General features: G+C 46.1%; 3 protein-coding genes, 1 long non-coding RNA gene and 1 pseudogene across 4 annotated transcripts; 4 read left to right on the forward strand and 1 right to left on the reverse strand.

The window, feature by feature from the left end:
* Positions 1-42,414: 42,414 nt before the first annotated feature.
* Positions 42,415-92,503, reverse strand: LOC119180983 (zinc finger protein 367). Its single transcript, XM_037432136.2, has 4 exons — positions 92,009-92,503; positions 86,208-86,327; positions 50,067-50,226; positions 42,415-45,098 (listed from the first exon to the last, which is right to left on the reverse strand). The coding sequence occupies exons 1-4, from the start codon at positions 92,325-92,327 to the stop codon at positions 44,810-44,812; spliced, it is 888 nt and encodes a 295-aa protein (XP_037288033.2). The 5' UTR covers positions 92,328-92,503; the 3' UTR covers positions 42,415-44,809.
* A 135-nt stretch (positions 92,504-92,638) lies between these two features.
* On the forward strand, positions 92,639-171,578 carry LOC119180980 (uncharacterized). Its single transcript, XM_037432133.2, has 7 exons — positions 92,639-93,021; positions 110,020-110,194; positions 133,082-133,273; positions 133,349-133,420; positions 140,227-140,322; positions 151,496-151,736; positions 169,656-171,578. Exons 1-7 carry the CDS (start codon positions 92,763-92,765, stop codon positions 169,947-169,949), a joined length of 1,329 nt encoding a protein of 442 aa, XP_037288030.2. The 5' UTR covers positions 92,639-92,762; the 3' UTR covers positions 169,950-171,578.
* On the forward strand, positions 97,186-109,190 carry LOC142784520 (uncharacterized). The gene is made up of 2 exons (XR_012888663.1): positions 97,186-106,765; positions 106,844-109,190. It is a non-coding gene; the product is annotated as an uncharacterized LOC142784520 (long non-coding RNA).
* A 15,793-nt stretch (positions 171,579-187,371) lies between the features above and the next one.
* Positions 187,372-222,813, forward strand: LOC142784506 (uncharacterized; annotated as a pseudogene).
* Positions 222,814-249,873: 27,060 nt separating this feature from the next.
* On the forward strand, positions 249,874-251,257 carry LOC142784429 (uncharacterized). The gene has a single exon (XM_075882798.1). The coding sequence runs from the start codon at positions 249,916-249,918 to the stop codon at positions 251,146-251,148; it is 1,233 nt and encodes a 410-aa protein (XP_075738913.1). The 5' UTR covers positions 249,874-249,915; the 3' UTR covers positions 251,149-251,257.
* The last annotated feature ends 37,101 nt before the right edge of the window (positions 251,258-288,358 follow it).

Below are 288,358 nucleotides of genomic sequence, written 5' to 3' on the forward strand. Positions count from 1 at the left end.
CCGCATGTTTTAGCTTTGGGCTTACGGCGTGCCAGCACGTCCCTCAAATAATGCGAGTATGGCAAGGTGCAATATATTGTTGTGGATACATTTACAACTTTATAGTAGAAAACTTTTTCAGCATTCAAGATGGCGGCTGTTGTATTTTTCAAACATAAACACATCGTCCTTTTTTTCGTACTCCTCTGCATAGTGATAGCCGCAACCCCACAACATTGGCTTTTTAGCAACTGTTGGACGAAAGGTATGACTTCATGGGAGTGACATGCGACGATGTCTGAAGATGTGGAGGGCACCGAAGGCTTTAGCGGGGCTATATCATAGGTAACATTAGTTACCTGCCGTAGCACACGGTAGAACCCAGAGTACTTGGGTACAAGCTTTTTAGCCAGGTCAACATGCCACGACGGAGTCCACGGAAGAACGAGGTCACCCGAAATAAAGCGGACGTTCCGATGGCGACTGTCATAATTATGTTTCTGATAGAGCTACAAGTATGAAAGGCATCGATGGGCAATCTGACGGGCGTTTTCGTCTGGGCTAATAGCGTGGCGAGCATATGCTGTGGAAAGGTGGGCAGGGTTGGGTACAAGCGTGTAGAATGGCACAAGCTATTGCGGGGCGAGCTATTGCATTGTGTTCCTTCATTGCGGTGTCTTTTTCTATTATAGCGCAATTTCGATTGCAGAGAATGAACCAACTAGTCCTTCAAGGCGTCCAGTTCTGATTGGGTTGACGGCACAAAACTGCTGGGCTTTCAATGAGGTGCAATGTGATATGCAACAGAGTTTCTCACGCGGTCTGATTGGGGTGAACTAAAAATTGCGCTAAAGTAATCAGGCACACCACAAAGAAGGAAGACTAAACGGATCCAGTGCAATCTTGCTCTCGATCTGTTCAGTGTTCCTTCTTTGTGGTGTCGTTTTCTATTTCAGCACAGTTTTCATTGCAGAGAATGAACCAACTAGCCCTTCAAGATGTCCTGATTTGATTGGGTTGACGGCAAAAAAATGCTGGGCTTTCAATAATAGGATTGCATGTGCATTTCTGAAAATGCGGGGTTCTGAGATGGATACGGCTTCATTCAATGAAGTTCAATGCTCACTGAGGGGCGTTCATATCCAGCTGAAATTTCAGGATGGATGGGTAGATGGATGGATGCTATGAGCATTCCCTTTATAATGGGGCAGTGACACGTGTGCCACCAGGCTTGAAAGAAACGAAAACTTTTTGTGTGTTGGCGTAATGCCTTATCTACTTCTATTAAAATGATCTTATTGTAACGAAGGAGTAAAATTCGGCAGATTCTACACACCCTGGGAATCGATGTTATGCGGAGCATTTGGAAGAACGGTGAGTATGTTATATAATTTTTTTAGCGATAAGTTATAAAACTACGCCCAAGCTATGCATAGATATATGTGAAACAGTCGCATGTTTGCAGTTACATAACGATGCCAACAGAGACATGAGTATTAGCACACAAAAAGCGGTAAGCTGACATGTAACGTATGTGCCAGCGAGGATGGCAGCACTGAGCACTGCTAGATATATAAACTTTAGTGGATGGTGCTTCACTACAATTGACTTTAACCTGACATGACGGCAGTGTGATAGGAGTGCCTATGTAATGTTTACAAGATTGTATAGCCAGCACTGCAACCGCAATTAACGTTTCACGAACATTGCGGTCTACTTGAAAAGCTGTTCCGAAACCTGGCGTGGTTCCATACACTCTGTGTGCTGCGACTGGCATGCCGCTGCGTGGTCCTCGGAGCAGACAGTTGTTGAGTGCTCAAGCAGAACTCGAGGCTCTTCCTAACATACGCGGAGAGTATGGCGCTGGGGTGCTTGGGCCTCCTCCAGGCTTCATCATTGGGGGGCAAGCTTCCTCATAGTGCGCACGCAGAATATTTTTATTAAAGCTTGGCTTAGGCTCTCAACTACCATGAATGGATTGTTGGCCATCCTGTCTTGCAGCTATTTTCCAGAGAACTGTTTATGCCCGTTCCTTTTCCTTTCAGGCTTTTAAGATATAGATAGTAGGGCAGTGAAAAGTAGTCTGGTGCCGTGGCCGCAATGAGAACAAAGTATGCGGGTAGTGGGCACACACCAATAACAGGTTAGGATGATGGTTATGAAATAAGCACATTAATTATGCACACATGATGGAGACATTTAGCAGTTGGTACTGACTGAGATTATAGCAAGGCGCTCACTAATGTGGCAAATGTGGTCGCTTCAGTGCAGGTATCCCCATTTATTCACGATGGCATCCCGGAAAAATGTCTCCCCACGATCTCTTTAAATCTTGCTAGAAGAACCAACTCGCCGGCCACGGGTACTTGTGCCACAATAGCTATCAAAGCAATGAGGCACAGCTGTCAGGGCTCTCAACGTTGCGTGCTTCTCGCCCCACAAGTGGTGCTGCTCACGGCTTTCAAGGCATCCCCTGTAGGTCCCAGTAGGAGTGTATATAATAAAATACTTGCTTGCCACACAAAAAGCTGGGGTTCGATTCCTGTTAGGGCCATGATATTTATTCTATGCGTTCATTTGGGCAGTGCTGCCAATGCAGCTCTTAGGAGTGAAGTGCCTTAGGGCCGACCTAGCTAGGGTACATCACGCTCCGCAAAACCTAAACTGAAACTGAACACCTTCATTACAAAAAAAAAAATAGAAAATATATGTGCAAACAACCTGCTTTATGCCCCTGTGTGGGTGTGTGCCAGTATTTTGTGGGTGTGTGCCAGTGCCAGCACAATACATAGTCACCCGCACAGTCCATCTGTCCAGGCATCAGTTTGTCCATCTGTCCACGCATCCATCCATCTGTCCATCCGCTCATGCATTCGTCCATCCATCTGTGCTTTTATGTGTACATCTGCCTGTCTGTCTGTTTGTACATACGTCCACCTGTCAGCCCTTTATACCATGCTTTATATTATAGCACTCCGTTTCACACATCATGGGCAACGTTGCAGAAGCTAGCGAGACTTCTTGCAGTCGATGCGTTCGCAAGTAGTTCGATGTTCTTACCACTAATAATTTAATTTTTCTTTCGTTATTACGGCAAAAAGTAACTAAAGATATTATGTGCCTTATAAACAAAAACGCCGTTGAACATCTGATAATATGTGGATGTATAGCTCAATTTTCCCATGGCGTCACATATAGGCTCTCTACTCTAGGTACAACACGATGGTGGCCACCTTGACTTTCAGTGTCAGTGCGGGATAGGACACCACAGGATTGTTCGGTACCCGCATTCTTTTGTGCTCGCCCCGCTTTCTTCTGTTCGCCAGTCACGCCAAGTGGGAGCACAAAAAAAAACGCGAGAGTGCACCGGCACTAATCGGATGTTACGCGAGCTATCACGAAGCGCGCAGGGTTAGATGTTTCGCTGGCCGAACTTCTTGCACAGCTTCTGCAGCGTGCAAGAAGTTCGTTTCACCTGATGTATGAAACGAAGTATAGTTGGTGCTTCAATGTAGACATTATGGAATTTAGGGCCTATGGCTTCACCCACTTGTCCTCATTCACTTCGTGGAGATGTACTGGTATTTATAAACGCCCTCGAATTCAAATAGCCAATGTCTGTTCGCACCGTTCCTTTGTTCATATAAACCATTAGTCACCTTCAGGGCATTGCATTTAACTGCAGTTGATCTTAGCCTGACGTGAATACTGTATCGTCAGAGTACATATGTAATTACTGCATCCCCAAATGACGCTTTACGAATATTAACTCGAGAAGCATACGTTCAGGGCTAGTTGGTAAGACATAATTGAAAGCAATAAGACGGCACTAATGACGTGACACTAGAAACGAAGTGGCGGGATGTTTGCAGACTAACAACTGGTTTATTGAAAACATACCACACCCTTTTGAAACAAACTAAGTGGGTGTGCAGTGACAGTCATGACCATGTGACAAGTTGATCATGTGACATGACCATGTGATAAGATGTGGGCCTCAGGCCCCTATCTACCAAAAAAATGACAGCACGTTCACGGAATGAACGATAATGAGTGGGTCGAAAGCTTCTGAGGATTTTATCAGTGAACCATGAATCTGTCCGTCCGTTTGTCTGTCCGTCACTCACACTAGCGCCATCTGCTGAGTCATTCATAAACTAGGCAGTCATGAACCGGTCTCAATTGAAGGACAAACCCATGGCTTTAGGAGCTTCATCTCTAAAAGTAAATCATGCTCTTCGTAAAATATACAAGTGTGTGGCTGACACACTATCAGGCGAAGAGGCCTCCAAGATTTCTCTTGCTCTTTGGCTTTTGGCTCGCCCTATCGCCTTGGTGCTACTGAAAAGCCCATCTTTCTCCGCACCGCAGCGCACCTGTGTATGGTTGAATATGGTCGAAAACGCTGTCGGGCTGTTCGTGAAGCTTGCATGTGGCAAGAAAAAAATGGTTTTGCCCTTTTATATAACTTTGCACTCATTGGGTAATGTTGGGCCTAAGTGTACGAGAGGCAAAGTCAATTCTTGGACATCATCATCATCAGCCTGACTACGTCCACTGCAGGACAAAGGCCTCTCCCATGTTCCGCCAGTTAACCCGGTCCTGTGCTTGCTGCTGCCAATTTATACCCGCAAACTTCTTAATCTCATCTGCCCACCTCACCTTCTGTCTACCCCTAACCCGCTTCCCTTCTCTGGGAATCCAGTTAGTTACCCTTAATGACCAGCGGTTATCCTGTCTACGCGCTACATGCCCGGCCCATGTCCATTTCCTCTTCTTTATTTCAACTATGATATCGTTAACCCCCGTTTGTCCCCCAATCCACTCTCTTTTTGTCTCTCAAGGTTACACCCACCATTTTTCTTTCCAATGCTCGCTGCGTCGTCCTCAATTTAAGCTGAACCCTCTTTGTAAGTCTCCAGGTTTCTGCTCCGTAGCTAAGTACCGGCAAGATACAGCTATTATATACCTTCCTCTTGAGGGATAGCGGCAACCTACCTGTCATAATTTGAGAGTGCTTGCGAAATGTGCTCCACCCCATTATTATTTTTCTAGTTACTTAAGTCTCGTGGTTCGGCTCCGCGGTTACTACCTGGCCTAAGTAGACATAGTTTTTTTACAACTTCAAGTTCTTTAATCCGGTTGGGAACTGCGTGGTACTGGGATTTGAACCACGGACCTCTTGCATGCGAGGCGGATGCTCTAACCACTACGCCATCACCGCATTCGATGATGACGCTTCAGTTGAAAGCTTCTATGAAGATGTGGAATCGGCAATGAGTCAGGTAAAAACACAGTATACTATAGTGATGGGCGACTTTAATGCAAAGGTACGGAAGAAGCAGGCTGGAGACCATGCAGTAGGAGATTTTGGCATCGGCACTAGAAACGCCAGAGGAGAGCTACTAGTTGAATTCGCAGAACGCAATAGTTTGCGGATTTTGAATACCTTCTACCGAAAACGAGAAAACCGCAAGTGGACATGGAGGAGCCCTAATGGCGAAAATAAGAACGAAATAGACTTTATAATGACTGCACACCCAGGAATCGTGCAGGATGTGGAAGTGGTTGGCAAGGTACGATGCAGTGACCATAGAATGGTACGGTCTCGAATTCGCCTAGACTTGAAGAAGGAACGACAGAAACTGATACGCAAGAAGCCAATCAATGAGCTAGCACTGAGAGGGAAAGTACAGAAATTCAGACTGTTGCTGCAGAACAGGTACTCGGCTCTTAGTGAGGAAACCAACCTTAGCGTAGATACAATGAATGATAATCTGACGAGTATCATTACGGAGTGTGCAGTGGAAGTTGGAGGCAGGGTAGTTAGACAGGACAGTGGCAAGCTTTCCCAGGAAACGAAGAACCTAATTAAGAAGCGTCAAATCATGAAAGTGTCAAGTACAACAGACAAAATAGAACTGGCAGAGCTTTCGAAGTTGATTAATAGACGTAAAGTATGCGATGTAAGAAGGTATAACATGGAGAGAATTGAACACGCTCTGAAAAACGGAGGAAGCGTCAAAGCAGTGAAGAGGAAACTTGGGATTGGCAAAAGTCAGATGTATGCACTAAGGGACAAAGAAGGCAAAATAACTACCAATATGGATAGGATAGTTAAAATTGCAGAGGAGTTTTACAGAGATCTGTACAGTAGCCGAGACAACCACGACCTTAATATTATAAGAACTAGCAGTAACCTAGATGACACCCCACCAGTAATGATAGAAGAAGTCAGAAAAGCTTTGGAGAGCATGCAAAGAGGCAAAGCTGCTGGTGAGGATCAGGTAACATCAGATCTGCTGAAAGATGGAGGACAGATTGTGTTAGAAAAACTAGCCACCCTGTTTACGAGGTGTCTCCTGACGGGAAGGGTACCAGAGTCTTGGAAGAACGCTAACATCATCTTAATACATAAGAAAAGAGATGCCAAGGATTTGAAGAATTACAGGCCGATCAGCTTGCTCTCTGTAGTATACAAGCTATTTACAAAGGTAATTGCTAACAGAGTCAAGAAAACATTAGAATTCAATCAACCAAAGGAACAAGCAGGATTTCGAACAGGCTACTCAACAATTGACCACATTCATACTATCAATCAGGTAATAGAGAAATGCTCAGAGTATAACCAACCACTATACATAGCCTTCATAGATTATGCGAAGGTGTTTGATTCAGTAGAAATATCAGCCGTCATGCAAACACTGTGGAATCAGGGCGTAGATGAAGTATATATAAACATTCTGGAAGAAATTTACAGGGGATCAACTGCTACCATAGTGCTTCATAAAGAAAGCAACAGAATACCAATCAAGAAGGGTGTAAGGCAGGGGGACACAATCTCCCCAATGCTATTTACCGCGTGCTTACAGGAGGTTTTCAGAAGCCTAGAATGGGAACAGTTAGGGATAAGAGTCAATGGAGAATACCTTAGTAACCTGCGCTTCGCCGATGACATTGCATTGCTGAGTAACTCGGGGGACGAATTGCAACTCATGATTACGGAGTTAGACAAGGAGAGCAGAAAGGTGGGTCTTAAAATTAATCTGCAGAAAACGAAAGTAATGTACAACAACCTCGGAAAGGAGCAGCGCTTCGAGATAGGTAATAGTGCACTTGAAGTTGTAAAAGACTATGTCTACTTAGGGCAGGTAATAACCGCTGAGCCTAACCACGAGATTGAAGTAACTAGAAGAATAGGAATGGGGTGGAGCACATTCGGCAAGCACTCTCAAATTATGACAGGTACATTACCACTATCCCTCAAGAGGAAGGTATATAACAGCTGTATCTTGCCGGTACTTAGCTACGGAGCAGAAACCTGGAGACTTACAATTCTTGGACATATATATTCTCAAATAGGCTTTTTAATTTTTGCTGTAGATTTGCGCCGCCCATATTCGAGCACTTATAATTGTGATGCCTCGGCAAGAGATCTACATGTGCTGTAAACTTACTGTACTTCAAGTTTGTAGACTGTATAGTATGGAGGGCACTGGCGAAGAAAAGAAAAATGACAGCCTGATTAACTAGCGAAGTCAGGAGACTGCCACGTTCTACGCTCACGGGTTGCACTCGATTAAAAGGGTTGCTTTTTCTTTCCTTTCATAGAACTAGCGCTGCTTTTCATTGTAATGCCGTTTCAAGAATTCTCCCGATAAGCTCCAGAAGCAGGATACAAGAAGGAGGGTGCAGGCGGCCGCCATGCGTTTAGACTGTGTCTAGACCACTGTAGGCTGGTTACAGGCACGTGGTCACTTATTATAGCCACCCATTTACACTGTGAATTTCAGTGGATACGTTGGGAAATGTAAGAATGATCATCGAAATGTTTTCCTTGTTCAAGAAGTACGCAACACGCATTCAGAGTTCGATGTACGAAAAACTGCGGTGTTACATAGTAGTGATAGCACCTCGGCGAATACTTAGTTTTCACTAAAAAGAGGATGTTATGCTGCATGTGCAACCCTTTGATCTGGATGCAGTCAAGAGTACAATAAATGAACACGATACTCATATTGTCACTGTGCTACCAAACCATAACCAAAATTCACATGACGAAAAAGAAAATAACAACTCGGGCACGTTCACAGTGCAAAACAAAAGGATTGAATGTAGGTCGGCTAATCTAAGCCTTCTGCAATATTCCGGCAAAATTACTTCTCACACACCTTATTTTAATGATATGACCAAGGCACTCTGTTGTCTAGAGGATAACTGCACTTCGGTTGACCACCTCATAAATATCCGCACCTGTTATAATAGTAAAATTATGTATGAGTTAGGATAGGAGAGCAACGACAATAATTAGCCCAGTTTATCCCCATGCACGTCTCCAGAAAGGAAGAATGCTAGAATGCCTCTATATTTCTCAAAACTATTTAGCATTGCCACTTTTTGGGCGTGTTGGTAAACGAAACTTGACATATTGAGCGCTAAGAGACAGGGACATCAGAGAGCACACTGTGTTTTCCCCTCTAAGTATTTAGCACCGAAACAGAACGGACCATAATGAAAAAAAAAAAAAAAGTGATACCTCCACAGACAAATTGATACTGCCTTACAATTACCCGTGCAATTACCTATCGGGAAGATGCAGCAGTTGCCATGCTTTTCTCCCTAAATTGGGCCAAAATAAATGCAGGAAGAGAAAAAAAAATCTTTCAGCTCAACCAGAAGATTCTGGTGGTGATCCTTGCTCCTTTGTGGAAAAAAAAAAAAAAAAAAAACATGCCTACACTGGAAACCCATGCGCTCTGCTGTCTGCCACGGTCTCCACCACCGGCGGAATCCGCGCCCTCTTGCAGTAGCCGGGCACGCAAGGCTATATTCGTTCGTTTTGATGAGGAGCGCGGCGATTGGGACGGCCAGAGAGAAACATTCCACGCACCCCCCCCCATACACACGCACACACACAGACACACACACACACACAGATATATATATATATATACACACATAGCGGACACTAACCGCAGTGTGTGGAAAAATGTGAAAACAAAAAGTGCCATGGTCTCGAAGCGAAGGAGTGTTTTCTGATAGGCTGTTTCAGAGACAAATAGCGCGTGGTAATGGTGAGAAATTAAATGATTTCGTTGCAATATATAGGCGAACCGGTGTAACTGAGATTGATTGATATGTGGGGTTTAACATCCCGAAACCACCAGAGACTGAGAGTGTTGTACAATCTTCGCGATATGTACACTTGATGATTCAAACAGGGTAGTGATTATGCGTCAGAGTGAATGACCTTATGAAACAGTGACAGCAAAGCAATATCAGGGCGGGCATCTAATGATGGTAAATATAATTCGGTTTCAATTTGCTTAATGCTAGACAGGCGACTGTAGTTTTGAACAATGAAACGGCTCACCCTATTCTGGATTTCTGATGTGGGGACCAAATAGGAGACGCATATTTCAAGCTGCGGCCGCACGAAAGTTAGATATGCACGTTTTCACAAGGAGGGTGGTGCACTACGCATGTTCCGACGCAAAAATCCCAATGATTTGGATGCACTGGTGCATATGCAAGTTATGTGCTCTGATCACGATAGGTTAGATGTGAGGTGCACGTCTAGATACTTATAGTTCGCGGTCGGCGATATGACACTATTGTTGATGTGATAGGTAAACCGAAAATCAATTGGTTTGCAAATGAAAGAGATAATTTTACACTTCGACACGCTTAATGTCATAAACCATACGTTACACTACTACTTCACTATTTCTAAGACTTGTTGAAGTGTGATATCATCATAAGTTTTGGTACATCATCATCACCATCAGCGTGACTACGACCACTGCAGGGCAAAGGCCTCCCCCATGATCCACCAATCAATCTGGTCTTGTGCTTTTTGTTGCCCATTAGCTGTGTTTCCCTTCTCTGAGAATCCAAACAGTTACGCTTAAGGATCAGCGGTTATCCTGCCTATGTGCTATGTGCCCGACCCGTTTCCATTTCTTATTTCTTCCAACTATGATTTCCTTAACCCCGATTTGTTCCCTAACCCACTCTGCTCTCTTCTTGTTTCTTAAAGTTACACCTATCATTTTCCTTTCCATCGCTCACTGCGTCATCCTCAATTTAAGCTGAACCCTCTTTGTAAGCCTCCATGTTTCTGCTCCATAGGTAAATTCGCAGGAGTCGGCTCCATAGGCAAGATGCAGCTGTTATATACTTTCCCCTTGAGGGTTAGTGGCAGATTGCCATTCATTATTTTAGAATGCTTGCCAAATATGATCCACCCATCTTTATCCTTCTAGTTATTTCACTCTCATGGTTTGGTTTTGCGGTTACTACCTGTCCTAAGTAGACATATTCCTTTACAACTTCCAGCATCTCTCCGCCTATTACAAAGTGCTGTTTTCTGCCAAGACTGTTGCACACTACTTTAGTTTTGTGCATGTTAATTTTCAGACCTACTTTTCTGCTTTTCATGTTCAATGAGCTGTAATTCGACCCTTTGATTGATATGTGAGGTTTAACGTCCCAAAACCACTATATGATTATGAGAGACGCCGTAGTGGAGGGCTCCGGAAATTTAGACCACCTGGGGTTCTTTAACGTGCACCCAAATCTGAGCACACGGGCCAACAACATTTCCGCCTCCATCGGAAATGCAGCCGCCGCAGCCGGGATTCGAACCCGCGCCCTGCGGGTCAGCAGCCGAGTACCTCAGCCACTAGACCACTGCGGCGGGGCTGTAATTCGACCCCCGAGTTACTCATCGAGGCAATGTCGTCAGAGAATCACAGGTTATTTAAATACTCTCTGTTAAGATTTATCCATAACTCTTTCCAATCTGAGGTTCTGAAAACCTCCTGTAAACTTATGGTGAAAAGCATCGGAGAGATAGTGTCTCCCTGCCTCACACTCTCTTTTATTGGAATTATGTTGCTTTGTTTATGGTGGCAGTGGGTCCACTGTAGATACCTTCCAGTATGTTTATGTAGGGTTCTTCAATGCCCTGATTCCGTAATGTCTGCATTAATGCTGATTTCTCGACTGAATCAAACGCATTCCCGTAATCTATGAAAGCTATGCAATATGGGGTTGGTTGTACTCCGCCCATTTTTTTGTATTACCTGATTGATAGTATGAATATGGTCTATTGTGGAGTAGCCTTCACAAAATCATGCTTGGTCCTTTGGTTGATTGAACTCTAATGCCGCCTTAATTCTATTAGCTATTATTTTTGTAAATGGTTTATAGAGAACGAACAGCAAGCTGATCGGTTAGTAATTTTTCAAGTCCTTGATGTCTCCTTTCTTATGGATTAAGAGGATGTTGGCCTCCTTCCAAAATTTTGGTACCCTTCTCATCAAGAGACACTTTGTATATAAGAGGGCCAGTTTTTTAACATGATTTCTTCACCATGTTTCAGGAGGTTTGTTGCTATCTTATCTTCACAAGTGGCTTTGCCTCTATGCATTCCTTCTAGGGCTTTCCTTACTTCCCTGTCGTTGCTGGTAGGATGTTGAATTTCTCTGGACTGTTATTGTTTCTCACGATATAATCCTGGTTGTTTTGGCTTCTGTAGAACTTCTCCGCCACCCCGACTATCCCATTCGTCTTGGTTATGACATTGCCTTCCTTAATTTTTTAATGCATACATCCAATTTTTGCCTATGCAGAAGTATGCCTTCGCAGCTTTTAGGCTTCTGCCGCTTTTTACATCCTGCTCAATTCTCTCCATGTTATACCTTCTGATGTCAGCTACCTTACACCTGTTGATTAACTTTAAAAGTTCCACTAGTTCTGTTTTGTTAGTTGCATTTGAGGCTTTGATGGTTTTTCGTCTCCTCTTGAAGTACCTAGTGTGTCCTGTCTAGTGACTGTACCTCTGACTTCCAATGAACACTCATTCATGTTACTAGTAAGATCATCGTTCATTGTATCAACACTAACGTCTGTTACCTCGTTTAGTGCCTTGAATCTGTTCTGAAGCAAAACTCTCAATTCCTGTGCTTTCCCTCTCAACCCCAGCTCATTAATTGGCTTCTTGCATATCAGTTTATGCCAGTGCTTTTTTAGGTCTAGGGGAATTCAAGCTCTTACTTCTATGTCACGGCATTGGATCTGCCAACTACTTCTACATTCTGTACAATGCCCGGGTTTGAGCACAGAATAAAGTACTGCATTTCATTTTTAGTTTTGTCAATTTGGCTCTGCCTTATACACTTACAGTTAGCCCGTTTTCTGAAGAAGGTATTCAAGATATGTAAGTTAATATGTTCTGCAATCTCTACTAATAACTCTCCTCTAGCATTTCTAAAGCCCCAACCTGTGTTGGTAATGGGGCGATAAATTATGCAGTCATCGGCAAGTATTCGTATGCAAGAGATGATGTTGTTAGGCATATTATTTATATAAATTAAATACAACAGAAACCCAAGAACGCTTCCCTGTGGTACACCAGAAGAAACTGCAGATTTGTATGAATTAAAGTCATTAACAGAAGTAAATTGTTATCGATTGGATATAAAGATACGCAGCCATGGCAATGTACAGGACTTTAATTTTAAGGCTGAAAGATTGGTTGTTGTCATTGGTAGCCATGGCCGGAGACTGAATGGTGCAGCCACTGCGAAGCTTCGTGGTGAGGACGGGGAATGTTCCACCACTACCAAATATGTTACGGAAAAGAAGAGACGCCGTATCGACTAGGCTGTGGACTAGATTTGAAACCAGCGGTAATGGGGTGACCAGTTCACCAGCGATCGAACGGAGACAACCCTTGGTCTTCCTTGTCAGGCACACACGCGCGTCGCCCCCTAGAATCTCAATATGCATGCATATAGCAGTATGAGTCTCCAATGTATTTCTTGACACATTAAGGAATAAGCAGTCGGTTTGTAACTAGAGATTCAAAGGCGGATATGTGTTGTGAGTTCGAGTAACTCTGTCTCGAAAGAAAGGTCTTTTCTGAAGCCGCATCTGAATTTTTGAATCTGAAAGAAAAAAAACTGTTCGACTCCAGATGTTTATATACGTGCGAAGCAATGACGTGTTCCAGTAATTTGCAGCAAATGCAAGTAAGCGAGATTGGCCTGTATTTTCACATGCATTTTTACTACCATTTTTGTAAATCTGCACTACTTTTGTTACTTTCCAGTCAGAGGGAAGCATACCAGATGGTTAAGGACTGCCTGAAGATGTGAAACAGGATGATGCTTGAAATAGAAATGGTATTTTTAATATTTTATAATTTATTCTATTAACTCTACATTATGAAGATACCTTAAGATTGTTTATCATTAAAGCAATGCCTTAATCATAATGTCGATTGGTACCATCTAATTGTAATCTCAATCAGGTACAAAGGATACCGTTGAGCTATCCTCATTTGTGAACACGGACGTGAAAAGGGAATAGAAAACTGGAGAATACTTCCTCTCAAAAAGAGCAACTGCATTATCTTTGTGCATGACAATTTGGGTTCTTCCTTGATTTGGCTCAATGTTTTTTCAAAACTTTGTTGAACTGTTTTTGGGTAACTGTAGTAGGTCATATGAAAAGTACTTGTCCTTTGCTATGCTTAGTGCTTAATAATATGATTAAATTAAGGTATACTTTGTATTCAGTCCATGATGATGGTGTTCATACGTGTTTAGCGTACTTATACATTCGCTTTTTTTATTTTTCATGTGGCTAAGGGCTTTTGTGAACCATGGACTAGATGTGCAGTTACTGACCTTAATGTGAGAAATGTATATATCTACAAATGTGGACATTTTTGTTCTAAACATAAGCCAATTTTCAACAACTGATCTACCTTGTAAAGACGACAGCATTTTATGCTCCCAAAAGCTTTCTAGCTCAGTATTTCTTGCAATGTAATTGCCCTTGCTATAATTGCAAATTAGCTTCTGTGACATATTGTTAACAGGAGAAGGTATATTTAAATTTACTTGCAGCGAATTTACTCGCTGAAACCATCTACATGTTCTAAGTGTATTACTGTTTCAGGATGGCTTGTAATAATAAGGTCCAGTATGTTTGAACCACGGGTTGGCTGGGATACAGCTTGGGAAAGGTTGTAGTAAAGGGCGAAATTAATGAATTCAGTTGCATGTTATATGATGAGGAAAGTTTGTCCCGCTCAATTAATGGGAAATCGAAGTCGCCAAATAGATAAGTAATGTTTGGGCGGAAGACCTCAGATGCTTTTTCTAGGCTACTGGGCAACTGATCCTTGAAAAAATATATGGTGAAGGGTAACAGCAGCCGATGAGTATATTGATAGATAATATCTTGCAAGCCACCCAGACAACTTTGATAATGGGGTTAGTGTTCATGAGGAATGATGGAGGACTTTTTTTGATGCCCAACAACAACCCACCTCCCCTCCTGCAAGTGCAATTATACCTGTGTGTATTATAGATACTTGTAAGAGCAATAATTTTGGGGTCATATATTGCAGGAGACACCCAACTCTCAGCGAAGGTGATAACATCTGCATCAGCATAATCAAGATAGCTTAAAATGTGGTTACGCTTTGAGATGACCCATTGCATAAACTGCTCATGTTTTATTATTTCTCATTTTGCTAGCCATTATTTAAACAGCAAAAGATGAGGAATCGAGGTTCTATTTTAGTTATGTGCAACCTCAAGAAGGCAAGACATTGAATCCAAAGAAAGTATGAGGGAAGCTATATTTGTATTAATATTCAGAGTCTTAGATGAGCACTACACTATTAGACACTCACCAGAAATGGCAGTACCAGCGCAAAGCTTATGTCGCCGAATCGTCTTTTTTTTTTCCTAAAAGAGCAACGTTCTCTCCCAGACAACGGTCTACATTTTATGGTCGTCCTCAAATGGTACAAACGTCCCTGTCCGCTTGGCAGCTTCCTGAAAATGTTCTCAAGCACAGGGGTCTAGGACAGCAACGAGGTCAGCTGTTAATCAACGGAAGTTACAGGAAGTGCAATGAACACCATTTTACAGCCGATTTATAATAAAAAAATGCATGCCGACGCACATGTTTTGCCTTATTTTGAATGAATACAAATATTATTTGTCCACATGACTGTGGCACGCAATGCTTTATACTTTTTAATGTGCACTAGTTAGGGGGAGAATAACCCTCACTAAGTTTGCTGACATATCTTTAAATTTAAAGATATGTCAATCAGGGGGGGGGGGGGGCACCTTTCGTTGTCCAGCACGAAACGATAACTAAATAAAGTTTAAAAAATGTCATAACAGGTTCATGAACATCACAACCCAAGCAACCATGGATATCCGCACGAAACGATAACTAAATAAAGTTTAAAAAATGTCATAACAGCTTCATGAACATCACAACCCAAGCAACCACGGATATCCGCTCAGTATCCATGCAAGGGCTCAATGCCAAGTGCCAGTATGGGACATTCAGGGGTTGTATATTAGAGATACCATGATGGATATCCATTTTAGGAATTTTGATGTACATACGAGTTATAATCGATTAGAGATCTTCAAAGGATATTCATGTATGCCTTTATGTGTACGAGTCCACAAATACACATGTATTCACTACTTAAGCGAAACAGCAGCTTTCTGACACACATCAATCCGCATTGTCATAGGTCATAACCAGAAGATTGTTCGCTAGGTTTAGAACCCAGAAAGATCATTGAGGTACCTGTACAATAAAATATTTTCATGTATACCCTGTAACTGAGCAAAATAAATTACCAACTTGCTCGTTTGATTCTTTTATTATGTAGACTAATTGCCAGCAAACATATTTTATGTATAAGTGGCAGCCCAAATGACTGAAGTAAGAACTAATATATGCATCTTCTCCTGGCTTTCTACTTCATTTTAAAGACCTGTGCAGCATTACTCAAGAACAATGGAAATGTCACTGCCTTGCATTTCCATAAAATACCTGTGCTCGTGACTTTCTGGTCTATAATTAGGACACAAAATTTGGTTTGTACAGTTGAAATAACATATCTAGTGTTATCCAGAAGAACATAGTCAATCAGCTGTCTTAACACCATGCGCAGGGTTTCCCTTCAGCAAAGGCGAGACATGGGTTCATCGCAGCGTCCTGCGCACTATTGTCACAGTATGAGTGTGTCCACATGAAAATGATGTCCGGGCAATGTACTGTCCGTTTCCTACTAATGTCCAAAGTGACCTTTACAGTTTCTCTTCCTTTATGTGACCTGTACGACACTACTTCATGTTTAAAGCCTTCCCCTTCCTGTGGAAGAATTCTTTCTTCTTACCTCTATGGTTCACATAAAAAACAGCGCCAATAACGAAGGACAAGAAAAAAAGGAGACAGATAGTGGCACTGGCTTACAACAAGATTTATTTTCTGGAACCACACAATATATACTTGAGCAGTATCTAACAAAAAGAGAAAATACAAATCAAAGAAAACAGAATTCACCTAACAACCGAGTATTCATCATGATAACACGCCATGAACATCACGTGTACCAACGTTCTGAAGAAAATCTATTTCTTTTTGTAATAAAGCACGGTTCCAGCAAATAGGTCTTGTTGTAAGTCAGTGCCGCTGTCTGTCTCCTTCTTTTCCTGTCCCTTTTTATTGGCGCTGTTTATCATGTCAATCATGTCATACCAACTCGCCCAAGCAACCACGTTAGCTACCTCTATGCTTACTGCAGGATGTTACCTAGCAGCGAACCATGTTACCCGCAAGTGCACCTGAGTTTACAAATTCTTAACAAGTGATTGTACAAAAACAGTTCAGTGTACTGCCACCGCCTGAGGGGTGCCTGAATGTGTCAAAGTCCCCCCCCCCCCCCCCTAATTTTTGTGTAAACACACCCCGCACACACACACATTCAACCCCATATATATATATATATATATATATATATATATATATATATATATATATATATATATATATATATATATATATATATATATATATATATATATATATATATATATATATATATATCGTGATGTAACGGTGAAGGCAACCTTTATTAGGCCCAGAAGGCACGATGAAGCGACCACACCGAAGGCACAGAACTCAGGCAAGCCAAGTCCCCACCGCAAATGAAGATGACGACCACTCATGATGATGAACATGTGTAAATATAGTCATCATCATCATCATCAGCCTGACTATGTCCACTGCAGGACAAAGGCCTCTCCCATGTTCCGCCAGTTAACCCGGTCCTGTACTTGCTGCTCCCAATTTATACCCGCAAACTTCATAATCTCATCTGCCCACCTAACCTTGTGTCTCCTCCTAACCCGCTTGCCTTCTCTGGGAATCCAGTTAGTTACCCTTAATGACCAGCGGTTATCCTGTCTACGCGCTACATACCCAGCCCAAGTCAATTTCCTCTTCTTAATTTCAACTATGATATCCTTAACCCCCGTTTGTTCCCTAATCCACTCTGCTCTCTTCTTGTCTCTTAAGGTTACACCTACCATTTTTCTTTCCATTGCTCGCTGCCTCGTCCTTAATTTAAGCTGAACCCTCTTTGTAAGTCTCCAGGTTTCTGCTCGGTAGCTAAGTACTGGCAAGATACAGCTATTATATACCTTCCTCTTGAGGAATAGTGGCAATCTACTTGTCATAATTTGAGAGTGCTTGCCAAATGTGCTCCACCTCATTCTTATTTTTCTAGTTACTTCAATCTCGTGGTACGGCTCTGCGGTTATTACCTGCCCTAAGTAGACATAGTCTTTTACAACTTGAAGTGCACTATTACCTATCTTGAAGCGCTGCTCTTTTCCGAGGTTGTTGTACATTACCTTCGTTTTCTGCAGATTAATTTTAAGACCCACCTTTCTGCTCTCCTTGTCTAACTCTGTAATCATGAGTTGCAATTCGTCCCCTGAGCTACTCAGCAATGCAATGTCATCGGCGAAGCGCAGGTTACTAAGGCACTCTCCATTAACTGTACCCATTCTAGGCTTCTGAAAACCTCCTGTAAGCACACGGTAAATAGCATTGAGGAGATTATGTCCCCCTGCCTTACACCCTTCTTGATTGGTATTCTGTTGCTTTCTTTTAATAAGTAAATATTGTAGATGTGCTTAATGAATGCCTACACTAACTCTCCCCCCCCCCCACCCCCCCGTGAAAGCGGTCATCCTGACCGCAGTTGTTGGCTGCAGTTTAAAGCGAAGAGGAACGCCGTAAGGAAGGCTTCATGCGGGATACGTGGACTATTTCTGCTGCCCTGCAGCGGCGGTCCGTTGGAAGAAGAACGGGTGCCACGCGATAAGTCACAGGAGGCGTTTGCTCTAAGACAGCATAGGGGCCAATAAAACATAACTGAAACTTCTCGCACAGGCCGGGAGTGCGAATGGGTGTAAGAAGGAGGACTTTGTCGCAAGGGCTGAAGAACAAGGCACGATAAGAGGCATCATATTCAAGCTTGCGATCCTGTTGCTTGGCTTCAGTGTTGACGCGAGCCAGCTGGCGGCAATGAAGTAGACAAGACATGTATTCTTCACTTGAAGATGAACATGGTTTAACAGGCGCAGAGAAGAACGAAACATCGAGGAAAAAAGAGGGGAAGCGATCGTGGATAAGGTAGAACGGCGAGTAACGGGTTGTGCGCTGTACAGAGGTATTATACGCAAAAGTGACAAATGGCAAACTGGTGTCCCAGTTTCTGTGGTCCGGTTCGATATACATCGCTATCATATCTGACAGTGTACGATGAAAGTGCTCAGTCAGGCCGTTCGTCCGAGGATGGTAACTGGAGCTTGTTTTGTGTGTAGTGCTGGATGCCTTGAGCACTTCTTCGACGAGTTCTGAAAGAAATACTCTTCCACAGTCGCTCAGGATTACACGAGGAGCTCCGTGACGAAGGATTATTGCTTGAAGGATGAAGTCAGCCACTTCCGAAGCTGATGCAGAAGGCACGGGAGCTGTTTCGGCGTAGCGGGTCAGGTGGTCGACAGCTGTAACTATCCATCGATTGCCCATGACAGTCATAAAAAGCGGACCATAGAAAGTGCATGAGGCAACATACTTCGCGACAGAGGTGGACAAGCCCGGCCAGTAGAAGTGACATCATATGCGGTCATACGTTTTCTGGAAGACCATGTGTCCTGCAGACATGTCGTCGTGATATGTCTTGAGGACTTGAGCCCGAAGAGAGCGAGGTAGAACGGGCACCCAGCGTTGACCATCAGGGTGGTAGATATGACGGTACAGGACGTGGTTGTTGAGCTCGAATTGCGTCAGCTGTCGGCGAAGACGGGCGTTAGGGGGCCGGCAAGTCCCGTCAAGACGGTCTATGATGCGGCGACAGTAAGGGTCAGCACGTTGGTGAGATAAGAACAAACGACACTCGCTTAGAGAAGTTGGGTCCACAGTAGCTAAGGACGGAACATGTAGGGAAGAGACTCCCGAAAGCTCCTCGAGTGAGGCAGTGGCGGGTTTGTTAAGTGGCTCCGAAGAAAGCGGGAAACGCGAAAGTGCGTCGGCGTCTTGGTGTTTGTTTCCCGAGTTGTATGTAATCGTGAAGTCGTATTCTTGTAAGCGAAGAATTCAGTGACCAAGGCGCCCGGACAACTTCTTGATTGTCGAGAGCCAGCACAAGGCGTGATGGTCCGTAACCACAGTAATGTGGCGGCCGTGGAGATAAGGTCGAAACTTTTGTATCGACCAAATTACCGCTAGGCACTCCTGTTCGGTGATGTTATAATTCTTTAGGGCAGGGGTCAGTGCACGGCTCGCGTATGCGACGACCTTCTCACGTGAAGATTTGTCTCGCTGTAGGAGAATTCCACCAATGCCTTGACCCCTAGCGTCTGTATTCAGGAGCGTAGGCGTGGTTTCGTCGAAATGGCAGAGGACTGGTTCGGATGTGAGTGCACACTTCAGTTGGGTAAACGCCGCTTCACATTCAGGAGACCACACAAAGGTGACGCCTGATCCGAGCAACTTGTGCAATGGTGAAGCTATTGAGGCGAAGTCTCGAATGAATCGGCGAAAATAAGAAGCGCGGCCAAGGAAACTGCGCAAATCTTTGGCTTTTTCAGGACGCACGAAGTGTTGGAGAGCGGTAATCTTGTCTGGATCGAGACGAATACCGTCCTTGCTTACGATGTGACCTAACATTTTAATCGTCTTGCTCGCAAAACGGCACTTCTTGGTGTTCAGCTGTAGGCCTGCGTTTGCAAGCCACGTGAGAACTTTATCCAGTCGTTGGAAGTGCAGAGGGAAGGTTGACGAGAAAATAACGATATCGTCTAAATAGCACAAGCAAGTCTTCTATTTCAAGCCTCGTAAAACTGTGTTGATCATCCACTCAAATGTTGCTGGAGCATTGCAAAGGCCGAATGGCATGACCTTGAATTCGTACAGCCCATCTGGTGTTGAAAACGCTGTCTTTTCTTTGTCATCCTCGTGCATGGTTATTTGCCAGTAACCTGAACGCAGGTCTAGGCTTGAGAAGTACTCGGCACCTTGCAGTGAATCCAAAGCATCGTCTATGTACGGCATGGGGTAAACACCCTTGTGGGTAATCTTATTAAGTGCTCAGTAGTCCACGCAAAATCGCATTTTTTCTTACTAAAACAACAGGAGATGACCAAGGACTCGCGGAGGGACGTATAATGTTCCGTTGCAGCATATCGGCTATATTTTGTTGAATGACCTCACGCTCGAACGAAGAGACGCGGTATGGTCGACGGCGTACGATGGAAGTGCCATCGGTCTGGATACGATGCCTAGTAATGGACGTCTGTCCCAGAGATGAGGAATGGGCATCAAACAATTTCCTATGCTTTTGTAGCAAGGCAAGCAGCTCATCTGTCTGTGAAGAGGTCAGCTCTGGACTAATAGTCGCAGCAAGAGCAGAAACGCTTGATGAACGTCCAATAGAAGGAAGGTCAGAACACGCTGGCATAAGCGGGACAACAGAGACAGGTTGGGATTCGGTAACGCAAGCCATTGTGGTGCCTTTAGGAATTAAAATTTTCTCAGACGTCTGGTTTGTAGCGTAGAGAAGTCTGGAGCCATTGTGGAACTGCGCTAGACCTGAAGCAAGGGCTATACCTCTTGCGAGACAGCGTGCAGATGGTTGGACAAACACGTCACCAGAGTTGATCACATTAGAAGTGATGGTAACTATTCACTGATGACCAGGTGGCAGCTCGGTATCTTCCGCAGCGAGCAAGTAAACGGGCTTCTCATCCGCATAAAGGGCATAGTCAGTTTCCATCACATGAACAACATTTTCTCGACAGCAGATGGAAGCATTCGACGTAGACAGAAAATCCCAGCCTAATATAAGCTGGTGGGCACACGAACTCAACACGGCAAATTGCACAAAATGGAGAAGACCAGCTATGAAAACACGAGCTGTGCACATAGCGGCAGGGCTAATGGCGTCCCCTTGAGCAGCGAGCAGTATAGGTCCATTATAAGGGGTGGTGACTTTTCGCAGACGTGAGCACAAAGAACGATCAATCACAGACAAACAAACACCAGTGTCTATTAAAGCGTCCACGTACACACCTTCTATTAAAACAGATATCGTATTATATGGACGCACTGGAGGAATTTCTGTCTTTTCGTTCGATGCAGCTTTTCCTCCAAAAGCTGCAGAGGTTAGTTTTCCGGGCGTTGGTTGGTGAATTGCGAGACAGGTCGCAATGGAGACGTGAAGCGACGGAGGGGTGATGGTGAGCGGCGTCTAGTAGAGCAGTAAGAAGTGGTTGGCTCAGATGTCGCAGTTGGAGATGGCGAGCGACGTAGCGGCGGATCATAAGAACGACGCTGGAAAGCGTACCAGCTTGTCCCATCATCCCGTCCGTAGGTGTCGAATCCACGACGCTCGTCCTGCTGACATTTCTGACAGAAGCGTGCAATGTGGTCCCGATAGCCGCAGTAATAACAGATCGGACGAGGCGGCCGCCATGGTGGGTGAAAGGGCTGGCTAGGCGCACTCAGAGTAAACAGAGCCAGTGGGACAGGCGTCGAGTGTGCGGGCATCGGTTGTACGACTGATGGTGAGCCAGCGAGGACTTGTGCGTACGTCGGCTGGAGTCGAGGTACTTGAGAGTCTACATGCGCTGGCCCGGTCATGGACGCCAACTCCTCTTTGATAACGTCGCGCAAAACAGTGTTGGAGGGGGGAGGCGGACTTAGTGTCATTGAAAGACCGAAAGATTGCAGCTGTTCACGTATAATCGCCCGGATCATGGCACGCATTGAGGCATCAGTCTTTATTCTTTATTTGAAGTATACCTGCAGCGCCCGAAGGCGTTATAGCAGGGGGGTTACAGATTCGAAAGAAACAAATTTTCATTTACAGCAGACACTGTTACACTTGTGAGCCCATTCCACTCATGTATTGTTCTGACAAAAAAAGAATTTGCAAAAATTCTAGTCCTGGGACGGTATTCCCTCAGTTTAAAACGATGATCAAATCGATTTGACAAATAATACGGCGTCTGTAAATACATATCCTTATTGATTCCAGTTTTATTATAAAATATTAGATATAAAAGTTTTAATCGCAATTTTCTTCTACGCGATGAAAGCAGCTACCAATTCAATTCTTGTTTCATAGCAGTAGAGCTTTCCCGCCATTGATACCGTCCGTGGTGGTGTTTCCAGCGGTGTCCGGTGGTGACCGTTGAAACTTAAGTTCCTCTAGGCGTTGGCACGTGGCAACAACGTCAGCGACTGTGGTCAGGTTTTGTATGACCAAGGCATTGAACGCGACCGTGCCGATCCCTTTCAATAGATGACGAACTCTCTGATTCAGACATGGACGTGCTGAAACGATGACAGAGAGCAAGCACATCCTCTATGTACGATGTGTAAGACTCACCGCATTGTTGCTTGGGAGCATCCAGTGTCTTCTTCGCGAGAGCTGAACGAACCACCGGGGTGCCGAAAATTTGGCGAAGCTGTTGCTTGAATTGTGTCCAGTCCGTGATGTCCGTTTCATGATTGAAAAACCATGCTTTCGCTACGCCTGTCAGATAGAAAGAAACACGGTGAAGCTTGGTAAGATCATCCCAGTTGTTAGTGGAACTCGCTCGATTGAACTGTTCCAACCAATCCTCCACATCTTCACCTCGAAGTCCGGCGAACGTGGGTGGCTCACGCTGGTGCGCGGTGATAATCCACGATGAATAGGCCGCGGTAGCCGGGGCCGTGGAGGTAGACGCAGAAGCGCCGGTTGGCTCATCCCGAGGCATGTTACCGGACACCTGGCACAAACGACGACCTGAGCGGAGCTCCAGGAGGCAGAGCGGGCTGGGAGAGGACAGAAGATCGTATAGCACACTCCACCACTTGTGATGTAACGGTGAAGGCAACCTTTATTAGGCCCAGAAGACACGATGAAGCGACCACACCCAAGGCACAGAACTCAGGCAAGCCAAGTCCCCACCTCAGATTAAGATGACGACCACTCATGATGATGAATATGTGTAAATATAGTACATGTGCTTAATGAATGCCTACAATATATATATATATATATATATATATTTATATATATATACACAACGTAACTGTAACCTGCAGATAATGGCACACAAGGACATCAAACTGATTCGAACAACGGCAGTATGACTATTGTTTTTCTCTGCACGCACATCTTTGTCCTCTTCTGAACAGTGGCACATACAAGCATGCCAGCATCTGTGGAAATAATACTTTCAGAACTTGTACTAGTGGCATTACCCCCTTCCCAAAGGACATCATCCCGATGTCATAACATAATTACCAGATGAAAAGAAAACACATACGATAAGCAGTACACAAGGGGGTGTTCACAATCACTGTAAGTCTACTCAAGGGAGTGTGACGAATAGTCAGCGTTGGTAAAACGGTTTCATCCTCGAAACATGGATGACGTGTGGCTGTTGTGAAGGGCAGGATTGACGAGCCATGTCCTTGTCAAGAACCTCGTAGTTCACTTCGCTGAGACGACGGAGAACTCTATAGGGACCAAAATAGTGGCGTAACAACTTTTCCGACCGGCCCCGTTGTCGAATGGGAGTCCACAACCATACTTGTTCTCCGGGTTGGTAAGAGACATCGCGACGACGAGCGTTGTACCGCAGTGAGTCGATGCATTGTTGCTTATGGATTCGTTCGACTGCAAGCTTACGAGCCGCGTCTGCAAGTCTGATAAACTCGTTCGTCTTGACACTAATCTGGTGTCTGTCTGGTAGAAGCATGGCATCCAGCATTGTAGTGACCTCCCTGCCGTGAAGCAACCGGAATGGTGTGAATCCAGTTGTTTCTTGCACAGCGGTGTTGTAAGCGAACGTGACATAAGGGAGGATGTCATCCCAGTTTTTGTGGTCTTGGTCAACGTACATGGATAGCATGTCGGCGATCGTCTTGTTTAGTCGCTCTGTACGGCCGTTGCTTTGTGAGTGGTATGCAGTAGTTTTTCGATGTACTGTGCCGCTAAGCTGCATGATGTCTTGTATCATCCGGGCGGTAAAAGCTGTGCCACGATCAGTTATGAAAACTGCTGGTGCTCCATGTCGGAGGACGATGTTTTTCATAAAAAAGTGGGCAGTCTCAATGGCGGTGCCACGTTGTAATGCCTTCGTTTCGCAGTAGCGTGTCATGTAATCAGTAGCGACTACAATCCAGCGGTTGCCGTCACGAGGCTTGGGAAAAGGTCCGAGTAGATCCATGCCAATTTGTTGGAACGGTTGTGTCGGAGGAGCGACGGGCTTCAAAAAGCCGGCTGGGTGCTGACGTGGTGCTTTACGGCGCTGGCACCCGTGACACCTCTTCACGTAATGCTTCAAGTCTGGACTGAGCTTAAGCCAGTAGTAGTGTTGGCGAATCCGGGCCAAGGTACGTGTGAATCCCAAGTGGCCTGAGGAAGGCTCATCGTGACAAGCGGACAAGACATCGGCTCGTAACGCTGGCGGGACAACGAGCAGGTACTCAGTCGCATAAGGGTCGAAGTTTCTTTTATAGAGGATATTTCTGCGGGCGTAGAACGATGATGACGAGTGGGCGAATGCTGGTGGTGGATACGCCGTATGGCCTTCGAGATATTCAATGAATTGTCGAAGCTCGGAATCGTTCTTCTGCTGTTCAGCCAAGTCGGATACACTAACGGCGCAGAGAAAACGGCCATCGAGATCGTGATCACCTGACGCTGTCTTAAGAGGAGCTCGGGAAAGGCAGTCCGCGTCAGTATGCTTCCGGCCAGACTTGTACACGACTGTCAAATCGAACTCCTGAAGGCGTAAGCTCCACTTGGCCAAACGCCCGGAAGGGTCTTTAAAGTTCGTCAACCAGCAGAGCGCATGATGATCAGTAACAACTCTGAATGGGCGACCATACAGGTACGGTCTGAATTTAGCTATTGCCCAGACAACAGCTAGGCACTCCTTTTCAGTTGTTGTGTAATTCGCCTCCGCAGATGATAAAATCCGACTCGCATAAGGAATAGGGTGTTCGCCGCCGCCTTGCCACTGGACGAGGACTGCACCAAGGCCGATGTTACTGGCGTCTGTGTGTAGTTCTCGGCATATTCGTCGTAGTGTCTGAGTAAGGGCTCAGACTGTAGACGCTGCTGGAGCTCGGAGAAAGCGCGTGTTTGCTCAAGGCCCCACACGAAGGGAACATCTTCTTTTGTCAGACGAGTGAGGGGTTCGGCAATTTTTGCGAAATTTTGCACAAAGCTTCTGTAGTATGCATAGAGGCCTAGAAATCGACGCACATCACGTTTGTTGGTAGGTGGTGGAAAATCTGCGACAGCTAATGTTTTGTCTGAGTCGGGCCGAATACCATCAGGGCTAACAAGGTTAACGAGGAACTTTAATTCGTTGTAACCAAAATGACATTTTTCTGATTTCAGTGATAGGCCTGCCGTGCGAATTACAGCAAACACAGATCCAAGTCGCTGCAAATGCTGCTCAAACGTTTGGGAGAAGACAACGACGTCGCTAAGCAAACAAGGCATGCTTCCCACTTGAGACCGGAGAGCACTATATCCATCTTCCTCTGGAATGTCGCAGGGGCAGAACACAGACCGAAGGGCAGCACCTTGAATTCGTACAGACCATCAGGCGTTGTAAATGCTGTTTTCTCTCGGTCGCGTTCATCAACTTCGATCTGCCAGTAGCCACTGCGTAAATCCATAGAGGAAAAGTATCGGGCGGGTCGGAGGCGGTCTAGTGAGTCGTCGATGCGCGGAAGCGGATAAGCGTCTTTCTTTGTGACTTTGTTGAGTTTGCGGTAATCGACGCAAAATCGGAGAGTGCCATCCTTCTTTTTTACTAGTATGACGGGGGACGACCATGGACTGTTCGAGGGTTGGATTACGCCATCTTCGAGCATCTGCTTCACTTGAGAATGTATAGCCTCTTGTTCCTTTTGTGATACTCGGTAGGCGTGCTGACGTATGGGTCGCTCAGCATAGTCAGTGACAATGCGGTGCTTTACGGTTGGCGTTTGTTTTATCTTGGATGTAGACGCGAAACAGTCGCTAAACATGCGGAGGATACAGCGGATTTGCTCTTTGTGCGCACATGACAGCTTCGGATTGACATTGACTGCATCGGCTACTGCGGTGTCACTTTCAACGGCTGCAGAAATTGGGGCTATCGTCGTACACGCTTCGTCAATGGATTCGAAATGAGCGATAGTTGTTCGCTTGGCCAAATGTTGGTATGCTCCACTAAAATTGGTGACCAACAACTCAGTCATCCCACATTTAAATTGAATTATGCCGCGGGCGACGCAGATTTGCTGAGACAAGAGCACCGAAAGATTGGCTTCAGCGATACCACTACTGTCATGGTCTATGTCGCCCTGTACTGTAACGAACGTACTGGTGCGTGGCGGAAGTGTGACGGTGTCGTCGACAATGCGAAGCGCAGTCTTCTGCAGATTGGTATCTCTAGGCTTCGGGCCATAGTCGTCAGCAAATGTTACGAGGCAGTCTCGAAGATTTATAACATCGCCGTGTTCACAAAGGAAATCCATGCCTAGGATAACTTTCCGGGAGCATTCGGGAAGCACAACGAAAGAAGCAATGAACGCCGACTCACAGATTTGCAGCCTTGCGGTGCATTTCCCGATTAGTGTCAAGAGATGACCACCGGCTGTCCGAAGGTTTGGTCCATGCCCCCAGGGAGTCGTGACTTTCCAGAGTTCAGCCACAAGTTCAGCGCTGATAACTGAGTAGTCGGCGCCGCTGTCGACCAGAGCAGTCACTGGATGGTTGTCGACACGAACGGCAATGTCAGCAGAAACGGGTTCGTCAGGGATGTGAGGTGTCGGATGAAAGGAATCGTCGAAGGTCTGTGGATGGGTCGGAGGAGGCTGTTTTGACGATAGCTTAACAGCGGTCCCACCCCCGGAGGCCGCTGATTCTAGTTTCCCCGGCGTGGACTTGGGGACCTAGCGGATCGTCCCGCAACAACATCGGCGAAAGTGGAGTATTGATTCGCGGACGTAGAGCGTCGAGGAGACAGAGAGCGTGATTGGCGTCGCTGAAGATTCGGAGACCGTAGACTTGCCAAGTATTCTGCGATGGCGCGGGGTCGTTCGCCGTCCCTGGGCCGACGAGCGTCTGGCCGAAATCCAGGTAGGCCCATCTGTCTGTACAAGCACTCCCAGTACAACTGACCTGGCTCACCACAGTGGTAGCATAGTGGCCGATTGTCAGAAGCGCGCCACACGCTAGATTTGCGCAAATTAGGTCGCGGGTTCTCATAGTGTGGTGGGCCCGAGAAGTAATGCGGCATCTGCAGGCAAGTCGGTCGTTGGTTTTCGTAGTGCGGCAGGCCCGAGAAGTGCTGCGGCGTCGGCAGGCTGGTCGGTCGTTGGTTTTCATAGCGTGGCCTGCCCGAGAAGTGCTGTAGCATCTGCAGGCTAGTCGGTCAAGGGAAATAGCTGGCTGCCGGTACAGGAGTACGTACAGCTTCCGCATACGTTATCAGAGGAGCTTCGGTTGGAGGTGGCGCTAATGGTCGTACCAGCTGCCGCACCTCTTCACGGACGACGTCTGTCAGAGCAGCCACTTGAGGCTGTGAAGGCACTGCGTGAAGCTTTTGCAACTTGTCGCGTACAATGCTACGGACTAGCTCAGCAAGGTCTCTCACGCTCGTGACATCGGGTGTTACCAAGGGTGCTGACAGACATGCAAGGTTGTCGGACCGCTCATACTGCGAAGACCGCTGTCTTAGCCTTCGCTTCATTGTCGTCGCTTCACGGAGGAATTCTGCCACGGTAGCTGGTGGGTTTCGTACAAGTCCTGAAAACAGCTGCTCCTTGACACCCCGCATCAGAATGCGTACCTTTTTGTCTTCCGTCATTGCAGAATCCACTCGACGGAACAGACTAGACAACTCCTCAACGAACATGGCCACACTTTCATTGGGTCTTTGATTGCGAGAATTGAGGAGACGTTCGGCTTGTTCTTTCCGGTCCACAGCTGAGTGCAAAACACCGGCCAGGTTGTCAGGGCGGCCTCGTGATTCTCGAACCAAATACGCGCCAAATCCTCCAGGTAGATATAGACATACCGCAGTTTCCGGTGCTCGTCCCACTCGTTGGCGACGGCGACTCGATCGTATTGGTCCAGCCAGTCTTCATTGTCTTCGTAGGGCTCCCCATGGAAGGGCTTTGGTGTTCGAGAGGCTGGTAGCCATGGTGCTGGCGGAGTCGCGGTCTGTTCAGTCTGGCTTGCAGTTGTCGCATATGCCATGGTTCTGGAGCGTTCCGGAAGAGGGCTGAATTGGGGTGGTTGCCGCCGACTGCGTCGAAGGTTGGCTGTTTCTACTAAGGCGTTGATGTTGGGGCCGAGATCTTCCTCGTGGTAACAGTGCATTGACTATTATTACCCAGCACCTCCACCAGTGTCATGTTACAACGTAAGTGTAACCTGCGGATAATGGCACACAAGGACGTCAAACTGATTTGAACAACGGCAGTATGACTATTGTTTTTCTCTGCACGAGCATCTTTGTTCTCTTCTGAACAGCGGCACATACAAGGATGCCAGCATCTGTGGAAATAATACTTTCAGAGCTTGTACTAGTGGCAATATATATATATATATATATATATATATATATATATATATATATATATATATATATATACACGAACGTGTCGCTCCTATTTTTTGAAATAAAAATATGCAATTGTTCATGAGAATGTGTACACGCAATATCTTATAGTAATAATTTATGATTCTTATGTCAAACTTAATAGGTAGCAAATACAAATATTACACAGTGGGACATGTGCGTGCATAAATATATATATATATATAATATTAATATAGATAAGAAAATTAATTAATATATAGAAAAGTGGATGAAAAAATAACCAGCTCACGGCTGGTTATTTTTTCATCCACTTTTCTTTCTTTTTATTTACATTCCATTGGTTCTAATAACTTCCCCTGTACATTCCTTGGCATTACTGTCTGTTGGATCTCATTAATATTGTGTCAAAACACGGAAAAACGAGCCCTTAGGTATACACTTCTTTCCCGTTGTATATATATATATATATATATATATATCCGTATAGGGAAGAAGACGCACGTACGTGCGTCTGATGAAGGCCGTGGGTCCGGCCTTCATCAGTTCTGATGAAGGCCGGACCCACGGCCGAAACGTCAATAAAATTACTTCGTACGTGCGTCTTCTTCCCTATACGGATAATCTTACCCGGACCCAGCATCACTTTTGTTTTTGGTATATATATATATATATAAATAAATCTAGTTTTCGGTTCACTAAGTATCACGGCTTGGTGGCGTCAGGCACCGCCCGATCTAAAGGGTACAGCCATATCAATCCATCCAATCCATCCATCTATATGACGAAAAAAATGCGAGATGGTGATACTTGGGAGTGTTGAATAGATGGACGATTGGATACATAGACAGATGCATGATGGACTCGCGGATGGCTGCACCAGGGATGGACGAACGCAGGGGCGGATGCATGGACGAACGCACAGATGGACGTGCGGACGCACGAACAAATGAGTGCACGCACGGACGGTCACACAGACGGACGGAAGCAAGAACGAATGGACGGACGGATGCTTCGCCCCACTCTCCATCATTCACTCCATGGATATGCTGCCATTTTTTTCATCCATCCATTCATCCATTATTGCCTGAGCTACACCCGTGATTGGGACTTGTTCACAAACTTGCGTTAGGCAGGCTTGATGCCGGGAAAGGAATTATGTCAATATGAGTAATAGGGCATTTCAGAACAGCAAAAGAACAACTAGCCATCAAACAATGCAAATAGCATAATGAGTGGGTCGTACAAAGCTCCAACCCATACAAAAGCTTGTTCTTGATCACCTAACTTTGATGCATACCTACTTCAGGCATAATTTCTCATCGTCGTCAGCCACTGCATGAACGATTGGCACAAAATTTCTTGCAAGTGTTTATCTGTGTTTATTTGCAAAAAGGCGCGAGCCACACAGAGACATTTCCTCTGAGATTCTGCGCCACCACCGGGTAACTAAGAAGCAATACCAACTAACATCAGCAGCAAAATCATGAGCCAGGCAACCAAAGAGATGTGGTCCAGCACATGCTTGGCATCCTGGAACACCAGCAGCTGAAAACGGCGTCCTCACGGGTTTGACGCGAGTAGGTTGCTGCTCCGGGACGTCTGAGCATGCTAGAGTCTTCCTTTCATTTTCCTACCTCTTCCCCCTTCATGCCGGATCAACAATAAAGTTGTTTCACTCATATGCTAGTGTTTATCGGATACCACACTTCTCAGAATAATGATGAAGGATAGCATAGCGAATGCCAGCATACTACCCAAAAATTATTTATTAATGCCATAGTGGGTATCCAGCAAGCGTGCTTGCAGCAGTTACCCAATGAGTGTATAGAAAGGCTCTCAAAAGCCACTCTTCTAGCTTTTGCTGTGACTATGCCACGCGTTCCGTGCAAGCCTGGCGTTAATTTTTCTATTTAGCATTTTCAAGCTGCCTGCCTATTCATGAACATTTCGCAACAAGAATTATGTTATCTTAAGCCTTTCCAAGTTGACTTGACCCCTCTTGGGGGCACCCGAAACCAAAGGTTTTCCATTCCGACTGGTTATGTCTCTTCGTACACATGTTACATAATTATACGTTCTAAAACTAGTAAGACATGATGTTCTTAATTTATTTTAAATATCCCCACTATGGGGCTACGTGGCACTCCTGCATTGCGCGCGTTCAGTTGTTTGTGCTTTTTCATATGTCATTTCAAGTTTCAAAGAAAGTTTGTGCTGCATAAATAGCAAAGTACAGCACAAAAAGCAAGCATCAACACAAGCTAGGTAACTATAAGCCAAGTTAGGACTCACTGTGGAGTATGTACGTAGGTTAGCTGGAGACTTGAAATGAGAGGAAAAACCGGCTCAGTTACCTCAAAAGGAGATTGTACAGTTTTAAAGGAAGCCTTGTGATAAAACTCCAGTGAATTTGAGACATATAGAACGTTGTTTTTAACTTGGACAGTCAGTTCAGATATTTAAAAATATTTTTATGAAGACACAATTCTCTACTTCCATGTGAACAGTGATAACCTTTCATCTAATAAATATTTTCGCACAAAAGCTTTCATGCTACTCATTTTGGTATGTAACTTCATTCAGACAGAATGATTTAAAATGAGCAGCAGGTTTTTGTACTATTGCCAGTCCTGTACAAAACAAACCTGCTGAATGCCAAATTTAACACCTTTTCTTTTTATGATAATGCGTTTTAGCTAAAATATGAGGTGATTGTGGCGGTTACATGCACTGGATATTGTCATCATTATGTAGATGCTAAGTCACATATGAATTACGTGCATGAATTTGTAGATATGACCAATTTGGTACATTTGGTTTTGATAAACTTTTACTTTTAACATTGTTTTGGCAATTTCACAATTTTAGTTTTAAACGACCTAATTCCTACAACATAAGATATAACAGCTTCCGGCCTACAACTGTACAATTCTGCTTTGAAGGTGATGACCTATCTTAACTTGTCACATTTACACGCTTTCCCATTTTCCATAAGCACAACTGTTATCTCTTTCTCTATATTTCATTCCTGAATGCTATAATTGCAGAAAGACAAGAAACATCCTTAGGGCATTACGTTTTTATTAACATCATACAATAAAACAATTAAATTTTTCACATAAATAGTTCTCAACTATACTTTTTATTCTAGACAGTGGACGGATGACAATCAGTGCCTCAATCTTTACAGCCAACTCAAGGCAGACATACAGACAATATTATACTGCAACACAACTGTGACAATGCTTTATACAGATACGTAATGCACAGTCTTATACAGGCGAACATGCACACACACATACACCCCCATCTACGGATCAACCTTTACACACTGATATAGCAAACTAAGAACGAACATTGGTGGGCCACACCTCGTTTCAATGACATTAATTGGTTTATAACAGAAATGAAAATGCTGCCAGGATGTCAGCTTGTAAAGTTGCATTAAAATCAAAATAATTTCTGAAAAATAATTTCCAACCACATTGCTTTTAAAAGTATGATTGCAACATTAGGAATTTGGTTTAAAATGTGGTTATATCATTCAAGTAAATGTGAATGCTGGCTCGTTTTTTTCAAATAAACTGCATTTTTTTCACTTTCTCATGCTTAAGCCTGTGTAGTTTAGTACACTACTTGGCGACAGGCAAGGATTGACCCATTGAAGCCTCGAATAATTCATTTGTTATGTATATGGTTTTCAAATGAGCTTGATTGCCATTTCCTATATCTACAGTTACAACAGCTTTGGACTAATTTATGACCTCCAGGCTATTTCTTATAACAGCATTCGACTTTTCATCTGTTACTCAGCCTTAAAAATACTTGACATAATGAGATTTAGTCAAGAAAATTTCGCAACTGTTCAATATACACAATAATTCATTACATGCAGGTTCGACTAGCAGCTAGGTCAGATAGTGCTGCGCGGGATAATACGTCATTTTCACATATACCACCATGACACTAGGGCTCCGACAATACAGCCCTGGTCTGTTAACGGTGTAAAGGAATGCTCTACACGGACAGTCTGATGAAAATGTGCATTTGCCAGGGTGATGGCATTAACACGAACCATTAAAGAAAGGCTTGCACGTGTTGCAATACTTCAGTGCCTAATCCAGGCAGGATAGAAGCACCGGTTTTGAAGTTGAGCAATAATCTATGCACATATATAAGAAACTAAATATAAATACCACTTCCAAGATTTCGTATGAAACAATGGCCACAAATACGACACAATTTCTTCTGAATTTTACTTATAGTCCACAGTAAAAAAGACCGTTTTATTCGGATTAAATAACACAAGTATTGTTACACCGTCAACAAAAGTCACAGCTTTGCCGCAAAGGCGAAGCAATGAATGCGATAGCAACAAATTGGATGGTCACGGGCAGAATGGAGAGCAAATCGAAACGTGCCCCACGTTTCTCACACACAAACGTCGCCCGAAACGTACCCACAGGTACAGACACACGCGAATTAGCACCTAAGTTGATACTTCGCTGTGTCTGAAAAGCACGTATTTTTCACAAACGAAGATTGCAATGATTGCAGTGACCTTTGTGCGCCCGGTAACTACGACAGAATCGTTGCAGGTGAAGCCCGAGGCCAGCCAAGGCGTACCATTCTCCCCTCCTCTCCACCGCGAGATAAGGGCACCCGAGGGAGCCACGCTCCCCTCCTCTAAGCAAAATAAAGTACACGTGGGAGATTAGAGCGCGCGCTCATTGTGCCATCTTGCTGGTAATGCTGAAAACACGATGATTCCCCCCAAGATGCTCATCAGCAGCGGTAAGTGGTAGATATAAATAGCTTGCCGTTTGACCGGTGAAGGACACGCTCCTCAATGGCTCGGTGGTTAACGCCTCGCACTCACGATTGAGAGGACCGAAGTTCAATTCTGCGCGCCGGAGTCTTTTTTTATTTCTTGAATTTTTATACATATAGATACGTACACATATACGGCAACGCTGACGGCAAAATCCAGCCGGGAGTGTCTATATAATTGCTATCGCAATAATAGGTTTTTCATTTATTTTTGTGCACAATGAAAGCAGCACGTCTGAGCCGAAGGATGGCCTTGCCCTATTTGAATTCGTCTGCAACAGTTCATTCTCAATGCTATGCAGCAGGAGCAAGCACATCAAGAAGCTAAACTTGGAACCAATAACAAAAATAATGAAGCGTAGCGGGCATGCCAAGATACTGGAGGAATTTTTTGAATGGAACAATATGTCAACAGCATCATCAAAGAAAAAGACTAGAATACAACCTTATATAAAAACTCTTGTTGAGAAAAGAGGCGAGTGCTTCTTCATGTAGTGTTGCTTCATGAGAATAAAATATAGATGTCCTTGAAATACAACAGAGCATATCGTAATCCACATGTGACATATAACAGCACCCACGGGCCTATTTCAAGTAGCAGCTACAACACAGCACTCACTAGTCGAGCATATGCCACCCAAGCACACATTACAATGAACCACATTTTGCACATAATAGACACTGCCATGGACATATATTACAGTCATATGCAGCAAGAAGAGCTAGGAAGTAGAGCTTCCAGCTGCCATTTTTCTGAATTTGAGAGTTGCCAGCACCTGCTGTTTGGTGTCGAATGGTGTGTAGCATGCAATCCAAACGAACTTTAGATTAGACGTGCTGCTTGCTACGGAATGCCACTGTGTGCCAGCACAGCACTCCATAGTCTGCTAAGATTACAAGCAGCCACACACGTGCATGAAATTCACGTGACACAGCAATTGCATTTTGTCACACATGGCGATGTAACTTCTTTCCCCCTTGATGATTCCTTCAGTGCACTCATGAAGACAAGAGAAGCGAGAAAGTGTTTAAAGCATGCAACAAATACTCTGCTGGTTCTTGACAGATTCCAAGTTTTTGTGGCAATAGATATGCAAGGCAATGAACTGATGTTGCAATTATTCATCGATTGTTGTAAGAGTGGTTCAAGAACCCTTCAATTTCGATTGGAGCAACTGAATGTTTTAAGAGTGTTTATCACTCATTGGAGGGCCACATGGCCAAAATGAAACATTTATTTATGAAAAAGCAACATTTTCATACATATGCCCTGTCTGGGTGCCTTGTTCATAAGAAATTATATATGTGGCTATATATACAATGCAATCTCATTCATATAATTTTGAGAGAGTGAGATGTATAATCATAACATCGTGTTACTCGAAGCAAAGTATAAACATAGTACTTGATGACAAACGAAAAGGCATGTATGGTAACACATCTGTGCTCTGCATGGCTGAGGCAGTATAACAGGCACTTAGGTGGTTCTGAATGTCGATGATGTTGAAGACGCAGATGAAGTAGATGCACACCCCACTGTGTATTTATTCTCTGTGTCTTCAACATTTCCAACATGCAGTATAACATGTTTGTGGGTCCTTAAGCTACTGGACTGGAAAAAGAAAGTACTGGCTAGGCATAGGCAAATACTTGAGCAAATCTAAAAGTACTTGAAATACCGTATAAACTCGCATCATGAAAGTACCTTTTTCTAAGGGGGAAGCTTAATGAAAACATTTTTAGGATAAATAAAAAGCACAACCATGAAGAAAAAAAGATAGAAGCTGAACCTTTCGCAATTGCTTGAGGTGCTAGTGAGGTACACTAGCTTGAGGTGCTAGTGAGAAAGAGAACGTGCAATGATTTCAGCCAGAGACGACGCTGCAGCTCCGTTTAGTCTCTCGCTTCATCTTGTAAAGTGGCGAAAACGACGACATGCCCACTTTGGCCACCGTTAAGTCCCTCTCATTCAATAAAACTGCCTGTGTTGTTAATGTTGGTTTCCGAAACAGCCACTGGCATGCGTATTCACTGCTACAGCACTCACAAAGCTTCATTTTTTGCCCTGTCGTTTTGCTACTCTACACCCTCCATCATTTCTTTCTAACATACGGCTTGTTTACCAATCAGAGAAAAATACTTTTAGATGAACCACTGTGAAGGAGGAGGTTCATCATCATTGTATCACTTTCGGCACTACTTTCTTTTGGGTATAAAGCACTGGGTGTTAACCACAAGAGCGTTTGCTATGCTGTATGCGATTCACTACATGAGACGAAACAAATTGAATTAAGGTTATCTTAATCAAGCTTGTTCGTCAACACATTCTTCTTTCTTGAATCAATACCTGTGCCACACGGGCGCGCAAAAAGTCTTTTAAGTAAGCGGTCTTTTACGAAGTTGAAAGACTTTTAACAAATAAGTGTTTGCGGCGCAGACACACGGCAGCAACGATCTCCTTTTAGTGTTTTCGTTCGAAGACGCTAGCGAAAGCATGGCGCTAGCAGTTAAAAGAGAAGCAATGAAAATTAAACGATGTGTCACGATGTACAAATTAAACACTTGTTGCACTGCTCGTTTCTTCAAATAAATTTAAGAATAAGAGATGAAGAAACACCAATGTGAAAGTTTTTTGCACTAGATAAGGAAGCATTCCCATAACTAGCGACGTGCACAAGTCCGTCTGGCACCACTGTGCTTTTATTTACTGTATTTGTTTTTCGCTGCTCTCGACTGCTCTCAACACGTTATGGGCGACCGTACGGGATAAAAAGCGAGGATCACAAGCCTCACGGCCTGCCTTCTCGCTCTGGAAAGCGAGGCAGACGCTGCAAAAGCCGCCAAGGAGAGGATAAAGCAGCGCAAGACCGAGCGTCACCACGTGATATTGCGGACGCGTTGTAGCTGCTTACGAGAGTAGAAAAGGAAATAACCATTAAAAGAGTTCATTACACCTTCTGCGGGATATGAAATTTGTTTTTACAAAGAGTTTTGGTGACAGAAAAATAAGCATTCGCTCTTTTTTTCCCTTCACTCGAAAATTGCTCGCGCCCACTGGTTTCGAGGCTACTCATTCGTAGCCGTAAAAGAGATCGACGAACGCCGTTTACGAAAAAGACCGCTTCTGAAAAGGAGTTCGCTCTGTGCCGTGTGTATGCTGTCAGGAACTCCTTTTTGGAAAAAGACCGCTTACTTAAAAGACTTTTAAGTGCCCGTGTGACAGGGGTATAAGCTAATTATTTTAAAAAAACATGGCTAAACATACTGAGATTATAAACAAATTCATTTACATTATAAGGCACCGCCCATATCATGGCCGATTCCCCATGGTGGGTTGTGCCAGTTTAATGAGGGTCAACCAAACAACCATTGTCTTAGAACCTACTCATTGCGCATAGGGCTGCTGGGCCGCTGCTTGTGTTTAAGGTAATGGCACGTAACTCAGTTTGCCCCTTAATGGATGGTCCTATCAACCTAACAAAACGCTAATTGACTTCGAATTGCATTCCTCGAAACTGCTAACGGTAGACGGCAAGTTAACAATTATCAAGGTCCATTAAAACCCTCCATCAGGCTTGAGCTGAATTGAAATGCCTTACATATGTTTCTCTTCTCACCAGCTTTATGGCAAGTAGGAACATCACACAAGATCATAGCACCTGCAGCCAGAGACCAATTCAAGCATGCAGCGGCAAAATGTGAGATAACAGAGGGAGTGGGAACTAAACACTTTTTACGTCGCACAGCTGTGATACAGTTATTTCGCTACCAAATAAAGCGAGAACGAGTTGAGAAACAGTAAAACGACGTTCCCACAGGACCCAACGTGTACCAGTTGGTACAATCGACTACACAGCAGTTTACTCCGATAAGCTACGCGCTAGCGGGCATTGAAAGAGCGTTTGGTTCTGCTCAGGCTCTCAACGACTGTGTGCTATAACGGCAGACAGTCTGTGGTGTATGGATTATTAAAAAGACGGATGTTCTACACACCCGTGGAAAAGAAAACAAAAAACTGCGCGCACCAGCAGGCGAAGAGGAGGGGAAAAGCAAACCACGAGGGGTTGTCAAAATCAATAATAGTAATTATATATATTGTTAAGACGTTTATTGGCGGACACTCGTCAATGATGCACGACAGTGACAGTCAATGAGGGGACCGACTCTCTGCACGAGCTGCTCGTCTAATGAAAAGGGCGACCCACTAGAAGGCACTGGAGAGGACGACCCACTGTTCGAAAGCTTTGCCACAACTACCCCGGGTACGACAAGGGAGCCGCCTGGCGACCTAACAGCTGGTTACAATGAGTGGATCATGGTAAGCCTTAAGGCGCTCCACGTTAACAATGTCGCGTCCTCGACGGCGGATGTCCGAAGATGGTTCGATGGGTCCAATCAAGCAGTTTACAGGAGAAGTGCATTTGATGACACGGTAGGGGCCTTCGTATTCGGGCAATAGTTTTGAAGATAGGCCAGTTGCAGTGGTAGGGATCGACAGCAAGACGAGCGCTTCATGGAGGAACGTGGGCGCAGTAATGCTGATGTTAGCGCGAATGCTTTTTTGCCGCTCTTGATCATGCGCAGTAAAGGTCTTTGCAAGCTCTCAACACTCTTCAGCAAGCTTTGCTGTAGCAGATATAGGCGCCCACTCGGACGGATCTGGCTTGCACGGAAGTATAGTGTCGATGGTGTGCGACAGGTGCCTTCCATATAATAAAAAGAAAGGTGAAAAGCCGGTAGTGCTCTGAGGGGCGGCGTTATATGCGCAGGTGACGAAGGGTAGAATGGCATCCCAATTTGTGTGATCGGTGGCGACGTACTTGGAGAGCATGTCGCCGAGCGTACGGTTGAAGCGTTCAGTGAGGCCATTCGTCTGCAGGTGGTAAGCAGCAGTTTCGCGGTGAACAACGTTGCACTCTTTGAGAATGGCTTAGACGACTTCAGACAGGAAGACGCGGCCTCGGTCACTGAGCAGTTCCTGGGGTGGACTGTGTCGCAGAATGAATCGTTGGAGCAGAAAGGAGGCCACATCGCTCGCTGTAGCCGCGGGGAGAGCCGCCATTTCGGCGTATCACGTGAGGTGGTCCACAGGAACAATGGCCCAGCGGTTACCAGCCGAAGTTAGTGGAAGTGGCCCATACAAATCGATGCCAACGTGCCCAAAGGGCCTGGCACGGCAAGGTAGAGGTTGCAGATCTACCGGAGACAGGTGCGTTGAAGCTTTGCGGCGCTGACAATCTATGCAGGAGCAAACGAATTTCCGCACGTAGCGCTATATGCCGCGCCGAAAGTACCGTTGGCGAATGCAGTGTTAAGTCTTCGATACCCCGGGGTGCGCACATTGCGGATCAGAATGAAAGTATTCGCATATGTCAGAGCGCAGACTGCGAGGTATGACTTGTAGCCACTGGCGGCCGTCAACGCTGTAATTGCGCCTATAGAGGAGGTCGTCGCGAACGGCGAAATGGTGGGCTTGACGACGCAACGCGCGAGTGGATGGATCAGTCAGCAAGTCTATCAGTGAGGCAATCCATTGATCTTTGCGCTGTTCAGTAGCAATGGTATGAATGCTAATCGAAGAAATGGCAAGGTGAGACGCTGAGTTTTAGGCATTGTCATCAGGCAAGGGAGAGCGCGACAGGGCGTCGGCGTCAGCATGTTGCCTTCCATTGCGGTACAGCACGCGGATGTTGTAGTCTTGCAAGCGAAGTGCCCACCGGGCGAGACGGCCTGAGAGATCTTTCAATGACAACAACCAGCATAGCGCGTGTGGTCGGTGACGACATCGAATGGGTGACCATACAAATAAGATCGGAACTTTGCAAGGGCCCAGACGATTGCTAAACATTCCTTCTCGGTGACGGTGTAATTAGTCTCGGCCTTAGTAAGTGTACGGCTTGCATACGCCACGACATATTCCGGGAACCCTGGTTTGCGCTGCGCAAGGACAGCACTGAGGCCGACACCACTGGCATCCCTGTGTACCTCTGTAGGGGCCATACGGTCGTAGTGGCGGAGTAGGGAGGCGACGTCAACAAACGACGGAGCGTTGTGAAAGCGTCGTCGCACTGTGTTGACTACGAATGGAGAGGCCCGTCACTTCCGAGGAGTTTTGTCAGCGGCGATATGATAGTCGCGAAGTTTCGAATGAAGCGTTGAAAGTAGAAACACAGCCCTACGAAACTGCGCAGTTCCTTGGCGGATGTCGGCTTGGGGAACTCGGTCACGGCCCGAAGCTTGGCTGGATCAGGGAGAATTTCGTGCTTGGACACGACATAGCCGAGTATTGTCAGCTGCCGAGCTGCAAATCGGCACTTCTTTAGGTTCAGTTGCAGACTGGTGTTACTCAGACGCGTTAAAACAAGCCGAAGGCGTTGAAGATGCGTCGAGAAGTCCGGAGCGAAAACGACGTCACCGAGGTAGCACAGGCACGTGTGCCATTTCAGGCCATGCAGAACAGTATCCAGCATGCGCTCAAGGGTGGCGGACGCATTGCACAGCCCAAACGGCATGACGTTCGAATTCGTACAAGCCATCGGGGGTGACAAAAGCAGTCTTCGATCGAGCGTCCTCAGCCATAGGTACTTGCCAGTACCCTGATCGCAAAGCGAGGGATGAAAAGAAATGTGCTCCTGGCAGGTTGTCAATCGCGTCATATATTCGCGGTAGTGGGTACACGTCATTTCGAGTGATCTTGTTGAGGCGTCGGTAGTCCACACAGAACCACACAGAACTGTCCTTCTTCGTGACGATAACGACAGGAGACGCCTATGGGCTGCTAGAGGGTCGAATAACATCGCGGCGAAGCACGTCGTCGACTTGCTCGTTGATTACACAGCGTTCTGTGGGAGATACGCAATATGAACGTTGCTGCAGTGGTGGCTGTGCGCCTGTGTCGATGCGATGCGTAACGGAGGATGTGCGGCCGAGAGAAGGTTGAGCAACATCGCAAGAAGAGGAATTCTTCCAACAGGCCCAGAAGCTGGGAACGCTGGCCTGGCGTAAGGTTGTCGGGAATGGAGGGACCGAATACATCATCGGATGATGAAGCAGAAGTCGAAACAGCACTAAGCATACTGGAACTTGAGCAGTGCATGTCATCAAGTTGATCCATAACTTGTGCGTCTTCGATGGGTTCCACGCTGCCGAGACATTCCCCTCGCACCAACGTAACGCTGTGCTGGGAAGAGTTCACAACAAAAATAGTGGTGCTGCCGTGAGTGAGTTGCACGGTCGCAAAAGGAACCAGCAAGCCTTTTCTGATGAAAACACGATAAGATGGCGAGAGAAGTGCAGCAGTATCAGAAAAGCTTGCGCCGTAGACCGACACCACCACGGACGAGTTTGCAGGCACTTGGGTGTCGTCTCTGACGAGTAACTTGCTTGCAGCAGATGGACTGTTGACCGGCGTCAAAGAAGAGAATTGAGTGAGTTCTATTCCTGCTGGTGCGCAATGAATGACGGCGTCGTGGCGGGAGAGAAAATCCCATCCTAGGATGACGCCCTGAGAGCATGAAGGAATTACGATGAATTCTACCGCATACATCACGTCCTGAATCATAAGGCGGGCTGTACACATCGCTGTAGGGTGAATGCTTTGGGCGCTGGCTGTATGGAGGGAGAGCCCGGAAAGTGGTGTGGTCACTTTGCGCAGTAACCGGCTAAGTTTTGCGTCCATGACAAATACGGCGGCTCCAGTATCTACAAGGGCTGATGCACGAATGCCATCCACAAGTACGTCTATCACGTTCGACGGGCTTTCCTGAGGGCTTCCGCAGTTTGACAGCGTCGCAGCCCTTGCCTCGTGAACTGCGACGACTAGTTTTCCTGGTCGCCCTCAAGTGGACGTGGCCGCATTGGCGACAGTGAGCGACGTCGCGGAGATGGTGAACGACGAGTAGACGGAGTGGGGCGGGACGACGGTGACATAGGCAGCGGTTGTTCATAAGAGCGGCTTGATTGGCTGGGAAAGTTGGAGGCAACCTGCGGTTGCAGCACACGATTGCAATAGTGTGCTACGTGACCGACGCAACCACAAGCAACGCAGATGGGGCGATTGTCAGCAGTGCGCCATCGGTTCGCGGGTCCCATCCATGTCGCAGAATGCGATGGGCGAGCCGACTGCTGATATGAGTGCATGGTGGGCGGCACTCGGGGCACGTGGGTGACGTCGGCGTATGTAGGCGACAGTTTCTCTGAAGGCCTGGGGCCTCGCGATGGTTTCGGTGTAACTTAGGGGGCCAGCCACAGAAATCGGGGGGGGGGGGGGGGGGGGGGTTGGCGACAACTTGGGCGCAGCTGAGTGGCGCAGATACAGGAGGCGGCTGGTAGTATTCAGGAACGACCTCCGCGATTTCCTGCTGAATGGCTCGGCGTAGCGGAGGTAGAAGTGTACTTGATGGCTGTTGAGCATGTTGCGGGGAAGCAAAAGCCAGTAAAGAGACCTGGCGGGCAACTTCCTCACACACGAACGAGTTGATTTCGGCGAGCAAGGTTGTGTGGCCAGGAACTGCTGAGAAAGCCGAGAGATCAGCGTCACGTGGTGGCGGTCGACGGGTCATCAAGCGCTGCTGCCGCAGCTCATCGTAACTTTGGCATAATGTAATGACCTCTGCCACAGTGCGAGAGTTCTTGGCCAGGAGCATGGTGAAGGCATCGTCGGCGATGCCTTTTAGAGCATGCGTGATTTTGTCAGCCTCTGGCATGTTCAGGTCGACTTTCTTGCACAAGTCAAGGATGTCCTCGATGTAACTTGTGAGGGACTCGCCGGTCTGCTGCGCTCGTTCACGTAAACGCTGTTCGGCTTGAAGCTTCTTTACAGCGGACTTTTCTACCGTTCCAACTTCAATAACTTCAAACTCAAACATCGGCACACTTTCGGGACGGGAATGGCGCGCCACGGATATCAACATACCAATTTACAAACGAAGGCCGCCGATCTCCTGTCGGTTAACGATCAATTATGCCTTGAGGAAAAAAAAAAACGCCACTTGCCCACAGCAAGCATGGCCTTACATTTTGGGGCGCCGACGCTGCTCTGGGCGGTCGCTGCATACCGAGCTTGGCCGGAGGGTTCGCTGCCGATGCGCAGTATGCCCATGCGCGCTTTGGAAGGGCCAGCGGGCGATGTAATTCGTCGCTGTCGACGACATTACAGTTTCATCGCTTTCGTATGTCCGCTAACGCGATGGTCCTGCCTGCAAATTTCGTAGCAAAGTTATGCTTAGCTGCAACTATGAGCAGAAATCTCGGTTGCGATGTGCGATGCTGCAGTGCTTGATGTTTCAATGTTTGTCATGCTCGATTACGAGTATAAAGAGTTGTCTCGCGGTGGTTTTCATCCCAAAGTCTGAGTGCTGATAAGCAGTGGGTGCAACTAGACACTATTACAGTGGGTTCGAGACGCAGGTCTCAGATGTTCGCGACAAGTTCGGCGTGCTATTGCGTAACATGATAACTGAACTTCAATTTGCAGCTGTCTTAACTACATTGCGTACCATGAACACGTAAGGAGTATGAAAATACCAGTAAGTAGTGCGATTTCCTACGGCTGTGTCATTTAAAAGCTATGATTTCTTGAAATTTGTGTTTGTTTGCTTTCTTGTCACTTCCACAATAATTTTCACCACCTTGGCAAAGTGCAGAAATATTTTAGAGCACTTCTGTATAGTTCTTCCGTGGCAATATTTTGGAATCAGATAGAAAAAAGGCTAATGAAACTGAAGATATGATTTAAAAAAATGTTTTATGCCCCATTGAGAATACATCCACAGTAATTTTCTCCCGTTATAACAGACCCACACAGTGTTTTCGTAAGTGTGTTGTAAAAGGACTTGAATTTTACATACTCCTTTTACAAGACCAAAATCCTCCTCACTATGAAGGTCTTTTGTATTGAGGTTATGCAGTATTAGGAAGAAACCTGCACTGCTGCCAAGTTATACTTCAAGGTTAAACGTAAATATTATCAGTGCCCAAATTGCCTGAAGTTTTAAGGCATGTTATATGCACTCAGTATAGCAAACTTTAAAAGGTAGCATATTTCACCACTCAAAACTAGCACCTCGATACTATTCAAAGTTGTGTTCACTTTGCTTCAAACCAAAACATTACATTCACAAGCTTAGTTCTAATCTCTTTTCATTGTACATTACCAATGTTCGTTTTCGTGCCTCTGTTTGCATGCCACAAGTGTCGAATATTGGGCAAGTTGGTTCGTCGTACTTGAACTGGTACAGCGCATTATGGTAAAAAAGAAATGGCCAAGCAGACCGACACAAGATGATAGAGGTTAGTGCTTTGTTTTTTTGTGTCGGTCTGCTCGACCATTTTTCTTTTAACCGGAATGCACTATCCCAGTTGTTTGCATTATTGTCCAAACCTCCCCAATAAAAATCCTTAAAAATATTGTGCAAGTTTGTTGGGCCATGACACCAATGGCTTATTTTTCTGTATGAATATTTAAAATTATTCCACAAATATGACTAGTATTTGACCATGCCTGCTGAGAGCTTTAGAATGTCAGCAGAAACCAACTTTTCACGGCAATTCAAGAAGCAGCTGGAATGAAATAACTTCAATAACTTATTGTCTCGTTCATTATCCGAAGGCAACTTCCAATCAACATGACTATTTTATAATTGCTACCCCTATATATATATTATTCATTGCAAACAAGGTATCCCCCCCACCCCCATTGGTGCAGCATGTACTTTTCTCGAAGGCCTGGCACTGAGTGACATTGTGCGATTGTGCTTCTCACTGCCATGATGTGAGAAGTTTCATTTCCTTTGAGAGCTGATGGCATGTTCTGAGCGTGGTCTTTAAAGCTCTCCCGATTCCAGGCAACTCTTTTCAATGATAAAACATGAAGTGGCATTATTTCTGTACAATTTCACTGTGAGGACAGAATAAGTTTGGACGAGGCGTGTCATTTCAGTCACTGAGCGTCACAGATAAGATTGCGAGGCACTGTCTGGTGACGGCTAGCTGTTGCTGTAGTACCGGGACACGCTGAGATCGAGCGGTCGGTCGTCAACGTCGATTGAGAAGGGACTGGATGGAATCTTCTCCATCATGGCAGTGGGAGCGCACCCGTGGCCTTTGTTTGAAAGCTCGATGAGGGCGAGTGCACCAATCATGTCGCGCCGTGATGATGGTGCCAACTTCTTTTGGAGCAGTTCTTCGGAGTCTATGCGTGCTTGGGTATCCAGCTCACGTTTCAGCTGCCGTGCCTTCAGAAGTGCCGTTCCATTGTGTGCTTGTGTCGAGTGCCTGTGAGAAAATGCAAACAATTTACAGTCAACCTCTACACAGCTAATTTTAACTTGCTGTTCTGTTAAAGCAAGAAGGACTTTCTCTAGGGATTTCCATAAAAAATGTGGCAAAGAGCAGAAAGTGAAGTGTATTTTAGACTCGGGCATACTTAAGCTGGTAAAGCCAGCCGCACGTTACTAGATAAGCTTCCTGAAAAAAGTTAAGAGCTCCAACCGCACTACTTAGAAAGCTTCACTACAACAAACAATTGCAATATCATCTAACCTTGGACAACTTGCCATTCGACATTGCACAGGCTAACCATATCAGCTTTAAACGATTTGGTACAGAAAAAAAAATTACTGTGTCTCAACTACAATTTGATCATTCATAACGTAAAATAACACTGCAACGCACAATCCACATTATCACTTTTGTTTCATTCGGTTTTTGACTACACAGCCTGTCACGAATGCTGAGCGCAAACTGTGCCTCATTGTTCGAGAAAGGTTCCCAATTATTCTAGATCGTTCAGCTAAGATTGCATGCAAGACGCGCACGCTCGAGATTCTAGAGCTTGCACGACAACCAGTGATAAGGTTGGAATATTCAACGGCACAGGTATACTGTATCTACTCGCATAATAAACACACCTCCAACTTCACTCGAAATTCAGATTTTTCTTTTTCCCACTTAATGTAAGGCACGGGCAGCAGTTCCCTTTAAAATACTATATCATGGATCCAGGCGCACCTACTGCACAGGCAGCAGTTTCTAGAAGTTAAGCAATGCTCATCCGTTGCGCGCCATGTCACCTCGAGGGTGCTGCAGAAGCAGCGTACTGGAACTACTTTTATTCTTGATCTATATAAATGATATCTCGGAAAAACTCCGTAGTGACGTGCATGTAAACTCATTCGCGAATGACTGTCATATTTAAAAAAAGTAACCTTGAAGAATAATCACCAAAGCTTGCAGCAGTAAGTCACAGCTATTACAGAGTGATGTGGAATAGAAATAAATTTACAAAAAAAAAAAAAAAACAGTTTTGCTGCGAGTAACACAAAAAAAGAGAACCTAGCATATTCTCTTGCGTTCTTAATGACATCATTATAATGAAAGTTGACCAATACAAATACTTAAGCATCAAGTTTAATAACAGACTTACATGGTCGGATCATATTTATCTTACATGCTCTGCAGCCGTGACAAATTCTGGTTTTTGAAAAGAAAGCTATGAAAAGCCTTGGCGAATACAAATCTTTTAGCATATAACACAATTGTGTGTTCCAAATTTGAATATGCGGTAGTTCTATGGAATCCTCATACCAAAAAAAAAAAAAAAACAAAAAAAAACAAAAAACACCAGGCCTGTGCGGAAGGTGCAGCACAGTAGCAGAGAAAGCTAGAAGAGCGGCCTTTCAAAGTCTTTTCTAAACCCTCATTGACTAACTGCTGCAAGCACACTTGCTCGATGCCCACCACGGCATTAATAAATGAAAATTTTAGGGTAGTAGGCCGGCATTCGCTATGCTACTTTGTCATTCTTCTGAAAAGCATGCTATCCGCTAGACTATTGCGAGAAATTTTGTGCGAATTGTTTATGCAGTGGCGGAGGACGATGAATTATGCCTGAAGTGGGCATGCGCCACAGTTAATAGGGAAAAAAGACCAAGCTTTTGTAATGGGTTGGAGCATTGGACGGCCCACTCGTTACGTTATTCCCATTGCGCTACGACTGGTTGTTCTTTCGCCATTTTGAAACACTTTATAAGTCGTATTAATGCGATTGCTTTCCCGACATCAAGCCTGCCTAAAGCAAGTTTGACAACAAGTCCCAAGCACCGGCGTAGCTCAGTGGTAGAATGCTGGGCTGGCACCCAATGGACCCGGGTTCGAGCACCACTGTGCCATTGGTGCTAGGTCATGCCTGCCTAAAGCAAGTTTGACAACAAGTTATAAGCATTGGCATAACTCAGCGGTAGAATATTGGCCTGGCACGCAGCGGACCCGGGTTCAAGTTTGTTTTACTGCAGATGTCGGCAGCGTGGTATTGTTTTATAACCTTGCTCGCTGCCGCATCCGTATAGTTTTTCTATTTGTGCGCAGCATGTACGCAGTTTTTTTTAGGAGCGAAGCTCCTTAAGGCGTGGGCTGTGCGTCTCCTGTATGTAGCCACCTCCCGTTCAGTTCTTGCAGTGTTCACTAGATAGCGGTACTTGTAGCTGACGGCATTAAGTATTACGCTAGCCACCGCCCGATCTAAAGGGTACAGCCATACACATCCGTCCATCCGTCCGTCCGTCCATCCATCCGTCCATCCATCCGTCCGTCCGTCCATCCATCCATTCAAAAGATGCAAGATGTTATAAACTAGACGGCGGTACGTGTAGTTGATTATGAAAGATGCGAGGTGTTATAAAATAGGAATGATGCTACATATGGCGCGTGTCATCGTTCGATATAGTGCGGCGACGTACACTAGGGGGAGCGTTCCAATAAAATCGAGTGGGCAAAATGTACGGAGGATTCATGGTTTACCAGGTTTATCTCCGGAGCTTCGCCCACTCATCATCATTCACTTCGTGGATGTGGCGGCACTTTTTTAAAATATCTATGCGCCACAGCGGGGTGGTTCACAAATGATGCCAGTGTAGAGACATCGCAGCTGACAAGCACACAGCGAGCTAAGGTCATGAAACTGCCTGTGCAGTAAAACAATTAGGAGAAAAGATAGCCGCGAAAGGTTTTATGGCATGCACGGATGACATGGGAATAGCTTGCACAAGATAGCGCCTTCAACCACTGAAGATGAGTGAAGTGGAACAAAGAAGCTGAGCGAACAAATTTTTTTTAAACGAAATGGTCATTTACTACAAATACCAACGACATGTACGCAATTTTCGAGCGACAGCGACAGGATTTGCTGTCGTTGTGGGTGTCATGAAGGGCGATTTGTTGGCATTGCGGCGCAGGTTTCTGTAAAACCAGAAAGTGATCTTCCAAGATTGTGACTATTTCCGCAACATGGCCCCGATTCTCCCTTTGGTTGCAAGCAAGGTGGCCACCATACTCTGTCAATCTCGTTATTGACAGTTTGTTTTGATGCTTCGGTGTTAGCTTGCTACAATGTCAACGGCGTAATCGCGGATGTCTTGCTAAGTTGCCACGAAGTTGGCAAAGTGCGACGTGACATCGTATCGCTCGCTTCTGGGAGCCCTTTGAGATCACAGCAGATACCACTGTTGCGGTTAAACGATTCAGAGAAATGATAGCTGCCAATCACTTTTATGGTGTGCATGGGCGGTGTGGGAACAGCCTGCAGAATATAGCGCCTTTAACCACCCAAGATGAGTGAAGTGCAACAAAGACGCTGAGCGAGCTAACTTTTTTCTGCACTGCCCCATTTTTTCGCACGTACCGAAAAAATTTGCATAAAGTTTGCCCAACATAATAAAAGCACCCCAACTTCGGTCCGATTTTCAAGAAAAAAAGTGCGTTCATTAAGGAAGTAACCTAAGGAAGTAAACTAAGTAACCTCAACCTTGATAGAAACGTGCTACAATGGATTGAATCATTCCTTACCCGCCGCACCCAATTTGTTCATGCTAATGGCTTTAACTCTTCTTTCAGCGAAGTGCGCTCTGGGGTCCCACAAGGATCCGTCCTAGGGCCCCTTCTATTTCTTATCTACATTAATGACCTCCCTTCAAAATTGTGCTCTAATATTCATTTGTTTGCAGACGACTGTGTGATATTTCGTACGATTAATAATAGTGACGACATTAGAATCCTTCAGTCTGATCTAACCGCTGTTTCTAACTGGTGCCAAACTTGGCTGATGGAATTAAACATTAACAAATGTAAGGTTATGCACGTATCCCGCAACCCCAAGCATCAGTCAACTTATTACCTAAACAACATAGCTTTAGAACTAGTTACATCATATGAGTACCTTGGAGTGCGCATTACTACTAACCTCAGCTGGTCAACACATATTGAACATATCATCAACAACGCTAACAGCATGTTAGGGTACTTACGCCGCAATTTTTCTAGAGCCCCATCGTCACTAAAATTATCGCTTTACAAATCCTTAATACGCCCCAAGTTAGAGTACGCAGCATCAGTATGGGATCCAAGCCAAGAAAATCTAATCGCTTCTCTCGAGCTTGTTCAAAATAATTCCGCTCGCTTTATCCTGTCAAACTATAACCGTACTGCCAGCATATCTTCAATGAAAAGCAGCCTTTCCCTTCCCTCTTTATCATCACGCAGGAAACTTTTTCGGTTAACCATGCTGCATAAAATATATTAGGGTATCATTCCTTCCTGCGCAACGAACTCTTACCCCAACCATTATACATTCCCATCGCATTGACCACCGTCACAAGGTTGGCATTAACTATTATCATACAAAATCTGCCACTCAGTCATTCTTGCCTCGTTCGTCCCGTGAATGGAACCACCTTCCCGCTGAAATTGCGGGTATCACTGATAACCAACTGTTCCGTGCTGCCTTAGCCAATATTGTATATGCAGAAATATCTAATGTTTAATCTGTGTTTGTGTGACCACATTGTTGCGATAATACTAATTTGTTTTGTCTTTCCTTTTCCTTTTTATGTACACGTTTTTGTAACCATGCTACCTCATGTTATGCCTTTGTTCTGTACCACTCCCCTCTGTAATGCCTCTGGCCCTGAGGGTATAATAAAATAAATAAATAAATAAAAATAAATGCGGTATATGCAGACGTACTTTGCCCCTTGTCAGTTGATCCACATTCTCTTTGCCTTTATTATGCCAGTGTGCATCACTGTAATGTGACGTTTTGTCTACCAGTTCGGCCGAATAAGCAGTTTCACCTGAAAACCAAGTCTGCTCCCTTCATCGAAGTCACTGCCCTGTGACAATATTATAGTTATCCAAGCCTCTGTGTGGTCTGAAATATACTGTGTTGTGTAAAGAAACGTGCACGCTCACCCTTTGAGCCAGCAAGTCACAGCCTCACTCTGGTTTTCACAGTTCGCTTGCATGTCCCCTGCGTTTCCAGCCACTGCAGTGCTTGCATCATCTCGACGAAGCACGGCAAACGGATGGGCATTGCAGCGACGGTTGGAGTGGGTGAACCTCTGGCCACATTCTGGAAGCGAAGAGGATGTTGAAATAAGTATGCAACACACTAGCTGCTCTGGTGTGTTATCATCTCTTGTTATCTGCACCTTACAGAGTGCCTCAAAGTGATGGCATCCACAAGATGCACTGAGGTTGTTCGAGTGTCACACTTGCCTTAAGGATCTTGTGAGCTGTCTCAAAAGTAGTCTGGTAGTTGTTCAAGTTAAACAAAGATCAAAACAAAAGATGACCTTAGTTTGCTGGCCAAACTACACAAGTCAGCAACCAGGGTCCCACCGCAATCGATCAATTTTGGGACCCTCGTCTGCATACTGCTAACCATTACCTTTGTATTTTAAGCATATAATAATTTGAAACTGAAGCTGCTGTGTACACACACAGCAAATGCATTGTGCCGAAGAACTTTTTCTGGACTATCTCATATTTCTCCACTCAGGACTGTGAACTGTTTAGGAGACAGCGATGTCACAAAAAGTAGGCTTCTAAAATGTCCATCACATTCTTCTGCATCTCGAACTGTTTCTCAGAGATCTCGTGTCTTTTTTTCTTCACTGACTGCCCATCCTACTTCTCGCATGCAGCAAACACTAAAAACATAAAATGTCAAGGGACTGGTTATTTTGTCCTTCTAGATTCAGTTGGTGCTGGCAAAGTTGTTGATTAACATGTACCCTACTAGAGTCATTACAGCCAATTCTGTACAGTTACACAAAAGTTTTGATGTTAAATTGCAAGACATTAGAAATGAGGAGATATGACACAACTGTGATGAAGATGTATTTGTTTTGTTAGACTACACTTGCAAAACATGATCACCCCCCCCCCTCCCAATACCAGTTGCTTCTGTGATCATCTTGTTGTGGCATAGTCCTTGTCATCTTCAATGTTATCGTGCATATTTCTGACGTGATGATGATAATAAGTGGGTTATTGTGGTGCAAGGGCCATGCTTGACCAAAGGGCACCATGAACATTGATGAACGAAAAGCGATTTTTCGTCATTGAAGTGATATGAACAGGATATGAAAAATGATAATGTTACACGGTTCTAAAGGGGCCTAAAATTCCACACAGTGAGGTGGATTAAAAATCACAAGTATTAATATCATGGTTGTGACGTCAAACGTGTGAAGCTAGAATAAATGAGTTTTGGTGGTGAGGGCCATCAGCCGCGACCTCTACAAAGGTCGAGCTACGGATCACCTAATAATATAGAGTGAAAACTATGTACATCTTTTAAGAACGTGGACAGTGATCGGGAATTAAAAAGCGCATCTCTACTAATGGGCATGACAGGATGTAGTGGAAGCTGCTGTCAGTAAGGTGGTGCTTTTTTCTTAGAGCATCTAACTCATTGCACTGGACAAGGATGTGCAGAACCATAAGTGGTTCTCCACATCTCTCACAGACGGGTTGGTCACCACCAAAGAAAAGGAATGAATGTGTAGTATGTGTGTGTCCTATCCGTAGCCTGGTAAGTGTTACTTGTGTGTAGCCAGCCATTATTCAAATCTCGATTTGATAACATGCAACTTGTTTTCTGTTTGCCCATCCCATAAGTGCTGCCAACACGACCTAAGCTGCCGTCGAAGGAATGGCTTCATGTCAACTGCAAGGACAGCCATGGATGTATTGGCGGCTGCGTTGTCGTGCGCAGGTGGAGCTAGCTAATCCGCCGCCACGTTTCCAGCAATCTCGCGGTGCCCTGGCACCCAGCACACTACAACATGTCGTTTAAAAGCATAGATATTGCATAATAGGGAGTAAAGCGACACCAAAACAGGATTTTTATGTTTGAGTGTTTTTAAAGCTATTACGACACTCAGCGATTCTGTGTATACAACCACGTGTTGCAGTTGTGATTCCTTAATATGCTTGACAGCCACAGATATCGTATAAGCTTTTGCGGTGAAAATGCTTGTTTTGGGGAGCATCATACCGGAATTTGAAAAGGATGGGCCAACAGCTGCATAGGACACACCAATGTAATGATGATGTATGATGCTTTAAGGCGCAAGGGCCATATGATGGCCAGAGAGCACCATTTCATGAGACAAGGGATGTGGGCAATGGTTATGGTAGACGGCCATATAAGGGCCTTAAAATTCCATGCAATGTGGCGGGTAAAACATAGCAGTATTATAATTATGACAGTGACGTGAAAGGTGTCTAGTGAGTATGGGTGGCGAAGGATCATGATAATAAAACTATGGTGATAATTGGCATTAGCACAAATGCCTCTTGAACGCCCTTGTATACAAAGGTCAAGAGGCATGTGCTGTGTTTTTGTAATAACTGCAGCAGCGACTTCTTTTCAGAGGTCGTGCTACGAATTCCCTGGGTAAATCACTTGAAAATCTTGCACCTGTTTTAAAAAAACAGCAATGACTCAAGTTTGAAAAGTGGTTCCCTACCGATGAACATTGCAGGGTGGAATGATATTTGTTGTTGATAGCGTAATGGGAAGCACAGTTTGTGCTTCACCACATCTCTCACACAATGGCGGATCATCACCAGACAAAAGGTATGAGTGTGTCGTGTATGTGTGTCCTATCCTTAGCCGTGTTAGTGTAACTTGTGTGCGACGTGACTTCGATACTGCCGGCCACCGACCGAGTTGGGGCTCGGTAACATGCAGTTTACTTCATGTGTGTGTATCTCATGTGCGCTGTCAAAAAGCCCTGAGGTTTAGTTTGAGGGGAGGTTTCAGGTCGAGTGCAGGGATCGCCATTGTTGTGTTGGCATTGGTTGGCTTGGCAGATGCAGCCAAGTGGTCCGCCAATTCGTTTCCTTTTATCTCGGGGTGTCCTGGCACCAAGCACACTTTGACATGCTGTTTGAGTGAGTATACTGTGCATAGGAGCGAGTAAATAGATACAAGAATGAAATTTTCATGCTTTTCCAGGGTTTTGAGGGCTTTTATTACGCTTAGGGAATCTGTGTATATCACTGCGCTTTGTAGTTTTATTTGTTTAATGTGTTTAACAGCCACAAGTATCGCATGCGCTTCTGCAGCATACGAGACAGAAGATTTTATCTTTGAGGCATCTTTGAGGCATCTTTGAAGAAGTGTTCATCTTTGAGGACAACTGTATTTGTGTTAAAGTTCATGAAAGTATGTGCGGATGTGTGCAACAGGCGCATGCTTTGTGCCTTCCGCAAAAGATATGTCACAGTCCAGAAGGTGCCACTGCCATGGCGGCAGATATGCAGCAGGAGCCATCAAACAGTGTTCTAGATGGAGGCGGAAATGTTGTAGGCCCGTGTACTCAGATTTGGGTGCACGTTAAAGAACCCCAGGTGGTCAAAATTTCCGGAGCCCTCCACTACGGCGTCTCTCATAATCAAATGGTGGTTTTGGGACGTTAATCCCCACAAATCAATCAAACAGTGTTCTAGAAGTGGCACATCTGTTTCCTCAGCGAGGCCTCTCACACCTGAGTAGGGCTGCCTCAACGAAGGACAGCTGTGGAACAGGGCAGAATAAGACCGATCATTGATAGTGAAATGAGAGGGGTGTTCTTTGTCTGTGTTCACCATGAGGTAGTACAAAAAAGATGCGTAACATCTTTGTAAGTGGAGTGACCACTCATTCAATTCCACATACAGGCTTTCCACATGACTAGTGCGGAAAGCACCCGTAGAAAGGCGAATGCCTAAATGGTGCACGGGGTTCAGCATCTTCAAAGCACTTTGAGTAGCAGACTGATAAACAACGGCCCCATAGTCTAAGCGGGTGCGAATGAGGCTTCTATACAAATTGAGGAGACATTGCCTGTCACTACCCCTCGTATAATGTGGTACTTTTAGAACATTCATGGCTTTTACACATTTTGTTTTTAAATACTGGAATGTGCGGTATGAAGGTCAACTTGTTGCCCAAGATTAGGCCTTAGAAATTATGCTTGGCTTTTTGTTCAGTTGAATATCAGGTTCTGAGTGCATGCCTTGCCTCTCTTTCGGGAGAAGAACAAGACACACATGCTTTTTTGTGGGTTCAGTCGGAATCCCTTCCTCTGCCCATTTGGAGACCTTGTTTAAACCTAGCTGAACCTGCTGCTCACACATTGCCAGGTTGCATGACTTAAAGCCAAGCTGGACGTCATTGACATATGTACAATAGAACATATTGTGAGAGATGGACAGCTGCAAGGAATTCATTTTGATAATAAAAAGTGTACAACCAAGTACACCACCTTGCGGTACCCCCGTTTCTTGGACTAATGTTTGGGAGAGAACACTGCCCACACGGAATGTCCAATTAACTCGATTATGGAAAGCATTCCATCGCGCACACCCAGGTGAGACAAGTCTTTCGATATGCCAAAATGCCATGTTGTGTCGTAAGCCTTTTCAATATCGAGGAACACAGAGAGGAAGTATTGTTTGTGGAGGAAAGCGTCTTGGATCTCTGCCTCAATACGCACCAGATGGTCGGTGGTGGATCTACCCTCTCGAAACCCACACTGGAATCTGTCGAGCAGATTGTGTATTTGAAGGAACTGTAAAAGTCGGCGGTTTATTTTTTCAAGTTTACAAAGGCAGCTTGTAAGTACAATGGGCCTATAACTTGAAACTGAGGAAGGGTCCTTGCCTGTTTCAAAATAGGGATAACAATAGCCTCTTTCCAGGAAGTAGGGATGGTGCCAGAAATCCAGATAGCATTGCATAGCGAGAGTAAAGTTTTTCGAGTTTTGAGCGGCAGGTTTTTCAACATTTCATACAAGACACGGTCGTAGCCTGGGGCAGAATTACTGCAGTAGTTTAGTGATGTTTGTAGCTCAGCTAATTTGAAAGGTTGGTTGTATGCCTCATATTTTGTGCCCTTGTGTTCTAGTTTCTGCTTTTCTATCCTTGCTTTATATCTTCAGAAAGCTCCAGTATAGTGTGACGAGCTAGACACCTGCTCGTAGTGTGCACCGAAGAAGTTCGCCTGATCTTCCAGGCTGTCACCCTGTGTGTTTACAAGTGGGAGTGAATGTACTTGTCTTACTGTTACCTTACCAATCATAATCCAGACTTTAGCCCCTTGTGCATATGAATTGATTCTTGATAAAGACTTGTGCCAGCTTTCTCTTCTGGCCTGCCGACGTGTTCTCCTGACTTGAGACTTTATTTTCGTCAAGATTTTCGCCTGTCTGTGACTTCCGAAGCAAGCTCCACGCCTTGTTCTGCTCCTTTCGTGCATTACGACACTCAGTGTTCTACCGTGGGACGTGTCGCTTGCCGGGCAGTCCAGATGTTTGCGGGATGCACTTGGCTGCTGCCTCAATAAGGAAAGCTGTGAAGTACTGCGCAGCTTCATCTATGCTTAACGCACATATGTCAGTCCAACTTAAATGAGTAATGTTATGAAAATGTTCCCAGTCGGTTTTGTATGTCAGCCATTTGGGAACTCGAGAAGGACATTCGTATGATGTTGGTGAACTCAAAACGACAGTAAAATGGTCACTTCTGTAGGGATTATTTATACTTTTTCATTGGAGTAATGGTACAAGTGAAGGAGATGTGATACTGAGGTCCATGGAGGAGCAAGTTTTGTTGGCAAGGTTATAATATGTTGGGTCTTTCCTATTCAACAGACAAGAACCTCATGAAAAAGAGGAACTGTTCGATGAGACGACCTCGTGCATCACATCGACAGTCACACCATAAACTGCTGTGCGCATTGAGGTCCCCTAGAACCAGATAAGGTTCTGGTAACTCATCTTATTAAAGATTGAAATTCATGTTCTTCAAGGCGGTGTTGCGGCAGTGTGTATAGAAAGCAGATGGTGACGAGCTTATTCAATAGAACTGCTCTAACAGCCACTGCCTCTAGGGATGTTAGTAGTGGTACATGAGTACATGCTACTCCTCCATTAGCAATAATGGCTATACCACCAGATGATGCTACAGCATCATCTCTGTCCTTTTGGAAGATAACATATTGACGCAAAAAATTTGTATTCTTGAATTGTAGGTGTGTTTCCTGTACACACAGCACTTTTGGAGAATGTTTGTGTAGAAGTTCTTGGACATCGTCGAGGTTTCGAAGTAGTCCTCTGACGTTCCATTGTATAATTTGTCTCCATATTGAGTAAAGAAGTGCTGTGCGTACGAAATGAGTGTGGCTGGTGTCTCAAAGAGAAAAGTGACTTATTTTAAAGAGCCTTTATGAGGCCCTGTAATTATTGTTTTGTCTTTTTTAGAGTGGTCGAGGGGACCTTGCCACTCCTTTGGCGCAGTCTGCGCCGGTGCACTGGATGTGTCCATTGCCTCAGGAGAGGCGCCAGACAGTGCTGTTTTCATTGTAGGCTTCGTCGCAACAGACGGAGCCTTCGACCCCAGCGAGCTTGAGGTCGACGGGACCTCATTAGTTTGTGTGGTGCCCTGGCTTCTGCCAGGGTTCACAAGAGCCTTCAGTGGGGCTGTATTCAGGAAGGGCAAGGCAGCCAAGGCTGCTTTCCCCGTTAGGGCTTGTGGCATTTGCCTCGACACGCTAGGCATGGTCCAAGACATTGCCGAAAACTGAAGTTTTCGGCATACGATGTGTTCTCTGCAAAATGCGGAGAAACGCGCTGCCCCACTTCACGGAAGCTTATGTTCAATTTAAACATTGTGATTATTATTTATTTTTCCCTTTCCCAGGCCAAACATGACCTGGAATATGCAGGATGGTCACCCCAACAGTTTGCGCAGTAAACTTGTAACTTACAGTCATCGTCAGCGGTATGACCTTTGGTGCCGTGTTTCACGCAGGTAAGCTGTCCTCAGCCACTCTGGGAACCGTGCCTGAACCTCTGACTCTTAAAGCAGCGCCACGGGTTGGGTATGTATGGTCTGACTGGCAGTTTAAGATATCCTGTTATTTCAGTGGGGAGAGTGCTAGATGCGAAAGTATGATGTGTTTCGTTGGAGTTTCTTTCTTTTCTCTTCTTATTTTGATATGCTGCACCTGGATGACATTTTCATCTTTCCAGCCTGTTAGAAGTTCCTCATCAGAGAGGTCCATCAGGTCTCCATCTGATATAACACCCTCCACAGTTTTCATGGTTCGATGTGGTGTGATGGTGATAGGCTGATCACCAAATGATGTAAGGTTATGCAGTCTCTGGTACTGTGCGTGGTCTTTCAATTCGAGTAGCAGGTCACCACTGGCGGTCTTTGTGGCTTTGTAGCCCGCGCCTAGCGTGTCTATAATTTGGACACAAGAAAAAGTGAAATGCTTCTAGCTTTCTTTTCTGTACTTTCAAAGTGAATGATGTGGTATTTTGGGAAGTTATCTTTCTTGTTTGGGAGAAATTCAAAAATTGCGAAAATCGGTTGATAGGGGGCTAGGAGTTCCCATGAATTAGGTAGGTTATTCAGCGGCCATGCCAGCCACCCACCTCCGAGCCCAACAAGGGGACGCTGCGAGATGCGAAGTAGACGCAAGTGCCAGCCGTACATGGCCGCTATAACCTAATATATCTACCCAAAGTTGGGTATCTACACCAGGTTAACACTTGCTGCCGAGAATTGTGGAAGTAAAAAGAAGTGAGGAGAGAACAGGAAAGATTAAAAGTAGTGGAAAAGACAAAGTTGGAGAGAGAGAAGGAACAGGAAGAGGCGACTGCCAATTTTTCCTGGGTGGGTCCACCCAGGAGTGCTGTCTACGTAAAGCCGGGGCCAAAGGGGTGTGCTGCCTCTGCCGGGAGGCCTTAAAGGTCCTATCACCCAGGATCCCCTTTTGCCCAAACACAGCTCAGCCACGCACGGCTAGGTGTGGGAGAGGTCGAAACCTCCGTTAGCTCTCGTCCGTGGTGCCGCTACGCACCAAATGCCTGTTTGCACAGACGCCCCCGAAGCGCACACCAATGTAAAACTTTGACGCATCTGTGAAGAATTCTGGGCAGGTGTAGTCATGTTGAAGATTGAGGAAGTGAGTGCGTATGTGTGCAGTAGCTGCGTGTTTGGTAACCTCCGGGAAAGATACATCGCAGTCAATAACCTGCCACTGCCACGGTGGCGGATATGCTGCGGGAGCCAACAAACAGTGTTCTAGAAGTGGCACGCCTGTTTCCTCAGCAAGGCTCCTCACACGGAGTGAAGAGGGCTGTTTCTACGAAAGACGGATGTTGAACAAAGTGGAATCGGACAGATAATTAATTGTGAAGTGAGTGGGATGTTCCCCATCTGCGTTCACCTTTAGGTAGTATGTAAAAGACATGTAACATCTCTGCAGATGGATAGACCATTCATTGAATTCTACGTACAGGCTTTCCACAGGACTAGTTCAGAAAGCACCCATAGAAAGGCGAATGCCTAGATGGTGGACAGGGTCAAGCATCTTTAAGGCTGATGGTGTTGCAGACTGATAGATTATAGCATCGTAATCTAGGACTTGTGGCATTTATAGAAATTGCCTTGTGTACATACAAGGCTTTTATAGAAATTCATTAGACATTTCCTGTCACTACCCCCCCCGTAATGCGTGACAACACTTAAAAAATATTCATGGGTTTTAGGCAACCTGTTTTTAAATACTTGATGTAAAGTATGAACGTTTTGTGTGTAGTATTCGGCCCATAAACCTATGCTCAGTCTTTACAGACAGACGTTGGCCATGACGGTCAATGTCAGTATCGGGATGAACGTCCCTCTTACTGGAGAATAGGGTGCAAGTGCTCTTTTGTGCATTCAGTTTAAATTCATTTTGGTCTGCCTATTTCGAAATCTTGTTCAAACCTAGAGGGACCTGGTATTTGCACACTGAGAGGTTACACAATTTAAAACCGACCTGTGCATCGTCAACATAAGAACATAAGTGCAGTAAAACATCGCATAAGATGGCGAGATGCAGGTTCATTCTGACTACGAAAAATGTACAACTCAATACACCTCCTTGCGGCAGTTTTGGTTTTTGGACAAATGTATGGGGAAAAACAGTGCCCACTCATACATGGAATGTCTGACTGCAGGTAGCTTTCAATGATTGTCAGCATTCTACCCCCCACACCTAAATGTGACAGGTCTCGCAATATGCCAAAGCGCCATGTAGTATCATATGCCTTTTCCATATCGAAGAACGCAGAAAGGAAAAAACTGCTTATGTACAAAAGCGTCGCAAATTTGTGCCTCGATACGAACAAGGTGGTCAGTGGTGCACTTAGCCCCTTGAAACCCACACTGGTATGGGTCAAGTAGGCCATTAGTCTCAAAGAAGTGCATCAGTCGCCTGTTTATCATTTTCTCAAAGACCTTGCAACGACAACTAGTTAACACTAGTGGCCTGTAGCTTGAAACTAAGGACGGGTTTCCGCCTCATTTTAAAATTGGGATAATGATGGCTTCCTTCCAGGCTGAGGGGAGCTTGTTGGAAAACCATGATGCATTATACAGGGAGAGGAAAGCTTTTTGGGTTTCAATGAGCAGGTGTTTTAACATTTCATACACCACATGGTTGGGGCCTGGGGCAGATTTATTGCAGCAGGTAAGGGAGCCCTATAGTTCAGCTAAAAAAAAAAAAAGGTTCATTATACGCTTTGTGTGCCGTGCATTTGCGCTCTATTTTCTGTTTTTGTATGCTGCTTTTCAGTCGTTGGAACGCTTCAGAGTAGTTCGACCAGCTGGAGACCGGTTTGAAGTGTGCGCCGAGAGTGTTCGTCTGGTCCTCCAAGCTGTCGCCTGATGTGTTCACTAGAGGAAGGGAGTCTGCTTCTCGTCCTGCGACCTCGCTAACTACCTTCCAGACTCTCCCCTCATCTGTATATGAAATAATGCTTATTAGAAATTTTTGCCAGCTCTCCTTTCTAGCTTGTTGACGCGCTCTTCTTCCTTGAGACTTGATGCTCTTGAGACTACCGAAGTTCTCGGCTGTCGGCAAGTCCTGAAGCAACCTCCATGCTTTATTTTGTGAAAAAAGAAACAGTATGAAAAACGAGAGACCAGGCGAAGAAGGAGACAGACAGAGCGCTGACTTGCAACAAAAACTTTATTCTTGAAACCAAGCATATATATTTATGCAGTGGAACGAAAAAAGAGAAACACAAATGATAGTCGAAGAAATATGAAATGTGAAGATTATGAAACCAATTCTCATAGCTTGAGCAATCAGCCAGATAAGAGACAACTTCCTTTTCTGAGAGGGCAAGGAAGTTGTCTTCTGACTAACTTAAATGGTTAGCATTTTGAAACATTTCCCAGTCCGCATTGTCAATTTGCCATTTGGGAGCCTGTGGAGGACCTGTATTATCTATCGGTACACTCAGAATTATTGGAAGATGGTCGCTTCCGTAGGAATTATTGATGACTCCATTAAAGCAGAGGTAGAAGTGATGGAGATGCAATACTTAGGTCTATCGACGAGCAGGTATTGTTAGCGAGGCTGTAATATGTAGGCTTTTTTCAATCAAGGAGACACGCGCCGGAACAGAAAAAAAACAAAAAAACATGTCCAATCACGCGACATAGCACATCACAACGGGAATCACCCCATAGACTGCTATGTGCATTCAAGTCTTCAAGGAGAAGATACGATTCTGGAAGTTCATCAATAAATGACTGGCATTTGTGATTGTTCAGTTGATAGGGTGGAGTTATGTACATACAGGAAATTGTGACCAGTTAGAAAAGGAGAGCGCGAAGGGCTACTGCCTTAAGGGATGTCTGAAGGGGTAAATGTGTACAGGCAGTTCCTTGATCTACAATGGGAACACTACCAGATGATGCGACAGCATTGTCCTAGTCATTCGGAAAAATAACGTAATTGCAAATATAGTAAGTGTGTTTTAGTTTTAAGTGCTTCTTGCACAGACTGCACCTTTAGTGTATGTTTGTGTAGAAGGTCTTGGATATTGTCAAGGTTTCTCAGCAGCCCTTCGACTTTCCACTGTAGTATTTGTGTCATTTTAAAGATGTGTGGTGCTGTGTGTACAAAAAGTGTTACTTCAGGTTACAGGGCCCTTTGGGATCCCCGTAATTTGACATTTTTCTTTCTGGGCGCACTCCAAAGAGTTGCACCTATCCTTTGGTGTCTGAGGTGCCGGAGGAGTGGGACTTGTATCCATCACATCCTGTGAGGTGGCGGATGGTGCCTGTTCGGCAGGCATGTTCACAGAAGTTTTGGACCTAACTGCGCTTGCAGTGGTTCGGGGTCCAGAAGACACTGGAGCATGCTGGCCCTGTTTGTCAAGTGGCGGAGCAGTACAAGCTGCTCCAGTTGGTGGCGCTGACGGTATAAGTGCGGTCACACTCTGTGCGACACTTGCAGGTGCGGAAAAGTGCGGCGCAGCGCCCCGGCACGTCACATTGACGAAGAAAAGATAAGACAGGTTGTGCTGTGAAAAACCTTTCCGTGCCTCTTGAAACGACAAGTTCAGTTCGATTCTCAGTTCTAGTATCCCGGCACGTCACATTGATGAAGAAAAGATAAGACAGGTTGCCCTGTGAAAAACCTTTCCGTGCCTCTTGAAACGACAAGTTCAGTTTGATTCTGAGTTCTATTATCCCTGCTCTTTTTTTCCAAGAGGGGCATGATTGTGACTAAGTGGGGTGGGATGACCCCACCCGGTTCACAGTTAGCACAACGGGCTGCAGAGGTGAAGTTGTCAGACAAGTTTTTGTTGGATGAACATTTTGCACATGTGGCGTGCCTCTGCACTTTTGTGACCCATGTCCAAAATGCTGACACTTGAAAGAACGACAGTAATTGGGAATATATCGTCGGACACAAAGATTACAATAGCCAGTTTCGATAAATTCAGATAGGTTGCTGGTCCCGAAAGTAACAATTATGTGCTTAGTTAGGAAGACCTTATCATCTCTTCGTATCATTATTCCTTGAACCTTTGCTACATTCTTGCCAGCCTTTCAGCAGTTCGCTTTCAGATAGTTCGAGGAGGTCATCGTCAGAAATGACCCTCGAACTCATACTCGGACCAAGCCGCAAGTCTGAGTATGAGTGATGAGTAATGTTTGGAGAACCCGAGTGAGTTTGGTTGAGGAAAATTTTCGTGAGAGTGAGTGTGAGTGAGTGCGTCTCAGAAAAATTTTGGCGAGTGCGAATCAGAGCGAGTCCAAAGGGCAAATTACGGTGAACGAGTGAGAGCTCCACAAGTTTTGCCAACTTTTGCTCTTATTCGGTTGGGCGTTTATGAGTGCATTTGTAAAAGGTGGTTTCGCCTTCGGTTGGTATAATTTGAGTGCTCGGACTACCTTCAGTTGGTTCTTTTGGAGCATCAGCCTCCGACTCTGAGCGCTCTCGACCACTCGGACTGATCACGTGACACAAGCCTGCAAATCACGGAACTGCAAGCAGGTGAACAGCCTCAACAGTTTGAGCACGCATTTCGAAAGGGCATATTGTTGGGGCCGTAACATTTCGTGCACGTGAGTTGTTAGTAGCATTCTTGAGCATGTGTGGCGAGTTCACATCTACGAAGCTATATATGCGCTTGTCAAAATGTAGGCTGCGAGCAAATACTGAAGAAATGTCATTGCTGTTGTTACAACAGCTCGCACATAGTGACGTGATTTACCTTGAATATATCAGCTCTCACGATTGCCAGATTTATGTGCCGAGCTCAGGAGGCTGTCACCGAGTCAAGAGATGTTGGAGATATTCACTGAACTAATTGCGCCACCTGTCAATGTGGCACAGAAATGTTTACACGGCAGCTTCCTGCGCCGGCTGCACGGTGGTGCTACAGGCTTAGCTGCTCTTAAATTGCTTACATATTCGGTTGGTACACTGCCTCTCGCTATCTGATTGCAAGCTGCCTCAGCATCTGGCGATTCTGAGTCAGAGGACTGGAGCGGCCAACCGAATACGCCATTAAACAGGTCCTAGCTAAACGCTGGCTGTATCCAGCACTATAAGCAAGACTAGATTGAGAACGTAGCGTGCGACACTGCGAGAAGTATTCGTGGCAACATGTGTAATTTGTGTAATCTGTTGTTGAGCTTGAAAAATGAAAGCCGGGAGAAATATTAAAAGAACACAAACAGAATGTGAGCGCGTTCTTATTTTTTACTTTATTTCAAATTATATAGAGATGCTATACACTAATCAGTGTCATAAAAAAGGGCGCGAGGACATGTCAAACGTGGGAATGCGATGGTGGTATGCGAGGCCGCAATACTGCGCATATGTGCCACGTTCACGTCCAGGATTAGTGGAAGGAAAGCTCATGGCACGCAACACGAGCTGTGGTCGAAAACCTCTAGAAGATGAGGTGTCATTGTACTCTGGCGCTTTGAGCTGCACAGACCCGAGAGATCAACATCACTACAGCAACGGAAGCAGTAGCCACCTGGTTCTGAAGGCTGTTGGCGGAGAGGTCTGGGGAGTGGCCATCGACCTCGGAATACCTCAGTGAAGCTGCCTGGACTTGCCACAATAGAGTTAATATACAGACTCTAGAGGGAAAGCTCCCCATAGGGCCCATGCATTAAACCCCTAACCACTCAGGTACCGCCATGATAGAATGATACTCAGCTTTCCGTTGACGTTCACTCGCAGTCACCACAGCGTGCTGCAATTACACCCGTCATTTTCTCTGTTTCGTGGATCTCTGTTACATTGAAGTAAGAGACTGTCACATGAAGTCGATTTTTTGGCTGTTGGAAATAAAAAACACGGACGCTGATTCACGCGGCGCTTAAGCAAGTCGACGCGATCGGCCACAGGCCGCATTGCCAAGCTCTCAGCGTTATAAGTATGGTGGTGCCATCTACTAAAGAAACCTGCAAACGCTTCTCTTCGCGCTCAGTAAATTTGATAAATAGCCATTGCGTTTCCTAAATGTAGTTGATATATACTTTATACAATTTCAGTTTATTTCATCATCATCATCATCAGCCTGACTACGTCCACTGCAGGACAAAGGCCTCTCCCATGTTCCGCCAGTTAACCCGGTCCTGTGCTTGCTGCTGCCAATTTATACCCGCAAACTTCTTAATCTCATCTGCCCACCTAACCTTCTGTCTCCCCCTAACCCGCTTCCCTTCTCTGGGAATCCAGTCAGTTACCCTCAATGACCAGCGGCTATCCTGTCTACGCGCTACATGCCCTGCCCATGTCCATTTCTTCTTCTTGATTTCAGCTATGATATCCTTAACCCCCGTTTGTTCCCTAATCCACTCTGCTCTCTTCTTGTCTCTTAAGGTTACACCTACTATTTTTCTTTCCATTGCTCGCTGCGTCGTCCTCAATTTAAGCTGAACCCTCTTTGTAAGTCTCCAGGTTTCTGCTCCGTAGCTAAGTACCGGCAAGATACAGCTGTTATATACCTTCCTCTTGAGGGATAGTGGCAATCTACCTGTCATAATTTGAGAGTGCTTGCCGAATGTGCTCCACCCCATTCTTATTCTTCTAGTTACTTCAATCTCGTGGTTCGGCTCTGCGGTTATTATCTGCCCTAAGTAGACATAGTCTTTTACAACTTCAAGTGCACTATTACCTATCTCGAAGCGCTGCTCCTTGCCGAGGTTGTTGTACATTACTTTAGTTTTCTGCAGATTAATTTTAAGACCCACCTTTCTGCTCTCCTTGTCTAACTCTGTAATCATGAGTTGCAATTCGTCCCCCGAGTTACTCAGCAATGCAATGTCATCGGCGAAGCGCAGGTTACTAAGGTATTCTCCATTGACTCTTATCCCTAACTGTTCCCATTCTAGGCTTCTGAAAACCTCCTGTAAGCACGCGGTAAATAGCATTGGGGAAATTGTGTCCCCCTGCCTTACACCCTTCTTGATTGGTATTCTGTCGCTTTCTTTATGAAGCACTATGGTAGCAGTTGATCCCCTGTAGATTTCTTCCAGAATGTTTATATATACTTCATCTACGCCCTGATTCCGCAGTGTTTGCATGACGGCTGATATTTCTACTGAATCAAACGCCTTCTCGTAATCTATGAAGGCTATGTATAGGGGTTGGTTATACTCTGAGCATTTCTCTATTACCTGATTGATAGTATGAATGTGGTCGATTGTTGAGTAGCCTGTTCGAAATCCTGCTTGTTCCTTTGGTTGATTGAATTCTAATGTTTTCTTTACTCTGTTAGCAATTACCTTTGTAAATAGCTTGTACACTACAGAGAGCAAGCTGATCGGCCTGTAATTCTTCAAGTCCTTGTCATCTCCTTTCTTATGTATTAAGATGATGTTAGCGTTCTTCCAAAACTCTGGTACCCTTCCCGTCAGGAGACACCTCGTAAACAGGGTGGCTAGTTTTTCTAACACAATCTGTCCTCCATCTTTCAGCAGATCTGATGTTACCTGATCCTCACCAGCAGCTTTGCCTCTTTGCATGCTCTCCAAAGCTTTTCTGACTTCTTCTATCATTACTGGTGGGGTGTCGTCTGGGTTACTGCTAGTTCTTATATTATTAAGGTCGTGGTTGTCTCGGCTACTGTACAGATCTCTGTAAAACTCCTCCGCTATTTTAACTATCCTATCCATATTGGTAGTTATTTTGCCTTCTTTGTCCCTTAGTGCATACATCCTACTTTTGCCTATTCCAAGTTTCCTCTTCACTGCTTTGAAGCTTCCTCCGTTTTTCAGAGCGTGTTCAATTCTCTCCATGTTATACCTTCTCACATCGCATACTTTACGTCTAATAATCAACTTCGAAAGCTCTGCTAGTTCTATTTCGTCAGTTGTACTTGACACTTTCATGGTTTGACGCTTCTTAATTAGGTTCTTCGTTTCCTGGGAAAGCTTGCCAGTGTCCTGTCTAACTACCCTGCCTCCAACTTCCACTGCACACTCCGTAATGATACTCGTCAGATTATCATTCATTGTATCTACGCTAAGGTTGGTTTCCTCACTAAGAGCCGAGTACCTGTTCTGCAGCGACACTCTGAATTCCTGTACTTTCCCTCTCAGTGCTAGCTGATTGATTGGCTTCTTGCGTATCAGTTTCTGTCGTTCCTTCTTCAAGTCTAGGCGAATTCGAGACCGTACCATTCTATGGTCACTGCATCGTACCTTGCCAATCACTTCCACATCCTGCACGATTCCAGGGTGTGCACTCATTATAAAGTCTATTTCGTTCTTATTTTCGCCATTAGGGCTCCTCCATGTCCACTTGCGGTTTTCTCGTTTTCGGTAGAAGGTATTCAAAATCCGTAAATTATTGCGTTCTGCGAATTCTACTAGTAGCTCTCCTCTGGCGTTTCTAGTACCGATGCCATAATCTCCGACTGCCTGGTCTCCAGCCTGCTTCTTCCCTACCTTTGCATTAAAGTCGCCCATCACTATAGTATACTGTGTTTTTACCTTACTCATTGCCGATTCCACGTCTTCATAGAAGCTTTCAACTGAAGCGTCATCATGGCTGGATGTAGGCGCGTAAGCCTGTACTACCTTCATCTTGTATCTTTTATTCAGTTTAATTACGATACCTACCACCCTTTCATTAATGCTATAGTATTCCTCTATGTTGCCAGCTATGTTTCTGTGAATTAGAAACCCCACTCCCAGTTCTCTTCTGTCTGCCAAGCCCCTGTAGCAAAGGACGTGCCCATTCTGTAGCACCGTATAGGCCTCATCTGTCCTCCTAACCTCACTGAGCCCTATTATATCCCATTTAACACCCTCTAGCTCCTCGAATAGTACAGCTAGACTTCCCTCACTAGATAAGGTTCTAGCATTAAACGTTGCCAGGTTCAGGTTCCAATGGCGGCCTGTAATATATAATTTATATATATATAATTTATATATAATTTATAATACTTGAACAGGCTTGTTTTTTATTTGTACTGGGAAAATTCGAGTGTTTTAAACATTTAAATTTAGCACTTTTTAAAAGTATTGTGATGGCAACAATGACAAGGTTTTAAGATGTCAGCGGTTTTGTGGTTATAGCTTTTCTGGCCCAGCTTTTCCTCTAGAATCAATATAGTAACTCTATGCTTGCCACACTATTTCACAACATTTCCTGGTGGGCCTACAGCTCTTTCACTTCGTGCCAGGACAGTTGCCACCCACACCACAGTCATCGAAGTGCCCCATTGTTAGTTGGGAGAATGGAACGGTACCATCGACGAGTTCGGCCTATCTAGGCTAGGTTGAAGACGAAGATGAGCAGGACACCGATGATGAAGACAACTGCTATTTGAACGGAAACAATTGACGGCGACCTTAAGAGCTTGCGGACGTTGTTGATGACAGACTCGATGCACTGCCGAATGCGTGCCTTTTACTGTGTTGACGGTAAGCTTGGTGTAGGAAACTAGGGTCTGCTACTCTTGATGAAAATAGATTCTGGACAGTGTAATATGTTATAAGTGACCCAATAGACGACCTAGGGCTGAGTTGAGTGCTCTTTAAATTGAAGGCAGATTTTGGGCAGGCATTGAAAATTGTCCAGATTCTTTACCATTGAGTGTCGAGTATTATGTGTGCCCATCTACTTTACATTCATTTCGAGGAGTCGATGCTGCAAACTGAAAGACAGATCGATTACCAAGACGCCATATTGGCTAGGTACTGGCTGGGGCTAGAGTTATCCCGTAACGTGCCTTATTGTTAGTTTTAGTTTTGGCATAGAGCCAAGTTTTGTGTGTGCGCATGTGTATTACATTAATTTTGAGTGTTGACGTTTCCCATTCTTTGTTAGATAAGGTGTGTTTGTCTTGTCACTCCTGTCTCTGTCTCTCTCTCTTAATCAATCCTTAGCAAGAACTCCCGACATTATTTAAAACATCGGCCTCCATTTGGCATGCGTTCATCTTCTTGCAGTTCCCGCATCGTGCTGTCGCCAGCACTGCCAACGCTTGGCGTGTTTTTGGTGCATTGTTTGCAACGCCAGTTTCAGTGATGCGATGCGCTAAAGATACATGATTGGCATGTTTCTGGTGCACTGTCTGTGACGGTAGTTCCAACGATGCGACGCGGTGTATTGCGGTAAGGATACATGATTGGTGCCAATTTTCCCAAAAGCATGTACACTGAGGGGTCCATCCCATACAAACAGGTAATACACTATCGAGAACACTGCATTGACACAACATTGATGGCGTACGTGCACGAGCAGGCTGGGGCACGAGACCTTCGATGGTGCATGTACGTGCCACGTTCACGTACTAGGTTGAATAAGAAGGCTTGTGACACGCGATCCGAGCTGTGATGGAAAATCTTGAAGGATGAGCTGTCACTGTGCATTGGTACTTGAACTGCAAAGATCAAGACGGCCAGCGTCGCCACCACGATGGAAGCAGTAGAGACGCCAGGTTCTAAGGATGTAGGCGGAAAGGCCCGGGAAGTGGCCGTCGATCTCTGAAGACTTGAGTGAGGCTGCCTGGGCTTGCCGCAACCTGTCACAGCAGTTTCTGGGTGTACTACAGCTTTCCCGCTTCGAGCCAGAACGCACGCAGCTCGCACCACAGTCAAGATGCCATCGAAAAGTTAGGTGTAACCTAACCGAGCAGGAGATGAGGACAAAGACCAGAACCATCTTGGCAATGAGGTCAAGCGGCTCGTTCAGCGGCAACGAACCTCGATGGTAGGAACATGGGGAAGACGTCGACGACAGAATGTAGCACGGACGACAGTATTGACGGACCGTTGACACGGCGAAAGCTCTGGGTCAATGTGGCTACGTAACAAACTGTACGAACGTTTTGGTACTGAAACGCCATTTTGAATAGCTACGGGCTAGAGCTAGAGTTGACTAACGCAGATTGTCGTTAGTTCTGTTTTCAGTCCATTATACACTGATGTGTACAAGACTGATAGTTGGGCTAGTTGATGACACATTATGGGCGGTAACAGCGCATAAACTCACGGGACGAAGAGAAGGGACACAAACAGTGCTTATTTGTGTCCCTTTTCTTCGTCACGTGAGTTTGTGAGCTGTTACTGTCCATGATATGTACATATAGTATTAGTGAACTTTGAGCGGTTTAACGCGAATTTTGTGTATTTGCTCAGTACGTCCTTTGTATAAAGTGTGTTTGTTTTGCCATGCCCGTCTCCTGTCTCGCAATCCAATCCTTTGCAAGCGCTCTCGAGATAGATTGTGACAGCATGATATGTTGATGCATGTGCATTATGCGATCTTTCAGCTCCGATATAGTAGAGGGAAGGGAAGGAATTAAGCTCTGGATGGACACGCAGGGTGAGTGGCATGGGTTTCACGTTTGGTTTCTCACATCACGGTTTCGTGGCTTGTGACGGACGAATTAAAAAGTTATCGTGGTACAACGCTCTTCACTGGAAACGCAACAACTACCAGTGTCCGACTACAATTTCTTATGTGACCTAGGGAAGGTCTCTTTGAGAAACGAATTCAAAAAAAAAGAAAAAGGAGAGAGAGCCGTGTGTAGTGTTATTTCGTTCAGTTTTGTTTTCGCTTTGCGAAGTTATGCCTCAAACGGCAGTGATGTATTGTGACATGCACTGCTAGGGTGCATATGAAGCGTATGTGTACATAGTTGTAAACAAAGGAGTTGCTGACGAGCTCTTGCTTGAGACGGACATTTCGTTCTCTTCAGCGCTCTGTGACCCGTCAAGTGATAACTTCCCAGCATGCCCGCCGCCATGTCAGCGGGCTTCAGTTCAACGTCCCTTGTTCTTCCGCGTCTGTGCTGCCAAGATACGACACAACAATGGCGATGAGATGAAGTACGAACAGTTTTCTTCGTAGTCTCGTTTTTTTTTCTGGTCCGCCTCAATAATTACCTTCTGCTGCGACGCTACTTTGGAGTTTCTGCCATTGCTTCTTTGTTCTCCATAGCGACCGCCACGTTGCGTACTCTTCTGGCTTTTCCTCGTCGAGCGGCTCCCCTTCTGTTTGTGAATACTGAGGACTTTTTCTTTTTTCCCGTTGGCGTTTCTCATTTCGTGTTCAGTTTTTTTTTTTTTTTTCGTTTGGTGTAGAGTTTTCCCGGTTGCAATGGCGTCTCCCATACCTCCACCCCTCTTTCTCTCTACACCCTGGGATGCGCCGATCCCTTGGGCTGATTGGAAGTTCATTTTTGAGGCATACGTGGATGCTGTCGGGGAAGGCGCCCGCAAGCCAGAGCGGCCGAAGGCGCTGCTGCTTAATGCGTCAGGCTACGCCAGCCTAAAACTATATTAGACTGAGTTCCACTAACATGTCAGGGACGACTGCGTTGTCCAACGTATTCCAAGCCGCAGTCGCATTGTTCAAAGAACACTTCAAAGATGCGTCCTGCGATTATGTCGCACGCCTCCTCTTCCAAGAGCACCATCAGCTCCCGGGCGAGCCCATAGTAGACTTCATTGCTAGTCTCCAGTCTAGCCGCGTTTTGCCGTTTCAGCGCGCTCGATAATGACATGTTCAGGCAACAACTCTTTATTGGCATCGCATCACAAAATGTCCGTTGCCAGCTCTATCAAAAAGGCTCGTCCATTACCTTTCCAGAAGCCCATATTGATTGTAGCAGAGGATGAACTTCTACGCTTGCAGCTAGAGCAGTTCGCTCCACGTTCGGTGCAGCAACTTTCTGCTGTGGGGTCTCATGCCGCCCATTCATTTCCTTGGTCCCTACAACATGGCAGACCCCCTTCTTCGTCTTAGCGGGAAGGCCATGATGGCTCCCCTTCGTCCCAGCTTTAACGTGACATGCAATTTGGCCGCCCTTCCGCTTCACAGGGGCGAGGAAGCCGCCAAAATCGCGCGTCCGTATATTTGTCTCCGCCTTTTCAAGGCCAGGAATGAGCTCCGAGCTCTTTCGAACATTTTTCTGTGCAGTCGCCCACTGCTTATTGCTTCCGTTGTGGATCAGTTCGGCACTTAGCGAATTTCGCTCAGTGTCAGTGCACTTCTCTCGCATGCCGTAAACGCGGACATTCTAAAACCATATGCAATTCAACCTCCCGTCAGATGCAGCCGCTTCTCCGGCTCCAAATAACGACCAATTGACTTAATTCTGATGACGCTCTGTTCAGCTTCAGCTGACCAGGTAAAAGGCTGTCCCTGGTAAAGTAGGATTTGCAGTGGTTCAACCACATCTGCATAATGTGACACAAACTTTGCATAGTAACCAACAAGATTAAGAAATGACTGCAACAATCTGGCATTAGGACGTGGTGCATTTACAACGACCTGAACTTTTGAATCAATAGGAGTTAAGCGGTGGGAACACATTTTGGCCAAGCAAGTACAATCACCGTCTTAAATGTGGCTGGTCACCACGCAATGTCTGAGCTAACTATTGTCGACACGGTGAGCAATGTTCTCCTGACTTTTCTCATGGACACTGGTGCCTCCGTCTTGAAGCACCACTAACTTTTATAGACATTTTCCAGGCATTAGGCTTTCTCCTTCGCACATTGTTCTGCAGACTTATTTAAAGAAAAAATTGATAATTTGGGATTTTTCACAGCACAAGCCAGGTATTGCAGTCGCAATGCTTGTCACTTTCTGCGTCACTGCAAACGGCAGCTCCTTACTGAGTCGTGATGCTTTACAGGCATCCATGAACATTCTTGGTGCTCCCATGACTTGTGCTCAAGTCGACGTGCAACCTGACCTTCTGGTCAACGCGCCCAGTGAATTCCGTCAGCTGTTCACCCGTGAACTAGGTTGTGTGTGCGGCTTTGTGCATAAAGTGGTGCATCTGCCTGATGTGTGTCCGGTTCATGCCAAGCTTTGACGCCTTTCTCTTCTTCCCAGTGAGCAAGTTTCTGCAGAACTGTCCCATCGTCAAGCCAGTGGAATCATCGAGGATGGTGAAAAAAAAAAGGATGGTGCCCTCCGCCTATGCGTGAACTTTCGTTAACCAAACAAGGCTATCTTCATCGACAGGTTCCCACTGCCACACATCGACGAGCTTCTCCAACAGCTGTTCAGGGTGGTATGCTTTTCTAAGTTCGACACTGCGTCTACTTATCATCAGGTTGAACTTTCTGAGTGCAGTAGAGGCTTAATCACATTTGTTTCGCAAGAGCTGTTTGGTTTTTGCTGCAGGCATGCTTTGGGCTCACGCCTGCCCCTGCTGTGTTTCAGGAAATGATGTCTATAATACTTAAATGTTGCAAAGGTGCACTGTGCTACTTAAACGACATATTGACATGAGGCCGAACTCGCGAAGAACACGATGCAACTTACATGCAGTTCTCTCAAGCATCAGAGAATGTGGCATGAAATTGAACAACAAATGTACTTTTGCTGTGAGTGAATTGCAATTTTTGGGCCACAATATCTGTTTCCGCGGCTTAACTCCTGTTAATTCAAAAGTTCAGGCCATTGTCAATGCATCACGTCCTACTAATGCCAAATCGTTGCAGTCATTTCTTGGTCTTGTTGGTTACTATGCAATGTTTGTACAGTCGAAACCCGCAACAACGAAATCGCCGGAGAAACAGAAAAATTTCGTTTTCGCGAGAATTTTGTTGTTGCGAGTGTGAGACATAAAACAGTGATACGGACAGCAGAACGAAAGTTTATTGCCAGAAGTCGGTCAACTTACTTTGCCGACCCTTGCTATGCAACAACTTCAAAGCTCTTTCTTCGCACTGGAAAAAGTGGTCCATTGCTACATCGTCGTCATGTGCACCGAAGAAGGAGCGAAGGGTGTCCAGCACATCCAAAACAGCCTGCGGGTTGGGTTTCTCCACGTGCATCTCTTCTTGGTCCTTGGTATCGTCAACTTCGCGCACGCTTTCGATATTGGCCTCGTCATCGGACAAACGACTGCATCAACGGTGAGTTCATCTGGGATGTGGATGGCTCGAAGTTCCCCCCAGGTGTTGGTCAGGGATAGAGACGCTGCACTGCCACCACTTTTGCTGTCAAGTGCGCCTTTGTCCAAATCTTCGTCCGGGAAGGGCGAAGCGCAATCCGAGCATGATGCTTGCACGGTAGTGATGAAGCCAGCGTGATCATTTGCCGTCGCAGCACGATCATTGGCCATCGCCAGCTGCAGTGTGGCCAGGCATGTTGCTGAACACAGACCCCATCGCCGATTTAAGTAAACGAAAATGGCGATACCCGCACTAGTGCAGCGAAAGCAGACGTTTACAAATTTTGAGTGCACATAACACGCATACGAGCATATTTTCGACAGTTAACCTTTGACGGGAGGGTAAAATAAGGCCCGCACTGTGGTAGAAAATTCGTTATTGCGGGATCGCTGTTCTAAAACATTTCATTGCCGCGAGATACGTAATACAAGGGCTTCTATGAATGTTCGCTGGGGATCCGGAAATATTTCGTTGCCGCGGGGATATCGTACTCGCGGGGCTTCGTTATTGCGGGTTTCAACTGTATAACATTATGCAGATGCAGTTGAACCACTGTGAATCCTACTTCACCAGGGGCAGCCTTTTACTTTGTCAGCTGAAGCTGAACAGAGCTTCATCAGAACGAAGTCAATCCTGGCCTGAAAGCCAGTTGTCAGTATCTTTAATGAGAAGCTGCCTATCGTCATCACAATCTATGCCTCCGATGTGATGTTGGACCAAGAGCAGTGTGTCAACAACAGTTAGGTGATCAGCTAATGACCGATGCATCTGCTTCTCGCACATTGTCCCCTGCCGAGCGCAGGTATTCCTCTGGAGAGCATAAAGCTGTCGCGTGTCTATTTGCTTGTGAAAAATGGCACGTTGATATGTGGGGTCACCATTTCACCATGCGCACAGATCAAGCTTCTGTGGCACTTCCATATGCAGTCTACGAAGGCCGTCACCCCCTTTGCATTTCTAGGTGGTGGTTTAATCTCATGCACTACAACTTTGGTGTGCAGTGTTGTAAGGGTACCAATAATGTCATTGCAGATGCCTTGTTGCGTCTCCCTCTTCAGCTACCAGATACTGAAGAGCATGACGAATAAATTATATTCGTGGTTACTTCTTGCATTACCAAATCTGAGCTTCAGGCTGCCACTACTGTTGATCCGACATGGTCTCACGTTCTTACATATACACATGAAGCATGGCCTTCCAAACGTGCTCTTTCAGCTGTACTGCTGTTTTATTTCAGTGTTAGACAGAAATTGTCTTATGTCTAGGACTTGCTTTTTCGTGACGAGCGGGTGATTCCTCCGGTTTCTTTAAGAAACAAGCTCATTCAGCATGCCTATGAATTGCACCCGTGCATTTCTCGCACTAAACAGAATCGTCGTGACAGGTATTGGTGGCTTGCCTTAAACAAGCAGGTTGGACAGGCAGTCTACAACTGCCACATATCTGTACAGCTGACGGAACAACCAATCCTTCATTCGCTCCCTTGTAGCCTGTTCTGTGCCCTGACCGGCCTTCGCAAAAGCTCGATATTGGCATCATTGGTGCTTTGCATAATGTTCCGCAAAATGCTCGGTTCATTATTTCCCTCATTGACTATCACTCCAAGTGGCCTGAATTCTGTTACACGCATAATGTAGCTTCTGAAGTTATGATTAAGTGTCTGTCTTCCATTTTCAGCAGAGAAGGTTTTTTTGATGCAATAATTGCGGACAATTGTCCACAGTTTCTGTCGCTCCAGTTTGACATTTTTCTTTCGCAATGTCGCATTCAGAATTTGAATCCATCTGTCTTCTACCATCAATCAAATAGACAAATAGAACGATTCAATCGTGTTCCGAAGAAACACATTAGGATTGCACGATTGAAACAGCGTCCCTTCAACCAAGTCTTGACTGAATGCTCAGTTTCGTACACGTTTTCTCCACAGAGAACCACAGGAATGTCTCCTGTTCAACTGCTCCATGGTAGACGACCACGAGTTTCTCTATAGTATCCTTACAACGCAACACCCCAGTTCTTCCAAGTTGTCAACTTCGTACCAGTGTCTTTTCCCGTCAACAAGCAATGAAGCATTATGTGGACAATGGTCGTTGTGCAAAGCCTCCAAAAGTTCGAGTTGGTGACACAGTCAAAGTTCGTGTCCCAGGCAAGCATCCCAAGCATCGTGGCAGGTACAAAGTTGTGGAACAGGTTAGCCTAACTTCCTTTCGGTTGAGTGATGGCAACATATAGAACTTATCTCGTATCGTCATCTCTCATATGGATTCGGCTTAAACGTCTCAAGCATCCGCTCATCACTCTTCCACCCCTTCAGTAGGTTATTGCATGTGGCCTCCATGTTCAGACATTGCATTCTCAAGGGGAGAGGACCTTCCAGTAGGTGTAGCTGGTACCCATATGCCAGGTGAAACAGGTCACACTGAGCCTTCACCAACGTCAGAGTCTGACGAACCGGAATTTGCATCGGAAAGTCTTGCTGCAGCTGAATCTGGTACTTCATATAATGAGGCCGCAAATGCAAGCACAGAGTCCGGCCCAGTGCCTTCTCTACCATTTGAGGTCTCTTCACCAGAGGCCGTGCAATCGCCAAGCTGGTCTCAAAAGCGCCGCTCTGAAAGAAAGTGGACTAAACCTAGCCGCTTGACGGAGTCTATTCTATACCAATTGAAAGTTCTTGTTTTTGTATAAAGTGTGCTAAGTGTTCTTGTACTTCTACGCGCCATGTATTCTTCTATGTGCTATTCTGGGTATACTGTTCAATTGTATGTTCTTAAGAGTGTCTTTTTCTACAGAGGGACGGTGGTGTGTAGTGCTGTTTTATTCAGTTTTGTTTGTGGTTTGCAAGGTGGCGGTGGCGCCTCCCACGGTAGCGATGCATGCACCGCTATGGTGCATGTGAAGCGTAAGTGTACATAGTTGTGAATAAATGAGTTGGTGACGAGCCCTTCTTTGAGACAAACGTTTCCTTCTCTTCGGCACTCTGCCCCCCGCCGTGTGGTGGCTTCCCGGTGTGCTTGCCGCCGCATCAGCGGGGTTTGGTTCTATGGCTCTTGTTCTTCTGCCCAGCTACTGGGGCGGCCAAGACACGACACAACACCGTGTGCACGCCACATTACTTTACTTTAAATGTAACTTTAAGTTTTCTTTATTTTCTTTATTAATTGATTACTCACTTAGCCTGAAGGCACTGCAGCAGAAAGTTGCAATGTCAAGAAAAATACGTATCGATCGACACAGCGCACTTGCTCTCTTGATAAGCCATTCTATTCGCTCATAAAACAAAAAATAAGTGAGCATAAAAATCGCACCTAGTACAATATTCTAAAATCTTAGAACAATGATCATTGCCGAAAGAAACATAATGAGGACTGTTTACGTACATTTCTCTTCCGATCTGAGCTTTACCATGAAATATTTGACATAGAAGCTTTAACCGCAGTTTTCTTCTACAAGATGAGAGTAATTCCCACCTTAGCTCATTTTTCAAATAGGACAACTGTCATTTCTTGAGTACCGGCTTAGGACAAATCTTGCACCTCTGTTCTAAAATTTTTTTCAAGTTTGTCATTTAAATTTCCTAAGGGTTCCACATAGAGCAAATGTACAGTAAAATGCCAAGCAAGCGCCCGCCTCCCTGTTCAGGGAAATCTGAAATAAGCTGTAAATTAGCACTAGTGATCGATCTGGGACCGAGCAAGTGCACACCTCCCAAAACTGGCCAGATTATTTTTCATCATAGGAGGGGCGCTTGCTCGACATTTTGCGGTATATTAAATATGCCATTGGTTTTAAACATGCTAGTGCATGTCTCAGGTTTCGCTGTACAGTATTTAATGACTTGGTGGCTATCGAAACCTCTGAATCAATATGAGAAGTCCACGAGGAGCTCTCCACGGTTTTGCATTCATTCTCCACTTATCGTGGATACCCAGAGGGACACTGTTCTCATCGCTGCACCCACGCAGAATTTGGGCTTAGATAGTGCTCATAAAGGTTACGATTTGAAAAATAGGCATTTATAGGCACTAATATAAAAACACTAAAAGGCCTGGTTAACTTCAAATTCATGCTCATATGCCAAGGTGGTGCAATAAGAAAGCGAGGAACAAAATAGGCATTTTGCTGAAATAGTAATAACTGAGCTTAATGTGTAGAAAACAGATTGAAGCTGGAGCTAGGCAGTGAGGAAGAAGAGGTTGCGATGAGCACACTCTGTATATATTGTTTTAGTCTCGTTCTGTCAACAATAAACCGAAGATGCATTGGCTGTGCGGATGCCTGAGGACAGATGTGAAGACTTCAACCCCCTTCGCAACACCGGGTTGAAGAACGAAACAATGGTGTATGGCTCAACGACAAACCGTCGCGGGAAGGACCACAACTGTTGGTGACGCACGTACACAGGCAAGAGATCTTTCAAGGTCCTGTCGAAGAAGCCGAAGACGCTTTGAGCAAATCTGAAAACGCTTACGAGCGAAATTGATAAGATGGAAGAAGATGTTGATCGAGCGCAACTAACGATTGATTTATATGTGGGGTGTAACGTCCGAAAACTGCCATATGATTATGCGGGACGTCGTAGTGGAGGGCTCCGGAAATTTCGACCACCTGGGGTTCTTTAACGTGCACCCAAATCTGAGCACACGGGTTTACAACATTTCTGCCTCCATCGGAAATGCAGCCGCCGCAACCGGGATTCGATCCCGCGACCTGGAGCGCAACTAATAACACCTTAAAACCAGATGAAGAGCGTGTCACAGATCCTAAGCCAAGTTAACGAATAGACTGAACCGCTCATTGAAGAAGACACGGTGGAAGAATTCGAAAGAGTTTTCCAGTATGAGATCAAGATCGTCGCCACAACAACAAAAATAGAGGAGCAATTACGAGAGAACAAGAGACGTGACTGACTAAAAGAATGGTGACAGAACAGGCGAGTTCAGTGCAAGGTACTAATTACATCTCAAAGACGTAAGAGCTTGTAAAGTTGCCACTTCTTGAGATGATCAAGTTCGGTGGGAAAAGAATAGCGTGGCCTAGGTTTTGGCATCAGTTCGAGTCATCAGTGCTTAACAGATTGAACGTGGTGAAAAGTCAGAGATTTAATTACCTTCTGGCGGGGAGCGGGGAGGCTAATCTCTTATAGAAGGTTTTCAGTTTTCTGCTCAGTATTACGAGCCTGCAGTCGCTCTTCTGAAAGAAACCTTCAGACGACAATATACTTTAGGAAAGACATCCTTAGAGCTAGCAAAAGTGGAAGCAGGGAAGAGTTCGAAAGATGTGGTTGAATCGAAGAAACATTACCAGAAGTTGCAAGTGAACATGCAAGCGTTGCAGTCGTTAGGAGTGGAAACGGATAGTTACACCACAGTTATAACTCCTTTAGTGACATCACTGCTACCGGTAGACATGAAGATTGAAGGAGATAGAGAAAGGCACTAACAACCGACCAGCAACAGACGGAGTCAGACACATTGTCAAGAGAGAACACGTGCAGTTTGAAAGAAATATTGGAGCTTTGAAACATATATATACGCAGCAGAGAAGAAACTCGCGAGCAGAAATACGACGTGATGTAGTCACCCCACAGCATGATACGGACTAGAACATCTACGCTTCGTAGAACCTCAATGAAAAAAATGCATCTTCTGTGAGATGAATGGACATTACACAGAAGATTACAGAAGAAGCATTACTATGGAATAGAAGAAAGAAGTCTTGCAGCGGGAGCAAAGGTGCTTTAGATGCACTACACCTCACCACACGGCAAAGATATGCTGTGCTAACATACGCTGCAAGACATATAAGGGAAGGCACGCGACACCCATGTGTCCACCTCGCACACCTGCAGGAAAGTCAGCTCAACAGCAAAGCAGCGGTGATCAGCGTGTACGTACAAGCGCGCAACCTGACCGATTACACACCAGCAAGTCCTGCAACATGCACGCACAGCAGTCCGGTGAAGACAAGTGCGTACTACTACAGACAGCATTTCTGTGGACGGAGGGAGCCAGCAGACATTGATCCTAAAAAGACCGTCAAGACAACTAGGCGCAAAGTAAGAAGACCAGGAGGGATCATCGTTGGATCGTTTGGAGGAGTAAAAAAAAAAAAAAACTCGACATGAAAGTCGTCGAAGTTAGCGTGAAAAAGGACCCTACATTGGCACATGTCATGATTGAGACACTGGAGATAGAACTTATCCTGCGACATGCTACCATTGACAATACATAAAAGAGCAAGATAGATAGGAATTTGTATATCTGATGTCAGTAAGAAGATAGGAAGTGAAAGGAAGAATTTTGAAACTTCAAAATTAATTGGAGCAGATTGGAATATAGCGACTAGTTGCATTGGCGAGATTCATTCAAAATTAATGAAAATAGAAACGATGTTGAGATGGACGGTCCAAGGTCCCGTACCACTTCATTGTGTGCCAATGAAATCATCGACGTTTATGGTACTCAAGGTCAGTGCCAAGTCGAACGCGATTGTCGATGAACTGCAGCAAATCTGGGACTTAGAAAACATTGGAACCTAGGAGAAACCAGAGTCAAAGATGAGCGATGACCACGTGCTAGAGTACGTCCGACAGACAATGGAGTTCAAAGCAGGAAGATACCAAGTGCGGCTGAAAGGAAATGAAAGGCAATGAAAGGAAAACGTAACATTGCACGACAACACCACCATTGCAGAGAAGAGGCTTATCCAAGTGACAAAGAAACTATGCAAGGATAAAGATGACCTCCAAGCCTATGACAGAGCTATTCTTCGAGTAAGAAATAGCAGAAAATGTCAAAGAAGCTGCCGAATCAGACATACAGAACAAATTTGTATACTACATGCCGCATCAGGCGGTAATCAAGAAAGATGAAACAACAAAGATACAAATCGTCTTTGACGCATCGTCAAGTGAGAACCTAGGGGAATCCTTGGAATGACGACTTGAAAAATGAGACAAATTTTAACCATGACATCACAAGTTCAGCGCAGGATACCTTAGTAACCTGCGCTTCGCCGATGACATTGCATTGCTGAGTAACTCAGGGGACAAATTGCAACTCATGATTACGGAGTTAGACAAGGAGAGCAGAAAGGTGGGTCTTAAAATTAATCTGCAGAAAACGAAAGTAATGTACAACAACCTCGGCAAGGAGCAGCGCTTCGAGATAGGTAATAGTGCACTTGAAGTTGTAAAAGACTATGTCTACTTAGGGCAGGTAATAACCGCAGAGCCGAACCACGAGATTGAAGTAACTAGAAAAATAAGAATGGGGTGGAGCACATTCGGCAAGCCTTCTCCAATTATGACAGGTAAATTGCCACTATCCCTCAAGAGGAAGGTATATAACAGCTGTATCTTGCCGGTACTTAGCTACGGAGCAGAAACCTGGAGACTTACAAAGACGGTTCAGCTTAAATTGAGGACGACGCAGCGAGCAATGGAAAGAAAAATGGTAGGTGTAACCTTAAGAGGCAAGAATAGAGCAGAGTGGATTAGGGAACAAACGGGAGTTAAGGATATCATAGCTGAAATCAAGAAGAAGAAATGGACATGGGCAGGGCATGTAGAGCGTAGACAGGATAACCGCTGGTCATTAAGGGTAACTGACTGGATTCCCAGAGAAGGGAAGCGGGTTAGGGGGAGACAGAACATTAGGTGGACAGATGAGATTAAGAAGTTTGCGGGTATAAATTGGCAGCAGCAAGCACAGGACCGGGTTAACTGGCGGAACATGGGAGAGGCCTTTTTCCTGCAGTGGACGTAGTCAGGCTGATGATGATGATGATGATGATCACAAGTTCGCTGATGAACTTTTGACAGCACCAGATTGCCATGTCATCCGATATGGAAAAAGCAGTTTTACAGATCAGAATTCATGAAAATGATCGAGACGCACTGTGATTTCTGTGGTGGGAAAGAATACCTAGCGAAGATATGGCAAGTCTGAAGATTAGAACATGGAGAATGACGAGGGTAACTTTTGGCACTACACCAAGTAGCTTTCTTCTGATGGCCACAATTCATAGGCATTTGGATAAATTCGAAGAGAAACATCCTGCAGTTGTGGTGCAACTCTGGAAATGGAATTGTCCACAGTGTTTGTGAAAAGTAACGTCGCTTAAGCTGGTCGACCTCAGGACGTGTGTGCACTTTCGGAGTTCTGTCAGCTACGTCGTTGCAATACACGATCGTGCCTACAGCGACAGTTGTTTCGTCTACAGCTGTTGCGATAAACGATAACCGCAGCTCTGACAGTGCGTGCGCAGGCCGCACGTGTCTTTCTGAAGCTTCAAGCATGGTGATCTCGGTCTTCGTTCGATGGTTTCGGTACTAAAATTTATACCCCCAGCCGCGATGAGGTAAAGTGTTCAGAACATATGAATTTTGGTTTCATAGACGTGAAACTTGACTGGGGTAATCCACAAATTCGTGTCTGCTGGTTTCGCATCATTGAGATTCTACTGTAGGTTTAGACTAATGCCTCCTAAATTCATTTACAATAAAGTGCGATTGATTAATTGATTTATATGTGGAGTTTAACATCCCAAAACCACCATATGATTATGAGGGACACTGTAGTGGAGGGCTCCGGAAATTTAGACCACCTAGGGTTCTTTTACATGCGCCCAAATTTGAGCACACGGGCCTACATTTCCTTCTGCATCGGAAATGCAGCCGCCGCAGCCGGGATTCGATCCTGCGACCTGCGGGTTAGCAGCCGAGTACCTTAGCCACTAGACTATTGCGGCGGGGAATAAAGTGCGATGGGTTCGCAGAAAGCCTGGATCAGATTGGGCTGCTATTTATCAATGCGGTCAGATCACACAAAGAAATTTTGATTTCAGTGAGATTTTCCTGACAAACGTAAGAAGTGGTTGAAACCCCGGAGTCTTCAAGAAAATCCGGGAGACTTGGCGGGTATGGGGTTTCCAAGAATTTCAAAGAGCTGTGCACACCCTGTTCTCTACATAGGAAAGCATGCCAAAATATGCATCCAAGCATATTCATCTGTATTTTGCAGATAGTACCAGAAAAAAAATATAAAGTTGCGCACAGTCCTCAAACATCTCGCGTTGCTTCGTAATACGGGCCACAATGTGCGCCGGCGGTCCTCTTCTCAAGAGGAGAAGCTTTGGAGCTGGTGCCCGCCCATTGTGCGCCAGCGACAAGTTGACCTCACATAGAGCCGGGACAGCTTCAAAATTATGCACGAAGGTCAGCAATTGTTCAGTGGATGAGACCACTTAAGGTCATCAACAAAAACAAGACTGACACAAAACACCATCGCAATGAGGGATTGAAGCTCAGCTGCTGTCATCTTCGAACTCAAAGCTCGTCATTTAAGTGGGAGCACTTGCTTGGATTATCCGAACGTGATGTTTCTAATAAGTTTTGCACAATGCTGACTGAAACTGGGCAATTGGTCCACAACACTGCTGCACTGCCTAGTTCTGTAGAGCAGCAAATCCAAGATGCATAGACTTTATCACATGCTCAACTGGATAACACGTATCCTCTACTATAGTTGCGTAGTGCTCTACCACTAACCCGCGTAAGAACGGCAACCAGTCCCGACAACGTATCGTACAGTGTTCTGAAAAATCTAGGACCCAACAGCATGCCAGTTCTTCTACGGATATATAACGACATGTGGACAAAGGCGTACGTTCCAATGTGTTGGAAGGTCGCAAGAATCGTCCCACTACCGAAGCCCGGTAAATCACCGCTTTTGCTTGACTCATTTCGACCAGTCAGCCTCCCTAGCTGTGTATCTAAAGTAATGGAAAAAATGGTTGACAGAAGATTACAGTGGTGGATTGAAGCTAACAACTCACTCCCAGAACAGATGGCTGGCTTCAGACGACGACGATGCACCATGGACTGCGTCCTCGACCTCGTTACATTTGTAGAACATGAGATGAGCTGTGGAAACATAGATGTTGCGGCGTTCATAGATATTAAGAAGGCGTTCGACTCTGTGAGCCACCTTTCTGTGCTGGACGGGCTTACCTCACTAGGGGTTCACGGTCCTATCCTTCAATGGATCGCCAACTTCCTATGTAACAGACAAATATACATTTCAACCAATAACGGAGACAGCGATCGCTTCAATATGAGCAGAGGTGTACCCCAAGGAAGCGTTCTAAGTCCGCTTCTTTTCAATGCTGCAATGGCAGGCCTTCCAGAAGTACTGCCCGAAACCTTGAACATATCCATGTATGCAGACGACATATGCATATGGACGTCTCACAAATTACTGGAAGTGATCGAACATCGGCTTCAACAAGGACTAGACGCAATAAGTGATTACCTCAAAGAGCGAGGCATGCAGATTTCTCATCGCCGAATATGTAGTTCTGCCATTCACGAGAAAAAGAGTGAAAAACTTGAAGCTTTTGTGGATGGCCAGAGAATCGAAATCGCAAGAAAGCATTGCTTCCTTGGCGTTACCTTAGATAGCCAACTCAGATGGAGTCGGCATATTGCTGATCTAGAAAATCAAGTGAACAGCACCATAGATGTTATACGTCACATCGCGGGAAAAAAATGGGGCTGTACATCAGCGTCTCTCCTCCACGTCCATTGTGCACTAATCCGACAGAAAATTGCCTACTCTGCGCCAGTTCTCCACAAAATCTCTCAGACGTTGCTACACCGACTTCACCTGTTACAAGCACGAAGCTTACGCATACATCTGGGGGTACCACAGGCAACATCAAGTTCTTTGACACTGGCAGAGGCAAGAGAACCCAACTTTACAGTAATTAGAAATGTGGAGACATGTCGGCACCTCTTTCGTCTAGTCACGCTACACCCTTCCCATCCGCTCATATCCAACATCGCGAACCATGCTGGAGCGGAAGTACAGTATTTGTGCCAACAGTACATTTCCCGGCTTCCTGTGTCAACACATTGGCCACCGGACCAAAACTACCCCCCATGGCTGCTTGAGCTACCAACTATTGAAACATCAATAGAAGTACTTCGCAGCAAACATGAAGTGCCAACCGTTGCCGCTCGGAAGTTAGAATCACATCATCTGTTTGACAGGTACCAAGGATACCCTCACGTGTACACTGACAGCTCCGTCACCAAAGAGACAGCGACATCAGCATTCATAATTCCGGAATTGCACGAAGAATATGCATGTCGGTTGGGCCCCCTGTCTTCTTCAACAACGTCGGAGCTCGTAGCGATTTCGCTAGCCATAAGCTTTATTAAACTGTCAACGACACCAAGAATATGGGTGGTAATTACAGACACTCTGGCAGCACTGGCATGTGTGGAAAGTGCCACTTCAGACACATTGATGTGTGTATAATATACGCTATACTAAAAGATCTCTCAGAAGCTACAAAGTGGAATCATCAAGTGGCATTTCAGTGGGTTCCCAGTCACTGAAAAATGAAATGAAATGGCGGATGAGTTGGCGAAAACCGCTCATAATTCTACGCAAACGTGCCTCATTCCGGTATCTCAATATCATGTAAATAGAATTTTAAGAACAACAAAACCTGAATTATGCCTGTCTACCTGGTTCACAGACAAAACAAAGGAATCCATCCTATATTCTGTTGATCCTAATCTTGAATGCCAATCAGACCGTGACCTCCCAAGACGTATCGACACACTCATTCAACGCCTACGACTCGGAACTGCTTACACAAAGCACTTCCTACTTCGTATTCATCGTGCAACATCGTCAGCATGTTCATGTGGCCACGACGACGAGGATATCTGTCACGTTTTGCTCGACTGTCCGAAACACGACACACACCGAAGGAGACTAGAACAAGAACGGCATAGGTTAGATCCTGAGCGACCATTCGGGTTGAATAAAATACTAGGTCCATGGCCATCCAAAACAAATGGCAAAGCAATGAAGGTGCTGCAACAGTTCTTCGAAGAAACAAAGATTTGTGACGAATACTGAGCGGACAAAAGTAAAAAGTGAGCGTGTGGTCTACGTGTTTGTTCTGCCCATATAGGAGAACTTTTGCTCTCACCCATGTGGGACTGTATATATGTATATATGCATTGTTTTTTCCATATTTTTATTTGTACCAATTAAGTGGAAAGGGGTAGCCGTCGCCAAGTAACGGTGACAAAAAACTCCTTCGTTTATTTTCTATTTCAGTAAAAAAAAAAAAAGGGAGCACTTGCAAGATAGTTTCGAGTAAAGCTTATTTCTCGTGGTACAGTTGCGCACCAATGCGCGTATCACAACAATGCCATAGCAGGGACTACCGACAGTGTATGCGGCCCTGTGTCCGATTCAAAAATACAAGGGAAACCAAAGCTGCTGGAAAATGGCTGAAAGGCCACTTCCACACATTATACATGTGGTGGTCTTTAGCCAATAATGTTTTGTTACATAAATCTTCCCCAAGTTTGAACAACAGCTTTCTAGTGAATAGCTGACATGTATTTCAGGCAGTTATAACCACTCAGCACTGTCAGATTGCAAAGCTGACGCCACGAATTGATATTTGACTTGCAAAGGTCTTTTTAATTACCGAACTTCTACGTTACTAAAGCATAATCACGAGCAGCACACATTTCTTTTAAATTTGTCCGCCAAACCCATTTTCTCAACACATGCACATTAGTTTGCACAAATGGCCAAATTCAAACTGATTCTGAAAGTTCTGCAACTGGGCTAACTACAAGAAAGTGCTAAATGCATGAGAAAATAAACTATCATGCGAAAATCAATTATTTAAAGCATCAAGCACCGGTGGTCGATTTTATTAGACGTGGTAACTAAGGAGTTAAATGGCATCGGTGAGCATGTGGCATCTTTTTGTAAGCCCTCTTTCTAATAAACTTTTTAGTTGCAAGTTAGCCTGTCCAATTGTCTCTCTCTACGTCCTCGCATTTATACGCTGTTTTCAAGATGAAATTTTACTCAGTGCCTAATTCTGCCAGTTGGCCGCGAAAGCAGGAATGTAACAGTGACTCACTCTTGTCCATATTTCCCTCTCGCGGTGTGCAGATAAGTCGGCCACACGTTGGCATGGGCCACTCGCATATTTCCAACCGTGCGTCTGCTCATGTGCTTACTGCTACAATATGATGCACCCGCATCTCTGAACATGCAAAAGGCACATGGCGCAGCAACTTGTGCAGTGACACCGAAAACTGGACCAATCAAGGAAGAATGCACATTTTCTATGACTCCGAGCTGCCATATCAGTTTCACAAATTTGTCTGTGGGCAAGTGTGAATATCACAACTGGTTTGATTGAAGCATCCCGATTCAGACGTGTTAGAAGCTCACCATTGAAGCACCCAATGAAGCTCACCTGGTTCGGAGCAGATGAATGGCTTTTCACCCGTGTGCAAACGCTGGTGAGTCTTCAGTTGGCCACTCTGGGCAAATGCTCGCTTGCAGCCCGGAAAGTCACATACATATGGCTTCTCACCTGAGATTAAAATGTCAGAAAGCAATGGAAAGAATCAAATGACTTGGCAGGCATGTTCTGGTGTACTAGCTTGGTACATTTGCTACAACAAAAGTGTTTTGAATGTTCTCGATAGAACAGGCTAAGGAGCGTGTACAGTGTACAAGCAAATGAAACAACAAAAAAAATCACAACATATCGACGGATTGAGTGATGATGAGTGGGGTGAAGCGTCTTCATCCGTCCGTGCATGCGTCAATGTGTCCGATCGCGTTTAAGAATGCAGACGACGCGCGGGTAACACTGCCGAGACGCGAGCCAAAGAAGCCGAGCGCAAGCATCTTTAACCGGCCCATCGCTCTGCTTTGTCCACGCCCTACCGACGATCTGCCATGTACAGCGACTATCCAGGAGACTGAGAGAGACACTCGTTCTTAGTGCACTGAGGCAAAGCGTGCACAGCAGCCGATCGGAGAGTAGCGGCAGAGTAACACCACCTAAAGAATAAGATGAGAAATGGTCATTCATTACTTTTGCCTTGTTTTCTTTTTGCCTCTTTTCTCCATTGCGCGTGACCAGCGACAAGGTTAGACTAAGATGAGCTTCGCCCCCAAAGATTACACTATCTCCCACTAAAGGGAGCCATGAGTTGCATGCGAAGTGCATGGATCAACTGAAGATTTGTTCATCAAGGGCACCTTGCCTGATGTTATAGTGTCCTTGCAAGTGGAGCACATCGCGAATTCACTGTAGTTTCTGCTGCTGTTCCTCGCACTGAACTCTTGTTGAAGCACGTGGGTTCATTGCACGTCCGCAGCATCTCGTTCCCCGACGCCGTCACGCGATTGCTGAGAGTTTGTAAAGGAGAGAGGCCATGAGGTCTTATCTAGCCCCTTACAAAGGCCAGAATGCGCTTGTGCACGTTCTGGCAGTGCTTGGGCCAGCTGTTGGGCATGCGCAGTAAACACATCGAATTGAACTCCACTATAGGCTGCTTAACATCTAAAGATATATAAAAAAAACAGCAGCTTTTCACTAAAGGGGTGCCAAGACTGTAGGTTGACCGATTGGTATCTCAAGATCTTGGCGTAACCCACTCTGGGGGATAGGCCATGAATCATATGGTGCCATACTTGGTAAACTAATTCACTTATAACCTTGAAGTGTGGAGCTGTGTAGCCTTCTTAGCTTCTCTTTGGTTTTCTTTTAGGGGCAAAGTTCTTTGCTGCTGAAGAACAAACGCATTCCACACGACAAATTCTATTTCTGCCATCACGGCACAGCACGTGCAAGGTACTCCCTATTAGTCATTACCATGGGTGTTGGCAGGGGGGTGCAAAAGCTGCATTTGCCCTACACAAGCCCCCCCCCCCCCCCTCCAGCCACACCAGAGCCCGCCCTCTCTCGCCATGATGACACAGTGTTGCCCCTCGAAGGTAAAATCCTGCCGATGCCCATGGCAATTTCCCGTTTTTTTTCAACCCCACGCCTTTAGTTTTTAATCATATGAGCTCACTAAGTGGGCTCGTCATAAAGATACTTGTCGCTGCGTGGTGCTTTCTGTGTACGCAGCAGTTACGGTACTCGGCCGCCGACTCGAAGGACGCAGGTTTAATCCAGGGGCAGCACCAAGATTAGTTTACCGGAGCGGGGGAGGGAGGGGAGGCAAAATTTGGAGAAGGCACCAGCCCTGCCACCCCTAGCACTGCCCTTAGTTCCATCCCGACAACAACGACCGCATTTCGATATAGCCGAACTGCCGCAGGCCCCTGTGCTGTGCAATGTCGGTACAGGTTAAAGGGGTACTGACACAAAAACTTTGGCCTCTCGTTTTCTGCTGCAATATCTTACTGATGGCCTGTGGGTCATGACACGACACATCGTTTGCTGCACCATGCGACAAGTAATTAACTACAGGCCCCTCATTATCGATCAGCTTCAGTTTTGGTTTGAGAGAGCTAAAAAAAATGGGTGCAACTGTGGCCTCCTAGCGTGTGCAGATCTTGACAACGTCGTTACACAGAACTATGACACACTTCGGCATGGTACTAGGCTTGTGCGAATATTCGAATATTCAAACAAATAGTTCAATATTCGAATTCGCTTTGATTCTAATTCAAATTATTGATATTTTCGAAGTATTCGCAATGAACAAATAAATGTATAATAATTCGCAGGTCACCGCTTGTAAAGGTGGTTTTACTGCAATGTAGAAGTGCTAAACAGTGAAAACATCTACTTAAAGAACATTCGCTTTTTCCGTGAAGCCTTCCTTCAAATTAAAGGGGCCTTGCAACAATAACTGAACATGGTCAGAAAATTCTGCCGATCGGTAGTCGAGGCTACCGAAAACACGCGAGGCAAATATTGTAGCGCAGTACATGGCCTGTAATTCGCAAAAAAATTTCAAAGCTTAAAACTGCTTTTTTTCCTCACAAAGTGACACTGCAAGCTCAACAATCACTTGTCACAACCTAGAAGAAATATATGGCTCTGGTCACAGGCATTGGCTGATTTGAGCATGGTGCGCTTGTCGACGAGTACGTGTGCGATCGCACTGAAAAGCCGTGTATTAGAAGAAAAAAAAGAGGTGCCCAAGGTCATGAGGTGCGTGTGGAGTATTTTAATTCTTTCGCCGTGCCATTCCTCCCTGCTTAGCTTCCAGCTACTTCGTCAAGACGAGAAGAGAGAATGCAATTGCAGAGTGCGCAAATTTTTAGAACTCTGCTTATACTGGACTGATTCTAGAAACTTTGCTGCAGTAATTTAAGGCAACAAACATGTTTACTGGCTCCATGGCTACTTGAAAAAGTGTTGCAGGGCCCCTTTAAAGGAACATGTTACCCTCAAATGAATTCTTCATTTTATTAAGCTTATATAATCCTAGTATAATAAATTTTAAAACATTAAGTAAATCACAGGTTATCACTCACATCCTACCGAAACTACTACTCAAGGTTGCTTTGACTTCCTTTGAACGAAAAAATAAATGGCATTTGCATAGAGACCCTGTTTCAATTTAAAAAAAATATTGTGCAGGTTAGTTTTGTCATCATAAATATTTCCTTTTTTTCTATGTCATACATACCATTCGAATTCGATTCGAAATCACTATTCGCTTCGAACCAAAAATTCACTATTCGCACAAGCCTACACGGTACGCATCATGAACTACTTTCAAATAGGAAATGCTACTGCAGTGTTGCCAAACACAGACCTTTTTAAGCGTGTGCCACAGCCACGCACTCGCAACCAGCCGTCAAAAAGTATAAACTGCAAAAAGAAATGCGGCAAAAAAAAAAAGGTGGCTATGGCGTCAAGATAACTTGTTTTCTTGACTGTAGCGCAGTGACATGGGAAAGTACGAAGTCGCCTCAGGGTCCCCTTCGATGGTGTCAATGGAGGCGCGTTGGAGTCGAGAGCTCACGCAAACTTCGAAACTCTTTTAAAATACTTTCCCAGCTATATTCGCTGTTGATACTTTGCAGATGATATAGGAATGTTCTTGGGAATCGACCCCACAGGCTATTTCGGCCGCGAAATTTTGTGTCAGTGCCCCTTCAAAGAACACCAGATGTTCAAAATTCCCGTGTGCAAAATTTTGGTGGCCCTCCCACAATGCAGGAATTGAGTTCATGCGACACCAAATATTGTGCTTTGAGCATAGTGTTATGAGATGCATATATATGCCTTTCAGTTAATTAAGTAGTTTATCTAATGGAGGGCTCACGAGGGACGTGGAGTTCACTGGCACCTGAAGGCTAGCACACGATCTCATCTCACAATGCTACCCACACTAAAGCACATACGCAAGTTTCATCAAATGAACTGCATCTTATGGTACTTGCAATGCATGCAACGCTTAAGTCAAAGAAGGGGATGTGTAATGTTTATTGCATTGCTATAAAAGCGGTTAGCCAACACCACAACTACGATGCCCTTACATCACTACTAAAATCCCTTTCCGCAGAATCTTCAACCATTGGCAGGGCATTGCGATGGGTTACTCCGGATGCATACGTAATTTTCAAACTTTGCATCAATTGAAATTGTTCGAGAAACAGGCATCTAATGCTATTCTTCAAACCTGCGTGCGGCACACATATCTAGCTTTCTATAATATGCCTGTGCTATTCGGGTATGGGCCACACATGACTGAGGGAAATGATTTTACAATGTACGGACAAGAATATTACATACATTTCGTGGCCTGCCACTCGATTTTGTCATACACTCACGTACTCATTCGGCAACTTTGGTTAATACCAGGTTCAGCAGAAGACAACTACATCACTCGGGCGTACATAGGCAGATGGTTACATGATCAATAGATAGACATGCTCGAAGTGCATATGTTCGCAATTCGAGCACTTCAAAGAAATACTGCACATTAAAAACTGCATTGTGAGGAAAGTGTCATGCCAAGACAGCTAAAATTACATGCACAGAGAAAAATACGATTTACCTTGAACCCTCCAAGGTAAAACCCTGAGAACGCATATGGTCATGATGATCACGCTCATGACAAGGAAGCTCAAGTACCTTCCAGAGCACATTCTATATCTGCCATCACGGCACAGCACATGCAAGGTACTCTCCATACGTCATTACCATGGGTGTCGGCAAGGAGGTGCAATTGCGGCACTTGCACCCCAGTGCGTGTATTCCTTAATACCTACTCTAAATTCTTAAACCTGGTGATAGCCCTTTAAGGTGTCCGCAGACAAAAAAGAAGTTGACCCTGCACGATTAGATCAAGTTAATATAAAGCAAAAAGACCCTTCTGGCCTTTTGGTACTCTGATTATTCGCCCCTGTGTTGCCTTTCCCAGTCATGCCGAAAAGGAACAGACTGAGGAAAATGTTTATTTGATGATGGAAACTTTAGTCACCATGCTGGACTAGAAAAAAATGCATGGCTATGCTAAACCACATCGCTGTTGTACCATCATAAACTAAAACATTTCTATTTGCGTATAAACTAAAACATTTCTATTTGCGTTCCTGTCATAGACACAAATCCCACACTATTTCTTAGAAAACTTGAATTTAGTCAAAGTTTATATTTACGATTTTAGACGCCTAAAACAGTGTTTGTCCGTCCAATTTTGGCACCTAAACCCAGTTTTTTAGTGCCTAAAAACCCAACCTCTAGTCATTACCATGGGCATCGGCAGGGACGTCCTAAAGCAGCACTTGCCCTCCTGTAGCAGTGCTCCCAAAACCACAAACTTCGTTCTTATAACGAGAAGGAACGCGGCTGTCGATCAATTGAACGTCAAGTACCACTTCAGCACGAATGCGCAAAAAAAAAAAACAACACAAAGATGACGCCACACTCAGTACAAGGAAAAGTGTTGTGTGCTTTTTTTCGCCCACTCCCACTGATATTACCAACTCAATTTCAAAATGCGAGTCTAAAACTACCACAGCGCGCGTTACGACGGCTGTTACTAGCAGATTGATCGAGTGGTCCCAATAGCCCACTATTCAGAAGTGTGCAAGAACGTGCATCAAAGAAAGTCCACCGAGAACACATAGTGAGGCTGCGTAACATCAACATAAACAGCGACGCTGTTATTCATGGCGAAAACAAAGCGAGCGCCACTGTCTCGACGCGGCCCTCCAGTTAAAAAACCAACCGAAGTGCGGACTTCTTTCCGCCATGAAGAAAAAACGTAAACTGTGCGACAGAGGACTCACCAGTGTGCGTCCGCATGTGAGCCTGGAGGGACTTGTCGCGTGGAAAAACGCGGTTGCACACCTTACACTTGATGTTGCTGGGGGACGAAGAGCCTTCGCGGATCAGCGACGTGATGGTATCCAGCCTAGGGCGACCGCGACGCTGGCCGTCGTGCGCCGGGCTGCTCTGCGGCGACGAAGGACGGCACCCGGTGACCACCGCCGAGCCTGTGCTGCCGGCGCGCGGGCTCTTCAGGTCGACCGCTTCGGCGACTTCATGCCAGTGCCACGGGTAGTACGCCTGGTCTCTGATCGGCGGGCTGCACGGCGACGACGACATTTGTATTGCGAAGGCGCTCAGCACACCGTCGGCACTCACAGCTGACGGTAGCGCACGGAATCGACGTTTACCCGCGCAAATTCCCGCAAATTTCGCGCCAGAATAAACCACTTGGCGCGTAAACGCAGCTATAAAAAATGCGATGCGGCAAATACATTTTTAACTGTTGGTAACCACAAAATTATTCTTTTGTAAAATTTAAGTAGCAACTTAGTGCAAAAACTTAGTTTTCATTCTTCAAATAGGTGTTCATGTGAAAGTAATTGGGTGCAGAAAAATGTGGTTTCCAGAAAAGGCGAGGAGAAAACTTGTCTTCCCGGCGTGCATCGCGGTTCGTTTACCTCGGCCATTTTGCATGAATTCGCGGGAAGAGCAGTAAAATTGGTCAGATTTCTAATCCAAAGGCATCCTCCGATTGGAGTGGCCTATCTGACCATGGAGAGTTCGTACGGCATCGGCGTTAAGAACAGGTATGAACTCTTCTACGATGATGAGGAAGACCCGACAGAACTGCTGCGGCAACAAGAAGAAGAAAAGGAGAGGCGGAAGGCCGAGAAAACCACGGCGAAGGACAAGAGCAAAGGCCCCGCACCCGTGAAGGGCGTCAAAGCGGCCGTCAACGCGGCCGGCAAGAAACAAATCAAGGAAGCACCGGTTAGCAAAAGCCAGGAGAGAACCATCGCACCTAGGGACGGTGAGTGTTGGGCCCTGCCTAGTGCGTCATTTCTCGCGCACCGTAGGCCTAAGCAGCCGAGAAACGTGCGCCGCGCGCTCCATCGAGTATGCCGCGGTGTGCACGGGCCGCTTGCTTCATCGACTCCACTTTTCGTTATTTCGCGTCGATGTAGCGACGCAGCACGCGATTGTTGGTGTAACCACGCTGCCGAAACTTGCCTGCCAAACATGGCAATGTGTATAGGCGCATCAAAACTGGGTGAGCGCAATCACGCTTGCCGGTGCGCGATTAGGTGAGCCGTGGGCGCCGTCCTGTGCACTGTCGTCTCGGCTTTGATTATTTGAATTGTCATGGCACAGTAATGGGACCCCGTCATTAGTACCGACTGGTTATAATTCACGCGCAACCTGAGGTTGCTGCGCAGCTGCTCTAGGTTTTGTTGTTCTTTAACGACCGAGCTGTTCGGTGAGACGCGGCACGTGACGTTCTCGAAGCGAGCCAGCATGGCGGGTTGTCTTTCCTTGACGCCGGTGTCGTCGGTAGATGCCTCGGACCACGTGCTCGATCAGTGTCCTCTTGGCGACGGGCAGCAAGATCAATCGCCGGGTTTATTTACTGGCTGTGCAGACCGTGCTCTCGTTCAGCACACTGTAGCCGTCCTGTTGTGAGGTTAGGCCTCCCACTAGGCCTTCACTGATCGAAGGGCTTGGTTTGCTCCGCGTAATGGTCTTGTCGTTAGCCTTGGAAGTTTGATACGCATAGCTCGCGCTGCCTTGTAATAACGGAAAATGTCCCGACCACCACGTGGTGGCCGTCATCTTTCATGCGGCATGTAAGCTTATTAGCAGACGACAGCGTTGTGCACGCGGCCACAGCGCTTTCTCCTGGCCGCTTCTCATTGGCAGTGCACTTTGCACGGGGTCGATCGTTCTTTCAATGCGGGATGTCCATTCGCTGTCGTGCGTTTACGTAATTTGAGGCCAGCTGCAGGTGCGCTACCCCTTGCGTACTATCGGGCTCAGTATGACTAATAGGGAGTTTTAGAATAACGTTTGCGGGCATAGCGGACACCATATGAGTTTCAGAAATGACCGTAGCGTGTATTAGCGCAGACGTGGAGATAGCTACCTATCTCTACGTCTGTGTCGTCTTTTTTTTATGTACTGCGCTAATACACGCCACGTTCATGGATGACCAACTAGCCCGAACAGCAACCCTTCTGAACTTCAGAATGACGTTTGCCCCTCCTAGGGAGTTTACCTGTCCCGCGAACTACACATAGCCTCGACACCAGCACTTCGCGGGCCGCAATCGCCGCACGCTATTTCGGACTTTCTGCGCGCGGGCCACGAACGACGGCTCGCGTACGACGCATGCGCAGTGGAAGCGACCGCAAGCGCTCGCGGTGCGCTATTCTATAACTCCCCAAACAGTGCACAGCAAGCCCTTGCGGTGTGAAAAGCGTCGTCACGCGAGCTGCCGTTCGAGCCCGCAAGCTCGAACGGCGTAAATAGAGTGCAGCGATTGCGGCCCGCAAAGTGCTTTGTGTAGCTTCTGTGCATTTGGGTTTGTAGTCTGGGCGAAAGTCCTTATGCTTTCCTTAGGGGGGGGGGGGGGAGCAAACGCTATTCTAAAACTCGTATGGCACCCGCACCTAAAGCAATGCCTGCGAATGTTATTCTGAACCTCCCTAATATGTTTGCAGGCGTTGCTTTACTTGCGGACGCCATACGAGGTTTTTTTTTTTGTTTGCTCCCCCTCGGGAAAAGTCTAGAGGCTTTAGTGCCCCCCCCGCTCGCAAACCCAAATGCACAGAAGCTACTCACTGCGCTTTGCGGGCAGCATGCCATTTCGGAATTTCTGGGGGCGAGCCGCAAGTGTGAACAGCGGCTCGCGTTACCGCATGCGCAGTGGCAGCCACCGCATCGCAAGGGCTTGCTGTGCACTATTCTAACCGCCGTATTCATGAATCGACCTTAACTTATGGCGGTAAGATGGAAGAGAAAAGTATAAGATGAGTACAAAGTGCGTTTCAGAAACCTCCCTTTTATTCTGTCATAAGGGCGCGTTATGAAAGGTGCCCTTAAGTATAGCCCCTGGGTGCGAGAGTAGGTAAATTTTCGCTATAAAATCATTACCTCGAGCAGCAATAAATTAGCTTTACTGGAAGAAGCCAACAACAGTATGTACAGAAGCAACCAAACAAACAGTAGCAGAGTTTGTTTAGACACCGGCAGCTTTTGGCAAAATACACGTTTTTCGTCTGGCCACTTTTCTGCAACTACTGTCGACGCGGGTCACTTTTGTTACTTCGACGTCTTGTATGTTCTTGCTGTGCTCGGTGGTGTTGTGTTCGCTGTTTTCTTTCACTTTTTTTGAACTATCGCCAGATTTCTTTGATAGTTCCAGCTGTTTTACAGCTTCTTTACGAAGTTGCATTTATTGTGGAACCAACAAAGTGACTACATCCTCACAGATTTTGTGAACAAGTACCAGGACGGACGCCGTGTGCCTTCAGAGAAAACGAAAAATGTGGAACCAACAAAGTGACTACATCCTCACAGATTTTGTGAACAAGTACCAGGACGGACGCCGTGTGCCTTCAGAGAAAATGAAAAGCGTGGAAGCAGCACGGTATAGAATTCAACAGCCGACTCACTGTGCATCCGTGAACGGCTGACCAAACTACTCGTGTTCACACCACGAGAAGTTTTACCGGTACGGGAGAAAGTGCATACTTGCCAAGTCTCTCGGATTGGCCGGGAGACTCCCGGATTGGCCGGGAGACTCCAGGAGACAGTTTTCATTGTAAGATACCTTACTGCAGATAAAGATCAGCATTTTAAAGATCTCAGGAGATAGGGATGACTGTAGCAGTGTGCTAAGAGTTCATTTCGGGATCGCTGCTTCAGCCAACATCATCCGTCGATTGGCATGAAGTATTGAGCGCGTTGAGACATCTTTTTTTTTGTTGTAGCCTTCAACTCTCTATAAAATGCATTTCTTAGTCATATGCTCATTTGAACACTGATCTTGGTCAAGCTGCACGGTGCGGCGGAACATAAACAAAACAGTGAGACATAAACGGAGCCAGATAATTGAAACCCTGCGCTTCTTTACCGCACTTCTTGCTTTGTGTGCCGTCCTGGCGAACAGTTTGACCAAGATAAATTCAAATGGACTCGTCCAGCACTTCGTGTAAACTTACTCTTGGGTGAAGTTATGTTTTTTGTCATATATATATATATATATATATATATATATATATATATATATATATATATATATAGGTGCAATGGCCGGTGCTCATCTCTTATATTTCGCCCGCACGTTCCCAAATCTTGTGGCGCGCCTGCGCGACAATTTATTTTTCGATATAATATTCCCGACATATTCATTCGTAAGATTGAATTCACGCGTAAGCTTATTAGTGCGGAATACACACTTACCTGCGATAAAATGGTCTTCACACACACTGACTTCAACGTTCAGTACCCAAAGGCTACCTGTCGCTGTAGCTTTCTTCACAGCCGCGGCCCACCTCATTTTTGTTTCTTCATTTCATAGAAATCGAGACATGCGTTTGCTTTTCAAGCTCGAGTAGGAGCAGCCAACGACTGAACAACAGACCATGGTTTATCAGGACAAATATAAATGGGCGACCGCCGCGCGAATCTCTAATAATCGGAGGCTTGCGGCAGAGTCGTTTGCCGTCGTCACTCTTCTCGGACCGGTAGCCGGCAGCACACAGTGTATCCCACAATCTCTCGCTCTTTCACTGGTCACCTATTGCTGTTGTAATAAATAAAGGGAGCCAGATACATTTTGGCATTCCTGTAAAAAGAATCTAGTAGTGAGCAAAGCTTTGACCCACGCTATTGCGGCAGCCAGCTGCGCGGTCCCGTCTGTTCACGTGTGTCCCAGGAAGACATGCGCGAGTTGTTTTGATGGAAATAGAATCTCTTAGTTGTGTTCATCTTTTGACTTTTACCTTAGTGGGAAACCCTACCCTCGTCTGTATGGCCACTCCAAGCCACCATAAGACTGCAACACTGATGTTAGCACTTGCGATTGAGACCCCCCACGCCCCCTTGTTTTTTGCGATGTTTTTTGTTTGTGTGTATGTCTTGAAGTTTTTTTGTGTGTCAAAAAAAATAGCAAATAATTCAGTGCACCCCCCCCCCCCCCGCATAAATCTCCGGGATTCACTTGAACTTGGCAGGTATGAAGGTGTTTTTGCAAGCATAGCGGGAATCCGCTCGACTGTATATTCATGACACAGTCGGCTACGAGACGCTGACAAGGCCATTGCTCCCAAGTTGAAAAACGTGCCAACTCCATAAAAGTTTCATACTACAATCAGCAGCTGCATGAGACGGGGCAGAATGAGCCCACGACCATGGATGGATATTTTCTGGCAGAAACAGCACAGCAAACAGACTCTTCGCAGCACTTTTTGTGAAGCGGGAGTGGCACAAAAATTCCTGCTTGACGTAGGTCTTAACCAGGTTCCGTCAATAGTTAAGACTCGCCGCAACTGTACGCGTATGCTGTGCTGTTCAGTATTTCTTTTTGCGGTCCACATAATAAACGGAATACGCAAAGTTGTCGTCCCCCGCCTTAAGGTAGATCATAGGCTATCTTAATAGGGCCTTACTTGAGTACGAAGAAAATTCCGCGATAAGTACAAGGTGGGTTTTTGAAATGCATTAAGGGAGGACTTATGGCTAAGGGTGACTTAAGTCATAAGGATAAGGTTAAGTTAGCTTTATGAATACGGGGGTTAACCTCCCTATTGCTTTCTTTATTTGCAATTATGATGATTTGTGGCTTTGCCTTTTAAAACGGGTGAACACATACGTTGTGTTCCAGCCTAGGTATGTAAAAAAGAAAAACAATAGCACTAAGTAGAGTTCACTTTTGGCGCCACTGTTGGAACCTTGTCTTTGTGGTGGAAACCGCCTTTGCATACCTGTTAATCAGGGCCAGCGCCTAATAGGGTGCCTCGATGCGAGCACCCTTCTAGGGTGAGGACAACCGCGTCGTCTGCTAGCGCGACCGCCATGTTCTTGCATCTGCCGGTTGCGCAGCATAGAGTTTTCTCAAATTAACTAGAGGGGACTCTGGCGCTGCGATCGTTCAGCGACCATAGGAATGATGGGTAGTACACACATTTGCCAAGTCTTCGTACTTGCCGGCGGCGAATCCTATTGCGGCTTTGTTTATTGCAGGTTAGTTTTGTTTTGAAAGAATGAACGAAACCTTTTGAACTTCGTGACTTGATTCGAAAAGGTAAGCCTAAAAGAATAAGGTTGCGAAAGCGCCAAGGGTGAATATTACCTAATTTATGTTTGGTGAAAAAAACGGCTCTAAGCCACGCGAACACACACGGAGCCAGAAGCAGGCCAGAAGTACAAATATGTGTACTACCCATCATTCCCATGCTCGCTAAAGCGCCGTGCGCTGCAGCTCTCATAGACACTAGCGCCAGAGTTCCCTCTAGTGTATATGAAGAAACTCTATGGCGGGGAGCGCCTCGATAGCGGTGACTCCTGCTTGCAGTAGGCGCTTGCATTCTGCTTTAGCTTCGATAATCATCTTTTGCCAGAGTAGATAAGCGAGAGTGAACATTCAATGACGTGTCTGCTAGTTCGAGAGGATTAGCGAAGGTATAGAGAGATTCTTTCTGTAATAAGAGTTGACATCGGCGGGCAACTGCCCGTCTTCGTAGTTGAACTGTCACTGCGAGTTTTCTCTCGTCGCGCTCACATATGGACATAGTGGAAAGTAAGACAAATATGCTAAATTAGGTAACTGGTGTGGAAAGTAAGAGAAATATGCTAAAGTAGGTAGCTGCTGTGTATATAAGTACAAATGCCCGGATCCTTACTACCATTGTCACTATTACGTGCCGCCTACACGATTACATGGTGGCAAACTGTCATGCACTAGGTAATCAAAACAAAAACACGTGATGGAGTACAATCATTTAATACCGTTACGTAAAATATGTTACGGAAAAGATAATTAGGAACTGTGAGCTTGATTACGTCGAGTTTTTTTTTCTTGCGTATGTGTATAGGGAAACAAAATGTCTTGCTGTTAAGGTAGACTAACACCAGCTCAAGTTTTGCTTCGTGATCTCCGGCATGTGTGGGGGGTTTCTGACGTAAATGTATGCGTAGCCTCAGTCTTGTGTAGGTGGCTACCAGCATCTTGTCTATTCCTTATGTTCTGCGCAAGTACTTGGGCATGGCCGGTCTACCTTCGCAAGGTTTTCTTTCAGAGAGTGTAGTGGCGACTTCGTGTGTACATTGTTTGTACACCACGCAATAATGCCCATAAAGTGCTCCTCATAGTTCAGAGTGCGGATCACTTCCCTGCTCGGATAAATCAAGTTTCGTCCATCGCTCACATATACCTTGGGAACTGTCAAAGAAGCGTATTCATTTTTGGCTGCACCAAGGAGGGCACCCTTGCACTGTGAACAGGATACGCACTTCAAAACGCTTTTCAGGATGTAACCTGCAAGATAGTACAAAATTCAGCATTCCGTTGCTGTCAGCTCCTCAATGAACAAAATCTCGGAGTCGTTTATTTCTTTATACGAATTTTCTGAGTGTTGCTTCTTGGCTTGAGAAAGGAGTTCGACGAGGTAGTCGATCATCAAGCTCATAGCTTGTTGTCCCCGATGTATGTAGAAATTGGCTCACGCTCACAAGCATCAGAGCCCAGTTCAAATCATATGCTGCTGGCACTGGCTTCATTAGGCACACAACAGAAAACAGATTTTCGAGGCAGTCTTGGAAGTAACCTGCCCGTTATAAAAGAAACTCATAGCCTTCATTGTCCAGAAAGACTTCTTGAAGGCGAAGAACAACTGTCGTGAAAATGAGAAGCCGGGCTTGGGATGGTTTCCACTTAGCTGTGGTGCCCATCTTCATTCCTTTGATTGTCTCTGCTGCAAGGCGCAGGGTGTGCCCCGCCATGGTGGTCTAGTGGCTAAGGTACTCGGCTGCTGACCCGCAGGTCGCGAGATCAAATCCCGGCAGTGGCGGCTGCATTTCTGATGGAGGCGGAAATGTTGTAGGCCCGTGTACTCATATTTGGGTGCACCCAGGTGGTCGAAATTTCCGGAGCCCTCCACTACGGCGTCTCTCATAATCAAATGGTGGTTTTGGGACGTTAAACGCCACAAATCAATCAAGGCACAGGGTGTTCAGAACAGACTTGTCAATATTTCGGTGGCTTAGAGCTAAAGTGGGATGGCGTGACGACATCAAAGCATACCACTTCGACACCAAGTCCATGAACCATGCGGTCGTTTCGGCAGCTGGGTCAAGCGTCCCTTCGTTTACCAGAAATCTAACAGCTGTTGTGGCATCTCTGAAAAATTTGAGAGCTACTCCAACCTTCATTTTTGTGAAGTGACCGCAGCTTACATGAACCTCGGATAGGGCAGGTGCGACCTTAAGCTCTCTCTATGCATCGTAGTTCATAATGGTAAAATATATCATATCATGGAGGTGGCATAACTATCAGTATTTTGTAAGGCTCTGGTCTCAGTAGGAGTGCTATGAAAATGTTAGTTTTTTTGTGTGTGTGTGTATATATATTATATAAATATATATATATATAAATTTTGTGTTTTCGAGCACCCGCCATTACTTTGGTAATGAAGGTGAGCCCTCATACTGAATTAGACACTGCACGCGGTGGAAAGTGCCTACTTTTGAATGGGAAAAGCATTGGTTCAGCATTTGGCTTCAGCTTCTTCCATCCATCTGCCCGTTTTAGTTCAAAGCGGCATATTTCAAAGTGAGCCTGTATGGAAAATTGACGTTAATATACGTGATTTGTTTCTTCGAGCAATAGGAACAAAGTACAACAAATCAATGAAATCGAAACAAACTGCACGAATACGGCACGTGCAATGCTCCTAAATTATTTCACCTACTTTCGTTACAGGTAAGATAAGCTAGAATAACTGTCAAAATAGCATAATTTTTCTGCACAACATAACGTAAAAATACCTTTATAAACAATACTGCGAAACACAAGGATAGTGCTTCACATCTTTTGAGCTCTCAGATTCGCTTCTCACATTGATATGTAGGCGCAAAGATAGGTAGTGAACAATTTCGTTAAAATAAGTGCCATGCACCTCGGATAACTACAGCCTTCGTGGTTCAAAAAGATTGATCGTATTTTTCAAGCCTGTGCCTTAGTTCATTCTATGAAGTGAAAAAAAAAAGGGGGGGGGGGGAGCTGTAAATGCACCGGAGGTTCCATATGTTGGTCCCGCTGTAAGAGGCTATGTTACCATCAATCTGAACATATAAAATATCAAGTCTGCGTCTCCATATGCATATCCATTTGCAGACACGCTGGCATATGGATTTGACACTGCTATGAATCGGGTACCCACATTTCATATACATGTATGGTTCGTCGGCTGCCACTTGTCCCGCTTGATTTTAGTGGTCCATAGGAATCGTCTTTTTGGGTCCCTGGGAAAGGAAAACATTCTTCAGCCATTTCTAGCGCTGTTACTGCATTGCAGAATGCAGCACCCAGGCATTCTGCGCAAAGACGGCGTGAAGGATGGTGCTTTTCGTGTCGAGCGGAAAAGTCTGCGTGAGCGGAAAGCAAGAAAATGGCGTTGGAGCTCCCCGAGGACCGTTCGTGGCAGCAACTGCTTCGTCAAAGAGTGGCTCCACCCTAAGCGGGGGAGCGCGGGCATCAAGGCACCTTTGCGCCTGATGTAGTGCAGTTGCCTCTGGTGGGTAGGGTGAGAGGTTTTGACATTGTAACACCATGTGCTCTACTGTCTCCTGTTCTGCTCTGCTTACGGTCTGGGGGGATGTTTAGATTGAAGGAGCTGCAGCACGTGAGCGTGCGAACCGCTCCCGCACGTGCTTCAAACAGTAGCTTGTTTCTATCACTGTTTTCATACACAGGTAGGGCAATCCCCTATTGAGCTGCCAAGCATGATCAGTAAGCAGATGCTCCCTTGTCGGGCTGTGCTAGCTTCAGTGTTAGTGTTAGCAAGAAGCGAACACTAACTACGTTGCATGTTTTGTGCATCAGTGAATTCAACGGACGGTTTGTGAGACGATAAATCTGATTCGTTCTTGCGAGACGTGAAATGAAAAATGTGGCAACTCGTATCAGCTTCACGAGATTTTCTGTAGCCATGTTGTTCAAGGTTATGGTCTGACCTTTGCAGCTGAAATTCTCGTTTTAAGTTCGTGTAGCATTCGTCACTGCTTTTGTAGTGCATGAATGCCATAACATTTATTGTTTGCAAAAAGTTGCGCAAGCTCGTGGTTTGTTCTCAAAAACATGGCCAATGCTGCGCCACTTGTTTTTGTGCCTTTGTTGATGGATGGTAGCACACTGCAAGCAAGCCGCTTGTGGGTGGGTTCTAGAGTGAAATGTACTCCCCGCCTAGATAATTGGTGATGAGTGATGCAGTTTTGGTGTTATCGGAGTTGTTTGGCGGAGCAGTCGTGGCGATGTTTCTGGATGCTAAATACTAGATGTTTTTTACTCGCTGTCACGCACTGTGTGACAGTGACAAACGATAAGCTGCTAACTCATGAGGAGCGAGTTGCACTTTGCGTCCCCTCATGCATTAATGTTTTTTCTTGCTTGTAAGATACCTTGATTGTATTTAATTTATATGCTTCAGTGAGGTCATGATTAAGGCATTGTTTTGCTTGTGCATTGCATGTAGCCCTATTACAGTTGATTTAATGGAGTGCCGCATGCAGTCAACACGCTGAAGCTCAACTAGCAGAGCTAAATAATTGGAGCAACGAAATGTAAAATCTACACCTCTCTGCCAACTTCTACTCCACTTCACCGATGCCTTCCGAACTATGTTCCTGTGACACGAATTTTTTCTATTTCGACGTTGTTAGAGGCATATGTCTGTAGATCTTATGCTGATGGAACCTGCAACGTCAGAATACAGTGAATTGCGCGTGGTTAGTCTGAGCATGGCTACTTAATGAGAAGTTGTGTTTCGCTTGTGTTTCGTTTAAGAAGCAACAGTAGTTGCTTCTTCAACGGCATAATATGTTTGCAAACCATCGCTCTGTTAAACATTTAGCCTTGTGTAGCCATGATGGTGCACTAATTTGCTAACGTTCTACGACTTCAGGAAATTAGTCAGGCAGGCTCTGTACCAATTACCTCTGAGTGCTGTTCAGTTCATCTGTCAATTCTGCGCAGTGTTCTATAACACAACCAGGATTACGCAAGGCATGATGCACAATCAGCCGACACCACCAGCCTTCACACTGCGGCGAAAATGAGGTAGTGAACATTTAGCAGTTATATTGTTTGGGAAAGTACTTTGTTCCGATATACATTCATTCGGTGATCAAGAGTTTATCAGGTGAATGTGGCATGGGGGATACGTCCGTGTGTCCTATCATGCGAGTTCAGGGGTAATATACCTCTCACAGCCATCTTGGATTGCACGGCGTGCCACCTATAGACCAATTCCAGCACTTAGTCAGGAAAATGCAGGGGCGCTGTCTTGATAGGCAAAGGACGCTCTGCCTACCGCAGTTTCTGCTGGGTTTTCACTGGTGCATGTGGTGTTCTCAGTCAAGCAACATGAAAAAAAAAAAAGGTATACCGATGACTTGCGTCGTGCTTGGGTGTGAGTCGCGTCTCACAACGTCTTTTAAAGCAGCCTTCAGCGCTTACGGGGGAAGTTTCGTGCGGACGTCGCAATGTTTTGAATTTTGACCGCCTTACGATTTTACGAATCTTGCCTAAAATTTTATGAAAAATGTTTCATTTTCGATAAAAAAACACATAAAATTAGTAAAATAGCGTGGCCTCATTGATTAGCTAAGGTGCATTACCGTATTATATAATTGCGGAGGCCACGTGCTATATTCCGCCATCAGGAAAGAACAATATGTATTGGTGTCAAGTTCTGTATTGATGTCAAGTATTAGTGTCAAGACTGCCAAGTCTCTCGCATTGTCCAGGAGACTCCCGGATTTCGACTGTTTCTTTCCATTGTACAGTTGCCATGAAAATCTCCCGGATATTAAAATAAGTTTGTGAGATCTGACCGCACTGACTAAAATGAAGGTCAGCACTTCCCAGGGTTTTTGCGGGCCCACCGCATTTTTATTATGAACAAATTTAAGAGGCGTCTATTTAAAATTACACAGTAACGTAGAGTCTTGGTGATGTGAAACTGGCAGATAAGAATTTTAAAAATTCCCCGTCCAAATTAATGTGTCCATTAAACCGGAATTCGAATGTTCTGAACACTTTCTGATCGTGGCGTGTGATATGAACTTTAGTAACCGAAAGAAACCATGGAGAGCAGCGTGCTCGAAGCTTTGGAAGTACGTGTGCGACAAGCGCACGCACTGTGTTCTACAGCGCGTTCCACAACAGCTGTGGACGAAACCGGGGTTGTTTGACACGATCCGGTGTGGCGACGACTTTACTGACAGAACTCCGATAGTGTGCCTGCGGCCAACGCTCAAAGTAACGCTGCTTTCTGTAAAGTCTCTGGACAAAACTGCAGCAGTTGCGACTATGGATAGCATAAGATAGGTTATTTTTGAAAGAACGTGGATTGAAAACTTAACTACCATTTGCTGCAATTACCACGCACAAAACCGTGGTCATAGTGATGTGATAGCGATCTATTACTTTTGAGAGCAGGTGGTTGACTCAGCAATAGGATTAAAGCTGTTAAAGATGTAAAAAAGAATGGAACTGTTTTGGCGTTTTTGTCCAAAAAATCTTGTAGCGAGCAGAGCCAAAGCTTCGACCCACGCTCTTGCAGCAGACAGCTTCGTTCACGTTTGAAGACATATGCGAGTTGATTTTTTTGCTAGTTATTTTGATGACTCGAAACTTCGGGAGCTTCGCTCACCCTATGAGACCCTCACCTTATTGGGAAATGCTACCCTCGTGTGTTCAGAACTTCGGGAGCTTCGCTCACCCTATGAGACCCTCACCTTAGTGGGAAATGCTACCCTCGTATGTTCGGGCACTTTAAGCCATTATGAGATCGTAACACCGATATATTTGCGTTTCTGACCCTCCTCTCTCTAGTTTTTCGTGATGTTTTTTTTATTTTGAGGGAAAATAATATAACACGTCGGTTTGACTAACAGCAATAAAACATTAATGTGCTTGCAGCTAAGGGCAACACAGAACAGTATCGCAGGACACGAAAGCGTATGGTGTGAAATGCAAATTGGAACGTCAGCAGTCCTTGTCTTCTAAACAGTTTACCGACCGCCAAACTCGCCTCTCTCATTCATAGAGTCGATGGAGAGCTACCTAGAAGCACACAAAAAGCGCAACTGCCGACTACTACCTACTTACCGGCGACTCCAATTTACCTGCAATAAACTGGGAAATGTGTAAAGCAGTGTCCGAAACAGGCACGCTGCATTTACTCCTTGACATTGCATTCACCCATGACCTTGCTCAAGTTGTTCGCCAAAGCACTCGCAAGTCCAGGGAAAATGCATTATTTTGGATCTTGTATTCCTTGACAGGTGTTTTGAGCTGTTCAAAGTGACAGTTGATAAGGGTATCTCAGATAACGAAGTAGTCTTCGTCCAAATAACTTATAACGAAAGAATGTCAACACAGAAGGAGGCCATTACGAATGTTCCAAACTTTTATAAGGCTGACAACGGAAGTATAATTGACTTGTCATTTGCTCTAGATAGTTTTGATTCTCAAGTTGACATCAATGCCATACGGGAATCATTTAAGGGCGCTGTTTTCCATTGTATAAAAAATTTTGTACCACTTAGGAAAAGAACAAAAGCTTAACGGAACCTCTGGATAAACAGGGAAATAATCCAACCGAAATGCCGAATTAGCCGCCAGATACAGAAAGTAACTAAAGATCACGCGAAAATCATAGAGCGCAACTGCGCTCTATGATTACTCAAGCCAAAAACAGATATTACAAGGAAACATTGACAGAGTTCATGACGTTTCCTAATAAATTTTGGCGTCACAGGTCAAAAAAGAATGACGAGTCACTCATTATAGTGGATAACATTCTGTTTACTGACCCTGCAAAGATTGCTTCTTACGAATTCTTTCAGTCACAACTCCCATCAGTCTAATGAGGAATTCACTTTGTCTCCATTGTCTCACTCGGAAAGAATGCCAAATGTTGAAGTTTCATGCGAGGGAATTGTAGCCCTGCTACTGAATATGAACATAAAAAAAAAATCTGTAGGCCCTGATGACATCGCAAATTTCTCCACAGGTACGCGGAACGGGTTGCTCATTACTTAACGTCACTCACAGAATGCCGAATCCCTGATGACTTGCTTAAGGCTAAAGTTATACCTGTGCATAAATCTGGTGATAAGCAGGTAATTGAAAACTATCGTCCAATATCGCTGACCTGCGTTGCTGCAAGCTCCTGAAGCACGTTGTATCCAAGTCAATCTACGTGTGCTTGGAAAATGCCAACAAATTTTTGCCCAACCAACATGGATTCAGACAGCGCCATTCCACAACACAGCTTCTTGAAACAGGTAAATAATGACTGTCTTGAACTCAGACGAAAAGAAACAGATGCGATATGTCTTGATCTGTCGAAAGCATTCGATAGAGTGCTACATGCAGAATTGCTCGTGAAGGTAAGAGTTATGGGACTAAATGTGAAAATAGTGAAATAGATATCTGCGTACCTTCAGGGCAGAACATGTTAAATCAAAACCGTTGAACGTGACGTCAGGTGTTTCACAGGGTTCTATGTTAGTCCCGGTGCTATTTTTAGTTTATATAATGATATTTTGATAAAGTTCCTCATCAGGTGTTTCACAGGGTTCTATGTTAGTCCCGGTGCTATTTTTAGTTTATATAATGATATTTTGATAAAGTTCCTCATAACAAATCAATTTTTAAGCTTCAGCAACTAGGACTTAGCTCAGATATACTAAATTGGATAGCCGCGTATTTGGAGAACCGTCAACAAAAAGTACATGTAGATGATGATTGCTCATCTAGTTCATTGGAAGTACTGTCTGGTGTCCCACAGGGGTCAGTGCTGGGTCCTTTGTTGTTTTTAATTTTTATAAATGATATTTCCGCAGTTGTCGAAAGCCCGGTTGAAATCAAACTTTTTGCAGACGATTGTTTAATTTACGCTCCTGTACCTAACGCAAACGACCAAATCAAAATTAATCGCTGTCTGCAAGCCTTGCATAAATGGTGCGCCCAGTGGGGGATGGAAATTAACTTTTCAAAGACTACGTTCACCCATATAACCAAGAAAAAATCCGTACTTGTGTATGATTATAAAATCGGAAATAGCCTTCTGACCAGAACACACAGCTTTAAATACCTGGGGGTGACTATTACCAGCGATTTGGGGTGGCACACTCGTGTTGAGGAGGTGTGTTCAAAGCTCTACAGGAAGTTGTTTTACTTGAGAAAAAAACTCGAACATGCCCCTAGAGATGTCAAATTACTTTCATATAAGACATTTGTTCGCCCTATTTTGGAGTATGCGTCTTCTGTATGGAGTCATCAGCAGTCACTGAGAGATAAAATAGAAAAAATTCAAAGGCTAGCAGTGCGCTTCATTTGCTCGCGGTACCGGAGGACAGAATCCGTCACAAATTTGTTAAAATCATGTGCGCTAGAACCCATGCAAGTGCGCCGGGAAAAGCAAAGGTTAAAACTCCTGTTTCAAATTATAAGAGGCGAAATGAAAATAAAGACACATACATACAATCTGCACCCAAACGAGGAGCTCGGTTGAACCATAGTCACCCAATAAGGCCTTTTTGGGCGCGTCTGGATGGCTTTAAAAATTCTTTTTTTCCGTATAGTATAGAAGTGTGGAATAGACTAGCGCAAATGTCAAAGCGTTTGAGTGTTCGCTAGAATTGTACTACCGGCAACATGAAACGTAATGTCTGTTTTGTCATTGTGTATTGTTTTTGTTTTGTGTTTATATTCCTCCCTGTAATGACCCTCAAGTGAGGGTTACAGTATTAATAAACAAATATTGCCTCTGAAATAGACGAATCACTGTGCGACTTGTGTTCCACAGGGTTCTATGTTAGTCCCGGTGCTATTTTTAGTTTATATAATGATATTGCCTCTGAAATAGACGAAAGAATCACTGTGCGACTTTTCGCTGATGATTGTCTTTTGTACAAAGAAATTAGTAGCCCGGAAGAACAACAATTACTCAGTGATGCTCTGAGGGCTGTAGGAAAATGGTGTGACAAATAGAAAATGAAAATAAGTGAGAATAAAACTACTATTGCACAGAACTAATAAAGTTAATCATGTCCTTGACTTCAATTACGCCGTGAATTCATCGGTACTTCTACGATTGATGTGCTGAAATACTTAGGCGTAAACATTTCTAAGAATTTATGCTGGTCCTATCATGTCGCAACAGTAGGTGAAACTGCGGAAAAAAACTGGTTCTTGCGAAGAAAACAGCATTGTCTCAGTCAGTTAAGCAAGCTGCTTATTTGACCTATGTACGTCCCAGGCTGGAGTATGCCAGCATGGTCTGGGACCCTTATCAGTCTGGTTTAATTGAGAGACTGGAAAGAGTTCAACGTCGAGCCGCAAGCTTCATCCTATCAAAATATTCTCGTGCAGATTCTGTCTCCGAAATGCTCAATTCGCTCAACTTGCCCATGCTTGCTGAACACAGGTGCATAGCAAGGCTAAAGTTTTTTACTATCTCACTAAAATCAAATTTGACGTTAATAGTTACCAGCACTTGACAGCATGAGAAGGTAGAGTACTGTGGAGAGGGAAGGAGGGTACCTTCGAAGCACTTCAAATGTACATGAACAGCTATGTGTTTTCTCTTTTCCCAAGAACCATAACAGAATAAAATGAATTGCCGCCACAAACACGAGAAAGCGCCAGTGCAGATGAATTCCAGAATTACCTTACACGAAATTAAGGAATTATACGCTTGTACTCATGTTCTATCTTGGATGCCTCTGAAATTATTCTTAACCATTCTGTCTATATTTTTGTGTCATGTATGTATGGAACATTCTTCTCATGTGCAGTTGTGTATCCTTGTACATAGTGCTCGGTTATGGTTTGCACCACTGCTGGTAGACTTCGTGTGCATGTTGTAGCAAAATTTTGTCAACCTATAAACGAACTATTTTCTTGTGTATGCCAACGTTTGTTTCATTTATTGGTTTCTGTTGTTTTATTGTTACCAATGTATTTTTTCTTTATTCTTTGAAGTGCCTTTCGTTATTTATTATGAAATGTATGTTTTGCATAGTACTACTTTTGACCCACCTTGTAACGGCCGACAGGGCAACACTATGTGTAAATAAAATCCATTCCATCGCAGGCACAAATAAAAAAATTTTGGTGCCCCTCCCCCTCCCCCCCCCCCCCCCCCGCTCGGGGGTTTTGCAAAGTTCTCTGTTGGCAGGTAGGGAAACTTCCTTTGTAAGTACAGGGATGATGGTGGTAGCACTTTTCACAAATGGCCATCTAGGGGCGGCCTCTTCAACTCACCTGTGGCTTCTTGCAGCCTGTTCCATAGCCAAGCCAGGCCAAGACTGCCAAACATTAAATCAAAATGACTGTGCCCAGGGTGGTTCGACTGACTAGGTTGCGACACATCATGCAGGAACGTTCTCACAGTTTCAACATAACAGCGGGGTTCACAACACACGATATTCTATGAGAGCTATATCGGGACCGATGGAAGACAACGTAACAGCCGGAAAAAACGCTGTAGCTAGGAACGTAACAGCGGGGTTTCACTGTGTAAGGTCTTGCCAGTCTTTTTCTATTACGCTGTTCTCGCATTTCTGTGGTTCCCGGTTCAAGATCGAATTGATGTGATCTTGCAGTTGCATTTTATACAACATGATTTGGAAAAGCGAAAGAAATGATGTCATCATGTGATTGCATTTTATACTACATGATTTGGGGAAAAAAAAAAAACTAGACTGAAAGGCCAGGGTGGTTTCTTCTGTGCAGACAACAAACTGCAGAGGACGACGAGGCCAGCTGATCGAGCAGTGAAGTTTGCCCCACCCAGTGGCGGCGCTGGTGGTCGAGAGAATCAACAAGACTTTGAGGAGCGCAAAAACAGGCGAAATCGAGAGGAGCGTGTCTCCACTGGTGGCACTGAGACAAGATTCGATTTTGGAAGGTGAGGAGGTTGCTGTTTGGTTGCAGCATCTGTGTTGCTATGAAATGTCTTTGAGAGCCGAATTTTTCATGAAGACTTTCCTAGATAGCAACATAACTTTTTTTATAGGTTCTGAATGTAAAAAGCGTACAGTCTGCAAGAAATGTAAAAAGCTCGATTTCAGCATGACTCCTGAACTTTAATGTTTTCAGGAGTACACGAGTGTGGCATTCCTTGAAAGACAGGCTATTCAAGTACCTTACCGCACCACGTGTGCGCAAAACTTCATGGCTGCTCTAGTCTTGGTGCAACAAGTTTTGTTGGCCCACAGCTTTCGGAATGTTACACTTGTGCTCAGGTTGGACTGGTTGAACACACTTTGTCATCCTGAGATCAGCCAAGAAATGCTTTATGTAGACTTGGTGAATGGAGCAAAACATGGAGAAACCATGATTACATGTTGTTGTTCTGCGCTTCCGGCAACCTGCATTTTACGATGTATCCATTTAATACCGACAAAACCCCCCTAAAAATAATGTATTGAACACCTTAGGGAACACGGAATGTTTCCAAGGGTCTGTCCCTAATAATGTCATATATTTTGTTCATTCCACTTCACTGGTCAGATTGCCTCAAAAGTTCTGAAACAGTTTCAATGCCTTCCACTTACCAATCTGTTGTGAACATGTAGGGCATATGCGCGTCTTGGGTTTTCTTTTTCGAGTAGGTATTTTTTCATAAAAACTATTAGTTCTCAGTGTCAGGGGTGCAACAGCTGCGTCAATTTGATACAATTCCCTATTGTTGCGCCGAGGTGCGCCAAAACCGTGTAATTGCGCCATGCTGTGCCAAAATGCCCGACCAGCCTTAAAATATTCTCGGTTGAGTGACTTTCAGTGAGAAATGCAGGCCTCATTGGCCACTTGCACTTTCAAACCAAGTGCGCAGACCTTAAACCACGGCGTAAGTTATATACTAGTTAGGTGAAGACACTTGCGAGACGCGGTCAACCAGATATATTATAAGATGAAGTAACAGTGCCCCACGCCCGTTGATAGGTTTACCACAGTGAATACCTATCGGCGGAGTCGATACTTCAAGCAAAAAAAAAAAAAAGCGTTACTATAGCCATCAATGCTTCACGGGAAATGTAAATTTCCTAGTCAGCAAATGTGGTTATGGCATGTCAAGAACGTATGCTGCATTTCCCACGCATGAACAAGGTTGACATGCGGCTAATGGTGTTGTTAGCCATCATATTGGTGCCACAGCAGCAACACATACAGTCAAACCTCAATATATCGAACACGGATATATCGAATTATTGCCTATATCGAACGGTTCCTACATCATGCGGGTAATCGCATGCATTATTGATTTTTTATTTCGAACTAAGTTTGACATATAATGGATATATCAAACTCAGCCACCCCAAACCGCCCGCGCTACATTGACAGGCGGTGAGCTTTCCCGCAACTCTCGAAAGTAGCGGTAGAGCGGCGGGCGTTTACAAATGCTGCACACATCGATGGCGCCGAGAGCGCCACTTTAACGTAGCGGCGTACGCGCGCCGCAGCCTTGCGGTAGAGGTTCTTGAATGAGGAAAGTGAAGAGAAAAGCGCAAAGCTGTTATTTTCTTTCAATACGAAGGCACCGACACGGCTTCGCGCGGTGGAAGGGGGAGTGGGAGGTAAAGATTGAGGAGGAAAGTATTGGAGAGAATGGACGCAGACGACTGTCTCGGACGCGGCCCGCGCTGCCGCCGGGAAGGGGAAAGCAGTCAGGCGAGCCGGCATGGGCGCGCCATGTGCGCGCTTTACGCCCGGACTCGCGTCGCAGCCTTGCAGCTTGCAGTCCGCACTGCGCCGTGCTCCCGACCGGGTTGCAGAAATTAGGTGCCTTTTCTCATCTTCTAACCACTACCACCAGCTTGCAGTTGTTGCAGTCTCTATGGTGTTAACGGCACACTGCGCACTTGCTGCAAGCTCCTCCCCCCGTAGCATCGGCAGGCATCGGTCGTTGTGCTCGCAGTGTTCGTGCGTTCAGGGTTAGGCCTGTCGCGCACTGTTCCGAACGGTGGAGCTCACGGATGTGCAGATTGTCGCCGAAGCTACTGCTGAGCAGCCAAATGAAGTCTCTGCCGAGGTGGATCCCGCAAGCCCTGATGGTGCCCCACTCTCGACATCAGCTGAGGTCGTAGCGGCCTTGGCCCTTGTGCGCCGTCACTGCGGCGCGATTGAAGGCACCGGCCTATCACTTATGGATCGCCTGGACTATATTGAGGACGCAGTCGTCAAACACGCCATGGCCAACAAAAAGCAGGCTACTCTTTTTCAATATTTTTTGCACACGCACAATAAATACTATGTTTGAATCTTCAAGTGAGTATTTACTGCACCACGCTTGAACGGTTCGTTGGTCGTTTTCAGCAAGCTGTTGACGCATTTTTTTCGTGATTTTTTGTAGCGAATTCTGGATATATCGAGCTATTTTGCGATCGCCGCGCCGTTCGATATATCGAGGTTCGACTGTAAATAGTTTGTCTGGCTCGAAGGTGTGTCATCCTGGAGATAGAGATAGGGATATCAGTCGCTGGGTCAAAGGGCGCGCACTGTTGCCACTTTATTTGGTTGAACACACCTTGCAAGCAAGCAGAGTTGTGCCCTAATCCTAACCCCCACCGGGGAAAAAAAATGAAAAAGTGAGGGTGGGTGTAGTGGTTTGAAATTTGATTGGCCTTGTTCTAAACCGTGCAGATTGCTGCCTAAGCCACCTTTGCCGCAGTAGGTCGGTGTCCCGCAGAAGAGTGTATTATGATTTGGAAGGGGCTGTAGCGCTTCTCAGGGGGACAGGACATTTTCTTTTTTTTAATGACTGAACTCTGTTTCATACATCAGATGCAACTCTGTTGAAGCTACGCAAGAAGTTCAGCCACTAAAACGTGCAACACTTCTAAATTCACGGTCGCTCGCGTGGCATCCCATTAGTGCCGGTTCACTCTGGTGTTTCTTTGTGCTCCCCCTTGGCGTGGCAGGGTGAGCACAAAAGAACGCAAGTACCAAACGACCCTGTAGTGTCCTCTCCTGCACTGACACTGAAAGTCCAAGTGGCTGCCATCCTGATGTACCCAGAGTGACGTCTCAGGAAAACTGAGCTATACAGTCCCATAAAACAGATGTTAAACGGCATTTTTGTTTGTAAGACACATATCTTCATTTACTTCTTACTGTAATAACAAAGCAAAAATTAAATTTTGGTAGCAAGAATATCGAACTACTTTTTGTTGCCATAGCATCGACTGCAAGAAGTCTCGCTAGCTTCTGCAACGTTGCAAGTGATGTGTGAAACAAAGTATGATGCATGTATGTGCTGCATAATTTTGAATACTGGTACGATCGCTGAAGTCTAAAACAATAACTGGCAATCATTTGGAGCAGCGAAGGAAATTTCTGCTGCCCTAAAAGAAGGAAAAAAATAACTTGTGCGTGAGTTTTTTTTTCTTCGCCACCCCTATTTCTCGGTTTTACGAATCTCCCTAATATTAAGGCTGCCAGCTTGGTAGAGTCAAATTTGAATTTGCAGAGTGTCAAAGAATTCAACAGATGCATTGAACGTTAATCTGGACTTGATTGTTTGCTCAGGGGTGGAATTCACAATACTTTTATTGAAGTAGCAGTGCTCATGTTCACTTTGCCCGATATAGGTGGGTTGAATGTTTTGTTGTACTTGCAGTTAAGGGGGGCACGGCTTGTGGAGACCGAAAAATCGTGAAAATACAAGTTTTTTTTTTTAAATTGCGTTTTTGAGATCTACAGCTATTAGTGCACTTATACCGTTGATTTCATGCCTATAATACCATTATTTTAGCCGCTAAGACCCTTTATACGGCGCTTTCTAGCTAGTTCTGAGCCGAAATCGACGTTGAAATCGCACTTTCCGTGAGGCGTCCCTGCCTTTTCATGTGTGCCAGTACGGCCCGCTTGGTCTCATTTGAGAGAGCTGTCTTTCGCCTTCGAATTCCCGCCAGAATGGGTCCCATTCACCCATTGGTAGCTTGTAAAATGAGTGGCAAAGAGAAGTATCAGAGCGCCTTCCTATTTGCTACTTCGCGCACGTGACTTGAGCTTGCCTCCCTATTGGTGGAGGCTCCTGGCTTTGTCTGCTCCGGGTATTGAGGCGTGCGTCCATGCGCGCCATTTTGCCTCAGTGTCAGCGGAGAAGTTTTATGATGTCAAATCCTGAGCGCAAATTCTGCACGCGGCACAAGTTTGGTGCGAAAAAGGTGCGAAGGACACTAGTCGTGAATTTCAAGAAGTGATACAGCAAAACCCCCCGAGACTCTACACTATCGGCCCATGGCTAAGTTGTCGACGCTACCACGGAAGGCCTATCTACTGCATCAGTTGTCACGGAGCCTGTGCTAAGTCCGTCAGCCGTGTTGCCTTCGAGCAGCAGTCATGTGCGACTAGATAATATCTATCTGCATCAATTTGACTTGGAAGAGGAGTGAGCTAAAGCCGAAGATAAGTTATCGAAGTTGTCCGCTGCAGTGACGGAGCGGAAACGTGCATTCGTGGTTGACGGTGCTGACGAAGCAGCTCAGCTGCCTGATAGAACCATGTTCACAATTATAGATTTGGACGCAGTGAACAGCGCTTTGTTGGCATTCGCAAAGTGCAAGGCATGCAACGGAGAACTGCAGATTGTCCGCAACGACCGGGAATTTGAACTTGCCTTGAAGTTGCGTTTTATGTGTTCGACCTGTGGGGAGACTGCGTCATTGTGGAGCTCGTCGCGCGTACATAGCGATGAACGTATGAAACCTTTTGCTGTGAACGTTTTGGCTGCGCATGCCATGCAGGCAACGGGAACAGACAGACCATGCTGAATGTGTTCTCGTTGATGGGCATCAGCCGTCGGGGTCTTCACACGAAAACGTGGTAACACAACATGAGGACGAAGTTGGCACCCGCTGCCGATCGTGCCGCACGCAATTTGACGAGCGACTGTGCGCTGTCTGTTGCGAACTTTACGCCAAACTTAATATAGGTTACATGGGAAACATCGCGGTGTCGTCTGATAGGTCATGGATGACTCGCGGTCATTCGTCGCATATCGGCCTCGGCACCGTCATTGAATTGTTCAGTGGGCTGGTGCTTGACTTGTTGTTTTGAGCAACTTTTGTGCTGAATCGAGTCGGGCCCAAAGGAAGGTGACCCTTCTTATGCATCGTGGAAGGAACATCACCAGTGTCAGAAAAGCAGTGACAAGAAGGCTGGGGAAATGGAGGTTGAGGCTGTCCTCATCCTCTTCAGGAAGTCACTTGAGCGGCACAACCTGCGCTACACCACGGTGCTTTGCGACTGGGACAGCCGCAGTTACCTTGCGCTACAAGAGGATAAGGTTTATGGGTATATCCCAGTGGAAAAAAGAGGACTGCATTAATCATGGCCAAAAGCGTATGGACACTGCTTTGCGCAACTTGATTGCAAAACACAAAGGCCCTTGCCTTGACAGTCTTGAGGGAAAGGGCCACTTGACAGGAAACCTGATCTCCAAGCTCACGAATTATTATGGGTGGGCTCTGAAGAGATACAGCGGTGATGTTGATGCTATGCACACAACAGTGATGTCCACCTAATTGTCACATCATGTCCAATGATGATGTGGCAAACCACACTCCGTGCCCACCTGCTCCAAATTTCTGGTGCAAACAAAATGCGGCACAGGCCAGGGGCGAGCCCATTCCCAAACATCGTCGAAAGCTGCCTCTACATGTCTGCCAATTCTTACTTCCCATTTATGAGCACTTGTCAGACAGAAAGCTGTTGAAACGATGCCAGAGAGGGAAAACCCAAAATAACGAATGCCTGAATTCAATTATCTGGGCGCTGGCACCAAAGGAGCGACATGCTTCGCTATTCACGGTGAAGGCAGCTGTGGCAGAAGCAGGGCTGAAGTTCAATGCAGGCAATAAAAAGGCATCAGAGGACATTATGAAAGAGCTGAGCCTAAATCCCAGCTGGCAAAGCCGCAGCCGCATGGCTGAAAAGGATCGACTGCGCACGGCGGCAATAGTCAAGAAGCGACAAGCAACGTAGAACATGCACCTGTCCCTGAAAAAGCGCCACACAGGGACTCATAGTCAAAAGGACTACATGCCCGGTGCATACTGAGTATTTTCAAGTGCTATTATGTAAATGAATGAGTTTTATTTCTTTTTCTCAGCTTCCTGAAAACGTGCTTTTTGGTGACTTTACTAGATTGTCGGGTTGATATCTTGCAATCTAGTGCAACTAGAGCAATAATTTTTTCATTAACATAAAGCCCAATTTGTGTATTACAAAGTGCTGAGAGCAGAATTTTCATTTGCTGCCTATATAAATTTAGAAGGTATTAAATTTCTTTGTATGTGATAGCCATGACATGACTCCTCAATTTTCATCATCTGCAGAATCACTAGTTTTTCTTTAATTTGAAATCTGCTTGCAGCATTGCACTTAATGCTAATTGCACTGTCTAGCTATGCCATAATATTTACTTTTTGATAAGCCATTTCTTTTCAATTGTCTCCGAAAACAATAGAGTGACAGCATTGTGTATCGTCTAAATTAATTCACCTACAATGAAAATTTTTGCATATTTAAAATTAGCAGAAGAAACTACCTAAGCATGTATATTTTTATCATGTTTGGTCCACAAATACAGAAAATATCTCCACACACCATGTCCCCCCTTAAAGGGGAGACACGGGTCTTTTAGAGCAAAAAATTGCCAAAAAATTAATTTTTCAAAACATTTTTTTTTTTCGAAATCTCGACGTCCAAAAGAATCTATTGCTGGAATAATAACACGTTCGGATTAGTATTTATTTTGTTATTGCGTTCCAAAGAGATGTTCATGAGCACTCTCGCTCGAAAATGACCCCCCCCCCCCTATACGGGCAATTTTAATGCCGTCGTCTGCGGTAACCGTTAGCCACAGCGCGGCCATTTTGGAATCATTCGAAAGCTAAATTCTTCAGCGATCCGGTTTTAGCGAGAAAACAACTCTAAGTCTGGCGACTATGGAGCTACACGCCACCGAAAAGGAGGGAATATTCGCACGGCATTGGCGCGTTTGTACCACGTGGGGCAAATCCTGCTCTCCGATTGGACGACCGAAAATTTCGTCTGCCCGACTGTGTGCAACAATGCGCGACTCCTTGTCACAAATTGTTCGGATGCGACGATGGCTGGCGGGCGACGCAAATTCGCGACAGCTCATGCCTACGGTGACAAACGCAAGCGTTGGTTTCGGATACCTGAAGCAGCGTCGAGTGAATCGACGGCGACGAGCTCCGCGACATGCGCCAGCGAGTGTACGATATCCACCGAAGCTGCAGCCGCGCAAGCGATGCCTGTGGCCGACGACACGAGGACCACGCGCGTCGATACGCATTTTGTGACAGAAGCGAAAAAAGTGGCAATTGAACATCGCGCGGACGAGCAACGACAGAAGCTGTCTTCATTATCAGCTACCCGCCGAAAGCGGTCGCTTATCGGAGATTCCCCGGAAGCGGCGGGGTCCGGCACCGAGTTCACACTGCTAAGCCTACCGCTGCTGAACCAACTGCTTCGGTGCACGGAATGCGAATTCTGCTCTGGCCCATTGAACGTTTCAAGGGGCGACCGTGTGTCCGGATTGTCAGTTAGAATAGTGGTGAACTGTGGTGTCTGCGGAGATGGCAGCGCCGGATGGAGCTTGCCGAGAGCAGGGGGGAATGCGACCTGCGACCCTTTCGAAGTAAATGTGCTTGCGGCTCGTGCAGTTATGAGCACGGGCAATGGGCAGACCGTGCTAAACGACATTTTTTTTCCGGTCCTGAATGTGTCGTCGTGGAATGTGCAACAAAACGTACCAAGACTACGTCAAAACCAAGATGAACCCTGCCGCGATGAACGCATCCGCGGGTATTATGAGCGAGTGCGCAACAGCTGTGAAGGCCATCTATTCTGAATTTAGGGAACCCCGGCATTATCGCAGTTTTCTTCGACGGGACTTGGCTCATTCGTGGCCACTTGTCGCACATTTGTATGGGAACTGTAATAGAACTGTTTTCGGGCTATGTGTTGGACTTCAAAATTCTCTCGAACTTATGTTTGGGTTGCGAGATTGGCCCCAAGGACGATGACCCTCGATGCAGTGAGTGGCGAGCTCGGCACAAGTGCCAAAAAAACTCTTCGAGCAAGCCTGGCCAGATGGAGGTGGAGGCTGCCAAAATTCTGTTTCGCCGGTCCCTCGAAAAGCATGGATTCCGCTACACAACGATATTGTGCGATGGCGATAGCCACGCTTTCAACAGCCTTCAGGAGGAGCAAGTTTATGGCTTCGTGGCTATCGAAAAGGAGGATTGCGTAAATTATATACATAAAAGGATGGGTGCTGCACTGAGATACCTCCTGCAGAAGAGCAAGGGGGAAGGTCGGCCAAGCCTCGGTGGCAAAGGAAAGCTCACTGCTGAGCTTGTAACGAAGCTTGCAAATTATTATGATTGGGCACTCAAGGCACACCAGGGAAACATCGATCAGATGCAGAATGCTGTCCTTGCCACTTACTATCATGCGACTTCTACTGATGCAAAGCCACAACATTCACGGTGCCATTGTTGTGGGCACACTCATGGTGTGCCCACAACAAGGCAGTGGCAAGGCAGCAGGCTCCTCCTAAGCATCGGTACAACCTCCCGGAATATGTTGCAGAAGCACTCCTTCCAGTGTACACTCTCCTCTCAGATCGAAAGGTGTTGGAGCGCTGCCAGAGAGGCAAAACTCGAAACTCAAATGAGAGCCTCCATTCAGTGATCTGGTCGCTTATACCGAAAACCAAGCACGCCTCGCTCTTCACAGTCGAAACTGCTGTTGCGGAAGCAGTTGCTCGGCTCAATGCTGGAAAGAAACGTGCTTCTGAGGCCATTTTGAAGGAGCTGCATTTGAACCAAGGCAACACAGATGTTGAAAGATGTCTGGAAAAGGACAAGCAGCGGCATGTGACAAAAAGCATACCAGAGCAGAAGACTTCAAGAATGCCATGCAGAGGCGTGTGAAAGAGAGTGATGGTGATTATGAGCCTGGTGGCTGCTAGAGCAAAAAGTACTCCCATCTGTTGCTTTTTTGGCAAGAATTAAACCTATATATAGTCTTCAAACTTCTTTTTGTGTTTTCTCAACATCAGTTTTTTGCCTATGTGCTATACTGTTGCCCACAGTATCTTTTGATCTAGTGATCAGATTTCAACGATTCTTGTTGCAATTGACAGCTTACGAGTTCCTATACACCATAAGACTACTAAAATTTATATTTAGTCAAGAGAAAATTATTTATGTGCTGATAAATCTCATGAGAATTCTTATGTTCCCAACCATTATTTTACATATGGCAATAACTTTTATAAAAATAGAGGTAAAATTACAGTGATAGTATAGTTGTGATCCTTGATTATTCTAGACTATGTCCATATAAAGTGTTCAAGGATATTTAATGATTAAATTGCTGAATAATTGGGCAAACCAACTATTCATTATTTATTCAATATCTAAAACTACTTGAGATAAAAGAAAATGGATTGCATATATCTTCACAGCAGGTTAAAAGATACATTGTCTGAAAATTTCATTTGAATATGATAATAAACAAAAAATTCTTTAGAACACCAGAGTCTCCCCTTAAAACTGCTTATTGCGGACTTCCATATAACGAATTCCTCGGTATAACGAAGTTTTTCTATTCGCCACCATCGCTCCATAAAAGTTCATGTATTTGCGACCTTTGTGTAACAAAGCAACAGCGGGAGACAACCTTGATATAATGAATTTGCCCTATGGAAAATCTAGGAATTTCGCTCCGCATTTTGTCATTTTGGTGCAAGCCTGCATTGCCGCCGTTCTCGCCGCCAAGAGTGCACCCCCCCCCCCCCCCCCCCCCCCGTTTCTAAAATAAATACTTTTGCGCGTTGGCTGTGCCACGCCTTTAGGTAGTGTCACATATGTGGGGCCGCGCTGCATATGGAAGGTGCTTTATCGAATACTTTTCCGTGGTATCTGTGTCGTTCGCTCTTCGTTTTCGACGCCGTACGCATGCATAGTTTCACTGCGTGCTCGTGGTGTGGCCGCCGCCGACGATCAGGTTTGCTTTCTTTTTCCTTTTATTGCGATAGCAGTTATTGGACAGTCTCGAGACGTTTTTTTTTTTTTTTTTTGCCACCGCCATCCATCGTATATGTATACGTATCTATTTATGAAAGCTCAAAAAAAAAAAATATCCACCAGCACTAGGTGCCCAGCTGGTCACTGCGCGCTGATGCACGCTTCTCTCCCACGTGTACTTCGCTCCAAAAGGGGGGGGGGGGGTAAATGCGTGTGCGTGGGCGCATATCCTTTGGTGGGGAGAATCGCGCGCCTTTCACTTTGACTGGTACAACTGCGTTTAGTCACCGTGTACACAAAGATCACTTCGCTCGCGGGACAGGCAGTGTTTGCGAAAACAGTGCGCTTTTTAAACGCAGCGAAATAACAACTGAGGCATTTATTAATTCGCGTTAATTTCTTTTTGTGCCTCGTTTTTGTTTAAACAGCTCAATAAAGGTCGAGCGGTAAATGTTAGTTTGCCGTCTTGTGTATGCTGTTTACGTGCGTCATTTGTCAGTGAGCAGCGCGCTGCATGTTTCGATGTGCTTGCCGTTCTAAGGTTTACATTCCAAGTTGTTGCTATGGCATTCATTGTTTCGCCCTTGCAGCGAAACTGCGTCTTTTCTTGATTTCGGTCAGTGTCTTCACTATTGAGGGGATGTCAGATTAGGCGCTAATGGAAACTCGGAGACCACTTTGACGACAGATGTTAGGAGGTCGACTCGTCACGAGCTTCCGTTTTGCGCCCTGCCATGAGTTCGCAGGCTGGTAGCTTTCGCGATTAGCCGATTAGTTCTAGCAACACGGCGACGCGTTCAATGCAATGCAATGATCGCGATAGTAAAAAATTGTAATGTTATAAGAAGTAAGGCTGGCAGCCAACTCTTTTGGGTCAAATATCGTGGAACTCCTACAAAACGCTGGTGCGAGCAAATAGGGCCGCTCCAGGGAGAAGTGCCCTTTTCACACAGTCCCTTCGCGTGTAAACTCCACTGAAACTCTCGGAGACGGCAAGCGCGCCAGCGGTCGCCACCGCCCTTAAAATCGAAGTTCATTATTGCTACTCAAGCAATTCCCCCCTCTCTCTCTCCGCGTTGCTTCATGCTCGTTTAAGACGGGTGGTTTACTTTCTGTTTGAGCATTCGACGGCAGTTCTAAAAACATGTGGGAGATGTTAAGCACTTTTCAGGCGATAGGGATGGGCCGACTCATTTGATCTCTGCTTCAGCAGCGCTCGCGTGCATTCACCCGCCCGTGAAAGTTACGATGCGCGAGGGCATATGTATTATCAATTTGGACTTGTTACGGAACATGGCGGCGATGACCGAAACCCGCTGTGAGTGTCCATATAATTAGTATCGCAATAACGCAGCTGTTTACCGTATAATAAGTGTTTTGGGTTAGCTCTGCCTTCAGTCCCTCTTTTGTTTAATTTGCTCGTTTATTTTCCAAATTTTCGTACCGAACCTGCATATAACGAAATCCTCTTTTTAACGAATTTTCCAGAAATTTTTTGATTTCCTTATATCCGTTTACCTATATTTTTTTCTGAATTTAAGCTTGCTTTTTTCTACTGCTACAAGTTTGGTCTTTAGTGATAAAAAATGCATGTTTCTTTTTTTCATCTGTAACTAGCTCCAAATTTGGATTTTGGTGCTCCAAAAGTAACGTTTTGCTGCTCTAAAAATTGCTCCAAATTTTATTTCGGATGTTGTATCCCGGATATTAGACTTGGTATTTCTCAGCCATCATTTCATAATTGAAGAAACTAATTTGTCTTCTAGATGGCATTTTCGATCACATCTTGCACCATACCCATTTACGGCACTCTTGCCCTTCCAGAAATGACCGCCTACCCAGACTACAGTAAAGCTGAGGACACTAATATACTTGATCACTTTGCCGATGAGTATGAAACGTTTGTAAAACTTTCCCGTTACAGCAGCTTTGTGGCTCGTGCTAAAAGCAATCATACCTCATTGATAAATCGGAATGTGCCAATTAGAAAAAGGCAACGCGTGAAGTTATACACGCCAAACATAAATAGGATGTGAAAGCTACTGAAAACCAATCCATTAAAATACTTGCATCACGATGTCAGCACTGCTATGAAATGTATGAATTCAAAAGGTAAGACAGCTAAACACTTCTACTTCACAAATACTCTCGCAAACTTTCTGAAGTCAGCCCCAGCGGAATTCTGGAACCACATAAACCCAAAAACTCGCAATTGTGAAGGAACCATAGACGTAGATATCCGGAAGTCTGCTAACCTGCTTTAAAGGGGCCCAGCAACACTTTTTGAGCACCGTCAGAAAAGGCTGCCAATCGGTAGTTGAGGGTCCCGAAAACGCACGCGCCAAATGTTATAGCGCGACACGTGGCCTGGAATTCACAAAGCAGTCGGCTAAAAATTGCTTTCTGTTCCCTCCACAAATGACAGAAGATGGTCAAAATCACACGTAGATAACCCATCTATCAGACATTGGCTGATGTCCACATGGCGCACTCAGTTGTTCTGAAGACTGCTGCGAGAGGCCGACACTTCCACGCGTGCACTCACGATCGCACTGAAAAAGCCGCATAGTCGAAGAAAAAAGTGCTCAAGGTCACGAGGCGCGCGTCACGTTTTTTGTTTGCCCCTCCCATTCCTCCTTGCTAAGCTTCAAGGACGAGAGATTGCAGCGTGTGACAAATCTTCGTAATTCTGCTCGTACTGGATGGATTCTTAAAATTTTTGCGGCGTTGAATTTGTGAGGCAACACTCTTTACCTCAGAATTAATACCATGGCTACTCAAAAAAGTGTTTCAGGGCCTCTTTAATGACTACTTCTGCTCTATTTTCACGGATGATGATGGCACCCTTCCACAGACATGTCCTTCTCTAAATCAAAACCCAGGGGTGACACAGCTGGGCATATCGCACATTTTTGTAACATTTCCATTTTCTGCACCAAGCTGCTCCAAAACAATAAAAATCTCGAAATTTGTGTTGTTCTGTTTCAAAATGCCCTCGAAAGCTAGGATTTTGATGCTACCTCAGCTTCAGTGGGGAAAAAAAGGCAGAGCTGACTAATAATACATGTTTTTTTTTACTTTGCACCTTTCTGGTGACGAAGGCTTCCATGCATTGTGCCACCACAATCTCCTCTAAACTGTTGTGAATATGTTTGACTGCAAAAATGTACGGCTGTGCATCGAGCGTGCTGTTTCTACTAGATAGGCTCCGCGTTCTGGTGCCACCATCTCCTAGGGAAAACCACAGTCAAGTTGCGATCATAGTGGAGTTGGCGGTTCTTTGTTGTGCGTATAGGCTCTGCGTTCTGGTGCCACCGTCACCTAGCGAAAACCACAGAGTCAAATTGCGACTGTAGCGGAGTTGGCTGTTCTTTGTTGTGCGTATCGCGTTCCTCCAGTCGCTGTGGTTTTCGTGCCGACGATGCTGCATGTTGTCACCTACGCATGCGCGTTTGCCATGAGCGAATAACTGTAAACGTGGAGTCCCTGCATGCGAGGTGTCTCCTGGATGCTCTGGCGCGTGCATATTGGTTCTCAAAATGGGTCTCGTGAGGGACTGAATGCGTGCAACCCATTCTTGGTTTACACCCATTAGCAACTAAATTGTTTAGACAAATGCATTCTCGGTGCATTAAAAAAAAAAACCGTCGTACGCGAAATCCGCACATTAGTGTCCGCAAGTATAGAGAAGCACAGTGATCCCACTCCTTTGCCAAGTGCGCCAAATCAGATTTACTGCACCATTCTGATTAACGAAAATTGCACCAAACTGTGCCAAAGTCTGATTTGGGAACGTGTATCACCGGCAATAGCCACGCCAGGGGGTCGCGCATGCATCCTAAAATCAACGATGCTATGTTCGGTGCCGACGTAACTCTGTTGTGCAAGTCCGCTTAACTGCGAAACGAGCTCTCCGCAGGGGCTCGTGACGTCTAGTTCAATTGGTGGCGTGAAACTGTGGCGGCGATTAATCGGTGGACATCATCCGTTCTAGGAATGCTGATAGTTTGAAGAGTTGCGCGGCATGTAATAAAGCAGTTTTCGCTGATAGCTGCACGCGTGCTGCCAGAATGGCAGTCATGCCTATGTCTGGACAGAATTCTGACCTAATTTTTCGTGATTCGCGTCCGCGAAACACGTAAATGGTGGGAACGCGTTGACATCTTTTTTCTAATACAGTCGAGTTCGCTTTCAACGAACCTGAGCGGGACGCAGCATCAGTTCGCTGTACCCCGAAGTTTGTAGTAAATGAAAAACAGCTTTTGAAAAAGTTGAGTGAAAACAAACTTTTTTTTTTGCCGAGAAAAGTTCGTGATGCACGTGTTTGGAAGAGCAGAAGCGATAAGGGCGGTTTTGAGTTCATTTCAAACGGCAGGGTGCACGTTCACTGGGGCCCGCGGCTAAGCTGCATGAGGCACTGGCTCCAAAGTTTCGTCGTTCTCGCTATCCGATTCCTCCGAATCGCTCTCGCCACGTGTTTCATATACAATGCAACAATCCGTGCACGGTTCCGCAGTGTTGGCATCATCGGCCCTAATGAAACCATCGCAACAGATGTCCTAGCCGCTCTCCCAGGTCGCAGTCGATGACGCGCTGCCACAAAACGCTGCTGGAGTGATCCTGTTCGGAAGCTTCAGGCTCGGCATCGGGCCCGACGTCGACGAAGATGGCCTCGCAAAAACAATTTGGCGTGCATATAGCCGTCACTGCCGCCCAAGAAATATTCGCCATCTCCACAGCTGAATACCGGGACTCCCGAAGCGGCAAGTTGGCTGCCAGGTGATCAAAAGCTATGAGCAAGCGCTCCGAAACACGGGACCTAACGTGCGGATTACGCTAAAGCCAAGTGGTCACACTTTGGACATTTTGTTGAGCGGCAGTAAAAAGCTGCAAGTCCTCCCATCTGTCATCCTGACCACACACGCACAGTAAGAGTGAGCCAGACGCGCACACGCCACACACATGCCATAATGCGTGGAACAGCTCTCGGCCCGTTTCTAGTCAGAAAACGAAACTAATTGGAACTAGCGTGGCTGGCGTCGCGGAGTGGTGGAGATGGATGAAGAGGTTGTGATCAAGATAGGAGAGCAGATTTGCGAGAGAAGGGCAAGGAGTTGCGATAAAGTGAAGAGAGGGGAGGATGAGACGGGAGGGCGACCTTGAAAGCCAAAACACACGGGAAGGAGGCAGGTTGGGTAGCTTGCCTGAAAGGTCCGCGAAGCGCGCAACTCGCACCTAGAAAAACTTGAGAGAGTGCCTGCACGTGCAGAAGTCGAAGCACGGCCGCCTGGATCGGTGCACGCGGCGGTGTTCAAAGAATTGGGGGCCAACTTCGATATTTCGTGATTCGTTCCGCGCAAAATAACAGCCGTTTTTTTGCGCTTCTGCATGCTTGCGGAGGGCATGCCGAGCTGAGTGCGAAGTGAGGGAGAACAAGTCCTAAACACTAAACGAATCGCAAATTATCAGAGTCCGTGGGGTAGCGTATGTGCGTGCACTAGAGGCAGACTATCAGATACAGTTGGTGGCCGACGATGTTGGCAAATGGTCACTCCAGGTCGACGACGCCAACGACAGTACCAGCGATCGAAAACAGGGTAGATGGCCAACCGGTCTTCGAAAGATCGGTGGCAGTGTGAAGAATGGCCTCGTCTGGCGGTGGGGGGGGGGGGGGGGGGGGGGGCTCAGAGTAGCTAAGGGACTGAAGACTGAGGGGTGCACAGCAAAAAGCGGTCGGGGAGAGCGGCAACTAGAGGGGCACGGAGGCAGGGTCGGCGTTTGACAATAAGAATCTATGGGCACCTCGCCCATGCCTGATAGGAGAGAGCCGACTTCGTTCGCTATAATCGATCAGTGGCACTCAGACACGGTCGCTGCAAGTGTGATTATGTTCCATTGAACCAATGTATATTTTCACCGTCACGCGGACGTTGTTCGTTTTAAGTGGGGCCGTTATATGTGGGCTCCACTGTATACGCTATGCGTGGATCATCATACGGAAGAGCTTTTTTCTAATTCTTTCCAATGGCAGATCCGCTTTATGATCGCTGTGGCGGTAAAAGCTTAAGACCCTGTCATTTTGAACTCGAAGTTGCTAAGGTGTGAATTAAAAATTTTTGTGAGGTTTCTATTGAAATGTTATCTCATTTATAAAAGGATGCCTCCTAGTTAGAACAGCTGCAATTGGGTTTTAATACGCGCAGCTGTAGTGGGGCCATCGCTGGTAGCTCCAGTGTCGGAAGGCCTGTGAAGTGGCTACGCCTTGCTAATAAGCGCAGCTGTAGTGGGGCCATCGCTGGTAGCTCCAGTGTCGGAAGGCCTGTGAAGTGGCTACGCCTTGCTACACGTTGTCTTGCTTCCAAGGTTAATAGCTGACGGCTGAAAAAAATGAACATCACGTCATCACATTTATTGCTTTGTTTTGAAGGGAGGGGTGGAGGGAAGACTACTGCGTCGCTTGAAGTCTCGAGGCATGAGACTGCTTCTTAACTTGCTGTGCTACTAACATCTAATTCGCGTTTAGATAACTGACAGCACGAAAGCTTTGGCAACTACAGTAATCATTGTCCCGTTAACCAGCGTTCTTTCGAGTTACGTGATATCGGATCTAAAATAAGATACAATTTGTTAGTTTCACTTACGCTCTTAGCAATGAACGCCATACCAACAAATTGGATTGTTATATCAAATAGGCTTGGCGTCATCCGTGAGAAGCACTAGCGGCGTGGTTGTCATTTCCAAGGTCCATGCACTCTAAAAAACTTGCTGCTCGTGCGGTGTTCAATATCCGTGACTTGTGTGACTAGACCCCCGAAACATGTCTTGCATGCTGGTGCACGTACATGTGGAATCAGACTTGTCTAGAGTGCCCAGCTGGCCGCTCGAGCTGGTATTTTCTTCGGAAATATGTAAAGAGAGACTCCGTAATGCTACCAAACATGGTCGTACTGTTTGATAGGCTCTAGTGCTGCGATGTAAGCATCAACGAAAGCTTGTAGCTAACGTGAGATAGAATTTGCGGTTAGCAATTGTGTCGACAGGCACGCACTCCGCTTCTTCTAGACCTGTGTAATTCTGTTGGTAGAGCACGAAGGGCATGTACGAAGGGACCTTCAAAATGACGCAACGATGGTGTGGCCGCCAAGGATCAGTGCATGCTCTTATATTGTGTGGCCGCCAAGGATCAGTGCATGCTCTTATATTGTATGGCCACTCTAGAAAGCAAAGCCCTTTTTGCACAGTCTGTTCACATTGAGAGTACACTGTAGGAGGGTATACCAGTCGTAAATACAGTCATACCCTGCTACAACGAAACTGACGGGGCAGGGAAAAAAATTCGTTGTAGTAAAATAAACAAAAAAGATATAGCTGATCTGAGCTAGCAAAACATAAGAATGTTTATTCTCTATATTCAAAAAATGTCCGCTCCTTCCTATTCTTTCTCGGCAGCGTCACGACGCGATTCTCAACCATGCATAGCGAGGCCATAGTGAAAAGCTCGCTTAAACAACGCCTAACACCGCTTTCGTGAACGAACCAAACACTTGCATTAACACTAACAACACCAGCAGCAGTCCGCCGTCAAAAGTATCGGACAACGCCGAGATAGAAGCAGGGTATCCTGGAGCGGCCACTTTTGCATTATGCTATGCCATTCTTATCATACATCACTCGCAGCTAGCTGATTATGTTGATAATGTGGACAAACAGCCGCTCTGATTAGTTACCACACTGGCCAAGCGCAGACATAATAAGCATCAGAATTGGAAAAGGCGGTTACACCCAACAGCTGCGAGAAGGAAACCATGATCTGAGCAAATGAGCTTCAGTTTTGGATAGTCTGCGGCTCAAAAGCAAGCCTGTGGCAAAACAAAAGCAGGGCAGTCTCATTGCAAAGGCTGTCGAGCAATGGGGGCACCCATGCTTGCTGAACAGCGGCGGTTTCTGGTGGTGCCAATGTTTTAGACTTCTATTTTCAGGCTCTGAAAATGCATAGAAAGGTTAAAGATTAGGTTTACTGCATAGCAAGTTTACTGCAAGTATCTGAGTCTAGAACTGCATCATAAAATTTCGTTGAAGCGGGACAATCGAAAAAAAAGTGTTAGTTGTAGTGACAATATTTATGCATTGACTCCTATGGACTGCTGACGGGGAATCGTGAATTGTTCATTGTAGCGGAAATTTTGTTGAAGCGGCGTTTGTTGTAGCGGAGTTTGACTGTATCGCGTGCACCAGCAATCACACCCCATAAAGTTGGTTTATAACAACTTATGTACTTGCGACATTTTCAGAGCACGGTATGTTTGAGTTAACCGTCGCAAGTGCTTGCGCGTCCAAATTGCCGGACGTTTTCGCCCATTGGAATACACATAGCTTTGACAGTACCTGTTCGAATTAACCAGAAGTTCGTATATATATACGCAATTGTAAGCCGCCCTTTTTTTATGCTGCTCCAAATTTGGTATTTAATGATAAAAAAATGCATATTTTCTCTGTAACCTACGCCAAAGGAATTTTAGTGCTCAAAAAGTAACATTTTGCTGCTATAAAAATTGCTCCAACTTGAATTTCGGCTGTGGCACCCCTGCACATGATAGTTTCAAAACTGAAAGTACGCATCGTGAGCAGGTATTACGTGATGGTTGCCATCTTGTACGCATTCACTGCTGCAAAAGCACGGAATCTGCCAATCAATTATTCAGACTTTAACGTCACGTGATTGTGGCAGTACTTTTCTGGTAATCATTGGTAAAGAACAGAGATTATGTGGGGACCACCAAAAAGTACGACAATATTACTTCGCCAACAAAAAGCCTACGAGTGGGGCGTAGTGCTCCTTCAATCAAGCCTACTGCGTACCTTTAACAACTGCCGACTACACAAGAGTGCTGAAGCACTACCTGAGATCGCTGCCGCCTTGATTGTTGTATGGGACAGTGTTCAGCGTGTATGGCATTGCAGAAATGAAAGCAGGTCGCTGTTCTGGAGCTGAGCGATATGTGTCACGGGCACCGAGACAATCATAGCGCTGTTGCAACCATACTGCACACTTTCGACAACCCAGATGTGCCTCCGTCTGCTGCCAGTACCTCTAGAGCATCGCTTGCAGAAAGCTCACATCATCGCGTTAACTCAACAGCCTGCTCGGTGCATCTATGCAACGTCTGAAGTGGAGTGGGCGTTAGCGGCTTGACATGACGTGTACACAAAATAGGTGAAGTGCTGCACGCAACTAGCCAGTAGACTATTGGCTCACTACAATTGCTAACGTCCGTTTCATCATTGTTTCAGTCGCTGCATGTGCAGTGTGTCCCAGACTGCAGTATTTTCGAAATGCTCCTCGGTTGGGGCCACCACGTGCTATCGGACGGCCGTGCGAGAGTGCGATTCATTTCTGAAATTTGGCTAACGGTCACAATCTCAATGCGTTTGTGCGTATTGAGGTTTCATTGTCACAATCTTCCAATGTGTGTGTGTGTGTGTGTGCGTTGGGTGGAGCAGCTGTGCCAATTGGGCCAAATTCACCTATCAGCGCTGTACTGCGCTGCAGCAGCAGAATTAAGCCGCAAAGTGCGAAAGCTATCAAGCACAGTGTCTGGAAAAGTGGCTGAAACATTCTTTTTGTTTGATCGAAACGGTTAGTGTCAATGAGGAAAAATGGGGTGGTTGGTTTTGCTGCATACTGAAGCTTTAGCGCACACCCATGACACAGACGAAGTGAACACAAGGACCTGCTCTGGTCTTTGTGAATACTTTTTGTTTGAGTTGTCGTGTGTGTGTTGAAGCTTCAGTATGGTTATAGTTAGGGTTTCGTAGAAGCTGTGATCGTTTCAGGAGCAGCTGTGAACTTGTGGTCATGATCACTATGCGCGCGAGATCATGGCAGGCATCAGCACGAGTAGATGTGAACCCTTCCACGTGCTGTGCTCTTAGCCCGAAGAGACGGTGAGAAGAGCATCTCTTCACGTTCTGTAATACAATATCGGATCTAAGAGAGCAGTCCATTTGTTGCAATGGGATTCGTTGCTTAGCCATTCCAATGAATAAATGAAATGAATTTTATTTGGATCAGGCTTTTTGTACTTCAGCCCTAAAGTGGGTGGCCTCCTCAGTCCAGGTAGCCATAGCTTGCTGCCGCCGCCCGAGCCCGGTTCACCAATCATAGCTGGTTGTCAGGGTCTTGCGATGTGAGCTCCAGAGACAGTGGTTTAAAGAAAGAGATCTAGCAGCCCTGGGGTTCGCCCCGTTCCTGGCGAAGAGCGGACAGCATCGAACGCAGTGCTTGTATTCAGTCTTCTTCCTAACGATTAAAAGCTTTTCCTCCCTTTCGGCCCGTATCGTCTGCTCACAGCGTCACCAGTGAAGCCTCCCACTGGTATTTGAATATTTCCTCTGGATCTGGTTCTTTCTCTTGGTGTTCGTTCGGCGGTGACGACGGTGGTTTATCCGGATTGTTACGACACTCCAGCACCATGTGGCCCAGTGTTGCACGTGTCCGGTGGGCAAAGCTTAGTCCCGTCTGATGGCCCCTGAATACATTGCATGCATCGATGTTCCAGCTTGTAGTTTCCTCCATGTCACTGCTTGTTCCCTATTCGGACTTGTGTGCCCGCGGTTTACTGCTTCCTGTAGTGAGCCAAAATGTCTGCGTACTTCGGTATGTGCTCATGCTCGTCGTGACAGCCTTTGGTACGTTTTCCCTGCGTGCCTGAGATGATTGGCCTGCATAATCTCCAGGGGGGCATGCCACCTGGTTCCCCACGAGAGATTCGTGTCCCAGTGTCTAAAGGATGGTTGTTTCATCCATCTTAATGCTTTTAAGACATGCAGTGCTGTCTTTCCAATCCCTCCGTTCATGTTTATAGTTAATCAAGCGACACCTGCCCTTCCCCCCTTCCCCTTGCTCATTTTTTTTAATGCTCTTCCAAGAGGAACGGAGTGCTTCCTCTCTGCTTCGACAACAGGCCTCCGGGGCAGGGGCATGGGATGCTATCGCCTGCGCCCTCCAAGCAGCGGAGGTGGGCCGAATCGTTTGACTTCTGCTTCAGCCGTGTTAGTCGCCCCGCTTGCACGCTATTTCTCGCATAGCACATAGATGCATGGGAGTTTATCAATTTGGAATTTATATGGGGCATGGCGGCAACAGCAAAAACCCGTTGGTAGTGTCCATATAATTTTTATTGCAATAATGATCAGGCTATTGCACAATTTAACATGCAGCATTAAACAAATGCAGCTTCATAGGTGCTTTGGCAGGGGCTTATTCTGCTCTGAATGTTTTCACTGCTATAAACTTGCTCGAAAAGGCCATTGTGGCTGCTCCAAACCTTTTCCAAAACTTCTTTTTGGCAGCTCCAAGCCTTTTTCCTGCTCCTAGGGCTGCTTGTTCCACCCCTGGCACACGTGCGCAAAGGCGTGCACAGGGTGCACCTTCAGGGGGGAGGCGAAGTTCGTCACAGCGCTCCCTTACCATGTCAACGTACGGGCTGGGCTGACTTTGCACCACCCCTGTTTGTTATGACAATGTATGGAGGAAGATTTGTGTTCCCCTCTCGTGCGTGCACTGCCATGAACTAACGTGCTTCAACTAGCTTATTGGTGCAATGTGAGTATTGTTGAGTGCAGATACAGTTATTTAGTTTGCTCTGTGTTATTTGTTCCACTGCTCTATCTATATATTCAAAATTTTTTTTATTTTTTCTGTTCTAAATAAACTCTATTTGTAAGAGCTTGAATTACCAAACTGCTGCCATGTATGTGGGTCCTCAAGCTTTCTCAAGTGTTGTTTTTAACCGCTTTTTTGCCTGAGGGATCCTCAACTTGTTCGAAGAAAGCATCTTGGAAATATTGACCTGATTTGATTTTGATTTGATATCCTTCACTGTTTTATATTGACACGTGCGGTTCTTTTGGTTTACGAAGGAAGACGCTATCACTTTCTGTTAAGCGCAACGCAGGCCGCGTTTATCTTGTATGCCACTCTGGAACGCGTTACGACGCGTGTATAAAAAACTGACCCGTGCGGTTCTTTTCGTTTGCGAAGGAAGACGCTATCACTTTCTGTTAAGCGCAACGCAGGCCGCGTTTGTCTTGTGTGCCACTTTGGAACGCGTTACGACGCGTGTATAAAAAGCCGGCGCAGTGCGCCACTGGGGGTCTTGGTTTACGAAGGAAGACGCTATCTAGTGATAGCGTCTTCCTTCGTAAACCAAAAGAACCGCACGTGTCAATATCATCGCTTCTGTAGGTGATCTTGCTTTTGTTCATTTTTATGCTTATTTTGTGGGCTTGCTGCTTTTCTGTGAATCATTATGCAAACTGACGGAAAATTAAAGCTAAATTTGTTGCCTCTGTATGTATCAAGAAAAGCCTGTGCATGCTCCAAGAGTTAGCAGCCCCAAAAGCAGATTTTGCCTGCTCCAATGGCTGCTCCAAATAGCTGGAAGGTATTTCTACCTCTATCATTATTATAACAGGATTAGATAACGTTGTATGAATGCTCTTGTGCTCAGTTTACTGTCTCAGCTCAGTTTACTGTCTTAGCTAATGAACTATCGGCATACCGTTCTCTCAGGATTGCATGATCAGAAAAAAAAATATTGAAAGGAAAAGTGCCATCTTGTACTCCAAAAAGTATGGTAATGGTTGCTCTAGAAAGGTGTTCTCAGTGTGATTCTTCTTTGATGAGTGCAAAAGTACCTGAACAACCTTTCTAACGATTACAGCAGGGACCGTGGTGATGGTGAAGTCAGAAGAGGTCGTGGAGGTGGCCTTGGTGGCCGTGGGGGATATCCTCGCCGTGGCCGCGGAGGCTTTGCTCTCGAGGGAGGCCGGGGTGGTGGCTTTGGTGGTCGGGGAGGAGGTTATGACGGGCGTGGCAAGAGGGAGTTTGAGCGCCAGAGCGGCAGCGACCGCAGGTGAGGAGTTCGAGAACCGCCACGACGAGTGCTCGGGTTGTTTGACAAGCTTAATGATCATCACCCCTGTTTCAGTGGAGTGAAGCCTGTCGACAAGAAGGGTGGCGAAGGGTCCTACAACTGGGGAACGGTCAACGACGACTTGGAGTGAGTGTGCATGCTTCTGTTTGATAGATCACTGCAGTGTGCTTGCTGCGTTCTACCAGCAGCGTGCACTAGTTTGTAGTGCACATGATATTGAGTTCCTAGTGGGGGAGCATAACCTGAACTGAAGGAAAGCGCTATTCCAGTTGTGCTTTTTTAAAATTTGAGACCTGTATGAACATGCTTGATTGGCAGTTATCCTAGATGGTGTTGCAGTGGCCATATCTCAAATATTCAAAGCTTTTCAATTTGTGGTTTTTCAATCGAATACCAATATAATTGCAATATTCGACAAATATTCAAAACTTTCAAATATTCACACACCCCTAATGCTAATTTTTCTTTATACTATGCAATATGTATTGCAGTTGAAACTCCGACGAAATAGAAAGATCAGCAAACAATTTAGTTGAATCAGGAAGCAAAAATAGCTCAAGGGCACCTCTGGGTGAAATGTGAATTTGTGCATTCATTTGAGGTATTCATGTAATCTAGTTTAGAAAGATTGAGTTTGAGGGGGGACGCGGCTTTGGGGTCGCGAAAAATGGCAAAAAAAATCGATTTTTCGAAACTAAAGTTTCCAGTTTCTGGAACCCTTTTTCTATCTGGTTCCAAAATATCTACACTGAAAACCGCGCAGAAGTGCTTCGGAAAGTTCGTTTCACCCACCTAGGTAGCAAAAATTTTTCTGGAAATGGCGAGAAAACGGCGATTTTCAAAAAATTACAGCTTCGCGATGCTTAGACCGGGAGCCGGCTTCTTGGGCTTATCGAAAAGAGCATTTCTTCGTGTTTAACTTTCCCGCCTCAGCTGGCTCCTCCCTTTAACAACAAGCGAGCAAAAAGCAAATGTTTGAAGGTCGTTTCGAGGCCCTTGATTGGCCGTGGCCGCCATGTTGCCTCAGATCGTCGTCTGCTGCTTGTGCGTCGCGAGGACATGGCTCTCGAAAATCGCCACTTCGTGACGTGTTCACGGCTTGATAATCACTTAAGATATAACTACGTTTTAGTTACGAGCAGTAAGCGGATGCGCGATCAGGTTACTACGAGCGTCAGCGCGGTCTACGAGCGCCGCGCGTCATTGGAGTCGTCTTTAGCCCTAACTCCGCCGACTGCGGGCAGGAACGACGCGCTAGCGCATTCGTGGCGACGTGCTTCTTCGCAAACAATGAAGCTGTAAGCGGCGGCACGATCTGATTACTACGAGTGGCCGCACCGGATGCACGATCAAATTACTACGAGCGGGCGCACGGCGGTCTGCGAGTGCGGCGCGTCATCGGAGTCGGCTTTAGGCCTAACTCCGCTGACAGCAAGACTGCGGGCAGGAACGACGCGCAAGCGCACTCTTGGTGACGTGCTTCTTCGCAAGGAATGTACCACATCACTCGCTAGCTCCTCTGAATATTGTACGGGCATTTTACGCATCGGTAGCGGACAACACAGTCAAGCTCGTCACCCCCCCCCCCCCCCTTCACTGCCAAGGATCGCTCGGAACAGCGGCTAGCAGTTTCGCCCGTCGTCATTCGAAAATGCGATGCCAAATGTAGTGCGTGCCGATTTTTTGTCTTCGTAGTTACACATTTCGCGCATCGTCATCGAACGCCACCGGCAAGTGCATTTACGCGCCGGCTGCACTGTCCACGCGGCCGCGCACCCCACGGTCATATGGAGTGCTGTCAGTAAGCTTTTGTGATTCGATTCAGACGTGCTTGGAGCCGTGCTTGATATCGCCACGAACGTCTATGAATGTGCCGAGGTTAATGAATTGCTGTAGATTAGTTTCCGCCACCGGCTGTAAGATGATGCATTTCACGGCTAGAGCGGCGAAAGAGCATGTGTGAATCAGGGGCTCGAATTTATATATGGCCGTTTCGTGTCATTAACTATACTGCTAGAAATTCCCGTGCCACCAGTCTTCTGCCCATAACTTTGTTATTTAGAAGGAAGGCATAGGCCGTCATAATGTGATCTATTTTTCTGATGCAATAAACTTCTCTCCTAATAAAAAAAAGTTCAGTGAATATTTGTAATCAAGTACTTAACTACGCTAATTACAACTTCAGCACAAAAAAAAAGTATGTGTAATAATTTCAGTATATGGTTTTATTCAATTACAATCTTTTCTGTCATACCTATCACACCACTCCTTCATACAAAGAACTTGGTTTGAAATCCATACTTGTTTTTTGTAACTCATGAAAAGGAGTAAATCATGAAAAGAAGTCAAATATCACAAGACAAACCTGAGATCACAATTTTCTTTTCTTTACGTCTTAGAGACGTAAAGAAAAGTTGAAACTTTAAACGCAGCGTTCTCAATACTGTTTTTTTTTTACATTATGCTCAGCCCCTCCACATGGTTCAATTAAGAAATTTGTTTCTCGTAAAGTATTCGTGGTATCGCTTCAAAATTTTTATGGAAGCACTGTGAGGTTATGTTTAGTGTCTGTGCCAATTTTCATCAATATTCAATGAGAAACAAAAAAGTTCATTGAAAAAAGCCTGTCGAAAACTTCGACAGGCTTTTTCTCACAAGTGTGTTTTGGACATTGCGCATTGCTCGTGGAAAGAGTAGCACGAGAATGACTGGACCGATTTTGATTGTTTTTTTTTTTTTCCTGAATCCCTGAACACTGCTTGTGGGTACAGCAATGTTCAATTTCTGTTTTGTGGCCCCGTTATTTTTCTAAACGATGATTTGTCCATGCCATTGTTTCTGACATTGTGTGTCGGCAGCCATGATGATCTCTAAAAAAAAAAAAAAGAACTTATTAAAAAATTCCGAGTGTCATATCCTATAGCTTTCTTTTGAGTAAAGATCAACACCATTCGCAGCTTCCTGGCATGTTTTGTTGCAGCGCTAGGCTTTCCACGAGCAGACCATGTAATTGGATCGTGTAGCATTATGCAACTTGAGAACTACTGAAGCTATCATGATGAAACTGCATATTTCCCTATTCTAGACACTTATGAGTATGCATGCCAAATTTCATTGCTGTAGGTCAACAAATAAAAAAGTTTTTTTTTCAAAGCCACCTCCCCCCTTAAGCTTGTTCAAATTCGATTGAAAATATGACCAAATGCCTATTTGAACAAGCCTGGACTAATACTTATTTTCTGCACTCCCAGTTTTTGCACTCCCAGACAAGGTTTCCTTTTCATTGCGTTTTCCTTCTGCTAAATATAGATCTGTGTATAGATGAAAGGTTTGGGTTTCATGGCACTCTGGAAAAGCTCATCCACCCCTGACCCCCCCTCCCCCATTTTTGAAGTGAAGCAGCTCTTTGACTAGCCTGTCTAACGCCGTTCCTCCGTACGAACGTGTTGCAGTTGTTAGCACAGTCCCAAGTAAGTCATGCTGCTGCTGCACGTTGTTGTCATGCTCCCCTCGCAGTGCGCACTTTCGTCACTCTCCCACGCCTGCCGCGCGCTGCCTTGGCACACACAGCTGCCGCCTCGTCTGTTCATCCGCAACACCGCCGACTCGCCAGGTTTACGCGCAGTAAACCTGACGCATGCCTAATGTATGCATTGAAACATGTCTGCACGTGTCACCTACAAGACCTACATTGGCCATCGCTTCAGACGAATCTTCCAGCTCTCACCGCAACACTCACGTTAGGGCCGTTCAACCCGTGATGCCACCTGAGCACAATGTTGCTGCTTTGCATCCCATTGGGGTTCCCTTTGGGAAGATGTTACTTTTTTCTTTTTTTGCTCTTTTGTAAGCTTGTCCCTCCCAAGGTACACTCCAAGGCTTGGAGGCCGGCACAGTGGCCTCCTTGTCCAAGCCTTGTGGGAGCACATTGAAAGGCCTGTGTGTGTAGGGAGGTTAGCTTCACACTTTGGCTGCCTCCCAAGGGTAAAGCAGGCACACTGCATGCTATGTGGGGCAACAAGTGCCAGTGGCATAGGGCTCTTGCAGACCAGTTCAAAATAATAAGGGGATCAGAAAGTGTACAGTTAGATACAACCTTCGAAATGGGCTGACTGGGCTAGTTGGTTGTGCATACTTGAGGTTAACAGTGCGAAAAAAAAACACACGGCGGACAGTAAAAAGACAGGACAAGCGCTGACTTCCAACTGAAATTTTATTGACAAGAGTGAACAGAAAAAACAGCCAAAAAAAAAAAGACAGATGCGAAGATACGAAATATCAACAATCACTGAGCCAGTTACCGCTACCCTTGCACCCTAACAAACATAGCTCTCTTTCTGACAGAGCAACTGATAGCTTCCTTACGCATGCGTTCCTTTCAAGCGCCATCTGAACAGCCTCATAGATTATTATACGCTCATGCTCTGATTTAATGTTACCTAGAACTGTTGCCCCTTTGAACTGCAGAGTGCACCCTTACGTGTAGCGTGAGGAAACCATCTTTGCCATTACCAAGGTTATTGGAGGGTTCCCGTTAGTGTTCATTTAGGCATCTGTCTATCTGGCCCACATAACATGCACTGCAAGACAATGGGATCCTGTACACAATGTTTAGCGCACAGTCTACAAACTGTGTCCTGTGCCACGGTATTAGAACTATTTTAGGTGGATTGACGGCACTTCCGGAGGGAAGAACTGTCCCTATTTTGCGGAGAGGGCCCGAGATGGGGCCACAACGACCGTGGCTCAGGCGCAGGTCGTGAAAGCAACTCAAGGACAAAAAAAAAAAAAAAGAACTTGTGCCTTCGTTTAATAAGTGGAAAAGTAAATAAATTAATAAAAGAGGCAAACAATTACATTTTCACGATACGGCAAAGATAGCCGCAGAAAATTTTTTATAATTAAAATGATGAAATTGGAGAGGTTGGTGCCATTATCGTGGCACTGGTTACTCATTTTTTCTTAGTAGACAAGATATGTGGAATGTTCAATTCACCACATCGAGGGTTCGCATCGGAGCATATGTTTTTGCATTCACAAACGTCAGATCGTGAATTCAAACATGCGATGGTAAAATCCCATGTAATTATGACAAAAGTTTGTTCTTGGTTGAAGCATTGTTCACGTTGTAGTTAGACAAGAATAACTTATTAATCGAAGTCTAGCAGTAGAAAACCATAATTTCGATTTTTGTCGCAGCGGTCGCACTTTGATGCAGGCCCGAGTGCTGTGTGATGAAAAGCGTGTGAACTTGAGCTTCTTGGTGCATATTTAAAGGGAAAAATAAAAAACTGCACAAAACACTGGACAGACGAAACATTATTCGGTGATGCCAGTGCACGTTACAGAACACCACGCTGTCGAGAATTCCGGAGCCTTTCACTATGGCGTGCCTCATATTTATATCGTGGTTTCAGGGCATAACACGGCAGGTTTTCTCATTGTTAACAAGCATGGTTCTCGCTTGGGTAGAAAAGGATGGCACATGTAGATCTGTAGAGATTTTTTAAAGCAAAGGAACAACTCTCAACTCTAAGACGGCACATCTTATTACAGAGATGTAGATACATTCATATTTAAACGGCCACAAACAGAAAAGGACAGCACTTCAACTAAAAAGGAAACCAGCTAGTATTGAAGACGCATGTGAAAATAAAGCGATGCATTTTGACTTCGAGGTAACAACTTTTGAAGCTTGTTAGCCTCATTCGTTTGCAATATTGGCGCAAACGCACTCCTTCATAATGGTAGGGCACTTGTGCCATTATTCATGTCTACTTTATGTTCCTTTCATATAAATGAGAGGTTGTAGTTATCTAACGCAAATTCAATAGTCAAATGATACACTTCCTTATCGCTGCCATACTTCCGAAATTTTCGCTCACCTTCTTTCAAATGTTCAAATAGCGTGGCATTAGGGTGCATAAGTCCTCTTGTCTTCAAAACTGTGCTTTTGTCGCAGCGATTGTCGTTCCCACAATCGCTGTGGACGAAACCGCAGTCTTTCGACACGATCATGTATGGTAACGCCGTTACTGACAGAACTTTGAAAGTGTGTGCTCAACCAGTCAAAGCAGCAGTTGCGATCATGGATAGCATGAAATGACTTAGTTTTGAAGACACGTAGATTGAAAACATAACTGTCGTTTGTCGCAAGCGCAACGCACAAAACCGTGATCACATCGATGCGATAGGGATCTATGAGCTCAAAGGGCACGTGGCTCACACAGCGGTAAAGAAAGGCAGTAAAGACGTAAAAACCGCTAATGCGTTTTGGCGTTCCTGTCAAAAAAATCTCGTAGCTAGCAAAGCCAAGGTTTCACCCGCGGTTTCGTGGCAGCCAGCTGCGCCGTCCCATCCACTCACGTGTGAACACATACGCGAGTTGTTTTGACGAAAATCTATTTTTTCGCTAGTTGTTTTTGATGTCTCAATTTCGGGAGCATTTGCACTCGACCTTTGAGACTCTCACTTGGAAAACCCTACCCCCATGTGTGTGGCCACTCCAAGCCTTTGTGAGATCGCATCGCCAATGTTTGTGCATGCTTTTGGAGACCCCCCCCCCCCTTCCTTGTTTTTTGCAGTTTTTTTGTGTTCTTTTTTTTGCCAAAAATGGAGGGGGGTGATAATTTAGCATGTTGATATGGTTTATGGCGGCGAAACATGATTATGCTTGTCGCTAAAGCAAAGTCCATCTCTGTTACAAATAACAAACACAGTCGGTAACACCCCTTCCCTGCTCGGGTGTTTCACGAATTTCTCTCTTTTGTTAGGTTGGCAGCAATACTTTTTTGAAGACTAGTTGATTCATACTTGAAAAATTGGAAGGGACGGATGGCGTAGTCTATCGAATACGAATCCAAAATATGGAAGGGAGGGAAAAGGCAAGTCCTGTTTCTGTTGATCGCAAGTGCAAACATGACCTTGTGCAGAGTCCAGCTGAGTCCTTTTGGCGACGAGAGCACGACTGAAGCGGCAGAAAAAAGTGGCGACGAGACAGCGGCTGGCGAGAATACTGCGGACACCAGGTTTGTACTTTATCTCTCTTTTGAAGTTATTGATTTTTACAAAATTGCTCAAATTTATCCACAATTGATTGGTTAGCATTATTTTACAGTCTGTATATTGAAGTACTGTTATGATTTGGCAGAAGTCTTGGCTGGTTTGGGTAGAAACTGAATGAATGAGAGAACTCCTGCCAAAACATATTTTAGGAAGAACCCGACGTTTCGAAGTCCCTATGGCTTCCTCAAAAGTGAGAAGGCCTGAGATGTGTGGCACTTGTGCTATGCGTTCATGTACGTAATCTCTGCGTGCCGATGAAATTATATCACGGTAACTATTTGGGTCACTAAAGCATTTAGTTGCCTTATGCTCAACTGCTTTTGTCAGTGAAAATTAGTGCTGAGTAGCAGGGTTTGAGTGTTACTTTATTTAGTCGCCTCTGAAATGCCAGAAGATTGTCAGATTGCCATTGTTTCAGCTACCCATGTTCTTGGCCATGATGGTCTCTGAACCAAATCATGCATACATACGTTGGCAAGTTCCACACTGACTGGCTGGTCATGTGCATCGTATTCATTTCATTGCCAACACCTGGGCGCCGGAACGGCAAACTAATCTTAGCACAGTTCTCCCCCCTTTGTTAATGGATACAAACAATTGTTTAAGGTGAGTAGCGCGATACTGGTCGTAGACAGTTTTCCTTTGCCATGTCTTCGCTGGTATTTCGCCTAGACTCGATGTCGTAAAGGCGATTTGGAGTTAGCTGCCTCTGACCCACGTCCAAACTTGGAGCAAGACCTGTAGCTACTGGGCTGCCTGACTTTTGGTTGTCTGCACTCTGTTCCTCTTGGGGCTTGCGGATGCGATCCTTGATGTCGAGTGCAACGCATTCCGTCCTCTAGTAGAGCATTCATGGACAAAGTGCATTCGAAGACGAACTGAAGGGAGCGTTGCAGAACCTGGGCGGAAGTTTCTTGCGAACATCTGGTCACCAAGATGACCCAAAACCACGAGTCATGTTCCTTACTCACATCTGATTTCCTGCTCAAGTTGCTTCTGTAGCACCTTAACCTTGAGGTGTGGGTGTAGCAGGTTCAATGCAGTCCTCAACTTCCGCTCCAACAGCAGCTTCGACGGACAGCATTTCGTGACCTCGTGAGGTGTTGACCTGTAAGTCGAGAGCATTCGAGCCATTTGAGTGCGAATATCTCCAGGGCGAGCCTTAAACAACTTGTTTTTGATAGTCTGCACTGCCCGCTATGCAGTACCGTTTGACGCTTAATGATACGGCGGCACCAGCATTCGCCTCACCCTGTTTTTTTTTTAGGAATGTGGAGTAGAGCTCACTGGTAAATGCTAGCCCATTATTTGAGCTTACCTGGAAAGCCCTGGTTTGTGAACCTAATTCTCAAGCAGGAAATAGTTGCTTCAGCCGAGGTAAGGGGGGGGGGGGGGAGGTGTTCTGTACTCTTTCCAGCATTAACACTTCAGCGAGGCAGCCGGCCTAACTGTCATGACTAAGAGGGCACGAGGCGCATGCCGGGCGCTGGAATGCGGCACACATTCGCAAGACCCCAGATGGTGTGAACACGCGCCACGTTGACGTATGAGATTGAACAAAAAGGCTTGTGCCACGCGATCCTAGACGTAATAGGCGATCCCGGAGGATGAGCTGTTACTGTGCATTGGGGCTTCGAACTGCAAAAGTCAAGAAGGCCAGCGTCGCTATTGTGACGGAAGTAGTAGAGCTGCCCAGTTCTGAGGCTGTCGATGAAGAGGCTCGGGGAGGTGGCCTCGAAAGATCTCTGAAGACTCGAGTGAGGCGGCCCAGACTTGCTGCAACCTTAAGCGAGTGAATTTCCAACAAGCTTTGCCGCTTTCTCTCCCTATGATGCCAAGTGTGAACACAGTTTAAGTGGGGACACGGGTCTTAAAACAATGGGTGCATAGCAAATTCGAAAAGATTTCATGCACTAAGGGTTTGAAGTACACACTAGGAACAGGATGTCACTATCATGTTCAACTCCTAATGGAGATGCTTTAGGGTCCCCTAAATTTTCCAAGTATTGCACATCTGCAGCTTCCCTTTCTTCGCTCTCCAATAGGAAACGCTTTTTAGGGTGCGTTACAGTGAAACCCCGTTAATACAGTCAAACCTCAATATATCGAACACGGATATATCGAATTATTGCTTATATGGAACGCTTCCTATATCACGCGAGAAATTGCGTGCATTATTGATTTTTTATTTCGAATAAAGTTTGACATATAATGGATATATCGAACTCAGCCACCCTAAACCGCCCGCGCTCCATTGACAGGCGGCGGGCGTTTACGAAGGCTGCACACATCGATGGCGCCGAGAGCGCCACTTTTAAGGTAGCGGCGGACGCGCGCCGCAGCCTTGCAGGTTGCAGTCGTTGCAGTCTCTATGGTGTCAACGGCACACTGCGCACTTGTTGGGAGGATTCGCTCGCAGGATTTCAAGCTGGACGGTTGTGCCCTCGCGATCTTCGACGCCAGCGTAGCTCCCATCGACTAGTTAGCCCTCCGCGGTCTCCTGACGCCGTGCAGCTCTCGCATTGTGGCGCCCCGCCCTTGGACTGCTTCGACCGAATCCCCACTTTTCTATCCCCTTCTTTTTTCCGTGGCTTGCCTGTCTATTTCTTCATCTATTTCTTCATCTATTCTTTTTATCCATCCTTCCCACCACCCCTATAAGGCACTGCGCCGTGTCGCCTGAAGGCAGACAAAAATTAGGTGCCTTTTTCCTCTTCCTTACAACCACTATCACCACCACTTGTTGCAAGCTCCTCCCCTGTAGCATCGGCAGGCATCGGTCGTGCTCGCAGTGTTCTTGCATTCGGAGTTAGGCCTGTCGCGCGCTGTAGTGCGCGACAGGCCTGTGGCGCGCGACAGGCCTAACTCCGAACGGCGGAGCTCACGGATGTGGAGATTGTCGCCGAAGCTGCTGAGCAGCCGAATGAAGACTCTGCCGAGGTGGATCCCGCAAGCGCTGATGGTGCCCCGCTCCCGACATCAGCTTAGGTCGTAGCAGCCTTGGCCTTTGTGCGCCGCCACTGCGGCGCGATTGAAGGCACCGGCCCATCACTTATGGATCGCCTGGACTATATTGAGGACGCAGTCGTCAAACACGCCATGGGCAACAAAAAGCAGGCTATTCTTTTTCAATATTTTAAACCAACACAATAAATACTATGTTTGAATCTTCCAAGAGTATTTACTGCACCACGCTTGAACGTTTCGTTGGTTGTTTTCAGCAAGCTGTTGAGGCATTTTTTTCGTGATTTTTTAATATCGAATTCTGGATATATCGAACTATTTCGCGATCGCCGCGCCGTTCGATATATCGAGGTTCGACTGTACATACCTGCCGGTGATGGCGACATAGCTACGCACTAGACGTACTATGCATTAACCACCAGCTACAAATTCGCACCCCCCGACTTGGGCCATCGCCGCCAACAAAAGCAGAAACGCAGTGCCGCAGGAAATATTGCGCAAAGTGCCCACCCGAAAGCCATTTATTTTTGCCAAAGTACAGAAAAGTTTCTGACTGTCGAAAACCGCCCGATAGCACGCAATCTAGATGCCGATGGGTATTTCAAAACCACTGCGGGACCCGGGATATACAGTGTAGTACAACAACAGAACCATGGAGGAAGGAAACAACTTTCCTTTCTGCATGGACAGAACGGACACAATCGGCTGTCCATGATACAGTTGTTCCGCGGTCTGCTTCTGACAGTTTTTTTTTTTTTAAACGTGGTACAGTGGCGGAGAGCCAAATTGTTTACTCCGTGGCTAGTTGCGTGCAGCGCTTCGCTCACTCTGCACACACAGTGACTGCCGATCCGCTTGCTGCACAGATTTGGTGAGTAGCCTGCGGGGTTAACACGACGCTGATGAGCTTTGCACAAGTAATGTGTTCTCCGCGATGCTCTGGCAGTCCTGGCATCGGACAGAGGCGCATATCGGCTGTCACTAAATAGAAGTTCTCTCAATAAAAGTGTGCAGCATGGTAACAGCGTTATGCCTGCTGTACGGTGTGCATGTTGGCAAAATACTGCAAGGTTTCTCGGTGCTCGCGATCCACAATGCTAGACTCCAAGACAGCGAGCTGCTTGCATTTCTGTGAAGCGGTGTGCGCTTGAACACTGTCCTGCAAAATGAAGCGGTAGCGATCGGCAGCCCAGTGCATTCAGGTAAAATAAAAGCGTGCAATAGGCCTAAAGTGACTCTGAGGAAATAACAACGGATGCTTACTGTGATAAGGCTTTTCACCGGGAACAAGTCCCCCCCCCCCCCTCCCCCGGATAGTTACTCGCAGCGTCATCGCCGAATCGCGCGGAACTCATAATAATTTATTGGCTTGTCGCTGCAATTATCAATAAGACTGAAAACCGTTCATGGCACATTGTGGTGCCTGCATCGTCAGCGGAGCAGTAAATTTTGTCGTGCCAAATGTTATTGCGGTGCGCACTAACCGGAAAGCACTGGCCGAACACTACGGCTTAAGCTGTCCACGAATGCATTAGTCTCCGAGACTCGATCGGGGATTCATCGCAACTACGTTTTAACCGATGGTACGTTTAAAGCGGGTACGCACTAACGCGGTTTGACTGTACTGTCGAACTCCGGTACAACGAACGCCGCTTCAATGAAATTTCGGCTACAACGAAAAATTCACGATTCCCCGTCAGCAGTCTGTAGGAGTCAATGCATAAATATTGTGGCCACAACGAACACTTGTTCTTCTGTCGTCCCGCTTCAACAAAATTTTACGATGCAATTCCAGGCTCAGATACTTATTGCTATGCACTAAACTCAGCTTTTAACATTTTGATGCATTTTCAGAGCCTGAAAATGTTTTAACGAAGTCTAAAACACGCGTTGGCACCACAAGAAACTGCTGCTGTTTAGCAAGCATGTGTACCACGATTGTTTGATAGCAATAGCAATGACACTGCCCTGCTTTTGCCACTGGCTTGCAGTAAAAGGAAGCCACTTGCTTGCTTTTCGTCTGCAGACGATCCGAAGCTGAAGCTCAGTTCCTCGGTTCATGGTTTCCTTCACGCAGCTGCTGGGTGCAACCGCGGAATGATGCCTTTTCTGATGCTTATCATTATGTTTGCGCTTGGCCAGTATGGTGACTAATCATAGTGGCTGTGTCTGCATTATCAATAAAATCAGCTAGCCACGAGGGATAGATAAGAATGGCATAGAGGTTGCCGCTCCACAATACCCTGCCTACATCTCGGCGTTATACACGTTGACGAGGTACAGCTGCTGTTGTTAACGTGTTGATGCAACTGTTTGGTTTGTTCATGAAGGCGGTTTTAGGCGTTTGGGTGCTTTTCATCATGACCTTGCTATGCATGGGTGAGAATCGCGCCGTGATGCTGCTGGGAAAGAATAAAAAGTAGCAAACAGTTTTTGAATTCTGAAATTAAACGTTTCTTTGTTCTTTGTTTTGCTAGCTCAGATCACCTATATTTTTTCGATTTCATCACACTGAAATTTTCGCTTCAACAAAATTTTTTCCGAACCCCGTCAGTTCTATTGTAGCGGGGTTCGACTGTATCTAACGTGCGATACACCAAAGCAGCACTCGGCAGTCATGTTGCAGTTGGCTTCTGCAAACTCAACATTTAGTTTAAACGCAGCTGAGAACTGGCTCCTCGTACTGCTACTCATATTTGATGAACGAAAAAACCAACACTAAAAATGGGTCTCAACGTAAAGCGGCACAGGAACTCCGGACCGATCGGATGCAAATCACGAACACAAAGAAAACAGAGAGAGAGAAAAAAACTCCTTTCATGGACATGCAAGCTACATGTTGCCGGATGGCGGCGCACTGTTGGCTAGACACCGGTATGCAAGATGAGGGGTTATTTTAGCTTGTAGTTTTATTGAAAATATCTCGACTTATATTTCAGTTTATACGGTAAGTGCCACAATCGGCTGGTCTTGGTATTTTCTCTTTCTTAATCCTTCCACCAACTGGCGGGTTTCTGCAAAACCTATTTGCTTATATAAGTACAGTAGAATCTCGAGGATACGAATTCGGGATGAAACAAATGTTTTGCATGCTCCTTCCGAATTTGTGTGAACTAAAGACACGTTACGGCTGATCATGAAGGTGATTGATACAGTAGAATCTCGATGCCTAAATAGGTGACGTAATCAGCGAGAGTACATTGTAAGAAGCATCCGATCACTCCTGTCCAGCGTATGTACCGTCGTCTGTATCTATATTCCAGGTGCAGGCATGATGCAAGGTTCTAAATGCATAGCATTTTAATAGTTGCACCTACTCGCAAGTGTTTCGGCAGGGCTGTCTGCACACCTACTGCGCATGCTCGCGTCTCGTGGCAACTGTCGCTCCCACCGCTCTCTTGCCTTGGCAGCGTCTGCTAGTAAAAAACTGACTGCTCTGACCACTCTGTATACGTAGGCACTGGATCGGGCTTTTGAAATTTAGTCAAAGGCGTCTTTACTTAGCTTTTGCTTGACTTGACGCTTTGACTCAAGTAGATGTGATGGAAGCAACAGAACCTTCAATCAGTAGTGGGGCACCACCCAACATCAGCGTACCACCACTCAATGAAGAAAACTCTTCCCCTTAATTCAATAAATATGAATATTAAAGGCAAAATAACAATTGAGCATTCCCAAACCTTACCCAATTACACATTCACGCGATACCCCCACCACTCCATGACGCATTTACTGTAGTTTGCATTGTTTCGTGGCATCATATTTTTGTTGTTTAACTCTTTTTTTGAAATCACTGATTTCACTGATGTACTGGTTGTCGCAATTGTGGTAGCCTATAGCATTGACATGACTGAGGAAATTTCTGCTCGGCAAATTGTCCTTCACATTGGCTGTAGCATTCCTTAGCTTCCATGTTGGTACATCCGCTATTTTGATATCAGTTGCTTCTAAATATTACATGGAATATCTGACTTTTTAACCATAACTTGACTCACGTTTGTCTACGCCACGATTTCGGCTCGACTTGAAGGTCATCTGGTTTATCTAGGCTAGAACTGCCATCACCAGAAGCTTGTGGCTACTCATGTCTTTTAATAATAATATTATTATTATTATTACTGTCAAATCTCGATAATTAGAGTGCCTGGAAATATGTTCGACATAAAAGAATTTCAAATTAATCAAAGCTAAATAAAAGGAGGGCTCCCCATACAGTGGCGCATGTGCATTGAGCTAACACACGAGGGGGAAGATTCAGAAGACTTGCATATATTCACAAATTACAGGACATCCGTTTTTAATTGAAGTTATTGTGATGCAAATCTGCACAAGTTTGCCTTGCAGCGAGTCAATCAATTTCGCATGCAGCTTGCAAAGCATTTCTACTTCATCTTCAGCATTCTCCTAAAAAGAGAAGTTGAGCGCGGAAATGTCCAGCGCCGGCACTCACTAAAGACGACGACAATAATGACTGCGTAGCCACGGCCAGGCTAGACTTCACCTGCACGCTCCCTTCTTACGGCCTTCGCAATGGGTGTAGTACATGCCTCTCGCCACTCCTTTGATGGGGGCGCTGCGACCCTGCCATTTTTCGCCCTCTCTGTACTGCACGTGAACACGTTCAGGCACGCTTCTCCACTCACCGCGTGCTGAAAAAGAAGTTGCTTAATAATTGAAGACGCTCTAATGGTTTATGGCATTGCTCATACCTGATTGGGCTTGAACCTATACACCTCTGAAGAGTGAACTTCGCTGGCAGTGTCACAAGCCCCGAAGTGTGTGCATGATCGTAGCCTCTTCGTGACAGAAAGCGGCATACCACACACCCCATACAAAATGGAGGCGGAAATGTAGGCCCGTGTGCTCAGATTTGGATGCACATTAAAGAACACCAGGGAGTCAAAAAGCCCTCCACTACGGCGTCTCTCATAATCATATGATGGTTTTTGGACCTCGAACCCCACATATTAATCAATCTTTTTGATGCAAAAGAAACACTGTCTTCTGTCCTTTCTGTGAATATGTTGCAATTTCCTTAACGCATGCGTGGTGCTTGTTTTCGCGATAATATTGCGACATCTTATTTTCTTCTTTCAGCAATCACTGCACTTCCTCGCATTTTGAATGATGGTGTGACACTTAGGAGCGCAATCGTCCTATCATAGTCAGGTATCGACCCACCCAATAAGCGTTGCTGTTTATTTGCGTGCAAACACTTGCTGCTTCTTAGTCAGTGAAAGCGTCGTGTGAAGTTGCGCAACATCCAGATCTGTTTCGTTGGTCTCCACTTTTCGCTTCTCTGATGTTTGATGTAGGGGCCAAGCTCGTGAAGCAGGGTCTTTGCGAGGCTTCTATGCACTTGAAATCATGTAGGAAAGATAGTCCTCGAAAAGGGTAGGCGAGCGTGCAGTCAGGAATAAGTTTTCTGATGTGAAACGCAGGCACATAGTCTTCATTGCACATGTGTCTGCTGCATACAACTGTTGATGCAGACTTTTCGTTGATGATGAGGTTGTCTCTCGCAATATGCTTTTGTCGCTTGCCGCACAGCTCAGTATTGTTTGGGAATTCGTGAGAAGGAACACCCGGTGGTTTTCCCGAACGGGGCTTGCAATACGGGAAACACGGTGAAAGAGCGGCTGTGACTGAACACAGCAATAAACCTTCACACAGCTAAAATATATTCATGTGCGTAATGCACGAACTGAAGGTTGTGCGACTGCCTTCTCGGCTCAAAAAAATTACTGTAGGCTGAACACTGACAAAGCACCGAATGAAATGGAGCCGGGGTACGTAAATGCCAGAATAAAGCAGCCACATTACAGATAAAAGGCAATTCACCACAATCTGCTTGTAGCAATAAGCCACAAGGGAATTTACAGATTTTTCAGAAAAACAGCTGCTTACTTGCCGAAAAGTGGTAATGTTGTCAATTTCTTTTTCTGAACATGTTCTACGAATTGGAAAGATAGTGCAGAACTCACTTGCACTAGGGGCAAGCGGCTTGTGATTCCAGGATCCACTGTAGCTCATGTGGCTTTTCTTTTTCAGCCAGACTTGAAGGCTTGTGTGGTGAAATAGGAAAATAAACATTAGTGGGATTACTTTGATTTCATGCTGACTTTCTAATGCTTCTTTGGCAACATTTATGGGAGACTGATTATGATTAATTCTAGAATGTGGTGCTCAGATTTACCAGTTTGATTTGATTTTTTCCACAAATTCTAGTATAATAATTACATAGCTCATTTCACAGCACATTTCGTATAACTAGCCACCTTTTTATTTATTTGTGTCCTGAAATATGCTTCGTTCTCTGTGAAATATAAATTGTAATATTTACGACATGTTTCGCCATGCTTTGAACTCCGATTGGTGTATGGCAAATTTTCTATTTGCTCCTAAAACACCAATACCTGCTCCAAAGTATGCTCCAAATGTGAAAAGTTGCTTCCATCACTGTGTGTGTGTGTGTGTGTGTGTGTGTGTGTGTGTGTGTGTGTGTGTGTTGTATTAGTAGCTCAAAAAGTACTCGCCTCTTTGGGAAAATGTAAATGGGGCAGACGTGCAGATGTTGAAATGTCATCTTTCTTCTACTTTCAACAATGTATTAATTGCGTGTTCTTTTTTGTGCGTGATTTTTTGTGGTGATTGAAGAAAGCCCGCGAAATATTAAAAATAACACATGACTGTGCTCACCCCCGGAAAAGAAAGTGCCCTCAAATAATCTACTGGAAGCAACCCCTTTTAACTTCTTCCGTTGCAAGAGACAGCGTTTTGCATATTGGCAAGAGTACAAGTTGGGTGCTAACAACATGTGTCGCAGTTTTGCAGGGATTCCTTCTGCTTCATGTCGCTATCAGCATTCAAATCACTGCTCTGATTACAGTGATAACAGCTGAAGATGGGGGGGGGGGGGAGTGTTCAAGGGAATCAAGTGGCAGATAGTGTGATCCCTATATTTTTTTCTTTTTACATTTCCTCGATTGCGACTGGCTATCTCAAAGTGAGCCTTTTCTTGTTACATTTTCTGGGTTGCTACTGGCTATCTCAAAGTGAGCTTGTTTGAGGGCGCTTCTTTCTGATGCATGCAGTGGTCTTGTCACGGGCTATTTTTCGTATTTTGCAGGCTTTCTTAGCAGAAAAAAATGAGCATGCAGTTAGAACGTTGTAGAAAATAGATCAGAAACATCTAGTTCTAAAATGCACACATCTGCCTCATTGACATTTTGATAATTAGGTCAGTACTTTTTGAGTTACACGTATGAGTATTACTAATTATTTGTCATTAATGGAGAAATTAGTAGCAGCTACTGCAGTACACTGGGAACCATATGCACTAGCTTTGCTTCACGTAATGCCATTTCTCTTTTTTAAACCGCTCTTCACGTTAATTGGGACGCCCTGTATATATTAAGAGGTGAAGTTCTGGGGGTATGGTACGTATAACAACAAATTACATGTGGGTACGTGTACGAGAGAGCAATACTTTAATGTCTAATTAAAAGTATTGCTTTCTCATTCGTGTACCCGTTTTTACTTTTTCTTTGAGAATTGCTCAAATTATGCTAGTAAATGCAGTATTTCAGTAAAGTAGCAGACATGACACTGGATAAGGAGGACATCATCTACAAAAAAAAAAAGTTGGGCAATGAGGACAGTCCTGGTTTTTTTTTCTCATCTATGCATGTGTGGCAATGGTCTGTGGGGCCCCTCAAGCCCTTTGTCGGCTTGTGGGGGTGCGAGTCCCTTGTTAAAGACCAGACAGCAATGATTGGCCTGCCCATAGTGCCCCCGTGCCCTTCCAATGGCACTGGTGGTCTCTCCGCTTGCTACATTATATTTGCTAATTCAAGGGGGAGGTGGGGCGAGCTTTGTTTTCACTGTAGAAAAAATTCAGTTAGGCTATGGTAGTAGATGCGTAAAAGTGGATGAAGAATCTGCCATTCCATTAGTGGGATCTTAACCCACAACCTTAGAATGCCTTGTCATGTGCTATACCTCTTTTGGGCTGCTGCTTTAGTAGAGGCCGGTACAACAAGCACAGCCCAGAATTGCATGTGGGGATCACTTTCTTTTCTGAAAGAGGTGGTCGGTACGGCTATACTACTGTGAAACAGCAGGAAATATGGGGACACAAGAAGACGCTGATGCTACTTCTTGTCCTTCCAGCAAGGACAGTGGTGTGGTGGGCGAGGAGGGTGCAGCTGGTGAGAATGCCGCTGAGGACGCCAAGGAGATGACCCTGGACGAGTACAAACGGGAGCAGGAGCAGAAGCGGTCTCGCGCCAGCTTTAACATCCGCAAGCCAGGTGAGGGTGGTGAGGAAAAGGCCGAGTGGAAGAAGATGTACGTCCTCAAGAAGAAGATCTCTGACGAGGACGGTGAAGAAGAGGAAGAGGAGGAAAGTGAGGTGGGCACTGCTTTGTTTCTATTCTGAGTATGTACTACAGTTGACTCCCGATAATTAGAAGTCAACAACTGGTCCCATCAGTTTTGCATTCTCGCCTACGGGAATTAAATGCTCGATGATTCCAAACATTCATAATTGGACAGTGCACAATTCCTTCAAATAAATTTTTAGTTGTTAGACCAGCGCTTGTCCTGTTTTTTTGTGGGATTGCTTTTGTGTGCTGTTCAATTATGGACATGTTCCAATTTGCCCGCTTTTCAGTTCTACAGATAATTCTAAGTTAAAAGATCGTAATGTTTGTTGATTCAAAGTTATTTCTGATTCAAGAGCGTCGAGGCAACCGTAGTTTTTTCAGTGAGGAATTTTTCATGTGCCAAAGCAGCTGCAGGAACGCTTTGTTGCCACCATTGCCACTTCCCGCAGTGCCACAGCTCATGAAGCGGCCATTTACTTTCGTGAACACCGGGGCATCGCGTTGATCGCATCGGCCAACTAGGTCTCGTTCTTTCGTTGTGATGTGCCGAGGGGTGGTCGAATGCTTCAGCTGTGATTGTTTGCAGAAAAAAACAGCGTCAACTTCGTGTGGAGCGGCCACTTTCTCCAAGCGATGCAAAAATCTTTGAAAATCTCTATTCTCTGTGGCTAACTCCTCGCACGTCCAACAACATGCCGACGAAGCGGTCGCACTGTTCAGGGCCGTAATCACTGCAGTTGGCGAGCGCGACACATCAGGCGCACTTGAGCACGAGACACCAACACCAGCCTCACTTGTGACGGTGGAGTCCTGCACCGATGGTGTAGCAATCTTGACGTTGCGATAAGCATCGATGCAGTCGTCTTGAAGAGACGAAGCAGAAGCTACATAGCATCTATGCGACTGTCGCCCGTGCATTGGCGCGGCAATGAGCTTTACCATGCCTACGAGCTTCATCTGACATTTTCTTGAACTGAACACGTGCCGAGCCCCGAACTTTGTTCTGCCCGTTGTTAGTGTCAGCACAACAATTGGCATCTCATGCACAAAGTGAAGCATTGATGAGCACACCTGAGAACCGACAGTGATGGAAACTGGACACTCAAAAACTTCTAGCATTGCAAGCACCAGAGCAGACAACAAGCCAGCGCATACAGTGAAATTTCGATATAACGAACTTCAGGGGACCGCAGAAGTTTGTTCGCTAATTTTAAAGGTAATTTTAGTGAAGCTCAAAAATGAACCATAAGTACTTATTTTTAACCGACCAAAACAACTTACCTTTACAACGATAGGTTCTTGAGCTCGTTTTTTCACAAGAAAAAATAAGCAAGTTTTTCACAAGAAAAAATAAGCAAAAATAAGACTGCGGGCAGGAACGACGCGCAAGCGCACTCTTGGTGACGTGCTTCTTCGCAAGGAATGTACCACATCACTCGCTAGCTCCTCTGAATATTGTACGGGCATTTTACGCATCGGTAGCGGACAACACAGTCAAGCTCGTCACCCCCCCCCCCCCCCTCACTGCCAAGGATCGCTCGGAACAGCGGCTAGCAGTTTCGCGCGTAGTCATTCGAAAATGCGATGCCAAGTGCAGTGCGTGCCGATTTTTTGTCTTCGTAGTTACACATTTCGCGCATCGTCATCGAACGCCACCGGCAAGTGCATTTACGCGCCGGCTGCACTGTCCACGCGGCCGCGCACCCCACGGTCATATGGAGTGCTGTCAGTAAGCTTTTGTGATGCGATTCAGACGTGCTTGGAGCCGTGCTTGATATCGCCACGAACGTCTATGAATGTGCCGAGGTTAATGAATTGCTGTAGATTAGTTTCCGCGACCGGCTGTAAGATGATGCATTTCACGGCTAGAGCGGCGAAAGAGCATGTGTGAATCAGGGGCTCGAATTTATATATGGCCGTTTCGTGTCATTAACTATACTGCTAGAAATTCCCGTGCCACCAGTCTTCTGCCCATAACTTTGTTATTTAGAAGGAAGGCATAGGCCGTCATGATGTGATCTATTTTTCTGATGCAATAAACTTCTCTCCTAATAAAAAAAAGTTCAGTGAATATTTGTAATCAAGTACTTAATTATGCTAATCACAACTTCAGCACAAAAAAAGTATGTGTAATAATTTCAGTATATGGTTTTATTCAATTACAATCTTTTCTGTCATACCTTTCACACCACTCCTTCATACAAAGAACTTGGTTTGAAATCCATACTTGTTCTTTGTAACTCATGAAAAGGAGTAAATCATGAAAAGAAGTCAAATATCACAAGACAAACCTGAGATCACAATTTTTAGGTGTCTTAGAGACGTAAAGAAAAGTTGAAACTTTAAACGCAGCTTTCTCAATTCTGTTTTTTTTTTTTTTTTTACATTATGCTCAGCCCCTCCACATGGTTCAATGAAGAAATAATTTGTTTCTCGTAAAGTAATCGTGGTATCGCTTCAAAATCTTTATGGAAGCACTGTGAGGTTATTTTTAGTGTCTGTACCAATTTTCATCAATATTCAACGAGAAACAAAAAAGTTCATTGAAAAAAGTCTGTCGAAAACTTCGACAGGCTTTTTCTCACAAGTGTGTTTTGGACATTGCGCATTGCTCGTCGAAAGAGTAGCACGAGAAGGACTGGACCGATTTTGATTCTGTTTTTTTTTTTTTCCTGAATCCCTGAACACTGCTTGTGAGTACAGCAATCTTCAATTTCTGTTTTGTGGCCATGTTATTTTTCTAAACGATGATTTGTCCGTGCCATTGTTTCTGACATTGTGTGTCGGCAGCCATGATGATCTCTAAAAAAAAAAAAGAACTTATTAAAAAATTCCGAGTGTCATATCCTATAGCTTTCTTTTGAGTAAAGATCAACACCATTCGCAGCTTCCTGGCATGTTTTGTTGCAGCGCTAGGCTTTCCACGAGCAGACCATGTAATTGGATCGTGTAGCATTAATTTATGTAACTTGAGAACTACTGAAGCTATCATGATGAAACTGCATATTTCCCTATTCTAGACACTTATGAGTATGCATGCCAAATTTCATTGCTGTAGGTCAACAAATAAAAAAGTTTTTTTTTCAAAGCCACCTCCCCCCTTAAGCTTGCTCAAATTCGATTGAAAATATGACCAAATGACTATTTGAACAAGCCTGGACTAATACTTATTTTCTGCACTCCCAGTTTTTGCACTCCCAGACAAGGTTTCCTTTTCATTGCGTTTTCCTTCTGCTAAATATAGATCTGTGTATAGATGAAAGGTTTGGGTTTCATGGCACTCTGGAAAAGCTCATCCACCCCTGACCCCCCCCTCCCCCATTTTTGAAGCGAAGCAGCTCTTTGACTAGCCTGTCGAACGCCGTTCCTCCGTACGAACGTGTTGCAGTTGTTAGCACAGTCCCAAGTAAGTCATGCTGCTGCTGCACGTTGTTGTCATGCTCCCCTCGCAGTGCGCACTTTCGTCACTCTCCCACGCCTGCCGCGCGCTGCCTTGGCGCACACAGCTGCCACCTCGTCTGTTCATCCGCAACACCGCCGACTCGCCAGGTTTACGCGCAGTAAACCTGACGCATGCCTAATGTATGCATTGAAACATGTCTGCACGTGTCACCTACAAGACCTACATTGGCCATCGCTTCAGACGAATCTTCCAGCTCTCACCGCAACACTCACGTTAGGGCCGTTCAACCCGTGATGCCACCTGTGCACAATGTTGCTGCTTCGCATCCCATTGGGGTTCCCTTTGGGAAGATGTTACTTTTTTCTTTTTTTGCTCTTTTGTAAGCTTGTCCCTCCCAAGGTACACTCCAAGGCTTGGAGGCCGGCACAGTGGCCTCCTTGTCCAAGCCTTGTGGGAGCACATTGAAAGGCCTGTGTGTGTAGGGAGGTTAGCTTCACACTTTGGCTGCCTCCCAAGGGTAAAGCAGGCACACTGCTTGCTATGTGGGGCAACAAGTGCCAGTGGCATAGGGCTCTTGCAGGTCAGTTCAAAATAATAAGGGGATCAGAAAGTGTACAGTTAGATACAACCTTCGAAATGGGCTGACTGGGCTAGTTGGTTGTGCATACTTGAGGTTAACAGTGCGAAAAAAAAAAAAACACACGGCGGACAGTAAAAAGACAGGACAAGCGCTGACTTCCAACTGAAATTTTATTGACAAGAGTGAATAGAAAAAACAGCCAAAAAAGAGACAGATGCGAAGATACGAAATATCAACACTGAGCCAGTTACCGCGACCCTCGCACCCTAACAAACATAACTCTCTTTCTGACAGAGCAACTGATAGCTTGCTTTGCATGCGTTCCTTTCAAGCGCCATCTGAACAGCCTCATAGATTATTATACGCTCGTGCTCTGATTTAATGTTACCTAGAACTGTTGCCCCTTTGAACTGCAGAGTGCACCCTTACGTGTAGCGTGAGGAAACCATCTTTGCCATTACCAAGGTTATTGGAGGGTTCCCGTTAGCGTTCATTTAGGCATCTGCCTATCTGGCCCACATAACATGCACTGCAAGACAATGGGATCCTGTACACAATGTTTAGCGCACAGTCTACAAACTGTGTCCTGTGCCACGGTATTAGAACTATTTTAGGTGAATTGACGGCACTTCCGGAGGGAAGAACTTCTGTCCCTGTTTTGCGGAGAGGGCCCGAGATGGGGCCACAACGACCGTGGCTCAGGCGCAGGTCGTGAAAGCAACTCAAGGACAAAAAAAAAAGAACTTGTGCCTTCGTTTAATAAGTGCAAAAGTAAATAAATTAATAAAAGAGGCAAACAATTACATTTTCACGATACGGCAAAGATAGCCGCAGAAAATTTTTTATAATTAAAATGATGAAATTGGAGAGGTTCGTGCCATTATCGTGGCACTGGCTACTCATTTTTTTCTTAGTAGACAAGATATGTGGAATGTTCAATTCACCACATCGAAGGTTCGCATCGGAGCATATGTTTTCGCATTCACAAACGTCAGATCGTGAATTCAAACATGCGATGGTAAAATCCCGTGTAATTATGACAAAAGTTTGTTCTTGGTTAAAGCAATGTTCACGTTGTAGTTAAGACAAGAATAACTTATTAATCGAAGTCTAGCAGTAGAAAACCATAATTTCGATTTTTGTCGCGGCGGTCGCACTTTGATGCAGGCCCGAGTGCTGTGTGATGAAAAGCGTGTGAACTTGAGCTTCTTGGTGCATATTTAAAGTGAAAAAAAAAAACTGCACAAAACACGGGACAGACGAAACATTATTCGGTAATGCCAGTGCACGTTACAAAACACCACGCTGTCGAGAATTCTGGAGCCTTTCACTATGGCGTGCCTCATATTTTTATCGTGGTTTCAGGGCATAACACCGCAGGTTTTCTCATTGTCAACAAGCATGGTTCTCGCTTTGGTAGAGGAGGATGGCACATGTAGATCTGTAGAGATTTTTTAAAGCAAAGGAACAACTCTCAACTCTAAGACGGCACATCTTATTACAGAGATGTAAATACATTCATATTTGAGGGGGGACATGGGTCTTTAAAATTTTTTTTTCTGTTTGTGGCTCAATCGTGACCAAACCTCACCATCTTGGACAGTTTTTCATGCTGATTTCAAATATGTAATTGTTTCTGAAATAGCTTCAGTGGATAAAAAGATATTAACATCTGTAATTTAATTAATTAGGCACTTCATTGGGGGCTTTTTGGCAACTTAATCAAGCCAGATCCAAAAAATAAATGCATAGCCCCAATGCTGAGGGCTTTCTGTATGGGGTGATGCTATTTTTATTAGTTTTTAGGCATTATATAGATAAGAAAACAGACCAGCACTTACAATGGATATTCTGTTCAATTTTCGCTCATTACTATCCATAATTGTAAATAACAGTACGCTTCTAGAGTAATCAAAATAGCATCACCCCATAGGTAATGTTATTACAAATAAAATGATACCAAGTTTGTCATTCTCAATCAACAGTAACAAGAAAAACCCCTAAGGTTTAGTGTGGTGCACAAAAACATCGAACTAAAAAAAACGTATTTAAAGTTTCTAATAACTGTAACTTTTGCTAAAGTGAAGCTAGAGCAATAAAAATAGCACCGTTGTATAGCTCTACATTATGTGAGTATGGCTGTACCAAATGTGTCAATGCACCTTCCAAATATTTGCCAGAGCTCATTTAAAAACTGTGTACTGGCTGTTGAATCAGTATAAGGAACCCAGTCTACAACTTTGTGGCTGTTCTAGTGCACTGAAAACCAAAGGAAGACACATGTTATATATAAGAACATCGCCCTTTTTACATAAAACACCATTTCAAGTAAACCACACATTTTTGTCCCAGACATCCTTACAATTCTACAGCATCTCCGGCGTTCTTGGCGGCGCGCAGGCCGCTCCCTTCTGCCGCACATTCCTTGCTCGCTTTCGTTTCCTGCCGAAAGCTTGACGAGTGTTCTTCTTCAGGCGAGCTTCCCAAGCCATGCCGGCGAAATGCAGAAAGACGTATACGTCGGCGACGTCAGTACACGAGCAGGTAGCAGACGAGATAACACGCACGAGAGCAGGCGCCGACTGCGCAAAACCAAACAAACAAAAAAAAGAGCGAGCAACCGTGGCTGCGCCGGGGCGCGCGCGCGCGCGCTCTAGCCAATCAGCGGTCCGGCAGACGGCTTCGCAAAACGGGGGAGGGCAGTCGTTGTGTTGGAGCTACGCCATATTGAGAGCCCGCAAAACGCGCACAAAGGAACCAGCTTCAAAACAAGCCCAAGATGGCGCCGATCCGCTGGCGGTGCGCGCGGGAAGTTCGAACAAATTTTCTGTTTTGCGGGTTGTTTTGCGACTCCCGTGATGGTTTGAAAATAGATTTTAACCTATTTTCTTATCGAATTTAGCGTTAATAATTTGAGGAGAGGTGCTTATAGGTTCAAAGATTCGAAAAGTGCGTTTTTCTCAAAATCTATTTTTTGGCCATTTTTTACTTTTCTAAGACCCGCGTCCCCGCTTAAACGGCCACAAACAGAAAAGGACAGCACTTCAACTAAAAAGGAAACCAGCTAGTATTGAAGACGCATGTGAAAATAAAGCGATGCATTTTGACTTCGAGGTAGCAACTTTTGAAGCTTGTTAGCCTCATTCGTTTGCAATATTGGCGCAAACGCACTCCTTCATAATGGTAGGGCACTTGTGCCATTATTCATGTTTGCTTTATGTTCCTTTCATATAAATGAGAGGTTGTAGTTATCTAACACAAATTCAATAGTCAAATCATACACTTCCTTATCGCTGCCATGCTTCCGAAATTTTCGCTCACCTTTCAAATGTTCAAGTAGCGTGGCATTAGGGTGCATAAGTCCTCTTGTCTTCAAAACTACAAGAGCTGATGCAACTCTTAACATAAATGTCCCAGTCAGTCCAAGCTTGCACTTAGAATAATTTGTATTTTTTAGTTTTCAGCTAAGAAACCTGCATACATAACAAGTTAAGCAGTCAGTAACGCTGTCTGATCCAGTCATCGAGTTAAATACATTGTTGCACTCAACCTCCTTGAAAGCTGATGTTAAATCACGCAAGCTAAGGAGTCGTCGCTGTTCACTAGAAAGTAATGGGCAGTTCCTGTACTTGGGTGGCTTTAAAAAGACTGGATATCATGCTGTATAGTTGCAAGACTGTCGGCAAGCAAGGGTGTTCATTTTGGCCTCCAGCTTGGCATTACACAACTTTTCCACACCTTCGTTAAACTTTGCAGCTAACACATATTTGAAGTCTCATTTCTTTAACAAGTAGCTTGACAGCTGAATCGTAGACTGAATAGTCACTCGCAAGCCCTCAGCAGTGATTCCCGAAAACAAAAAATGTGAGGATTAATTCATCCTGGCTTCACTTCTTCCCAATTATTGAGTCATTGTGGAAAGAAATCTAGCACTTCAAAATTTTTTCCGTCTAATCATAGACCTTCCTAAGGGGGTGCGATTCATGGCCATCAAAAATGTTATTAATTCGCGCAGTGAAATTGACTTTTTCCATGCATGTGTTGTAGCCAGATTCGCACTGGGGCTCGATACACTTCTTTCCCATTTCACGACTTCCTCACATGAACAGCATGGACTTTCATCACGCACACGCAAGAAAACAAACACAAAAACAAGAGTGCAATATGACAACTGCTTTGTCTGAACAACACCGTGTGTGGTCTGAACGAGGCCCGCTCGCCACTCTCATGACTGTGAGCCACGTGACTGCTTCTGCCATGTCTCGGCGCGGTGGAGTGAAGGAAGCAAAGTTGAGCGTGTGGCATAGCACAGCGGTGGCGCTCCGTCACACCAGAACACAGCGAGCTCGGTGCTTGCTGCCATATTTAAAAGCGCATGGCGCCATCTGTTGCAAGCACTGCAAAGCAACACACTTAACTGCCACGCGAGCAGACGCTCTGTAGATCAAACGCAAAACTTCACAACCCGAGTCCGGCTGTAAGCATGTTTCGCGCTGTTCCTGAGCTGGAATTTTACACTGATTTCGTGTGAAACGTCAAGGCGACCTTCCTCGACAGGCTGGAATGTCAGCAGCACGTGCATTTCAGACTACGGAAGCAGCTTCATCAGGTATGTATGACAGTCGAGTCCAGATATATACTGTTAAACCTCGTTAAAACAAGACGGGCTATAACGAAATAATGGATATAACGAGCAAATCCTAATTCCCCTTGAAAGTCCCCATACAATCCAATGTATTCAAAACCTCGTTTTAACGAGGCAAAATTTGCCTGTTATGGGATATAACGAACAAATTTTGTTAGGAAGTAAAATTTTGAGCCGATGTCACAACAGTGCACAACGCAAATTTGAGACGGCGCGCAACGCGAGAACTGTATTTAGCAGTTCAAAACTCCCGCAACGCGCGCAAAGCAGACGGCACGCGTTGTTTCCGGAGGAGAGGTTGCTGCACGTGCGCAGCTTAACTACCACCGACAGCGGAGCGCTCCGCGAGCGGGTCGCCCTTTTCTTTTCATTTGTGTCTTCTTTATATTCTCCCTGTCCCCTTTCTCATGGCGCTGAGGCACGCTTTCTAATCTTACATACCCCCTTCCCCTTGAGTAACCGGTTCCTAGAGGGCAGCGCAAAAGAGCGCCCCCATCTGCCCCTTCCTCTTCACAGTCACTTTCTCTGCAAGTGTTGTCGCTCGCCGACGTGAGCCGCGTTGCTTTTGCGTGCGTGTTTCTTCTCTTTTTCGACCGCTTCCGCCTTATCTTTTATCGTGCTGCGCTCGTGATTCCAGCAACATGAATGCGCCAGGCGGGAAGTGAAAGCGCATAACGCTAGATCAGAAGGCGGCTATGATAAGAGCCGTCGAATCGGGGACCAAGAAAGGCAACGTGGCAAGAGACTTTGGCGTATTGACGAAAACACTGTCAATCATCTTGAGCAAGCAGGAGTCCATCATCGACGCTGTTGCACGTGGCGTGAAAGGAAGCGCTAAGAGGATGAGGGGACCTGCCTTTGAAGCAGTCGAAAGGGCCGTTTTTAAATGGTTCTCGGACACGCGGGTCGTGAATCTGCCGGTGAGCGGCGCCTTGCTGCAAAGAAAAGCATCATGGGCTATGACAACTTCGTAGCAAATTCGGGTTGGCTCCAACGCTTCAAGGAGCGCCACGACATTGTCGGGAGAGCGGTCTGCGACGAATCGCAATTTGTCGACGAAGCAGAGGCTACCAAGTGGGCGAAAGAAAACATCGTGCGGCTGCTAGAAAAATACAGCGCGGAGGATATTTTTAACGCGGACGAAACCGCTCTCTTTTTCAAGATGTTGCCGCAGAAGACATTAGCCCTCAAAGGCGAGCCGTGTCATGGAGCCGTGCCATGGCGGCTCAAAGGCGAGCCGTGCCTCCAGCTCATTCACATTCCTGCTGTGCGATTCGGTTCTTTGGTCACAGCAGCCTGCTTTTTGCCTTCCAGTTGCCGAAGAATATTCATTGTCTTGCTTAGCGAAAACTGCTTCCGCTTCTTCGTCGCAAGCAGAGATGAACTCATTTGTAGTATCACCGAAAAAAGATGAACACTGCAGAAAAAATAAGGCTTCCAAAGAAAAACCCGTAGTATCACGGCTGTCATCGCCTCTTTCGAAGAACAAAAGTGCTAAAAAAGAAAATTCCTCGCGTTTCCTTTTTTGCTCTCTCGCTGTGTTAGGTTTTCTGCGCCCATGTTTCCTGCTCTGCAACTACCACTCTGTCTCGCTGACCTTGCCCTCCCGTATTGCCCTCGCCTTTGCGCCCGCTTGTAAACCTGCAGTGTCAGCGTTTCAACAAGAAAAAAAAAAAGAAAAGAAAGTCGCGCTTTCGTGTTTTGTTTTTGTCCTTCCACAGGGTTTCACGTCTTTTGATAAGCAAGGCGTTCGTTCGCTTTGGCTTGTGCTTGCGTGCTGCGCCGGTGGTCGCGACGGATTTCAGAACATAAGTTCGTAGTACTGAGGCTTTGTTAATATAATGCGGAACTAAATTAACGCTCGTTATTCTGAAAGGTTCAGTATTCTGGAATACGTAGTAGTGAAATAATGTTACTTTGAAACTATTAGCAGTCGGCACGGGATTTTTTAAAAGTTTATGTGGGGTTCGTTCTACTGAGATTTCACTGTACAGGGCGAACAGATGCGTCATCGCTTGCAGCAGCCAATGGGAGCCGCGTGGTCCCCCACTCCTTTGAGATGCGCGCACTTCCTCTGGTCGCGGCGTTTCATCCGAGCTGCAAGAGATATGAAAACATGGAGCCCCCCCAGTCATAAGCGATTCCCGCCTTGGCCATGCTGCTGTTGGCGGGGGTAACGACAAAAAATTGCAAGAATTCATGAGCGAAACAAATAAGACAAGACGGCGGCACTAGGCCGCGTGGTTGGGAAATTACGAGCGCATGTAGTTGAGATATTTTCAGCGCTCACTTGGCGCACGCATGCAGCTGCGGCTTGTTAGATAATTTATTTCATATACTTTCACAATGAATTAGAAATAGTTATATACAAAACAGATAGTTTGAGACATACTACCTGAATATGTGGTTTTCAAAAAATATACTTTTTTGTGACTTTTCGGTTTTTAAATGGCCTTTAAGGGGGGACGCGGCTTTGGGATCGCGAAAAATGGCAAAAAAAATCGATTTTTTTGAAACTCAAGTTTTCAGTTTCTGGAACCCTTTTTCTATCTAGTTCCAAAATATTTACACTGAAAACCGCGCAGAAGTGCTTCGGAAAATTTGTTTCACCCACCTAGGTAGGGAAAATTTTTTTGGAAATGGCGAGAAAACGGCATTTTTCAAAAAATTTTAGCTTCGCGATGCTTGGGCCGGGAGCTGGCTTCTTGGGCTCATCGGAAAGAGCATTTCTCCGTGTTTAACTTTCCCGTCTCGGCTGGCTCCTCCCTTTAACAACAAGCGAGCAAAAAGCAATTGTTTGAAGGTCGTTTTGAGCCCTTGATTGGCCGTGGCCGCCATGTTGCCTCAGCTCGCCTCGCCTCGCCATTGGCCCGATGCTCGCTCCGGGAGATCGTCGTCTGTGTCGCGAGGACATGACTCTCGAAAATCGCCACTTCGTGATGTGTTCACGGCTTGGTAATCACTTGAGATATAACCAAGCTTTAGTTACGAGCAGTAAGCGGATGCGCGATCAGGTTACGAGCTGGAGCGCAGTCTACGAGCGCCGCGCGTCATTGGAGTCGTCTTTAGCCCTAACTCCGCCGACTGCGGGCAGGAACAACGCGCTAGCGCATTCGTGGCGACGTGCTTTTTCGCAAGCAACGAAGCTGAAAGCGGCGGCACGATCTGATTACTACGAGTGGCCGCACTGGGTGCACAATCAGATTACTACGAGCGGGCGCGCGGCGGTCTAAGAGTGCGGCGCGTCTTCGGAGTCGTCTTTAGGCCTAACTCCGCTGACAGCGATACTGCAGGCAGAAACGACGCGCAAGCGCACTCTTAGCGACGTGCTTCTTCGCAAGGAATGTACCACATCACTCGTTTCGCTAGCTCCTCTGAATCACATACAGGCATTTTACACATCGGCAGCGGACAACACAGTGAAGCTCATCACCCCCCCCCCCCCCCCCACCCTTCACTGCCAAGGATCGCTCGGAACAGCGGCTAGCAGTTTCGCGCGTCGTCATTCGAAAATGCGATGCCAAGTGCAGTGCGTGCCGATTTTTTGTCTTCGTAGTCGCTCATTTTGCGCATTGTCATCGAACGCCGCCGGCAAGTGCATCACATGCCGGCTGCACTGTCCACGCTGCGGCGCACCCCACGGTCCATATATGGAGTGCTGTCAATAAGCTTTCGTGATGCGATTCAGACGTGCTTGGAGGCGTGCTTGATATCGCCATGAACGTCTATGAATGTTCCGAGGTTAATGAATTGCTGTAGTAGAGTTTCCGCCACCGGCTGTGTGATGATGCGTTTTACAGCAAGAGCGGCGAAAGAGCATGTATGAATAAGGCGTACGAATATTTATATGCCCGTTTTGTATCATTAATTATAGTGCTAGAAATTCCCGTGCCACCAGTCTTCTGCCCATAACTTTGTTATTGAGAAAGAAGGCATAGGCTGTCATGGTGTGAGCCATTTTTCTGGTGCAATAAACCTCTCTCCAAATAAAAAAAGTTCAGTGAATATTTGTAATCAAGTACTTAATTATGCTAATTACAACTTCAGCACAAAAAAGTATGTGTAATAATTTCAGTATATGGTTTTATTCAATTACAATCTTTTCTGTCATACCTATCACACCACTCCTTCAAAGAACTTGGTTTGAAATCCATACTTGTTCTTTGTAACTCATGAAAAGGAGTAAATCGTGAAAAGAAGTCAAATATCACAAGACAAACCTGAGATCACAATTTTCAGGTGTCTTAGAGACATAAAGAAAAGTTGAAACTTTAAAAGCAGCTTTCTCAATACTTTTTTTTTTTTTTGACATTATGCTTAGCCCCTCCACATGGTTCAATGAAGAAATAATTTGTTTCTCGTAAAGTATTTGTGGTACCGCTTCAACATTTTTATGAAAGCAATGTGAGGTCATTCTTTATGTCGGTGCCAATTTTCATCAATATCCAACGAGAAACAAAAAAGTTCATTGAAAAAAGCCTGTCGAAAACTTCGACAGGTTTTTTCTCACAAGTGTGTTTTGGACATTGTGCATTGCTCGTGGAAAGAGTAGCACGGCAATGATAGGACTGATTTTGATTCCGTTTTTTTTTTCCCTGACTCTCTGAACACTGCTTGTGGGTACAGCAATCTTCAATTTCTGTTTTATGGCCCTGTTATTTTTCTCGACGATGATTTGTTCGTGCCACTGTTTCTGACAATGTCTGTCGGCAGCCATGATGATCTCTAAAAAAAAAAAAGAGAACTTATTAAAAAATTCTGAGAGTGTCATACCCTGTAGCTTTCTTTTGAGTAAAGATCAACACCATTCGCACCTTCCTTGCATGTTTTGTTGCAGCGCTAGGCTTTCCACGAGCAGACCATGTAATTGTATCGTGCAGCATTATGCAACTTGAGAACTACTGAAGCTATCATGATGAAACTGCATATTTCCCTTTTCGAGACACTTATGAGTATGCATGCCAAATTTCATTGCTGTAGGTCAACAAATAAAAAAAGTTTTTTTTTTTCAATACCACCTTCCCCCTTAAGGGGGGACGCTGCACTTCGGGACCGAAAATCAGCCAAAAAATCGAGTTTTCGTGGACCTTCTTTTCGCGTTCCCGACATCATTGCGCACCTATTTACAAAATTTCATAGCCGAATACCATCAACTTTTGTCGTTATTCAACTTAAAAAACCGAAAACGGGCGTCCTGCTCTTTAAATTGAGGGCGAATAGCGCAGGTTTCGGCTCTACGATACGCGGGAACTACGCGCTCGATCGGCGCCATTTTGGTCTTGTTTGAAAGCACGCGTTTTCAGCTGTTTTTTTTTTTTTTTTTTTTATTCAGTAAGCAACATTGAGCGCTTCCCCGGCTCGAAAAACGGGGCCTCAAAGACGAAGAGCCGCGCTCACTGCCATTGGCTAAACGGCGCACGTGACTTAAATGGCGCTTTCCGGTTGGCTGGAAGCTCGCGGCTTGCGCCTGCATACGCGACCCGACGCCATTTTGAAAGGGTTACCGCTTTGACGCCTCGAAATCGGCAGAGCACTCTGAAGCTTCTGATCGTATCGCCACGCCTAGAAACGCAAAAAAGTATCGGACCGTGCACGCATTTGGTCGCAGGAAACGCAAAGGTCGTGGGAGAAAGTCTACGAAGTCATCAGAGCCCTTGGTTGACTCCGACGAACGATGTGTCGACGCTCCGCGGCCGTTCAGCGATGGTGCGACCGAGCGCGTTGCCTCCGACGACGATGACGGTGAAGCGAACTCCGGACGACTACGAATTGACGCCAAGGTGGTGACAAACGCCGAAGTTGAAGAAAATCATGCCCGGGAGAAAGCGACGCTCGACCGGCTTTCATCGGCGTCAGCAACTGCACGGAAAATTGACTTTTTCACCGCGAGTTGTAGCGAGGCAACCGCACAGGACTCGGACCACGCTGCTCCTTATCTGCTTATGCATCTAGATATCCTAAGTGCTATAATGGGTGCCTTGTGTTGCAAAGCCTGCCACGGACCGGCTACGATCGTCAGAGGGGATCGGGACTACGGACTTGCCGTGAAAGTGCTAGTGCAGTGTGAAAGGTGCGGCGAGATCGCGAATGAATGGACTTCGCCCCGCGCGAACGGCACGAAAACGTGCAATCCGTTTGAAGTAAATCTTCTCGCTTCGAGGGCGATGGTGGCTACCGGCAACGGCCAAACGAAAATGAACGATATTTTCGCAACAATGGGCATCTCACACCGCGGTATGCACCACAAGACGTTTCAGCGGCATTTGAAGAACACGCGGGCACCCGCTGCAACGCGAGCGGCTGAGTCCGCTATGAGCGAATGTGCGGAAAAGGTTAGAACAATTTATGATGACTTGTGCTTCGGCCACTGGGGCAATATTGCCGCTAGCTACGCCGGCACGTGGAAGACGCGAGGCCATTCTTCCCACATCGGCGTGGGCACAGTTATCGAATTATTTAGTGGCTACGTGTTGGACTACGTCGTTCTTTCCAACTTTTGCCTAGGCTGCGAGGTGGGCCCAAAGCCTAGTAGTGAGGGCTATCAAGAATGGAAGGCTAACCACAAATGCCAAAAAATACGAACAGCAAAGCGGGGCAAATGGAAGTGGAGGCGGCTCTAATTCTATTTCAGAGGTCGCTTGAACGCCATGGCCTGCACTACACAACTATGCTGTCTGATGGAGACTCTAGGACATTTTGCGCCATACAAGACGCCAAGGTGTATGGTTACATTGACGTGCAGAAGAAAGACTGTATTAATCATGTACAGAAACGGATGGGCACCGCATTGAGAAACCTGGTGCAGAAACAAAAGTGCGATGGGAAAAGAGGCCTTGGTGGGAAAGGCAGGCTCACAGGTGAGCTGATCACCAGGCTGAGCACATATTATGGCCGGGCTCTGAAATCGCATGAAGGTGACGTGGGCGAGATGCAAAAGGCTGTGATGGCCACATACCGCCACGTCACCTCCACTGATGAATGCTCGGACCACAGTCTGTGCCCAGCTGGTGAAACTTCATGGTGTCGGCACAATGCCGCAAAAGCAAAGGGTGAGCCCGACCCCAGGCATGCCTACAATCTACCGAAAGACGTGGCAGAGGCATTACTACCGGTTTATACCCGGCTTTCGGAAAGAGCCCTGCTTCAGAGGTGCGAACACGGCAAAACGCAGAACTCCAACGAGAGCCTACATTCGGTAATCTGGAGTTTGGCCCCCAAGGAGCACCATGCGTCCCTGTTCGCTGTTTAAGCAGCTGTTGCAGAAGCAGTGCTGCGCTTCAACACGGGCAATTTGAATTCTGCAACGGCAATCTTGGGTGAAATGGACATGAATGCAACAAGTACTGGTGCCAGGAGAGCGAGAGAAAAAGACCACCGTCGCAGCATTGTCTCCAACAAGAAAAGAACAGCCTCATTGGAACTCCGGAAGCCAGTGAAGAGGAGGCATGAGCACAGAATGCATTCAGACTATGCTTCTGGTGCGTTTTGAGGTTGTCTTGTTGCATCTTCTGCAATAAAAATGTGTGCCCACGTTTTTTCTCGATTTCTCAAAACGACAATTTTCATGTGCTTCCCATTATGCCGGAGCAATATCTCTTGTTCTATCTGGGTTATCATTACGATTTCTTTTTTGTTTCGAAGATAAATGCAAGGGATGTGTCGTAAAGTAAGTTTTATTGTAATAATTTTTGGAGAAAATTCTCTAAATGGATCTTTTGTTTCAAGTGTAGATCGGGAAATTTTTCATGTCATATTCAACATCCCACAACTTTGCTTCGAAATAGCCCAGAACAATGATTTATACTTTATTGCACACTGTGAACATACCGGATTGGTTCTATAGGTTGCACATCAATATCCAAGTTACAGTTAATTAGCTAATTAGGCCTTAATTGAAAAGTCGCAGTTCATTATATTTCTAAAACTAATTGTCACAGCAAAAAAAGAATTAGATTTTTGAAATCAGCAGTAAAATCTACATAGGCTCTCCAAATTTGACTGAGGTACTCGCAAAAATAAAAGTTTTTGGAAGGTGTAGCATCCCCCCTTAAGGTGCTTGCCTATCGCACTAAAATGTGAATGCCCTACAGAAAACAAGCTAGCATGAATGTCTGCGGGAAACTTCAGCAGATGGCTGGCTGAACTGCACAAGCTAAAGAGCACAAATGCCGTGCTACGACATGCCAAGATTGGTGGCGCTAATGCCGATATAGATAATGCCGAGAAGTTAAAGATAAAATCCTGCTTTAACCTTTAGTTGGCGGCTGTATAAACACTATCCACTTCATGAACACGAAGAAAAATAAAAAAAATGTATCTAGTGATGGGGACGTGTTGAGGTGGTTCCATACCCTTGCGTCATCTACGCCTGGATGCTCTCATACGAGCACGCATCTTAAAAGCATTGGTTGTGGAAAGTGGCGGTGTGGCTATTACAAGGATCATTTTTATTGTATAGTGTGTACTTCGAAAAACTTACATTCATGTATACTGAATGTCTGTCCACCTTGCGTCTTGAATAATAAGCTGCTCAAATTCATATTGCAGTGTCTTGGCCATAACTACCTGTTATTTGGGCGGAAGGGAAAGAGGGAAAGACTGCCATGATGAGGGCCGCTCTTTCTTAGGATCCAGTAAATATGATTCAAGGATCAAATGCAATAAAGAGGGCTAGTTGTGTTAGTGATAGCATCAATACAAGAAAGCTTGTAAATTGTAACAGTATATGGTCTAATCAGATTATAATTTACTTTCTGTCATGTCTGTTACACCAGTTCGTACAGAAAAATTTGGTTTGAAATCCATGCAAGATGTTTTTTGTAGTCAGAAAAGGACTCATTGAATTCTGCAATTCATTAAGAGCGACATGTGCTATTTTTTAGAGCTTTCTTGTGCTTACTATGAATGCCTAAGCTTGCACAAAAATGCATTGACTTTTTAAATGCATGGTCTGCACAAAATTAACTGTATGAGCCATAAAAAACTAACATCAGATTTGAAAAGTGGAGCTTGAACTCTATAACTGATGAAAGTTTCATTGAGCTGTCACAAATATTTGAAGAAAAAGTTTCTCGAGGAACATCCCCCCTTAAAAGTACAGGCCCACGGAAGCAGTGACTTATTGCAACTTGTGGGGAGATCAGTATTCATAAGTGATTTGTCACTGCATTCGGTTGAGCTGAGCAGTACATGTATGCATCGCATGCAGTAATCATCGCATGCAGTAATCATGTGGTGCTTCTTCTTGCATCTCAGCAGTGTCGTGCATGTACCATAAGCTGTAACGATGTCTCAAATATACTGCTCGACTCTTGCAGGACGAAGATGAGTACATGCGTCGCGGTCGGCAGCGCCAGGTAGTCGACATTGAGATCAATTTTGCCGATCAACGGCGGGGCCGTGGGGGTCGCGGAGGCCGGGGCATGGGTCGCGGAGGCCCGGGCCGAGGCAGCTTCGGCGGGGGACCTCGTGGACCACCCCGTGAAGGAGGCGAGCGGCCACCACGAGGCGGATATCGTGGCGGTGGTGCCGGTGCTGGGGGCGAACCACCCAAGCAGTCTGCACCCAAGGTGGACGACTGGAACGACTTCCCTTCGCTCGTGGCCGCCTGAGCTGGCATCTTGTGCGCCACTTGCTCCACGAGCAATTGCCTGGAGGTTGTTTTGTGTGTGGCTACACTATGGACTTCCCCCTCCTTTGCCTTGTTTTTCATGCGTGTGTGCTGTGAGAGCCCTGCTATCCCAACTTGGGAGGAAGTTGCCATGCCCGCTCTTCTCCTTGAAGGACTATGGACATGTGTGCGTGGCGGCAGCAAGAACGTCCGAGGTGCCACTTCTCCCTCATATGATCATGCCTGTCTGCCTTGCTGCTTTTCAAAAAGTTGATCTTGTTTCCATTTTGTAATTGTGAAGTGGCTTGTTCGTGTGTGAAGACCCTTGTCAAAACTCAAGGCCCATGGCTGCTGTGAAACAGTTCTTAGGTTGTCCTCTCCTTGAATGGGCTTTTTTTTTCTGCTGATGGGTTGAGTGGTTGCCTATGGCCAAGACAAGTGTAGTACAAATTCTATATTTTTTTTCCCTAAAGGCAAGTTCCACCCAGCACTTCGTTCATAATGGGATATTTTTCTTCGTCCACTCAAGATGTGATGGTTTCAAAATTTTTTCTTGCTCACCCGATTTTGAATGTCAGATAATCATTATTTTTCTTTGTTGGCTTGTGGATCTTAGCCACAGTGTGATGTTAATCTCTAAGGCGTTGATTGTTGAAACAAAATTGTGCTTAGTAGTAGCACATTGAATGCCTTTGGTTAGTGTGCTGTTCAGGCATGCTGTCATGCCACTTCAGTGTTGATCTTATTGTGGGTATCGCCTAACAACTCCACAGAAGTGCTGGTCGTGTGGTATGTATGGTAATGTTGTAGGCCGTCGTTGCTGGCCAACAGCAGTACTTCTCGAGGTGTTCATGGTGTTTGGAGCTTGTCCGTCCCACAAAATTCTGCGCTGTCTTGATTTCTGCAGTAAGCAAAGTAGCCCACACTTCAGCTCCCGACAATGGTTCCGGTCGGCAAGCTGTACTGCAGCAGCGGGGTGTCTTTTGCAGAGCAATCCTCCAGGCTTGCATTAGTGGTGCGTGAACCTCACTTCTCCACTACTGTTAAATGATGTGACACGAACACGTAGACCTTCAGTTTCACTGTTGTGTGCTCGCACATGGCTGGTGATGAATCACATTGTTTATTTTTTTTTTGCCCATCAACCTCGAAATTTCGGTTTACAATTTACAATGGAAAGGTTGAAGAAGTCGCACGACATGTGTGCATGTGTTGTTCGTGTAGCAAGACCTCTTTATTTTTGCACCTGTACAACCTATTTCACAAGCTCGAAGTGTAATTTTATGCACATGCCTAGTAATGAAGATAGGAGTGCTGAGGTCGCAGACACTTGTGCATCATTTGTAGAGGCTTCGTAAAATTGCCACAAAATAGCGTTGGACTGCTTTGAGAGAAGTGGTTAATGTAAGCATACAAAGTCTACATATATACAAGAGAAGCTGTATGTATGGTGTGAAAAATAGAAGTGCAAGGCAGGAAACAAGAAGGCATGGTGTGTGTGTGTGTGTCTCTGGTTGCCATGTAGCCTTGTATTTTTTCTGGGGCACTTGAGGGGGCTTTTTTTTTCTCTACCCTACAGGGTTGCAACTGATGGGGAATCATGTCGTTGAATAAACGTCATAGACAGTTACATATGGTGGCAGTGTGATTTCTTTAGTGTTGCAATACTGCAGGCCACAACTCTCTGCTATGGTGAGGAATTATTCCCCCACACCTTGCTTACCAGCATTGCCATTCGAGGAGCAACAACGCCCAGAGCCTGCAGCAGGACTGTTTTAGGTTTGACCAGCACTGTTGCGTGGCATTTAGTAATGCTGTGAAGATTGTGCATCCCAGTTTGTCAAGTCGGCTGTATCAAATCTGGGATAGTGTGCATTGCTAGCTGCAGAAAGTCAAGTCCCTAGGCCTAACTAGAAAATCTGTGTAAGCAAATCTGCAACATCAATTTTCTTTTGGTGCGTGGTTCACATCTTTTTGTTTTATAGATGAGTGATACTGCTGCTGTGACAGCCTAGGCGAGGGTTCTTGGCTTTTTCAACGCATTCACCCACTGCTAGGGGTTTCTGCCGTCCCAGCTTGAACCTTACGATTGTTTCATCTCGTGACGTAAACCAACTTTGCCAGAACCAGGTCAGTTTCGCAGCTCTGCGCGCGCGCTGACACAAGCGGCTGACGTGTGACCTAATGGCGCTGCTGTTCCGTTTTGCTTCACATGTTGTGCCATGCGTGTTGCCACTCGGACAGGACAGCACGTTTTTGGCACTCACTTGCTTGGCGCCATTGTTTAGTTAATTGTCTCTTACAAAAAAATCCTAACTTGTGGCGAGGGGCGCCAATAAACAGCGTTTTCTTGTTTTGCACGGGGCTGCAAAAGTGTGTACAGAAATAGCACCGATCACGCTTCCTTTGATCCAACTCGAAATCCTGATGAGTTTTAAGAATTGGGGGGGGGGGCCTTTAGATTCACCTTTAAAAGTAGAAGGTGATAAGCGATATCCTGTACCAAGTGCATAAAATATTTTCAGATTTTCTATGCACCCACTATGTAGCCTGAAGGGAATAGGCGCAGTAACGTGTGTGCCTCTTGTAGTGGGTGACCAGCTTTAAACCATCAAGCCATTAAGAATATCGCATGTTCCTATGGCAGTGTACAACACCACGCGTTATTACTACAATTCATGTTGTACTGTGAAGCACCTATACAGGCTGCATGTGATTGTTATTTACTTTCGCAGCGTTTCCAAGCAGAGGAGATTATTTTCACTGTATGCACAAGCAGACACATGCCTTGTATCAAAAGAGCCTGTACAAATACTTGGTTGCTGTAATCATGTCCACAGTAGTATTGAGATAATTAAATAACGTCCTGGGGCAAGACGTGCGAAAAAGAGTGAAGAGACAGAGGGGATCTGTAGAACCGTTTTTCATCACACATGAGCACATTGCCTGTGGAAACGTGGCTCAGACAAAGGCACATCTATACCATGAACGCATGAAGCTCCATTTCGGGGAGGGCACCCGCTTGAAATGGTCATTTCTTCCTCTATGCCATGGCGAAAAAAATTTCGGGAGGGAGATGGGGCACTGGCAGGTGTGCCTCCCCAGCATGGAAGCAAATCGCACTCTATTCAACAAACTCGAAACGATTGAACATGCCATCACTGACTTCTGTGATCCAATATTTTTTTGGATGTCGTACAAAGAACCTTGAAGAAAGGTCTACGGATAACACGTCATGGAATACGTTATCTATAAATACCGAATGGGGGTGGGGTTCCATATGTTATATTGTAACTGGGCCTTTGCAGTCTCTGGATAACACGCATGGTTATGAGGCTTATAGAAGATCTTAAAGCAAAATATTTTTTTTTTGATGTCTTACAAAGAACCCTAAAGAGAGATCTACTGAAACACCTCATGGAATACGTTATCTATAAATACAGAATGGGGGTGGTGTTCCATTTGATATATTCTTACTGGGTTTTTACAGTCTTTGGATAACATGCCATGAGGCTTGTAGCTCCTCAAGCAAAATCTGCACGAAAAAATGTTCCTGAATGTGCAACACATGTGTGCGAGATATATCGAACGTTGAATGAACCTTCACTTAGTATTAAGGTGTTTGATGAACCAGTGAACATGAAGTATTTTTAAACCATCACAATGGTGGAGTGGACAAATGTGGTTTTTATGGAAATAAATTTCGTAATTTTGAAATAAAAATGTTTGAAAAAACGGGTGTGTGGTATAACACCCGCTTGTTGCACAAACGCCCTGGGTTGTATCCCCACAGTAACCCACAGTTTTTATTTTATTTGAATATTTCTGAATATTTAGAGCTAGTCAAGATAATTTGTCGCTCACAACCAACTATGCTAATGCCAGAATTTATGCAATACGAGCTCTTTAACGCTGTTACATGAAAATGGATGCTGAGCCGCAAGAATAGGCGGCTCACTCACAAATCCAAGGTATAGGAAAGACATTTTGAGGTGGACGATATTGTAAAATATTATTCTCACACTGCTGTAGCGCCCATCCTTGCTCTCTCATTCCTGTGAACACTGTCAGCTATGCGCAGTCTGCCCAGCTTTCATAGTTTTAAAACAAGGAACATTTGCTACAAGAATGGATCAGCCAACTCCAAGCGAACGTTGACACACTAAAACTATGCGACAAAGAAGTATGGCGTCCCATGCAGTCCTTTACCTAGGAATTATCAATGAAAATTTAACAAACAAATAAATAAATGCTCGTGCACACGATTGTCACTCCGGTGGAAACTTTGTTGAGTGCAATAAAGCAAAATAGTGGCACTTCGACTTCACCAGTGAACATGGCCTGTTTAAGCGACAACGGCTTTTACTTTATAGAAGTGACTTCTTCAAGAAGCTCGACAATATCTTCCCGAAGAATGCTCTTATGCTTTTGGCGGAAATCCTTCATCTTGACGTCCCAAAGAAGGGGCCGTTTCACTACGTCTGCAAAGGGCACATCGCTGAAGGCAGCGCGAGACATTTCTGAGCCGGAAAGGGACGGATGCCGTCTGCTACCGAGTCGGAGCAAATTGTTCTGTGAAGCGAGTAACTCTGACCACGGCCAGTCTGGAGGCGCGCGCTCCCTTTCCTTACGGCCTGAGCAGCCACGGGGAGTACACGGGGAGCCCCCAAAGCCCATTGCGCCGCATGCGCTTTGTTTTGTTAACTAGCTGTGCCCGGCCAATTTCTCATGCTAATTACTTCTTCCGATTGTAGGAAGCCATGAAGCCAGTACATGTGTGGGGACGCTGTGGCTTTCTCCGCACTCGGAAAAAGAAGACGCTCACGCAGCGCTACTAGCCACAACAATCTTTATTTTTTAAGACCTGACCACCTTATTTTCGAAGGAGGCCTGTGAAAACGGAGTGTCTTGTGAAACTGGCGAGGAGCCTCACTAGAAAGCACGTATGCCCGTCTAACCTGGAAAAGATGAATGTAATGCGTGCAGTGCAAGTATTCTCGCTTCAAGTCATTGGCGCACTGGAACATCTGCGAAACTTGGGGGGCATCTCCTCTCTCGTCCTATTCAAGGATGCAGCATCCACAATCAACTTCATGAAAGCCATAAAGAGATGGTTCGACATTCACAACACTACGCACAGTGGAAATGACTGCAAACTTCCCATCCTGAAGCAGGACGACAGCCGATTGCTGTGGCTGGAAAGTGAATTTTCAGGCCACATTAAGTGCATCCAGGATCTTTCTGTCGCCGCTGGTGTTGGAAACTTTACAGACGAGATGTACAATGCCCTGCTTTTCACCACAAAGTCCACAGTGGAAAAAGTATGATTTCTTCTGAGAAAAGGAGTAAACTATGTGCTCGCGAAGAAATTTAACAGTGATCCCATAGAGGCATAATTTAGAAAACTGAGGGCTATGTGCGGGGCAATGACGCGCTAGACGCAAGAGCCGTCGCAGCGACTTTGACCCACATTGTCAAGGAAAAGGCGCCACCTTCTAAAGAAACGGGCATTCGCGACGAAAACATTGAAGGAGCGGCGGTGTCTATTCCGGAAGATGTTATTGAGGAATTTGAAGCTCTGCGAGAACCTTTTCGCAGACCACTGACATCAGTCGCCTATTCAGGCTTGGTGTACGTAGGTGGTTACATTGCCAAGCTCATCAGTGATGTCGGTTGCGAAGCTTTCGCCATGCTAGTGACGACAAATAAAACTAACAGTCCTTTGTACCAACTTCTCCGTCAGCAAGAAGCCTATGATCAACACTACCCGAAACCGGAGTTACTATAAATGCTGAACACAAATGTGACGTTATTCGATAAAGCAGTCAAATACCTTCCTCGAACGAAGATCCTCGAGACTCTGCTATTGACTATTGAGCCATACCTTGAAGATTCATCACTTCTGGAATGTCCGGAACGTGTGGACAAGAGTCACGCCAGAGTGCTGGCTCATATTCTGAAAAGTTTCTTCGGATTCTTCTAGTAAACTACACAAAAAGGTTAACAGATCAGAATGACAGGCCTTCTGGTTTCATTCACAAGCCCCCGCGGAAGCATTTCAGGCTGTGACAGATGTGACTACTTTAAACTGTGATTGTCACTTCAGTGTTTTACCAGCAGTGCTTTTTTTTTTCAGTTCTCCATGCGCATATTGTTGCAGTACCAAGGAGAACATTCTGTTTCCCATTGAAAGGATTCTCTGAATGTTTTTTTATGGTTACTCTTCGTCTACGGTGTGGCCGTCCCCATTATGCAGTGACTTTCACTTTTTTGAAGTATTTATTTCAATATTAAAGCACGATTTAGGATGCCTTCAACAAAAAAAGTGCAATTTTGCTATTTTGAAATACAGCGACGGCTGGCATGTGCATTTGAAATAAACATTTCCAAAACCATAACTAAACCGTTTGCTCAACCAAGTGCAATATTCATCCTCTTACTTATTCTCAAAGTTAGAGGAAACTAAAGAAAAGGCTTTGTTATAACCGCGTCGATGCTCTGCCGAGCAACAGAAGCGGTCGTATGAGCGGCCTGCACCACCACTTCTGAAGAGCGGCATTGACCAGAGTTATATATACTTGCTACCATGTTTATATCGCATTGGTATCATGAATACCTTAGAGTAACTTCAGAAAGCGCCACGGTAAGTCGGAAGCCAAGCGCTCCCTGCGCGTGCTAGCCTCCGCAACGGCCGGGAGCGGGTTGGCTCGGAGCGCCCCCACGAAATTGCGGCCATAGGTAGCAACAGCCCCCCGTGCGCAGGCCGTAAAGAAAGGGAACGAGCGCGCGCCTCGAGACCGGCCGTGCTCTGACCCTGCACGCCCGCTCCTCGACCTGGAGTGGCGTGCCTATACGTCACTGGACACCCTGTCGCAAGCGAATTTTTCTAGCTCTGGCGATGTTAGCCGCAGCGTCCAGTCGCTGCTCAGAAACATGTGTTAGGCTCGCGTGACCGCTGCCGCTCTTTGTGCTGGTCATAGTACGAGCTTTCTTTTCCCACAGAATCCATCCGGGTAACTTAAATCTGGGGAAGCTTTCGCCTGCTTGTTCGTTAAAAATCTTTATGTGCTGTGCTTATCTCTCTTTCCTCTCTCCTATCTTTCATCTCCCCCTCCAATGCGCAAGGTAGAAAACCGGCTGCCTATAGACTGGTTAACCTCTTTGCCGTTCTTTTCCTCCTATTTTCCTTCTCCCCCTATGCCTATGTACTACCTAGGAGCATGTGCTTCACGGTGGGGCCACACGAGCGGAATGGATGCGCACGCTGATTGGCCGACGCGATGTTCGTGAAGTGCCGGCAACCGTTCGGCGAAACAGAGGTGCTCAGTGGTGACTATCATCAGCAGATGAAACAAAACGTGCAATTTAGCCCATGCCGGTTCAATTTAAGCGAAGTACGTGCACTGTTACGTTCTGTTCAGCAGCGGCACGAGTTGCATGGTTGCGGTCGTGGACGCTAGAAACGCTACGGTGGGGTTTAACATGCGTGATTGTTAAAATTTGTTCAAGCTGTCGTATCTAGCATGTAATCAGCCGATCTCCACTATGTTGCGTTCGGTGCCACATAGTAGCGCTTGAACGTGCCTGTGCTTCAACTTGTTAGAACACAACGTTCCCGCCCACGTTTCAAACCCGATGATTTTCTCCTTTACCTTATGACGCCACTTCTTGATTGATTGATTGATTGATATGTGGGGTTTAACGTCCCAAAACCACTATATGATTATGAGAGACGCCGTAGTGGAGGGCTCCGGAAATTTCGACCGCCTGGGGTTCTTTAACGTGCACCCAAATTAGGGTGCCTGAATGGTTTCCCTCGCCCGCCGCTCCTTGCAGGGTGGGGACATTGTTTGACGGGGTGCTCGCCGCCGCGACCGGTTTTTCCTGACGGCCGCCGCCATTGCAGATCTCACTTCGCATAGCGACGGGAGCAAAGAAGGAGCTGTGGCCGCTCTGTCATATACTTTTTTAGGGAAATGACTGGGTGCTGCGTGCCCATGTGCACGAACAACTCCAGAAATGGTTGGAAACTCTACCATTTTCCGACAGAGCCCAAAAGAAGGCTGCTATGGATGGTGAAGATTAAGCGAGACAAGTGGCAGCCTACGAAGTCCTCGTGTGTATGCAGTGTGAGTATCCCGACATGTGTTCTTTTCTCGTCGAGAACTTTGAAACTTGTTTTTTTAAATGTGTATACGTGTCTGTGGGTCACTTTGTCGGTGCTGTAAACGCTTCACGTCTAAGTTGCAGTTTTTCTCTCTTTTTTTGCGATCTCTAAAAGTGCAGCTATGGAAACGTGTGGCGCAGCCGCAGTATTTGAAGTTTGTACCAGTTTTTAGTCACTATATGTATACCAGTTTTTAGTCACTATATGTATTCTCCAGCCACAGGAATTCCATTACTGTATGTTCAGTGCCTCACCCCTGTCTGGAAGACAAAGAATTGTTTTTCACAGCAGATGCTGCACACGTGCTGAAGAATGTCAAGTCACAGTTGCTTTCATCGGAAGTATTCTTTCTGAGTGATGCAACAGTATGCCAGCACAATCTGCCATCAAAAGAAGTGAACGTGGACCATGTGCGCAGTGTAATTAAGTATGATGCTGAACGAGAGCTGAAAGTCGCCCCGAGGCTCTCAGAGTTACACATTTCGCGAGGCCATTTCACAAAAATGAAAGTGGGAGTTGCTGTCCGCTTCTTCAGGGAAGCTCCTGCAGCGATTCGGTACCTAATTAAAGAGGACGCGATAGAGCCGGAGGCAGAGACAACAGCTTGGTTTCTAGAATTAGTATTCAACTGGTACACGCTAATGTCTTCCCGCCACCCATCAGTTGCTCTCAGCCTTCGAGACATGCGGAGGTACCACGAATCAATTGAGCTACTGAACTCGGCCCTCGAAGTTTTTCAAGGAATGAAGATGGGAAGCAAGGCACAGTGGAAGCCTTCGCAAGCAGGTTTACTAATAACAACAAAAGTCGTTCTTCGTCTCCAAGACATTCTCTTGCGCAGTGAAGGATACGAATTCTTCCTCACGAGCAGAATCTTGCAAGACTGCCTCGAAAATTTGTTTTCGGTGGTGCGCATCAGGAAGCCTGTTCCTAACGCATATGACTTAAAGTGTGCCCTGAAGCTTGTGTGCGTGAGTCAGTTCCTTCATGCACCCGGAACGTCAAGCTACGAAGTCGACGATGCTAAGTACCTCGCCGACATGCTTGCAAAAGGCAAACAAGAGCACGGGGAGGTGGAAGCTGATGTCATTGATGACTCGGAAATTTTGTTCATTGAAGAACTTCAAGAAAACGAATGCAACATCCTTTTCTACATCGGCGGCTTCCTTTTAAAAGGTATGCTGAGTGTTGTAGCGGGATGCGGGCATTGTAATTCTGCCTTGTTAGGCTCAACTGAAAGCGAGCACGCAACTCTGACTATTCTGAAGGAGTACAGGAGTGAAGGTGGCAACCTCACATATCCCAGCAAGGATGTTTTGCTGACACTCAAGTCGTGTGAAGAGCATTTCAGGGGCATCATAAGTTGGAGTGAGGGCTTGCTGCGCTTAAGGTCCCCGTTGAAGGCCGTGACCGATTATTTGAACGAGATGGTGCGCCCTTGCGTAAAGACTTGCTCCGAGCACAGTGACGCCGTAGCAAAACTCCTTATTGCGAATTATGCAAGACTGAGGCTTCGCGTGCATTTGCGCCACGTTAGTTCAAACGGCGTCAATGAACACGGAAGCAAGACGTGCGCTGGGGTAAGCCTTCCGTGACCAGCCGAACTGGACCAGTCACTTATAAATTTTATTATTTTTTCTTTCAGAACACTTATTGTTTGATTAAAATATTTTGAGTTCATTGTGAACTGGCTAACCTCCCTGTCCTTTCTTCATCCTCCTCCTTAAGTTCATAGACATTTTTCTTATTTGTTATACAATATCACATTCTTAGATAAAAACAGCGTTGTGATCTTTAAGCTGACTAAGGTTGTGATCTTTGGAGAATGTTTATGGTAAGTTAATATTATTGCGGTCGAAGCAATACCGACACAGCGTCACAGAGGCAGAATACGAGAGTGATACTTCTCGGATAATTAGATTGCTCGCTTACATATATCTATGGAAAGTAGAAAAACTGAACAGGTATAGGGCATCAAAATCGTTATTACTGCATTTCATCTTGTATTTTCCAATAACTTAGTAAGATTTTTTTCTCAGTGGTCACATAAAAACGAGAGATTCAATTGATGTTTACGCTGTTTCACTATCTCAACCAGCTATAACAGAAAAATAGCTGTGTAACAAATCTGAATCTCATTCCCGCAAGATTATTCAGAGCTGCGAGGGCACGCAAGGCGGGGGAAAAAGCAGGATGAAGTAAGTTCAACGCGTACAATGCGAGCACTACTGAGTGGCTGGCACGCTGCACAGCCACTGAGGAGTGCGGTGAGTTTAGGTAACAGGAAAAGGCGTGCGCTTCATGAATTAATGTAGATTTATCCTGCAAACAGTCTCCAATGACAGACGCACATATTCAGACTGCTTTTTTATAGCGCGAAATACCATTTCTCGCACTAAACTCTTCTCAAACTCTCCTCATACGCGCGCGCAGGCAGTGTGTTTCGTTGGGGTGAGATATGTAATGGCGGACGCTCTAGCAGACGACGCGGTTGTCCCCACCCTGTACGGAGCGGCGGGCGAGGGAAACCATTCAGGCACCCTAACCCAAATCTGAGCACACGGGCCTACAACATTTCCGCCTCCATCGGAAATGCAGCCGCCGCAGCCGGGATTTGAACCCGCGACCTGCGGGTCAGCAGCCGAGTACCTTAGCCACTAGACCACCGCGGCGGTGCATATGACGCTACTTCTTTAGAGCAGCACCGCGGGCCACTCCAATGAAGTGCGCAGCGCCGGCACGAAGCGACAGTGCCACAAACCAGGGCTGGGCAACCTGCTGTGGCAGGGCCTAATGCGCACACACCCGCACGTCCGAACTCTCCCCCCCCCCCCTCCTCCCTTGCGACCTTTTAGTATCAGAAAGTGAACATAGCAGTTTTGTCCTGAAGTAGATTTTCGCTTGTTAGTTTGGTTTCTAAATTGCAGCTTCGTGACATTTGTGCTAAAAATACCAGTCACTTCTATATATCAATTTCAATTTTTTCTTTTTACATTTTTCTCAATTTGGCAATTTTTTTCCTTTACCTGAGCTGGACTCTACCCTCTAAACAGGGAATGTCAGGGGAGATCATACAGGTAGTGCAATATTATGACTCGCACACAGAACAGTGGGCAAGCACATAATAAACTTGACATAACGAAAAGTGCACATCGTGACACAGCATAAAGGCAAACATTCCTACAGCGTGCGCAGACGTGCTTCGATGCTGCCTTTGCCTAGAAAGATTCACCCCAAATGACACAAGTAAAGACAGCAATCATATGACAGTGTACAGTGGAGATGGAAAGAAAGGTGAACAATGTGGCATCTACATTATCAAGTGTTCCCCATTTCTTTTTCAAACGGTTAAGTAAAGACAGCAATCATATGACAGTGTACAGTGGAGATGAAAAGAAAGGTGAACAATGTGGCATCTACATTATCAAGTGTTTCCCATTTCTTTTTCAAACGGTTGTAGCCTGCATGGTAATGAAAAGCAGTTAGAGTCATTCATGATCCAATCAACAGCCATACTAGTGTAATTTCTTTGACACCAAGGTTAGAGTGTGATGAAAACAGCACCCACGTGGGTGCTGTTTGAACCCACGAGTACATAGCTTTTCGCAATGTGCCCTTTGAAACAGATGTCGATTGATGTGATACTAAATGTGAGCTGCAAACAGTGAGATGATGAATTGCCCATTTCATTGGTTTTTACATGAGTCAAGTATTTAATCAATAAACAAATGGAATTTAAAGGGCTCGTTTTTTCTGTTTAACTCAACCTTAATGAAAACCAGAAGATAAGATAAGTAAGCCGATAAAGATATGGGGAATGTTAACCGTACTGTTTTAGGTGTATCATAGCAATTGCGATAAAGATGTGCATAACAACAAAGTGTACGAAAAGGTATTTGGAACCGGCAAGCACCAAACATGCAACCTTCAAATGATTCACCTGATGCAGTACTGTGGCTCAAGTTATGTAGCGTCGCCCGCATTATCCAAAGCTGGCAGGTTCAGTCCCTGTTGGGGCAAGTTGTCTTTCCGTCCACTTTGCTTTATTCGCATCCATATTACAATTATACATTTACACTGGTGCAATTTAGGTCTGCTGTACCTTTCCTTGGCTTCATTATTTACTGGTTTTCATTGTCCTGCATAAGTGAAACTGGAAATTTTGAAAGAAGAATGCAGCAGCACCAGAATGATTTCATGAAGGGCAATGCAAGCTTGAATGCCATAACTGATCATCACCTGAACACTTATCAACTGTGATTCTACAGGCATAATTGTGACAGAGAAGCACCTATTGACACAGCCACATTTAGAATCTGTATACATATAAACGTCTGAAAATGCAATTAGTCAGACGAGGTATAATCTCCCCGAGATACAGATGTGCACTCTGCACCACCCAACACATAAGTATACTCACTCCCTCTTGCACCCTCTTCATTGTGAACGAGGGACACATAGTGACCCCAAAAAGTCAATAGATAATTATTATTCTTGTGACAAGGCGAGTGCTTGTTTTATTTCTTCAGTGGTTTTCATTAAGGTTGTGTCAAATAAGGAAGTGGTGACTCCACACATTCACTCTGCAACTTCACCAAGGGTTCATGTCACTGAAAAACTGGAAATTCTGTATAAATAATCAAGCACCTGTACACTACACCTTCCCAGAAAGGAGGCGGCTTGTGTCATGGCTTGATCTATATTACATAACCAGCCAATAAGGTGTCCTTATAGGGTGAAGAGGGAACTGCACAATTACGTATTGGGAGGTGTGAAATCACTACAGACGGGGAGAAGAGCACAGTATATACTTCTATGCATCTGATAATTGCTATTCAGGCAGTGGTGATCTGGTACCTCCTTTAAAACAAATATTGCTTCAATCTGGTGGTTTGTTATTACTGTCACCCAGGCTATTATTTACACAAATGTGAAGAATGTAAGAAACAAGTGGAGCAACCATGTATATTTGAAGCCTTGCCTTTAATTGACGTGAAAGAGCCACATAATAAGTATTAATGAGCAGTGGGCGTATACCTCACTAGCATCCTCTCCCCCCCCCCCCACCCTTTTGGTGCACTCGATCCTGCTGTGTCAACTAAACTAGCACAACTATCTGTGTGTACTTCCCCGAGTTAGTAGAAATGCAATATAGTAGTGCATGTTATGAAGCCTCAATACCGATATACAGTCGACTCCCGATAATTCGAAGTCGCTTAATTGGAATTATCGGTTAAATGGAAGTGGAGTGGGGGTCCCATCAGTTTTGTGTGCAGTTCTACAGGAAGAAATATTCGGTAATTGGAAGCAAGAGGTCTGAAATTTTGGTTAATTTGAATTTATTTTCAATCAAATTCCTGGAGGAAATCGTAATGTTTGTTAAATTTCCTATTTTAGGAGTGCTAAACAACAATGCGTGCCCGACCGGCACCAAGGAGGATATAAAAACTTGCTGGAGTGGAAGCGACGCCCGTCAGGTGACGCCAGCGGCAGCCATCTTGCCGGAGGCAGAAAGCGCGCTGCCGGTGTGTCGCCTCCACGCTTCGTGGCTGGTGCACGCTGTTCTCTTCAAAGTTTTCAATGAGTGCAAGTCTTGCCCTTGGATAATGGTTACCTCCTGTGTTGCCTACGGATGCACAAACAGGCTGAAGAAAGGTTCTGGCCTCACATTTCACCTGTAAGTACATGAAATTTAGCGTGTTCTACTCGCGGTCATTTCAGCCGCATTGTAGTTGCTTGCAGGCCCGCGCATGAAAGAGCAGCAAAATGGCATTGTGTGTGCGTGTGCCGCAGTTGATTGTCGTATATTTCTTGACAGGTTTCCAAAGAATGCAGAAGTTCGGAGTCTTTGGGAGCGGGCAGTTCGCCGTGAAGGGTGGCGCGCTAAGGATGGAGACCGCCTGTGCTCTGTACATTTCAGTCCTGAGTGCTTTGACCGCACTGGGCAAACGACGCGACTGCAGGTGGGAAGTGTGCCCACGTCGTTTCCAGCTTTTCCGCCTCATCTGCAGAAACCTGTGAGTATTACTGCCATCGTTGGACGAGAAGCGTAATGTTTAGCGTGCATAACGCTTGTGGCGTTACGGCCGCTACATAATACTTGTTCCACGAAATGTTGTTGCGAGTATACGTGGCATTGATTGCGTGCCGAGAATTGGCGGTACTGTGGAGGAGTAGCTGTAGTTTTAGCATATCGTTACCGTGTTTGCGTTACCGTTCACCGCATTACCGGACGCCGCCGGCGAAGGTGAAGTTACCGGTAATGGTAACTGCTTCACCTTCGCCTTAACTGGTGATCAAGATACATATTTATTTATTTATTACTGCTGACCTGTTTACCAGGTTATAAGCAGGAATGGGAATGCAGCAATGTTTACTACAAAAACATTATTGACATCCACAGCATACTGACAGTGGTTACAATTCAATACTTAAAGGCACATCCGGCGAATGGAAAGTATTACCAGAGCGGGTGCATGTCCTTTTTGCTGGCATACAATGTCTCGTGCACGATTATGAAAAAGCTTGTTACTTAATACATTTATTATTTCTTCAAAGAAAATGTGTAGCTTAATTGTACCCACATTATACGTGTGAGGTTTCATTTAGTTTTTGCGCTTGCTGCCTTTTTAGCTCGTCTGAGAAAACGTATGCTTTCAAACCCAGGTCAAACAGAAGCGTCCCGACCCCAAGTCTCGAGATTTCCCGGCCCCGCCTGGTCCTGAGTGTTCTGGGTTGTGCGACCTGCCTGGAGCTGAAAATTTTCCTGAAGACTCGCCAACCAAACTGTTCTACAAAGACAAGGTCCTTCCCTCACAAGAAGAGATAACCCAGTTGAAGAAGAAGGTCAAAACACTGCAACAAACTAAACGAAGGCTGGTCAAGAGAAATGAAACCGCCCAAGAAATCATCAAAGAAATCAGAGAGCAAAAACTCTTGTCAGAAGAAGGCTCACATGTGTTTTCATCTGTTTTCTCGGATGACATTCAGCAACTACTTTGCAGGGTGGGCAATGAGCAGAAGGGCAAGTACCCACCTGAGCTGCGAGCATTTGCACTGACTTTGCATTTTTACAGTCCAGCCGCGTACGAGTATGTACGATCCAAATTCAACGAAGCCCTCCCATCCCAGCGAACACTAAGGGGCTGGTACAAGTCGATTCAAGGAGCTCCTGGCTTCACAGCCGAAGCATTTGCTTTCCTTGAGAAGTTTGCGGAAGCACGTGATGAACCCTTCTACTGCGCTCTCATTGTAGACGACATGGCCATCAGGAAACACGTAGAGCTAGTTGGAGATAAGGTAGTAGGGTATGTTGACTTCGGAACTGGGCTTGACGATGACGGTCTTCCTGAAGCTGCAAATGCGTGTGTCTTCATGATCGTTGGAATCAACGTCAGATTTAAGATGCCAGTTGGATACTTCTTAATAGACTCACTCACAGGAGCAGAGAGGGCCGAGCTGGCCAAACAGTGCATTGAGAAGCTTGCGTCGGTGAAGGCTGAAGTAGTCTCTCTCACATTTGACGGAGCCTCGTCGAATTTCACTATGGCCAGGTGTTTAGGTGCTCAACTTCGTGTTGACTGTGAGCAAATTTCTTCAAGCTTTGTGAACCCAGCTGACGATGCTAAGAATGTTTACATTATTCTAGACGCCTGCCACATGATTAAGCTTATTCGCAATTCCTTGGCGAACTTAAGCTACATTGTTGATGCTGAAGGAAAGCACATAAAGTGGGCCTACATAGTGGCATTGGAGGCATTGCAGCGTTCCGAAGGGCTGCGGCTGGGCAACAAACTCACGAAAGTTCACGTGCAATGGGAAAAACAAAAGATGAAGGTGCGATATGCTGCGCAAGCATTGAGTTCCTCTGTGGCTGACGCCTTGGACTTCTGTGAAAATGTGCTGAAGCTACCCCAGTTCCGGGGCGCCAGTGCAACATCGAAGTTCGTGAGGGTCTTCGATCACCTGTTCGACCTTTTTAATTCTAGGAACCCTTTTGCAAGGTCGTACAAGGCTCCTCTGCGGAAGCAGAATGAAGCCTGCTGGAAGCCATTCTTTGCCTACACCCAAGCGTATATAAAGGGATTGAGAGATCCGGCTGGGCGGCCAGTTTTAGAAGGCTTGAAAAAAACTGGTTTTGTGGGCTTCTTGATCTGCATGGCGAGCACTGAAAAAATGTTCGACGAGCTTGTTGGCCAGGGTAAGCTGAAGTACTTGTTGACGCACAAACTGAGTCAGGATCACGCTGAGAACTTCTTCGGATCTGTTCGTGGCCGAGGTGGGTATAACAACAACCCAACCGCTGCTCAGTTCATGGCAGCATACAAGCGTTTGCTGGTGCAAACAGAAGTGACGTCTTCTAGCTCGGGAAACTGCAGCAAAGACATGGTTTCCATCCTGAATGCCACTACTGTTGTCGCCCAGGTAGACGCAACAAGCGCGCTCACAGACATGCGCAGGTCCTCGATCTTGGAGCCTCACGATGACCACGACTACACGCATCCTGAAAACCTTTCTGCCGTAGTTGTTGCGGTGGTGCCTTATATCGCAGGCTTCGTTGTACGCCAAGTGTGCAAGACAACAACATGCGAAGAGTGCATTGCCGCCCTGTACTCGGATGAGCTAGTTCCCCTAGTTGAGCAGAAAAACAGAGGTGGGCTTGTGTCCCCGTCCAAGGATGTCATTGGTTTGTGTGAAGCCGTTGAAAAGGGGCTGCGACGGTTACAGATTGAGTGTGGAACACTTCAAGCAGTTAACTCCCAGTCAAAGCATCTCGTTTTGGAAGTGCTACGACTGTCTGTAGAGGAAAAATGGTTTCAGAACCTAGAGCAGCACATTCTTGACCTTGATCCCCTCGACAATCATATCTACAGCTTGTGCAAAAAAGTTGCGCAGCTGTATGTGAAAATCCGCATCCACCATATGACAAAAGAAAGAAACCGCGAGATCATCAAGGACAGGGTCAGGCCAGTTCTTTCAAGAATGATCATTTTCAAACATCAGTGAGTCTCCCCGCACTGCTCGTTTCGGCTATACTGTTCGCATATATTTTTAATGTTTGTGTGATTGTGTTTTTTCTGCCATTTTCGAGTTTCTCAAAGCGTTATCGTAGGCCATTTCGCCACCAAAAAGCAAAGAATAAATGCTTACAACCTGACACAACTGTTTTTATTGCTTTGAAGACGCGAGAAACTGCACCTGCTGCTTAGACAAGCGCGAGCGCAGCTGTACTCGGCTGTTTCTTGCCTCTGCCAAGATGGCCGCCGGCGGCTCGGCGCGGCTTCACCCCCTCCCATGGGTAAGCATAGGCGGCTTCCACTCCAGCAGGTTTTTATATTCTCCTTGACCGGCACCCAAGGGCATCGCAGTTGACCACAGCGCCGCCGCTCAAAGCGTCAGCTGGTGGCATCGCACTTGCATGCAGCGCTCCAGATCACGAAGTGGCTGCTCCGGCGGTTTCGGTTCCGGGCACAGAACGGTTGTATCGTAAGCCTTTTCGACATCGAGGGACCCAGAAAGAAAGTATTGCTTATGAACGAAAGTGTTTCTGATCTGTGCCTCGATACGAACAAGGTGGTCGGTGGTGGATCTACCCTCTCGAAACCCGCACTGAAATGGGTCGAACAAATTGTTTGTTTCAAGGAAATGTACAAGTCGGCAGTTCATCATTTTCTTGAAAAGTTTACACAGGCAGCTTGTAAGCGCAATTGGCCTATAACTCGAAACTGAAGAAGGGTCCTTGCCCTGTTTCAAGATGGGAATAACAATAGCTTCTTTCCAGGAAGTAGGGATAGCACCAGAGAACCAAATAGCATTGTACAAGCAAAGTAAGGTTTTTGGGTTTCAATTGGTAGGTTTTTTAACATTTCGTACACCCCACGGTCAGAACCTGGAGCGGAGTCACTGCAGGAGTCCAGTGATGTTTGGAGCTCAGGTATGCTGAAAGCTTGGTTGTACGCCTCGTATCTTGTACATTTGTGTTTGAGTTTTTGCTTTTCTATCTTTGTTGTGTATTTTTGGAAATCGTCAGTATAGTGTGACGAGCTGGACACCCGCTCGAAGTGTGCACCGAGGAAGTTCGCCTGATCTTCCAAGGTGTAACCCTGTGTGTTTACGAGTAGGAGTGTGTGTACTTGTCTTCCTTCTACCCTACCAACCATGTTTAAAACTTTAGCCTCCGGTGTATATGAATTGATCCCTGATAAAAACTTTTGCCATCTTTCTCTTCTAGCCTGCCGACGCGTTCGCTGGGCCTGAGACTTCATTTTCCTAAAGATTTGAAGATGTTCGGCTGTCGGTGTGTTCCGAAGCAACCTCCATGCTTTGTTTTGCTGCTTGCGTGTATTTCGGCATTGAGAGTTTCACCACGGCACACGCCGTCTTCCAGGGTGCCCATTTGTTTTTGGGATGCATTTTGTTGCAGCATCATTAAAAAAAAACTCTGTGAAATAGTTGACAGCAGCATCAATGCTCAAAGTATATATGTCACTCCTACCTAAACGAGCGATGGTGTAAAACTGTTCCCAGTCGGCTCTGTTTATGAGCCATTTGAGAACACGTGGTGGACATTGAGTTGCTGTAGTTGTGCCCAAAACTACGGGGAAGTGGTCACTTCCGTACGGATTACTGATGACTTTCCACTGAAGTAGAGGCACGAGAGACGGCGATACTATGCTTAGGTCTATGGAGGAGTAGATTAGCGAGATTATAATAGGTTGGTTCTTTTCGATGTAGGAGACACGTGCTCGACGAGAGAAGGAACTGTTCAAACAGTCGACCTCGCGCGTCGCAACGAGAGTCACCCCATAGCCTGCTATGCTCATTGAAGTCTCCAAAAAGGACATAGGGCTCTCGAAGTTCATCCATTAAAGAGTGTAAATCACGTTTTTGCAGCTGATAGTTAGGAGGAATGTAAACAGTGCAAATTGTGACCAGTTTATTAAAATGAACACCTCTAACAGCCACTGCCTCAAGGAATGTTTGGAGTTGTGTGTGCATGCAATCCCTTGATTCACTATAATAGCAACACCTCAGGATGATGTCATGGCATCATCACGGTCCTTTCGGAAAATAATGTGTTTACGAAAAAAGTTGTGTTTTGAATTAAGGTGTGTGTCTTGTACACACAGCACTTTTAGTGAGTGTTTGTGCAAAAGCTCTTGGATGTCGCCAAGCTTTATTAGAAGGCCCCTGACGTTCCATTGTATGATTTGAGTGTTCATAGTGAATGTAAAGTAGTGATGTGTGTACGAAAAGCGAGTGGCTGTTTAGGCGGGGAGTTTGAGTTCATGTAACACAGCCGTCACCAGGCCCTGTTATCTGTTTTTTTTGTTTTCTTGGCACGCTCCAAGGAGCCACGCCGCTCTTGCGGCACCAAGGGTACCGATGTATCCATTGCCTCCTCGGAGGCACTAGATGCTCGCACGTGCGAGCTGGTAGTTCGGATTCTGGAGCTCGGCTGGTGAGGTGAGACCTTGAGACTTGAGGACCCTGGAGTCTCGGGTCTCTGTTCAGAAATAGGAGGTGTAGTCTGGACTACAGCCGCCTTGGGGCAGGTTCCACAACCGCCGGCTCGGTGTGTGTGGGCCGAGGGAGTGGCGAGGGCTGGGGCGGCGGTGCCTCCTGACGCGCCGCATCAGCATATGTTGGGCCATAGAATGGCGAGACCCCGTTTCTTGCTTCCTTAAAAAAATGTTTTCTTTTACCTTCAGTGTTATTATCTCCTTTTCTTTTTTTCCAGTATGTGCAGGAGCGTGAATATGCGGCATGGTTTCCTTCACAGTGTACACAGTGGGGCGGTTAACCGCTCCATTGTGTACAATGCAAACAATTCTTTGCAGTTTTCAGACACGTGGCCAAGGACTCCACATTGTGCACAAGTCTGGCGGCCACGACAGCTTTTAGATCCATGGCCATACCTCTGGCATTGGAAGCAGCGACGAGGGTTTGGTATGTATGACCTGAAAGAGGTCTTCGCGTACCCTCTTTGAATGGATTTCGGCAGTTTACTGGAAGCAAACGTGAGTATTAGGTGTTTTGTTGGTGTTTCCTTGTTGTCTCTTCTGATGATGATCCTTTGTACAGTGGTCAGATTCTGACTCCTCCACCCCTCCAGAAGTTCTGCTTCGGTCTGGCCAAGCAAATCGGCATCAAGATAACACTCCACGAATTGTGTACATTGATCTGTGTGGTGTTACAGTGATTGGAGTATCACCAAATGTTTAAAGGTTGTGTACTTTCTCAAACTGTTCCTTTTTTCGAACTTCGAGGAGGAGGTCTCCGTTGGCCATTTTGGTAACTTTGTACCCGGCCCCAAGAGTTTCTGTAAGACACCTCGCTACTACAAAGGGGGATACAGTTCTGGCTTGCTTGCCACTTATTTCACTATGTATAGCATGAAAATGGGGGAAGTTTTCATTTGATCGGTTGAAAAACCATAAGTCTTCGGTGCGTACGCGCTTTAAGGCGGTACGATCACTTAATAAGGGAAAAGCTCTATGCATGTCAGTTTAATTTTCTTCAGAAACGTTGGCGGCCACCTACCACGGAGCCCAACGAGGGGACGCTACAAGTTTGCGGATGCTAAAACCTGCAGACGCCAGCCGTACAACGCAACTGTAACCCAATGCGCCTAGATCAAGGTAGGCTGATTCCACAGGGTTAACCCTAGCCGCCAGGAAGTTTGGAAGTAATAGGAAGAAAGTAGAAGACAGGACAGATGAAAAGTGTGAGATAAAGACGAAGATGTAGGGAGAGAGAGATAGGAAAAGACGACTGCCGATTTCCCCTGGGTGGGTCAGCCCAGGGGTGCCATCTACGTGAAGCCGGGGCCAAAGGGATGTGTTGCCTTTGCCGGGGGGCCTTAAAGCTCCAATCAACCGGCGTCGGCTCAACCCCCAGGATCCCCTTTTCCCCGGACACGGCAAAGCCACGCACGGCTAGGCGTGGGAGGGAGCCGAAACCCCCCCGTTAGCTCGGGTCCGTGGTGTCGCTACGCACCAAACGTCTGCGTAACAAGACGCCTCTGCGGGGAGATGGACGCAAATTGGCGTCTCAGTTGTTGCTTCCCTGCGTCTGAAAAGCGCGCACTTTTCGCCAACAGAGACTGTGCAACGATTGCAGTGACTTTTATGCACCCGGTTATTACAACAAAAACGTTCTAGTGAAGGCCCAACACCAGCCGAGACATATATGCTCATGCTATGAGTGCCGCTGCACTGCCGCTACTCCGATACTTTTTGGAAAAATTACGCTTGGGGCCGCGGAGTGGTGTGACAATCTATGGAACTTGCAAATACGGTCGGGTCCAAGTTAAACAAGTCACTCATGCATATTTATTTATTTATTTATTTATTTATTTACTTATTGTACCCTCAGGGCTTTACAGCATTGCAGAGCGGTTCGGGCACTGACGAACAATGTTAAAGAAAAGAATACATAGACAAGACACTAGAACATTATTAAACACTGCAAAGCAACTATTATCAACTGCAACTATGTTATACAGCCAGTAGATTATACAAGAAAACTAACAACAAAATCAAACGTTTACATTTCCAACACCAAGTATGTTATCGAGCGATGTTTTAAAACTGCAAGGCGAGGTGATGGATGCAACTGATTGTGGGAAGTGGTTCCAATACTTGCAAGTTTTAGGCAGGAATGAGTGGGAATATGTTGATGTCTTGAAGCGAGGAACAGCAACTTTCTGCGCATGGTCAGTACAAGTTGAAATGTATGACGGTGGGGTTATTAAAAGAGAACGCAGGAGGGAGTTGTTGTAAATTTTGTGGAAGAGTACGAGACGGGATATTTTACGGCGTGTAGCGAGTAAAGGAATGTTAATAATTGATTTCATGTTTGTTACGCTAGCGGTACGGCGATAATCTGATAATATAAATCTAACAGCGCAATTCTGAATGCTCTCAAGTTCATTAACTAAATTGATATTACCAGGGTCCCATATCGATGACGCGTATTCCAAATGCGGACGAACGTACGTAATGTAAAGAAGCTTTTTTAAATCAACAGGGACCATGTAAAAGTTTCTTCGCATGAATCCTAGAACCCGGTTTGCCTTACATGTGACAGAGTTGATATGATGTTTCCAAGATTAGTTGTTAGTAATATGGACATCAAAATATTTATAAGAGGGGACGGGATCGAGTACGGTGCTGTTAAGGAAATAATTTGGACATGCGGTAGTATTACGTGATATGCGCATAGTCTTGCACTTAGAAACATTTAATTCCATTTGCCATAATTTACACCAGTTAAGCACGTTAGTCAGATCTGTTGGGAGGATAGTGATGTCATTATTATTAGATATTTGGCGATAAATTACACAATCATCCGCGAATAGGCGCATTGTTGAAGAAATATTGTAAGGCAAGTAGTTAATGTAAATTAGGAACAGCAATGGCCCAAGGACAGACCCCTGTGGCACTCCGGAGCGAACTGGTGTAGTAGACGAGTCGAAATTATTAGCCAATACGTATTGGGAGCGGTTAGTAGGAAAGCTACGGATCCAAGCGAGCACATATGAGTCAATGTTTAATAGGCTTAGTTTATGTAGTAGTAGGGAGTGTGTTACTTTATCAAAGGCTTTGCTGAAATCTAGAAAGATGCAGTCAGTTATTGTTCTAGAGTCAAGAGATAAAGATGCAAGGAAAGGCAGGGAGTTTAACCAGACGCACATCCGGTTTGCTACCCTGCACTGGGGAAGGGATGAAGGGGAGAAAAGAGGTTGCAGAGAGATGAGAAGGTCTTCTAGAGTCAAGGGATATGTGTAAGTCATTAGTAAAAAGTAGAAGCTGTGTTTCACACGAATACTGTTTTCGGAAGCCATGCTGAGCGGGTGTAAAGAAATCATTGTCTTGAAGAAACTTGATAAGGGGAGAGTAAATGACGTGTTCTAAAATTTTACATGGTACTGATGTGAGAGAGATGGGACGAAAGTTACCTGGATCGTGGGTTGTTCCGGACTTATGTAAAGGTACCACCTTATTAATTAACCAGTTGTTAGGAAGCACTGCCGTAAGAAGAGACTGTGTGAATATTCGTTCAAGGATTAGAGAAGAATACTCTGCCTTGTTTTTCAAGAATTTTGTGGTGAAACCATCGCAGCCGCATGAACATGAAATCTTTAGTTTATTGATGATGGACCGTATTCCTTCCGAGCTAATGACAATGATGTCCATTGAGGGAAAATTAAACGGCTTTGCAGGAAGTATGTCATTACTACTGGATGGTTCAGAGAAAGTTTCAGCAAAAGTACGGTTAAGTAAACATGCACACTGATGATCCGGAATTACATTACCTTGGGATATTAAAGACAGGTTGCTATGCTTGTTACCTCGTACAATGTTCCAAAATTGTTTGGTATTTTTTTGCAGCACTGATGGTAAGGTTCTGTTAAAAAAGGTAAATTTAGCTACTTTTAGTTCACTTAAGTAGGTAGCAGCTGCAGATTTGTAAGCTAGACATCGAGCCGAAGACTGGGATGTCCTCGCAGCTCTAAACAGTCTTTTCTTGCGGTTAGAGAGTCTATTTAAGTGTCGGTTGTATCAGAGAGAATTAGTATTGCAGGACACCTTTTTTACCGGAATATATTTATTTGTTAGTTCCAAAATTTTACTTCTAAATATGTTCCAGTTATTTTCTGCAGTGCGTTCAAAACTTGCAAGGAAAAAAGTATCTAAGAAAGAGTATAATTTATTATTTATGGTGTTAAAGTCACCTCTGTTATAATCTCTGATCATTTTAAAACGGTTGGATGAGCGCAAGCGTGGAAACGATAGAGAAAAATGAATTATGTCGTGATCACTTAACCCAGGCAGCAGTGTTATCGGGGACACAAGATCTCGAGATGACGTCAACACGAGATCTAGAAGTGATGATGTAGTCGAGGTGACACGTGTGGGATGCTGAACTAATTGTGATATCCCAAAGTCGTTGCAAATCGAAAGATTGATATGTGGGGTTTAACGTCCCAAAACCACCATATGATTATGAGAGACGCCATAGTGGAGGGCTCCGGAAATTTCGACCACCTGGGGTTCTTTAACGTGCACCCAAATCTGAGCACACGGGCCTACAACATTTCCGCCTCCATCGGAAATGCAGCCGGGATTCGAACCCGCGCCCTGCGGGTCAGCAGCCGAGTACCTTAGCCACTAGACCACCGCGGCGGGGCTGCAAATCGAAAGAAATTCGGTAGATTCAGATGACGTTGCCATAGAGCACTGGTACGTGTCTGACCACTGAATGTCCGGGAAGTTAAAATCGCCTAAAAGAATAATAGTCGCACCCGGGAAACGAACAGTAATCTGGTTTAAGCAGTCATGAAAAGAATCGCAAAAGTTCGATGGGCTGGATGGGGGTCGGTAACAAACTGCAATTATTAGGTTTTTAAAGCCAGTACGAATACAACACCATACCGATTCTAAGTCGGTGAGAACAGGAACAAGGAAACATTCAATGTCATCTTTAATCGCAAGTAGAACACCACCATCTTGTCGCTCATATCTGTCACAGCGAAAGACCTTGTAACGTTGTTCACATTTTAATAATTCGGCATCAGAGACTGTATTCGCCAACCACGTTTCAGTTAGAGCGACAATACCAGCGTCACAATCATTCATCAGGGCACACAAGTCATCACTTTTTGACAAAAGGCTACGTATGTTAGTACTTAGTACAGAGAGAGCACCGCCCCCCGCGTGACCCTAACTTAGATCACTTTGCGGCATACGGCCAGACCGGAGTCGACGCGGGGAGGCAGCATGACTATTTGCAGTTCTGTGTGTGGAATTACTGATGTTTTCGTTGTTACTTACAGCGTCGCTAACACTTGCGCTATCTCCTACGTTATTACTAGCCGGGGAACTTTTTCTTGTGGATGGACCGATGACGTACACTGCTTTAGTTGTTTGATCATAGCCGTAGCATTTTCCGTGGCGAAAAGTTTCGTGTGTTGAATATAGAACGGAACATGCAGTCCTTTGCCATATTCGTACAGAGCATTTCTCGTATCACGCGTAGTTGCACTGAAGTCCTCACTCATAGAAATATTGCAGCCTTTTAGTAAGAAGCGTTTATCAAAAACGGTTTCTTTTGTAGGCCGAAAATTTTACGATAAGAGGGCGGTTCCGGCCACTAGAGAATTTGCCAATTCTATGCGCACGGGCTATACTATCGGACGATATCGTCAGCTGAAGCTTGCTAGCGAAAAGTTTAAGAATTTTCAGTTCAGATTGTTCGGCAGTCTCTGAAGCGACATCTTCAATCCCAAAGAACACAACGTTGTCCCTTCGGGAGCGGTCCTCGAGATCGTCAAGACGGGTTCGAAGCGAGTTCGTTTCAGTTTCCACGCGCTCCACTGCAGCACGTGTCGCATTAAGGTCTTCCCTCACGCTGTCGAAACAAGCTAACTGGCTTTCCACAGAACCCAGACGCTTGCCAATGTCGGCGATTTGGCTGGCATATAAAAAGCTTGTGTAAAGACACTTAAAAGCTAACAAGCATATGTATTTAACTGAACATCGAGATCGCTGAATGAACGTCGCTCTCATTTTGTTGCAGCATTCGAGTTTAATAGCGTGACTTCAGGACAAGGGTCCGATGCTGCCAACAGATGCGGTGCTTGCCAAGTAGTGTTGATCTCGAAGTGAAGTGAATGCATGATGTGGAATCTGGATGGGGACTTGCACATTGCCGATCGATAGCTCGTGGTGTGAGAGCAATGTAGTTTTGCTAAATTTGTTAAATAAACAATCACTGATGAGCGCAGTGCTGAATATTTCTTGCTCTGCAATGCTACATTGAGTACTTCACAATTGTGCAAGGCCGCGTCATCTCAACACTGTAGGCACTAGTTTAATTCTCAGCCGTGAGTCTATATCATAGGTAATATGTATTTTGGTGATGTGGCTAAAGATATTTCAGGCTTGTTACATTTAATGTGTGGGGTCTCGGCGAGGTGAATGAGCGCATCGCCACGCCACGCTCTTGGAGTGAACGGACACAATGGACACGGTCGGTACAAAGCACACAACATACATACATTTATTAACTAATTTAGACGACGATATCGTCCGCCGAATGATACACAAATTTCAATTAACACGCTACCATACAAACAACATAACGCAGTGACACACTAAACACACAATAACATGATAAACACACAATAACATGATAAACACACACTAACACACCTAACACACTAACACATACCCAAGGCGGCGTCGCCAACGCCTGACTTTCCACGTGGGACTCCGGCGCGAAGCCCGCGGTGCCGAGCACCGGGGACCCACGCTACAGACAACCGTTCGCGGCAGCCGCCACGCGCAGAAGAGACTCGCTCAACGCTCGCCCACCACCAAGGCCTGCCTTCCGCCAGGGGCCACCGCCGGCGCTACCACTCTACCAACAGTGGTACTCAAAGCGAACACAACGCCATCTATCGCCCGGCGGTGGTCACCACCGAAATAAAGCCTTGGGGTGAGACACGTGCGCCACGCGGCGCAGACAACTTTACAGGGGGGGGGGGGTGTCAGCACCCCCACAAATGTTAGAGTTCATTTACGCAGTTACTACAGCTAGAATTTCTCATCGGAAGTAATGACTGGTCTGCTGGGAATGCATTGAATATGTATGCTAAAAGAACGGAGTTATGAGGTGTGTGCTTACGGATCAAAAAGGCCCAACTGTAAGAAAACACGCTTACGCAAGCATTGTACAACTTTGTTGTTTTTACATATTTCTTGTTGCTCTTACAGTACAATAAACAACTTCTCAGCTCTGAGTACAAGCTCTTTTTTTGCATAGACATATCCATAGAACTTGAGCACTCTTTAGCAAGCAAGCACTCCTGCAATCAATTGGTGGTACATGGTGTGAATCGGTCCATATACTGGATCAATAAAGGTCACATTTATTACACGCTTGTTCTTGTGTTTACTTTTTCAGTATACTTGTGCTTGAAAGCTGAAGTTGTTTTCTCCCAGCTACTTTTGGAGGTTTGCACACAGGTCGCTAGTTCGCCGTCTCGCATTACAGTTAGGGCGTGGCGTCGGGTCACGGCTGCGATGGCTTGTTCCGCTGCTTCCATGTTGCGTCGTCAGGTCACCTTCGGTAAGTGAGGTTTCGCCGTCAGGGCTTTGCCTGGTTGGCATTGTGTTCGGAAAGCTCCGTCGCGGCGTCGTCGTCGTTGGATGATCTTCGGTAGTTCGTCGGACAGCAACCGCACCTCCATCGGTTGCTGCCCTTAGTTTCCCGGATACGGGCTAGAAGACCGGTCCCGCGTTGGGCCAGAGTACTGCCGGGAATGCGGTGACATGCGGCGGCTGGGCGACGGCGAACGGGAAGGACCTCGTGGTGTCCGTTGAGTTCCTGTCAGGTAGTCGGCGATGTCACGTGGCCTTTCTCCTGGCTGGGGACGCGGTGCATTGACGGCGAAGCCACGCAGTCCCTTCTGTCGGTACTGGCAACGGCGGTATGTGTGTCCGGCCTCGCCGCAGTGGTAGCAGAGCGGGCGGTGGTCAGGGGTGCGCCAGACGTCAGTCTTTCTCGGCGCACTGCGCTGGGCCGCTGGCGAACGGTATGACGTCGGTGGGGGTGGTGGCGGCGGTGGCGTCTGTCAAAGGAAGTGCGATGAGGCGGCGTTTTGGCGTGGACGGGGAGGAGCATTGTGGCGCACTGCAGCGGCGTAGCTCATAGTTTCTGGCTCGGGCAGCGGTGTTTGGGAAATTCGAAGCGATTGCCGAACTTCTTCTCGCACAATGTCGGCGATCGAATCCACTTGAGGTTGCGCCGAAGGCAACATTTTGCGCAGCTCTTCCCGCACGATCGCTCGTATCGTTTCACGCAGGTTGTCGGAGTCACTGGCTTGAGCAGCAGCGCATTCTGGAGTCAGGCGACGATTATACTATCGGATGCGCATGTCCAGGGTCTTTTCGATAGTGGTCGCTTCGGCTACAAATTCTTGGACGGTGTTCGGTGGATTTCTCATCAGTCCCACGAAGAGCTCCTGTTTGACCCCTCGCATGAGGAAACGAACTTTTTTCTCCTCAGGCATGTCTGGGTCAGCGTGACGGAATAGACGGGTCATTTCTTCTGTGGAAATGGCGACATTTTCATTTGGTAGCTGAACCCGGGTCTCTAATAAAGCAGTGGCTCTCTCTTTGCGAGCGACGCTCGCGAACGTTTGCAGGAATGCGCCGCAGAAAACGTTCCACGTTCGCAGCGTGGACTACCGATGTTCAAGCCAGGTCCTTGCGGTGTCTTCCAAATAGAAGAACACACGACGGAGCTTTTCGTCATGGTCCCAGTGGTTGAGGGCGGCCACACGGTCGTATGTTTCTAGCCAGGACTCCGGGTTTTCGAACGATGACCCATGGAAAATTGGTGGTTCTTTGGGTTGATGCGTGACCATCGTGGGCTGGGACGCTGCGGTTGTCATTGTCGCTGCAGTCGCGGTCATGGCCTTGGTCTTCCGCACCTTGTCTTGTAGAAGCCCGTACTCCGGTGGTAGCCCTTGCTGTCGGCGGCTTGTTCGCTGCTCCTGGTTGGCGTCGGTGTCTTCTCCGCGACGGGGGTGTCCGGTACATGAACGAAGCAGCACCTCCACCAGATGTCACGGGGTCGTCACGTGGCCGAAGATAGGAGACTATGTTGGGATTTAACTGTTTATTTGGGCGAACCTGTGCCCGGTAAACGGAAAGTTTGATTACAGTAGCAGTCTTGCACAGATAGCAGTGAACGGAGCGTCAGCCGTCGATCAACTACTGACAAGCGCCGAAGTGTGTCGGCATTTATACTTTTGCCATCGAATGTTCTAGCGTTATCGCTGGCGATGGCGTAGGTTCCAGAATAATCTGTACAGTTCGCAGAGTGGGCGTGATCTTATCGAAATGATCTACTAAAGTCCGGACGCTTCTCGAAAACTGCACGCGCGTTTTGCGCCAAGAATTGTGTAGTGTTTTGGGGCGATAACAAAACTTGAGAAATGGAACGTGGCAATATGTACTATCTTGCAGTGTCGCTGTGGATAAGTCAAGATTGTGGCTAAGGTACTCGGCTGCTGACCCCCAGGTCGCAGTATCGAATCCCGGCTGCGGCGGCTGCATTTCCGATGGAGGCGGAAATGATGTAGGGTTGTGTGCTAAGATTTGGGTGCACGTTAGAGAACCCTAAGTGGTCGAAATTTCCGGAGCCCTCACTACGGCGTCTCTGATATTCATATGGTGGTTTCGGTACGTTAAACTCCACATGTCAATCAATGGATAAGTCAAGGTGATGTACGTTTCAACTACCTGCGTGATTTGCTAGATTTTTTTATTACATTAGTGCACAGAATTTCACTTCGTAGTGGTAGACTCTATAGCTATGTCAACCTAATGTAAAGAGAAGCAGATGGGCTCAAAGAAATTTGGGCTGTTTCTCTGCTATATAAAAGACAAAACAAAACAGTACCACATCCAATGAACACCATCTTTCTCGTCACGACAGCGTTCCCGTGTTAGAGGAATCTGTGCTGCAAGTGCTCATCATCTGTATGATTTGTAATTTCGGGAGCCCATTGAACACGTCGCAAAAATAATGAAATTGAGTGCAGACTTATGAGCTTTGGTGCCACTCTTTGTGAACTTGTATGAGCTTAACACAGTTAATTATGACAAGACAGTTCTGGATGTAGTTTGTAAACTGTGTCACAAGGCACAAATAAATGTCGGAAAGCCTGTTTATGCCCCTCACTGCGAGGTTGTTCATTTTGAAATAAAAGTAATAATTTCTGACGATTCACATGCCAATCATGAAGTGATCATGAGTCGTACAGTCGTGGGCAAAGTTAGATTGAGTCTGGCTTCCAGGAGTTAAAAGAAATGACATTGTAGCCTCGCAGGAGACAAGACTGCTTGTCGAAACATTTGCTCTGACACCTCGTGTTCACAAATTTTTCATATTTACAAGCTTCTACCTTTTAAGGGTAAGTTTGGTTCACCTGCACTAACGGGAGCCAGTTCACAGCTATGCACGAGAAGTTCAGAACTTGTGCAGCACGAGTTCAGCAGTGCGACATCACAAGTGAATGACAAGGTGAAATCCTTATTTCTGTTCGCTTATTTATAAAGGTAGAAACATCTTGGCAAGACACATCGCGTTTGTAGAGCCGAGTACGGTACATACGTCCAGTGTTAGGTCATTTGGTAAACTGTGCGTGCGGCTGCACCAAACCAGCGCCGCCAGAGTAGAAGGTACAAGGAAGTCATGAACTAGTTTTAGTGCCGTACATCTCCTGCGCTTTTTGAAACGAATGGCATGGTTTAGAGAACGCCATTAGTGTACCACTGAAACGAACGGCGAGGTGCAGCACCTCGTAAAGTAGATAATGTTGTGCAGGCGAACCGAACGAACCCTTAAGCACACGAGTGTCTTAGCATTTCACCCTCATCGAAATATGGCCACTGTTGCTGGGATAAAACCTGTGTTGTTGAGCTCAGCAGTGCCGCACAATCTAACTAATAGTGTTTCAGTTTCAACAATATTGAACTCCAGATTGCATGCCATGGTAGATAGCCAATGCTTGTGGCCAATCTAAAGCACCCCTCCACGATATGCGTAGTAAAACGTTCACAAATACAGCATTGCATGTGTGAGGTCCGAGATTACCTGTTGTAGTGGATGTTCTGGTGTTTCAACGTGCTTGCAGAGCGTACATTAAGGGGTAGCCATCCTGTCGTTGCATGACAGTGTGGAAAAACAAGTAACATCACCAGATATTGATAAGCATAATCAATGCATAGAATTTTTCAAAGTAAACAAATAAACTCAGTTAACTGGTAAAGAGCAGTACACTCTAGCCGGACTCCGTACTAGAGTGTACTAGAAGTGTACACTGTACCCAGGTGGTCGAAATTTCTGGAGCTCTCCACTACGGCGTCTCTCATAATCATATGGTGGTTTTGAGACAATAATTTCCACATATCAATCAATCATAAATTTACTCCTCATCTGTAGGGGCTTTGTGTATGGTGCTGGGGGGGGGGGTGGGTATATACATCCACCAAGAAACTTTTTCAGGTCAGTATAGGAGTGAATTTCTACATCAACCGAGAAAAATAATTACGTCAGCAGCCGTGCCATGCGCAGGCGTAACTTTAATTGCATTACCTTCAAAGCACACAATAATGATTACAGTACACAAACGTGCACACAACACCTTCACGTAATGGTTCAACACTCACACTCAGCGCAGCTTGCCAGCTGCGCTGCACACCTACGATTCAGTCAGCGTGTATATATATGGGCACCATATTCTGATCTGCCATGTAGCTCTGAAGGGACCTTTTTTTTGCTAATAATAAACTATAAACATGCATGGCGTAAGTATGTAGCTGTGGTAGCCTGATGTAAGCACTTCAACCCACACGCCTAATATATATTAATTCTTTAACTATAGTGAAAGGGTTTTATCAGATGGAGCTCTGTCGTACGGATTGAATTTGCATTAGCAGTACTGTTTGTGAATCCCTAAAATGCACTGAATCATACACAAAGCTCTAGCGGCCTTGAATGAACACATAAACGAGGCACATTCAGCAGCTCCAGCGATGAACCGAGGTAGAACTCCACTACCGCGTTCGACGACTAGGCCTCACTCACGAGTATGGCATTCCGATTCGATGAATGACAGCTGGCGATCACAAAAGGCTTGCTGATGTGCAGTTTACGTCTCGTTGTTTTTCCCATGAGCAGAAATAAGTGTTCGCTATCCCCGCAGTTTAAGCTACGGAGCGATAGACTTAAACCAACGCCTCCTAGGCATTGCTTCAACGAACGAGACGGTTCGCAGTCGCGGTTCCTGTTGCTCGCATGCATTGCATGGGCATGCATGCCGTACGCTGTTTCTGTGTGTCTCCGCCTGGTTCGGCGCTCGCCTTCGAGTTGGTCATTTGACAGCTGCGATCGCAAGGCGCAGAAAGGCTGTTGTTCATCCCAGCCACCTCTATTACTTTTTGTGAAACACATTCCTTGCCGGTGGTTGGTGCTAGTTCGTATTGCTCGCCACTGCGGCCGGCGCGCAGTGCGAGCTCGCTACGATGCCGGATTGATACAGACGGCATAGCGAGGCCTTCTTCCCGCTTAGATGTTGCAGCCCGTGAAATACCGGGGACACAGAAGTCATCATTGGCGGAGAAGGGGCGAGCGCGTCGCTGGCGCAAATCCCACACCGGTTGCCGGCCAGCCAGCCGTGGTCGAGCGAAGCCTACTTCGCACCGCTTTACGGTGAAAGTTTTACGGTGAAACTGCAAGAGCAATCGCTGACGATCGTAACCACTTACTTTTGCTACCATTGAATCATTCCTCGAAATTTGTTGTAACTCAGCCCTTTGAAGCGCGGAATTCGCACCATTTCCTTCAGGAATCGAACCGATCTCCAGCGTGGTTCAACGGTGCGAAATTTATTGAAATGTTTACAGTAAACACCCACCGGTCGTCGTAATTCTTTACTGCACCTATAAATTCGTTGCCTGTCGACAGATGCTTACACGGTCAGCCATACAAAGCACTGGTGTTTCACAACGACGTGCAAATATATGCCGGTACATACACTCAAACAGATACACACACGCACACCACGTCCAAAAAGGGTTTTCAGAACTCCCATAGGGAGTTTCTAACCACGTGACCTGAAACTCTCTGGGGATTTTAACAAGGTTATGTCGTTCATAAACTCTGTCATTAGGCAGGGGGTGTTTTACGACGACATTTGCCGAGTTAACACCTTACCAGGGAGTAAATAATTGGGGCAGGGGAGTTTTGTGGGCTCATGTGCTGGAGAAACTCCCACCTCGGCTAACTTTTGCTTACAGTTTAATGTACTGTTTTCTCGGCCAGCTTTGGGAGAAAGAGCGACGGAGAAAATAGATTGTTGCCGTTCGGTGAGTGAAGTACCTGTAGCATCTGCACCTGTGTAATTAGTACCAATTTATGCTTCGGTTATCTCTGATGCCGTTTGTTATCAACATAAGAACGCACTGGACACTACGAACGCGCGTCCTCGTAAGCGTGCGGACTGGTTCCAGTAGTGTATATAAAAATTGCGAAAAGTAAGAGAATTGCGATATTCGCTTATTGCGTTGATAATAACGTTTTCTCTATCTCGGCTAACTTTTGCTTACCATCTCGGCTAACTTTTGCTTACAGTGTAGTTTCGGATACCGCGAAATGTTCACAATAGTTCATTGTGGCTTCAAACCTGTGCGGTGCTTGGAAGAGTATTTTAGTCCATCTGTGCTACTGAAAGGCGAGACGTTCTTCGATGCAAGACACGTTTGTGATGCGAAGGAGATGGACGGCGTTGTTGTACGCGCGCGATGTCATTCTCAACAAGGAAAACAGCTGTACATCGTTTCTTTGCGGGTAATTAGAGCACGGTTGCATTTAAACTCTATACAAAACATTTGCCGCATTTCCTTTCAAGTCTAGGCGAAATGAATTCACTGCCATTCGTGAGCGTCGATCTTTTCACAACACGAGTGGCCGCAGCCATGTAGGCGACTGCGCCACACCAGCTACTTCCCGGATTGTCGAAATGGTGAAGTATAACGGTGTTCTGTGGTTATAACGAAATCATCTGAACTATCATAAGGTAGCCCATATATCACCCTTCATTTGAGGTTTGGCTTGCTGTTCGATCATTGCAAAAAAAAAAAAAGTCATGCATATGCGGCAGTTGTCTAGAACCCGTGGGCGCAAATTGCCGTGCCATAAAGAACTGTAGATAAAATACTTAAACCTCAGTGACAGTGGCGTTTAATACTTCGTGCTGCACTCTACGCACCACGGGGTATATTGCATGTCTTGAGTGATTAAGTGGAGCCACTCTGTATGCATACTTGGGTAATTATTCTGATTTCGCGATCAGCTGTGTAATTGTTTTGCGTTTTTATGATTACAGCTGCAAGAGGCTGACCGCTATGTTTTCGAAGGCTCACGCGACTGCAGGTACGGCGCAACTGGCAAATGCAAGCATTGCGCTGCCGTTGCCGTTTATATTAAGAGAGAAGAGAAAGCGTCATACACCTGCCAACCGCAGCCACGAAGAATGCCGTCAAAAAAGGCGCGTTCATGGATGGAAGCGACATTTTGCTTTTTAGAGCAGATTCTGCGGAAGAACAAATGGTGCTTTGGACCAGCCTAAAGTGTCTTCGGAGCAGAAAAAAAAAATCTACAACTTAGAGTTGCTATTGGTCTTTTCAGAGCAGATGCATGTTCCTAATGATTGCTGAAGTCTAAAACATCGTTTAAGCATCTAATAAATATTTACATTATTAAACACGCCATATGCTAGTATGCAGCTGGTATACAAGCAGTATCGTTTGTGTAAATCATAGGTAGGGGAGGGGGGTCAATAGAGTATGGACTACCCTTCTCTTCAGGTTGGAGAAGACAACCATTGCAAGTGCCCCTCTTGAGATTTAGCTTTAGCACGTCATACAGTTGAGTTAACACGTTAGTATAGCGCTATAAATTTTTAAAGGCTTTTAATCTTTAGCTGCGTACGTGTGTTTTTAATACCCTTCAGCTGTGTGAACTATAGAAATTGAAAAAAGGTGAAAAAGAAGGGACTGAATAAAACAATGCAACCGCTCGAGCTTGGACCCTATGCTCGAATTTATTTTATTTGATAGCATCATTTTTTTCCTATATAAATGAAAATACAATTCACATTAAAAATATAAATTGGACACCATGGCCTGATACGTGTCACCCCTTGAGATTTTTCTGGATTTACACCACTGAGTAGCATACTACGATGGTAGTATATACAGCTTTCTTTTGGTTTCGCTTAGGCTCACGGGATTGTCCCATGGTTCAACTTCATTCTTTTTAGTTAGCCAACATCCTTTTGGAGCAGGTTTGGAGGAGTTACTAGCAAATATTGCACTTTGAAGCAGCATGGAGCAGCATTTCTCTTTTGAAGCAGTTTGGAGGAATTGGAGCAGCACTACCATCACAGCGCCTTCGAGTGACACGGTACTTATTCACGAAATTTTCGGCGGTAATATAGCGCACGATGAATATACAGAAGCATGTGAACGCATGACATCCTCCGAAGTGGCACCCTTTCCGGCACCGCTTCGTCGAACTTATCTCCTCACAGCCAGACTGAAGAAGCGCGCCTGGCCTTCTTCTTTCGACAGACCCTACTTTCCTCACTGCCTTTCAGATGCGGCCAACAGGTGTTTCCTTCATTTTAACTAACCACATCCTACTCTACCATTCTGAGTAGGAAGTTAATAAAATTATGCTTTGATACTTTTTAATAATTTATAGATATCACCTTTTTTCAGCAAGATGTCTTTTAGGAAATATTCCCGATTTCGTTTTCAGAAAACACACACCCATAAGTCACTGGCAGAGAGCCAGTGAGGCACGGACCTAATTTCTTCTGAAGTACTTCCATGACTTGCAATGGGCAACAAACACAATCTAAAAAGATTCATCAAGCTGAAAAAGATGCTTCCACTGCGAGGCAAGACAACAATGCGGTAAACTGTGCTGACATTGAAGACATTTCAATCCTTAAGGGCCTTTTAAAAAGACCACCACAGAGACTTCACGCCTTAGCTGTTGTGCGGACACAGACAACCTTGATACACAGATAAAAATTCGATGATCATCACCTTAGCCCCAAAGAAGCCTTATTATATTACGAAAACGTTGTGTGTGTCGACACTTCTTGTCTTAGTGCATTAACGAAAGGTCAATCAGACAACTTAAAGCGAGTGCTATGAATCCATAATTTTTTCGTTCACTTTTAATTCTTTTAATTTACACTATAATTATTATTAATGACATCCCCTTTACTTTCAATGGCATCTTCACCTGTTAGTTATCTATAATATTGGGTATGGCAAAGGAAACAATCCCTTTAATTTAGCCTCATTTTCTAAATCTAAAATATTTATTCATAGTTTAGCTGTTCATACATGAACCTTGCCCTACAGGTGGCACCAAAAAAGGCGTTTTCGCATTAGCAGCTCCATGGCGCACACTATTCTCAGTAGCAGGAAGAACCTCCGCGAGTTCGTTAGCGCTCTCCTATGTGGTCATAAATTTTGCTCGACAGCCATGGCATATGGTATGTACATATTGTGAGGAACCGGTTTATTCAGCCAGGCTCGAGCTAAATTACACTGGTGATGATATTTACAGATGATGAAGAAGTACAGGTGATGGTGATATCTAAAGAGAATGAAGAGTAATTTGCTTGTCGCGCTCACACCAATTCTCCCGCGCGGTGAAAGCGGCCACCTGGTCGCTTGACAGTATTATGAAATGCGTCGCGCATAAGGCTTTAAAGGAGATACGTGCACTATCTCTGTTCCTCGGCAACGATGATCAGGATTAGCGCTAAGAGGAGAAACGCGGTAATTGACAGGAGATGCCTCTTCGACCACCATGTACGGCCCAATGAAGCGACTGATGAATTTGTCGCATAAGCCGGGGACGCGTAGTGGAGTCCATACAAGAACTTTGTCACCAGAGGAAAAACTCACAACACGGCGAGACGAGTCGTAGCGAGATTCTCGAGTGTCTTGAGAGAGGCCGTTGTTAACACGGGCAAGGTGACGGCAGTGTGCGAGACGACATAATTCTTCAGACAAAGGAGCCGTCGAGGGTGCAGGGGCCGAAAGAAAAGAGACTACCAGAGTGAAACTCGGCGAGCGACCATGAACGAGAAAAAATGGAGAAAAGCCGGTAGTGCGTTGAGCAGCTGTATTATAGGCGAATGTCACGAAGGGTAGAATCGCATCCCAGTTCGTGTGGTTGGCGTGAATGTACATGGCGATCATGTCTGATAGGGTCCGATGAAACCGTTCAGTCAATTCGTTGGTCTGCGGGTGGTAGCTAGAAAGTGGTCGCGTGAACAGTGTTCGAGGCACGCAAAACTTGCTCGACCATGAAAGAGAGAAAGACTTTGCCATGATCACTCAGGAGAATGCGTGGAGCTTCATGACGCAAAAAGATCTGGCGAAGAAAGAAATCGGTGACCTCAGTGGCAGTCCCAGATGGTATAAAAGCTGTTTCTGCGTAGCGGGTAATGTGGTCGATGGCCGTGACAATCCAGCGATTCCCATTGGATGATATAGGAAGAGGGCCATACAATTCGATTCCAACGACTTCAAAAGGCGAGGCGGGACAAGGAAGAAGTTGCCAGCCGGAGCAGTTGTTGTGAAACAAGGACGGATAGGGCGGCAGGTGATGAACTTAGCGCTGCGATTGGAGAGGTGCTGTCGTTTTGGACTATCGATGGTGAGTGGCTTCCGCTGAGCAAAGGACAGCGCGATAGAGCATCAGCATCCTAATGCTTCTTCCCAGATCTGTAGGCGACATCGAAATCATACTGCTGCAAGCGAAGTGACCGAAGCGACCCGATAAGTTTTTCAGCGATGAAAGCCAGCATAGGGCATTATGGTCGGTAACGACGGTAAAATTACGGCCGTGAAGATATGATATCGGCATCTTTGCACTGCCCAAAGAACAGCAAGACACTCCTGCTCGGTGATAGTGTAGTTCTTTTCTGGAGTGGTAAGAGCGCGACTTGCGTAAGCAATGAAGCGTCCGCGTGAGTTTTTGTCTCGCTGCAAGATTACCGCACCTAGACCATGACTACTTACGTCGGTGTGAAGGATGGTGGGTGCGGTGAACTCGAAGTGGCATAGTACCGGATCCGACATGAGGGCTTGCTTCAATGCCGTGAAAGCGCTTTCGCAGTCTTCGGACCAATTAAAGGAGACGTTCCTTGCGAGGAGTTGATGGAGTGGAGACGCAAGTTCCGCGAAGCCACGTATGAAGCACCGGAAGTAGGAAGATAACCCAAGAAAGCTGCACAGGTCCTTTTTACGTAGTGGACGAGGAAAATCGAGGACGGTTGCAAGCTACTCGGGTTCCAGCCGAATTCCTTCTTTGCTGACGAGGTGGCCGAGAACCTTGATTGTCTTCTCAGCAAAGGTACATTTCTTGGTGTTAAGCTGTACACCGGCTTTTGCAAGGCATGTGAGGACTTCGTCAAGACGTTGTAGATGCTGCGAGAACGTGGATGGAAACACTACTAAGTCATCGAGACAGCACAGACACGTTTTCCATTTCAAACCACGCAATACGCCGTCTATCATGCGTTCGAAGGTGGCGGGCGCATTACAGAGTCCAAAAGGCATCACATTAAACTTGTACAACCCATCTGGCGTTGAAAAGGCGGTCTTCTCTTTATCAGGCTCCGATATTGGTGTCTGCCAGTAGCCTGACCTAAGGTCGAGGCAAGAAAAATACTCTGCGCCCTGTAATGAATCCAGTGCATCGTCGATCCGAGGGAGAGGATAAACATGCCTGCACGTTATTTTGTTTAACGCACGGTAATCGACGCAGGAACGCACTGTCCCATCTTTCCAATTGAACGAGAACAACCGGGGATGGCCAGGGACTCGGGGAAGGGCGTATGATGTTGCGTCGTGGCATGTCTGAGACGTTTTCCTCGGTGATCTTGCGTTCTGCCTGAGACACGCGATATGGACGTCGATGTACAATACGAGAGCCGTCAGTCTGTATGCTGTGAGCAGCGGAGGTAGTCATGCTGAGGGCGGGCGAGTTCACGTCAAATAGAGAACGGTGTCTATTCAACAGGGCGAGCAAATCTTCAGTTTGGTCAGGTGTTAAGTCGGTGCTTATGGTTGCCGACACAGGTGTGGAAGAGGCATTGAATGGCAGTAATTGTGACTTTGGGACATCGTTGTGGTTGCTGTTTGGAAGAGTAACAATCGCAACAGGCTCACTGTCAACCACGCAAGATACTGTTGAGCCACAGGGTAGCAGTACACACTCGGGTGTTTGATTTATGGCGGTTAGGTAGGTAGACCCATCGAAGAAGCGAATGAGCCCTGGTGTGATCACAATGCCCCTACGTAGGGTATGGCTGTAAGGGAGAAGTAGTACGTCATCCTCCACAATGTCGGTGAAATTAACACTTATAATTTCTTCGATGTATGGCAGAAGTACGTAATCTGACGTGGTGACAAGGCGGATGCATCCATCGTGTTCAAGCGGAAAAGAGTGAGTGGCATTTAGATGCAGAAGGCGCTGATGACAAGACATGAAAGCGGACGCTGAAGACAAGAAATCCTACCCCAGAATGAGAGCGTTCGTGCATTCACGAAATACCGCGAAAACGATGTGATGACGAATGCCTTCGATGCAGACACGAACGGTAGACTGTGCAAGGGAATGAATGAGAGCGTTGGTCGCCGCACGGAGAGGTGGGCCGCCATAAGGCGTGGCGACTTTTCGAAGGCGGGAACAAAAATCAGCCCGAATAATCGAAACGGCAGCGCCAGTGTTTACAAGAGCCTCAACGCGTACACCTTCTACAAACACTACTATCAAATTCGATGGCCACTCTGGAGGAATTGTTTGCTGTCCGGTGGATGCAGATTCCCCTCCTAAAACTGCATTGCGGAGTTTTCCGCGTGGGCGTTCGTGGAATGGGAGGCGGGCCGCAGAGGCGAAACTGAACGGCGACCTGGCGAAGGTGACCTGCAGCGAGACGTACGGGAATTCCCAGGCATGGTATAGGCAGGAGACGGTTAACGGTAATAGGACGTAAAAGAACTTGTTGTTGGGCTAGTTGGTAGAGCAGTTCTAAATGTTAATTCGAGTGCGAAAACACGACCCGATCACTCACACACGCACATACCCATGCATCGCGCACACGCCCACACACAGCGCTCACTTCCAACTGATTTATTCATAGCTCGAAGGCTTGAATATATACAGGACACATCGTGCGCACACACACCATAGAAGGCCAACAGCGTACATTATGAAAAGGTACAGTTAATCAATGTCATAGCCTCAGAGTGATAAACTGAAACTGAGCATTGGCCAAACTTAACGGCGTATCAATGACCGATTAAGGAAACACGCCCAAAAATTAACAAAACGCGATGACAAGTAAGCGCACCTGGTTGCGCATGTTATCTCGTGTGGTTGCGACTGAGACGAAGATTCTAGGCAGAAGCGCAAGTAAAACTGCACCTGAAGTGTTAGAGGCCCTTTTCATTGAAAAAAATAAAGATCACTGTGTAAGCGCCCCTTCGATATCGTTGTTACCAAGCGAACTTTAGTTTATCGCTCTGAGGCTATGACATTGATTAAGTGTACGTTTTGATAATGTACGCTGTTGGCTTCTATGGTGTGGGCGCACAATGTGTCCTGTATATATTCGAGCCTTCGAGCTATGAATAAATCAGTTGGAAGTGAGCGCTGTGTTTGTTTGATGCATGGGTGTGTACGTTTGTGAGTGATCGTGTCGTGGTTTCGCGCTTGAATTAACTTTTAGAAAGGTAATAGGACGATCTGGAGGGTGGTCGTAGGTAGTTCATGGTCGGACGGAAGCTTCGATGTTCTTCAGGAGTGTAGCTGCGTTGCTCGTCTTGTTGGCGCCTTCGACAAAACCGAGCCATATGTCCTCTATAGCCGCAGTAGTAACAAATCAGTCAAGGTTGCCGCTGAGGTGCGTAGTAAAGCGGTGCACGCACTGGAGGTGACAACGAAGCCACAGGCGTATGGTCTGGTGGTATAGGTACAGAAACGTTGGGTGCGGCAGAGAGCGCGGCAACTTCGGCGTACGTGCGCGTCTGGCGCACGCAGGGACCGTTGGAACACGTCGGACGCGATGCGGACGCGATCTCTTGTTTAGTCATGTCTTGGAAGCTATCTTTTTCAGAAGAGGGAGTAACTTCCGTAGCTCAGGAAGTGCAGCACCCGTGAAACTCTTCACGAATAATGTCGCAAATAAGCGCACGTAAGTCGAGGGGTGCAGGAAAACGTATGTCGGTGGCATCGTAGCAGAGGCGAAGAGACTGAGGCTCGTCAAGTCGCTGACAGATGGTTATCACGTCGTGGGTGGTGGCAAGACTTCCCATGGCGAGGGCGTTAAAGGCGACGGTGTTAATGCCTTTAATAATGTAGCGTTTTTGGTCGTTCTGAGACATGGCGGTGTTAACGCGCCTGTATAGTGCAAGGACATCCTCAATATAACAGGTGTAAGATTCACCCGGCAGCTGCGTGCGTTCAGCGAGCTTCTTCTTTGCTGCCTCAGTGCGAACTGTAGGGGCACCAAATATTTGACGAATTTCCTGCTCGAAAGTGTCCCAGTCGGGAAGATCCGGGTGGTGGTTCCAGAACCAAGTTTTCGCAACATCGGAAAAGTAAAATCTGCGCAACTTCTGTAGACTGTCCCACCTGTTCAAATCGCTGACGAGGTCGTAGTTCTTGATCCAGTCTTCGACATCATCGCCTCGGAGAGCGGAAAACACAGGTGGATCACGCAGGCGAATGTTGTTGGGCGGAGCGGGTGGCGGTGGCTGCAGCAGGAGGGCGACGTTGGATGGGCCAGGGTTTTCTTGGGCCGCCATGGCTGGGGGTTGTATGCCACGATCCGAGCGGAGCTCCAACGAAAACGGGCGATATGACTTGAGGGAATGAAAAGCACCATCCACCAGTTGTGAGGAACCAGTTTATTCAGCCAGGCTCGACCTAAATCACACTGGTGATAATATTGTGAGGAACTGGTTTATTCGGCCAGGCTCGAGCCAAATCACGCGGATGATGATATTTTTAGATGAAGAAGATGTACAGGTGATGATGATTACAAAGAGAATAAAAAGTCCTTCGCTTGTCGCGCTCACACTAATTCCCCCGCGCGGTGAAAGCGGCCGCCTGGTTGCTTGACAGTATTATAAAATGCGTCGCGCATAAGGCTTTAAACGAGATACGTGCACTATCTCTGTTCCTCGGCAACGATGATCAAGACTAGCGCTAAGAGGAGAAACGCGGTAATTGACAGGAAATGTCTGTTCGACCACCGTGTATGGCCCAATGAAGCGACTGATGAATTTGTCGCATAGGCCGGGGACGCGTAGTGAAGTCCATAGAAGAACTTCGTCACCAGGGGAAAAACTCACAACACGGCGAGACGAGTCGTAGCGAGATTTCCGAGTGTCTTGAGAGAGGCCGGTGTTAACACGGGCCTGGTGACGGCAGTGTGCGAGACGAGATAGGAATTCTTCAGAGAAAGGAGCCGTCGAGGGTGCAGGAGCCGAAAGAAAAGAGACTACCAGAGTGAAACTCGGCGAGCGACCATGGACGAGAAAAAATGGAGAAAAGCCGGTAGTGCGTTGAGCAGCCGTATTATAGGCGAATGTCACGAAGGGTAGAATTGCATCCCAGTTCGTGTGTTTGGGGTGAATGCACATGGCGATCATGTCCGATAGGGTCCGATGAAACCGTTCAGTCAATCCGTTGGTCTGCGGGTGGTAGCTAGAAGTGGTCTTGTGAACAGTGTTCGAGGCACGCAAAACTTGCTCGACAATGGAAGATAGGAAGACTTTGCCACGATCACTGAGGAGAATGCGTGGATCTCCATGGCGCAAAAAGATGTGGCGAAGAAAGAAATCGGCGATCTCAGTGGCAGTCCCAGATGGTATAGAAGCTGTTTCTGCGTAGCGGGTAAGGTGGTCGACTGCCATGACAATCCAGCGATTCCCATTGGATGATATAGGAAGAGGGCCATACAAATCGATTCCAACGACTTCAAAAGGTGAGGCGGGACAAGGAAGAAGTTGCATTAAGCCAGCCCGAGCAGTTGTCGGTCGTTTTCGCCGTTGGCAATGGACACAGGAGGTGACGTACTTAGCGACGGCTGAAGAGAGGCCAGGCCAAAAACAACGAATTCGTATTTTGTCGTAAGTCTTGTGGTAGCCTAGATGAGCAGTGGTTGGATCATCATGAAAGGCTTCCAGAACTTCACGTTGCAGAGAACGTGGGATGACGGGTACCCACTTGTTGCCATCGATGTGGTAAATGTAGCGACATAAAGCATCACCGACAAGATTAAATTGTTTAAGTTGTCGACGGAGTCTGGCGTTTGGAGGAGTAGTAGAGCCGGTCAAGCGGTCAACAATGGTGCGGCAGTATGGGTCGACACGTTGTTGTGAAACAAGGACGGATAGGGTGGCAGGTGATGAACTTAGCGCTGCGATTGGAGAGGTGCTGTCGTTTTGGAGTATCGATGGTGAATTGCTTCCGCTGGGCAAAGGACAGCGCGATAGAGCATCAGCATCTTGATGCTTTTTCCCAGATCTGTAGGCGACATCGAAATCATACTCCTGCAAGCGAAGCGCCTAGCGACCAAGGCGACCCGATAAGTTTTTCAGCGATGAAAGCCAGCATAGGGCGTTATGGTCGGTCACGACGGTAAAATGCAGGCCGTGAAGATATGGTCGGTAAGAGCACGACTTGGAGCGGTAAGAGCACGACTTTCTGGAGCGGTAAGAGCACGACTTGCGTAAGCAACGACGCGTTCGCGTGAGTTTTTGTCACGCTGCAAGAGTACCGCACCAAGACCATGACTACTTGCGTCGGTGTGAAGGATGGTGGGTGCGGTGGAATCGAAGTGGCACAGTACCGGGTCCGACGTAAGGCCTTGCTTCAATGCCATGAAAGCGCTTTCGCAGTCTTCGGACCAATTAAAGGGGACGTTCCTTGCGAGGAGTTGATGGAGTGGAGACGGAAGTTCCGCGAAGCCACGTATGAAGCACCGGAAGTAGGAAGATAACCCAAGAAAGCTGCACAGGTACTTTTTACGTAGTGGACGAGGAAAATGGAGGACGGTTGCAAGCTACTTGGGTTCCATCCGAATTCCTTCTTTGCTGACGAGGTGGCCGAGAACCTTGATTGTCTTGCTAGCAAAGGTACATTTCTTGGTGTTAAGCTGTAGACCGGCTTTTGCAAGGCATGTGAGGACTTCGTCAAGACGTTGTAGGTGCTGCGAGAACGTGGATGAAAACACTACTATGCCGTCGAGATAGCACAGACATGTTTTCCATTTCAAACCACGCAATACACCATCTATCATGCGTTCGAAGGTGGCGGGCGCATTACAAAGTCCAAAAGGCATCACATTGAACTCGTACAACCCATCTGGCGTTGAAAATGTGGTCTTCTCTTTATCAGACTCCGACATTGGTATCTGCCAGTAGCCTGACCTAAGGTCGAGGCTGGGAAAATACTCTGCGCCCTGTAATGAATCCAGGGCATCGTCGATCCGAGGGAGGGGATAAACATCCTTGCGCGTTATTTTGTTTAGTGCACGGTAATCGACGCAGAAACGCACTGTCCCATCTTTCTTTTGAACGAGAACAACTGGGGATGACCAGGGACTCGAGGAAGAACGTATGATGTTGCGTCGTAGCATGTCTGAGACGTTTTCCTCGAATACGAGAGCCGTCAGTCTGTATGCTGTGAGTAGCGGTGGTAGTCATGCTGAGGGCGGGCGAGTTAACGTCAAATAGAGAACGGTGTCTATTTAACAGGGAGAGCAAATCTTCAGTTTGGTCAGGTGTTATGTCATTGCTTATTGTTGCCGACACAGGTGTGGAAGAGGCATTGAATGGCAATGGTTGTGACTTCGGAACATCGTTGTCGTTGTTGTTCGGAAGAGTAACAATAGCAACAGGCTCACTGTCGACCGCGCAAGATACTGTTGAGCCACAGGGGAGCAGTACACACTCGGGCGTTTGATTTATGGCGGTTAGGTACGTACACCTATCGAAGAAGCGAATAAGCCCCGGTGTGATCACAATGCCCCTACGTAGGGTATGACCGTAAGGGAGAATTAGTACGTCGCCATCAACAATGTCGGTGCAATTAACACTTTTAATTTCTTCGATGTATGGCCGAAGTACATAATCTGACTTGGTGACAAGGCGGATGCATCCATTTTGTTCAAGTGGAGAAGAGTCAGTGCATTTAGATGGAGGAGGCGCTGATGACACGATATGAAAGCGGACGCAGAAGACAAGAAATCCCACCCAAGAATGAGAGCGTGGGTGCACTCACGAAATACCGTGAAAACAATGTGATGACGAATGCCTACTATGCAGACACGAACGGTACACTGTGCAAGTGGACGAATGAGAGCATTGGTCGCCGCACGTAGAGGTGGGCCGCCATAAGGTGTGGTGACTTTTCGAAGGCGGGAACAAAAATCAGCCCGAATAATCGAAACGGCAGCGCCAGTGTCTACAAGAGCCTCAACACGTACACCTTCTACAAACACTACTATCAAATTCGATGGCCGCTCTGGAGGAATTGTTAGCTGTCCAAGGCATGCAGTTTCCCCTCCTAAAACTGCATAGGGGAGTTTTCCGCGAGGGCGTTTGTGGAATAGGAGGCGGGCCGTAGAGGCGACACTGAACGGCGACGTGGCGAAGGCGACCTGCGGCGAGACGTACGGGAATTCCCAGGCATGTCCGTATGGTAAGTAGGTGACGGTGAACGGTAATAGGACGATCGGGAGGGTGGCCGTGAGTAGTTCATGGTCGGACGGAAGCTTCGATGTTCTTCGGGAGCGTAGCCGCGTTGCTCGTCTTGTTGGCGCCTTCGACAAAACCGAGCGATATGTCCTCGATAGCCGCAGTAGTAACAGATTGGTCGAGGTGGGCGCTGAGGTGCGTAGTAAGGTGGTGCACGCACTGGCGTTGATAACGAAGCCACAGGCGTATGGTCTGCTGTTGTACGCACAGAAACGGTGGGTGCGGCAGAGAGCGTGGCAACTTCGGTGTACGTGCGCGTCTGGCGCACGCAGGGACTGTTGGAACACGTCGCACGCGATGCGGAGGCGATCTCTTGTTTAATCAGGTCTCGCAAGCTATCTTTTTCAGGAGGGGAAGTAACTTCCGCAGCACAGGAAGAGCAGCGCCCGTGCAGCTCTCCACGAACAATGTCGCGAATAAGCGCACGCAAGTCGAGGGGTGCAGGCAAAGGAACGTCGGTGGCATAGTAGCAAAGGCGAAGAGACTGAAGCTCGCCAGGTCGCTGACAGATGGTTATCACGTCCTGGGTGGTGGCAGAATTTTGCGTGGCGAGGGCGTTAAAGACGACGGTGTTAATGCCTTTAATAATGTGGCGTATTTGGTCGTTTTGAGACATGCCGGTGTTAACGCGCTTGCACAGTGCAAGGACATCCTCAATATAAGAGGTGTACGATTCACCCGGCAGCTGCGTGCGTTGAGCAAGTTTCTTCTTTGCTGCCTCAGTGCGAACTGCAGGGGCACCAAATATCTGACGAATTCGCTGCTCGAAAGTGTCCCAGTCGGGAAGATCCGGGTGGTGGTTCCAGAACCAAGATTTCGCAACATCGGACAAGTAAAATGGTACGCTGCGCAACTTCCGTGGATTGTTCCACCTGTTCAAATCGCTGACGAGGTCGTAGTTCTTGATCCAGTCTTCGACATCATCGCCTCGGAGACCGGAAAACACAGGTGGATCACGCAGGCGAGTGTTGTTGGGCGGAGCGGGTGGCGGTGGCTGCAGTAAGACGGCGACGTTGGATGGGCCAGGGTTTTCTTGGGCCGCCACAGTAGGGGGTTGTATGCGACGACCCGAGCGGAGCTCCAGCAAGAACGCGCGAGAGGACTTGAGGGAACGAAAAGCACAGTCCACTACTTGTGAGGAACCGGTTTATTCGGCCAGGCTCGAGTCAAATTACGCGGATGATGATTTTTTAGATGAAGAAGATGTACAGGTGATGATGATTACAAAGAGAATAAAGAGTCATTCGCTTGTCGCGCTCACAATATTTACAGATGATGAAGATGTACAGGTGATGATGATATCTAAAGAAAATGAAGAGTCATTCGCTTGTCGCGCTCACAATATTACATATTGTATTCCAGTTGCGCAACAGTCTGTTCATGTTTTAGGTACGAAAACAGAACCAATAGCGAGGAAAGAGTTTGAAAACAAATCAACACAAATCTATATGAGGTAATAATAATAATGTTACGGTTGAATTCAAGGATAGGTGGATTTATTTACAGGGTGAGGCTGAAGTTCGGCAGTCGCGGTAAAGATGGAGTCCTCAGGCCGCACCAGACATTGTCGTCTTCCTCTTCTACCTCCCCGGCACATACTACAGCCCGGCTCATACCGTATAGCAATCCCCAGTTCACAGACGAAGCCCGCTGGGCGAGTTTATGTCACTGGAGGGATGAAACTTCTTGATGCGAGTCACGTGCACCAACAGCGTTCGATTTGACCGACGAGAAGGTGTCGTCAAGCGTGCCACAACGTACGTCAAGTCAGTCAGGCGATCCACAATGACGTAGGGGCCTGTGTACTGCGGTAAAACTTCTGACATAAACCAGGTTTTCGTTGGGGGGTCCACAACCACACGAATTCACCTTTGCGGAATGAAATGGCATCACGGCGTTGATCGTATTGTTTCTTGGAGCGATCTTGTGATGCCAGTGTTCGCAAGCGAGCAATTTGGCGGGCTTCTTCAGGCCGGCACAATGTTTCAGCCACGGACTCATTGGTATGGAGCTTAAATGGGAGTATTGTATCAAGGGAGCTGCGTTGTGATCGAGCGTAGAGCAGGTAGAAGGGCGTGAAGTCCGCGGTCTCGTGCTTCGCTGTATTGTATGCATAAGTAATAAATGGTAAGATCTCATCCCAGTTTTTGTGATTGGACGCGACTTACCTTGCGAGCATGTTAGTAAGAGTTTGATTGGTACGTTCTACAAGACCATTTGTCTGGGGCAGGCATGGTGTCGAATATCTGAACTGTGAAGTGCAGAGGCGAAGCAATTCTTCCACAGCGTCCGCGATGAATTGGCGACCACGGTCACTGATGATTACTTGAGGTGGACCATGGCAAAGAACAACAGAGCGTAACAAAAATGCCACGACGCCATCAGCTGTAGAAGATGGTATCGCAGCGGTTTCGGCGTATCTGGTAAGGTGGTCGACGCACACTATTATCCAGCGGTTGTTGTTCGAAGATCGCGGAAACAGGCCCAATAGGTCGATGCCCACTTGCTCGAAAGGCGTAGTAGGCGGTTCTACGGAATGAAGAAGGCCATGCGGTGCACTGGTAGGTCGTTTGTGGCGCTGGAAATTTTCACAGCTCGAGACGTATTGTTTCGTAAAATCTCGCATTCGGGGCCAGTAAAAACGCTGGTGCACTCGATGCAGGGTGCGAATGAACCCAAGGTGTCCTGACATTGGATCATCGTGCATAGTACAGAGAACGTCGCATCGAAGACTTTGAGGGAGAACCAGTAAACAACGTGCGCCGGTTGCTGAGTAATTCGTTTTGCACAACGGTCATTCACGAATGCGAAAGCGACCACTGCCTTTGAGATTCAGAGCGTCAACGAACAAAGGGTCTAAAGATATATCATTCAATTGTTCTCGTTTAAAGATATTGGCGTCAGGAAACGTGTGAGAGACCGCAGCAAAACAGATGTAAAGGGTATATGCACTGTCCTCCGTCGTGGTCATAGGTAGGCGAGAAAGGAAATCAGCGTCCGAATGACGTCGTCCACTTCTGTACGAAATGCTGAAGTCAAATTCTTGAAGGCGTAAAGCCCATCGAGCAAGGCGGCCAGAAGGGTCTCGGAGGGTAACAAGCCAACATAATGAATGATGGTCTGTCACAATCGTGAATGGACGACCGTAGAGGTAACATAGAAACTTCTGAATGGTGAATACAGCCGCTAAACATTCTTGCTCTGTCACCGTATAATTAATTTCAGCCTTGCTTAGAGATCAACTCGTATAAGAAACAACATGCTCTGCATTATCATGGTGCTGAACAAGCACACCTCTGATGGCCATTCCTCTTGCGTCACTGTGCACTTCTGTAGGAGCAGAAGGATCGAAATGACGAAGAATAGGCTCAGATGTTAGTAGAAATTTCAGTTCAGAAAATGCGGCATCACAATCAGGTGTCCATTCGAATGGGCTGTCTTTTCGCAACAAGCTCGTCAGTGGGTGTACTACGTCCACGAATCGGGGCACAAAGCGGCGAAAGTAGGAACATAGGCCCAAGAAGCAGCGAAGTTCATTCAGTGTCTGGGGTGGTTTGAATGTGCCGACTGCTTCGATTTTGCGGGGATCCGGCCTGACACCATCTTGGTCAACTAGGTGACCGAGGACTAAAGCTTGTCGTTCACCAAACCGGCACTTCTTAAGAGTTCAAAATCAAGCCAGCCTTTCCGACACAGTCTAAAACAAGGCTTAAACGGACGTTGTGCTCTTCGAAGGTACGCCCAAAAATGACGACGTCATCCAGGTAGCATAAGCACACCTCCCATTTAAGACCACGAAGGACAGAGTTCATAAACCTTTCAAAAGTGGCGGGGGCGTTGCAAAGCCTAAACGGCATCACATTGATTTGGTACAGTCCATCAGGCGTCACGAATGTGGTCTTCTCCTTGTCTGAAGCGTGCATAGGTATCTGCCAATATCCTGATTGTAGGTCTATTGAAGAAAAGTACGAAGCCGAGTGTAAGCAGTCAATAACATTCTCACTCCTAGGCAGCGGATATACATCTTTTTTGGTCATGGCGTTGAGTCTTCTGTAATCAACGCAGAACCGCCAGGCACCATCTTTCTTGTTAACCAAGATGACTGGTGCTGCCCACGGGCTACACGACTCTTCAATAACACCCTTATTCAGCATTTCCTGAACCTGTTTGGCAATAACTTTTCGTTGTGATGACGACACTCGGTAAGGCTTTTGTCGGATCGGATGGGCAGTGCTGGTGTCAATCCTATGGCGAACGTGAGAACATGGCAAAGGTAGTGGCTTCACCTCTTGGCAAAAGTCAAACACAGAAGCATGTTGCCTCAACAGATGGCGTAACGTCTGCTGCTCGTGTGACCGCAAAGTGGCGCTAATCATGCCTATCTGTGACTCGTAAGAGCAACTGCGCTTGCCAGAGACTGTACCTTTCTCGCTTTAATTGTTGTTAACGACCACTACAGAACCTTCAGTGGAATCATCGAAGCCAAGCTTCATTCCTCGAGGGAGCACAACCGGCGTTGGCGAACAGTTCAGTGCCCACAGAAAGGTTGCTCCTTCATGAACAGATACTAAACAACGAGGGACGAATATGCCTTTCTTAGCACATTGAACGATGGCGGGTTCAACGATGGCGCCAAAAGATGTGGCAGATTCTGGGGCGAACACCGCAACTAACCTCTTTGACCATGGCGGCACTGTCGGAAACAATCAGAGCGTACTTCGCGGCCTCCGGTGCCTCATCAACGAGGGCAGGAACAATGTCACCACTGACGGAAAGTTCACCGCTTCTACAGTCGACGTAGGCGCCACATCCTTGGAGAAAGTCAAGACTGAGAATCCCATCGTGGGTATAATGTTGCAGCACAAGAAACTCTGTTGGGAACACCTTTTCTGCCAATAAGACATTGACGACACAAACTCCGACAGGATGAAGTTCTTCCCCACCAACACCACGAAACCTTGTTGATTCGCCCCAAGAAAACATAACTTTGCGGCCAATGTGACTTTTGAAAGAAAGACTCATAACTGATATCGTAGCACCAGTGTCCACCAAAGCACTCGTACAAAAGCCATCTATTTCCACACGTATCTTGTTCTTGGACATTATAACTGGTGGAGGCATGTGAGGTAAATCCTGTTGTGCGACCTCACCTCCATCGGTCACGCTGGCTAGTTTCCCGGCGGCGGCGGTGATGACAGGCGTCGTCCCGGCGAAGGGGAACGATGCAGTCGGCCAGATGGAGGCGTCAAACTACGGCCAGAAGCGGGAGAACTGCCACGGTGATTTCCCCGCCGTGAGGTACTCCTGTAATAGGCGAGCCAATGACTGTTGTTGTGACCAGTGCCCGCTGGCGGGAACATTGATGGGGAACGATATCGGGATGTCGGCTCTCTCTGTCGACGACAAAACCGAGCTATATGCCCGGCGATACCGCAACGGTAGCACACAGGGGCTTGGCGGTATGCATTGTACTCCTGGAAGGCATTGCGCTGACGTGGTGGTGGTACGGGTACATCTTCGTTCGGGTCGTAATAGGTGTTGGCTGGCTGATGGGGATAACTGAAGTGGTCTTCGTACCTCGGCAGCGGGTAGTTATTGCGCTGTGATCTCGGTGGTGAGGGTGGCCTGTAGTTGCAGTCATCGTTGCCTGTTGCGGCAATCGACACGGAAGGGCGAGATGGAGGTGGTGCGGGTGTAGGTTCGTACGTCATCGGGCGAGCGTGTCGAGTGAGCTCTTCTCGAACGATCTGGCGTATTGTCGACGCGAGATCAAGCGGCGTGTATTTGTCAACACTTGCCACGGTGGTTACATTCGGTAGGCGACCGAACTTGGGGGTGATACGTCGCATCTTCAAGGTCTCGAATGTGCAACCGTGGCTTATGACGTCGGTTACTGTAGCAAGGCTGTCTTTGCTGATGAGGAACTAATACACGTCCTCGGCAATGCCCTTCAACAGGTGGCCAAATTTGTCTTCCTCTGACATAGAAGGGTTGACAATCTTGCAGAGCTTCAAGATTGCCTCGACATAGGTCGTGCAAGTCTCTCCTGGGATCTGAGCTCTCTGCAGTAACGTTTGTTCCGCCTGCTTTCTCTTAGCTATGGAGTCTCCGAAGCATGCTCTTATTTCAAAAACGAAGCGATCCCATGACGTGAGGGCATCTTCGTTGTTCTTGTACCACACGAGTGCTGTGTCCGTTAAGAAAAATGCTACATTGGTCAGCTGGGTCGCCGCGTCTCACTGGTAGTATTTTCGCACCCGTTTGTAGTGTGTGAGCCAGGCATCCACGTCCTCGCCAGATTCGCCACCGAATGTGCGAAGCACTATCAGATCCTGACGCAACCAGGTACCAGCCGCACGCGAACCTGGTACTAGCGGTGCTGCTGCGACTGGTAGAAGGTCTGCAGCCGCGGGGATCCGGTTTCCTTCTTCGCCGTGAGACATCTCAGCTGCCAATGGTAACAGGGGCAGTCCAGCAAGGCGGCGCCTATGTCGTTGATCAGGCGCTTGAAGCGACGTGTTGCTTGGTTGATTACGCAGCGCCTCCACCACAAAACTGTTACGGTTGAATTAAAAAATTGGTGGATTCATTTACAGGGTGAGGATAAAGTTCGGCAGTCACGGTAAAGATGGAATCCTCAGGCCACACCAGACAACGTCGTCTTCCTCTTCTACTGCCCCGGCACATACTACAGCACGGCTCATACCGTAGCAATATAAAAAGCCTTAGGCTGCTGTCACTCGTGCATGCGGGAAATTCTTTACATGTAAAAAAAAAAACATGCGGCAAGTTTTATGCTTTATGCTAAAAAAGAATGGTACATTTCAGAGAGGACTTCTGCTTCATCTTAGCCAGCCCGGGCTGTCGGGAAGTCCTGACGGCCTTTTCTCAATAGGGGAGGACGCGTTTATTCTCGAGGTTAAGTGCTGTTACGCCAGAAGAAGCCAAAAGATATTCAACCACCAGGAGGAGAATTGTTTTGTGCCTTACCCTAAGTACATAAATGGGAGGCTAACATTGTCAAAAACACACAGATGCTACACACAGGTACAGCTACTAATGTTCTTAAGCAACTTCGAAGAGTGCTTTATTTTTATATACACTGAGAAACAGAACATTATTGTGTGTGTGTGCGTGTGTGTGCGCAAAGGGATGACTGCTTTCTCTCTGAAGCAGTTCGCTCCCTTGAAGATTTCTATTTTGCCCACTTGCTGCCAGAATTGTCCAAATGGCAAGCACATTGGCATTGCTAGAATATATATAAAAGTAGGGGGTGCTACAACCTTCCTATTTTCTTTGTATATTTGTAATGTGCCGTAAGATCTTGCTTCTTTGAAGAAGTTTAATACAATACACGCGGTGCGTTTCCTGTCGCAAAACCTTACTGCATGACCTCATCATTGTTCCGAACATAGTTTCTGCAAGTACAGCATACTGTGTTTTAAAGTCTGCTTCCAGTGTTGATTGTCTACAGTTGCTTATCTTTTTAATCTAATGCGCGGCCTTCAACCACAGTCTGGAAGCGCCTGTGCCAGGCGTCCGATGATAGGCTACTCTGGGAACAGGCGTCCTGTTTCCGGAACAACCTACTGGAAGACAATTCATCGCAGGAACATGACTGTTCATCGCAGGCATGCACGTATTCGTGTTCATTTTGCCCCTGTGTTCCGTTAAAGGCCGCTTATTGACAGGTCACGCAGCGCTCGTGAAGTCAGGTTTAAGAAATAGGCGGCTGTACATCTGCATGGTGAAATTTTTCCCTTTGTTGAGTTAAGGTGCTAACCAATTGCACTGTGTCTGCGACTGTTGTAAACCCTATGGTAAGTAAGGGCTAGTCAAGCTTCTTCCTGTAAGTTTTTTTGACACCTTGCAAGGTTGTATGAATAAGTGTGTCAGAAATAAAGAAAGCAGTGATACAAAAATAGTCTAAAAAAGAATTGTGTCTAATCAATTATGAGGACTGTCATCGCGCTAAGTGAACGAGAAATGGAAGAAGCACTACAGGCCACGCATCTTGTTCGCTCATGTGTTCTGGTCATTGTCAAGTCTATCAGTCAACATTATTACTGTCTTGCTCTTAGTTTTATTACTGACATACTGCGAGCTGAGCATAGTACTCAGAGGCATGCCACAAGTTGCTTGCTCCACGCGTATTAATCAGTTACTTGCATGACATCTATTTGCGGCTAGAGTACACTTTAAACCATGCCAAAACAATGTACTGTAGCGGGGAGGAGGGGGTGAGACCATATCTAGTCGGAGAACTTGGAAGACGACTACGACGAAGAGCCGAGTTCGTGACACTGACTGACGCTCCTTGAACCAGGCAGTTGGTTTTAGTCAATAAACCCTTTAAAATTTGGTGGAGGTGCTGGGTAGTCTTCGAAGCTGGAACTACAAAGTCGCACTTTACCTCCAGTGCCAGCGATGCCGGAAGAACCCTCCACCCTAGGTACCTCGCAAGTTCTCACCTCTACATGTCCCGGCGTGTGGCCACTGCGTCACCCACCGATCTTCAGCGGCACTGACGGCCAAGACGTTGAGGAGTGGCTGGCTACTTACCACAAGGTGAGCAAAGAGAACAAGTGGGACGACGCGGCTAAGCTCACCTATGTAAGCTTTTACTTGTCCGGCGTCGCTAGTCTCTGGTTGCGCAACCACGAAGCCGACATTGTCAGTTGGGATTCATTCAAGACCTCCTTTTTGCAAGTCTTCGACCACCCTGCTGTGCGAAAACTCCGCGCAGAACAACGACTTCGTGAGCGCGCTCAAGAGGTAGGAGAGACCTTTACCAGCTACATTGAAGATGTTGTTGACTTGTGCAATCGCGTAAATCCAGCGATGCTCGAAGCCGACAAAATCAAACAAATCCTCAAGGGCATATGCGATGACGCATTCCAAATGTTGTTAGCCAAGGACCCACAAAGCGTAGCTGATTTCGTCAGCTTGTGCCAGAGTTTTGACGAATCGCGCAAACAACGCGCCCAAACACGGCGCTCTGTGGAACAACATGACTCGATCGCGGCCTTGACTCTCGGAGACCAGAACGACATGTTGGCTCGGATAAAGCAGTTCGTGCGGGAGGAGGTTGCTCGGCAGCTCTCCATTTTATCGAGCATGGCCGAGCCAGCCCAAACGCATCCTCTTCCCCACTACATTGAGCTACCTCATGAGCGCAGGCCTTCAACTAAACATTAAGAAGTGCCACTTTGGAGCTCGGAAGCTCACAATACTTAGCCACGTTGTCTCAAAACATGGCGTCCTCCCAGACCCAGGGAAGCTTCCTGCTGCCACTGAGTTCCCGAAGCCTACGACCGTGAAAGCGCTTCGCAGCTTCGTCGGACTGTGCTCGTACTTTCGCCGTTTTGTGAAGAGCTTTGCTTCGATAATCGCACCACTGACGCAGCTGATCACTGGTGATGGACACCTCTTTGATGTGTCACCAGCATGCGATGACGCTTTTGCAACATTACGCCATTTCCTTGCTTCACCACATATGTTACGCCACTTCGTCCCTACTGCTGCAACCGAGGTGCACACGGATTCCAGTGGCATAGGTTTTGGCGCTGTCCTTGCTCGACGCAAGCATGGCTTCTCGGAGTATGTGGTTGCGTATGCCAGTCGCGCCCTAACCAAGGCAGAGCACAAATACTCGGTTTCCGAAAAGGAATGTTTGGCCATTGTTTTGGCATTACAAAAATTTCGTCCTTATTTATATGGACGCCCATTTGATGAAGTTACAGATCACCATTCGCTCTGTTGGCTCGCTTCATTTAAGGACACTTCGGGCCGGCTTTACGTTGTGCGCTACGTTTGCAGGAATTTGATATTCACGTCATTTACCGCTCAGGTCGCAAGCATACCGACGCAGATGCTCTTTCTCGTTTGCCTTTTCCTTCAGCCGTTGCACCTGTTTCATTTGCCGAAGCTACCATCGACAGCATCGATACCACTGACATGGCTTCGGAACAACGAAAGTACCCTTGGATAGCCTCACTCATCGACGTTCTCTCCTCGTCTTCGGTGACACCACGCCATTGTCTACCTCGTGCACTACGTCGGCACATTCCCCATTATGTGATACGGGATGCCATGTTGTACCGTCACAACTATCAACCTGATGGTAAGAAATGGCTTCTTGTTATACCTCGCCGTTTGCGCTCCAACATGTGCACGTACTTCCACGCAGACTCTCAAAACGCGCACGCTGGCGTTTTGAAAACTTACGACCGGCTTCGCCAGCGATTTTTCTGGCGTGGAATGTACTCGTACGTTTGCAAGTACATACGCTCCTGCTCTGAGTGTCAGCGACGGAAAACAACTTGTCATGCCTCTGGCGAATTACAACCATTACCGTGTCCAGCTCAGCCATTTGATAGAATTGGCATCGACCTCTACAGCCCACTACCTTGTACTTCTGCTGAAAATCGCTGGATTATTGTGGCCGTTGACCACCTAACCCGTTACGCTGAAACCACCGCTTTGCCAGCCGCTGCTGCTCGTGATGTCGCCTTGTTCATCTTGCCTAGCTTTGTCCTTCGCCATGGCACGCCACGTGAGCGACTTAGTGACCGTGGGTGTGCGTTTCTATCACAAGTCGTCCAAGAGCTTCACAGTGAGTGCAATAATATTCATCGCACCACTACAAGCTCTCACCCACAGACAAACGGTTTGACGGAGCGTTTTAACCGCAAGCTCGGTGATATGCTCTCTATGTAATATCCTCCGACCATTCTAATTGGGACTTGGTGCTCCCTTTCGTGACGTATGCGTATAACACGGCCGCGCAAGCAACTACTGGGTTTTCACCTTTTTTTCTACTGTACGGACGTGAGCCCTCTTCTACGCTTGACACGATACTTACTTACCGCCCAGATGCTTCAGAATACCGCCCAGCCTCCGAACTGGTTCAGTATGCCGAAGACTGCCGCCAATTAGCGCGTTCATTTACGTACGTCACACAAGGTCTCCTAAAAGAACGACTTGACTAAGACAAGTTTGCTCACAGCTTCCCCGTAGGCTCATTTGTATGGCTTTCGGTTCCATTACAGTCCCCCAGCCTCTCCCGAAAGTTTGCACCCAAGTACAATGGTCCATACCGCATCGTTCAATGCACGTCGCCGGTCAACTACGTCGTCGAAGCAGTGACACCTGCGGATGACAGACGATGCCGTGGTCGTGAGACAGTGCACATCAGCCGCTTAAAACCTTACTGTGATCCCCTTGTGTTTGCTTCACCGTGAGTCGCCAAGATGGCTCCTCTTCACCACAGGGGCAAATGTAGTGGGGAAGAGGGAGAGAGACAGTATCTAGTCGGAGCACCTGGAAGACGACTACGACGAAGAGCCGAGCTCGTGACACTGACTGACCCTCCTTGAACCAGGCAGTTGGTTTTAGTCAATAAACCCCCTTATGGTACACAGTATAACAAGGACTTGCTCATATCCCAAGAAAGCTGATTCCATAATTGTAAGCATATCTAAACCAAACAGCCCTGCACCTCGTAAGAACAGGAGAAAGGGTTGTCCAGGTTACTGCCACTCAGCTAAAAACTATATTTAAATCATAAACAAGCATGCGTAATGTGGCTAACTCGTACAACATCTCTGTGAAAAAAAGCGCTGAAAATATTTCTGAGCTCAACCTAGTTTCACTCCTTCATTTGTCCTTGCTTGAAAGTTTAAGCTAGAACAAGAATTTCTTCGTCAATTAAAAATGTTTTAATGGCGTTGCACAATCCACGCATACGTAACTGCTAAAGTATGAGGTGCATGAAAGACAGAACAAATTTTTAAAATTCGAAATAGCAAAAACTATTGAATTCCACAGAGTTTGAGCAGTACAGATACACGTGATACGACCCCATATGTGATAAAAGAATCACAGAGCTGAGAATTTATATTTAACACTTGCAATGAAGATTGAAATGTTCAATTTCAGCTGACTTGATATGTCTGGTGTTGTTCGCTTCTTTATTATTAGAGGCTATACATTAGCCAGTACATAAACATCGCAAATTTCACAAAAGACAGGAGTCAATTCAATGAACACACGAGTATTTCAAACATTGTACATCTCGACCTGTGAGATCGTATGTTTCACAAAACTTGTACTCTGGCTTGATTAGTTTGTGGATAACACCTAATGCTGGTACAAAAATGTGGCCTACTATTTAAAAGGCTTTGTTGAGGTGGCACAGTGCACGCATTTATAGCAACTAAATTAGGTCCCTATTGCAAAAACCAGCGCCACTGGATACCAGCGTCTAGTGCCGTGCCTGATTATGGGCCCAGTATGGCGCTGGTACCAGTGCCTTCCAGCGCAGGTACTGGGACGCTGGAGCGGAAGCGTCCCTGTACTATGCGCAAATTGCTTAGCAGGAACAAAACGGGGACTCCCATTCGCCATAAATAAATAAATTAATAAGTAAAATAACGCGCATTCATAAAAAATAAGAAAAATAAAAATAAAAAAAAATAAAGCTGCGCGTGACGGGTTTTAAACTCGCTACCTCCTGATCTCTAACCGAGTACGCACTGTTGCGGCTCCCTGCTCTGATGACCCGTTGTTGCGGACCGGGGTCTGCCCGGGGTCTTGCGGTAGCGTGGTGTAGCTTCGGGTTGAGGAAATGAACGCTCACAAGATGGGGATACGAAAAAAAAACAGGTTTATGGCACTATTTACACTTATTTACAGCATAGAGACGTTGAAAGTTCACACAAACCACGAGCGTGGTGGTTGAACCGTTACATGGTTCAGAGCCACGTCCCGCACTCTGCGGCGTCGTTATAAGCCTTGTCGGGCTCCTCCTTCTTGAGGGGAACACCAATCACACACACACAACAGGCGAGGGGTACGAGCATGCACGGCCCACGTGAACATCCAATATTGAGTCGTGATCACTGCACTGAAAGGTGGCGCCAGAGGGGCTCTTCCTCGTCGTGTGTGTCGCTGGTCGAGGGGTCCCAAGCTCCGGACAGCAGACATCAAACGGTCCGCCAATCTGTCTGCTCAATTAGCAGGGCAATTTGTGGCGGTGGCCGCGGTTTCTTCCAAGGAAGACGCTGTCTTTGTTGTCCTCTCTGGAACGGCTTACCGCGTCGTGGCGACACGACGTCTCATCCTCCGGCTAGCAGGGACAATACCTGGTGGGCATAGGCAGCCGGCCAGTCGGCTACTTGTTTGAGGATTAAAAGAGCACCGCTCCCCCGTCATCTTTGGACGCTGGTTCCGAGAAAACTGGGTTTCCAGGCGTGGGAACGCTGCCCGGCTACGCTTCTCAGCGACAGCATGGCGCCTACTGACGACGGTCATAACAGCACCCACCACGCCCCGCGAGAACGTGCCTATGGGTTTGTAAAACGACTATTTATCCGAAGAACGCGCCGTTCAACTTCATGTTTACAAGTCGCACAGTCAAGACTGACATGATATTCTTTTCCAAATAACAATTGCGTCTCTATTCGACAGTGACGAACGGCTTCCGGGCACCGAATGACGAGCAGATATTAGCAAGAGCGCAAAGTTTTTTGAAGCATCTACATCGTAACTCTGAAAAACCTCAAATTGACTGGAGGAGCAGCCACAGATTGTCAGCTGTTGCTGCCGATAGTCTTTTTTCCTTTGAAAGTCGTTTCTAGCACTTGCTACTGGTCCAGAAGTGCAGATTCATTGCATGTCTTATTTAGTTGATATCCACGCACACGAGTGAATATTGAATATTTTTCTTTTGGGCAAGCGACGATGTAGCAGTACACATCTGGCGTGCCAGATTCCATATTTGCTATATATCGATACCTGCAACTAAGAAACCGCCGAAAAAATGCCTAATGCAATCCGCTGAAAAAGTATGCCAGTATGTTAGTTCACTAACGCGTAGCCAATTGCCAACTCAAAATTGCGTGTTCCTACGTACGAGTCAGAGAAATTCCGGCTCATGCGCTCAGAAGGAAGCTCTCAGTGACAGCCTACGTTGCTGAAAGCACGACACATCGATCGTCACCTCTCCTTGTTCAGGCACCGCACACTCAGATAAATGGTCGATTTAGGCTCAGGGATGTATAAACTCTACTTTACATTCACTCTTACACCTTAGAATCGTGCCTACTTAAAGTAAAAAGTGCCGGCAACAGGTACACCGACGCGAGCGGCACGATAGGCTTCGCTGGGACGGGGCATTGGTTAAGGCTACTTTCGAAGAAGCTCAGTTGCGATGCTTGAAGTTTCTGCATTTGAGCTTCGCAATATTTCTAACTGTTACCTAAACTGTACCTGAAGTATTCCAAAAGGACTTGTTTTCGGGCTAGTTGGTGCATACTTGGTGCAGAAGACTGAGGCACAAAAAACATATCGTGAACAGGACCTTCTTGCGTGGAATCGGCAATTAGCAAGGAAGGCGCCACAAGAACAACATGAACGCTGCCTGCTGGAAGGCGTTGAAAGTCTACACAAGGCTGCCCCAAAAGCTGATTCTGGGAGACAAGTGTGTGTGTTGCAACGTGTAGTGACATATTTTAGAGACAATGAACTCTGTCTAATGCTTTCAGATAAGGAAGGTGGGTTTGTGGCTTTATCCAGGAACTCCTATTATGAAAAAGCAAGAGAAGCTATCAACAAGAACTTCAAGCCTGTAAAAGTGAGGCCATCTAAAGTCAAGAAAAATGTTGTCTCTTTGTGTGAAGAAATTGGGTGTGAATCTTTGGCTAAACAGATAGGCAGGAGCAAAAAGGATTCCCTTACTGCTTTCTTCAGTGCTAAGACGCATAAAGCCGACGTACCTTTTCGCACCATAATTAGCGAGCGTGGAACTTGGCAATATCAGGTTCGCAGTTTTTTGCTCAATGCCCTAAATCTTCTTGAAGTTCATGACCCTTTATTGACAAAAAATTCTGATGAAGTATTTGGGTTTTTCCGGGGAAACCATGAAATAGACAACCTTTTTTCCGTAGATGTAAGTGAATTTTTTTACTCGGTTCCGCATCCAGAGCTACTTTGGGCAGTTAAGCAGTGTATAGAAGATAGTGGCGAAGCCACCTTTGTGTCTAAAATGGAGATGTCGTCTGCTAATTTTGCTACCCTCTTAGAAGCATATCTAAACCACACTTTCGTTCCTTATGAACATGGCATGTTTTTACAGAGGAAGGGCATTTGCATTGGGTCACGGGTAGCACCGATTTTATGTGACGTTTTTTAATCATCCTTTGACCACGCACTACAAAGTGTTTTTACTTCATTTCATCGAAATGTTTTTGAAGTATTTAGATATGTAGATAATTTTTAGCTGTTATTGACAATAGATGCCCTTTTCCTTTCCCTGTGATGGTTGAACAGGTTTTAGATGTTTTTAGAGCAAATGCTAAGGGGCTCACGTTTAATAAATTTCCGGAAGATAGCTCGTTGCAGTTTTTGGACCTTAACCTGATAATTTCGGCTGGTCACGTATGCTGCGCGTACCTCTCTCGGAGTAAGAAGGAGCTGTTACTTTACGATTCAGCGCATTTTAAGACTGTGAAACGCGGTATCGCTCTACTTTGCTTAGAGTTGGCACTACGCAGATCGTGTGAGCATGTAATGCAAGCTAGCTTTATGCATCAACTTCAAAGACTTTCCAAGGCCGGCTACCCTCAGTCCGTAGTTAGTTCCGTGGTGGAATCCCTGATGCAGAGGGTGAAAGGCAGAGTAGCTAATGTGCGCCCGAAGGAGAGAGAGCGGGTTGAGCCTGAGGTGGTCCCGTATATACACCATGTGAGCCATAACCTCAAGAAGGTGGCTTCCCGTTACGACGTCCCGGTCATCTTTTCAGCTCCCAACAAACTTGCTCAATTGTGCCCGCGTATCACATGCGATTAGCAAAGGGGCTGCCAGAAGCAGCACACAAAACTTTTTAGGCGCTGCACACAAGGCGTGGTATATGGGACTCCCCTAGGCTGTGGCAAGTTCTATATCGGTCAAACGGGGCGTTGCATTAATGAGAGACTGAAGGAGCATGCTAATAGTTTAGATAAAAGTGATCATGCGCATCTTCCAGCGCACTGTAAAGCCTGCGGATGTGTGCCATTGTTTGAGAAAACGTTGATTCTTGGTAGGTGCAAAAAATAAACAGCTAGAGAGCTCTTGGAAGCCTATTTTATCAAAAAGAAAGGGCCCGACTGTATCAGTGATATATCTATTGTGTTGTACTCAACAGAAACGCAGTTTTTGGATAACTTAGTGCCTTGATCGTGACGCTGTGCGATGTTTGTTGGCCGTGCACGCATGCGCGGTTTTGTCTTCTTTCCTGTGCGTTTCCTAGACGGTCATAAACAGTTGGTAGTTGGCGCTGCTCTTTCTTTTCTTCTGCTCTTCCTGCTTCATGATATGTTTTCTGCGCCTCAGTCTTCTGCACCATGTGCCTGAAGTAAGTTGAAGGTCAACCAATGCCAGATATGCATTTACGCATTTACGGAGTGGCGATGGCGAGTGACAGCCGTTTTTCTGGCCTCAGCTGTCAGTAAACAGCGGGCGTGCCAGTGTACAGATATATGAAGTTATATCAATACCGACAATAAAAAAAAAACACCCATAGAAATACCAATGCAATCCGCTGAAAACGTATGCCAGGGAGTCAGTACACGAAGGCGTACTAAATCACCAACTGAAATTTGCGCGTTGTTACATATCAGTCGGAGAAGTACCGGCTAAGTGCGACCGGCAGCTTTCGGTGACAGTTTGCGTAGCTGAAAGCGCGACGTTCGATCGTCAGCGCTCCTTGTACGAACATCGACACAGGACAAAATAGTTGATTCAGGATCATGGATGTCTAAACTTTACTTTATAGTTATTCTCACACTTTAAAGTCGTGTGAACGCGAAGCAAGGAGCGCCGGTAACATATATACCAACGCAGCTGGCATGACAGGTTTAATGCTCGCTGGGCCGGGAACTGGGTAAGACCGCTTACGTATGCTCGGTATCTGTTAAAAAAATTACCTATGCTCGGTATCTGTTAGGGTAGCATCTGTTCCTGCCGTCGAATCAAGCGTTTTATATTCAACGACACCGAACAAACCACGGCAAACACTACAATAACATCACGCTGCAGCTGCGCTGGTAGAAACAGTGCGTGCTCCAGTATTCACCAGCGTTTGCCAGTGAAACTTCCAGTGCGTCCAGCGCTTCGTAGTGCGCACCAGCATCACAGCGGTTGAGCCAGCACCCCTACCAGTGCGACACAACTTTTTCCCAGTGCGCCCAGCGAAGGGCCAGTGATTACAAGCGTGTACCAGTGTCTCCAGCGTGTACCAGTGCCAAAAAACGTACTGACATCAAGCTGTTTTTGCTATGGGGGTGGTGCATGAAAAACGAAACATACTTTCAAAATATGAAATGACAAACATCAATGAATTTTATACCCTCTTTTTCTTGTCAAGGATACATTTTGGCAGCACAGATACACGCAATAGTGTCCCAAGTGTGAGAATAAATGACATAGTTAAGTTTATATAAAACACGTGAAATGAAGTTTACTTAAATGTTCAAATTCAGCTGACTCAAACTTCTGCAGCAGTTGACACCTTTATTATTGGAGGCTGAATATTTGCCAGTTCGCAACACATGTGGAAAATATTGGACATGGCCGAAATTAATTCATTGGGCACGCGTGTACCTAAAACATTGTACATTTTGACTCATTGAATTATGCGCTCCACCCGAATTCGTACCCTTGAAAGTTTATAAATCAGCTGTACTTCAGCCTCAGTAAACTGGCCTTAGCCTCTGGGAAAAGGAGACATAACAAGTACAGCCCCTGCCTTCCCGAGATCTGTAGTAATGCCAGGAAATCCCTTATCAGACATGATCATGTCGCCTGGTTTTTATTTTTCCAGAAAGTCAGAATTTAAGGTTACAAAAGCATCGGAACACCTTCCACCATATGCTTTCGAATGAAAACACACAGCTACACTTCGTTTGATCGCTACAAGAAATTTCAGCGTGAAGCGACTCTAGTAGTTTCAATAAAGTGCCTTTTGCTCTGTTACAGAAGCTGGCTGCTCTGTCGAAACCTCTGTGCAATCGATAATCATGGTCCAGTTTGGGCAGTGCAATTTGAAACAATCAGACATCAGTGATCTAAGGATGTGTCTGGGTGGAATGAATATCCATTTTTCAGTTGCAGTAGCTAATGTGCGAAGCACACCATTGAAGTGTCTAACAGTGGTCAACCTGCTTGTGGAAAATAATACTGCTAGTGATAAGTAGAAAATTCCTAACTTTAGCTTCAACAAAAAATCAATAGTCCGTCATGCATCGATACATCACAAGAGCGATCAGCAGCCACAGGCAGCGGCGCAAATAAAGCGGCATATATTTCTAATGTAACACCACAGACACTGGAACACTAGAACATGACTTAACGCTTTCGGTACTAGAACATGAACATGACTTGACAGCACTAGAACATAACCTAACCCTTTCGTAGCTATTGAAAGACGAAATTCGCTGGCTTGGCCCACTGTGACGTGAGGTTGTTGAAGGGCTACACTGAACTTCTGCATTGCAAATAGTTGTGTGCGAGACCTGTGTGCTTTTACCATGCCCGTCCATGCAGCACAGAAACTCAACCAAAGGTACTCAGGTATCAGCATCATCAGTCTGGCAGGCCTGCATACGACCAAGAGAAAACATAGTATGCAATGAGCGATTTTTATCCATGCAGAAAACTATCGAAAGCGGGATTGCTCAGTGTATACAGAAACTCTCAAATTCTATTCTTTTTCCTTATTTATTTTCCTGACCTAGTCACACAGTGATAATGTACTTACCGCAGCGGAAGCTTATTTACAATACAGAGGTCCACACACCGCATATTGCATTTTAGGTATAAATGTTTCCGCAAATGATGATTGTTAATTATGAAAGATCAACTCGAAGCCTCAAAATAAAGTCTTCAAATGCAGCTACTGTTTGTGTAAGCATAAAACTTCAGAGAACTGATCGTGAACTTTAAAAGTAGCGAAATCGTGAGTACTTGTCCATAACCTAACTGGTGGCTTTCTTAAATGTCTGCAGTGTTTTAGTGCAACCTTTTTCACTTTGAATGAGTGAAAATGTGAATGTGCTATAAAATGCATTATCAACTGCCAGATGCACAACAGGGAAACTTGAAGGAACAAGTGCAATTCCTTTTTTCTTTTCCATCAGAAGCGCCAGCATCCTGCTCGTGCTATGACGTTACTGTGATGCTTGTAAGTACCATTTATGACAGATGCAATGTTACGCTTTTCACTGAAGAGCACATTTTGATTCTGTTATTCTAAGTGATGTGAGATGGTACAGCAGATAAAGGAACACAGTTATTGCGCGATGCAAAAAAATCAATATTATGTTAACATATCTGAGAAACGTAATAGTACCTTTATAAACAATGCAAAGATGCCGTATATCATGGTATTGTGGCTGAAGTCAGTTTTTCTGAACTGTCATAATACGGGTGTTTCTTCATGCCTTCATTAGTGCTGGTGCTACCTCTGCACAACAAATTCTCATTTGTGGGTAGAAAGACCAGCTTCATTGCACACACCTCATTTTGCATGCAACTAAAGGCAAAAATTTAGGTATTTTCTATTATACATACACTTCAACAACAATGAATATCATTTTCGGCATTCATCAATACGTTTCAACAACAATGAATATTATTTTCAGCATTCATTTATACATTTCAACAACCATAAATTTCACTTTAAGCATCTGATACAGCTACAGCCTTAAGAACAATAAAGGCTACTACCATAATGAAATAATGTCAAGCTGCCCACTGCTGCAGTATATTTCAGCACTGCAATTAACAAATATAGAGAGTTAAATTAGCATACAGAGTGCACAGCTGTCACTTAGTGTATATATAAACAGCAACTTCATAAGGCTATACCTGGTCTGCTGTTTGGCTTGCACCAATGGAGCGGCAGCGCAGAGCAGGTCGGTCCAAGCAATTGACACAAGCACTGGACGTAGCGCTGGAGGTACTGGAGGTCGTACTGAGGGCAGTGTCCTCGCTGTCACCAAAATCAATGTCAGTTCTTGGGTCTTCAGGCTTTGCCGAACTTGCAGCAGATGCCCTTCTGTTCCTGCTAAAAATGAATTACAATAACATTGAATTTAAGCACACGTATGTCGTGCAATATTACAAAGCCTTTGACAGGCCTTTTTGTCCCTCAAACCATGCATGTCAATAAATAAGGTTGCATACTAACACCACTTTGTCGGAACTGACCATTCATCTCTTGACAAAGATCTTTCTGCATCGACAGGACGAGACTTGTAGGCATATGAAAAAATGGTAGGGTAGTAAGTAGCCTGGATGCGTGTTAATGTCGTGGTACAGTAGTAGCCTGGATTCGTGGTAATGTAAGCGACCTGGATGCGTAGTAACAAGGTGCTTTTAGGATACCCTTGCAGCATCACTTGTGATCCAAGCAGAACCACCACCCTCACTGTAAACAGGCATTAAGAAAGAAGGAGCTAGGGCAAAAAAAAGAAAAAAGATGCAACCAAGGAACAGAAATTTTTTAACAGTAAGCGAAAAAAAAAAAGAAGAGGCTTGTTGGTGTACAGTCATGGTTGCGCGCGATTTTACAGAGAGAGAAATAGCAACAAGCGGATAAACAAAAAAAAAATTATTCCCGTAGCTTTATCAGGAGGGTATTCGCTGGATAATTTGCAAACATATAGGCTTGTTTCAAAAACCATACCCATATTTTTGATCAGAATGCAGCTTCTTGTAATTACTAAGGAGAGGCGAAATTCCTGCAACTTCGCCGGCAAGCCAACTGATGGGAGCAGCAGAAGTGGCAGCAGCTATAGAACGACTTCAATATTTGGTAGTCTTACGCTATGCGTAAAAATAGCACATGTGCAGCACGCACACTTACGAAGTGAAGTAAATACGTGGTTCATACAACGATGCTCGCTCATGTTGCTCGTTTATGGAAACATGGCGGCTGCACTGCCTCAAAGTTCGTTTCGCCGCCGCAAGTGCTCAGATTTTATCACTTGGTAAAAATTACCAGCTGTCACTATTCGAATATGTCAAAGGGGCAACAACATGTTTTGCAGAAAATGGCCAGTTTTCCTAGCTGACTCGATTGCTAACCTCTATTCAATAAAAAGTTGACTAATTTGATTTGTTTGAATACTGCCGTCACTGACGTCTAATAATCATAATATTCCTGTTGATAGAGAAAACGTTATTATCAACGCAATAAGCGAATATCGCAATTCTCTTACTTTTCGCAATTTTTATATACACTACTGGAACCAGTCCGCACGCTTACGAGGACGCGCGTTCGTAGTGTCCAGTGCGTTCTTATGTTGATAACAAACGGCATCAGAGATAACCGAAGCATAAATTGGTACTAATTACACAGGTGCAGATGCTACAGGTACTTCACTCACCGAACGGCAACAATCTATTTTCTCCGTCGCTCTTTCTCCCAAAGCTGGCCGAGAAAACAGTACATTAAACTGTAAGCAAAAGTTAGCCGAGGTGGGAGTTTCTCCAGCACATGAGCCCACAAAACTCTCCTGCCCCAATTATTTACTCCCTGGTAGGGAGTGAACTCGGCACATGTCATCGTAAAACGCCCCCTGCTTAATCACAGAGTTTATGAACGACATGACCTTGTTAAACTCCCCAGGGAGTTCCAGGTCACGTGGTTACAAACTCCCTATATGTGCTTTAAGAACCCTCTTTGGGCGTGACGTGTGTGTGTGTGTGTGTGTGTGTGTGTGCGTGTGTGTGTTTGTACGGGCATATATTTGCACGTCGGTGTGAAACACATGTGCTTTGTGTGGCTAACCGTGTAAGCATCTGTCAACAGGCAACGAAATTATAAGTGCAGCGAAGAATAGCAACGACCGGTTGGTATTTACTGTGAACATTTCAATATATTTCGCACCGTTAAACCACGCTGCACATCGGTCCGAATCCTCAACGAAACGCCGTGAATGCCGCGCTTCAAAGGGCCGAGAAACAAAAAACTTCGAAGAATAAATTAATGGTAGCAAAAGTAAGTTGTTACGATCGTCAGCGGCTGCTCCTGGAGTTTAACAGTGAAAAAAATTGAAGCGGTCTGAAATAGGCTTCGCTCGACTACGGCAGGCTGGCTGGCAACCGGTGTGAGAGTTGCGCCGGCGATGCGCTCGCCCCGTCTCCGCCGATAGTGGCTTCTCGGAGTGTCACCGGTATTTCACCGGCTGTAACATCTAAGTGGTAAGAAGGCCTCGCTATGCCGTCGGTATCAAGCCTATGGTAAGTTCTCGGAGTGTCACCGGTATTTCACCGGCTGCAACATCTAAGCGGTAGGAAGGCCTCGCTATGGCGTCGGTATCAAGCCGGCATCGTATCGAGCTCGCACTGCGCACCGGCCGCCGTGGCGAGCTCTGCGAGCTATACATGCAATGCATGCGAGCAACGGGAACAGCGACTGCGAACCGTCTCATTCGTTTACGTCTATCGCTCCGTAGCTTAAACTGCGTGGATAGCGGACACCTATTTCTGTGCATGGGAAAAACAACGAGACGTAAACTGCACATCAGCAAGCATTTTGTGATCGCCAGCTCTCATTAATCGAATCACCGTGCCGTACTCGTGAGTGAGGCCTAGTCGTCGAACGCGGTAGCGGCGGTCTACCTCGGTTCATCGCTGGAGCTGCTAAATGTGCGCCGTTAATGTGTTCATTCAAGGCCGCGCGCACTTTGTGTATGATTCAGTGCATTTTACGGGTCCACAAACAGTACTGCTAATGCAAATTCAGCCCGTACGACAGAGCGTCAACGGATAAAACTTTTTCGCTATAGTAGAACAATATTGAATATTAGGCAGGCTTTGGATAAAATGCATGTGTGTTGAAGTACTTGCATTAGACTACCGCAAGTTCATACTTACGCCGTGCGTATTTATTGCTTAATTATTAGCGAAAAAAGGCGTTCACCAGGGCTACATGGGAGGTAAGAATGTGGTGCGTGCATATACCCGGTGACTATATGGTAGGTGTGTACTGCATGTGGCAAGCTGGGGTGAGTGCGAGTGTTGTGATATTACGTGAACGTTGTGATAATGTTTGTGTACTGTTATCATTGTGCGCATTAAATGTAATGTAATTAAAGTTACGCTTGCGCATGGTACGGCTGCTGACGTAATTTTTTTCTTGGTCGATGCAAAAAATTTACTCCCATACTGACCTCAAAAAGTTCCCCAATGGATGTAAATAAAACCCCCCCTGGCACCATGCGAAAACCCCCTACTGATGGGGAGTAAATTTTTTACTCTATATGGTAGGTGTGTACTGCGTGTGGCAAGCTGTGGTGAGTGCGAGTGTTGTGATATTACGTGAACGTTGTGATAATGTTTGTGTACTGTTATCATTGTTGTGCGCATTAAATGTAATGTAATTAAAGTTACGCTTGCGCAGGGTACGGCTGCTGACGTAATTTTTTTCTTGGTCGATGCAAAAAATTTACTCCCATACTGACCTCAAAAAGTTCCCCAATGGATGTAAATAAACCCCCCCCCCCCCTGGCACCATGCAAAAACCCCTTACTGATGGGGAGTAAATTTTTTACTCCTTCCGGACGGTGTTTACAAAACTCCCACCGGGGCGTGCGCTAGAGGACAAGGTCATTTACTCCCATCTCGGCTTATTTCTGTTTACAGTGAATTCGAATGCCGGGCTGTCCTTCACGGCTGAGGCAGTCTTTGACGCAGCAGTAGCGGTGCTTGTTTTATTTTGTTCTACTCCAAGTACCGGCGGTACCGGTACCACCATCAGTTGCCATGGGACCAACAAATTGAGGCATTAACACGAAGCTGCGGGCACTGTTTTCACCTATTGAAGACGATGGAACCATCGCTGCCATTGCCGCCGCAACGCACCTGGCCAATCTGCGGTTTTCACGGCGTCACTGGCGATAGGTGGCGCCTGCGCGTTCATGAACTGCACTGAACGGAGCCTATAGGCGATGAAACTTGCGAATACATTGGTTGTACGGGCTTGGACACTCGCAATAAACGATGCAAACCTTAGTTGATTGACGTTGTTTTCGCCAGTCGAGGCCAGTTAGGTCACCTGGTGATAATTACACACGTGAACTGCAATTTAGCAACGACAAAAAAAAATTGCCCGCAGCTTCCCTCGGGGGAACACTGAGGAGGATGCGGAGCATATAATTGATTAACGGGGTGTTAAAGTGCGACTTACTTGGGTCGATGGCTAAATTGGTTAACGTGGTTGTGAAATGGGGTGTTAAATTGCGCCTTACTTGGGTCGATGGCTAAATTGGTTAACGTGGTTGTAGGAGGGGGTGTTAAATGAGTGAACACGTACACACGTATGCGAAAGGGCGGCGCTGGTCGAAGGGACGTCGATCATTGTGTTTGTGGATTCGTTGGAATTCATTTCACCGCGACCTTGGACGTCGACGCGCCGTACAAACCAACCGACGAGCGGCAACTGAGCGAGCGAGCGCCGACCTTGAGTATATATACAGCACGACGGCGCATGCACTGTCAGCTGTTGAATGTTCTCGAAGCGCGACGCCACATGCGCGTCCACTGGAGAATCAGGAGAATTGTAGATGTCGAACGCGGTGTGTAGAGGAGGAAGGGTGCACAGATGGTGGAGGAGTGAAGCGCGCGCGGTGTGTAGAGGAGGAAGGGATGCACAGATGGTGGAAGAGTGGGCGACGGCGCGACGGCGCATGCGCGCGCGTCAGCTGTCGAATGTTCGAGAAGCGGTGCGGACGGCGCGGACGGCGCACTACAAGGCGCGAGTATAAGATGCTTCCGCATCTAAAAATACCAGAGGTAGCGAGCCGCACAAACCAGCAGCGAGCCCCCCCCCCCCCCCACCTGCAGCGAAAAAAAAAACGCGTCTGTTTAATGATGATGATAGTACTACCCGTGCCATCTCGCCTCGTAGTATTGCAGTTCAGTATGCCGCCACTACCTATTTGCATGTTATTTTGATACAACAGCCCAAAGTACCATTCCCTAAAGTGATAGGTGTTCTGTGGTGTAGACAGAGAACACCTACCACTTTGGTGTGGGTCTCTTGGCACTGTAGGTGTGTAGGTCTTGTAAAAAGCTCCATGGGCTCCGTTGGGCTCGGTATCGTATCGCGTGTGGGTGTAATGGTAGTTGCTCCATGCCATGCTCTGTGCATGCACGCATGAACTTGTTACGTCATTCAACAGCACGATTCCTGCGTGCATGAACACCCTCTCACTGTTGAGGCGAGCATGGGAAATCGGATTTCTGACTGTAGTAATCAACCTAGCACGCTTACTGGTACTCCATTCCTGCAGCAAATAAAGAAATCATTATTATATATATAGTCGACTCAACAGTTTTACTTTATCTCCGGAGTGAGCATCGTCAGAGGGTCGAAAAACTTCTCACTACATTACTGTGCACCAGCCTAACCTCACGAAAAATATCTTCAGTGTCAGAAAGATTAGCAAGTGTCGTTATTATGGAACCCAAGCTTTAAAAAAATGAATCTATAGAAACCGGAATAGACGCAAGCCCACAGGGCTTTATAGCACGAAAAGTCACCAATAATTGTCATACTCTCTCATGCAAATTCTGTGTGCAGCTTTGGGCAGAGGCTACACCAAGTATGTTTGAAGTTCTGGCTATCAGCAGTTGTACCGCTGCAACATTCGTTACATATTGCCACAGAAACCGCCCGTGCTCAAGTGCAACGCACATCACTCTGTGCATTGCAGGCATCGCGAACCAAGACAAAGGCCGACATCTCCGTTACGACGAGCGATAACACTCGCTGGGCACATGCCAGCCTTGCATGCACATGACCGAAGGGCCAGCGCACGCGAGAAAAAGAAGCGATGGTAGAGGCCTGTGGCTTGTGATATCGACAGACTCCGCCTCTCATGTTTCTCGTCTTTATTCGCTCTACCAGTTACGCCGGCAATGCCGGTCAACGTGGGAACCCTCATGATTGTGAAGCACTAAAAGAAAACGGAGTCTTGTTAAGAACACAGGATAGGTATTGAATAACACGCCCAACTGGCAGTTAGTTTAAACGTGGGGAATGGGTGCCTAAAAGGTGCGCTCTCACAGAGCGCGTGGAGTAGAACGTCGTGTACTGGAATTGGCGTACAAAACTGTAGATATCAGTTTGTTGATGATTTCTACACGTCTAATTCTCGCCATATTCATGAAACTTGTGTAACAATGCTCCTGCACTATTTCATTTTTGCAATTCATTTTGCAGTGCTACATTTCACAAATTTACAGTGCGTTCATAGCCACAGCTGGGTGGTCATTGCGCAGAAAGCATAAAAATGACGAACGCCGCCGAAGCGGAGGTGTGGTGGCGACGTGAACGGCGTAATCAACGCGCCGCGACGTCACTGCCCCGCGCAATCGCCAGTTTCTCTGCATATACGGTTCTGTCAGGGTTGAGGAGAGTAGATGGGTAGGAAAAGTGTTCAGGTATTTAAATTGGAAGAGCGTGGACACAAATCGGGGGGAAAAACCTATAGGAAGCTCACTAGCAAATATATGGCTGGCAAAGTGGGTGATATGGCAACAAAGAGCATTAAGCCAAACGTCATAGAGGCGGAGAGGATTTATTAAATGACATCGACGGAAAAGTAGCCGGCTCTCTGTAACCACCGAAAGCGCAAGAACGAAATAAGGCGCGAGAGGTTGGATGATACTTCAAGGAGAAGCACTTTACTCTTCGAAGCGACATCGAGTGGCCCTAGAACGCGTAGTCAAAAGCAAGATTCAATAAAGAAGAGGAACATTGTACATGCTGTGGGGGAGCTAAGGAAACGATAGAACATGTTCTGATTGAATGTGGCGATATCCACCCAGGTATGCGTGCGGGAAGAAGCCTACATGAGCTTTTGGGTATTGGGGACAAACATGGTAAGCTGAACACGTCCGTGATAGAAGCAAGTAAAAAACGGTTAGAGTATTGGTGGCAGAAAAGTAGAGATAAAGGACTGAAATAGTGGGAAAATGAGGTTATTCTGCCTAATAGGCAGATGAATAGAATCTTAATTTACAATTTTTTGTTATAGTAGGAACGATTTCATCGAAGGACATAAAGCATTAGGCCAACATAAACAAAAAGCTTTCTTTTCATTTCTTTTCTTGTAAGCCTGGTGGCACATACGTCACCGCCGTGTTATAAAGGCGTCGCTCATAGCATCCATCTATCCATCTACCAGTATAAAAGGTTCCTCGATGTGCGCTCTCCTTCATATTACTACGAAACGAAATTACTACATGCATCTGGTCGGGCTCCTTCCCCAATTCGCTTGTTCTGTAACAAGGATGAAACAATCAAGCATTACTTTTTATTGTGTAGTCACTTCAAGTCACCGAGAAAACAAAACATTCCTAAAGCGGCTTTTTTTCGAATTATATTGGATTTCATTATTTCAAATATTCACTCCTTAGCAGCCTCCTGATTAGGTCATTGTCGGTCATCATCATCATCATCATCATCATCATCATCATCATCATCTCCTTTACTGGCCCGCGCATCGAGAAACCCTATCAGAGTTGGGGCAATGGCGTTTTTTTGTTGTCTGCCTACTGTGCTGTATGGTTGTGCATTACTCGCTTAAGTACCGCTTTCGTGCTTCAGAGCAGACGCATGCGATAACTTAATTAGGAAGCACGGACATTTAACTAATAATTGTGAAAGTCTTCAGGGTAGTGTCGGGTTCAAACTACTGCTAAACACCAGGGTCGCACGTTTCAGCTTTTGCTAGTTAGCCATTTGTACGGGGTGCATGAGCGATGTTTTTTCATCTTTCTTTCTTTTTCTTGCTAGGAGTAGGACCGCGGTTAGAATTATTTACGCGGCAGTTGATTTTTTGTGCCGTAAGCTTGGAGGTGTGGCAGCTTGGGCTAGTTGGTATGACATGACGATGGTTATAGCACGAGAACAGTGCTTATAACCATCGTAAGCTTGGGGAGGCGGTTCAGCCGTTGGCAGGCAGCATTGCTTTAATGACAATGAGTCGCAGCACGTATGACCGGCTTTGCTGAGAACACAGAGAGTACAGCGCCAGCATAGTACCCCCCGTAGTTTAGCAGCGCCAGAGACGGCCGAGCTTTTCCAGTTTCTGTTAACTCCAGAAAAAGAAACCGACCCCCACGTGGGCAACAGGGATTAGAAACGCAATTGTGACGACGCCCTAATTGTCTCATGGCACTGGCAGTTGGCACATCAATGGGCATATTCTGAGAGCCAGAGTGGTGCATTGACTCTTCACTTCTGTTTAGCTGAAGCCAAGCCGCATGCAGTGTTCACGCTCGCCGTTTCGAGGCAGTCTTCGTTGCGAAAACTTGTAGGCCACCGACAACCTTTTGTCCTTGTCCGGCTTAGCTCCGGTAGCTTTCGGAAGCGGGTGATCTGGCGACGCGCGAGAGCGTGGCTAATGTGGCGATGATCGGGCGCTCGGTGGGCAAGTTGGTGCGTCTTGTCACAGTGTCATGTCTTCGACTGCTTCCGCGTTTATCATTGAAAATGAGCTCGTAGGTGTGCTATACCACGTGGCGTTAGCAAGCGGTTACTGTTACAGCGCACAGGGGTCAGTTAAATTATTGAACAGTCGACAAGAAGTTGACGTGTTCTAGAGAAGCCGTTCCTATGACCGCGAAACCTACTACGTGCAGCTCGAACTAAAGATAAGCGCCGCTGAGCTGGCCCCTGCCTCTTTTATATTTTTTAGTTGTGTATTATTCACATTTTGGTTGTTGTGTTATTTGGGTCAAGGTTATGACCCCTCGCACATGTACGAAGGTTGTGTCTTCATCGCCGCTTTTTGATTAACCAAGTACTGTCCTATCAGAGGACAAGCAAGTGACGATTCGCCAAGAGTTGATTAAGGTTGAAGCAACGAGGAAATAGGAAGAGGCCCCAGAGCTCTGCCAAGCGTTCTGAACCGGCCTTGAGGTGTTAGGCACCGTCGGGTCTGTTGAATTCTGTAGGGTCGCCCTGCTGGATTCGGTTCATTTCCAAAGCGTTTTATCTTTTTTTTGTAACTTTGTTATCAGTTCTTATGTAACTTCTGTACAGTTTGTAAATACAAGTTTTTCACCGCCTACCAGAACTTCTCCAGCGTTTCTGCTTCATCTTCAAGTGAGCAGCAAGTAAATCACCACTAATAGTGGCAGGAGGTTTCTTCTACCACTGTGCTATACCACCTCAGGTGGTGCGTGTCGGGTGCCAATTGGTGAGAGTTGGTTTCTACTAAAACGGAAAAAACCTCTATTTTACTCTGGGCTTCAAATGTTTTTGTTTTCCTGCTATGCAAGGCATTGTGGTCAATTCCTCTATATCCACAGTGTCCAGTTACACAATAACGACGAAGAGCAGCACGGTATGTCACGAGCACTCGCAGCACGAGGAACCTTCTCGTGCTCTCGTTCGAATGTTTCGCTGTGATCTTGACCAGTCAGCTGTGTTCTTCACGGATTTCACGGCAGCAATACGATTCGAAAACATGCTGAGCACGCACACGCAGTTCAAGCTGCAGCTCTAGTGGCTCCTGACGAATCACAAAAAAGGGCACGACGTGTTTCTGGTGGCCTATAAGGTATTTGTTGTATCGCCGTCGGGCCACCGTCCGACGGAGAGAATCAGCGCGTTAGCGCTAGAGCAATGTGAGGAGCATAGGAAGGTGGACTGTTTATTCAGAAAGCGAGCATTCGCACATAGCACTGATTCACAATACCGCCATTGCGTGGCGCCATGTGACACATCTCCTCGAAACTGAAACTGAACGGAGGTCATGAAATACCCGACACATCATCTCCTCCTTGAAAAGAAAGGAGACGTAAAAGAAAGAAAAGGAGATTTAAAGAGAACGCGAATTATACAAAATTAGAGCCCCTGTAGGCAATCACAGTTGTTTGGAACATTACACAGGGGCAAGGCACTGAAAGTGACATTCAGTAACATGCGTACTGTTTATTTATTTATTTCGTAATACCCTCCAGGTCGGGTATTAAGAAACCTTGCTTGAGGTGCAGTGATGGCGTAGTGGTTAGAGCATCCACCTCGCATGCAAAAGGTCCGTGGTTCTAATCGCGGTGCTGCACAGTTACCAACCGGATTTAAAAAAAAAATCCACGTGGTGATGGAACTGCATTAAGAGGCCTGGGGTGCGGCCTCACCGGTAACCACCGCCGGTAACACACTCCCTTACCAGAGAAGAATTGGCCACCCTGGTGCAGTATCTGGCCACTACCTCCCACATGCATACGTCCATTAACTCACAGCCCTCAGTCCCCAGCAGCTGCGAAGCAACTGACCACGGCGGTGGTCAGACCTGCAACGCAGCAGAGGGTGCTAAGAATTTCTACATCCGGGCAGGCCGCCATTGGAACCTGAACTTGGCAACGTTTAACGCTAGAACCTTATCTAGTGAGGAAAGTATAGCAGTACTATTCGAGGAGCTAGAGGGTGTTAAAAATGGGATATAATAGGGCTCAGTCAGGTTAGGAGGACAGATGAGGCATATACGGTGCTACAGATTGGGCTCATCCTTTAATATCGGGGCTTGACTGACAGAAGAAAACCGGGAGTGGAGTCCCTAATTTACAGAAACATAGCTGGCAACATAGTGTAATACGATAGCAACAATGAAAGGGTGGTAGGTATTGTAATAAACTGAATAAGAGATACAAGATGAAGGTGGTACAGGCTTACGCGCCTACACCCAGCCATGATGACGCTTCAGTTGAAAGGTTCTATGAACACGTGGAATCGGCAATGAGCAAGGTAAAAACACAGTACACTATACTGATGGGAGACTTCAATGCAAAAGTAGGGAAGAAGCAGGCTGGAAACCAGGCAGGTTATGGCATTGGTAGTAGAAATGCCAGAGGAAATGGAGGAACCCTAATGGCAAAAGTAAGAACGAAATAGACTTTATAGTGAATGCACACCCAGGCATCGTGCAGGATGTCGAAGTGGTTGGCAAGGTACAATGAAATAACCCCAGATTGGTACTGTCTCGAATTCGCCTAGACTTGAAAAAGGAACGACAGAAACTGATATGCAAGAAGCCAATTAATGAGCTAGAACTGAGAGGGAAAGAACAGGAATTCAGTCTTGCTTCAGAACAGGTACTCGGCTCTTAGTGACGAAACCAACCTTAGCGTAGATACAATGAATGATAATCTGACGAGTCTCACTACGGAGTGTGCGGAGGAAGTTGGAGGCAGGGTAGTTAGACAGGACACTAGAAAATTCTCCCAGGAAACGAAGAATCTCATTAGTAAGCGTGAAATCATGAAAGTCTCTAGTACAACAGACAAAATAAAACTGGCAGAGCTTTCGAAGTTGAATAATGGGCGTAAGGTATGCGATTTAAGAAGGTATAACATAGACAGAATAGAACACGCTCTGAAAAACGGAGGAAGCGTCAAAGTAGTGAAGAGGAAACTCGGGATAGGCAAAAATAGGATGTAAGCACTAAGGGACAAAGAAGGCAAAATAATTACCAATATGAATAGGATAGTTCAAATAGCGGAGGAGTTTACAGAGAACTGTACAGTAGCCAAGAAAACCACGACCTAATACTATAAGAACATGCAGTAACCCAGATGACACATCACCAGTAATGAGAGAAGAAGGCAGAAAAGCTTTGAAAAGCATGCAAAGAGACAGAACTGCTGGTGAGGATCAGGTAATATCAGATCTGCTGAAAGATGGAGGACAGATTGTGTTAGAAAAGCTAGCCACCCTGTTTACGAGGTGTCTCCTGACGGGAAGAGTACCAGAGTCTTGGAAGAACGCTAACGTCATCTTAATACATAAAAAAGGAGATGACAAGGACTTGAAGAATTACACGCCGGTCAGCTTGCTCTCTCTAGTATACAAGCTATTTACAAAGGTAATTGCTAACAGAGTAAAGAAAACATTGTAATTCAATCAACAAAAGGAACAAGCGAGATTTCGAACAGGCTACTCAACAATCAACCACATTCATACTGCAACGGGTATGAGCCGAAAGAGGAGAAGAGGAGGAAGACGTGAACTGGTGCAGATACCGACGCCATTACTACCAAACCATCAACTTCGCCCTGCTAATAAACACCCTTCGACTTTAACCGTAACAGTTTGGTGGTGGAGGTGCGGGGTACTCTCCCAAGACGACGGAGCCACTGCCGCTCGGTCCTCGCCGAAGCCGACGCCTCGCGCGACTGCCTCCAACATTACCGGAACTCACGATGTCGAACAACGGTGACCTACAGTCATATTCAACTCCTCCGGCGCGGACACCCGGTGCATGGATGCGTCAGTTGTAGCCACGGCCTTGCTCAGGGAAACCCGGCGAGGACGTGGAAGAAAGGCTGACACACTACAAACGCGTGAGCAAGTGCAATGGCTGGGATGCTATGGCTCAGCTAGAGTATGTTGCTCTCCTCATGACAGACTCTGCTCTTTCGTGGTCCGAGAACCACGAAGAGTCGCTAACCACGAGCACTAATGATGCTAGTGGCATCGGCATCGGTGCTGTACTCGTGCAGCGTCATCAAGGAGCTGAGCACGCAGTGGCTTATGCCAGTCGCTCTTTCAACAAAGCTGAAGTCAACTATAACGTAACGGAACAAGAATGCTTGGCAGCTGTTTTTGCGGTACACAAATTTTGACCTTATATCTATGGACGTCCGTTCACTATCGTTACCGACCATCACGCTTTATTCTGGCTGGTGAATCTTCGTGGCCCGAATGGTCGACTGGCACGTCGGGCTCTTCGACTTCAGGAGTACGACTTCGTCATCTCGTTCAAGCCTGGACGCCGCCACGCAGATGCCGACTGTTTCTCCCACCTTCCCCTTAAGACGACTGAGTGTCAAGAAGACAGTTTTGACAACTGTTTCGCATCCATTTCTTCCACATTCCCAGACTTAAGTACTTTCAAGAAAGAAGAAGTGGCTGATATTAGCTTGGAGCCATTACTTGCTGCGGCATCGTGCCCTCTAGCCAGCGGCCGCTTTTGTGTCCACGACGGCCGTCTACACAAGACAAATTATTCGGCTAAAGGCGCACGCTTCCTTCTAGACGTACCACAAAGCCTACAATTTGACATACTGAAGGCCATGCACGATGATGCGACAGCTGGTCGTTTGGGGTTCATCAGAACCTTGAATAGGACACAAGAGCGCTTTTACGGGCTGAGAATGCGGGACACAGTCAAGCATTATGTCGCAAGTTGCGAACAATGCCACCGCTACAAGCAGCCTACGACTCCTCCACCAGGTCTTCTCCATCTGCTGCCACCTCCTCGTCTACCATTTGATCAAGTTGGTATCGACCTTTTGGGCCCATTTCCACGCTCAGCTAACAACAATCGATAGGTAATCGATAGTGTGCGTCGACCATCTGACTCGTTACGCAGAAACTGCAGCAATACCATCCTCGACAGCGGCGCGCGTGGCCATGTTTTTGCTTAGATTCATCATTCTTCGGCATGACCCTCCCAGAGTGATCATTAGTGATCGTTGTCATCAGTTCTTTGCGGACGCCGTCGAAGAACTGGTTCATCTGTGCAATTCGAAGTTCCGTCATTCATCCCCGTATCACCCTCAGACGAATAGGCTGGTAGAACGTACGAACAGAACTCTGACTAACATGTTGCCCATGTACGTATCGTCTGACCACAAGGACTGGGATGACGTTCTCCCCTTCATTACGTATGCGTATAACACGGCCAAACTTGAGACAACCAATTACAGTCCTTTTTACCTCATTTACGTACGTTCACCGTTAAGCAGCATCGATACTATTCTACCGTTTGACTTCCACAGCGACTACTCTATCTCCAAGACACGTTGCTTAGCCGAAGAAGCCCGGCGTATTGCTCGTCTTCGTACTGTGGCTTCGCAACACCGATCAAAGGAAAGCTATGACAGCCGCCATCAGCCTGTAGAATACTGCAAAGGAGACTTTGTGTTGTTGTGGACACCACCACGTAAACGGGGCCTATGCGAAAAGTTTTACCTCAGTACAGTGGTCCATTTATCAATGTTGATTGCTTGAGCGATTCGACATACGTGGTAGCATGGCTGACATCAGCTGGCCGTTGGTCAAACCAAACCCAGCTGGTACATGCCACCCGCCTTAAACGGTTTCACCATCAACATTCAGAATGATTCATACTCCCCCAGCGGGCTTCGTCTGGGATCCGGGAAATGCAACGGGTATGAGCCGAGAGAGGAGAAGAGGAGGAAGACGAGAACTGGTGCAGATACTGACGCCATTACTACCAAATCATCAACTTCGCTCCGCTAGTGGGCACGGCGGCAGCGTGGCTGCAACGATGTTCAACCGGAACATTTTTTTCTTGGCGCAGATCTTCAGCATCGCAATCACCGGGCACGCTCCCCCATGGAGCCAGGTGGACCACCCCGATAACCCGTATCCGACTTTGCTTCAAGAAGAAAGCGAGCAATTGTCACACTTCTGCCACATCACGGATCCACCCGGGGGGACGCTCGCCATCTTTTCCGAGTGCAGTGCCAGGGGCCGAGTGACGTCATCACAACAGCAGCTCATAAATGCACCACCGCATCCCGGACTCTTCAGTGGGCACGGCGGCAGCGTGGCTGCAACGATGTTCAACCGGAACATTTTTTTCTTGGCGCAGGTTAGTCGCATGCCTGAAGCCAAACCTTTTCGAAGTAACCATGTTTGTCTTTTGCTGCTGCCTTGCCCCATTGGTGTGAAACGAGTGTTGTCTTCTTTCAGTTTCCGCGCATTTGTTAATCTTCTTTTGAGATGCAGTGACATCGAGCAGAACCCAGGGCCGGTCTCGGGGAGCTCGGATAATGAAGAGCAGCTTCATTCTAATCTCACTGACCGTGAACTGATTCTACACGTACTTAATAGCCAAAAAGAAATATTGAAACAGATGAACAGTTTTGGTGATGCGCAGAAAGCCTTAACCAACTCTTTCGCGCAGTTCAACGATAGGCTCGATTCATTAGAAGCTTCAGTCGCTTGTCTTGCTGGTTTCGGTGAAAAAATTCAGTCCTTCGAATCAACTATCACGAAGGTTCAAGACGACGTTACCTTCGTCTTAGATAAAATTGACGATCTAGAAAACCGCAGCCGGCGAAATAACATCATCATTCACGGCTTAAAAGAACAACAGAACGAAACCATGGAATCCTTGCACGAGAGCGTGATTAACACATTCTTTAAGGAAACCTTAAAAATTAGTGTTTCAGGAGTAGAAAGGTGCCACCGGTTAGGAGATAAAAAACAGAACAAAATTCGCCCCGTAATTTTGAAGCTTGTCGATTTTCGCGAAAAGCTCTTAATATTTAAGAACTGCCCTAAACTAAAAAACACAAAAATGTATACTACAGAAGACTTCTCCCAGAATGTTCGGGAAGTCAGAAAGAAACTTTGGGACAGCACACGTGAAAACCGTAAGCGGAAAGAGGACGTAAAGCTGGTTTTTGATAAGGTGTCCGTGAATGGGACTATGTATGTGTGGGACAAAGAAAAAAATGATAAGGTGCCTCTTCGAAAACGATCAGCCATATGACAACCTTCCGTATCCCCTTCTATTAAGCTACTAAATGTTAACTGCCGTTGTATTGTAAACAAGTCACTTGAACTAGAACATCTGATCTCGATACATCATCCGGACATTGTTGCATTGACAGAGACCTGGCTTCACCAGGGAATCCATGATTGCGAATTTGTTCCCCCAGATTATCGTGTTTATCGCAAAGATCGTGATTCCAGGGGAGGCGGTGTGGCGTTGCTCTTTAAAAATAACATACAAATTGCTAGAATGGCCGACCCCATTGGCGTTGAGGCCTTATTTTGTAAGATGTGTCGCGACAAACAGTGCATGGTCATTGGTGTTGTTTACAGACCCCCTGGTACCAGAATTGATGCTTTGCAGAATTGAAAGGAATACATTGGTCTCCAGATAACGAAAGACACGAAACTTGTGCTCTGTGGTGACTTCAACCTACCTGGTATTGAATGGCCCACCTTCTCTTCTGGTACTAATGATACTTTCAACAACGAAGAGTTGATCGATATTCCATTTCGATTTGACTTGGTTCAACTAGTTCATGAGTATACACGTATTCACGGAGAAAGCAAATCAATACTGGACCTTGTTTTTGTTCGGTCTAATATTGACGGTCACTATGAGTGTGAGGTACTGGATGGTCTCTCAGATCATAAGTGTGTCTTAACTCAATTTCGTTTCTCTCTTCCAAAGACAAGGTTGAAAAAGACTCGTGTTCCAATTTTCTCTGCTGCTAACGATGTTTGTATACAAGACAGATTGGAGTCTGTGTATGATCACTTTTTGAGTACTTCTATGGACACTATGTGCGACGCTAACTCTCTCTGGGTGAAATTTAAGAACACAGTACACGCATGCATTGACCTCTATGTTCCCTTCCGCTATCGACCAGCAAATCCCTCGAATCCATGGATCACCCGTGACATCATTCATTTAAAAAGAAAAATTAATCGCTTGAACAAACGGTTCAAAAGAAATCGTAATACGAAGCTAAAGGAAGAAATTTCCCAACTCTCTCGTAAACTAAAAGACCTACTGCAAACAGAGCGGCGTAAATTCTACACTGTGCGCTTGAGCAGCATGATTAAAGAATCGCCCTCCTAATTTTGGCGAAGTATAACCCCTAAGCACTCGGAAACTAGCACTTTCGTAATAGATAGCATCTGTACCTCAGATTCTACAGAAATGTCGAATTCATTTAACGAAAACTTCAGGTCCGTATTTACAGTTGACGACGGAACTATCCCGCCTTTTGATAAATATAGAATGCTGCCATCTGTGGAGGATGTTATAATTACCGAACCCGGTATACTTAATCTGCTCCTCAACTGAGATGAAAAAAAATCTTCAGGACCTGATGATATACCCAATGCATTTCTAAAAAAATACGCGGAGTGGTGCGCCAAATTCCTTGTTATTATTTTTACTTTGTCTCTTTCAACTGGCGTCCTGCCGGAAGATTGGAAAGTGTCCAAAATTAAACCCCTATTTAAACAAGGGGATAAACAGTCAGTTACGAATTACCGTCCTATAGCTTTAACCAGCACTTGTTGTAAATTATTAGAGCACATCATTCATAAGCACATATCTAATTTTTTAACAAGGCATTCGATTCTCTCTTCAGCGCAACATGGTTTTAGGCGCGGCTTTTCCACTGTGACCAAACTTGTCGAAACCGTACATGACTTCGCCGTGACTATCAATGACCGTAAGAAAACAGATGTGATATTTATAGATTTCGCGAAAGCGTTCGACAAGATATCTCATGTAAAACTAATGATCAAACTAAGTGCCATTCTTAAAAATGATAAACTTTGCAGTTGGATTAAATCATACCTTACTTCTCGTTACCAATATGTCATCTTCAGCGACACTCCTTCTAAAATAGTACCTGTCACTTCGGGTGTACCCCAGGGTTCGGTTCTGGGTCCGTTGTTATTTCTTCTTTATGTTAACGACATTGTTGGCGAGCATGACATGAAAATTAGGTTGTACGCCGATGATTGTCCGATTTATTCTGCTGAAGACTCTTTGGATGACCAGATTAACCTTAATTTGAAGCTGAACGATGTTATTCAGTGGTGCAACACATGGCAGATGTCTGTTAATTATAAAAAAGTGCTGTTATGTCAATCACAAACAAGAAGCAACCCCTTATTTTCAATTACACAGTCGAGAATAACGTTCTAACGCGAGTAACTGAGTATAAATACCTTGGTTTACTTATATGTAACAACTTGCATTGGGATAAACACATTACAAACGTTGCAAATCAATCAATGTATAAACTTCACTACTTGAAAAGGTCTCTCAAAAATGCTCCAACAAGCGTAAAATTACTAGCCTATAAATGCATTGTGTTACCAATTCTCGATTATGGAAATGTAATTTGGGACCCTTTCACGGCAGCTAACTTATCTAAACTAAATCGTGTACAAAATAGAGCAGTCCGTTTTATCTTTCATTGCTATGGCCGCGCATCAGTTTCGGAACTGACAGTCAAGGCTGGTTTATTGAACATTGCAGACAGAAATAAATTATGCCGTTTACGCTTTCTTTTTAAAATTGTGAAGAACCTTCTCAAAAGCGATACTCATCAATACTTAACGTATTTTTCTTCGGGTCATTCATCCCGCCACCGTCACTCACTGAACTTAACCCCCTTCCAGCCGAGAATCAATGTCTTTAAGTATTCTTTTTTTCCAAGAACAGTGAATGAATGGAATAGCCTTGAAAGTCATGTTGTCGAGCAAACTGATATTTACAAATTTGAAAGTCTACTTGACTTTTAAACTTTTCTGTCTTGTTAGTCACTTGATACGTGTTCTGGTTCTCGGTGTATATTGCACTCGCCGGACAATAATGTGTACTCTTCTTTTTGCAGTGTGTGTTGTTGCAATGCGTGTATCGGTATCTTCTTTTCTTTTTTGTGCCCTTCGCAAGATCTTATTCACGCGCCACTGTGAATTGGCAATCAGTTCAATCAGTTTTTTTAATGTTATGCGTTCGTTTTGTCTGTTTTATTGTGAAATGTAGCACACGTTTCTTTCCACCCTGCTACAACCCCTTAACTGGGGTCAGCAGTATTGTAAATAATAAATAAATAAATAAATGAATAAATAAAATAAATAATAAACACCCTTCGACTTTAACCGTAACAATACTATCAATCAGGTAATATAGAAATCGTCAGAATATAACCAACCACTATACATAGCCTTCATAGATTACGAGAAGGCGTTTGATTCATTAGAAATATCAGCCCATACTGCAGCGGCGTATTTTATCTCGCTACGAATCAGCGTCTTGTACATAAGTAGTTTAAGTGAGACAGGAGTGAAAGAGTAGTTGCGATGAATGTACCGAAGCATGCGATTTGCATTATTAATAATGGAGTGCATATGTAATGACCAGTTTAACAAGTGGTGATGTGTACTCCTAGATAACGGTAAGAGGTGACTGATTCGAGTGAGATGCTTTTAAGTGAGTAAGTAGCAGGAGAAGATGATATTCGGAAAATGCGCAATACCTTGCATTTAGAGATATTTAGTTTCATTTGCCAAGTAGTGCACCAGTTAAAAATGGAGTCAATGTCATTTTGAAGAGCAGTGGTGTCATTTGGGCTGTTAATTTCACGGAACACAACGCAGTCATCTGCAACGAGTATTATGTTAGAAGAAACGCATAAAGGCAAACCATTATTCTAAACTAGAAGTAAAAGGGGTCCTAAGACGGAGGAACCCTGTGGTACTCCAGTGTGAACGGCACACGATGAAGAATAACACCCGTTGGCAGTTACAAACTGTGTGCGGTTAAGTAGGAAATGTTCTATCCATCTGATGACGTTAATATCAAGGTTAAGTTGCTTTAGCTTTAAGAGCAGTAATTTATGACTTACTTTGTCGAAAGCCTTAGAGAAGTCGAGAAAAATTGAATCAGTTAGTGACCCACGATCTAAAGTAACATGAAGTTAGTGAATGAAGGATGCCAGTTGTGTTTCGCAACATCAAATTTTGAGGAAACCATGCTGCACGTCTGAAAAAAAAAACATTGTGTTTCCAAAAATTAGGTGAGGATATAGTGTAAATAATGTGCTCTAATATTTTGCAAAGAATACTGGTTAATAATATGGGACAGTAGTTTAAGGGTGAACTGTTACCGCCTGACTTGTGTATCGGAACCACCTCCCCGACCTTCCAGTCCTGCGGGAGAGCGGCGTTATCGATGGATTGCTGAAAAATCTGTGCAAGAAACATTGACGAAAGGGCACTGGCGCATTTTCAAAATTTCGGAGTTACTGAGTCTGAGCCAGGGCTTGATGATGTCGTTAGTGAATCAATAAGCTTTGAGATACCAGTGGGCGAATTGATAATAGGAAGCATGATTGAGTAGTTATAACCGGGTTGATAAGTAGGTGTCGCCTCAGTATACCTTGTGAAGTTCTTGCAGAAATCGTTGTTTAAAATTTCCGCACAATCAGATTCGGCAATAGGCATGCCATTATTATTGACTAAATGCAACTTGTTGTTATGGTTAGCATTAATGACGCGCCAAAACTTTTTTGGGTTGTTGGTCAACAGGGATGGTAAAATATGTTGCTGGAAGTTAGCTTTCGCTTGTTTGAGGACTGTTACGTAGGCGATGTTTGCTGCTTCATAGTTATTCCACCGGGTGAATGATGACGAAGTCTTCACAAGGTGATACAGTGATTTTTTTATTAGACAATCTTTTTAGATGAATGGTGTACCATGGCGAGCCAAAATGACATGAAGTTTTACGCAGTCAAATATGGTTCTCCATTAGTTCATGAATTTTACTAAAAGAAAGGTTCAAATTTGACATTACGCTTCGGTTTTTAAAACCAATCATGAAACTGTCGAAATAATGGATCATCTCGGCGTTAATCACATCGAAATTAGCTCTATTTTAATTCCTATTGCACTTTGTCAGATTGATTTTTTGCTTAGTGGGGATAGAAAGAGCAAATGAAATAGCCAAACGATCCCTTAATCCAGGTAAGTAAGATAAATCAGAAAAAAAGATCAGATTGAGTAGAAAGAATAAGGTTTAGTGTATTTGCACCCTCAATAGTGATGCGAATAGGCTGAAGGACAAGTTGATATAGCCACGTTCTATTTCCCAAGTTTTTGTTATCGTCCCAAAACACCACACGATTCTCAGCGCAAACCGCACCTGCAGTTTTCGAGGAGGTTCCGGACTGTAGTAGATCATTTAGATAAGATCACGCCCACTGTGCGAACGGTACAGATTGTTCTGGAACCTACGCCACCACCAGCGATAACGCTAGAACATTCGATGGCAAGAGTATAAATGCCAACGCGCTTCGCCGCTCGTGAGTTGTTGAACGAAGGCCGACGCTCCGTTCGCCACTATCAGTCCGAGACTGCTATCTGTGCAAGACTGCTGCTGTAATCGGACTTTCCGTTTACTGGGAACAGGTTCGCCCAAATAAACAGTTAAATCCGAACACGAAGTCTCTTGTCTTCGGCCACGTCACGACCCCGTGACATCTGGTCGAGGTGCTGCTTCGTTCATGTACCGGACGCCCCCGTCAAGCCGTGAACCCAGCCCACGTCGCGGAGAAGACACCGACGCCAACCAAGAGCAGCGAACAAGCCGCCGACAGCAAGGTCTCCCACCGGAGTACGGGCTTCTACAAGACAAGGCGCGGAAAGCCAAGGCCATGACCTCTACTGCAGCGACTATGACAACCGGAGGGTCCCAGCCCGCGATCGTCATTCATCAACCCAGGGAACCACCAACGTTTCATGGGTCATCGTTTGAAGACCCGGAAACCTGGCTAAAAACATACGACCGTGTGGCCGCCCTCAACCACTGGGACAACGAAGAAAAGCTCCGTCATGTGTACTTCTACCTGGAAGACACCGCAAGGACCCGGCTAGAGAATCGGGAGTCCACGCTCCGAACGTGGGATGTCTTCTGCGGCGCATTTCTGCAAACGTTCGCAAGCGTCGCTCGCAAAGAGAGGGCCGCTGCTCTACTAGAGACCCGGGTTCAGCTACCAAATGAAAAGGTTGGAATTTTTACCGAGGAGATGACCCGCCTATTTCGTCACGCTGACCCAGACATGCCTGAGGAGAAGAAAGTTTGTTTCCTCATGCGAGGGGTCAAACAGGAGCTCTTCGCGGGACTAATGAGGAATCCACTGAACACCGTCCAAGCTTTTGTATCCGATGCGACCACCATCGAAAAAACCCTGGACATTCGCACCAGACAGTATAATCGTCGCCTGACTCCAGAATGCGCTGCTGCTCAAGCCAGTGACTCCGACAACCTGCGTGAAACGATACAAGCGATCGTGCGGGAAGAGCTGCGCAAAATGTTGCCTTCGGCGCAACCTCAAGTGGATTCGATCGCCGACATTGTGCGAGAAGAAGTTCGGCAATCGCTTCGAATTCCCCAAACACCGCTGCCCGAGCTAGAAACTATGAGCTACGCCGCTGCAGTGCGCCACAACGCTCCTCCTCGTCCACGCCGAAACGCCGCCCCGTCGCACTTCTGTCGCCAGACACCACCACCGCCACCACCCCACCGACGACCTACCGTTCGCCAGCGGGCCAGCGCAGTGCGCCGCGGAAAACCGACGTTTGGCGCACCCCTGACCACCACCCACTGTGCTACCACTGCGGCGAGGCCGGGCACACTTACCGCCGTTGCCAGTACCGACAGATGGGACTGCGTGGCTTCGCCGTCGATGCACCACGTCCGCAGCCAGGAGAACAGCCACGTGAAATCGCCGACTACCTGACAGGAGCTCAATGGACACCACGAAGTCCTTCCCGTTCGCCGTCGCCCAGCCGCCGCATGCCACCGCACCCCCGGCAGTACTCCGGCCCAACGCGGGGCCGGTCTCCTAGCCCGTATCCGGGAAACTAAGGGCAGCAACCGGTGGAGGTGCGGTTGCTGTGCGACGAACTACCGAAGATCCTCCGACGACGACGCCACCGCGACGGAGCTTTCCGAACACAACGCCAACCAGGCAAAGCCCTGATGACGAAAGCTCACTTACCGAAGGTGGCCTGACAACGCAACATGGAAGCAGCGGAACAAGCCGACGCAGCCGTGACCTGACGCCACGCCCTAACTGTAATGCGAGACGGCGAACTAGCGACCTCGACGTTCTTATCGACGGCCACAGTGTGACCGCTCTCGTCGATACTGGAGCTGACTATTCTGTCATTAGTGGGTCGTTCGCCGCGAAGTTAAAGAAAGTTAGGACAGCTTGGAAAGGCCCTGAAATCCGCACAGCCGGAGGTCATCTCGTAACGCCGGCAGGAATCTGCACAGCGAGAGTCACCATTAACGGCCGTATTTATCCTACAGACTTCGTAGTCCTACAGCGTTGCTCGAGAGATGTGATCCTTGGCATGGACTTCTTATGCCTCCATGGTGCTGTCATCAACCTAAAAACAAAGTCGATAACGTTATCCACAGAAGAAGCACTACCGCCGCGCACGCCGTCAGGACACCATGCCTTGAATGGGCTGAAAGAACAAGTCACCATCCCGCCTCGCTCCAGCGTCATTATTTCAGTCGGCGCTCCTAAATCACCTGAATTGGAAGGCGTCGTTGAAGGCAGTCAGCATCTCTTGGTCACCCGAAATATTTGCGTCGCAAGAGGAATTGCAGAGCTGCGGGGAGGCAAAGCAACGGTTATGCTCACGAATTTCAGTAATGAGTACAAACATGTGAACAAAGAAACAACGGTCGCATACATCGAAGAAATTGTCGAAGCCACCAGTGCTTTCGCCCTCGCCGATTCTGCGGAACCTGCTCAGAGGAACCAAGCCCCTCCCATAGCTTTCGACGTCAATTCCAGACTTCCGAACGATAAGATAAGCAAGAACAGCTCAAGGCCCTGCTCCTGCAATACGAAGATTGCTTTTCGTCGTCATCGAAAATTCGGCAGACCCCAATCACGAAACATCGCATCATAACCGAAGAAAATGCCAGACCACTCCGTCAGAGTCCGTACAGGGTTTCGACGCGAGAACGTGAGGCCATGAAGAGACAAGTTGATGAAATGCTGCGGGATGACATTATCCAGCCGTCCAAGAGCCCATGGGCATCCTCCGTGGTGTTAGTGAAGAAAAAGGATGGGACCCTACGTTTCTGCGTCGATTATCGCCGCCTGAACAAAATCACAAGAAAGGACGTGTATCCCCTCTCACGAATAGACGACGCACTTGATCGGCTCCATAACGCCAAGTACTTTTCGTCAATAGACCTCAAGACTGGCTATTGGCAAATCGAAGTCGACGAAAGAGACCGAGAGAAGATGGTGTTTATAACACCGGACGGCCTCTTCGAGTTTAAGGTGATGCCCTTCGGCCTTTGCTCAGCGCCTGCAACTTTTCAACGCGTTATGGATACAGTACTAGCAGGATTGAAGTGGCATACTTGCCTTGTGTACTTGGAAGACGTCGTCGTGTTTCCACACCTGCAGTTTTCGAGAAGGTTCCGGACTGTAGTAGATCATTTCAATAAGATCACGCCCACTGTGCGAATGGTACAGATTGTTCTGGAACCTACGCCACCGCCAGCGATAACGCTAGAAAATTCGATGGCAAGAGTATAAATGCCGACGCGCTTCGCCGCTCGTGAGTTGTTGAACGAAGGCCGACGCTCCGTTCGCCGCTATCAGTCCGAGACTGCTATCTGTGCAAGACTGCTGCTGTAATCGGACTTTCCGTTTACTGGGCACAGGTTCGCCCAAATAAACAGTTAAATCCGAACACGAAGTCTCCTGTCTTCGGCAACGTCACGACTCCGTGACAATATGAGAAAGAAAGAGAACACAATTCAAGAAATTCTTGACTTTACGAGGAATATGGTGATAAGGCAGGGGGATCAAGAGTCCATGATATGTTAATCGCAATTGAAGTCACCCCGTAATACTATCAGTGATGAATGATACTGTGCCACAATACAACCGAGTACATCGTGTAAGTCTGAAACAAAGGTAGGGGGATTATTGGGTGGTCGATAGCAAACGCCAACAATTATTTTCTGATGCCCGAATACAACGCATACCCAGACGGTTTCTATTTCTGTCTCAACAATGCTTTGCAATGATTTGAAAGTGCTCAATATGGCAAGAAGAACACCTCCCCCATGACCGTCAATGCGATCACGGCTATAGATAGAAAACCGATATCAATCAATAAATATGTCATCGTCACGCACTGCAGTGTTGAGCCAGGTTTCTGATGGAGTGATAATGTCAGAGCCAGCAGTATTTGTTAGGAGTGTAATTAATCGCGCTTGTTAATTATGCTTATAGCGTTTGACAACAATACGGATGCACTATGATTAAGGATGAAGTGAGAATACATCCCGCCCCCTCGCATAGCCCTATGATGAAGTGGGAGTTATATCTTGAGCATTGCATAAAGATGTAGCAGCTGATACATCGTGTAAGGGATAAATTTTTAGCAGGCTGGCTGATAGCTTTCTCACACTTCCCATCGGCATCATACACATAGCATGTCTCGTCTACAAACAGCTTATTATATCGTAATCGAAAACGATGAGACTGAGGCAAACTTTTAGCGAATTCCCGCAAATATTATCTTGCTAGTCGAGTACTGGGCGAGAAGTCTTCGGATACAGATAGGTTGCCAGACCGCAGTAGTGATCTCGAAGATAACATGTTGTCTCTTGTTTTGTACGAAGCAAACTGAATAACTATAGGCTGAACACTTGGATGCAGAGTAAGCACCTATACGATGCGCGCTTTCTATTGCCTCGCAAAAAAGTTCATTGCCAAGGACAGTTGATGAAGCTGCTGCAACTTTTTGCTCGGTTTGTTCTCATGTTTTCCGAGAATAACAATTATTATACACAAATAAATTGTTGCACTTATACCTGTCTTCTAGCTCGTCCAGACGTGCCTGCACTCTGTTTTGTGTCAGACTGTTCTGCGGGTCGAGGTTTGGCGAAGAAAGGGCAAGCTTGCCGACAGCAGCCGAAAGCTATTCATTTTTTTATGAAGATTACCAGGAAGTGCTAAGTTAGCTGAAACGGTTGATGAAAGCTCAAGGGCAGAGAGACGCCATTCAAAAGGCAGCAAAGCGAGAATGTAGAGAAAGTCTCAGATCTGCGATGTCTTTGGTTATTTGGTTTTGGCCATCGATTAGTTGGGCAAGCATGTCAGGTATAAAGCGGTCGTTATCAGTCGTAGTCCTAGCAGCAGCAGTCGACGAGGCTGTGTGAATGGGCCCAGAATTAAGCTCAGCATCACCGCTTGATAAAATACTGGTAATGCGATGCATATTGGCGCGAAAACCGTCAAGAATGACAGAATGCAACACTGTGGGCAAGGAAACAGCAGCAGGAAACGATCATCAGACCGAAAACAGTAAGTTTCAAAATACTGTGCCTGCGTAAAGAACAGGCAAGATTTCAGCATTGTAGCGGTGCCGCTGTCACCTTGCCCACTGAAGAAGTGCGATAGCTGCGTGGGTAGTTTATCGTGTCCCGGTAGTGGTGTCGTGGCACTCCGGAAACCAGCGATTGGGCTGGTTAGGGTGACGTCACTTTATTCCTGTCGCACTTCGCTTGAGTGGGAACGGGATTGGATGAAGCGTAGCACTTTACCGGAAGGCAGATAGGGGAGGCACAGTACGCACAGCTGTGATCATGTGAATCCCGGCCAAGGAGCGACGAAGTGACCAGATCTTCTCAGGAGCGGTGAAAGGTACCTGAGCTGAAGCCGTCCAAAGTGGCTGCAGCGCACCGGCCATCCGTGTTGCCGACAGAAGTCAGGTGATGCAAGGAAGTGACACCAAGGCCAAGGGCAAGCTGCGTAAAGAACAGGAACGATTTCAGCATTGTAGCCGCGCCGCTGTGACATTGCCCACTGAGCCCACTAGTAAAAATGCAATAAATTTTTGGATGTTCATGAGAATTAGGCATAACAGCTGAAAATATCTTGTAGCAAATCACAAAAGAAAACAACAATATACAATAGTTATCACATCTAGAAATGCAGGAGCTTGCTCAAGGAACATAATTTTTGTAACCCACCAGTTTTTTTTTTTGGCGTCACTTGAAACGACGGCATGCCGGAGCATGAGATGAACGGTTTGTCGATGGAGCCTTATTCATCTCAGAAAATTTTGTGCCTTGGGGCTCACCTACATGCTCATCTTCGGAGAGCGGTAGCAGTTCTGGAGTGTTCGTACATGACACATTCGTACCTGAGACATCTTCCGCCTTCTAAACAATCTGCACTGTGCTGGGCACATCAGCCGTTTCTTGTGAAGGGGCCTGTAAGGTGGTTCGTGGAAGAGTCACTAACTTGGGCGTTGCAGGAGAACATGAAGGTGGGGAGTAAATCTGTTGCATGAATGAAGAATTAGGCATAGGAAGCGAATTCTGCTGTGAAGTTGAGTTTTGCTCGGCATGAACCGGTACGAGCTTTGAAGCATTCCATACATTGCCATCACTCAAGGAGAACGAATTCAGTCCAAGTTGACTACTAATAGTATCTGAAACCTTGTACTTAATCTGCTTGCCCGGAAGACAAACTTTGACCCTGTGACTCACCTGTAACTTAGGTGGCTTCGCTCCATGCTTTGAAACAATGCGTGGTTTAACTGCCTGTTCCTTATTTAATACTCGTGTTCTCACAGAATCCAACGTTGGCGAAGGAACAGGAGAGTTTGGGTGTAACCCTGCAATGCTGACTTCAGAACGGGGTTGGCGATTATGCAAAAGTTGCGCAGGTGAAAAGCAAGTAGTACCTTTAGGCGGAAAGCGATACGTGTCTAATTATCTGTAACAGCATGTTTCATTGGGCGGCATTCAAGTTGAGTGAGCTGAATTTGCCTTTGCAGAACTCTGTTGAAACGTTCAACTTAGCCGTTGCCTAGTGGATAGTAGTTCGATGACAAAAATGTAGAATCCCTCTTTTTGAGAGGAAAGTTTCGAATAGTTGAGACTTGAACTGAGGGTCGTTGTCTGTAACAATGCTTCGGGGAAGCCTTCCCTACTGAAACGTGCTGTAAAGAATGCCAATACCACTTCAGAAGTGACTGCATGAGTAAAACAAACTTCCGGCCAATTAGAGTGGTTGCCAACTAATGTAATTGCAAATCTGCAGTCGTATGGAGCACGTTAAAGTTGACCGACAATGTCCATGCCTATCTTTTCCCATGGTTTGCTTAGCCACGACACAGGCTAGATGAAAGCAAAAACAGGTTTAGCAGATCTATTAGCTGTTTGATCTACTTAATAGTTTCGAACAGCACGTTTAACTTGGCTATCCAAGCCAGGCCATCAGTATCGCTCTCTAAGCCATTGTTTCGTCCAGACAATGCTTGGGTGGCTTTCATGAGCCAATTGCACAAGTCTGTCGCACATTGATGCAGGCATTGGGACTCTATCTGCATAGAAAACTAAGTTTTCTACACAGAACACCTCAAGTCTGACTGCAAAGTAGGGCAGTAATTTTGGTGGCAGATTTTTTGTCTGGCCAGCCATTAGCAATGAATGCAAGCACATGTTGCAATGTAGCATCTTCAGTAGTTGCTGCTTGTAGGTCAGCTTTACTTATGCAAGAAGTAACGAGAGTGAGTATTTCTCATTCTAGTTCAGGACAGATGGAAAGATATGGAGTTAAACGAGAAAGTGCATCTGCCACAACGTTACGTGAACCCTTGCAGTACAGTGAAATTGTAAAATAAAAGTCTGACACACCAGCTTGAAATGCGTAATGGGCATCGGCCCTCTGATCCCGCAGAAAGTAATGTAACAAGAGCTTGATGATCAGTGCGTAATGTAAAATGTCTACCCCATAAGTTCACAATCCATTTTTCAATAGCAAAGAGGCAGGCTAGGGCTTCACGCTTACCAGCAGAGTATCTGCGTTCAGCAGTACACAAAGTTCTCGAAGCAAAAGCAATTGTAAAAAACTGATCACCTTTTAGTTGTTGAAAAACGGCACCCAAACCTAAGTTGGACGCAGCAGTCGTAATGACTATTGGAAGCTTCTCGTGAAAGAGTTGAATGACAGGGTTTGCAGCCGGTACTTCTTCGATGTTGTTGAAAGCCGAATTAGCTTCTTTGGACCAATTGAATATTTTACCTTCACGTAACATGAAACGCAGCGGTTCAATCACATCAGCATAATAAGGAATGAACTTTGCGTAATAGCCAGCGAGACCGAGAAATGAATGCATTGTTTTACAATATGCAAGCTGTTGGTGCATTACAAATATAGTTACGAAAAAGAAACGATGACGCTGGGGATTAGATATATTCAAAACCAGCGGTAATGGCGTGACCGGTTCACCAGCAATGATGATGATGATGATGATGATGATGATGTACCTTCAGCTTTGCTGGCACTCGCCCACAAAGGGGGATCGGCCAAGAACCGGGCGGTAGGATCATCAAGTGTGTTCAGTCAGGCATTCAGGTAGTCTCGTAGTTGTAAATAATAACGATAGGCTAACAGGGTAATCTTTTTGTTGCCCTTATGTACTTGCACACAGCAGAGAAAACCTCCCTGTGGCTATAACCTAATGTAATCCCTCCGAAGGATAAAATTAGTTCCACGTTTATTTTTAAACCTAGCTTCTCAATTGGTTCGACCAGGTATCTTTTTCTTTGATAAGCATAACGTTTACAGTATAAAAAGAAATGATTTATTCATTCCGATTCCTTGCAAAAGAGACACAACGGAGATGCTGTTAGTCCAGCTTTATGTAGGTAGTAATTCAGATGCGGAATTCTGCATCGTAACCTGGTGATTGTAGTTTCTAACTGCCGAGATACACACCAGTGTTTGTTCCAGCAATATCTTAGATGTACGAAGTCTCTGACTTTATCCAATGATAATTTTTCTATTTCTTTGTGCAAACAAGCCTTTCTATATCTTAGTGCTGTTACGTAGGCGAAACCAGGTAAAATAGGTAAGATTGGTCCGCTCAAAGATGCTTTGGCTAACGAGTCTGCCATCTCATTTGGATAAATTCCGCAGTGGCCGGGTATCCATAGCAAGTGAAATTTTTTCAGGTTTTCTGGTAATAAACTGCTAATCATACTCATTAATGTCAAATTTTTTGCTGTAGATAGTGCAGTGCATACTGAGAGAGAATCGGTAAGTATGACCGCTTCTGATTCGCTTGCAGGAAGTTTACGAAGCGCTAGAATTATAGCAAATAATTCAGCGATGAATATAGGCGTGTAATCTGGTAATCGAATTGAGAAAGAGCAGTCGAGAGAGGTACAGAAGATGCCTATTCCAGCCTTTTCGTTCAATACGGATGCATCCGTCGCAATAATGTTGTTTATGGACAGATGAGTCAAGTAATCTTTTAACCGAATATTTAAATATTGAAGGGGCAGTTGTTTTGCATTAGAGGGGAAAATATCATCAAATTTAATTTAAAGTTTTGAATTAGGTGTCTTCGTTATGCAAATCTGATAAATATTTACATTGAGAGGCTCTAGCAACGCTTGGACGAACCTAATCTGAGGGGAGTGTAGTCTAGACCATTGTGTTCCAAAGAATGCGGTTGGTTCTTGAATAAAAACGTATGAAGCTTGTCGCAGAGGCGAATTGTATATTTTTAAGAAAGTTTGGACTGTAAGTATTCTAAACCGAGTTAACAAAGGTGGAAGGCGCGCTTCCACATACAAAACATTATTTGCCACAAATTTTGGGAGTCCAAGACACAAGCGCAAAGCTTCTCTTTCTAATAATATTAATTGTCTCATCTTGTAAGCCGCGCTGCCTGAAAATAATACACACCCGAATTCCATATTAGGCCGTACATACATCTTGTAAATCATTATCAATGAACTCCTACGCAATCCTATTTTTCTGTTTCCCAATTTGCGTAACCACCCCAAGGCACGTGACGCTTTACAGCCAACCTCGTCTATATGGCTTTTCCAATTTAGCGTCCTATTATATACGATGCCTAGGTATTTCAGGAAATCGACCTGGGGAATGACCTCGGTACGATACATCAGGGAAATGCTGACACGATCCATAAAAGAGAATGGCAGAAGCGTGCTTTTTTTGACGTTCAATGACATATGGATATTGTCAAGCCATCCTTCTAGCACGTTCATGTAATTCTGTAATGCCCGATACAATGAGTGCAGATCACTGTTTGTTGCAAAGAAAGCAATATCATCTGCATATACGTAAATTTGGATATCCTGATGAGTTGGAATGGAACTTAGTAATATGTTGAATAACACCGGGGATAATACTGAGCCCTGAGGTACACCTCGTGTCTGCTTATATTTTTTAGAAGAGCATCCATCCAAGAAGCAATAAAATTCTCTGTCTTTCACAAACTCTCTAATCCATGCTGTTATATATTTTGGAAAGCGATGGTCTTGCATCTGCTGGATTAGGATAGGATATTCCACTTTGTCGTACGCTTTAGCTAAGTCTAGAGTGACTAGTGCACAGTATTCGTGGCGATGCCGAGCCAGCTGTATGCGATCGAGCGGAGACAACTCTTCGTCTTCCTCGTCGGGCACACACGTGCGTCGCCCCCTAGAATATTAATATACATGCATGTAGCATAACCCCCGGCGGCACAAGCGCCGTCTCGGCGCATCTAAATGTCAACGTCACTAGGAGAGGTGTAGGGTTTCAGGCGCGCAACATGTACAATATCGGTAGCCTGTTGGGCACATGAAGGCGACGGGGTGGCTGGACCAATTTCATATGTTACAGGAGTAACCACACGAAGGACTCGATATGGGCCTCTGTAGCAAGTAAGCAGTTTTTCTGACAAGCCAATTTGACGGGTCGGAGACCAGAGCAGGACCAAAGAACCGGGCGGAAAGTGTACATCGCGGTGTCGTTGGTCATACTAGCGCCGTTGCTTCTCTTGAGAGGTCAGAAGGCGAGTACGGGTGATTTCGCGTGCGAGAGCGGCCCGTGTGATAGTGTCCATGGTATATTCACTGGTCAGTACTCCAGGGGACGGTATGATGGTGTCCAGACGCAATGTTGGTTCTCGGCCAAACAGCAGAAAAAATGGAGAGTAACAGGCATTGTCATGGCGCGAAGAATTGTAGGCAAATGTGACGTACGGCAACGCGAGATCCCAGTCGGTGTGGTTAGTAGAAACATACTTATCGAGCATGTCTGTGTGACGTCCCCGCAAACACGGACTGAGCCCCGCTCCTTTCGAGATGTGTGCGCTCGTTTCTCAAACCCACGCATAAAGGGCGTTCCGGAGTTAAGTACCAGAAGGATTATTTCTGCTGTGCTCACGGGCTCCGCCACGCAAAATCGTGGACCGGGCGGCGCCTTGTCGTCTACAGACCGTGTGACAGAGTACAGTAATCGGCGCGCACCCTTCAGATCTGTGGCATGCGGGAGCAGCAGAACACCCTTTTGTTGGTTCGGGGAAAGCGACCTTTGCGGCAAGCGCCTGTGCCGTGTCCAGTGTGTCTTTCCGTCAGACTCCGTGGCTCCATGGCGCATTACTGCGTTCTGCGCGGATGGCCGCCCGCGGCGGTGAACGACGAAGAAGCGGCGGCTACGGAGAATTTGGCGGGAGACACCGAGCTGCATGAAAACGTTTAGACTTGGTCTGGACATCGGCTCACCAAGTACCGGAAGCATTGGAACCATTGTTCGCCCGTAATTAAAGTGTCTTCGGACGGCGCGCCCATCACTCTCCCTGAAGCTTGAGTTTATACATTTTACTTGCTCGGCTTTGTTCGGGAGAGGGTTTTCTACTGGTGTAGGCCACGGGAGCGGCCGCCGAAAACGACACTTGGAAAGAGAAGAAAAGATATGCCGCGTGGAGATATGCCACGTAGACTGGTTTTGGTGCCCCGGTAGGGCGGAGTCGGGTCCTACAAAAAGGGGACTACGAGACGAGCTTGGGGATCCGAGAGATACGATGTGAAGAGTCAAAGGGAGTCAGAGAGATGATGCGATGAGCTCGAAATGATAGAGAAGCTAAGATGGAAACCACTAAGAGGGACGACGTAGGCGACGATGACGAAGACGATGAAGACAGCGACAGAAGGAGACAGATCAGACCGCGACGGAAAGAACCAACCTTCGGCCCCGATTTGAACAACCAGCTCCGAGGCCCCCGTCAACATGGACCTTTCGTGAGACGGACTTTATGCACCTTATTTAGAGTAACTTTGCGGGAAGGGAGGTGGCGAATTGAGACATTGCGTGGTTTTGTTAGTTTACTGCTTTATCATTTGTATCGTCATGTGTTTACTTTGTATTGAGGCACCTTTGTATTGGTGCCGTTATTTCCCTTATGTATCCGGCGTCGCATGTCGCAAATGTCCAAATCATGTGTTATAATTTATTGTAGTGGTTGATGTACGCGGTATACGATGTTTTAAGTTAGTATTAAATTTAACGAATCAGTAAACAGAAACAAGTCGTAGCGTCTCTTACTTCCCGGCCCCAGCACGAATCCCTGTATGTGAGAAATGATTGAGACACGTAGCCAAGAGGGAACCGGATAGAAAAAGGGTTGAGTGTTCTTCCCTTTCTTTGGCGATCGGTGGCGTAGCGGGGGACGTCTCATCTGTAAGAGTTCGATTTAGACGCTAGGAGAGTCCATTGGTTTGCGAGTGGTATGACGTAGTCAGCTTGAGTCTTGTTTTACAGGACTGCAAGATGTCGGCTATGACCGTCGACAAAAAAGGTGCGGCCACGGTCTCTAAGCAGCTGCTGTGGGGCTCCGTGTTGCAAAATCATGTCCTTGGGGAGATAGTCGGCGACATCTGTGGCGCAGCTTGTTGGGAGAGCTCGTGTGATGGCAAAACGCGTGGCGTAGTCGGTGGCCACGGCTATCCGCTTGTTACCTGAGGAAGACACGGGAAAAGGGCCAAGTAGGTCCAAGCCAACGCGGTAGAACGGTTTTGACGAAATATTAAGTGGTTGAAGGCGTCCAGTGGGAAGTGTGGATGGTGTTTTGCGGCACTGACATTTCTCACAAGCCGCAACGTATCTTCTGACTGAGCGTGCAAGCCCAGGCCAAAAGAAGCGTCAGTGTATTCGGTCATAAGTGCGTGACACATCAAGGTGACCAGCAGTCGGAAGGTCATGAAGTTCATGTAGAACTTCCGAGCGAAGGTGTTTCGGAATGACAAGCAGCAGAGCTGGTCCATCTGGTTCAATACTTTGGCGGTATAATACACCATCGTGGAGCACGAATGAGCGATGAGACTGACTGGAAGATGGTGATTCGAGGCGCTCAATGATAGCACGTAGGGACGCATCATGGCGCTGCTCGTCACCGATGCATGTCATTTGCAAAAGGGAAAAGACGCAAGGCTCGGTGTCGTTGTCAGGCATAGTGCTTGACTCAGTGATCGGGAAGCGGGACAGGCAGTCTGCGTCCTGATGTAGGCATCCGGACTTGTACGTCACAGTGTAGGTATACTCTTGGGGTCTCAGAGCCTAGCGCCCGAGCCGGCCAGTAGGATCCTTCAGTGACGTAAGCCAACATAGCGCATGATGGTCAGTTATCACAGACAAATTAGTGCTATATAAATACGGGCGGAACATTGAGACTGCTCAAACAAGAGCGAGACATTCAAGCTCCGTAATAGAATAGTTGCGCTCAGCAGCTGTGAGGAGGCGGCTAGCGTAGGCGACAACTCGGTCGTGTCCCCGTTGGCGTTGGGCTAACACAGCTCCGATTCCGTGACCACTAGCATCGGTTCGAACTTCCGTCGGAGCGAATGGGTCAAAGTGAGCCAATATGGGTGGAGTCGTCAGTAGAATGATTAGGTGAGAAAAAGCAAAAGCTTGGTCGGTACCCCACGTAAATGTGACGTCTTTCTTCAGAAGCTCTGTGGAGGATCGAGTGATGGTTGCAAAATATTTCACAAACATTCAAAAATAGGAGTAAAGTTCTATTAGACTATTAGACAAAGAAGATTATTAAACATGCATGTAACAATTTCATGCACTTTGGATTCACGAGGAGACAATCCTCTGGCAGCGACTTCGTGTCCTAAAAATTGAATATGCTTAACGGCAAAGCCACATTTGTCATTTCGTTTCATTCCTGTGTTGCTTATGCGTCTTAGTACTGCTTGTAATTTGCATCATGCTCAGCACGCGTTCGACCCTAGAACAAAATGTCACCTAAGTAGCACAGTACTTCAGGGCAATCTTTCAAGATGTCTGACATCATTTTCTAAAAAAAACAGCAGGGCAGATGCAAGCCCAAAGCAAACTCTATGGAATCTGAATAAACCATCGTGTGTTAAAAAGGTAGTTAAGTCCCTACTTGATTCCTAAAAGCTAACTTGATGTAACGTTGATGGTAGTTTTTAAAAGTAAACAACACCTGTAAGTTGCTGCAGAAGTCCTTCAATGTGCGGTAGGGGAAATCCATCAACCACGATAGCCTTGTTTGGTTCACGCAAGTCCACACAAAGTCTTAAGGAACCATCCATGACCAGTGGCAAGACCCGATTTGATGCTGAAACTCGCTCGATGACACCTAATTTTTCAAGACGAGAAAGTTCATCGAAGACTTGTAGTCTAAGCATAAATGGCAATCTGCGATATTTGGCAGCAACAGGATGCGCACCTTGATGGCGTTTCACTTTGTGCATGTAGCCTTTCCCCAGTCCGAGTTTCTGGGTGAAGAGGGGATGAAATTCAGAAGGAGCATTGGCAGGAGTTCTTAGGGTTTCTGAACTTGAAACTTCTGAGCTGGACAATGTTGCACCGTCAATGGTTATGAAAGGCTTCGAATGGCATCAAAATCAAGAAGTGAAGAACCCTCTTTCGTCCCGTAAAATGGGACAACAGTGGTGGTATCATTGTACCGAACGTCTGCAGAGAAGTATCCGAGGTTGTGAATGCATTTCTTTGAATAGTCATGATGAACAACGTTTAAGTCAAGTAGTCTGGTCCCCGAAAAGTACTTCTTGAAATCTTGTAAGGTAAGCAATGATACGGTTGCGCCGTCGTCAACGAGGAAAGGAATGTTGACTTGACCAACTCTAACAGTAATCTTCAGCGGCGAAGGACGGCTGGAGCGTTCATCAATGTTTAGGATTGTAACTGTGTTTGCTACAGCAGTATCTTGTACTTCAGTTACGTTCCGTTGAGGCGTGCTGATATTTAATGAGCGGAATTTGATGAGTGCCCAAGGCGCTGGAGGGGCGTCCGTAGTTTGTAGGAACGGTGGAGGAGCAATCGCGGAAGTCTTGCTGGAATGTTGAGGCCTGAGGAATGGCAGTCGCCGATATGCGTTAACGAGTCACTGGTGCCGGCAAGCATTGGCCAAACGTGCAGAGGTGGCCACAGTAGCGCAGTAGGCCTAACAAATTTGCAGCGTGCATGTTGAGCGGTGCCCTGTAAATGCGCCCGAAAAGGTAACAATCAGCCCAAGAAAGTGGCGGAGGATGCCGACAAAGTACGTAAGCAGCTTACTTCTTGTTCATCTCGTCACCAGTTTCTTGTATTACCGCCGTGGCACTGTCTGATGAAGACAATGGGCACGTTAGTGCCAAAGCGCTGTGAAAAACGTAACGCTAGGCCTGGATCCGGGAGGAGGACTGTTTATTCAGAAAACGCGCATTGACACGCAGCAATGGTTCACAATATCGCCGTTGCGTGGCGCCATGCGACACATCCTTTTTTAGGGGGACCCAGAGCTCTGAGGCCAACAGTTTCGCCAAAGACGATTCGAAAGGGATTCGAATATTCAAGCTACATGGGGTTTGTGGAAGAAGAAATCGACGTAAGTTCAAGGGCCAAGCTAAATCAGACATAGGGTATAATATTATGCAGGGTGGCAGAAATAGGTTAAAAAGGAAGAGATAGAAAAGCAATTAAGGCAAGAAGAGCTGATGGCATATAGGGTTGTGGCAACACATCTTCGGGACATGGAGCAACCACCTTGCAAGCCGGACTACGTTTTGGAATATTGCAATAAAACAAAAGGAAGCAGAAATGGGGGTGTCATTGTGACATTTTTACATAAAAGAATGGGTTAGTAAAGATTCAAAAAGAGATGCACGGGACATTTATGGTTAAAAGGGAAAGTAGCTGGGCAGATGACGGTCCTTGGTTTGGTGTACTTGTGGATGGGAGCAAATGTCAGAGAGGTAAACCAGGTAACAGTAGAGTATCTAACAAATGACATTGTGAAATTTGGAGGAGAGTGCGAGAAAATTATACTAAGAGATATGAATGCGCAGATAGAAGATATAGATGGGTATACTGACCCAACAGGCAAAATGATCATAGATATGTGTAAAAGGCATGATTTGATAATTTGAGACAGTACTGAAAAGTGTGAAGGGCAAATAACATGGGAGGTAGGAAGGCTGCAGTCGGCGATGGAATATGCACTGATGTCACATAGAATGTATGATAGGCTCAGGGGAATGCACATAGATGAATGTGGCTCTAGAAGTCTGGGTATTGATCACAAGCATATCAAGGAAAGCTTTGGAAGAGCTATCAAAATGTGGTAACGAGACAAGATGTGCAACTACAGGAGAATTTTTATTCAGAAAGGAAAATAGAAATGTCTACTAAACAAACTAAGAAAGTAATCACTTATTATAATAAAACAATGTGGACGTGCACGAATATATTTAGGCTGTTTGAGGTAGAGCTTACAAGACACATGACAAGTTACCCAGGAAAAGGAGACATAAACCCAGGAGTTGGTGGGATGAGAAAGCGAAGAGAGCCATATGAAAGCGTCAGGAAGCTTCTAGGCAACGCATAATTGTTAAGCAGCAGCATAAACCAACAGATTATAAGAGAATGAGACATCTTTCTAAACTGTAGAAGGGAAGCATTCCTTCTGATCAATGAAAAGATTAGAAGAAAGGGGGTTCAGTGGCTGGCAGAAGTACATAAAAAGGATAAAAAGGCAGCTGCAAAATTTTGAAACTACCTAAACTCCCTAAAAAATTAGACAAGCCTAGAGCAGACGTTTATGACTACAGCTCAAGGTGTTAGGTTAGAAGGGGATGAAGCTATTGAATGTATAAGAACAAGGGTGACACAAAATTTTCGACAAATAGGTGCTTTATCCACTTTAACAGACAAGGATAGATCATGTTGCGAGTTGGCTCATTTTCACAACGAGAGTGGGTAAGGACTGAGAAGAGGGTCCCTGGTATTACATCAACAGGCGTTGATGGCATCCCAGTTATGCTAATAAAGACATTAAGTTCCAAGTACAAACAAACTTTGGGAGGCAGCGAGCAAAACAATAATCAATGGTGAGGTCCCCGATGGATGGAAACTTATAGAGATGAGCATGATCTATAAAAGAGAGGGGGACAAAGCGGACATAAACAATTACCCCCCCTATTACAGTGACATCAGTGGTTTACAGGCTGGCGATGCAGATTATATAGAAAAGACTGCAGGCAGAGATAAAAGATGAGGGGGTGCTGGGGGAACTACAGAATTGGCTTCGGAAAAACAGGAAGTTGGAAGACAACTTGTTCTTCCGGACGCAGTGCATCGAAACAGCAGAAAAGGAACACAGGCTCTCATGGCTAACATTTGTGGATATCAAGGGAGCGTACGATAGCGTGGTTCAAGTGGACTTGTGGTGAATACTGGACGCACTAGGTGTGGAAGATGGAGTCACAAATCTTTCAAATGATATCTATAAAAGTAACACTGTAGCTATACAAAGGGAAAAGCAGGTATCCAAGCCCACGGAGATAAAACTAGGGCTAGGCAGGGGTGTCCTCTGTCACCATTGTTATTCGTGATGTACCTACATTGATTAGATGCCAAACTAGAGGGGAGTGGACTTGGCTTCACCCTCTTTTTCGTCGAACAAAAAAAAAACTCATTAAACAGGCATTACTAGCCTTGATGTACGCAGATGATATAGTGCTAATGGTCGACAACAAGGAAGATTTGCAGAGATTGATGGACATCTGCAGTACTGAGGGAGATAGTTTAGATTTCATAATGAGTAAGAAAAATCAGCAGTCATGATTTTTAATATAATGAAGGTAGTGAGCTTAGGATCAAGGAGGTCATGCTAGAGATAACAAATACCTACAAATATTGGAGCATGTGAACAAGCAATAGGACCAAGTACCTAAAGGTACGCGAAGTATTCATAACGACTAAAGGTAACAGGAATGCCGTGGCGATGAAAAATAGGGCACTGTATATTACAATATGTATGATGTCAGAGGAATTTGGAAAAGGGTCATGGTTCCTTGTCTGACGTTCCGCAATGCGGTCTTGTGCATGAGATCAAAAGTTCAATCAAGATTAGAATTTAAGCAACGTGGTATATGTAGGCATGCTTTAGAGGCTCACGGGAACACACGAAATCGGGGAGTACAAGGTGATATGGGATAGACATCATTTGAGTGCAGGGAAGCTAGCAGCAAGACAAAATTTGAGAAGCGATTGAGAGAAATGAGGATGAATGTTGGTCTAAAAAGGTGTTCAGCTAGTCGTACATGATTAATGTCAATACAAAATGGAGGAAGGGAATCAGAAAATTGATGGGTAAATACTTAGAAAAGAGCTGGGGGCCACACCAAAACGAGCTCTCGGTTAAGAAGAAGGTGAACGAAGTGAAGACCGAAATATGCAGAACTGGCATTATTAAGAAGTACATATTAGAGAGCTATCGAACTTTTAAGCAGTAAATTTCCAAGGAAAGAATCTTTGATAATTTTCGGGGTAGTTCTCCACTGTTTGAGGCCAGGACGGGAGTATTGAGATCCAAGACTTATCAGGCCAAATACGAAGGTGTAGATACGGTAAGAAGTGCGTGTGTGAAAGAAGAGGAAACTGCTGAACACTTGATATTGTTCTGTAAAGGGCTTCACCAATAGTTCAGGATGATGGTGCAGAGTTCCTCAAAGCATTGGGGTTTAGTGACAGGGAGGGCAAAATTGACTTTAGGCGGGTAGAAAAGACTAGGAGGAGGTTATCTCATTCGTGGCTAAAATCAAGGCACGAGTAAAAATAAATCCTTCACTGCAAAGTAGCAGTCATAAACTTCACTATTCTAAGGAAAAAAAGACTAAATCTAGTTTTGGTTCAATAAGTATTACGGCCAAGTGGCGTAAGCCACCACCCGATCTAAATAGTACAGCCTCATCCGTCCATCCGTCCGTCCGTTCGTTTATCCATCCATCCATCCATCCATCCATCCATCCATCCATCCATCCATCCATCCATCCATCCATCCATCCATCCATCCATCCATCCACCCATCCACCCATCCACCCATCCATCCATCCATCCATCCATCCATCCATCCATCCATCCATCCATCCATCCATCCATCCATCCATCCATCCATCCATCCACCCATCCATCCATCCATCCATCCATCCATCCATCCATCCATCCATCCATCCATCCATCCATCCATCCATCCATCGAAACTGAAACTGATCGGAGGTCATGAAATGCCTGACACAACAGTATTTTTCAGTGAGGACTCCGAAGCTGCCTCTTCATTGAGCGAGGTGTATGGAAAGCTGGTGAGCAACCTTCCGGATCTTCACAGCTTGATCATGTCTGGTGCGACGCTGTTCGTGACAAGACGAACGGGAATCGGCTCTTTTTATGGCTGGTGCCAAGTCCACTGGAGTGAGCTCAACTGGTCAGTACGCTACCTGTCGGTTGAGACGTGAGCCTTTCCACGGTGTAGTTTGGCACTGTGGCGCTCTGGTGCAGCACCACTTCTTTTCGCCGATCATCCGCAACTATTGCGTGCAGGCAACGCTCTAGCGCGACGAACCTTCGCGGCTATACGTCGACCTCCACTTAAGCCACCCCAACGGTTGTCGAGCGTGAATCTCCGAATAACGCTTCATCGTGCCAAACCTTACAATACTGAAGGCATTGATTATCGATTGATATCTACCTCTAGCTCAAGACCTCTGCGATGCTGGTCAGCGACGTGGTGAGCGACACCCCTCACGCTACATAGCAGTGCTGCGGTGGCTACATCGCAATGCAGGGAGATCCACCTCACCCTCGGCTCCGACGGCTTAGGCAGACCTATGCGCAGAGCCTCGCTCTGGGGAGGCCTGCTCCTCAGTATAGTCATATACGAAAACCCTCCCTCGCGAGGCGTGTCATCAGACCCTCTTCTGCAATGCACTATCCCATCCTACACTCTCCCAATGTGGCGACGGTCCGTTGGACCACCGATATTATGATGCACTGCGAAGAAATGCAGATGACTTTGCAATTTCCCAGTGTCTACGCATTCAGTACACCCTTGTATGACGTTGACGTGGTGCTGATGTCGATGTCCACGTTTTACATGCTGATGTGAGGTAGAGAGGCGTTCGAGAGCACGTTGACGTTCGTGAGTGGTGAGCGGACACTAAGCCACGTCGGGTCCACCATCGACGGCAGCAATGTCGCCATGTTGGCGCCAACTTCCTACGTTCTGTGCAGCCCGCTTGGAGACGAAAAGCCACCGCAGTCTTCCCACGGTTCCTGTACTCTACGGGGTGTGTTGATCGTGCCTTCCCAGTGGCCTGCCACAGTCCTCGTTGTTTTACTCAAGTGTTCGTGAACTACAGGCAAGAATGTTGATGATGACGTAATAGACAATATTTTTATACAAATTAAGTGAAACTGAATGCCACATATCAACTCCCGGTATTTGTATCATAACATAGGTATATGACGTTAATAATAATTAAAAAGTACGTTCGCGCTGTAATTAGGAATTTGTCACCTACTTGCTGTTTCATATAAAAGGTTAACATGGTTCAAGAAAACTATGCACGACGCACTTTATTGCCACGAGCCCGGTACCTATTATTTGTTCGGGAACTTGTTTGTCTCTTCGTATTATTGGGTGGGCAAACATGAGTGGCAGGCTCATTATGCCACTTGGTGCACAAACATTAAGCTGGACACAGAAGAGAAATATAAAGTGTTAAATAGCCCGTGTCACATGCATTCCACAGTGGTTGGTGGCTCTGGTTTTGAGCCAAAAATTATTCTCCCCGAAAAAAAATTGTGAAGAATGCGAAGAAAATGAGATGTTTCAACTGGAATCAAAACAAGCTGTTTGTCGTCGTCGTTAGGTGTCCTTCAATCGAGCCACGTGAATGCTGAAATACATTTAGAAAAAAAGGGGGGGGGGCATTAGGACAGCCTCACACTAGTGGAGCGAAAAATGATCGACAGTGGAGCGGGGTGCCCTTGCTTGCTTTCACTTACTCTGCTCTTTTTTATTCATTCTTCTCTTCTCTTTCTTGTATCTGTTTATTTATCCATTTTCATGCATACGTTCCTTCTTATTTCTTTCTGTAAAACTCTAATATAGCTACTTCTTATATATATATATATATATATATATATATATATATATATATCATAGCTGCTCTATATAAGTACTTCCTTCAATCAGCCAATCACTGCCCCGCCGCGGTGGTCTAGTGGCAAAGGTACTCCGTTGCTGACCCGCAGGTCGCGGGATCAAATCCCAGCTGCGGCGGCTGCATTTTCGATGGAGGCGGAAATGTTGTAGGCCCGTGTGCTCAAATTTGAGGGCACGTTAAAGAACCCCAGGTGGTCTAAATTTCCGGAGCCGTCCACTACGGCGTCCCTCATAATTATATGGTGGTTTTGGGACGTTAAACCCCACATATCAATCAAATAAATCCTTCGATCACTCTTTATATCGTTATTTTTCTTTTTTCCTCTATTGAGGTTATCTCTTTTTATCTCTAGATATCTTCATATTTTTTGTTTCTCTGTATTATCTCACTCTTTTTTGTTGTTCTCTGTCTTCGCCTTTATTTTTTACCTCTTTTTTGTATCCCTCTATATCACGTGTTTTTTTTTTTTTCGTTTGACATTTTTACTTGCTGTACACAGTATCTTGCCCAATTGCTGTGGCACATACGCTCCGAAGGGTTTTTACACAACCGAGCACAACTTCAATAGCTTCGACAGTTTCCCTTTAAAGAATGAAGACAGCGCATGCCAGTTCATGACGACGATAGCGTTTTGCGACGAAGCATGTCACGTGTAGCTGAAACAGAATCGCTCCTTCAAAAAGTTTCGCCAGTTCCACGCGTGAAAACCACCGTACAGCAAAGCAGTTGCCTTAGACTTCATTATACATTGCATTTGAATTTAGGTTGAGGCAAAATTCTTACATTGCATATTGTGAAAGTTGTTTCTTTGTACCAATAGTTCAACAATGTCAAGCGAGAATACACTCGTTTGCGCTTGCGCTAGAACGCAGTGCTAGCGTTTCAATGTGGCAGTGGCCCACATATTTAGTGAGTGGGTGGAAGCTATGGCCCACGGGAAAACAGGAACGCAAGCAGCGTCATGCTATTTAGTGTAATCGTCAGGCCACCATCCTGTTCATTCGTATTTACTTCTTTATTCACACCCTCCCCAGTGGTTCTGCTTCTGCTACTATAAGAACTTCGCTGTGAAACAGGTCGTAATTGGCTGAGCCATGACGCCTTGATAGTTCCCGGCCATAGAGATGGGCTGGTGAGTGGAGATTGGAGAAGCTTAAGTTTGCCCGATACGGTGAGGCCCACGTGCTTCGGCAATGGCTGGAAATGTGTCCCACTCGTTCACATCGAAAGCCAATCGGCCTGTCGTCAGGCGTCCTCCACGCATTTGGGTCACGGTTACGTGGAGCAGGGCGGCGATAATGCTGCGGGTAGCTGGAGGTAGATGAACTGACAGCGTCGGGACGGTGCACAGAGCAGACCATGTGAATACCCGCGTTGGATAGTTTTTGGCGAACAACGGTCTGTATTAGCGAAATGGTCGGATGAGGATCACTCGGTGCTAGTGCTCTCAAGGGTGCGGGTCATATGTCCTCGATTTCGCGGCGTACGATTCTCGTGATGTCACCGGATTGTGAATTAGGCTGGGTCGCTATACGAAGACCCTCGCAAGTCGACGTCGCAGCAGTGTTGGGAAGGCGTGTAAAGTGGTGGGCAATGTGACGGCTTTTAGCCCCTTGAAAGCGTTGTCACTTCGAGATAACATCTTGCACGGTGGAACACCCTCTGCACACAAGGAGGTTAAATGCATCGTCTGCAATGCCCTTGAGCACGTGTGCTACCTTGTCTGCTTCAGCCATGGTTCGGTCAATTTTACGGCAAAGGGTCAGCATATCTTGCCGACAAGTAGTGCGAAGAGTTGCTAGTACACGTAATGTTGTTTGGCAGAAACGTACACTCCCTCGAGTTCAATGACAATTTTACCCCGTCCTTTGACTACGATGACCCAAGCCGTCGACCCGAAGGACGCGGTGGTGGCGGCACTTGCTGTGGCCGTTCGTGCTGGGCTCGTGTGCTACTGGCGACCGACTCTCTGGTGAGTGGATTTTGTGCCGCGTCTTTCGCTGCACATGAAGCTATCTTGCTGGGAAATTATGTGGCTGGTTTTCAACCGCATCGAGGCCAACAAGGCTCCCGCCCGTGAGTTCGATTGAACTCTGTTTTTTTTTTCGTGCTTGGGCTTCGCGTTCAGGCAAGTACTTAACGCGCGCCCGTCTTACTTATGCACCTCTTCGGCCCATCATGCTTCTTCGGCGAATATTTTCCCAGGCCTTCTCGGCGGCTTTTCCTGACGGTTGAAAGTTGCAGTGGTTTAGGCGCGTGCCAGGAAAGGTGGTTCAAGTGAATGCCACTTCGTTTTCTTTTTTCTCTCCTCTTGTTATTACTCGTTCTATAACTGATATTCCCACTTCCTCATCCCCTGGATCGTGCTGTTGAGGAGTCCTGCTGTGCGCAAGAGACAGTTACGAGGCGCACGTTTCTCTTTTTTCTTTATTTAGAACCACTTCGTCGTCCTACAATGCTCTAAGCTTCTAAGCTGCACTGGTTGTAAAGGTGTAGTTGGGTTCGTTCCTTTACACGGTTACTGCACTGTAACTACAATGATGCAGGGAGTAAGATACCTTCCTCGGAGGGTTGGGCTGATTTATATATATATATATATATATATATATATATATATATATATATATATATATATATATATATATATATATATATATATATAGTGTAAGGCAACATTTTGGCTGCAAGACACCTCTTTTACTTGCTGAGTCTCTGCCCCACAACACAGGTCAGACTGATGATGATGGGTATGTACATATGGTAAGATGACGCATATGAATAATGCTCACAGTTATTCCCCCCCCCCCCCCTACGCGTGAGCGGCCAGCCCGGACGCGTCTTAGACGGAAACGGAATGTCAAACAAATTGGCTTCAGGCGTGATACGTGGACAATCTCCGAACCACGACAGCGACGATCCGAAGAAAGGTCGGTGGGAGTGACACGATAGTTCACTGGGGACGTTTGTTCATAGATTGTATAGGGCCCAATGAAGCGTGACTGAAACTTGTCACACAATCCTGGAGTACGAGGGCGTCCAAAGCAACACTTCATCCCCCGGACTGAAAGAGACGTCGCGATGAGAGCTGTCGTAGCGTTGCTTGCGGTCTTGCTGATTGGGTTCTGTATTAAGGCGAGCCCGTTGCCGACATTCCTCAAGCCTTGTGATGAACTGCTCTGATACGGTTGCCGAGGCGTCGGTTGGCACATTTAGGAAAGAGACGTCGATGGTGAATGTCGGTGAACGGCCGTACGCGAGGTAGAAAGATGAGTAGCCAGTAGTTCTTTGAACAGCGGTGTTATGGGCAAACGTCACAAAAGGCCAGTTGTCGTGGTTTAGTGCGATTTACATCGACAGCATGTCTGTTAGTGTCCGATGAAATCTCTCTGTCAGCCCATTAGTTTGGGGGTGGTAGGCTGACGTCGTCTTATGTACTGTGCCACAGGTTGTGAGCAGGGTTTCGATTATAGTGGACAGGAACGTCTTGCCGCGATCACTCAGGAGAACGCGAGGTGCACCGTTACGCAATACAATGGCGTTGAGAAAGAAGTCTGCGACGTCTGAAGCAGAACTTGTGCGTAGTGCAGCAGTCTCTGCGTACCTTGTCAGGTGGTCGACAGCAGTCACAATCCAATGATTACCTGCTGGCGTGATGGGGAGAGGTCCGAGTAGGTCTATGCCAACGATGGCAAAAGGAGTCTCGGGACACGGGACAGGTTGCAGAAGGCTAGCAGGAGACGAAGTTGGTCGCTTCCGCCGTTGACACAGATGGCAAGATGCAACGTACTTGGCCACAAAGGTAGAGATGCCAGGCCAGAAGAAACGGTTTCTGATGCGGCTTTGTGTTTTGTGAAATCCCAAATGGCCTGCACATGGGTCATCGTGAAAGGCTTCAAGGACTTGATGACGTAGAGAACGTGGAAGTACTGGAACCCAGCGGTGTCCATCAGTAGTGTAAACGTAATGATGGAGCACATTGTTATCGAGCTTAAATTGCCGTAGTTGTGGGCGCAATCTAGCATTAGGAGTAGGTGGCATGCCGTTTAGGCGTTGGATAATCCGATTGCAATATGGATCATCACGCTGGCGTGTGGCGAACTCGGTGTAGCGATTTGAAGCCGGCGTTTCGATAACCGCAAGGTGTGATAATGTGAGGGATGACGCAGTGCCTTGCCCACCAGACGAGCAATCAGCTGACGTACTTGATGATCACAGTGGAAGGGGACAGCGAGAGAGAGCATCTGCATCTTGGTGTCTTTTGCCAGACTTATAGATGACGTCAAAATCGTACTCTTGCAGGCGGAGCACCCAACGACCAAGGCGACCAGATCAGTTTCTCAGTGTCGATAGCCAGCACAAGGCGTGGTGGTCTGTAATCACTGTAAAGTGGCGTCCGTAAAGATACGGTCGAAATTTTTGTATGGCCCAAACGACAGCGAGGCACTCCTGCTCAGTTATAGAGTAGTTCTGTTCAGTAGCCGTAAGAGCACGACTAGCATACGCTATAACTCTTTCCCGTGAAGTGGCATGCCGCTGTAGAAGAACTGCACCAATGCCATGGCCGTTCGCGTCGGTGCGCAGACATGTAGGTGCGTTCTCGTCGAAATGGCACAGAACAGGGTCAGACGTTAAAGCATTCTTGAGGGCTTGAAAGGCACGCTCGCAGTCGTCGTTCCAAGCGAAAGTTTATCAGGATGTCAGCAGCTTGTGCAGTGGCAACGCGATGGCAGCAAAATGACTAATGAAGCGGCAGAAGTAGGATGCCAGGCCTAGGAAACTTCGTAGGTGTTTCAGATTTTCTGGCCGAGGGAAGCGTATCACGGCAGCAAGCTTGTCAGGATCCGGACGAACGCCCTCTTTGCTGACAAGGTGGCCCAACACCTTGATGTTTTCGTTGGCGAAATGGCATTTTTTGTGTTTAGCTGAAGTCCAGCACTGGAAATATACGTCAGAACTTCGTCCAAACGATCAAGGTGCTGACGAAAAGAAGAGGAGAAAATGACGATGTCATCTAGATAACAGAGACTTGTTTTCCATTTTTGGCCGCGTATAACTGTGTCCATCATGCGTTCAAACGTGGCAGGAACGTTACATAAACCGAATGGCATGACGTTGAATTCGTACAGCCCGTCTGATGTTGCAAAGGCAGTTTTTTCTTTGTCCGCTTTGTGCATAGGTATTTGCCAATAACCAGACCGTAAATCGAGGCTGGAGAAAAATTTAGCGCCTTGCAGAGAGTCAAGTGCGTCGTCGACTCGTGGCATCGGGGGTGACGTCTTTGCGCGTGATCTTATTAAGTGCTCGATAATCGACGCAGAATCACACCGAACCATCCTTCTTTCGGACTAGCACCACAGGTGATGACCACGAGCTGGAGGAAGGCCGGATAACATCTCGTTGGAGCATATCAGCAATGTGGTCCTCGATGATTTTCCGCTCTGCGGACGACACTCGATATGGGTGGCAGCGTACGATTGTATTTCCTTCAGTTTCAATTCGATGCACGGCGACAGAAGTGCAACCCAGAAGCTTGGAATATACATCAAATGAAGCGCTGTGTTTTTGAAGCACACCCAAAAGCTCTTGCTGTTGCGCTGACGTGAGATAGAGATTTATTGTGCGTTTTAAAGCAGCCTTTGTAGCCTGGTCATCAGTACTCGTAGAGAAAGATGGCGAGTCTCCATGAAGGGGCACCAGAGAAAGTGGTTCGGTATCTATGAAGCAAACCACACTGGTGCCCTGGGGCAGTGCAACAGGCAGTGAAGTGGGGTTAACTGCCGCAACTAATGCTCTGCCATCACGAAAGCGCACCAGGCTAGGAGCGATGGTAAGTCCACCAGAGATGTAACGTCCATACGGTGCTAGGAACACATCACCAGTATCGATCTTATCTGATGTCAGGGTCAGAATATGCTCATTACTTGGAGGAATAAAACAGTCATCGGCGGTGACGAAACGCTGGCTATGGGCATAGCTATCAGACGAACGCGCAGTATCTGACTTGTGAATGACTGTCTGACGGCAAGATATCACGGCTGAAGCTGAGGAGAGAAAGACCCATCCTAAAATGAGCGCATTGGTACACGATGGCCGAACAAGAAACTGTATATGGTGAAGGATGCCCTCAATAAAAACTTGTACCATGCAAACACCAGAAGGCTGAACAAAAACCGCATTAGCACAGCGAAGGGGAGGGCCATCATACGGTGTCTTCACTTTGCGCAAACGGGAACACAAGTCCACACTAATAACTGAGAGCGATGCACCTGTGTCCACCAAGGCTTCAGTCCATATACCCTCAACACACACTGAAAGTAAATTTCAGGGGCATTCCGGAGGAGTTCGATGCAGTCCGCCAAATGCAGCTTTCCCTCCTTAAGCTGCACTGTTTAGTTTTCCGGGCGATGATCAGACGGCGTGGTAGCCGGACGAAGTGGTGAAGTGGTGACGAGGAACGGCGCATAGGTGACGGGGAGCGACGGTGCGAGGAGCGGAAGGTACTGGCTGCATCGAAGTGCTGCGGCGTTTGTAAAGTTGGTATGGTTGACGATGTTGTGGAGAGGGGGCAAACTCATCTCTCTCGTAGTCACCAGAGCCACGCCTTTCGTCTTGTTGACGTCGACGACAGAACCGTGCGATGTGGCCGCGAATTCCGCAATAATAGCAAATATGTCGAGATGGACGCCAGGCTTGAAACGAAGGAAGCGTTGCTCCAACTTCGTGTGCTCCGCGGATGCCGGCCGTCTCCTCACCGCCCGCTACGTGCGCGAGCGTCATCCCGACCCTCGCGTAGCAGCTGGAAAGCCGCCGCGGCGGCTCCCTCTCAAGGGACTCCCAAGACGAGACCGCGGTTTCCTTCTCCGTCTCCACACCGGAGACAACTACACCGCCGAGCGAAAACATCGGCACTCCGGGCGTGGCAGTCCATACTGCATGGACTGCGGCGACCTGGAGACTCTGGACCACCTTTTGCTTCATTGCCCGGCTGGTGACGCGAGCAGACAGGTGATGCTCGCAACGTACGGAGCTCTCGGCCTGCCTCGGACAACAACTGAGCACCTCTTGTTCCCGAACAGTGGCCGCGCGCATATCAAGCGTGCCCTTTCAGCGCTGCTCGACTTTGTAGACGGAAGTGGACTGCGTGAGCGAATTTAGAGAATTCGCGCCCCGTGATTTTGGTAGACGATCTGTGCGTCCCCCCCTTCCTTTGCTCGCTCTCTCCTTTCTCTTTCCTCTCTTCGCTCAAGTCTATTATCCCCCATTCCCCTTCCCATGTGAACCACTGCTGAGGTGTCGCACTTAGCTGCAGACAGTTGCGGGGTTCACTTTTCTTTTCTTTTCCAATTTTAAGAACCACTTCCCCCCCCCCCCCTTTGGGCAAGGACATTCAGTGAAGGCTGCATAGTTGACCCATACTGCGGTGATTTCTGAGAAGGTGACGCTGCAACCACCTGAGCGTACGTCGGCTTTGGAGTGGTATGCGAGCTCGGGACTTGCTCACACGTCATGCACGCTAGTTTCTCACAATGTTGCGGAGGCTGCCTGTAGAAGGCGTCATGCGGAGCTCATAAGATGACGAGGTGGCTTGGAGTTGCAGCTCCTCGCGGATCATAGACCGTATCAACGCACGGAGCTCAACGTCATGCGTTGGCATGATATCTGCTGTTTCAGGTTGCAAACGTATAAGTTGAAGATCATCGAGTCGCTGACACGTACTGATGATATCGGCGACCGTGGTCGGCTTCCTTGCCGCCAGAGCATTAAATGCGACGGCACCTATGCCCTTGAGCAAATGGCGAACGCGGTCATGCTCCGCCATCGAGCTGTCAACGCGACGGCATAGGGTGAGGACATCTTCAAAGTACGATGTATAGGACTTGCAGGAGTGCTGGACATGTTCAGCAAGCTTCCGTGTGGCGATGTCTGCACGTACAGAAGGGTTGGCAAATGTCTGACGGAGCTGCTGCTTAAAGGTAGGCCAGTCTGGGAAATCCAGCTGATGGTTGAGAAACCATGTCTTAGCGACACCCGTCAGGTAGAAAGGTACACGGGACAGCTTCACAGAATCATGCCAATAGTTAAGCGCACTCACACGGTCGTACTCATCCAACCAGTCTTCAACGTCTTCACCGCGAAGGGCGGAGAACATCGGGGGATCTTTTTGAGGGGCGGTGACAGTCCAAGAAGGCATGCCCAGGGGTGCAGGCGGGGTGGATGGAGCCGTGTTGTTGTGCTCGTCCTGCGACATGACCGTAGGCTGACTGCGCAGACGGCGACGAAGATGACGAAAACGCGCTGCAGGGAGAGGACCAGGGGATCGGAAAGCACTCTCCGCTGCAAGACACCTCTTTTACTTGCCGAGCCTCTGCCCCACAACACAACTCAGACTGATGATGATGAGTATGTACATATGGTAAGATGACGCGCATGAATACTGCTCACAATATATTTATTTATTTTTATTTATTTATTATACCCTCAGGGCCAGAGGCATTACAGAGGGAAGTGGTACAGAACAAAGGCATAACATAGGATAGCATGGTTACAAAATATATATATATTTGTATATATATATATTATGTATATATATATATATATATATATATATATATATATATATATATATATATATATATATATATATATATATATATATATGGTTATATATATATATATATATATATATATATATATATATATATATATATATATCATCATCAGCCTGACTACGTCCACTGCAGGACAAAGGCCTCTCCCATGTTCCGCCAGTTAACCCGGTATGGAATGGAGCACATTTGGCAAGCACTCTCAAATTATGACAGGTAGATTGCCACTATTCCTTAAGAGGAAAGTATATAACAGCTGTATCTTGCCAGTGCTTAGCTACGGAGCAGAAACCTGGACACTTACAAAGAGGGTTCAGATAAAATTGACGACGACGCAGCGAGGAATGGAAAGAAAAATGGTAAGTGTAACATTAAGAGACAAGAAGAGAGCAGAGTGGATTAGGGAACAAACTGGGGTTAAGGATATCATAGCTGAATTCAAGAAGAAGAAATGGACATGGGCAGGACATGTAGTGCGTAGACAAAATAACCGCTGGTCATTAAGAGTAACTAACTGGATTCCCAGAGAAGCCAAGCGGGTTAGGGGGAGACAGAAGATTAGGTGGGCAGATGAGATTAAGAAATTTGCGGGTATAAATTGGCAGCAGCAAGCACAGGACCGGGTCAACTCGCGGAAAATGGGAGAGGCCTTTGTCCAGCAGTGGATGTAGTCAGGCTGATGATATATATATATATATATATATATATATATATATATATATATATATATATATATATATATATATATATATATATATATATATATATATATATATATATATATATATATATATATATATATATATTGAGCATCATTACTCGTTCCATCTTTTCATCTGTACATACTAATCATCACCACTCCAGTTTAGGTTGTGGGGCACATACTCGAGACAATAAAGACGAGTCTTGAGGGTACTGGACGCCATCTTACAAGTGGTGGAGGTGCTGCCTGATTTCCACGTCCTCTCGCGCTCTTGCACAACCCCAGCGTCTTCTAGAACACATCCCTGGAGCTCCGTTCAGGCCGCCGCTTAAACGACCTGGGTGCGGTAATGTCGCAAGCCGACCGGCCCAGCGCAGCAGCTGCGCCACCGCTCCCACTGCCAAGAAACCCTTCTCACCTGGTCACCAGCCCTCAAAAAGATCCTCCGCTATTCGCAGGGCTTCCGGGTGAGATCGTGGAAGACTGGCTCGAGGAGTATGACCGCGTGAGTGCCATCAACAACTGGGATGAGCCTGCGAAACTCACCCACGTTGCTTTCTACTTGAGCGGCGTAGCAAAAACGTGGTTTTTAAACCACGCTACCGATTTTTCGACACGGCACGTCTTTATGCGCCAGCTCCGCCAGATTTTCGCCAACCCGTCAGTGCGCTCGGATATTGCCAAGAAAAAGCTTGGTGCACGTTTTCAACGCCCCGGTGAGTCTTTCACTTCTTACATTGAAGATGTTCTCGCCCTTTGCCGCCGCATCGACAACCATATGGCGGAAAACGACCGCGTGCGCCACCTGCTGAAAGGCATTGCGACGGTCGCTTTTAATGCGCTTGTGGTGCAGAATCCCCAGACCGTTGCCGATGTTGTAGCTACCTGTCAGTGCCTCGAGGAGCTTCAAACCACTCGTGTGCAACCTGATATGCCTGATCTCAGCTCGAGTCACGACACCACTGAGCTGCGTTCATTGATCCGCTCTATCATCCGCGAGAAACTTCATGCACAGGCTTCACCTCGCCACGTTGCTATTCGAACGACGCCACCTGCTACTAGTTTACGGGACGTCGTGTGGGAGGAACTGGCCTTGATCACAGGCACACCAGTTCCGTGCTCAGATCCCGTGCCCATGCCAAGTTATGCTCACGGTGCTGCAACGACGCCTGCGCCCCACCAAAGCCTGGCCTCGATGACTGTCACATTTGTTCCGAGTTCTTATCATGTGGCCATGCCAACTTATGCTCAGGTTGCTGCTAGGACACCTGCACCCCAGCACAGCCCAATGCAGCTACCAGTGCCCGATGTGCATGGCTCGCTCAACTCGCTCGCACCGCGACCATCTTCCCAGCCTTACAACACCTGGCGCACTACACGACCGACTTCCTTTTATTGCGGCATCCATGGTCACATTTCAAGGTATTGCCGACGCCGTCAACAAGACGAAAGACGAAGCTACGCTGACTATGAACGGGACGACTTCTACCCAACTGGACCACCCTATCGCCGA

The sequence above is a fragment of the Rhipicephalus microplus genome, unplaced genomic scaffold, assembly GCF_043290135.1.
Source record: "Rhipicephalus microplus isolate Deutch F79 unplaced genomic scaffold, USDA_Rmic scaffold_14, whole genome shotgun sequence".
NCBI lineage: Eukaryota > Metazoa > Arthropoda > Arachnida > Ixodida > Ixodidae > Rhipicephalus > Rhipicephalus microplus.

Excerpts from the sequence above, each read along its gene's own strand:
- LOC142784429 (XM_075882798.1), top strand. The coding sequence starts at position 249,916 with ATGTTCAACCGGAACATTTTTTTCTTGGCGCAGATCTTCAGCATCGCA.
- LOC119180983 (XM_037432136.2), bottom strand. The coding sequence starts at position 92,327 with ATGTCGTCGTCGCCGTGCAGCCCGCCGATCAGAGACCAGGCGTACTAC. Across the intron at positions 86,328-92,008 it reads TCACATGCGGACGCACACTG|GTGAGAAGCCATATGTATGT; the intron begins GTGAGTCCTCTG and ends TTTTAATCTCAG. Across the intron at positions 45,099-50,066 it reads GTGACTTGCTGGCTCAAAGG|GCACTCGACACAAGCACACA; the intron begins GTGAGCGTGCAC and ends ATTTTCTCACAG.
- LOC119180980 (XM_037432133.2), top strand. The coding sequence starts at position 92,763 with ATGGAGAGTTCGTACGGCATCGGCGTTAAGAACAGGTATGAACTCTTC. Across the intron at positions 133,421-140,226 it reads ACGGTCAACGACGACTTGGA|AGTCCAGCTGAGTCCTTTTG; the intron begins GTGAGTGTGCAT and ends GACCTTGTGCAG. Across the intron at positions 140,323-151,495 it reads GAGAATACTGCGGACACCAG|CAAGGACAGTGGTGTGGTGG; the intron begins GTTTGTACTTTA and ends TTGTCCTTCCAG.